This window comes from Scaptodrosophila lebanonensis, unplaced genomic scaffold (genome assembly GCF_003285725.1).
Source record: "Scaptodrosophila lebanonensis strain 11010-0011.00,11010-0021.00 unplaced genomic scaffold, SlebRS2 tig00000089-arrow-pilon, whole genome shotgun sequence".
Taxonomy (NCBI): Eukaryota; Metazoa; Arthropoda; class Insecta; order Diptera; family Drosophilidae; genus Scaptodrosophila; species Scaptodrosophila lebanonensis.
Window position 1 is genome coordinate 4,777,275 of NW_022060565.1, and position 288,358 is coordinate 5,065,632.

The following is a 288,358-nucleotide window of genomic DNA, read 5'->3' on the forward strand; positions in this document are numbered from 1 at the left end:
AATTGTTAATATTATTGTTATCTCGATGTTGTTGTTATTGTTTCTGCCGCCTGCCTGCCTGCCTGATAGCCCGTCTGTCAATCAAATGCGAAATACCCTTTACATTTTTGTTTTCTCTATTGCTGTTGTTGTTGTTGCATGTGTGTGTTGTGTTTGCTGTTGTCTCTTTTTTTATATATTAACCTACTCTAATTTGCTATATTATTAATTAATATTATTATTATTATTAGTTCTCAATATAAAGAAAAAAAATGTTGCAACTCTTAAGCGACTGCTGCTGCTGCCCTTGTTGTTGTTTGGTGTCATTTCTTGGCGAGAGCGAGCGATTCAGCGAGCGAGCGAGCAAGCAGACAGGCAGGCAGCAGCCAATATTGCCTTCTCGCTCGCCACAGACCCACCATGTTATGCCAATGGCCGACTTAACATTTGCAGACAGAGAGAGCAGCGCTTCAGACGCAGACCTACTGGCTAGCTTTTACATTTAGCATTTAAATTTAGTTTCTTATATTCTTGGTTTTCCGTTTTCTTTTTTTGTTTCTTTTTCTGTTTTTTCTTTTAGTTAACAAAAAAAAAAATTTATAGCAGCCTTTAAACAACTAGCATTTTTTTGTTTTCTGCGCTGGCTTAACTTTGTAATTTTTTTTAAAGTTTTTTTTTTGTTTTTTTTTCTGCTTGCTATCGTTCATTGTTTTTGTTTTGCTTTACGCTTATTTATCACATTTAATATAATATATATAAGATGTATATATAGTTTTTTGTTTTGTTTTTAAATTTAAGTTTCATGCAGTTATTTTTCTTGTTGTTTGCGACGCGTTTTTTTGCTGGCGCTGTTCTTGTTGTAAATTTATGGAAATTCATCTGGTTTGTTGTTGTTTCTCTATGTGTGTTTTGTTGTTGTTGTTGTTGTTAGGACATTGTTGGACGACGGCCACGCCTTAATATGTTTCGTGTTTCTCTTCTTTTTTTTTGTTTGTTTGTTTTAGTTGTAGTTAATATGTGTGTATATGTATTTATATACGGCAGTGTGTTCCTTGGCATGTTACGCCCTTTCCGCCGCCGCCGCTGCCGCTTCCGGCGCCTACTACAGCAGCTCCTGTTGCAGCAGCAGTAATTGCTGCTGCTGTTGCAACTGGGCTTGTTGCTGCAATTGCTGCTGCTGCCAGCGTTTGTATTTGCCTTGATATGCTGTGGTCGTCAACGTTGTTGTTGCTGGTGTTGTTGCTATTATTGGTGTAGGTGGTGATGCTGCTGTTGCCGCCCCTATTGCTGCTGCAGTTGCTGCTGCGGCTGTTGTTGTTGGTGCTGCTGCTATGGTTGGTGGTGGCGGCAATTTATAATGAGCATCCATCACAGTTTCGTAGCAATAGGCCGCTGTATCAATAAGCGTTGTTGCATAGAGTTGTGGTTGTTGTTGTTGTTGATGATGCGGCTGTTGCTGCTGCTGCTGTGGCAGGTGTTGTTGTACAACATACTGCTGCTGTTGTTGTTGCTGTTGTTGCTGCTGCAGCCCGCTGCCGCTATTTGTATTGTTATTATTATTATTTTGACTAATGTTGCTGTTATTGGTTGTTGCTGTTATTATTATGTGTTGTTGTTGCTGTTGTTGTTGACCAGCAGCATAGCCCACAATGGGCATTGTTGCTGCTGCTACGGCGGCGAATTATGAATTGGAATGGCGCTTAGTTTGCAGCTAGGATGAGCTGGACTGATTCATATTGCCAAACATGTGGGCTGAGAACGATGTCTGGCCGGCTGAGTTTGCCTGCGATGTTGACGATTGTTGTTGCTGTTGCTGCTGCTGTTGTTGTTGCTGCTGTTGCGCCTGCTGTTGATTCAACGAGCCACGCCCATGCTTCGGAATTGGAGGCTGTATATATTCATGACGCGCTAATGCGAACACATCCATGCGATCTTCCTTTCGATAGGCCAGACAGCCGCGTATGAAACTCTATTTAAAGAAATAGATAGAGATGGTAATAAGATATCCAGATGATATGCCTCCTTCCAGCTTTTTCATTTGTAACTCACCTTGGCCTCATTGGACACTGTGGGCTTGTTGGAGAACTGCACCTCCGTTGCCTTCAGTATGGTGTTCTCCTCCAGTATGGTCGCCTGGGATTGATTGTGGCCGAACGGCTTCTTGCCATACAAACACTGATAGAATATCACGCCCACGCTCCAGACATCAACTTTCGATGAGATTTTCGGTGGATTTTTGCCAACAACAAAACACTCGGGTGGCAGATACCTGAAGCATAGAGAGAAATATTACCATAATGTTTTTGTTTCAAGTTTTATAAAAAGGACTGAAAGGTTTTCGGCTATCGCTTCAAAATGTGATCACTTTCTCTCTCTCTCTCTCTCTCTCTTAATATATTAACAGACACGGTCTTTTGTATAGAGATAAGATAAATAGACTTAAGATAAATTGGTTGCAGACATGATTGATGGAAAACCAACCGTTATATATATCTCCTCTAGCATCTAAATCTTTCACTTATAAAAGAAGAGAATCTATCTGGAACAATTACTGCTAGGCTGTCCTCTAAAAGTTGTAAAAGTCCCAAAAATCTCAGCGTCCTTAAATAGCACTTACCAATATGTGCCCGCACCCTGGGATGTCAAGTCCATGCCATGATCCGGATTATAGTTCTCATCGTCCATCACCTTTGATAGACCAAAATCCGTAATTTTGATCTCCCCGCACACATTGCCTTCGGTCAGCAATATGTTACCCGGTTTCAGATCATAATGAATGACGGGCGGTTTAATCTCATTTAGATACTTGAGTGCAGATACAACCTGAAATATAAATCAGATTAGACGCATGTATGTGAGGGATATTTTAAATACGACTTACCTGCATGATAATCGAGCGTGCCTCACGCTCGGGTATAGTCTTATGCTGCTTCAAATAGAAGTCTAAATCGTGACCATCGCAATACTCCAGCACTGTGCAAAATGAGTTCGCATCGATCTCGAAAACATCGTATAGCTTCACGACGCGCGGATGGTCCAGCGCCTTGTGAATGTTGTACTCTCGCAAGGCGTGTCTGAATGCGGAGGAAAGAAGTCGAATTCGAATATTTGATGTTTAGTTTCTGCTTTTCAAATATCTTACAAGTGCTGGGGGCCAAAGCTGACTGTATTTGACAAATATCTAAATATCCTACAGTTATATCTATAGATGGTTCATAAACTATCAAGTCACCTTCATTGCCTTTCGAGAAGAGGGTTAGTTTCTTATTAGTAATGCTATTTTCGTTGGTTTTGCTTTCTTTTCGTTCGATATTAATATAAATATCCATGACTTATATATTGCAAATATATGCTAGTCCATATTTTGTTTTCACATACATATATGCGAAGATGACGTTTTCATCGAGGTTTTATTCGAAGTTTTGAATTGTGGAACAGTTACTTCAAAAGCTGTGGGAAACTAATTTCAATAGGCGTATCAGCTTGCCTAAAAAGTGTTATAGGAAATTGGAGATCCTTCCACAAACTGCGCTTTCTGTTTTTTATTTTTCAAAATAATTGACTGATTATTTATTGACTAGACTAGACTGACTATTGCTCGTAAAGTCTACTCTGCCCTCTTCACTCTACTTTGCCACTGCCGCTGCCACTGCCACCACCATTGTCAACTGTCACTGTTACTTGCGCTCTTCCTACTCACTTGATATAATTAGCTTTCTTATCCTCCTTCCAATCCTTGTTTAATTGGTGCACCTTACATGCGACATAGCGTTGCTCCTTCAAGTCGAACGCCTTGTGCACTTCGGAGAAACCGCCTTTGCCGAGCAGCATTAGCAGCAGATAGCGATCGTTCAGCACGGGATGATTATTGAAGCGGGACTATCAGAGAGGGAGACACAAAATATTTAGTATTAGTATATATCTCTGGCTATAATAATGTATGGTCTGCACCCACCTGATCTTCGTTGAGTATGCGCTTGAGCTCGCGTATGTGTAAGTTACGCTCACGTTCGAGCTTCTCCATCTCTAGCTGAAGATCGGCATCCTCCTTTTTGAGGGCATTCTGGCGGAGTTTCAGTATTTCATCGTATTCGTAATACTCCTGGGCCGTGTAGGCGCCCGAGACGGGATCTGGTTTGAGGAAAGTGCCCGAATCGGAGCAACTGCCACTATCATTGCCGCCACCAGCACCACCGCCACGATCTGAAAGTCGATCGCCGACACCACCACTGTTGCCGACATTGCCACCGCCATTATGGAGGAGTTGTGATTGCTGGGCCTGTGTGGAATTGGAACGTGATAGGCCGCGGCCAGTGCCGCCGCCACCACCACCGCCTGCACCGCCACCACCAACATTGGTGCCGCCGAGGCCACTGTCAACACTACCACCGCCACCACCGAGACGATCGCTGCCTGCACCGCCGACACCACCAACGCCCGTCAACTGTGATGAGTCATTCGAATTGGAATTCTGTTGTTGCTGATTATTCTGATTGCTATTATTGTTACGTTTCCGACCCGATTCGGCCGGACGTTTCTTCATGAGCTGCTTCTTTTGACGATCGATTTCTTCACGTTCGGCGGTGATTTCCTCCTGGCGTCGGCTAAGCTCCTGAAACGCATAGCCATCCGTCCAGTTCTCTTGGAATGTGGCGCCAACGCGTTGCGTCACAAATTGCCCAAGTCTTAGACGATTCTGCATGCACTTCTGACGCGCCTCTTTCTTCTCAATGCTGCTCTTCTCCTTGAGCAGCTTCTTAACCACATCAATACATTTCGCAATGTGCAATTTGTGCTGATCGATCGTCTTCTGATTGCTGTTTATCTGGCATTTCTGCTCCTCGGACAGTCTTGTCATCTCGTCCAGCTTCACCTTGCCCGACTCATGTTCGGCCTCGCGTTCCTGTAATTCGTGGACCGACATTTCCGTTTGTGTCGCCTTCGTGTATGTGACGGTTGTGGGTGCTGGCAGGGGTGGCATCACGTTTAGGGAATGATGCTGATGCGTGGTAACGACCACACCACCACCGGCACCACCTCCAGATGCTGTTGAGGTGGTTAACTGTTGTTGTTGCTGCTGTTGGGCTTGGGTCTGTTGTGCCACACTTGGCGGTGGACCGCTTAGACAACCAGCGGCATTTAGTACGCCATGGGCTACGCCCACGCCGACACCGACGCCAACGCCCATACTAACACCACCGCCCAGTGGTGCGCCCATGGCCGTTTGCTGCTGTTGAGGAACCATTGTATTGGAAGTCTGTTGTTGTTGCTGGCGTTGCTGCTGTTGTTGCTGCTGCTGTTGTTGTTGTTGCTGCTGCTGCTGTTTAACCACCGCCGCTGTTGCCGCCGTCACATAATGAAATTCTGCATTTGCCTGTACATTTGGCGTTTGCGTTTGTGGACTAGGTGGATACATATATGCACTGGTGGTTTGCACCGGTGGTGGCGGCGGTGGTGGTTGCTGTTGCGGTCCGCTTACAACCACCGCCCCCGCCGCCGATGATGGTGACTTGGAGCCACCGGCATGACGCAGTCCGCTGTTTGCCACACCGCCACCGCTACCAGCACCGCTGGCACTACCACCAGCACCACTGTGCTGTTTATTGAAGTAGTCGTTGATCTTTTTATCGCCCGCTCCACCAGGCAGCATAAGACGTGCATTTTTGGCGCTCACAACGCCAACTGGACCGCTGCCTGTCACACTATTACCAGCGCCGCCACCAGCTCCAGCACCGCCACAACGATCCAGTCCCATCACCGGCAACGGCATGTTGACCTTTTGCAAGCCCTGTGTGCTTCCATCGCCACGAAATGCCAGAGATTTGACACCCTTCATGCCAACACTGTTGCCATTGCCGCCACCAGCACCACCGCCACCGCCGCCGCCAGCAGCATCATCCGTGTGGTTAGGCATCTTACGTTTACGTTTGCGTTCGGCAGGCGTGCGTGGTAGTTTCCCACTACTACTATTGTGTTGTGAGTGGACAGTCAGCATTTCCAAAGCAGTCATCGTAATGGAACCACCGGCACCACCAGCACCACCGTTATTTGAATGCAAGCCAGCTGCGTTTAGCTGCGCATTTGTTAATCCACTGCCTACGCCCAACATATCGTTAACATCCTTTTCACTGTGTGAGGAACCAGTGCTCATATTAGAGTCTGGATTACTACTGTGGTTACCACCACCACCAGGACCACCGGCACCACCGCTACCGACAACGCCGTGCAGCGCAATGGCCGCCGCCGCACCTACGTGTGGATGTTGCTGATGCAGATTTTGGTGTTGATGTAACTGTTGTTGTTGCTGCTGCTGTTGTTGCTGGTGCTGCAACTGTTGCTGCTGTTGTAGCTGTTGCTGTGCCACTGGACCGCCGCCGAGTTGAGAGTGCAACGATTGCAGGTGCTGTTGTTGCTGCTGTTGTTGCTGTGCCGCCGACTGTTGCAGCTGTGGTGGAAATAATTGCTGTTGTGCCGCTGACTGTTGCAGCATTTGCTGTTGTTGCGCCTGCGTGCTGTGATGATTAGCAAAATGATGAGCTGCCGTCTGCTGTTGTGGCTGCTGTTGTTGTTGCTGTTGTTGCTGCTGCTGTGTGGGATGATGATGACTTAATGTCGATGTGGTCTGTGGGGCCATCTGCAATTGAGCGCCGGCGGACATCTGTAAGAGATAGAGAATAATACAGAGTTAGTTCCCTCCTTCAGGATAATATACATTTGAATGTAAACACACATATGTCTCTAATATTAGTATGAATTGTTCAAATCTATAATATTTTGTATAGTTGCCGATCAATCGAAATTACATTCGCAAGATGGAAAGAAAAATATTCGAGTAACCCGTCTTCATTGTTTATCATGTTATTTACCGCCTCTACAAAACAGATAAAAACAAAGTAAACCCGAAATCCTCTATATCAGTACAAACGATTTTCGTTCCATAGGAACTTCCAGCACAGTGAAAAAATATACCTTTATTTGCGGACCGTAATCGAAATATTTGATTTGTGTATAATTTGGTAAAGTTCAGGCAATTAATTGACTTAAGTGTCTGCAATTCATTTAGCTTTTCTGAAATCCGAATTTAATGAACACAATATTTACGCCGTTATGTTTACAGCTTATAATTATTTCGATTTATTACCTATTTCAATTTCAAATGATTCTAAGTAGAACAAAAACATTTCACGAATGTTATATTAAATTGAATATTAGCAAAAACAAATGTCAAAAAGAGTGGTGATAATGTCCATGCCCGTCACCGATACCGCTTTCCAACACTATGGCCAAAGGCAACATTTTTGTTTTGCTCTGTATCTTCGCTGCAGTGCTGCCACATGAAACTCGTATATTGCCAACTAGGTGGCAATACCGGTGGGCATGTGAGCGACCAAATGAGACGATGCAAAATAAAGAGTATATATATATATAAGAAAAAAGAACTGAGTTGTGCATGGTGACGAGTATGAGTGTGTGAGTGAGATGTCGACGCGATGTCAAAGCGCGTGCGGCATGCGTGTGAGTGAGCGCAATGCACACACAGCTGCGACTTTCCATGTGTTTGTGGATGTATGTGTGCGTAATATTTTATCAAAAAGCAAAGCGTAAAGACAATGAAAGAAAAGCAAAAAGGAAAATAAAAAATGAAAAGACACACACGAAAAAAAGTTGAAAATTAAAGTAACAATGAAAATGGCTACCCAACTACAGAGACGACGACCATGAAGAAGAACGACGACGACAAATCTGTGAAATACAAACGTTTGTCGTTGTATTCGTCGCTTTTTTCTTCTGCCTTCCGCTTTACTTTTCCTTTATATGCACACACAGCACTTTCTCACTCTTTCACACATTTTTAATTTTCATAAAAAAATTTCATTCGATTTGATTATTTCCAGCATTTTTTTTAACAAAAAAAAATGTTTGTATTGATCTCCGGAATATGCCACAAAACAGTTTCTGATGTTTTTGTGAATATGATTTTTTCGCTATTCATTTTGATTTGTATGTTTGCTTTGTTTTATGACAAAATGCCGTTCACCTTTTTTAAGCGCCGCATATTTTTCTGCACACACATACACGCTTTTTGCTTTATACACTAGGGGCGCTGCGCGTGTATATTTATTGATGTGTGTGTGTGTGCAAGTGTGTTTGTGTCGATTTTCACATTCTATTACAATTTATCACAATTATGCTGTTATTTTCAACAATATTACTCTCGCCCAGCGTTTTTAATTAAACATTTCCGATTTATTTTGAAATAATTGCTGTTAAATTCGCACTCTGCAAATTTTTCGTTGATTTTATATTTTTTCACCGTATTTCGGGCCAGAAAATTGTTATACGCGTATATATTTGTAATAGTGCTCTGTGCGCGGCCGTAACGAGTAAGAAAGAAGGTGAAAAAGAAGAACAAGAGCAATAAAACCCGCACACACATACGATGAGACAACGACACGACAACAACAACGACGACGACGAAACGATGCCTGAGACGTTTTGGGTATTTGCTGAGAGAGAGAGCAAGAGCGAGAGAGCGTTTCGCTGTGCCGAACCGGGACGACAACAGCACACTATACAACAGCGACAACGAGAAAGCTACCATTCGCTCATTTGCAAAAACGACAACGGCAACGGCTACGACGAGTAGCAAAAAAAACCAAAAAGTACAATAAAAATTAATCCGATTGACAAGCTGGCTGGCTGACTGACTGTCGAACTAACTGAATGAATGACACGCAGTCGTTTCGTTAACTACTGGCTGATTTTTTTGAAATTTCTGCGACTTCCGCGCGCGCTCGCTAACCAAAAACAACAACGATACTAAACTACAACAACTATTTGTAGTTGCTGCTGCGACGATAGCGCCGCCGACTGCGCTGCCACTGCGTCCTCTTCTTCTTCTATTACTTCTCGCCCATCAACCAGCCGGCGTCTTTGTCAATTCGCGAGCACAACAACAACGCGATGCCGCCCGCCATTGTCAAAAAATAATAAATTGTGGTTAAAGTGAAAAAGAATTTAATCTATTTGAAAATATTCAATTTCTTTTAATTGGAATTAAATTTAAGAAAATTTAAAACAATTCTTTAACCTGTACTAATTTTCAAGGTTTAATTGTCATGCTTTAATTGTTATACTTTAAATGTACATACACATATTTTGTCCATCGTTAAGTATTTGTCGGCCCTAATTATCGAGTTTTTTTGTTTATAATTTTCTCTTAAAGTTGTCATTTCGACGATAAACCTGCAAACTAGCGATGGGCATGTGCCGAAAAGGCACGAAGAAATACGACTAAAATATTTCAAATTGGAAAAACTCTTGAAAATATTTGGTAAAACACTCTCTTAGTAATTTCGATGTATGTGTGAATATGTACATAACTTTTTTCTGATTGAAAATGAGATAGATTGTTACGTGCATCCCGGTTATTATTTTATAAAATAGTATTGCCAATTATTTGTCGTAAATTAAAAAGATACAATAACATTTTACATAGTTATTGGAGATCAAGTATTATAATTAAATCATTATATTATCTATTATTTTAATGTCAAACATAGATTTTGCATCTATTTTTTATTACAATTAAAACAACCTGATTCTAAAAATCATTTGTAAATTACTAAATGAAATTTATCCGTGCGTGTATGCAAGTTAGTTTCTAAAACTCTATTTCGTGTCTTGCTAAAAAAAAACCGGCCAATGCTCATCTCTAAATTCAAACATCCACGACGAAAGCAGCGCAGCAATTCTCTTTATATTTGAGTGCGTGTAAGTGTGAGAGAGCGGCGCTTTACTCTCGTTTAGTTTATTTTGGCATAAAAAGGAAGGAAGCGATTTTTCGCTGTCGTCGTCGTCGTTGTGGTTTTTAAACAACAGCTGGTATTCTGCTGCCACCTCTCGCCATCATTGCTTCTAAAAGTGAGCGAAAGATGTGCAGTTGGACTACACAGGAACAGAAAAAAGTGTTGCCAAACATGACTGAAAAATAAATTACAAAGCGAAGCAAGAAAAAAGTATAACGGCTGCAACGACACCGAATTGGCAACACCAAGCCAACCAAGTTAAAGCAAATTGTTAAACAATGATGATGATAACAAGACCCGAGCCGAGGGCCAGGTATAAAACGACGAATGGCCGACCGACGACGACTTAATTTTTCGGGCTTGCCCCACACGTGTGAGCGCGAATGAGATAAATCTATGATGATGTTGTTGTTCGAATTCGGTTGATGGGGCCGCACAAAATCAAAAGCGTGCGAAAAGGCACACGAGACGATGCTTTTGGGAGCGGGCGGCGGGGCGTGGGCGCGAGGGTGTGGCAGTAACATGCATTTCTTATTGGCATCATGTGTGCAGATGCCTTGTGCATGTGTGTGAGTGCATCAGAGAGTGTGAACGAGAGCGCATTCCAATGCACCGTTCAAAAGGTTCGCTGGCTTGTTGGCATACACCAGCACCAGTCTGTAAATTGTTAGATGTTGATAAATAAATAAAGCTAAATAAAGACTAAATTTAAAACCGACACTATAATGGCATAATTTTCGTTTTTTTCTTCGAGCCCTACATTGTATCTTTTGTACTATTTTATGCAGACAAAAACTGCAACAAAATTACATGCATACGTGAAACCAGATATATTTTATTCTTTTTTTAAATTCCTAATTTACAAATTCTTTTTGTTATATCTAATAACGTCTGTGTTTACTTTGGGCTATGCCAAGGGTCAAAATTGGCCGGAGAGCAAACTAAATTCCCCCAAAACATCATTTGCTTTTAACCTTAGTTTCTTTTGTGGTCCCTTTTTTAATCGGCAGCCTTTACATACATATGTGTGAACATAAATTGATTTTAAAAAATTTAACAATATTTTATTTAGAAATTGGTTGTAGTATACTTGCAAGTGTAAAAATTGGTTATAAAAGACAGAAATTCGTTATGGATAAGTGTGTCTACTAGTTTCTTTTTTTTCATTTTGCAAAAGGCGAATGTACGTGCTAACACTATCAGTTACACAGCCACACACACACACATATTTCTTAACTGGTTGGCAATTCGTTGTCGGCAACAAACCGGTCGAAAGAGCGACAAAGACGTTGACTTCAACAAGATGTACGGCGGCATGGCAGCGCTGCCATCAATAGCAGCAGCAGCAGCAACAACAACTAAGCTAATAGTCTGGCAACGCCGTCGCCTGCGCCACACTAACAGTCGTCGTCGTCGCCGCCACAGCAGTTTAACAGTTCACGTCGATGAGTCAAGGTCGAGAGACGTCACGCAAATTTTCGTTTTCATTGCCTACAAAAAATACTATGGCCGTTTATTTTTAGCGCCGCAATACACAGCCATGCACACATATTAACATTGCGCCGCACGAACATACGAGCGAGCCGAGCAACGGCTATGACTGCGACTTTGGCTCTAGAGACGAATATGTGAATGGAGCGATGGCACACATACACGCAAATTAACAGCGGAGGTAGCTAATCGTTGTTTTAATTATTAAATCCTGTACCCAAGTGTTAAGGGGTGCACTAGATGGTAAAAACGCCAAATAAATATAACAGGAAGATCGACAATAACTTTTGGATCATAACTTGGGACCCAAAACTTGACGTACACTTGCTTTATATCTACGCAGGTCAAGTTAATTTAAATAAATAATTTCACAACCATTAGTAAACAAACACACAAAAAAATTGCTAGCATAACTTGTTTGCTCAAAGATATTTAATGAGAAGTTGAAAACATATTTATAAATGCTATATTAACAATGAATATATATGGTATATTGTATGTACATATGTACATACAAAGATCTAAATTCAAACTCTCAAGAGCTTAAAATACGGATTTAAAAGAGACCCTCCATTTTTGCATAGTATAAAAAAATGATAAAATGCGCACACCAACCACAGACGCTTTTTAGCCCTTAATTGAATTAAATATTTCAAACTTAACACGTCATTAACATAATTATGCCCTAATTGCGATGCTTGCCTAACAGCACGCTGTTAAAGTGGATCTGAGCCAACAAAAACATATACGTACACGCATACATGTCTAGCAGCACGTGCGAGCGTGTCGTAAACAAAGAGCAATGTAAACAGAGAGCAGCGGCGTTAGGGTGCTCTCGTTCTGCCTCTCACAAGCCGACAGAAAATGAGTAGAAAGAAACAGCTACAAAAAGAGAGAGGACAAAAAAGCAAACACACTCACACTCTTGGCTAATTTGCGACCGTTGCCGGCGCTGCGCTTCGATGCCGACGTTGCGCCGTTGCTGGAGCTGCGGGTTCGTTTGCGTGCCGCTGCTGCAGTGGCCGCTGTTGTTGTCGGCTGCGGCGTCGTTGTTGTAGACATGGCTGTGGCTAACATGGCCGTAACAGTGCAAATGTTCGTTAACGTCGTTGTTGTTCCTTTTGAACAGCTGATGCAGTTGCCGGCAAATCTTGACAAATCAGCTGCGACCGACTGTTAAGCACCATGACGTTCGCTCTCTCTCTCTCTCACTTTCAGGTGATACGGTACTCTGCGCTCTCCGATGTTGCCGGTAGCAGCAGAGTTGTTGTTTTTTTTCTTTCTTGATGCTTTTTGTGTTATTTCTTGTGTTTTAGCTCTTGTTATTATTCTTTTTGCGCACTTTACTTATTTTGCACGTTTTCCACTCACACACGTATTTATATGTATAATATACACATATACTTAGGCGGCAGCGACAGCGTTCGTTCGTCTGCTTGCGCCCGCTTTTTCGAACAAAATATATAAAAAAAAACTTGTCTTCTGTATGTTGCGTTTTTCTTTTGTATCTTATGTTCGTATATACATATGTACGTATTTATGTACATATGTAAGTATTTATATCTTTGCCGATGGCGGTTTTTTTTGTTTTTATAGTAGGAAGTTGGCAAAAATTTAACCGCGCGTCGACGACTACAACGACGACACGTCACGTTACTCGCTCTTTAAGTTCGACACTGTTGTGCTAGAGAGCAGCGGCAAGGTAAAATTGGCAAATCTACAACAAAACGACGACGACTGCGACGTCGCAGCAACTGAGGCCCGTTTGTCTGATGTTGTTGTTATATATACGTATGTATGTATATGCGAATGTGCGATGTGTCTGTTAACCGAGTGAACTTAAATTGTTTAGCGAGGCGCTGCAGCCAGTGACGACGTTGCTTCGACTCTATAGTTAGTTCTTGTTGTTGTTGCAGCTGCTGCCGCTGCTGATGTTGTTTGACTCGCAAGGCCGACTCTGTATGTGTTGTTTGCTTTGCATTAGAATTTTATGCTGTTAATTTTTCTTTCATATGTTAAAATGTACATACATACATAATTACATGCGTATGTACATATGTATGTATGTATTAAATTTACGTATGTACGCATGTATGTACATACACATGTATATGTTAGTATTGTGAAAGCTTTGCAGCAATGCATTTATTTATAATCAATATCAATTAAAATTAATGAGCTTATTTATGTTAAAAATTTAACTAATCGCACAAATAAAATTTTGATTGTTGGATGAACACGCAATTTTAATTGAGTACTTCAGATCAGTTTGGTAAAATAAAATTTTGGGCTTACATTAAAATTATACAATGTACGTGTGTGCATGTATGTACATATATATGTATGTATGTATGTTGTCCGTTTTATTTCATCTCACAAAATATACATGTATGTATGTAGGAAATATATACAAATATACATGTGTACGTAAATATGTATGTGTGCATATGTATGTACATATATACGCGTATGTTTATAATCAATGTCAATCAAATAATACACTAACTGCACAAGAAAAACATTTTGACACGCAATTGAAAAACTGAATACTTCTAATGATAGTTCGGTTTTTTTGGGTTAATGTGGTCACACTGTTTTGTATTTTTGTCAGATTAATACGTTATTTATAGAAAAAAATTAAAAACCGTTACTTTCTGCACGCAATACAACGCAAGCGAGCAAGTTTCTGGTGTTGTTGCTGTGGCAGCAGCAGTTCAATGTAACGGATTTGTAGAAACAAACAAACGTCAATGCCTTTGATGACAAACGACAAATCGACGCCAACGTCGACGTCAAAGCAATGCAGTCGCGATGTCGACACTAACAGCAACTACAACGACCGCGACCTATGTTGGCTTTGATTTTTACTGTTAGCAGGCGCACAGCAAAACCTGCAGCCCCCAAGTACGTGTGTGTGTGAACGTATGTATGTATGTTCTCTCTTTTTTTAGGCTCTACGCTCAATTGTTGAACTGTTAGTCGTTGTTTTTGGTATTGGGGTTTTTCTAACTTATGGGTGAAAGCATTTAAGTAGAGGAATAACAGAAACACAGCCGTTAACAGTTCTTTGTTGGTGATGGAGAGAGAGAGAGAGAGAGAGAGAGAGAGAGAAGAGAGAGCAATGACGATGACAGTGACAAGTGCAATTGAAAGAAACTAGTCTGCAGATTAACCCATTGCTAGCAATAGGTCATAAAACGAAAGTCTTAACAAATACAAAATAAAGTAACTGATAAATAAAAAAATTTTAAATTATATTTAAGATAAAGTAAAATATATTTTCTTCAATTAAACGATTTGCATTTTAATGAGGAAGCAAATAAGATGAGCAATATACAAATTTAAGTCATGTACATACTCACTTTTGCATGTTTTCGGCAATCAAAAGAAAAAAATACAGCCCGTATGTATTTAGCAAATTTAATTTTGAACCAGTTTGCGTAGCTCTTCTTCGCTCTTGTTGCAATTTTCTATTTTTGCTTCCAATTTATTTTTTTTACGATTTTCTTATGCAAACTTAATTAGTTGCTCTTCATGTTTTCCATCTCGAATTCAGTTTTGTATTTTCATCGCTATATAGTACATGAATGTACATATGTACATACATTAATTTTTTCATTTCACTATTAAATAGCGTTTATGCCATTTTTGCTGCTGCTCTAAGACGACTTTCACCGATTTTGTGCGAATGACGCCAATAGCAACAACAACAATAATGCCAACAACTGCAGATGGCCACATTGAAAAAAAAAACAATTAATTTTGTACACATATCACAAATACGCGTATTTTTTGCTTATACATACATATATATACATATGTACATACATACATATATGTGTAAGTATGTATGTGCATATCTTCATATTTATCTGCTCTTATATATGTATGTAGGTACATAAGCATATATGTATGTATGCATGTGTATGTGTACATATGTATGTATGTATTTCAGATATTGACTTTTGGTATGAGCACAGTTGGTCGACAAATGACGTAATCGGCCAGCATAGCAAAGACAACAAAAATAAAAACGAATAAAATATCAAAAGTTGAAACAAAAGATTGCACCGAAAAATAAAATAAAAATACTTGTATATGTTAACGTGTTTAAATTGTTTGACCTAAAAATAGAGACGATCTGTAAAATTTCTTCTCACGGTAAAGGGTATTTCCCTAGAATGCGTCAATTACATACAAATATATTTATACATATATATTTTGAGATGAGAGATGACAGAAAATGTCAAATCAATATCAGATATGTACATACATACATATGTATGTATGTATTTCTTGTTCATAATCTGAAGCCATTGTTGACAAAAATGTCAAAGAAATATCGTTTAGCGTCGATACGCAAGCATTGCGTTCAAAATATCGCTAGTATCGGTAGTTCTCTCGATGGTTTTCTAATACATACAAACATACGTACATATGTGTGTATGTGGTCAGTACGCAAATAAACGAGATTTGGTCGCGTTGAACGATTTAAATTTCTAATAGTAACAATAAGTCTCGAACACACAATTGTCACCTTTTCGATTCGCATACATTTGTACATATGTACATACATACATGCACACATACTTTGGAATGCTTTTGAAAAATGTATACATACATACATATGTATGTACATACATATAAAAAGTAAAACAAAAAAAGTTACTCCAATTAAATTGAAAAAGATACAACGCATAAATTAATTCACACATGTATACATATACATATGTAGGTATGTATATCTGCACATACATATGTATGTATGTACGTACATTTGTTGGTGTTTTTAAAAGTGATAACGCGCAGGCCAACGAGTATAAGCAACAAACACAAAACGGAAAACAGCAACAAGAATAACGAAAAAAAATTTGCATACACGAAACAGAGCGACGCGACGAGAAAACAAAATACTTATATACATACATACATATATAACATACATTTGCACACATATACACGTGTTTGCATAGAAGTGTGTGTGCATGCCTGCCTGCTTGCGTATAAAAAACACAAAGCGTAGCAAAAATATGGCAAACTACACAAAATAGAAGGCACCCGAGAAAAAAAACACACACACACACACAAAATAGTAAGAGAAAAACTACAATTATGACGGCGTCGACGACTGCGACGCTAACGTTGACGTCGACGACTTCGGCGAGTGCACTGGGCGCGCATTACGCATACGCACAGTGGAACCCATCCAATGCATATGTAAATATTTGATAAAATACTACCTACATATATTGCGACATGAACGACTGCTTAGAAATTCACGTATTAAAAAAGCGTAAGCTAAATTAGTTTGATGATAATTGACCAAAACATTTTGCCTATACACATATAAATAATATATGTATACAAACAGCAAAACCATCAGTGAGATCGAAGAGGATCGATACAGTTATCGATGTAAGTGTGTCAGATATTGAAAAATATTCTTTTTGAATTGCATTTCTTACAAAATTATTTAATAATTGTTGTTAGAAATCAGCTTCTATTAAACTTATAAAAATCAATAATAATTACAATAAAACAATTAAGCGTGATTCCGCAACTTCTGAGTCAGGTGCGGATCGAAAAATCTCGCAATAAAAAACCGAATGGCTGCTGACTCGACTAAGTCGGAAAACGAATTTTATTATAATAATGTGCTTAGCCTAGGGGTGGGCGTGTGTCTTTTTTATGCACACAATCGATACCTCAAATTCATTCGATATCTGCTACATTTCAATTACATTTGTGGGTTTCTTATCATTCAGCTATTTACATAAACCACGAAATATCGGTTGAGTAATTCAATTCTGTTTACAATACTACTAATTATAACAAGGTATTTACATAAATATTCTCCCGGCCATGAGGAATTAATGTAACTTTAACTTATATCAGCTTTCGGCGTCAACATACTCCCGGCCTTGGAAGCTCCTTCCAACAATCATCTCGTCAGTCTGATATCGGTAGTGGGCAAAGCTTGTGTATATTCCGCTTAAACAATCCCGCCTTTGTTTTCACCGTGACGACCCGAACAGCTCCGTCAGCGCCAGGATGAACTTCTTGGATTCGACCCAGTACCCATTGTCCTGGGGGAGTATTGTCTTCTCCAATAAGAACCAAGGTCCCGCGTTGTAGATTGTTGCACGTCGATGCCCATTTTCTTCTTTCTTGCAATAAAGTTAAATACTCCAGCGACCAGCGTCGCCAGAATGAGTGATGCACCGCTACGATTCTCTTCCATCGATTCGTTACTGATAATTTCAGAATATCCTCATCGCACGCTTCGGTCATAGCGTTTAACGGACGTCCGATTAAGAAATGACCTGGCGTTAAGGCTTCCAAGTCATTTGGGTCTGAAGACAATGGACAGAGTGGCCGCGAATTCATAACGGCTTCAGCTTGTGCAATGGCCGTGGCGAGTTCCTCATAGTCGAGCGCCGTTCCATTAAAGCACCGCACCAACAGCTGCTTAGCCACCTTCACAGCGCTTTCCCAAAGCCCTCCAAAATGGGGCGAGCGAGGGGGTATAAAATGAAATTGAACCCCGAGGCTGCTGCATTGGTTTTCGATTCGACGTTTGCCAGTTTCGTTCCACATACGATCAGTCAGCTCTTTTACTTCACGAGCTGCGCCAACAAAATTTGTGGCGTTGTCGCAAAATAGCTCTGCGCTGAGTCCACGGCGCGCAAAAAAACGTTTGAGGGCGGCAATAAATGCATTTGTGCTAAGGTCCGACACGAGCTCCAGATGGCAAGCCTTTGTCAGGAAGCATACAAAGACACACATATACATCTTGGTTGGACGTCGTCCTCTCTGGTGGAAATGCATCCAAAACGGGCCGGCGAAATCCAATCCTGCTCGTTGAAACGGATTCACACCCGTTTGTACTCTGCTCGCTGGCAGCGAGCCCATAATCTGGTTTGCCGCTACTGGGCGCTGGCGAAAGCATGCCAAGCAACTCCGCACTGTCTTGCGAGCTAGCTTTCGAGCATTAATGACCCAGTACCTTTGTCGCACAAAAGCGCATAATGCATGCGCTCCGGCATGCATATTAGTTCGATGTGTGTACTCAAATAAAGCGGTTATAACAATATGATTATTCGGCAATAAAATTGGGTGCTTTGTGTCAAATGGTACATTAGCTTGAGACAACCTGCCACCTACCCGAATAATTTCTATCCCGTCAATTACGTCTAGGAACGGATTGAGCGCTTGTATTTTCGCGGATCGAATAGGCTTGCCATCGTGCAATTTTACGATCTCTTCGTGAAAACTCAAACTTTGCAAATTAAATATTATGTAGTTTAATCCACCCTTTACTTCAGAGGCTGTCAGCGGCTTGGATTTAGCTAATTCAATTTTTGATATGACCCGACGCCAGCGACAAATATAGCCAAACACGCGAGTCAACTTAACAAAATCTCTTGCATATTTACATTTGCTAACGATATCCTCCACAAGCCTTTGGGGACTGGCTACTAATGTGAATTTAGAATTACGTTGCTCGGGAAGTGAATCAGAGCGATTCCAATGCACCGCGGGCCACTGATCTTCTGGCTGCTGCAAGAATTTAGGACCTTTCCACCACAGCGACGAGTTTCTCAATTCGCTTGTATGCAGACCACGAGACACTATGTCTGCTGGGTTAAGTTTCGATTCTATCTTAAACCATTCATCTATACTAGATAATTCGTGGATTAAAGCGACCCTATTTGCAACAAAGGTGGTCCATCGGCTAGAATGAGAGGCAATCCAATTAAGCACGATGGTAGAGTCTGTGAAATACCTGACGCTAGAAACATATCTAGGAACACACTTCTTAACCTTGGCCATCAGCTGGACCAAAAGTCTGGCGCCCTCAAGTTCTAAACGAGGTAGCGATGTGACACGAACTGGTGCTACCTTGGATTTTGCCGCCACCAAATTGACAGATATGGTTCCTAGCTTGTCTATAACCCGAGCGTATATGGCTGCCCCAAAGGCACGGCAGGACGCATCCGAAAATCCATAAAACTCAACCGTGTCTACTTCCCCTGAATTTGGGATGACAGCTCGAGGCAACGAACATTCGTGTATGAGTTTTAACTCGCTACGATATTTTTTCCACTGTATGGCATGACTGGGTGGCAAATCCTCGTCCCAACCCTGCTTCAATAGCCATAACTCTTGCATGAAAACTTTACCTAATATAATAATGGGGCTCAAAAACCCAAGCGGGTCAAATAATTGCGCTAGCTCCGATAATACTACGCGCTTAGTGACCGCGTCCGAGCACTGCGCACCGTAAGCGAATTGGAACTTGTCACTAGTCGACGCCCAACGTATCCCAAGCGTTTTTGCAGCGTCGGTAACTTTAAGTTCCAACGGCTCGGTGCTCTCATCATGAGAGGCAAATTTGAAATTAGAGCGCCATTTATGAAGTTCAAATCGCCCTAACTTTAACAACTCTGTCACTTGCTGTTTTAACTCTTTTAGCTCATTAATGGAGTCAGCCCCGCAGAGCATATCGTCCATGTAAAAGTTGCGCTTCACTGCTTCACTAGCTAAAGGATATTGATGACCAGCCTGCTCAGCTAAATAATATAAGCAGCGAACTGCCAGGAATGGTGCTGAATTTGTACCGTATGTTACAGTTTTCAGCCGCAGCGTCTTTGCAGCTTCAGTACGCTCTTGTCGCCACAAAATACACTGATAATTACAGTCACCAGATTCTACTAAGATTTGTCTATACATCTTTGAGATGTCAGCTGTAAGCGCATACTTGTAGAACCGGAAACGAGTGAGTATATCGAATAAGTCCGGCTGCAAGGTAGGGCCTACTAACATGATATCGTTCAATGAGAGCCCATTGCTCGTCTTGCATGAAGCATCAAATACGACTCTTAATTTAGTCGTTGAGCTTTCTGGTCGAATTACTGGGTGGTGAGGCATCACGTATCTAACATTCTGTACCTGTTCAGACCCTACCTCCTCTAAATGATCCAGCATCCGATATTCTTCTATGAATTCTGTGTAACTCCTTTTGAGTTCTGGATTACGAATGAGTTTTCTTTCAAGGTTCAAAAACCTGGTGAGAGCAATACTATAAGACTCTCCTAATTCCTCTTTGGGTACTTTAAAGGGCAGACGTACCACGAACCTATTAGCAGCTGTCCTTCTCACAGATGAGACAAACTGCGTTTCGCACGTCTGCTCAGCCTCTGTATACCTGTTTTCTGGCTGTGAAATCTCTTCACACTGCCAAAATCTTTGCACCAACTTGTGCAGTTTTCTTGTATCCTCTTGGTCGGAACTTGGTACTCGACTAACAATTAATGCATTCCTTTCACTTGTTATACATTCACCTACAACAATCCAACCTAAAAGAGATTTTTGAAGTAATGGCTTATTGATGCCCATTTTAATTTGGCCTGCTACGATAAGCTTAAAGAACAAATTAACTCCGAGCAGCATAGATATTTCATTAGCTGAATCGAAGAAGGGATCTGCCAGCTTTACTTTTGATGGCACGAAAAAGCCTTCTGCTGACGCGCTTGTTGCCGGATTGTATCGCGTTATTTCCTGCAATACACTGAACTTGTCTGTAGCTACGAAATTTGTTGCCCTGGACTTGATGGTAGTCTGAACTTCACCTAAAATTCTCGACTTGGCATTTCCTATTCCATTTAGCGAGTATTGAACATCCTTTATATTGAGTTTCAACTGTGATGCCAAACTGGTGGTTATGAAATTCAACTGACTACCTGAATCTAGTACGCATCTGCATTGCGAATATTTACCGTTCGAATTCTGCACAAGAACTACCGCCGTTGCCAAAAAGCTTGTTGTCCGACTTGGCAGTATCGCACTATGCAGTGAGCTAGGATTAGCTTGCCTACTGACAGGACAATTGCTTGAACCTTCCACTTCCATTGCTGATCTATGAAGCAACTCATGATGTGGCTTGTTACAAGCCGAACAACGCTGCGCGCTGCAATCCTTTGTTTGATGACGCTTACTAAAACAGACAAGACATATTCCAAATTTTTTAACTTCGTAATATCTTTGCAACGGTGACAATGACTTAAACTTTGGGCACATCTTCAAGTGATGTGAACTCGAACAACTATAACACAAGTTAGTTGCAGTATTTCCCAATGCAGCAGTTAGACTGGCCCTTTTGCTGTCACCCTTAGCATTTGATTTGGCAATGACTGCCTTTCTGACTTCTCGCCCGGCTAGATTAATTCCTCTATTGCATAAGAATTGTGCTAGCAGCTGCCAAGAAGGTAGCTTGGCGCAATCATATTCGCTCTCCCACTTCTCTAGTGTTTCATCGTCCAACTTGCTACGAACCAAATGGAACACGAGGGCCTCAAGAATTTCCCCTTCATTGCCTAGAGATCGAAGGGCTACAAGTTGCGAATTCACTGCATCTACCAAACTGCCAAGTGACTCTGCGTCTGCATTCTTAAGTCGACGAATATTGAATAGCTCACTCACATGCGATTGTACGATAATAGCTTTATTTTCAAAACGATCCCTAAGTAACTGTAAGGCCTTCCTATAGTTGACTGCAGATAATTCCAAGCACTCTATAGTTCTCAATGGGACAGCGCTTAGACATGACTTCAAATGAATAAACTTTGACAGCTCATCAATGTCATGGTCTGCCTCAATCAAGGTAGTGAATGCGTTGTACCAACTAGTCCACTCTGTATATTTGCCAGAGAATTCTGGCAGCTTCAACATTGGCAATTTACCTACTCGGGAAACTGCAGCACCATTTAGCAATGTTGAATTGGCCGATGGATCTGTTCCGATTACTGAATGACGCCCCCTTTGTGTCAAGTAGCTTAAAATCTTCGCCTTTATATCACAATACATATCTTCTATAACTTGACGTGTTTCGTATTGGCTGGCATCTTCAATTTTTGTCTCAACTTGGCTCTGGATGTCACATAATTGCGTGAAAATTGATTCAACTAAGCTCAAGCGCGCCTCTAGCTCTGCTGCAGTCATTGACTGGCAATTGTTTATAACATAATCTTTATTACGATTAAGAGAATTCATTAAACTTTCGCGCGAAGAATAAAACTCCATTTCTTTCATGTTTCTTTTTGGAGCCATTTTATTTTTATTCAATTACCCCTCAATAATAATATTAGTTAATATTAATATTATTATAATCTTAACCAGATTAATAGGAGCCACTAGAAATTTTGACTTTTTTATACAAACAAACAACGAATTAGTCCCACTGTACCAACTGTACGAGCCTACAGACGAATATATGACCAAATTTAATGTTCGTGTAGGTATGTATTTATGTGCGTTTAATTATACCGCAACAACTCCTATCTACGCCAACAACAACAACAATGTTTGAGAGCAGCAACAGCTTCAGCTATTCTAACTGTTTCTCAAGAAGAACAGCAAGAATTTCGTTGCCTTACTTTTGATGCTCTCAGTACATGTGCACTCAAAATCAATTCAAGGTTAAACGGTAAGTAGTTGCCGCTTGCATTTACGTATACATACATATATATGTATGTATGTACAGCATATGTATATGAATTAACCTCTTCGCGAATTTTTCACAACACGTGTCTCACCAATGTACCACTGTATGCCGCGTAAATATTTCAATTATATTTTACTTACAATATTTGAATAGTCAACACATCAAACTGAGAATATGTATATGCCGTGCAAAAATACTAGGAGCACCATGCAGAAAACTACTCACAGTCGAATGTTAGAGTTGAAGCTGCACTCCAATGTGCACCAGCATCCAATCTCCAGGCTGATATATGTCCAAATATGTTAGAGCTCCAACAATGAGCTCCAATCGGGTTAGAACTTTGTCCAAGAAGTCCCTGCTCGGGCGCCAAATGATTCCGCAACTTCTGAGTCAGGTGCGGATCGAAAAATCTCGCAATAAAAAACCGAATGGCTGCTGACTCGACTAAGTCGGAAAACGAATTTTATTATAATAATGTGCTTAGCCTAGGGGTGGGCGTGTGTCTTTTTTATGCACACAATCGATACCTCAAATTCATTCGATATCTGCTACATTTCAATTACATTTGTGGGTTTCTTATCATTCAGCTATTTACATAAACCACGAAATATCGGTTGAGTAATTCAATTCTGTTTACAATACTACTAATTATAACAAGGTATTTACATAAATATTCTCCCGGCCATGAGGAATTAATGTAACTTTAACTTATATCAGCTTTCGGCGTCAACAAAGCGTACAGCGAATAAATGAAGTTGTCGCAGTTTTGTTTAACTAAATTGAACATTGAAGCCACTGTGCGTCTGTCTAATTATGCTGCCGTACATAGATTTGCCAGCTACAACAATAATAGGCAGCAGCTACACCAACAACAATAGCCATTACACATTCTCAGCTGCTGCGGCCGTTGCTTCGACGATGACGGCGACGACGATGGCGTCGAGACAACGAAACGAGCGACCCACTCACCGAACGACCGAAGCGACGACGACCCACGATAGCAGAAACGTACACATACATATATACAAAAATGTACAACTAGCGAGTGAGTTGTAAAAACTAGCGACGAACGAGTTGTTTTTGTTATTGTAGTTGTTGCTGTTGCTGTTACTCTCGCAGTTTCTTGCTGCGCTTTTGGGTGTGGGTTGTATAAATTTTACACATACACCCAGACGCACACTGACTCGCTCATAGAGCAAGTGCATGTGTTCGTACATGTCTCGCCGTTTGCACAAAATACATTTTCAGAAAAAAAAACAATTTAATTTACTATTGACGTTTTTTCTTTTGTTGTTGTTGCTGCACTGGTTGATGTTGTTGTTGTTTGTGTAGCACAAAACAAAAACAGAAAGGAAGGCGCAAAAGGCAAGGCATAAAATGGAGAATGAAAAAACCAAATTAAAAAAAAAACGAAAACAGACGTTGACGACGACGTCGCCGTTTGTTGTTGGCGTTGTTGTGGCTGCTTGCTTGCTGCTGCTGTTGTTGTTGTTGTTGTCGTTCGGGTACCCGCGTGTATTTTTCGTTTCAGTTATTATTGAAGCACAAACAAATTGAGACTAAAAATGCGGCGTGAGATTTGATTGTGAGTAAGCGCAAGCGTTGAACGCGCGTCGCTGCGACGGAGCAGCGCGGTCGACAGCGCAAGCCACCACACACATTTAAAATAAAAGGAAGGCACACAGCAACAACAACTTGCAGCAGCAGCAGCCGCACACAAAAGTAAAAGCCAAAGAATGGAATGAGTGAAATAAAATGAAATGGTGGAAATGAATAATAAAAAAAAGCAAAAAAAAAAATAACAAAAGCTTAGCAACTGCCTGACGTTGGCGACGGAGTTTGAAGCCCCCCCCCCAACCATCCCATTGCATAGGCAACCACCATTTTGTATGTATGTATTTGCGTGTATGTCTATGCCTGTGTGTGTGTGTACGACAGTTAGTCAGTCAGTCAAGCAGTTTGTCAATATTAACGAGGCGCTGTCTAAAGTTCAAATGGGCAACGTCGACAGCGACAGTAGCAGCGGCAGCGGCAGCGACGCTGACGTCGCAATATGCAAGGGCTTTTGCCCTAGGAACTCATAAAAAACCCACAGATCCCTGCTCAATTCCTGGTCCCAGGCATTTCAAAAAGCAAACAGATGCAAAAAGTAAATACATACATATGTATGTATGTCTGTATGTATGTTGCAGAGCACTTCAAAGGGCAAAGCTATTATGTCGCCAGTGGCAAGAAATTGATCTAAAAATGAGGTTTTGACCACCAGGAGCTGCAGATAATCTGTCGAATGGGAACACTACCCATAAATGGAATAGACAAATATATTATACATATGTATGTACCTTCAAAAATCCTTCCGAAATGTTGAATACAGCGGTCCCAAAAGATTCAAATACTAATATTACAATATCGTCTTAACCGAACAGTGTCATCGAGAGTAGTAGAGTTTTGAAATATAGTATAGTATTGTCAATAAGCGCTAGTGGGTGTGCTTATTATTTATAAACTTTACAACGCGATTATTTATTTCGGATCTTCAATGTAGACTGAAAATTGTAAAAATTGCTGAGACACAGTTGCTTAAACGGATGGTTGTTGGTTCGATTATTGGCCAGACAGCAATCTAAACATTTTATTCTTGGAAACAGTTCTATTCTCAGAGCTCGCAATTGCCGTATAAATGAATAATATGCAAATATCTACAAACATACATACTATATATTTATATACAAATGTGCACATACATATGTATGTACATATGTACATATGTGTTGGTGCCTCGTGTCAACAAAACAATAACAAAAACAAAAACAACGGCAACAATAACACAACAAACACATACACAGCTCTAGCATTTTCATACTTGTATACTGTATGAGGTAATCTGCGTTTTGTTTATCACAAAAATTTTAAAAGCCACAAGAAATAAAAATAAAAAGAATGGGGGGAGGAAAAAGAATAAAGAAACACCAAAACCAAAACCCAAAAAAATTAACGCATCTGACTGAAAAGCTATTTGTTGTAGTTGTTATTATTGTTATTTATTATTTGAGCACACACTCTTAGCAACAATAATTTCGAATGTTTTTGTTGAAATTCTTGATTCTTCTGCTGCCTTCCCTGCTGTTTCTCCTGCTTCTCCGCCTGCCTCTTCTTATACTTCTACTCTAGAGACAAGAGTCAAGCAAATGGAATTTTTATGAACAAACACGCAGCTGCAAAAAAGTGCAGCCACCAGCGATTTATTTATAGCATTGCTCATAAGAAAGTCTGGGAAATAATTAGTCAGTCAGTCATTCGGAAGCGATTTGATTTGTCAACTATTGTTTTCATATACATATTCATACATATATGTATGTATGTGCATATGTATATATTAAATTTGATGTACATACATATGTATAAAGGGTTTGATCACCTTGCCCGAACGAGCATTTGAGAAGCTTCCGGTTTCTTCAAGTGTATTTCTTTATACACATTTCCATATTGCAACTAAGTTGAAACAAAGTTAAGTTTTAGATTTTAAAAAGTAAGAAGGTTAGTATAATAATATTATTATAGATATTTGGATATATACATATATAGATAACAATCTACAGAGCAGGAGTATAAAAACATCACTAATTTATCGCTGTATTCTCTGTTTATCAGCGAAATATTGTTATCGCACTGTCTAAGAAGTAGATGATGGAATGCTGCTGGGAAGCGAGTTCCTGATTTGTAGAGGGGTAAGGGAGTTAGAGGTACAGAAATATATAGAGTTAGAGGTACAGAAATAACATCACTAGTTCAGATGATGTACATAGTACTATCGAAATAGTGACTGTCTAAGAAGTTGAAGATGGGATGATGGGAATGGGCAGCGATTTAGGGGGGCTCGAGTGGTTTCTACATCATTAGTTGAGAAGAATGGTTATCGCTGAATTGTCTGTATTATCGGAATATTTCTATGATCGGATGATGTGAGTTTCTGTAATGTGGCGGTGTTAAGGGATTACTGGTGGCGGCCACATTTGTTGGCCTTGGCTCATTTTATTTGACGCCTTCAAGTTTGACGCATCTAGCTGTTGTTGTTGTTGCCATTGCTGTTGATTTATTTTCTTGCTTATTTATTGATTTGAATTTTTGTATTTGTGCGCCTATTTCTTTCCTTTTCGTTTCGTTTTTGTTATTTCTCGCCACTTGCCTATTTTTGCCCATTTATTGATTTGTATTGTGTGTTTTGTGTTTTTTTTTTTTTTCTATTTTTCTATTTTATGCGATTTGTTTGCTTTAGCATTGCAGTTTGAATTGTCTGCTGATGTAATTGTTGTTGCCATTGTTTTTTTTAGTTTTGTTTTCGCTTGAACATTGTTTTATGAATATCAAAATGAAGAGGAAGAGTGACGGAGTGAACTTTTGACGTCACAGCACAACTGGCATGATCGAAAATACGAGTATGTATAGTACGAAATGGCTCGTCTATATAGAGATGTGTGCATACCTGCCTACCAACCGACTTGCCTGCCTACATACTATATATTCGTTGTATGTGTCTTATACATAAACCTATGTGCATGCATTTATATACGTAGTTCTATATACATACTTGTACATACATATGTATGCTAAGAGTATAGTGCTATTCTGGCTCGCTATCTGACACATAAAGCGCAAACACAAACAATTTATTGTTACCCTGACAGTATCACAGACCGATTCACTATGTACATACGTAAGTATGTATGTATGTACTTGTAGTTGGATTTATATAGTATGTAGGTATATAAGTAAGTAGTACAACCGATCCAAATTACCGAACCACCCCACACATTTTTCGAATTGTTTGTTTTTTGCTTGCTAGATGGCTAGCTGGCGCTGCTTTTGTTTTTATTGCCATTGAAATAATTCTACTTAAAATTGTTTAGATAAGATTTAATTAGCGCACAACAACAACAGCAACAACACCAACAATAAATGAACGCAGTGGAAATAAGAAAGAGCCGAAAACCACAAATAAATGTAAGTATACTTATACATACATACTCGTACGTCTATATATATAAATATGTATGTATGTATGTATGTATGTATGTATGTATATGTTTATAGCTAAAGCTACTGATTTGTTATTATTGCTGTTGTTTCCCTTTTCACTTCCTCCCCTCACACAAAACTCACTTCAAAGTTCGCAAAACTTAAATATGTTGAGAGCCAAAATAATAATAAATAAAATTGTGCCGGGGTGGGGGAGGCACGCTATTTGCTCCGATTACCATCACTAATGTCCACAACAACAAGAACTTTTGTGTATTATGTGTTAGACAGATGCCTTAAGCAACAAACTCTTGATTAAATAGATCTGCGTCCCCAGACACATATACGAGTAATAAGGATTAATAAAATATAATAAATAGTATAAACTTTTTGAAAATCTTTTTGAATTCATTAAAATCTATTTATCGCTCTCCTGTAAAATTATTATAAATTCAACTTCAATGGAAATATTTAACGGAGATACAAGTTACTTATTAATCTTAATTGGCATTTCGTATTATTGTCATAATTACAATTAAAAAACAAAAAGAAGGAACGAGGAAACCCACAACGGAAATAAAATGTGCCAAACAAAAATCAAAATGCTGAGAACAACAACAATCTCTAGGGGGAAACATTGTGTTTATAATTAGCAAACAGACAATTATAAAGAATTAACAAAATGCTAAGAGAACAGCCACAACTAATTAATAAAAACGATAAATAGAATATCAAGTCCAAGCTGGAAACTTGAAAACTGAAAAAAACTTCGCCACGTGTATGCAAAGAATTCAGCGCGATAAGATAAATAAATAAACTAAGCAAATACTTATATGTATGCAAAGAACAAAAATCACAACAGTGTGACTTTAAATCGGACAGATCTGACACAAGCTTTAAGACTTCATTACAGGTCACGTAAATAAATTGCACAAAAATTTCACAAGCATCTCAGGAATACAATGTTACTCCAAAGCAAATTCTACACACAAATATTAAAAGAACCTAACTGTAAAGAAACAAAAATATGTGCACAATTCATTTGTCAGTCAACTTTGAACGAAATCATTGCATAGGACAACAAAGTTTTGACAAACTCATGTCAATTCTGTTTCTTGTTCGAAATACAAAATAGGTTTTCATAGGAATGTCATAAAAATTCTAGAGCTAAGGCAGTTATTGGTATTATTTCCTGTAGATCTAGATTTAAAATAACGCAAAATAAGTCCAAGAATTATTTTAATGAACAAATTCACTTGACATATATTTTATAGTTCTATCAATCAATTATTCAAATAATTGTAAAATGAAACGAATTAAGCGTTCAGGTCATGCGAGACCGACTGTTGAATACGCTGTGTAGTACTATTGCTAATCTAGTTTTTATTGTCTATTTTGAGTAGACATGCGATGTCAACAAAGCTGGCAGTCCTACAGATCAGAACAGTACAAAAATGGTTAAAGTGTTGAGATTTTAGAGTTAAGGCAAGCTGAATCGAGCTGAGTTCATCAAAAAACAAAGAAGCTGTCTAATACTAAATTAATATTGATTTCCAAAAACTCGAAGACACAAGTGCATAAAATAAGTCTGCATGCCAAGTTCGGTGTGCCTAGCTAGTATAGTTCCAAAGTTCTGGGTGTTCATACGGACAGACACATAGAAGCTGTTTAAAAACAGAACAAACTTCGACTTCTTTAAACCCACTCCGTTTCATCCTCATTCAGCAGCACTCTTATCCATAGTTTGGATCAATACATTACAGTATAGCATTTCTATTTAAAAATGTCGCTTTGAATTGTATTTGGAAGAGAGAGAGAGACAGAGAGAGATAAAACTGCTCTTTGCTGTTTAAAAAAAGAATAGTTTACTAACTCAGTTGACCATTAACTGTACGAAAGAAGTGAAGATTACACTTCATACTTAATTAGTTGGGAATGAGCACTAAAAAGATAAATATCACATTTTTCAATTCCACATAGAAAGACAAGCGGTTTGACGGAAAAAGATGAAGTCATCAATACAAAAAAAATGTTCGTTTTTGTGACCCCGAAAAGTTTGATTTTTTTTTGTTTTTGGCAGGAATAAACAAATTAGCAGCAAAGTTAAGCGAAGTACTCGTATATAAAAAGCCACATAACTCATTGACTTGTTGATGCGCTCTCGTTCAGGCAAACACAAAATAAATATATATACTATATACATACATATATAGTACATATGTACATGCACACGCACACGGACATACATACATATACAAGCATATACATGTGTAGAATGTGCGGCAATATCAAATAATGATTTCATTTGAATTTCAATCTTCAAAAAAATGTCAAATAAATATTTATGTACATATGTACGACTATATATGTACATATATGAGCGACTGAACGAAGAGTCGACGACGACGACGCTTAATTTGACTTATGCCATTATATACTACACTATATACTGTGTACATATGCATTTATATACACATTATATGTATATTGGGAATGTATGTATGTATTGGTGCGCGCACTTTAATAAAAATCACTCATACGTATGTAATTTCGTTGGAATTTGGTTTTCGTTGTTGTTGTTGTTGCTTTTTTTTTCTCGTTCGCTCGTTTTATTTCACATTTGTTTCATTTATTTTTTTTGTATTGATTCATTTGTTATTGCTGTTGTTGTTGGTGTTGTTATTGTGTACAATATACAAGGGCGACTTGAAAGCTTTTAGTTGAGTCGCAAAACTTTGGAAACTTTCTCAGCACACGCGCAAGGCGTCAATAATTATAATATTGATGATGATGATGAAGATAACGAACACGATGATGATTATGAAGGTGCCGCTTGGCTCATAATCGTCTTGATCATCATCATCTGCCTTGGCTCATCATCTTAATCATTTATATCATCATCTTAATCATTTATATCATCATCTTAATCATTTATATCATCATCTGCATCGCCATCTCCATCATCATCTTCATCATCATTAACAATTATACAGTTGTTGATGATAATCATCAATCGTCTCAATCATCGTTGTGTCTCAAATGTTGTGTTTTGTGCTTTTTATTAACCCCTACCTTCCCATCCCATAACAACCTACCCCACCCGCTTTCTGTGCTTACATGCAAGTTTTCATAGTTGATTTCGGCAATTTGTTTTGCGTTTTACGATTTTGAACAAATATACACTTAAGTATTTATAGCCGATCGCACAATAAACGAATTATTTATTAGGCATTGTGCTTAGATGGGAGGGAGAAGGATAGGTTGGGATGCAAACATAGAGAGCTAGCGAGCGATAGAGAGACAGAGTAAGAGAGGGATAGATGAAGAGGAGGAAAGGAAACGAGTAACCACATGGCTTTTGCCAACTGATTTATATTTAAATATAAATATGAATGTAGAGATCTGTATGTAGATTATCACAACAATTGAATAGTTAGTCGTGATTGTAGCTGCCACCATTTATTTATATGTAGTATACTACTTATATAGTATACAAGTATTTTAAATATATCCAAGTGCGATGCACACATGCATGTTCTGTGTATACTTCTAGTATTATTTATAACATAAATTTAGATATTTGGCCGCTTTCGGCTGCTGCTAGCGCTATTAGAATAATCACAAGTCTCGCACTTTATCGCCAATTTAAATAAACCGTTTTCTCATTTATTACAATTATGATTTTTTGAACAATTGGGTGGAGCTAGAGAGCTCCAAAAGACTCACCTGAAAGCTGCACATTGTTGCTAAGCACAAACAACTTAGCGATAAGCTTAGAAAGATGTACTGAGTGTGGGGAATTTTATAAAGTTTACCGATTGCCCCCTTGGCGACCGACTAATTTATTAATAATAAAATATGTAATTAAAATAATGGAAACATCTAAAGTAAAGCTTAAACGAAAACCCAATAATATTGTTACTAACGTAATATTCCGGTTGAAACAATTAAGAACTGAGGTTAAAAGTTTGTTCAATCGCCAGATTTTACTTGGCTTTTACTAAGAATTTACAGCCTTGAAGAGACCAAGTCTGTCATTCATAAGATTGAAAGAAATTATGTGTTAAATCATTTTCTTTTTTTAAACTTAGTTCCTAATCGTGCTTTTGGCTTAACCCAGACATATGTATACATTTTTTCGGAAAGTGCCTTTAAAATGATTTGTAATGTTTATATATTGTTTTGACAGAAAAATAGATATCTATATGTATATGGCTCTGAAGAAGTGTGAAGAATAGTTATTGAGTTATAGTTGTTGATTTCGTTCATCTTTCTAGTAATAGTTGTTTAGGAATTTACTTTGGATTTTTCGTTTTCGTGGAGCTTAAAACAAAGACTCTTTAGTCGAAGCAGTGTTGTTTTTAATGGAGAATTTAATAATGTATAAAGTTAGTTTCTAATGACTTTGAGTGTAAAACATTTTTAAGCCCCCCGCTGAACTTAAATGGTATGTTTGCTATGTTTCGACCCTCATTCGAGCAATTATTACCCCCAAAGTTTTAAGGCTCGAATAATAATATATTATAAAGCTAATGCAGTATAAATCATTTGCTTTCGATGTTCGCGATGACTTTTGAGAAATGTGGGAAATGTTGTCAACAATAGACGATGGACAACATCTCCAACAGGCTATAAAAGGGTATACATACATATGTAAGTATATACTCGTAGTATATGTACGAACCAGCTGGGGATAACAATTTAGATCCGATTATATTATTAGCATGAATAGCAACAATTTGAAAACATTATCTTTGGCTGGCTGGATGCAAGAAGCAAAAACAAGAGCCTAGAATGTCGAGGTATTTGCACATGGGGCGTATGCTTGATATATTGACAAACTGACGAACTGAAGCACAGCGGCGGCAAATGCAAAATTTATTTGAATTATTCGTCGGGCATTTTGCACGCATGGGTGTATGTGTGTGTGTGTGTGTGCTGCTGGTCGGCAATTGTCGGAGGACGACGACGACGACGACGACGACTAACTTTGCAGAAATGTGGGTTGTTTGCATGTGTGTGTGTGTGTAGGTGCATATATGTGGGTGTTTGTGAGCTCACATGGATGCTGCCGTTGGCTGCGAATTTGCGAGCCATGATTGAAGCGTATACGATGGCGGTTGCCAGCAACTGTTGTTCTTGTTGCTGATGCTGCTGCTGCTGCTGCTGCTGCTGTTGTTGTTGTTGTAGCCTGTGCCACTGTTGTTTTTGTTGGTTGGTTGGTTGGCTGGATGGCTGGCTGGCTGACATACACACATAGACACGCACACACTTGGCAGATTAGTAGGGGTTGATAAAGAGGCTGCCAGCCCCCATCCCCCTGCCAGCTCCCTCAGCCGACCCGTTCTGCTCCACTTTAGGCAGCCCAGAGTTCAGGCCTCGACACGAAATGGTTGACTCGCTCACACACGCGATGACTTTGGTGCGCGTTTAGAGGCAACTACAACTACAAAAACAACAACAATAACTACTACAACTATAGCGCAACTGCAAAACTAACTACCACACTACAGCAACAACAAACACCAGCAGTCAGGCGGGAGACTAGCAAGCAACAATATATTTCACATGGCAGCTGGAAATATGGAAAGTCGGTTCGTTGGCTGGCTTGTTGGGTGTATGCATGTGTGTGGGTCTGAGTGTGTGTGTGGCCGGGTCGGTCGGCAATTGCATTTGCCAGCGCCTGCACCTGGGCTGCTGTTGTATCAATTTCAAAATGGCTGCCTTCTCAGCTATCCCCATTTACCCAAATGCAGCAGCAACAACAAACATTCAAACGAACATCCCATTCGCCTTGTCACTGGAAGTTGTCTATGGCGGCTCTCTGCGATCTCTTTGTGTGTTTGGCTGTGTGTGTGTGTGGCTAGCCCCAAATATGAAACATATGTACAAATATGCTACACACACCCACACATACATACATAGCTACAGTAGTAATCATATTATACATATTATTTGTTAATTCAATATCAAGCACCAGAAACAACTTCAGTTTCTATGCTAGGCTGACGAGCCACACAGCTACACACTTAACATATTTATTTATCAGTCATAGACAAGACATTTCTAAACAGGCATTCTAAAATATAATTAAAGTAAAGCTGTAAACATTTAAGTTCCAAATTAGGGAATTCAACTAAGCTCTATGCTGACACGCTCTTGAGAAGAAACATTCAAGATTATTCTGTAAAGTAAATCCCTTAATATTTTAACAAAATGAAGCCAACTTTTTGAGATAGTTTTGTATCTGACCGATATAGATATGCAAATTTTTTTATAGCCACCCAGAACAATATTTTTACATAAAAAAACATTCAAAAAATTTACTTGTCCCTCCAAACGATTTATTCTAATATCCGCTATATGTAAGAATAGGGCCATGTACTCGCATATGATGATCTTTTCCGTTATATAAAGCCATACAAACATTTGCCAAAATATATATACATATATATTTAACGGGCTTTATATTCCTAATTATTCTGTGATTTCTAATTTAAACAATAAATGCTTCTGTTCGACTTGACTGTAAAAAATGCCAGAAATTTGTCGAACAAACAACGGAAACGACTAGACTAGGCCTAGAGACTATCTGACTCCTCACATACATATAACTACAGATAAATTTCATTTTTAAATATATATTACATATGAAAAGGCGCTTTCTCTTTCTTTTCTACATTCTGATCTCCGTAAGCTTATTGCCAAACATAGAGTATAATTACTACTGATATAAACTAGACCTTAATACTAAACAATAAATGCTAACAATACTTAATAACACAATATATTTATGGCAAATGATTTCAGCTTAAATTAAATTTCTGTTTTAGTCATTTGCATAATTAATTGATTGGGGATTTCGCTATAATTAAGCAAACTTCTTATGCTTGACTACTTGTGAGTAGAGAAGCCTGCGTACTAAATAGAATAGCTCTAGCTCTTCAGCTCTACTCTCCAGGCCTCAGGCGTTCAAACATTCAAACAAAAGCACAAGCAGGCAATACTCTGTAGGTAGTACTTGGTAAAATTTAGGCTACATTTTCTTGAGAGTTTTCCCACTGTATAGTAATAGCCGCATACGAATGCGCGAGCTGAGTGTGTGTGTGTGAGTGTGTGCGCGTGTTTGAACAGCAGCGAGACGCGTTTATTTGGCGGAAGTCACAAACCTATTGGTTAGCAACATGGCGAACATGGCCAAGTGTCGACATGACGGTTTCCAGTTTATACTAAGTACATATAACACACACACACACACACACACTCAGATAGAAACACTCGCACAAATAACTGAGTGTAGATCTGTATGTATAAAGCGAAAGCTTCGTTAGGCGATTTCTATACCAAGTATACAAGTATACGTGTATGTGCGCGGGTGTCAAGTGACGACGACGATGGGCATTACAGCTTTTGCCATTTGCCATTTCAACAAATTGGAAGGCAGCCGAAAATGCAAAGAGCAAAGCGTAAAGTAAAGGCACAATTGTTGCCCTCCCCCTCCCCCCTCCGCACACACACACACACACACACACACACACAAAATATTAGCCAGGGATACCAGCAGGGCTGTGGCTGCTACTGCTGCCTTTCGCTGGCTGGCGTGGAAAACAGACAGACAATCGATTTTGAACATCCACAGAAGTGCGAGCCATAACACCGGCTAATGAAAAGGCATTCACGGTTCGTACTACACTCGAATTTTTCGACCAGAGCCTAATATGTATGTATGACAGCTAATTTGGTAATTCGTATTAAAGATCCATTAATTTCGTTAACAATCGGTCGGGGGCACTAGTAAACCTACACTAGAGTACTTAAAAGCCAATATCCTGCGTTATATGAATTACTGCGTTCCACATGATTAGTTAGTTACGTTCACCGTTATATGCTTAACTCATATACTCACGTAAGGGAGATACATCGCTTTGTTGTATCCATAAAAAGTATTACAACAATACATAAAAAAGTTTTATCCTTACCTGCAATGAAAACAAGAAAGAAAAAGGAGAATATGTGAGTTATGATTAAATTATTTGGCTGGCATTAAAAGTTTTAAGGGCAGGAAGGCGTAGTAGCAGCCATCAGCCATCAGCCAGCAGCCACATCCTAAGGACCTACTCGTTGGTTTGTTGCTGGGCGCCAGGGAAACACACACTCACACACGTAACACACACAACAGATAAAGGCAGATAGACAGACAAGGGGGGAGGAGGAAGTCGTCGCATTTCGACATAATGCTGTCAAAAGTTATGGCAAGGCAAGGAAAGGCGAGGCAGGACAAGGAAAAGACGACAGCAACAGAAATAAATTGGACGATTTGTGAAAGCGACACCTGCCGGCGACCCAATTTGCAAACTAAATTTCGATAAGGGTCTTACATAATAGCGCAAATGCATTTCCTCTCTCGATAATAGGCAACATTTTAAATAATGGCTTAGTTAGGGCAGCACTAAATTCTTCAAATTTTTACATCAACCATCTTGATGAGTTTTTTTTTTAATTTTTTTGTATTAAATCGAGTTCTTAAACCTTGAACATTGATCTCGCTTTCACAAATATAGCATTAGGAAAAAGTATAACAAAAGTCTGACTAAGTCAACTAAAGATTTCATATTTTTTAAAGCGTATAAATCGTTCGTCAATAGCTAAATGTGTCTTAAATACTTGATAATTTTAATTATTCTTTTTGTTTTCTAACAAATGTAAAGCGACAATATTATGCTGAATATTTCAAATAAAATATGTATAGCTTAGTGAAGAAAGCTTTGGATTAGTAACAGAGTATGAACAGTATGGGAAATGTGAAAATAGCAAGAAAAGACTATTTACTTAAGACTGAGCTTTAAAAAATGTCATTAAATTTGTGTGAGTCAGCGGGGAAAAAATGTGCATGTGCAAGAGAGGGGAAGCGAGGCAGGAGGAGGAAGCAGAAAGTGAATATAGCGAGTGTGTCCAACGAAATGCAAACGAATACACATCACTCACACACACACACACACCCACACACACCTTTGTGTGTGAGAAGAGAGAAACGAGCACAGGGAAAAAGTTGTCAAGTTTGCTGGCGCAGAAAAATATGCTACAACATTTTCATGCTGCCTATAACCAAAGACATATGTATGTGTGTGTATACATGTAAGTGGGTACATACATACATATATATATTCAACATGCCGCGCACTGATTTTAACACACACACCCACACTCACAGCCAACCCATTAAATATTCACCACACACAACAAAAGAACACACACACAGACATGCACAAATACAACACCCACACATACACACACACACACATACGCAGGGCAAGCTAAATTATTTAAAGTTTACACAACAAGAAGCAGGCAAGTAAAACAAAGCATGTAATAAGTGTTTAAAAGGTAACAGCGCAAAAAGTTCATGGCACACACGCAGTGACGAAGAGTGAGTGAGTGAGCGAGCGAGAGAGAGAGAGAGAGAGACGAGCGAGAGACTGGTAGTTGGGGGAGAGAAAGAAGCATTGGCAGCGGCAGCAACAGAAGCAGAGGAAGAGGCAGAGACGTCGCCATCGGAAGGACGCGACTTAACATCATTTCTGTTGCCAGTCATTGCACAGTGGTTGAAAGCTTTAACAAATATGAAATGAATTCAAAGATGCAACTACAATGTGTGAATTGAATTATTTCTGAACCAGTGTCATTACCAGTTGGCATTTAATTTTAACTCACTAGTTATGATCAGCATATAGAAAAAATCTCTTCTAATAATTCTCATAAGCTTAAATGTAATCCATGTTATAAAACTTATAAATATGCACGTCTTTTAAGAATGAATAAGAATATAATAAAACAAAACTCAGTCACCAATAAAGCATTAAAAACGTTCTGCTTCTCTTATTTGATCTAATTGACTGAATGACGGACTGAATGATTGATGAACAATGCACAGTGCGGATGATATGAGCTAGGATTTAGACACAAGTTTCCATTCACAGTGTACATATGCTGCAGGGGAACAATAAGAAGCGGTTTGGGAAAATTCTAGCCCTAAAGGAGAAAAAAGGGCTGTAATGTTTGTATATAAAATCTGCATTTTTTACGCGATTAACAATATTGTTACTCTAAGAATGAATACAAAATTGTTCTTGGTGTCTGATTTATTGCGATTTTCCCATGAAAAATTGCCCAGCACAAATAACATACAGATAGGGAGCTAAGGTCTCGAGTTTTCTTGTTTAATATAAAGAAGATCGATAAAGCGAAAAGTTAAGTGCTGGCTGATATAGCAAATATAGATGAGATATAAACACAGCAAATAAGCAGTTTCTCAGAAGAAATTTACATTTCTGTAGAGAATTCTTCTTGGTTTTCAATTTAATTAACGTAAAGTTAATGGAATTTTTTGACATTCAACAAATTTGTAAGCTAATTATATTGCTTAAAACTGACCGATTTTGATGAAAAAAGGGTAGAGACACAAAGTTAATACCAAGTTAGGTCAAAGTGGGCTCAGCTATTTCCGAAGGGCAGGCATTTATTCAGACCGACAGACAGACGTTTAGTCAGAATATCTAGATCATTTTTTATCGTCATGCTGATTTGGAATATTTACAAGTTATAGGGTCGGACAAACTTCCTGCTGCCTGTGACATACCTAATATACATGCAACCTAATATACATTCTGGGTAAACTTTGGGTACAAGGTGTACAAATATAATAGCTTAGAATACTATACGCAAGTAAAGAAGAGGAAGATCAGCAGTAAGTTTTAAGTCAATTGTCAAGCAGTTGCCAAGCAACCCCTCTAAGCAGTCAGTTGTGAGAAGTGTGGGAGGCAAAGCCTAAGCCATCTTTATTCTCTCGCACGCATCAGATTGGCTTTCGCGAGAAAATTGCTCAGGTCAGGAGTTGGGGGAAGATCCGGAATACAGCTTACTGGGCTTACTTTAAATTCGTTGTTAATAAACAATAATTATAATAATACAATCATTAAAATGTTACAAGAAAAGAAGAATGAAAAGTTTGTGGAAAAGAAATTAATTGATAAACTTAGAATTGTAAAATAAGAACCACTGTGTGTTGCCTGTGGCGCATTGCTTTTGGTCTATAATGTCGTTGTCGTTGTTGTTGTTGTCGCTGTTGGCAATGGTTGGTGGTTAACTGTTAGACTCAACGCTTTGTCGACTGCGGCTAGCCCAACACAACACAACGCAACGCAACGGAACGCAACGGAACGCAACAGAACGGACCGCAACGTCAACTACAGTCCCATCGTCGTTATCCTTGTCGCACTTTTCGTCGTTGCCGAGTGCGTCAAATTTTATTTTTATGAACGACGCCGACGACGGGGACGACGACGCGACAAGGAAGACGGGAGGTGTGGGAGGTGGGGAGCCAAGTGTAAGCCGCCACATGAACGCACAAGCAACAGCAACAGCAACATCTCAACTTATTTACCACTGTCGGACAGGCAGTCGGCCATTTTGGCTGTGTTAGTGTGTGAGTGTGTGTGAGTGTGTGTGTGTGTGTATGTGTTTGTGTGAGTGCTGGTGTTGCGCTCGCCTTTAAAGCACATTACACATTTTCATTTTCAGCTTTTTGCTTCTTTTTTCTTCCTTTTTCGTTTCCTTTATTTTCTTTATTTTTTTTAATATGTTGGCATTTCTGTTGCTGTTGCTGTCATGCGAGCAAAAGAGAAATTGAAAAAGAAATGTGCACTGGAAGTGGGGAGGACAACAGAAAATGAAGAAGAAACATAACACAAGTTGGAAGAAGAAGAACAAGCGCCAGCAAATAAAAAAAAGCGAAAATAAAGGGAAAAACTTGAAGAAGAAAAAAAAAGCAGAAAGAGTTACAAGCCAAATAAAGCGCAGCGTTCTGTATCTATAACAATTTGTATCTGTGTGTGTGTGTGTGTGTGGGTGCGTGTCTGTGTCTGTCCATGTGTGTATTTGAGTGTGTGTGTGTGTGTGTGTACGGTGCCTGGAATTATGAAATTATTTCATGCCATGTCACGCGATTAAAGCTTTTTCTTCTTTCCTTTGTTGAACGATGCGCCTGGCAACCCATTTTCGTAGCCATTGGAAATTCAATAATGGCCAAATGTTGTTGACAAGCATAATAATGAGCAAGGATAGATGGTGATGATGATGATGATGACAAGTATGACTTGCATATAACTGGCTACCTTTTAAAATTGTAGCTTTAACCCAATTTAGATAACAAAAGATTGGCATTATAGTGCCATTTTCATGATTAATGCGATTGTTAAGTTTGGCGTGACTTATCGAGCACAAAGTATTTGCAAAATATTATACCGGTGCTGAAAATATTTTGACTTTGCGCTTGTCAATTCATGTAGTTCTTTATTTAAAGGTGGAAGCAGTTACTAAGTGAAAAGATAATGAATGCACGATAATGTCCACTGTTTGTAAAAAGTTGATTAAAGTTGACTAGACGAAATGTGGAGTATTTTTAGGCAATTATTATCTGCCAGCTCTAAGGCTTGCCTAAAGATTCGACGTTTTACTCGATAATCTGGTGTTCCTATAGAAGGTTTTAGCTCAAATTAGCTTAAATATGAAGCTTTTATAATTTTGGGTTATATATAGTACAGTCGAAGAACGGGCTAATGAAGAGATATGGTTTCCAAATACATATTGTTTGTTTGAAATTGCTTTTTTTTGTTTTGAGGCATGGATTACATAAGCTTTGATTAAAAGAAAATGTAAGAAATGTTTTATCGCTCATTATTTATTAAATTTCACGGTTCATACAGTCGAACAAGCGAGCAGGCCACAACATAAGAGAAATGACTTGTAAAAAAAAAACTTAAACGTGTTTTCAAATGAATTGATCGGCGAGCTGATTCGGGTGTTACATAAATTGCAAACACAAGTGGTTTTTTTCACTTACATTTGAGCCACATTTTGTCACATTTCACGAATTTAAGAGCCACAATTTTAAACTTTTTTCTGGTTTAAATTTCCCTCTTTCTTTAATCTTTTTCTGTAGTATCTGTTTTCTTTAATCTGTTTATGGGACACGCAAAAAAATAAACAAAATAAGAAATGGCAGCACTGTTAAGTCAATTATAGCTGCAATTTTTCTCACACACACACACACACAAACATTTAAGTTAAAGCAGCGAAATTGTGTTTACAATAATAATAACAGGAACAGCAACAACAAAGACACAAGCAAATTGTGATATAAACGTGCGTTGGCCACACCCAAAAACAAAAAAAACTCGAGCTGTGTGGCTTTTCCCAGGACGCAGAATGGGCAAGAAGGAGTAAATGGGTGGGGAATTGGAAGGGGTATTCGAAAGGGGGGTAGACGGTCTTGGTTTATTATTTCTGTGCACTTTGCAGGCAGATAACAACGCACAAGAGAACGAGGAGGAAAGAATGGGAGAGGGAGAGGGAGAGGAAGAGGTGATGGAAGTGGAAGACGAAGACGAAGAGAGGGGCAGGTAATGATGATGCGGATGATGTTATTATTATTGTTGCTACTGTTGCACAAGGCGTATGCGTAATGCATAAATATTAAGTATACGCTTGCTGGAAAATGAATTAAATTTCCAATTAATAATGCAACAACAACAGCAGCAACAACGAAAAAGTAGCACTCTGTAAAGCCGCCATAATAGGAGAGGGCTTAAAGCAGCCTCAACTTATTCGTTGCTGTCGTTGTTGTTGTTGAACACACCAACCAACACATATGTGAAAACGCTTGCTGCTGCTTTGCTTGCTTCTGTGTTTGTGTGTGTATGTGTATGTGTGTGTTTGAGAGTGTATGTACGAGTATGTTCAATGTAAGCACAAACCCAACACGCGCGATTTTCAACTCCCCAACTCAAAAGTTCCGAATAGACTGAATGTCCTTCGCACGCAGCCAACAACACAAAGCAAAAGTGCGGCAGTAAAAGCACACACACACACACAGACACACACATGCACACACACAGACACCTATACAGACACAGGCATGCCAACATATACAGACACAAGGGACTAGCAGCGACGCCAAAGATGTGGCAGCAACAGCATCAGGCAGCATTTGCAGTATGAACAAGAAAAAAAAAGAAAAAACCTATAGAAATGCTTAGTTTGCTTTAACGAGGCTTAAATACCCTAACTTCAAAGTTTTTAGCTAGACAGACGTGAAGTTATTGTGAATTTACACTGACTTGAAGGAAGAATGACTCTTAAAAAATCACAAGCAAAATTACAAATAATCTACTCGGGCTCGGAATTAAAGCACAAAGTTAAATGAAGAATTTATTTCATAGCTATAGGGACCATATTTAAAGCCAGTTTTAGTCATTAATGAAGGCTTCTGAATTTCAATAATGAACAATATTCATTAGATAATTGATTGAAGATCTTTCTAATTATGGTAAGCCAGCCTTCTTTTTTAGGGAGAAGGGAGTTTTGTCCATTTTGTAAAACTCACATACCCATTGATTTAATTTGTAATAACGAATATTCACAAACGATTTAAAAAGAAACCTTTTGTGCCTTCCTTCCCCATTTTTGGATAGTATTTCTCAATCTTTGTATAATATTTTAGCACCTGCGTTAGAGAAGATGCATTTTCTGTAGAGGAATTTGTTTAACGACCGCTTTATCAGAATAAAAAGATGCGGTTTTAATGAATCTTCAGAATATAATGAACGATTATAAATCCTTTGGTTGCGATTCTGTAAAAAATAAGGTTTTCGTACTAAGGAATTAAATTTTAGAGATTTAACAACAAAAACCTCAACTATCCCAGGGGACTTGTACTGCTATTTAAAATTTAGTTTCCATATATTTACAAATTTCTGCTATTTAAAACTTAGTTTCCATATATGTACAAAATTTCTTTCAAAAATCAAGTTTTTTTTTTGAAGTATTTCTTATAAAAAACGAATATTCTTGTGAATATTCAATGCAAATAGGATTGTTAAATGGTTTCGTTTTATCCGCGAATTATATTTATATTTTTTATTTTATTTAGTAAATCAACAACAGTTTATATGGTTTTCTTGCTTCATGATATCAGAAATATACTTTCAAGAAATACGAATGTAATGACCCACAATCCGCCATCGTTATATTAAAGGGTATATACAAATTTAAGACTAACAACTTGAAAGCTAGCAAATAACATAAAGGACTAAGCAGTTGGTCGGGTCGTTTGGCAAGTCTGTCGCCACGTCGATGGCATGTTTGGGGCTCTCGGTTTGTTGTTCGGTCTGTCACTCGGTCGGTCGGTCGGTTGGTTGGTCGGTCGGGCGGTCGGTCGGTCGTTCGTTTGTTGCTCACCGACGGTTCGCACACTTTTGCGGTGGCGCTTCTCGTTTAAGGCTGTCGCGATATGCGGCCTCGGTGTAGATGTCGGTGTCGGTGGTGGCATCCTGGCGTTGGCATTGGGGTGGAGTGGTGTGGGCTGATGTGGGCACATGTGTTGGCCGCCGCTGCCGTCTGTCTGTGTCTGTGTCTGTGTGTCTGCGTCTGTGTGTCTGCGTCTGTGTGTGTGTGTGTGTGTGTGTGCGCAGTTCTTTGGCTATTGCTAAAGCTCTGTCATAAACCAAACAACTGATTGAGTTTGTTTAGGCTGTGCAGGATATGAGGCAGGGCAGGAAGGACTGGTGCGGTAAGTGGAGCAAGATGGGAGCTGTAGTTGGTGGAATGGGCTGGGGAGGGGGAGGGAGGGGGGTTTGGTTTCGCGGTTGTTGCTGAAGTGCGTGTTTCGCTGGCGCTTTGGTGGGTGCGGCCACTTTGACTTCAGACTGCTTCGTGAATCTTCTTCTTTTTTTTTTGTCCTCCTTTGCTGTTGTTGATTACAAGTGAGAGCAACTTAAGGGAAAGCGAAGCAAGGACGTGGTGGAGGTTGTTAGCATGTTGTATGTATCATATGTCTATATTGGCCAAACTTGTAGTCAATTTTTGGTTTAAATGAATTACATAATTCATCTCTTTATCCAGGGAGCATTTGTCTGGAAAGAATTGAACGCATGGCTGTTCCCAGCAAAGTCGTTGCGAGTATGCCGAAGAACAAGGAAAGAAAGTGTGATGGCAAGCCATCTATAACAATGATTGTGAAGTTGTTGTAACGTATTACAGTCTATCACTAACTTTTAGAGTTGGCCTTAAGTCTTGTTTGCAGACGAAAATTGTAGTTACAAATTAAATTGTTCTTATATGTTATAAGCGATTATTTTTTACAATTTACGAAAAAGCTTTGCGATTTAAAAGGGTATTCAAATTATTCCAAAGCGTATAGGCCACATTCCCCAGGTCATGTTGCCATATTTGCTCATTTCGAAATATCGGATAGATTTTAGGTTTTATTTAAAAACTTTTATTTATGCTTATGTATTTGCTGAAATGCCCAATCATTTTTCTTATTAAACTAAAGAGGAAATTAAAAAGTAATAAGCATTATTAAACAAGTTAATGATGATTAGTGTATGTGTCTCTGTCTCTATATATATATATATATATATATATATATATATATACTCATGCCATGGGCAGCACGGAATGTTTATTTAGATATACAAAGCGTAAAGAGAGCTCGCGCTTTTGCATTTCAATAACAAAAATTCCTTAGACTGCGCACAAAAGTATGCAAAATTTGTGGTAAGCAGACTTGGTGGCTTGAGGGGAGCGCCTGTGGGGGGCAAGCGAATATTATAAAGCGTGCCAGGTGTAAGTGTGTGTGTGTGTGTGTGTATATATTTGTTACGCTGGTGTTTTTTAAATGTCCTGCTGATACTTCATTTCTTCTCATTTTTTTGTTTCCTTCATTCCAAATTTTCGTGTTACATTAACAAACGCCCTAACAACAAAAGCAAACAAGAGAGAACGCTACAGTCGAGCAAGCCCGACAGTGAAATACCCTGTACCCAGGTAAACTTCCGTCACTGAGTTATATGCGCCCATAGCATCTGCAAAAAGAGGAAGAAGAAGAGCGAACTTGTTGCTGCACTTTGGGGGGGGGGGGGGGGGGTTGTACTGGAGAGAATTTGTTTCGTTAATAACTTTTCTTAGAATTGACCGAATTGAATACAATTTTAAACAACAGTAGATAAATATATATTAATTATGTGTGCAAAGGTTGGTTTAGGTAGCATTCGAAATGTGGACGCTATTGACGAAATTCTGTAGCGGGGGAAGGGGGGGGGGGGAGAAATTTAAAAAATAAAACAAACTCGTGATTTCTCGGACCTAGGAGAATCTGGATGCCAACTTTGGTTATTCTAGCTTTTATAGTTTCTGAGATCCTTGCGTTCATCCAGGCGGACGGACGGACAGACGGACAGACGGACGGACATGTCTAGATCGATTTCTGTCGTCATGCTGATTCAGAATATATATACTTTATGGGGTCGGAGATGCTTCCTTCCGCATGTTACATACTTTGCACAAACCTAATATACCCTTTTTACCCTACGGGTACAGGGTATGAAAAGGTCTGACGAACGAAAGAGAAAAGGCGAAAGCAAAGCGCAGGCGAGTGTGTGTGTGTGGGTGTGTGTGTGTGTGTGTGAGTGAACGTGAAGCAGAGCGTGCTTCAATGCACACAAGTGCAATGGCAACGCTGACAGCGACGCAATCAGGTAGATGAGCAAGTGAGAGCGCGACTCTACACACATAGATATAGATGTATGAGTGAGTGTGCGTGTGTGTGTGTGCGTGGGAGGCTGCAGCTCTTTGTTTGTGTGTGTGTGTGTGTGTGTGTGTGTGCAGCACTTTTCACAATCAGGACACGTACAAAACAGAGGACAAAATAATTAATGAGCATGTGTGCGACGGCGTGGGAAAAACTGAAGAAGAAAGCGCCACAGTAAGTACGTATGTATGTATGTATTTATGTATGTGTGTGTACATGTGTATTTGTGTGTTACTGCATTGCCAAATTTCAGACAATATTGGACAACCGCTTTCCTTGCGCCATTGCCACCATTTCCTTTTTCATAAGCTTGGCCAAAGCTGTCCAAAATGCGTGACGTTAAATTATATAACAGCACACACACACACACACACACACAGATATGTATGTATGTGTAGTACAAGCCACGCGCTCTTTGAGCCAAGGCTATCTATAAGCACCTTCCGCTGGGCGCCCTCACCTGCTGCGGCTGACACTGCTGCTTCCTCTTGCCACCGCAGCCAACAGCAGCCAACAGCAGCCAACAGAATTAATCAAATTTTGGCCAAACAAATATTGAGATTGCAAAACGGCTACTGTCGCTCTGCCGCTCTCTGCGCTTCTCCTCTCCTATCCTCTCCCATCCACTACATTTGTGTGTATGTAGTTGTATGGGTGTGGTGTGTATCTACGTGTGTGGGTGTTTGTGTGCGAGTTTACGCCCCACGGTTCAGATATGAGATATTGTGGTGATGGTCCAAATACATTTTCCACGCAAAATTCTAGTGTTTTTCCTCAGAAAACAACATGTGAATAAACATGATTTTAAATGTTCAAAATCAGTTCACTAAAAAAGAAATTATATTTTAATTTCTTTTAATAATAAAATGTAAGTGGAATTAAATTTGCGTAAATAATTATTAAATAAAAAATCATTATAAAATCAGTAAATAATAAAAATAAATAAATAAAATATAAGCGAATAAATAATGAAAATATATTAGTACTAATAACTATTGAGAACTTGTAATAAAAATAAATGTTATGAAAAAACAATTTTAAAAAATAAAACAAATACTAATAGGGGGGAAAAACGTGTAAATAATAAATTTACAACTGTGCAAATAATAATAGAAATAACAAACAAGTATGAATAAAATATATATAAATAATAAAAATATTAACTACAATTTGTTGTTAAGGAAATAATTAATACATAAATAATGATAGCTAGCATTACAAAAATAAAAAGTAAAAAAAAAAACAAAACCAAAAATAAAATAAACAAATGGAAAACTTAGTAACGAATTTTAATAAAAATAAAATACATAATAAACATAAATAAAATAATTAAAGAAAATTGCAAACAATAACTATAAAACATACGAAATTTGCATTTTAAGTGGAAAATAAATAAATTATGAAATATACCAAAAAAAAAGTAAATAAATGTAAAAAATAAAAAATATTCAAATGTACAATTAGAAATGCCAACTGTTCTATTACTAGAAATATAAGAATAATAAGTATAGTTCAAAAACCAAGTAGGTTCCATTGCAAACAAATCGCCAGATTTAATGGCGAGTATGGCTAACCGATTTGTTGCGATATTGCAGAACAGGCGACAATTATTCAATCAGAGCTGTCAAAACTGGACAGCTGCGAAATGTTTGATCTCATCTAAGCAATAGTACTGGTGGGGCCTTAAATGAATACCCGAAGCGGTCGTGCAACGTTTGGCTATACACGAATGCAGATGGTGTTTGCACACACTTCTAAAGCATAATTTCCTGCATGGCTTTCTCAACAGGCTCACGACCTTTGTTGGCCATCTCTAGTGGGGCTGGGTCGTTTGCTTGGTTCATTTATTTTGGCCACCTTATCATATTTGCTGTGCTCGCCAACTGGCAGTGTTGGCGGCGTTTGTTGACTCCGTGTGTACCCGCTTAGTCAAGGACAGTGTGGTGGCACACAGTGCGTATACGTGTTGGTTGAGGCATGGAGCCTGCCTCTTTTCTATTGGAAACTCAAAATGTAAACGAGTAGACGAAATCAACGTTCAAGAGATAAATGTTAAATGGCAAATCAATAATGTCAAAATGTATAACAACACTCAAAGCTATACAGACACGAACACACACACAGACACACACACACACACACACTTACACGGCTACACATGCAAACGGATGCTTAAATATTTAAGTAGTTCGAGTATGTGGGGTGGGGTGCTGAGTGTCTCCACATACGGGCTGCTATTTTGCTGCCTAAATGCCAATACAAATGAAGGAGAACAAGAAGAATAGGAGAAGGCAGCGGAGGAAGAAAGAAAAAAGAAATGGCCGCCATTTGGGTTTAGCTTTCAGAATTGACAGCAACTTTTTGGGCGGCCCACTGCCTGGCTACATAGTATGTGTGTTTGTGCTCGTTTTATCGCAACATATGTGTTAATGCAATGCAATATGTACATACATGTTTACTTAACTAAACACATACACACATAAATACATATGTATATATAGTATACATATATATATATATATATATATATATATATATATATATATATATATATATATATATGTGTACATAAATAGCAGCGCCTATGTACGACACGTAACACCGTTCAAATTCTCGACTTCTGTACACTTTTCTACTTTCTTACGACACAACCAAAAACACACACGCAAACCTCACACACACACACACACACACACACACACATACACACATCCATACATACATATGTATAAGAGTGTTTGCTTGTATGCTAAAGCTCCTCGTTTTGTTGCTGGTTTTTATCAAAAGCGTAAAAGGGAAATGTTAAATTGTTGCCTTGGCTTGCGGCCACTTCCGCGACGACTTTGCGGGTGGTGTTTCCGCAGCAGGAAGGAAGGGTGGGGTGGGGTGGGGTGGGGAGGGGGGAGGATTGCATAGATTAGCGGTAGGGGTGGCGCATTCTGTGGTGTGACTCACAGTTTGGGGTTCAATTTACTGTTAAGTTTCAGGTTGGAGGTTGGCTGCTTTTTCACAATATTTCAAATAAAATGGCGGAAATGTTGTTGCCATTGTAGTTTTTAGTTGGTTTTTGGACACTTAGCGAACCACATCGGCCACAAAAGCTGAACACTGCAATATTTGTTGATTTCTTTGCAAAATACTAAAATTGTGTAATCAGCTTTTATTTTTAATGCGACTCATATACATACGGTTTAGGGAAATGTATGTATATCTTTTGTTAGGTAGAGGACATTGTGAGCAGACTTAATTTAATTTACATTTAGGCCAAACTGTTTGAAAACGTATGCTCAGGCAGTGTTATGCCAAAGGTTTCAAGCTCAGACTGATATGCTCAACTTCGAATTGAATCGATTTGAATCGAATTTCTGAAATTTCCGAAACAGACTAAAATGAAACCCAAAATATTTTAAATATAGGCATCCTGATCTTCATTTAAACATTCAAGAGCGGCTGCAAGTGTGAGAGAGACATGGAAGCTCAGCTACTCCCATGCTTTAAAAATTATGTAACTCTTATGAATGACTAATTGATCGAACTGTGATCTATTTAATGATCCCTACACCCACAACATAACTTGAATATTGTTCCCCAAGTATTCGTAGTATAGAGATAAACAGAAACGTATATGTTCTGTCTGTGGTTTAAGCTGAGATCCCAGCCGTTGCTTGCCATCGCAGTCTAGCAGGCTTTGGCTTTTAAATCTTGCAACACAAACAATTTCTAGCTCGCCAGCATATACTATATGCCCAAGCTATAGAATATAACAGACATACACAAATTCTGAGATCACCTTAAAATGCATAGAGGTTAGTGGAGTGCTAATGTGAATTTTGTAGTTTCTTATACTTTCTGCATTGGAAGTGATCAGGCGGTCGAACAACAACTAGACTGTTTCGATACAATGTAAATTGTTTACGTTGCGTATGAGTAATATTTATGACAATCAGTAGGCATAGATAAGTAGAGATAATGCAACTATTTCCCCACTCTTCTCATAGCTATTGTTGCTACTTATAAAATTCCAGTCAAGTGATTATGAAACGATGGCAAAAAACCGACCGACTCACGTTTATTTATGTATATCAGTTGCTATATACGTATACTACATATAGATATGCATATGACCATCGTGATATATTGTGTAAGTTGAAAGCACTGTATTTATTTACTGTCGATTGTCGCCTATTTTTCGCAAGCAAAAGCAATTTAAAAGTGTTTGCTCTTGACATTTTGTTATGAAATGGTGGGAATGATAAAACTGAACCTTCAGTGCTTAGGCAGACATGCAAATAGTTGCAAAGATAAAACCCGGCACTCTCATCAAGTTATAAACAAGAATTGTAGTTTCTTCACTCACGGATTCGATATACACTCGTATATAGTAGACATATAGTTGTTTGTAACACCTTTGCGAGAATTTTGTGTCGCCATAAACTTACCTGCAATAAAAGAAAGAAGAAGAATACATAAATATATTTGTACATATCGAGATGAAAGTTTTAAAGGCAAAAAGAGTATTAGTCCCTGGACATTGAATATCTTTATTTAAATGATAAATTAAACTATATTTAACAGATGGTTTTAATGGCGCATCAGCGACAATGGCGCAGTTATTCTTCATAAAAAGTTGTCAGCAGCGATGTGTTGGTAAACACTTTGCGCTGACAATAAAGGCACGTATGCGTATTAATATTGGTAGTGTTGGAAACTATTTAAATCATAAAAACGATTGTAGATTGCAGCTTCGCAAAATTAGTTTATGTTCAAAGTCTTGCCATTTAAGTAACTCAGCTAGATAAGCTCTATGATAATGCCATAAATATCGAATCAGTTCTGATATGCTTACTTAAATGAATGATCCCCAAAAAAATTGTAGAAGTAAGGAGTTGGCAGTGCTGGAAAATATTTCAAATCAGGCAAGCGAAGAGGCTTTGCTAAAAGTGTTAGAAAGCACTATGGAGAATTTCGAAGATGACTTTAATTTGCAATATTAGGGCCAGATAATTATTTCTCCTATTTCGCATTACTTGCCAATTGCGTTTAGTTTCTTTTCTCCGTTTCTCGTTTCAATTCGCATTTCATTTTGATGTGAAAATGTGCAAAATATTCGCTGCATTTGTTGGTTATTGATTGCATGACAAAATGAACAATTGCAACAACATGCACACATTTGTACTTACATACATATGCGTATGTAAATTGCTTTGTTTGTGTAATATATGCACATATATATACATACATACATATATACGAATATACATAGTATACTCGCCCATTATATAAATAAAAATTCAATTGAAAGTCGTTCAAGTGCAAAATGCGAGTAGTAAGAAAAGTACAAAAAGAAAATAAATGAAAAATTGCTACAGAGAAGAAAACAAAAAATGAAAAAGAAAACCATTAAAATAAAAAGCTCTCTGGTTGTAGTCGTAGTCGTCGTCATCGTCTTTGCTCTCATTGTTTGCCATTCGCTGTGATTGCAATTGGCGTTGGATTAAATAGACGTGGGGAGAGAGCACAAATCGGCCTACATATAGTACATTGTTTGCATACTATATATAGAGAGTCATAGATATGCATATATATACATATATGCATATAGATACCATACAAATATACATAGTAGTGTGTACGTAAGCGTTAAGTGCAATTGAAATGTAAACAAAATGTCATATACATTTTCTATATGTATAGAATGAAATATTTTAGAACTTTGATGTGTGGGGCTGGGCGCAGTTTAGGGCCAATGGAATTTTTTCTCCCTATTTCACAAATATATGCAATCACATATAAATCGCAGAGATATGCAGCAGATGAACCATGCATTATGAAACAAATATCTGTCTGTAGGTTATATTTTTGTGCAACAGAGCGCACCTACCATACCATCATTTCTAGAGCACTTTAGTTATCAAACCAAAAATGTCAACTTTCTCGTAAAGATGGAGTTACATTGTAACACTTATTTAGATGCAAAAAACAACTAGTGTAGAAATAGTTTCCATGATAAACAAACTTTGAAAAAATTAAAATATTATTCAGTAGTTCAATTAAAAAAAGCCTTCTGTCATGCAATAACTTTAGACTGAATGCTCTTTATTTTCGAGTGCAATCAAACGGGTCGAAATCGATTTGCCGAAAAGGTCACATTTTTACGAATAGAGTCAATTTTAGTCAGTAGAATCAATTTTCCAATCAATATTGAACTCCATTCTATTTCCTATATTTGAGGAAGAATGATATTGCATGTAAGTCGAAAAGTTGCTTATTTTGTCGAATTGATTTCAATAGGTCTATTCTATGTTTTATTTTTGAATACAGATTTTAGAAAGGCGTAGCCTTTTAGTTTGCTGGCGATACGTAAAGAGCAATCGATTCAACATAAGCCCAAACTGCAGTAAATCAATAGATGTATGATGTATGTTCCCACAAAATCTGTCGTTTTCAAAGACGAGCAAACGGACTTAATCTGCCTAGCGACCAAAAAATGAATATGCATATCTCATACCCTTACCCTCTGGAGGATACAGGGTGGCAAAAAAAAAAGCAATCATAGGGAGGGTCAGGTCAGCAAGGCCAGGCAAGGCAAGGAAGGGCGTGGCATGGCAAGAACAATAAGTGCAAATAAAAAATACATTTCTGTGTATGTATGTTTGTATGTATGTATGTATATATATGTATGTATGTGTATTTGGCATGCAAGCAGATCATCATCCTCGTCACCACTTTGGTTGAGACTTGCAGTGTTGTTGCCACCGCGCCAGATGACGAAGTAGAGCCCACAACTTCGCGTTCGGGTGTAACCAATCGCTCGTCACATGTGTGGTTGTAAGAGGCTGCACATATCTACATACATACATATACATAACAATATACATACATATGTATAGTACATATACATATACTAGTAAAGTATGCTCTTGTGCTGCAAGTGAAATTCGTTTCACTCGCTCAAGCGCCAGCTCATAAAGGTCTCTATACATATATGTAGATGCTTGGTTGGCTGGGCGGTTAGCGATAAAGTGGCATGGGCTTTTTATACACATACACACACACACACACACATACAAATAAATATGTGTGCACATGTATGTGTGTATGTTCATAAATATTTAAAATTTTTACAGCTCAAAGTGGAACGCCAGGCATTATACATAATGGCACAGCATACACTCAGAAAACCAAGTATTCTACGTTGTAGAAAGTTCCTGAGAAATTTAAAAAATGTTCTTATACTCAAAAGTTAAGAGGATCCAATACGTGATTATATATTTCTGATTCGCATGATGAGACGAATCGATATCGATGTGCCCGTCTGTGCACTCGCCTGTCCGTCCGCATGAACGTCCACAATTTTTGAACCACTATACCTATGGACATGAATCTTGGTCTGTAAACATATCCTTTCAATACATTCATAGACTCAATACTTTACATAGTTTCCAAAGAAACTATCGGTGCAAAATCACTCTTTTATACGATCACATTTTTCCTTTTTCAAGATATTGTAGCTCGAGTTTGAATTTATAGCTATTTTCTAGTGCTTAATGATGTTCTGAGGTCTCATTAAAATAGGTGCACTATATCATATAACTCTCATGGGTGCAACATTCAATCTAAGTACCAAACACATTTCTCTTCGATGCAGCGTTCCATTACGAACAAGTTGAGTTGTAATTGAAACGGACAAAGGACAGACATAACGATTCTGTATTGTATTGGTGGTTATAAAATGCATCATCTACCATCTGATTGTGCAATCGGACAGATTGTAAATATAATCCATCTGTTACAAAAAAAACTTTTCAGTGAAAGGTTTAAGGCTAAATAGTGCCATAATTTTTAAAGTTTCTTAAAAGTAAGCTGAAGAGTCTTAATAATTTTTTAAAAATATTATTGCAACAAAATATTTGTAGGAATTGGAGAAATTATGTTTTGGCGTGATTTTTTAAAGAACAATTCAGATAACAAATACTGATTTCATTTTGTATTTCTACACATTTCCTGTGTATTTGTATATTTGTATTATGTACTATATATTCCATGCTGTTGCAAAGTCTTTTATGTTGTACTTCTACATGGTATAATTTCGTACTTAATCTTTTAAAATATTTAGAACATCTCTTTATTTAAATTCGCCTGAAACTTCACTGAAGCATGATTTCATAGTCCATAGTCCTTTATGTAAACATATTTTTAAATACTAGCTTAAAAAATTGCTTTAAGAAATTAAACTATATATCAACAGCTTAAATTATTTTCTCATTCAAACTCATAAGTAGTATAGATATATAATATATATACATTTACAGTAAACTAGCTGGGAACAGCGTAAACATAAACTTTTAGCCCACATCTACATTTTAGAAAGAAATGCAAACATTTCTGAAATGATTTGTATTCCAAATATTGGCGACTGCTTTAATAGCCTCATTTTTGTTTGTGTGTCTTAAAAATGTGTGCCGTTTTCATTATTGTTATTATTATTATAATTCCTATTGGTTGCTGTGCTGCTTTTATGCACAATATATATACATATACTATATATGTGTATGTAAATATGTATATATATACAAAGCATGTGAAAAATTCCGCTCGAACTTTCTGCCGTCAAAAAAAAAAACAAAAAAAAACTCATTACGTTGACGTCATTTATCAACAATGTGCGCAGGTTGGGCTGGGTGGTTTAGAGTGGTTCTGAGACTATGGAGACTATGGAGACTATGGAGCTGTTGTCTTGGGCGGGGTGGCGCGGGAGTGGGGCCCAGCCTGCTGGTTGTGATACAGGGCGGGCGGGAGTTAATTGTACAAACGTCAGCAGCTAATTTGATTTATATGGTCTGCATGTAGATATAGTATAGACTACTCGTAAATAGGCTTTACAGATAGCAACGTAATTCGTCGCTTTACGTGCGTGCGTGTGTGTGTGTGTGTGTGTTTGTATATACTATACACGAGTATATGTATGTACATAATATAGACGTTGGTTAATTGCGGGCATTTATAACCACAACAAATTAAAAGCAAGTCAAGAGCAGATTTACTAACAGTTTTCGGGGGTCAGAGGCCCCGAGAGATGAAACCGCCCTTTCATTACAATTTAGTAATCAAGCCTGACATAAGGATGGAGATGAAAACGTCACATTAGAAAATTAATAAAATATTAACTATTTATAAAAAATCAATGCTCTTTTACAAAGGGTATTAATTGTAGATACAACTATATGATGGAGCGAAACGATTTTAAAGAAACTTCATATTTTATCAAAAGTATTTTATTCAAATTTTGAGTACGATACGGAAATAAACAGAAAAGCTTTTGGCAATGATCGTATATGAAATAATGAGGCTATACATGGTTTGTAGTAAACTCGCAAGTCTAGATACCAAGTTTGGTGTCCCTAGCTGTTATGGTTGAGAAGATCTTGGTGTTCATACAGACGGACAGGCGGACCAATGTCTATATCGACTTATCTCGTTGGGTACAGGGGGCATACAATTAGTTTAAATTCAAGATACAAGTCATGAAAAGTGATCTTGCGTGCCCTGAAACCTTTGGCTAAGGTTCAGCTCCTCAGTTTGTACAAGCGGTATTGTCAGAGTTAGGGCGAGTGATCAACCCCTTGATATGCCCTTCCTCTGCTATTTAAATACCCCCACCACTACCTAGCCCTACGGCACTCTCGGAAAGTCAGTCAGTGGCTTGAGTTTTTGTATGCATTCATAAACTTATTTATTTTGTGCTTATCAGTTGCCTTATTGTTGCTCGTTGTATTTTGTAGCGATTCTATTTTTAATATACTCGTATAAACACACACATACACACACATATAGAGCTTTGTCGTGCTTGCTGTTGCCATTGTTGTTGTTGTTGTTGTTGTTGTAATTGCTTTTGTTGTGCTGCAACTACTTATTTAGCTCTACCGTAGTCGTTGGCATTGTTGTCGTCGTCTTCATCTTCGTAACCGACAGCGCCAGCGTCGTCTTTGCAAATATGTATGTCTGTATGTATGTAATAGAAACCGCTCTCCACAATTGTAGGTACATATATAAATATGAATATGTGTAGAAACAATTTCTATTGTAATTAGCGCTAAACATTTGCCATTTACACAAATTGTCCATAGAAAACAAAAATCGCAACACAGCGCCCACAAATACACTAGTGACCCAATTTCCTGAGCAAATTATAAACAATTTGCAGCGCTAACATCGTTCGACTCGCTTAATTATTGATGCATATAGGTATACTCGGACCGAATATTATTATAGTCGAAAAAAAATTAAGTTAGGTATTAATTATCTATCTATCTATCTATCTTTTTCGTCTCTTATGCCATCTGAGTGCACATTTTTTTATTTTTGAAAAGGTATATTCTAACAAAAGTAATGTTCAGAAGGTGGCCTTTGAGGTCGTATTCGTCTGTTTGTCTGTATGAACGCAAAGATTTCAAAACCGGTAGCAGCTAGAGTCGCCGAAATTGGAGTGCAGGTTTTCTCAAACCATCTTGTCTTCGCCATAAGTTTTTATCGATTGCTTTCATTCATATATATTATTAATTCTAATGATCACAATCTTTTCAGCTATGAATGTTTCTTTTCTCGTTTAGGTTTACGCAATCAGTCATGTAAGCAGGCATATTTATAATTAAAAGTGTGCCTTTAAGCTTTGCATTCTAATAAAAAGTCAAATGACTTGGGTGGCCTGTCATGCAACTCGAAAGCGGTTCACAACTTAGAACTGGTTTCGAGTAAGCGTCACGTCATATAGTAACTTAAGTATCGCATACAGTTCTTAATGCATTGCCAGGCCTATGCAACAGATTTTAGTTCAAATACAGGTTCTGTATAGGTATGGAAAGAGATACTAATTTAAGAAAGTTGCTTTTAATAAATATCTTAATAAAACCAGAGTACATAGAATAAAATTTGCAATGCAAATCGATTTCCAGCAGAAATCAAATATTCGAAATGCATAGAAAATTTGCAAATTCAAAAAACAAACACAAACTCTAAAGTGCATAGTAAACTATATTTATAAGGGAATGAACAACGCACTGTGTAACAAATGGAATTTGGGAATAACTATACTATAAGCTACAAATGAAATGAAAGTTTATTTAGAATTTTGAAATGGAACATGAAATAAACAAAGGCCGAATGGAAATGGAATCGAACATAGACATAAACACAAGTTTAATAAAATGGAACGATTAAACTCAGATGTCAACTTGGCATGAGCTAAACAATGAATAATTTCCTCAATTGTTTCGAGATCATTTCGATTTGCCTTTCGTTTGAAGCCATTCCATGTAGTTACATCTAACATTTAGTACAGTGGGAGCTAAGAAATTTGAAGAAATGGAACATGAAGCAAACATAAGCTAAATGGAATATGAAGTCAAACATAAACGCAAAAACAAGTTAAATAAAATGGAACGATTAAACTGAGATAAACTAACTTGGCACGAGCTTAAGCGGATCATTCTTACAATAATAATGAAAAATATTCTCAATTGTTTCGTGATCATTTCAATTTGACTTTCGTTTCAAGCCATTCCTTAACTATATGGAATACGCTCTCTTTTCCAAATATGTTAAACCTATTGTTTCAATGTTGATAAACCTCTCTTATCTCATCAGTTCGACTTGTGGCCTGATGTGGCACAACAAAACTAGAAACAATTCCGCTTGTGAGTTTCATGAACTGAGTTGACTAAAAAATGTATCTACATAGTGCACACACACAGAGCACGCCTTTAATTGCGAGTGAGTTATGGACTGCAGAAGTAGTTATCAATTCTTTAGTTGCGGTTCCGCAGGAACAACTTCTAAATATGTTGTGCCACTCGGTGTGGCAGTTGCAGAACTTGCTTGCCACTTCATGAGCCACCACCCCATGTTGCACCGACAGTGGAGTCGCACAGAGACGGCAGACAAGCAAAACAAAATGGCGCAGGCGTTGGCTATTACTCGATGATCGGCCTATGGCAATTATGGTCATATATATTTTAAACAAAAGGCGACGATGGCGACGTTGGCGACGCCGCTGAAGTAAATAAAAGCAAATCGTAAGCATGGCAACGATTCGATTCGAACCGAGCCGAGTCGATTCGAGGCGAGTTGCGTTGACTGACTGACTAACTAACTAACTGGCTGACTGACTAACTGATTGACTAACTGACTGACTGTCTGACTGACTGACTAGTAGTCGGCGACGACCAGCAGACTTTTGTGCCCACTTTGGACCCACTCTGCTGTTATTGTTTCGTCGCTTGTTGCTTTGTCGCCAACGTACGCACTGTGGTTATTGGTTATTGGTTAAGACTCTAAACTATTCAAAAAAAAATTATATTATTTGATACTACGATTTTAGTGGCATTTTTGTGTTTTTGTTTTTAAATAACGAACGTTTTGGACCGAATTACTATAAGTGATAGGGAGATAAAATGTTAATGGAAAGATTGATGCCCTGTCATACATTTCGAGTTCAGACAGACGGACAGGAGACGGACTCATAGAATTCATACTATATACATACATACACATATGGTTACGATATCGAACTTAAAAGAAACATTTGTTGTACTAAGATTGACTATTCTTGCACCAAACGTTCCTACGAGATACGAGGCACTATAGAATACTCATAGCACAAAAAAGTCATCATTTTCAGAGTGTTTTTTTCATAGTTTTTCATTATTTTTTTTTATTTATTTTCCCGTTTTACTTTAAACGTGTAACATAAGGAGGCTATATAGTATATGGTCTTGCTCTGTGTATGTACATACCAAGTTTGGTGTCTCTGGCCTCTATGTTTCAAAAGAACTACGAGTTCATACAGACGGACATTTTTATACCGATTCGTCTCATCATGCTGATCATACATATATGTGACTTTAGGGCGGGGTTTTGACATTACCCGTTCGACCTGTTACATACATAGACTTGCTAGTAAATTCTTCCAATTTTTGGGTACAGTGTATAGGTTTTACGACCCTTTTTTCGTCATTGATTTCAGGTATTTCATTTAATATAACACTTCATTTGCCTTAATACATGCTGAAGGATTTAAGATTGTAATGTAATATTTATACAACATTAACTGTTAATTTTGGGAGAAGAAAATGAAGCTTTAATTGAAAGTAACTGTATCTTTGAGTACCTATAGCGACCGAAGCTGTGACAAGTATATATGTATGTCTGTCTGCATGTAAGTAGAAAATACAAGTAAGATTCATTGAATCTTTTATCTTGTTCGATTGTTTCTTGAGCCACTGTGCGCCCCTGTGGTTGCTGCCTAGCGTCAAAGTATGTTTTTTCGCCACTGCCAGTTATCAGCATTTTACTGCGTATCTCGTTTATGGGTTTGAATTAAAAATTTTCGGCTTGGAGGACACAAAACACAAAACAAAACCCAGAGAGAAGAAACAAAAAACAAGTAATGACAGAGAACAAAAAAACAAAGAAATCAACAACAAAGCAGCAATGGGCGCTCTGTATTGATTTTTTTTGCAAGTGTAGCTATAACATTTGTCGGCGTATCTGTTAGATACGACTGGGACTGCGAGTGTCAGTGCAGCGAAGCTTTTTCATCATTTTTGCGCGACACTGCAGCATGGCAACAAGATATTAAGTGTATCTTTTGAATACAACACATATACACACATACACACACAGATATAGACATATGCGAACAGTGAGAGCAGCTGACGTGACGGGTACGTGATGTGCGCCTATATAGTATTTGTATGTATGTATGTACATGGCTTACATACATATACAAAGATAGGTATGTATATAAATTATATATAAGCGGACGACCATATGAGCGACGACGACCCTACACAGAGAGGCAAGGCGAGAAAACCAAAGCAACAAAAGTTATTTACACACGCGCACACACACAGACACAAACACACACACTTTCTCATACAATTGCACAACGAATTTTCTATAATTTTTTTTACGCTTTTCGCGGCGCAAAAATTTTCATTTCATAAAAGTAAAGTAGTAAGGGAAGTGAATGAAATGCCTGCAAGAAGAAACGACCGTGGTAGGGCAGTAGCAGCGACGACGACGACGACGACGACGCCGAGGCCCTGTTTGCCAGTTTATATATATATATATATATATATGTATATATAGATATATGTATAAAATATTAAACAACAACAACAGCGTCAAGTGAAGAAGAACAACAAGAACAAGAAGCAAACAAATAGGAAGAAAGAGCAGTAAAAGCGCTGGCGCAGCAGCAAGTTGAGGAGAAAAAATCAACAAACAAACAAACGTTAAAGAAGCTGCAAAATACAAAGAAAAATCAACAATGCACTCGACTTTGCAATATTCTATACCCTATATAAGTATATACATATGCACATAGGAAAGTCGACCACCAAGTGCTAGCAATTTAAATCTTTTACTCATCATATCTATTTTAAGAGCAGATTATTCGGAAAAAAGTTATGTTTTTTTTTACATCGAATTTATGTTAGACTTCAATTAGAATATAATATGGTAGCCATATTAGAAATATATGCTTATAGAGTAGAGGAAGACCCTAAAAAATAAACATATCTTACAAACGAAATTAAATTAAATTAATTAAAGCCACAAAATAATTCTAAGCTGCACTATTTGCACACCTAATACCATTTTGAGCTACAAATTCTGTTTAATACTAAAGCATATTCCATATTTTGTAATTCTTAAACAAACAACAGAGAAGATCTTTTATTATTTCGTCAAAAAATTAGCTGCTAAGACATCGTACAACTTTGTTGCCATTTCAGTGATTTGTATAATTGTTAACTCTCGCATATTCAAAACTATAAAAGAAACTTGTTTTCCAGCAAAATCAGTTAAGTGCTCACAATTTAAATTTAGAGGCCCTGAACTTAAAGTAACCGCTTGCGAGACGTTCATACATGCAAACACTGATCATTTTTAACAAAGAGAGTTTCACACGAAAGGCATCAGCAGCGAACGCGCTCTAAAAACTTAAATGCCTGTCGCCCTTTGTGGTGCAGAGCATAAGAACGTAAGTAATAATAAAGACAGGAATCGTCGTAGTTGTTGTCGCTGCTATTTTTTTTCTTCCACTTCGCATCTGCTTGAATGTATGTATGTGTGTGTGTGTGCATTGCCGTTCATTTGTATTGTATTGTATCTACAAGATACATATGCTTATTTACATAATATACTCAACTCGACTGTACAGCAGCACGCAACTACTTGTACAAAAAAGTTCTTCAATTTTTTTTTTTAAGGAAAGCGCCCCGACGACGATGACGACAACAGCAGCCTCAGCAGCAATGTCGACAAAGAGATGACGACGAAGGCGAAGGAGAAGTAGTAGGAAGGAGAACGGACAACAGAGGGACAGTGGAACAGTCGGACAGACAGACAGGCAGACAGCCAGACAGGCAATGGCAATACGAAGCGAGCAGACAGACCAACGCGTAAGCAGTTAAATCTCAAAAGCCGACGAAGACGACGACAACACGACGACAAACACACACACACGCATACACCCAGAGTCACACACACAGACACATATAGGTACACGGACTCTTAGAGGCAGAGGCACTGATACCCACTTTGAAGTCAGTGGCAAACCTGACAAGGAACTCAACAATATACTAACACGCTACGTTAGCCAACCACATAAAGACAAATTTACTGTTACTGCCAACAATGTGCATTGCCAGAATCTCCAAGTGTTGGGTTTATAGGTTAGAAGCGATAACAGAGCTGATATCTTTAATAAAAAGTCGGATAAAGGTGAAAGATTCCAAAAAGAATGCTGAGCTTTGGCGTTCTTCAGAAAATGTCTTCAGTTATGGCGATTTCTTAGATACATTTATTAAATATTTTAGTGAAATTAAAGTATATATTAAAATAGATTTATTAAAATATATACATAAAGTATAATATAATCTTCAACACTTTTCGCTCTAAGCTCGAATATGAAGTTCAGAATGTTACATATTTCTCAACAACAACAAAAATAAAAGGAACCTATGTTACAAGAGTTATAAATTAAAGAAGCTCTTCATTTACACTTAACTTCCAGCTTTAAAATCAATTGCATTCAAAATTTTAAAAATACTCATTAGAGCTTAGGACCAACGAAATACATTTAAATTGCAGGTGAAACATTGTTTAAGTGTTCTGCTGGTCCCCTCAATTGATCGCCACCGTCAATGCCTAACGTTACACCCAAATGTTGATCACACTATCAAAAACTCAGACTGACTTGGAATTAGTGAATAAAACTGACAGACGAATATCCGCTCATTGGAGAGACAGACGTACATCTGGATTCGTCTCGTCCTACAGATTATATACTTGTAGATTATATATAGTATGTTTCTATAACATGTGCTCTATCATTGTTCCTTTAGGGCGTCACAAACCTGCATACAAAATCAATATACCTTGCACTTTTCAATGGAGGGTACACAAATAATTACAAATAAATTGAAACTACTTTCCCAAATTACAGATTAAGCGAAGAAGAAAAAAACAACAAAGTATTAACGATAATGTTTTTTTTCCGCTATCGATCTGGGATTGTTTGTCGGGTGGCTGGCTAGGAGCAGAACATGAAAGCTTTTTATGCTGCAATGGCCAGGCCAAGAAGGGAGCTGCCAAGGAGGCAGCTGCTGCTCATTGTCGTTGCCATTCTCAGCTCTATATATATATATAAATACATATATATTAAATACATATATATTCATTTATATATATATATATATAGATGTGTGCTTGTATGTGTGCAGGCATGACTGCCTCTGGACGATTCTAGCAAGAGCCAAAGCGGCCGTGAAAGGTGCAGGCAACGATGCTCAAATGCAGCAATGACGACGTCGACGTTGACGTTGGCGTCGATGCCGACGTTGACGCCAACGGCGACACTGGCGCTGACGCTGACGCAAACATTGAGCTGACGTCGACCACGAGACCAAAGCACGCATGTGTGTCAGCCCGAAAACCACTTGAAGTTTGCTTGTATGTACTTGTATTAGGGTGCTGGCTGTGGGAGGGAGGCGTAAGGAGGCTTGGACGGTTGGTTGGCTGGTTTGTTCGTTGGTTCGCTTGTTCTGTTCTACAAGGCAAGCATTGCAGCAATTTGGTAATTAAATAAACCAAGTGGGTAGGTACGGCAGCAGTCTCCATGCCCTCGCTCCAGCCCCCTGGCCCCTGGCCACTGCCCACTGTCACCAGCCACCACCCACCATCCACCTGCACCACAAACAAATTTGTCCCTCGTCGGTGGCGCTCCCACTCAAAACGCAGCTATGACAACCAAAGCCAAAGGAAAAGCAACAACAACAACAACAACTACAACGATGACTACTGTGGCAGCCAAATGAAGAATGGAAATATGGTAACTGGTAACTTGCCAGGCAACGGTCACAATGCCAATAACAAGAACCTAAAGCATTGCCCAACTGACTAACTGACTGACTGTCTGCTTGACTGCCCGACTGCCTGACTGCCTGACTGCCTGATGGAATGACTAAATGGCGAACCAGCTGGGATTGGAAGTTGGCTTTGTAGGCGCTAGCTGACATCGAACGGCATATTTCTATGCCTCTCTGCATATATCTCTGTGCATGTGTGTGTTTGTTTATGTGTGCAGAAGGGGTATTTTTTTTTCCTTTTTTATTTTTTGCTTTGACAAGGGCTAACAACAAACATTCGCCAAAGCATGCAAACAAAGAACAGAAATATTGCATAAGGACAACGAGTCGACTACAAAATACTCTAGTACCGATCATATTTTATAAGATTCATTGTCGATCGAGTCTCTCAACAAGTAGCAAGCAAATACCATTTATTGTAAAATAAAAACTGTTTGGACCAGTCTCTTTTTTTGGAAAACCATATGCTGAGTAGTTTCGAATCACGCCGCAACTATCATGACAGAAGCATTTATTCAAATTTCAAATTATCATAAAATTAAAATAATTAAATTAAAATAAATTTTTTTTTAAATGTTAGTAAACCTTATATGTATAAATGGCACAGCAATCTGCATGCCAAGTGCGGTCTCTCTAACTCAAATGACGCCCAAGTTGTGGACGTTCATACAGTCAGACAAATGAATGGTCGAATGGATAACGAATGAATTTACGACGCACACATGTATGCCTATGCAGTCTATAATATTTCCATCTATGCGTAACACATACCTTTAAAAAATGGTAACAACCCTTTGGCGCACCTTGGGGTACAGGGTATCTAAAAAAAAAAAGAAGAGCGTTGTCTTCTCTTTGTATGTATGTGTGTAACAGTTATGTATCTGCATTGTGTTATTACTATGTTTGTATGTATGTATGTATGTATCTGTATATCTTTGTCGCTGCTCAAACAGCGTCGCGACGTCGGTATAGCATGTAAAAGAGCTCACGAGATTATTCTGTGCACAGCGAAAAAAATCTATATGTATAAATAAATATATGTATACATATATATATGCCCATACTTAAGTATACGCTTATGTACTCGGGCATGTACTCTGCGCGAGGTCAGATTCACACGAAATGTTTGTCGAAGGCAAACGGACGAGCAAACGCCAGAAAACCCGATTAAACCCCCATCGTCAAGTTAAAAAAAAAAAAAAACCCAGAAAAAAGAAAGCAATAATAACGAGAGATGTAAAACGCCCACCGCCAAAGAAATGTTATTTTTAATATAATAAGTACGTGTGGGCGCTACAATTTCGGACCAATTAGCGTGCTCAGAAAAGGATAGCAAGCGATTACTACTAAATGACTTCCGACTTAGTGCTGGGTTGAGCATCATCTCTACAGTAAATATTTTAAAGCAAATCGGATTGCATCTTATCTGTATGCAAGTACGAGTACAGGAGTATTGAAGAAGAAGTGACAGGACAACTGGACCTGGACAGAGTGCAATGTATTTAAGCCCAAAAAGTGAGAGAATGTGTGTGTGATTCCCAAAAATTCTATGAATTCATAGCTCTGGCTGCAGAATATTCGGATAATGTTAAAACGACGAGTTGAGGCAGCTAATAAATATAAATAAATAAATACAATATAAAATGTCCGTAGTAATAAATAATACATTAAATAATCCTTTTATAAATCAGTTTAAGTAGGTTAATCAAATGGTCTTAAATGCTTTTCTGTAGAAATTGTTTGCTTTTGTGACTAGTGCAGTAATTTATAAGAATGTTTCTTGTCGCACTACGAAATAATAATAATAAATAAATAAATAAAGTCTAAGACAATCACTTCCTGACGTAAAAGAGAATAAGATGATCTCTAGAAAATAATGTTGCGAAACAAAGACTCGATTACGAGAACGACCAAGAACGAATTGTTGTTGTTGAGGATGACCTAAAAGAGATTATCTGAGATGAAGAGAGATCCGATAAACTACTATATACGCAAGCAGAGAAGGATCGAAAAACTTCTATTTTATTAAATGTACTTGCAATTTTATGAAGCAGGCTCAAATAGTATTATATTTAATCTATCTATGTCTATGCTGATCCTGAAAGACTTTTGCTTAAACAGCTTGCTCTTTTGTTTGTCCATAGCTATCAGGTACTAGTTAGTTAAGTGTAATAAAGTTTCTTGAAGCTAATAATACAAATCAGGTTTTGCGAATCAAACTAGAAATTCACACATGCAGAGCCGGAACTTCCTCACCCCCATATCACTGCAATTCTAGAATGACCTTCGTATACATACTTGTATACATATGTAGTATATAATGCTCGTATACTATATACAAAATACATTTTGAAAGTTTGCCGTTACACCCCATGGAATTCTAGAGAACGCCTGAACAGCCTGACTGGTCTGTGCGGCTAAACAGTAAAGTGTAACTAAATTGATTGATTGATGGCTAATCGATAGAAAACAAACAAACTAATTGCTCGCAGCCGTCCATAATGAAAGAGAAAAAGCACCAACTGGTATCCTGCAATATATTAATCAATTTCGCCATACCATATTCTGCTTGTGAAAGTATTTAAAATGTTGCAACGCTAATTGCGTGGGCATGAAAGGAATCTATTTTAGAAATTATCATCTATTATGCAAATCATCTGGTGTAGGGTTAAGGGGGAGGGACATTTTTCTGAGGCGAGCACTGCAGTTCATTGAATGAATACTATTTTTAGCTGCCTGTCATCATTATTATTATTATTGTTAATATTATGTGGCAAAAACTGTGCGCATTCCTTTTTCCAGGAACATTCTCGAGTGGCACAAAGAAAGCTAAATCCAACGAGGCGTTCACGAGCAACAACTACCCTCAAAAGGCAGGACGAACAGACGAACAGGAATAAGCGCGCAAAAACCCAAAGCAGAACACAAAAACAAAAAACAAAATGCAGAAAAAATAAAATTGAACCAAAAATAAATTCCAAAAAGGGCAAATAAATAAAATTAGATTGAAAATAAACGAGCAGTACAAGGACGAAAGGCAAAGAACAAATATAAGTATGCAGAAGGGAGGTCGTGGATAATGGTTAGGGGGGGGAATTGAGAGTCGAGGGCATTATATGGGTATATTCACAGTTCGATTCAGTGGTGAATTGGAACTTTGACTCTCTGCTCTGACTGGAGTTTTGTCAGCGACAGAGAGCGTCCAACGAATGACAACGACATGTTAATTACGCATTTAATATGCGAGTTTTCTGCACGTTACTCGAAGATACTTTTTGTATTCGACAGCTACATACATACATATACTTGTATACATATCGTATGTTTGTATGTATATATATATGTGTGTGTGTGTAACCTGCTCCGCTTATGCTAGCGTAGCGGGGAGGTGGAAAGCAAGAACTGCGTCAAAAGATTTAACTCCAAAGGGGGGGTTAGTTCGGCGAGTAACTGCGCACTAAAAATCGAAGCATTACGTCAACTGCGTCAATATCCGAACAAATAATATATATACATTCTATTGTATGTATATGCATGTATATGTATAGTATATGTATGTAAGTAATAGCAGCAAGGGATATGTATAATAGAAGTGCGTATCGATAGATGGGCAGTCGACATTTCTGGCTGCTTTCCCCGCACACGTGTCCATTTGAAATGTTTGGACATCGCTGATTCAATTGGCATTGATCTAATCAAAGAGTCAGCACTCATACTACATATGTATGTATGTTCGTATATATGTGTATATAGCATATATATTGTACATATGTATGGTGGTGTGATCATACAAATGTTGTGGAATAATCGGCAAGTGCTATTAAAAAAGTTTTCTTTCAATTAAGTTTCCAATACGTTGACGGACAAGTACAAACACGTCATTGTCCTTGCAGGACTATTTAATAAGCTTTGTAGAAACTACACGATTAAGACTACTCAAGATTTTAGGGCTCAAAGTTTCAAGATCTCTGCTGATATGCAATAAAGGAGTATTATCCTTTCAGTTTTTTTTAGCCGAACCCAACCTATATTGACATACTTACATATATACTATAGTTATTTCGGTATCAGATTTGCGAAAACTATTCTGTTTTTGAGAGCAGTTCTATTTGATTGCTTTTAATTTTTATCTAGAGAGACAGAGCTGAAACTGAATTCAGGAAATAAGTAATACAAATAATCTTTGCTTGAAGGCCTACGTATCTTAAATAAATTCCAAACTAGCCATATCGATATCTAGGAATCTGGGAATTATCCCTATTGTCCAGCTCTGACATAGCTTTAAAGACTAAGTTCCTTTAGAATCCTTTAACTGATAATATCTTTGAAAGCGAATCGGCTTTGTTGCCGATCTTCAATCTACACCTTTATCTCCTTAAGTTTTTCCTTGCATATTATTTACTTAATAGGAAGTTATCATTTATTACTAATTGTTAAAGCTATTCAGATCCTTCGGAGCCACAAATATACTATAGTTTGGATATAAATATGCAGTCTGGCTATTGATTTTTGAAGAAAAGCCAAGGTAACAGAAAGTTAGTTAAACAACAACTTCTGCAGTTGTATTTATAGCTGGAGACCTTTAAGTCGAAAAGCGCTTAAAGCCAACTGTTACTTATAATAACAGTAACCTTTCAAACTGATGCTTTCAAACCACATGCTGTGCTACCCACATTTTCCACACACAATGTATGTATGTATGTAATTCCCGAATTATTCGTTATCCCCTCCCTTTTCATTTGCGTTAATCGCAGTTGGGGGCTTATCTACATTTAATCGAGCAGACAAGTTGTCTTATTATTCGTCTGCCTACAACACAGCCAGTGGTTTTATCTGTACATATGTACATACATAGCTGTATAGTATATAAGTAGGTATAGGTGTGTATATCCATACATAAGTAGCTGCGGTAAAACTGCAATATGACGCATAATTTGGCAACAATAATGCGCATTATATACAGCAAAATTATTTTCAGATATGAATATATATACAATGTATATACATATACACTTATACATATATCTATGTATTTATGTATGTCTGCCTCTACCTCTATATGTAGGTATGATTATAGGTATAGCTGCTATACATTTGTGGAGCTAAATAAGGCGCGACGTATTGACATTGACATTGAAATAAATTTTCTGTTTGTCACTCGAAAGCGCAGCCAATGTACAACTCATACATACAAACGAGCACATGTGAAGACATACATACATACATACATTATATATAAATGGCTAAATATATATGGTACATATATAGGCAGCTATGTATAGAGTTGGCATTATCATGTTCATTATAACAGCTGCTGCCAGTAAAAAGTAAAGTACCATACACCAGTTGACAAATTTGTGCGACCCTAACGGCTCAGCAGAAATACACTTGAAAAAACAAATAGGAAATTTGCAGATTTCTTATAAATGAGATCAGTAAGACTCTATATTCTCATGCTAACTCCTTAACTGACAACGAACCCCTTTTAGACACTTAAATTACAACAAATCGTTAGATTTTCTATGCATCAGATGTTGATACGTCAGATGAACATTTTAATGCTCTTTTTGAATAAGATTCAGGATTTGAAGATTTATAGTTAGCTTAACAAAATGAATCTTCTTTCAATTCAGTATTAATTAATAACTCCCTAACTTGCAACGAACCCCTTTTAGACACTTAAATTACAACAAATCCTTAGATTTTCTACGCATCAGATGTTGATACGTCAGGTGAACATTTTAATGCTATTTTTGAATAAGATTCAGGATTTGAAGATTTATAGTTAGCTTAACAAAATGAATCTTCTTTCAATTCAGTATTAATTAATAACTCCCTAACTTACAACGAACCCCTTTTAGACACTTAAATTACAGCAAATCCTTAGATTTTCTACGCATCAGATGTTGATACGTCAGATGAAAATTTTAATGCTATTTTTGAATAAGATTCAGGATTTGAAGATTTATAGCTAGCTTAACAAAATGAATCTTCTTTCAATTCAGTATTAATTAATAACTCCCTAACTTACAACGAACCCCTTTTAGACACTTAAATTACGGCAAATCCTTAGATTTTCTACGCATCAGATGTTGATACGTCAGGTGAACATTTTAATGCTATTTTGGAATAAGATTCAGGATTTGAAGATGAGACAAAATGAGAAAAACTTGTTCGAGGGGTGTTCGTAATTTTCTTGAACTACATCTGTGTAATTTGAATCTTCTTTTAATTCAGTATTATTGCATCGCTTTCTCTCAGTGTACATTTGATATGCAGTCCTTAGTTTTGAGGGGATATATATGTATGTACATACATTAATGAACACATACAGGGACACACGCACGTGACTAACTAAAGGTGGATTTCGGGGCTGCATGTGCCGCCGCAGCGGGTTCGCTCGCTTGATCGGCCATAAGGTAGAAAATTATAGAAGCAGGCTGGCTGGCTGGCTGGCTGGCAGGCAGGCAAGCAGAGTGTAGGGCGGTCAAAGAGGCAGGGAGAGGCGAAGGATCTGTTGAGCCGCAGCAGGAAGCAGCCGCTATAGTTGGTGACGCACACGCCAGTCAGTATATATATGTATTGTACATACTCGTACATATGTACATGCCTGCATGCTATGTATATGTGCGTGTTATATACATACATGTATGTACATATGTATGTATGCGTTATAGGCTCAGCAGCTCGAAAGGTTATAAATGTATGTATGTATGTGCAAGACAGAAAAATGCTCGAGTAAAGTGCATAAACGCTATGACACACAAATTGTCGAGTGCCATTTACTATATAAGGACGAAGGTGCGGCTGGCAAATTGTTCACAATGGATCTAGCATATGAGAGAGAAGAACGAATTAGGTTCGAATTTGTCATTACTAAACACAAATTATTTTTAAACTCTTTATTTAAGATCTGTCCTAGGTTGGACAATTATTATATTTTATGATAACTCTGACATTTTTGTAATCTCTTCTTGTTCTCTTCTAGTCATGGTTGCGACGTGATTCGAACCGAGTACCTACTCAAGGAACGAAATCACAATTGTGACATTCCTGCCAGCTCATTATGATATGGCGTCAGAAAAAAAAGCAATTTGTTTTTCCTTATTTGCCTTATTTTCGTTTCCCAAATCGATCACAATCGATCGAAATCTATATTTTGATTGAATTTATCGAATTTCTTGCTAAATGCGACGGAAATTCCTTAATAAAATGTTAGTGTAAAGGATTAATAGAAATCGGCAAACCCAAACAAATCGTTTTAAGCAAATATGATCGATTCGGGGGAAACTGGAAGAAGGCCTTTTTGTCTTCATATTATATAGAATGTATTTATTTTTTGCTCGACTACTTCATAGAGTTCCAGCTGTTTTCGCACAAGTTTTAATTGTACATTTAAGCAATTAAAAGTAATCGAATTTGGAAACAGGAAGAGGTCTGATTGTCTTGATTACATTTATTTTATAGCCGACTAAAGGATAGAACCGCATTCGGTCCAAATCTGATTATAAAAATAAGGTTAAATATAGCAAATAGCTGTATAAGTGTTTGAAAAATGTTTCAGTTAAGGTCTTCTACCCCAATCGCAATGCTCACTGGCTTCATTAGCGTGCACTCACTGTATAATTGTATGCTTCTACATATATACATACAAGTATATAGTATGTGCTATATGTGCGTGTGGGTATGGAATTTTACCACAGAGCAACCCAATCGGCAGCTGCTTTGAACTGTTCTTTGTTTTTAATTTTCAGTGGTTTATGCATGCACACACACACACACACACAGATATACACACATAGATATACATATACATTTAGTTAAAAATGTGAGCAGATAAACGTTTAATTTACAACTTAACCCACTGCAGAACGTCGTTTATCAATCATATTTAATATCAATGAGCCACAATGACTGACTCTAGGGTCGTCCATAAAATTGAATTGTGAAAACATATTTGTTGTGCATTCAAAATTTGAAAATATATGTACGTGTATTTCAATAAAATGTTTGCTTTGTAATGCATATTGTTATTAAGTTTTTAAAATTAACTTTTTTGACTGAGAACGCTTATTTTTGATTTGTTTATTCACGAATTGAATACTGAGTAATTAAAAGCTATAATTTTGCAATATTTATTAGAATGTTCTACAGTAAATACTGGGGACCATTTTATTGATTGGTAGCGTATGTTTTTAGGCTTCTGTTTAGTCGTGTTATGTGCATGCTTCGTCGTGTTCCGTCGTGTTTCGTCGTGCGAGTTCTTTTCTAAATCTGAATATAAAGCACGAAAACGCGTGAGTGTGCAAAAACTTGACCCAAGCCCACCTCTAAGTACAGTAGAGAGTATTTAAGAGTCGAGGCCACTCTAGCATGGTATTGATATTTATAATTATTTGTTAAACTGTTAGTATTTTGTTATAGATATTGGAAATATCTGGAATTAAAATTCGCAGGTCACTTAAATTAAAATTTAGGAACTTACATAAAAATCTTTATAAAATAAATAATAAATGTCATCATCGATGTTGTTGTTGTTGTTGTTGTAATTACTGCTGCTGTTGTTGTTGTTGTTAATATTATTGTTATTATTGTTGTTGTAGTTGCTGCTGCTGCTGTTTATGTGTAAATTATAGTTATTGCAACTATTGCTGTTGCTAAACAAAATGAAATTGCTATTGTTTTTATTGTTTATGTTGTTGTTGTTGTTGCTGCCGCTACTCTGATTAGTGTTGTTATTATTATTTATGTGATTGTTGTTAAAATGCGGCGCATATTGTTGCTGTTGTTGATGCTGTTGCGGCAAATGCGCGACGCTTACAAATGTTGCTTGTTGTTGTTGTTGTTGTAGCTGCTGATGCTGTTGTTGTTGTAGTGGCTGTTGTTGTTGTTGTTGTTGTAATAGTGGTTGCTGGTGCTGATAGTGTTGCTGTTGTTGATGATAGCTTGGCACTTGCAATTGCCAATTTTGCATTGCACATCTAGTATGTACTTGTTGTTGCAGCTGTTGTTGTTGTTGTTGTTGTTGGCGCTTTTGCACATACATACAAACACTTTTTTATGTCTAGGACATGAATATTAACACACACAATTTGATTTCAATATAGATACATATATATTCTGTATATATTATGCACCAATAAAAAAATTTACACACGCACAGCTTCAATGACAAAAAAAACAAAACAAACTCTTCTTTTTCGCACTAAAACTTAAACTGTATTGGTTGTTGTTGTTTTTGTTGATGTTGGCCAGCATTTATACACCATAGATATACATACATATGTAGATAGTATGTAGGTCTGTATTTATATATATATATATATATATTTTTTTTTTTAAATTATTATTATTATTATTTTGTTGTTTTATCTTTGCACGCTTTTGTGTTTTCTTTTTTGCAGTTTTATTTTTAATTTTAGTTATTTCTTATTTTTGCTTAACTACGCTTTGTGGTTATTTATGTTGTTGTGGTTGTTGTTGTTGTTGTCAGCTTTTGCTTTTCTGGCGGCTGGTTGTTTAAACTTGAAATGAGCTCAAGGCAAAAATTGTATCAACGACCGACTGCGACGCTGGCGCTGGCAGCGACGCTGACTGAGAAGTGCCGACGACGACGACGACGGCGGCGGCGGCAACGATAACGATGAGCAGCTGCAGTTTGTTGTTGTTATTGTTATTGGCTACTATAGCTTATTGAAGTTTGTATGTATGTATGTGTGTACATTTATTTATTTATTGCAATATTTGTAGATATACGCACTTCTTTTCTTTCTTTTTTCATATCCATACATAACACAACTGTATGTACATATATGTATGTATGCATGTACATATACATATAATTAGTAATTAATGCTTGTTTACTGCGTTGTGTTGTTGTTGTTGTTGTTGCTGTTGCACTTCAATGACACTTTAAAAAAATCACAAAAAAAATTAACTATGCACAATAAAACACAAATTCTTTTAAACATTTGTGGCATACATACATACATATGTATGTATGTACATATATAAAATATGAATTTATTTATTTAAATGCTCTCGTGTGTGGCACACAAAAAATAAATGAGAAATATTGAAATGCCTGTTGTGTGTGGTGTTGTTATTGTGTTTGTTGTTGTGTTTTGACTGAAACTGAAAAATCGACCACGATGTGCAAAGCAATGATGATGACGTCTACGCCGACGTCGACGACGACGACAACGAAGAGCAGTTGGCAGCGACGTAAGCAGTATAGCAGCAGCAAACAAGCAAGCACACGCACACACACACACACACACACACACAAGACACCCATACACAATTACGCGCGCGTATACATACACAAACGCAGCAAACGGCATGCGAAGGCATTGATACGACATAGGGCCATGGATGATGTTACCCCGGTAAGCATTTTTTTTTCTTTTTCGTACAATACTACTAGGCCCCGCTCCCATCGTCGCCTGCATGCACACACACACATATGTATGTACATATAGTATGTATGTACCTCTACTTTGTCGGTATGTGTAGGAGAAGCGCAAGCATATATATGTACATACATATGAATGTTGTATGTGCATACATGTAGGTACATATGTATGAATGAATGTGTGTATAATAAATAAATAAGCGCCTGGTAGTTGAGAGCACAATATAGAAGCAACGACAATACATACAAATAACAACAACAACAAATAGCAAAAATGTGGCAATGCCCGTGTTGTTGTTGTTGTTGTTTTTGTTGTACATACACGTATAAAGCGGAAGTATATAAGCAGATTGTTTGCTTGCACTGACAGCCAGCCAGCCCGCCAGCCAGCCAGTCCGCCAGCAACTGTGTGGAGGAGTTCAGGGGAAGGACTCAAAGAGAAAGCAGTCGGCGATAAACGAACAATACCACTGAAAAGAGCAGCTAAACAGAAATAGATCAAGGAAACTTCATTCTTTAGATTAACCTACAAACCTGAACTCCTGTTTCAGAAATGAGATTTCCTAGAGAGCCACTTTGAAGAAACAGTAGAGTTTGAGAGCTACAGCTGTTTGTAAAAAATTTGTTTTTACTAGCAACAACTATTTATAGATATTTATTTTATTCCCCTAAAAGTTATCTCTCAGAAACGAAATGCTCGTCTCATGAGTTGGGATCAATGACCTACCAGCCTCGATCTACCAGTACTCGATCTAACGACCGTGTAAAAATCATATTTTATTATATTACATATATATTATTGTATATGTATCGAAGGCACTATTTGTTGATTTACTAAATAAAATATAAAAAAATAAATAAAAAAATAATAATATTGTCTCACAAAGAGAAGAAAAAAATAAAAAAGTATCTCATTAAATAGTGTCATTGAAAACTTCCGTAGGCCGATAGTGGAATCTCTCTCAACTGCTTCTGCTAGTTCTTAAAATAGATATAGATATGTAGATATAAACAGGAAAAAGTCACGTAAGGCCATGCCAAAAAAATTCCAAGTTTGCAGAATGTGTTGACTATTCAATTGCATTCAAGATAAGATCGTGATAAAGAAACTCCGAGTTATTTCCCCAAAATTCCGGCCTCTTCACACCATGGCAATAAAAGAACGTTGATTTGGAAATGGCGTAGTATTTGAAATACAGTTCGTTTTAATTAAATAATCTGGATACTTTTAAACAAAAATTAAGTCAAATTTTGCGCTTTTAAAGATTCGTTATCCCCAAAACCTGTATAAAATTTGTTGAAATCCCCTCTTATCGAGTGCTTATAATCATCCAAGAAACATTAAGAGTGTTTCAAGCTTAAATTGGAACTCTGGAAGTCAACATTTTATTCACGGTATAATAATAATGTTGTATATGTGTGTTTTAAATTTTTTCTAGATGTTTTCCAAGCAATACATAAATGTAGATGTGTGTGTTAAAAATTGCGTAAGAACTCGCAAGTAGAGCAGAAACCATATTCTCAAGAGCGTACATTAAGTTATAGAGTGTAGTATGTATGTATTTATGTATTTCATCAAAAGACTATTCCGAGCAAGTTCCAAATTTCAACGAACACCAGAAATAGTCTACTTCATCTTCTTCTTCTTCTTGTAAGCGAACCCATGTCAAAATCGAAAATAAAAATAAAAAGCCGCAATTATGTCTAGTTTGGGGTCAAACCCTTGAACGACCCTAATTGATAGAGCGCACACTCATATCAGCTGGCAATGTGTGAGGAGAACTTAATTACTAGAAGACGCATGTAATTCAATACAGAATGGAAACTGAGGGAAAGCGCTAGAAGTGTTTGGCAATCGCTAGCCAGCACAATGAACTCAAACAACAATTTTGAGAGTGTTCAGGTACTTGAGCAGAGAAAATCGACACAGAACAGCTACTCTGGGAAAACGAAAAATGCACTCGGAATACATACTTGTACAATGAAAGAAATTGGTTACAACTAAAATATTAAATATGTTAGTTGTCTATACCGAAGACTAGGCATAACAGCTTTAACTATCCAAAAACTAGTCTGCTATATTATTCGAATAAAAAAAGTTTTGATTGGGAATATAACATACCTCAAGTAATTAGAAGTTACAAGAACAGAGCAACTTTGTGATTTGAAATCACTTGATGGAACCTTGCAATTCGTTGATGATATCTTAGAAAATATATACTATACAATGTTATATTTAATATTTGTATTTAAATGGTATAAGTCGTCACTATAGGGCTTATAAGAATTCTATTTCTATTGTCTTTAATGGAACAGTAATATATTTATTTTAAACCGCACCTATGTATGTATACTGAAAATATGCGACATTTCTTTGTGTAGATATTTAAAAAAAAAATGTTGTCGAGTAGAAATCAAACAATTATTGGAAGTTATGAGATCATCATGATAACTATCTATCTATATATACATATATGTATGTGTATATATGTACTTGTACAACCTATGAACAAATTACTTTACGTATAGCAAGTTCTTTCCGGAGAATATAAACAAAAGCTGCACATGGGCAGGGGCATGGGCATGAATATGACAAATAAAGTTCACGTTTGGGAATGCGGGTGAGCAGCTCACATACATACTTGTATGTACATATTTATCTTTTAAAAACTTCGTACATATGCACATGTGTATGTGTGTGTATGTAAATAACTATGCATGTACATTGTACATACAAAGTAGATCGTAAACAGCTAATTAAGAATGTATTAGCAGTGAACTTTGGGCAACAAATTAAATCAACTGACCGACAACGAACCGATGCACACACAAATGGTTGCCAGTGCCCGTGGCAGAGGCAGAGGCAGAGAGTGGGGGAGAGAGTGCGCGTGTGAGAGTGTGGGGAAAAAGGTGCGCTCTCTCCTTGCCTACTTATCCCCACTTGCTCTCTAGTGCTCTCTCTCTCGCTGTAATTTGCTGGCCTCGCAAATTAACGGAACAAAAAACATATAAAAAATTGAAATCCAAATAGTGAGTGGAATGAATGTCGATTGTTGTCGCCGAGCATGTGAAAATGTGTAAATGAGTGCATGAATAAATGATGTATTGAATGAATGAGCGAATGAATAAGTTGCTTGCTTGCTTGCTTGCCTGCTAGCTGGCTTGCAAAAGAAAAGTTGTCGCAATGTTCAACGAAAAACTAAATAAATAAAAAATATGAGCCAGCGAGATAAATAGTAAGTTTATTTGTTGTAGGAGGACCCAAAAAAGTTGTACGAGTGTATGTAAGTATATATGTACAGAATATGTATGTATAGTATGTTTGTAAAATGAAATCGTAGAGTGTGGACCAGGCAAGAAGAAAGGTGTGCAGCAACAACAATAACAGTTTCTAGCATAAATATTTTATTTGTATGTAAATACAAACATACATAATACATACATACATAGTTAGGCGTGTGTATATTAATCCACATAGTACATATATACACAGACAGATATAATATATATGTTTGTAAGTGTATTTCTTTTTGCTGAACCGGTTCATGTTACTTACATAAATAAGTAAATATCTAAGTATGTACATATATTCGTCACTGAATGCGCCTAGCAGTATGAACGAAGAAAAGCTAACTATATAACTAACTATACACATTAAAAAATAGATATATAAAAGATCTTAGCATAAATGAAAATGTAGTATTTGAAAAGCTCTGCACCGAATCGCATTCTGAAATTCGGTGCCAGGACTGGTCAGAAAACAGTTTTCAGTGCATTAGCAAAAGCGCCATCTGCCGGTGTGTAGATTGATGAGAAAACTCTTCTCTGCGCTTGTTATACGATCTAAGGATCTTATCGAATGAATCTTGATGCTCCTTAATTCAATTAACTAACTGTACATTTGTTAATTTATTTTCAAACAAAGAAAAAAGAAAGAAAAACAATCACATATCCAAATCTATGTGAGCTTTTAAGATTCAAATGCCTTCGCGTTATCACGATCACTTTTTTTTCATCCCGGCACAATCACAAACACCCATACTTCTACCTCAGTAAAGCCCATTTTATCAGACTGCAAATTTTTAAACAGTCGTAAGCAAAAAAGATCCATCCATCCCTGTCTTTTTAGTCCCTTGCAAGAAAACTGAATTCCAATGAAATTAGATGACCTATAGTTTCCCTATATATTTATTAATCATATAGTGTAATATCTTTGCAAATATCTATATTTCATTAGCTTAGCGCCCCCTTCTAAGTTAAATATGTATGTGGTAGTAATTTTGTTTTAAACTAACGAATAAACATAGTTGTTTGCTCTAATTTAGCAACATTTTGCATTTCTATATAAAAAATACAGAATTTTATTAATTTTTTTTATTGTATTTTTGTGTTGATACTTTAATGCACACAGAACAGCATATTAGTTCGGTGTATGTGTTTATATGTGTGCCTGTGTGTTTGTTTTTATATTTCGGGAGAGTCGAAACAACAAAGCGTCAACATTCTCGCTCAGTTGGTGGCTCGATTAAACCGACAAACCGCGTATTCCAACAACAAATACAACAGCTAAGCAGCCTGTCTGCCCGTCTGTGCCTCTCTAGCCATCCCCCCACACCCCACCCACTCCGCGACTCCACACTATTGATAATTTCTGGCTCATTTTGGTGAGTTCAGTTCAGTTGAGTCAAATCGAGTGCAAATGTTTGTCAAGGCAGCGCAGCGACGTCGACGCCAACACCAACGCCAACGTTGTCGCCTCTGTCACGAAGACCAACAGAAACAGCAACAGCAACAACAATACTTGGAACGAACAACCCAAGCAACCAAAGGCCCATAACCAGCATTGAATTCAGTTCGGTGTTCAGTTCAAATGCCTTGCCTGAATTTTCTGGCTGCGAGTATAACTCTCTATGCGAGTGTGTGTGTGTGTTTGTGTGTGTGTGTGTGTGTCGAGGCTCATGTATTAATTCTAATAAGAAAGAAAAGTATCTGCAAACAAAACTCGCAACGGGCAACAGCGACAAACATAAATACATACATACTATACATACCCATGTACATACAAATATTATGTAGGTAGATAGATATAAATATTACGCCTAGCCCCAAGTCTGTTTTTCTGTCCGCCTGTCTGTCTGCCTGTCTGTGTGTGTACGCCACTTGGCATATGTATCTGAACAAGCTGAGCTTTTGAGCACCAAACAAAATGAATAAAAAAAAGCTCAACTGCAGATGTTGCAGGTATGAGCAAATTTATATTTTTCTTGATTTGGCTGCCGCATAACCCTTTTTATTTGCCTCCAAGTGTGCGGCTTGAAAATGGAACAGAAAGTAAACTTGATTTTAGTTCTCACATGCCACAGATACAGGCTGAACTGAATGGCGCCAGCTGAAGTGCGGATGGGATATTAAAGAAGTTTTCCAGTCTGATGACAAAACACAAAAGACGGCTTGAGTGTTCAAAAGATATTGCAATATTGTATAACAGTCTTTATAAATGAGAAAGTGTAGAGCTAGAATTATAGTTCCAAGGAACGTTTCGACAATGCAACAAAGTTTGGCTTCCGAAAGAAAGGCATTTAAAGAATGGATGCCCTTCAGATTTCAAATTGAATTTATGAATTTGTCCGCAAAATTTCAGTCAATTAGAACCATTATTATTTATGAAAAGCATTTGACAATTGATTTAAATATTGGCTTGTTTAACTAACTGTTTACATTCGATTCATTGGCACGAATTAAATGCATTAATCGAACTGAATTGCAGTTCCATTGTTCGAATGAATTTAAATGGAAATTGGAAAAAAATGGCATATCATTCCCTTTTTTGTTCTTAAATCAAACTACTTTTTTATAGAAGACAGATGAGACTTTCATTTCAAATAATGCTGTTGTGTACAAAAAAGCTCAAAAATATCAAGACTATACTTCACAGGAACTTAAGAATATGTATTTATGTGGTGAAAGAATTTATAACTAAATCGATTTCGACTGTAATGTTTTTACAAAAGACGAATCTCTTACAAGAGATATACAAATGTGTGTAATGCTCAGAGGGAGCCAAGTTGTTTGAAACTCACTACAATAGTGATTCTGCAATAACATCTTTATTTTTCAAGCTATGTGATAGGTGGGGGTTGGAAGGGTTGTGTCGGACCCTAATGTTCCACACGTTGGTTTTCAATGATTTCTTAAAAGAAACCGTCTGCATTTAAATTCTGCAAAACTGTACAAGAGATGTTGTCCTTATAAATTTGCTAAGTGGTGTATAATCTGTTTGTTTGTCAGGCTTTTTGTCTGTTTGAATGTCTGTCTGTCTATCTGTCCGTCCGTCCGTCCGTCTTGTCTCGCTGACTGTCTCTACCTGTTTGTATCTGCGCGTAACTTCCAGCGATTTCGAACTTAGCGAGTGCCTCTACCTCTGTCTCTGGCTGTGACAGCGACTTCGACAGCGACAGCGACTGCGACTGCGACTAGCAGCGAGTGCACACAACTCGCCGTGCAAGTCGAAGCAATGGCAGCAGCAACTACAACAACTACAACAACAACAATAGCAACACCTATCCATAAGCAAAGCCCATGCCCATGTTGACAATGCCAATGCACGCCACTAAACTTTGTACCAGCGGCGGCAGCAACAACAACAACAACAGCAACTGAAGCTACAACAACAATTGCCTGCCATGTTAATTGCTGCAGTTCGCCGCTTGCATTGCACTCTCGTATCAATTTTATGTGTATGTATCTATAAGATACATACCCACAAATCAACAACTAGCGCTGCATTTATTGTGTATCTAGCGGCTAGATCGTGTTGTTATCTGCAACAACAACAACAACAACCGTTATCTGCCGCTGCTTTTTGCCGACGTTACAATGAAAAAAAGGCCGCATTTTATTCAAGACGAAGAAGAAGCAGAAAAACACAAATCAAATCAAATGAGAAAAAAAGCACGAGGCGAGAGAAAAACAAACAAATACGTGATTTGTATGGTACTCGTAGATGCAGATACAGATACAAATACAAAAAAGCAGATACAGATAAAGAAACACACATAAAGTCTATATGTATGTATGTATATGTTTATAGATAGAGATAGAGGCAGAGATACATACATATATGTATGTATGTATATTTTTCATCTGTTTCTTCTTCTTCTTCTACATCTGCTGTGCTTGCGAATGCGAAAAAAAATGGCACAAGAAATACAAAAATCAAAGCAAAATGCGAAAAAACACACTGACGCACAACAAATGGCGACAGTAAGTACATAATAGCGCAGAAAATAATATATCAAGGATGCATATACACATACATACTATACTCGTACACACATATGTACATACGTACATACATACAGACTCCTGAAACATTAAAAGCAAAGCTTTTTTAAACATTAGAAAAGGGAGAAGAAGAAACGAAAGCGAACTATGAGCGCATTTTTGGGGTCGTCTTGTGGGTGGTTTGTGGTTGGAAAGGGTTTCATATATTCGATGGGTTGTTGTTTCTATATATTATATGCATTGTATATCCGTTAGAGTCTATTATATTGCTTCACATGTGAATATGGTTCTCTGAATGACTTGATTAGAGTAGATTTCGGTGAAAATACTGCTAGTTATCTGCAGGTTACGGTGAAGGAACAAAATAGTTTGTAAGTCCTTTACTTCTTCTTAGCTAAGCTTCAAACATTTTATCATTAGGTCATTAGGTTTGTGATTTTCTTGAAACTAATACTATTATATGAACCAAAACATTATTATATGAATAAAATAATAACTGTTTACGAAAATTAAGTAAAAAATCTCTAGACTATTAAATAACTAGGATACATATCTAAGCTTTAATGCGACTTGGACTTGCCAAGTTAATAGAAAGAATGCAACATTAAATTATTGTAAGATCATTGTGACTGCTACAACGAAAACTGATTTTTAAGTTTTATTTTATTACATTACTTTATAGGGTGTTCCTACAATCTGTTACTAATTAAGATATGCCTTCATATCCTAATATTTTTATTACTATCTCCAAAAAGTTTTATCTGAAGCCCCTAAATGGAGTATTCGGTAAAATAAATAACAAATAATAGGGATTATAATAATTTGATATAAGTACTTTGTCTTTTTATACAATTGTTTCTGCTTAAGTTCATTAATTACTGGTATTATTTGTTTTTACACTTCTGTATTCTAATTATAAATATTGAAAAATTACTCATTTTTTTTTAGAAAACGCGAAATTGAAGGTTTTTTCATATCCATGTCCGCACACCCTGTTCTGTCGATTTAAAGAAACATATACCTACATATGTACACACATATATACATGTATGTACATATGTACCTACGGGTATATCCTCATGAATATATTTACACATTTGGCAGTCGTGAGAAGGCGGATTAATAAAATTTTTGAACTGCCTTATTTTTGCCTGCACAATTTGCCCCACATTTGTATACATAAGTACAAACATATATAGTATATATATGCAATGTATGTATGTATGTGAGTGCTATTTATTATTGTTATATTTTTTTTAGCAAGCGCAGCTGTGTGCTTGAAATTTCTATTTGCCACTCGCTTTGTTTTCATTATTTTGCGCCCATTTGCAAATATGGTGGGGGGAGCAGAAATAATAAACGGCGCTTCGATTCGCGTCGCTTTGCTCGACTGGCATTCTGTTTCTGTTTCTTCTTCTGCGCTTGCCGCCTCCGCCATTGTACCTACGGATAGGTACACTTCATAAATTGTTTAAACAAAAATGCAAAACACACAGCACATAATAAACAATCGCACGCACCCACACAAACAAAGGAAAACACACACACACACACATGCAGACACGAGACTTGCGGTACACTTGGCTCTCTTGCTCACTCGCTCTCTCTCCTCGCTCTTGCACTGGCAGCGCCATTGCTCTCTGGCTACGTCTCGACATTAACAGCAATAACAACAACAAAACGCTTCTTTTTTTGGCAAGTGTAATGCAAAAACAAAACTTTGTTTTGCTTTGCTTTATATTAAAAAAATCCACCACAACAGGAAAAAAAATATAAAATCACAGAAGCAAAAAAAAGTTAACGCGAAATAATTTGTACGAAAATATTTTTTTTCGTTACCGTTTTGATTTTGATGGCGTTTGAATTGCGACTGAATGATGCTGATGCTGGTGCTGCTGCTGCCTCTGCCTCTGCTGCTGCTGCCACGGTTGCGGCGGGCGCTGCTGCTGTTGCTGCGTCAGCGGCAATACGTTTTACAATAACAGCAACAGCTACTAACAGTGGCAGTGGAAGCAGCAGCGCGACGTTGTTGAAATGCAAAGCGCACACACATAACAAGCAGCAGCAAAAACAACAACAAGCAACAACAGCGCCTTTTACAGACACAGCAGCTAAAGCAACAACAGCAACAACAGCAACAAGAACAACAGCAGCAGCAACAGCAACAACAGCAAAGAAAAGGCAACTCAACTCAACCAACTAACCAAACCAAACCAAACCAAATGGGCGGCTGGCTGTGGGGCTTTGGCTCTTTCGACTAGGCACAGGCACAGAGCAGCACATTTTCAATTTAAACGCACATACATACATACAAAGCACACACACACACACACATCTACACATATAGATATATATGTGTGCATGTACATACACATACAAACGATGGCTGCACGCATAAATGCCAAACTCATGTACACGCTGCTTGCCGTTGCGTCTATTTCGCAGTCGAGAGCAGCAGCATCAACTTGGCTAAAAGTTCCAAATGCGTCGACGACGACGTCGCTGCCAAAGCGCAGATTTTTATTTTACGTAGGTCCATCCATCCATCCATCCATCCATCCATATCCATGGAGAGACTCTTAACGATGGCTCTGCTGCGAGAGTGCGAGTGCTGAAGAGCAGGAGTGGAGGAATGGTGGAGAGGAGGAGAGGAGGAGAGGGGCATTGCTAGTGGCAGTGGCTGCATATGCACTCACTTGCTCACCGCATTGCGCGTTGTTGCTGTTGTTTTGACACAACACACGACAGTTGGCGGTGGCGCTGACGGCGGCGTCGACGTTGTCGCGGCTCTTAGCGTCATCGTGGTTACAACTTATGCCTCCTCCTTGCTGCCTCCCAAAAAACAGCCACCCTCCCTGCCACCAGCCTGCCACTCCACTCCACAGAGCCAGCCACATCTAACACCCACAAAATTCAAGCTACAAGAAGACGCAGTGGACAGAATAACGGGGATGGATATGGGAAGGGAAAGGTGGAGGGGGAAGGCAAATGAAGGTGGCAACAATTGCGTTGCAGCAGCAACAAACTACGGCGTAAGAAGCACATTGCGTGTGTGCGCAAAAAAAAGGGTACACAGTAAAAATTGCTGAAAGTGCAACTTTTATGAAATACACCTAATTCTCTTTTTACGCGGTCTTTTTTACACGATTTTGATATAACACCGTTTGAAAATTAAAATTTGCATATATATATATATTTTTTTTTTAGAGATAAGGAACCAATCACCTATTTTTGCATATGATCAATGTATTTTTTTACACGGTTGTTTCTGGAACCAATCTACCGTGTATAAACAAAATTAGGGGTACACCTAAAAAAGTCGTGTAAAAAACTGTGTAAAAAATATGCAAAATAAATCGTGCTAAATGGAATAAGGTCGTGTAACCATATAAAAAAATCCTTAATTTTCAAACCGTATTAAATCAAAACCGTGTAAAAACAGAATTAGGTGACCTGTATTTTACTAACCTCAAGGTTTTTGAATTTTAGTTTGAAATCAAACTTCACCATTCTCAAAGTTTAGAAAACTTTTAAATAAGGTTCCTTATTTCAAATAAATTCATTGTTTCAGCAATTCGCAGACTCCATAAAGAGAGCAACTTTTGCGTTTTATTGTTTGCCCAGTTTGTGATTGATTTATGAAAGAAACATATACCCCTAATTCTGTTCTTAAACGTTCTTTTTTACACGGTTTTGATTTAACACGGTTTGAAAATTAAAAATTTTATATATAAAGTCGTGTAACCACTTTATTCCATTTAGCGCGATTCATTTTGTATATGATCAGTGCCTTTTTTTACACGTTTTTTTTAACGCGAGTTTTTAGAAATCAATCTACCGTGTAAAAACAGAATTAGGTGTATATTCTTTAATGTAACATGTTAGTCTTTTTGAAAAGAAATGTCCTTAAATTATAAAAATGTATGTGATGGGAGCTTAAAACTATTAAACTATTCAATAGGATGTTAATAGCGACAGGCTGATTTTTAAAACAAAATATAGCGCACGTAGGCCGAATCGGTAACACTTTTTGTCCCCTAGGTTGGAAACATCATCTTTCACATTTTCGTGAGTTTTGAGCGGAATACGTTAATTGTGACTTGTATATGTTTACAACGAAAAGTTTGAGACAAACATTTTAACGAGTTTGTTGAAATTTTGTGTTCCCATTAGAATTATGCCTGCGAAATTATTGAAAATGTTGCAGGGTTGTTTTGGGGAGTCTACTCTATCAAGATTGAAGGAATTTGAGGATCCATCAACATTTGTTAATGACGACAACATCGGAAAAGTCAAGGAAATTAGGGAGATAAGTAGCAGATGATCTCCACATCTACTACTTGGCCGGTTTGAGGCGTCTACGTGAAGCAATTCATCGTAAATAAGCGGACTTAATGGCCTGCCTGTGACTAAATTTTCGGCGAAACATAAAATAAAAATCCTTGCTGAAGCAGCGTACTCGCCAGATATGGCTCCCTGTGACTTCTTCCTGTTTTAGAAACATAAATATCCGATCCAAAAATGCCACGAAAGATCAATCGCCAAAGCAATTAAAGGGCATCCCGGTTGATTGCTACAAGTCTTTGGAAAATTGGAGTAACCTTTGGTCTACTTTGAAGGTGATAATAAAGATGTTTTTTAAAATATTTGTTCAAATGGTAGAGCAAATTTTTTGAATGTCTGACCGTATCTTAGTTTTTTTTTTTTTTTTAACTGCCAGTAAAGCTCAGCTTTAATTTAATTTAATTTTTTTTAAATGTTTATTTCTTGCGAAATTTGTAATTCAGTTAGGAAAATCAAATAAATTTGTAAATATGTAGATGTTCCACCAGGCACAGTTGCCACTGTGAGAGATGAGAAAGATGGCGGATTGGCGGGAAGGTTATGCTTGACTGGCTAGAGGGGGTTAAGAGTAGAGGAACTGAGGTAGACAGGCGCAAGTTGTTGTCGTCAACGGTCGTCCTTTTTGGTGGCTGTCGTAGCCGTTGTTGCTGCTGCTTTGTTTTAGCCAACTGCCTACAACAGCAACAGCAACAACAACATTAACGGCAGCGCAATGGCAACGACGCTGACGACGACTGCGGCTGCTTGTCGATGATGAAGTGGTCGTTCGTTTGTTCGGGCGGTCGGTTTCTCGATTTGGACGCTGGAACGTCGTGTGTGCGCGGCGCATAATAGCCACGCACACACAAACACACAGAAATATATACACACACATATATATAGCGAAGATGTTGCTGGTGGTGGTGCTGCCGCTGCTTTTGGCCAACAACTGTGGCAGCAACAAGCGCACTTAAAGTGTAGCAAAATGGACTGCAAAACTGTACAACGTACCTCAAAGCACACACACACACACATACTTATGTATACAAATATATATAAAAATATACATACACAACAGGCTGGCCCAAAATTGTTGTTGTTGTTGTTGCTGCTGCTGCTGCACGACTACCTAATTATAATGTGTTGGCGCATTCCACTTCCATCGATAATACATAGACAACAAAAAGCCCAAAAGGGATGATGACGATGTAGACGACGACTGCTCTCGCCTGCCTACATTAGTAAGCACATGTGTGTGTGTGTGTGTGTGTGTGTCTGTTTATGTTTGTGTGTGTAGCAAGATTGCAACAACAACAACAACAGTAACAACAATAACAACAACAACCGACAGCCACATAATTGGCTTAAAGTGCAAAAACCAAATACACAAAATGAGACGATGAGACGATGATGATGCGTCAACGAAAACCGCCAGCAGGGAGAGCTAGAGAGCGAGTCACCCAGAGAGGATGATAGAGAAATTGAGAAAAAGAGTGAGAGAGACGGGGTACAAGACGGAGGGAAATTGAAGGAACATTTTGGACAAACAGAACTTGACAAATCATTCACATTATCCGCACAATTCACTGAGAATGGTGATGGGTGCGTGAGTACGCACACAACTCACGCACCATCGATATCAAGTATCGAATAAAAGCTGACTTTAAAATTGCTGTTTTTATCTGTTAAGGGTGCTCCAGAATAAAGAGATTCTACTCAATAATATGAATGTGTTCGACTTTTTAAAGACTATATCCAGAATGTACAAATTAAATATTAAAATGTCAATTTAACAAGTGCTTTATTAAGAGAACTTTAAATTTAAATTAGCCAGAATGTACAAATTCAATATTAAAATGCCAATCCTACAAGTGCTTTAAAAGTTCTCCTTTAAATTAAAATTAACCAAAATGTACAAATGAAATATTAAAATGCCAATTCTTCAAGTGCTTTAATACAAGTAAGAGAACATTCAATTAGAGTTAAGAGTGCTCCAGAATAAAGAGATTCTACTCAATAACATGGATGTGTTCGACTTTTTAAAGACTATGTCCAGAATGTACAAATGAAATATTAAAATGTCAATTCTTCAAGTGCTTTTCAATTCTACAAGAACTTTAAATTAGAGTTAAGTGTGCTCCAGCTCCAGAATAAAGAGATTCTACTCAATAATAGGAATGTGTTAGACTTTTTAAATAAATTAAATATTAGAATGTCAATTCTACAAGTGCTTTATTAAGAGAACTATAAATTATATATTAGCTTAACCAGAATGTAAAAAGGATAAACACAAAGCTGCTGCCTTAATTCAGACAGATAGGTCTCTACCCAAGCTATGAACTTGCAGAATAGATTTACTAGATCAAGAAGAGTTCTAAAAATTGAGATCAATCATAACTTCTTAGTTGACAACTTATGATACGATAATAAACAAAAGTAGTCATGCTTGGTCTTAGATCGGAATTGAATAAGTCTATACCACAGCAACAAATGAGCTCCAGGAGAGCTCTACAGATGGACATCCTTTTGCTGTAACCCACAACAGGGCTTTACATTGGCTCTCAAACACAAACGTGATAAAACTTTGGAGTGCAAGAGATATCATCTTTGCAGAAGCTTTAGACTCCGATCTCTAAAAGAATTTCATGAGATTGTCGTGACAGAGATTTGTTTGCTTGCAAAATATGACGAGTTTGTGCGCAGATTATTTGCCTGTCTGATGTCGATGTGAATCATTTCATGTGCAGACGCAGCTTCAGTGTTGAATTCCCCGTAAGCCTGCAAGTGTAAATGAGGACCAAACCAGAGAGTGCAACAAAAAAGAAAGAAAAATGTCCGCTAAAATGTGAGAGAAAAAAAAATTGAAGACCAAATATTGGGGAACCTAAGCAAGTACAAACAGCGCATGTGATAATCGTTGAAACAAACAGCAAAGGGGTTACACACACACATACTAATACGAAATTGGTGTGTGTGTATGGGTATGGGTGGCTGCAACCAGTTTTGCAGCAACAACTAAAACAACTACAACAACCATGACGACGACATCCGCAAACGTTGGTTAAGTCGAACAATCGTCAAATACACAAAACTCATTTTGCAAATCATCGGCGGGGCCCCGGGCCCCCGGTTCCACTAGAGAGGCCCCGGCCTTAGCCATGGCCAACAACAGGCAGTGGCAGCAGCTGCCGCATGCAACATGCAACTTGCAACTTTGGCAGCTCTGCCCCAGTCTAGAAAAGCTTCCAACAGCATTCCAGTGAACACACCACACACGAAAGTGCAGCGGCAGCTGTAAGAAGAAGAGCCAGCAGCGGCAGCGGCAGCAGCAGAAGGGGCGTAAGAAGAAGCAGCAAGTGTGGGCCTGGGTCTATATCTGGATTTGGTTGCAAGCTGCCGCCGTTGCCATTAAACAGTTTCCATTTCCAAAACAAAAAGCGAACGAGCTCCGAAAGAAAAATAGAAAGAAAAAAGGCAAAGAAGAAGAGAACAGTGCACATTCCCGAAAAGTACAATCGATAGAGATTTCTCACTCGGATTACAGAAAAGCTAAAGCTGCCTTTGAAATTTGATTTCCTAATTGGCCAATTTCTAGCCTTTAGCCATTTTCAGCCCTTTGGCTTGGTTGTAACAAGGAAATTGAAATTGTTTTCAAAATCCCATTCTGTCCTCTTCTTAATAATGAACCCACCTTCTTGGTTTTTTTGAAGTTTGTCGAATTTTCTGGCTTTTTATTTCAGAAAACACAGTTCTATATAATACATAGTAAGTCGTTTACCGACTGAAAAAACTGCGTCTAATATTGGTAACGTAATATAGATACTTGTATATAAAAAATGTATCTACTATTTATAATATAATAAAGTGACTTTTTTTAAATTTGTGTATTTTCTTTTGGAATCTGATAATACTAAATGATTTGGATGAGACGCTACTGAGATTTATTGGTGTTTTGTTGCCACTGATCCAGTCTAACATAACTCCTATTATCGGAATAACTGAGCAATAAATTTAGTCCGAAATGTATTTTTTAAAACCCTGTACGACGAGTAACAACAATTAATTGCTTTTCCTAGAAATATAAATATAATATAGAAGGTATATAATACTTATAATAATATATATATATATATATGTATATACTTTTTGGGGTCTGTGACGCCTCCTTCTTTTACCGTTTTACCCTCTGGGTGCCGTTGCCCAAAATATATAATCTTATATACCTCTCTTGTTCGCTCTACTTTCAAATAATGATCAAATAAAAGAACTTTGCAGTTTTTCGATGAAATTATTACAAAGAAAAAACCAATACTCTGCATAAACTAAAACATGCGTCTAACTTCTTATGGTCATTTAATCGATTTACCCTCCTTTTCTTGCTCGTTTGTTTTGGGAAGACAGAACAAAGACGTTTTTCTTCCGCATGACTTCCTCCAATATTTTACAAAGCTGGTCGAATACTCTGGTAAGAAAATATTCACCTGGACTGCATTAGGTTTATGTTTTCTTTAGGGAGCCCGAACTGCTTCTAATGCTTATACCGATAGCTGTACTTAATCCTTTGTAGGGATCCTTTCTGCTTAAATGTAGTCGCTAAGAACTTTCGTCTTCTTCGATACAATTTAGGGCTTGCTGTTAGATTAGTCCTGAAAACTTCGACTAGGGTTTTGCCTCAGAAATCAGACATTCTTTTGAAAATAAAGCGCGAGTAATACCAAAAATCTAACGTTTTTTCTGCATTACGAGAGCAGTGAAGAAGCATCTAAGAAAGAAATAGCATGAAGAGAACTCATCATTTCATAAAACAGTAAGAGAAAAGTAATTAGCGAGGAAACTTTCTTTTATGGCTATATAGTATTAGGCATTGATCGACAAAGGAGTTGCTTAGCAACTTAATATTCCACCACATCGACGCTCTATTTGTTGATTAGACGGCACGTCTATTATCATGCCAAGGCTACGGTCAGACATGCAAATAATTTGCACAACAATTTGTGTTAGTTTGCGAATTTGTTTGTGGCTTGTAAACTATATTTTAATATACAATGCTTACTGAATTTTATTTGACCAAGCTTGAGTGCAAATTATTTGCCTGTCTGACCATTCCCTTCAAATTGTATTTGTATGGACGTGCTAATTACTTCACTCGTAGTGTTTGTCCACTGTCTAGTATATTTTTGGGCTTGTGAGCTCTAGAGCGCATTGTGCCAACCCGGACCCCTGGGAAAGTTGTAGCTCGAGCCGGAGCCGGAGCCGAGCCCCCGAACTGAGCAACCCCCAGAGCGTCAGGCAAGGCGACAAAACGCAGCGATAATATGCATTGGAAATCTGTTAGTAAGGCATTTATGTGTGTGGGTGGGTGGTTGGTTTGGGGGGAGGACTGTCACTACAACAGCGACAGGCTGCCTTCCTGCCTACTTGACAGCCAGCCTTACTGGCTCACTGGCTGGCGCGACTGGCCCGGCTGGAAGTTTTTAGCAAGGTGAAATCAAAGAGCACAAAGCTCACGGCATGCAAATTGTTAACAACAACTAAAAGTGGAAAGTGGCGCATTGGCAGCGATGCCAGCGATGGCAGCTACAGCGGCAGCAGCCGAAGCGCAGCGCCCGACACTCTGATACGACACGACGACCCGACAAATTCAACAGTGACACCTCGACCCCCACAACACCACCCCAACCCACCAATTTGAACCATTCCCGCCCTGGAACCCAACCAAACAACCAACCACCCCCGAAAAAAAGATGCGCGAATGCGAAAGCTTTGTAGAAAATGCGTGAGTACCAAAAAAATAAATAAATAACATATTTTCACAAATTCTTGTGCCACAAACTGAAAATGCTGCCCTAAAGCCAAACACGTACTAGCTTTAATATTTTAATCTTCCGATAATGAAATGTTGTGGAAACTGAATTAAAAACGCTTACATAACGAACGGCTTTCACGCAAATCTCTTGGAAACTTTAAGTCAATATTTATTTATTTGTGATCATTTTACGAAAGTCTTTGGAATTTCGATTCATGTTCTTAAAATTAGGTCCAGAAATGAGTTTCGAAAACGTATTCTCGAATTTAGACTTTAATATTCAAGCTGCCGACCTACTTTTGTGTTCAGATATTCTACAATTGAATATAATTCATTTGACTATCAGTTACCAATATCCATTATAAATAGTAATGCTAACTTTAATTAAACAACACTATGTACATATGTTAATGCAGTAAATTATTCATAGAGACTTTATCATGCTTTTGGCCATAAATTTAAAATTAGGCAGCACTGGCGCAAAAATTAAGTTTTCATCCAATCATAAGAAACAAATTTAATAGCCACTGTCTAAATGGCAAAAAAGCACACGCCTCTAACTCAAGCGCTTTAATCAAATTGTATCTACGTGCATACATACATATATACTATACATATGTATGAACACATACACATGCAAGTGTTTGTGTTCGGATTGAGGGGAATTTAGTGAGTGGTGGGCTTTGTTTGGTTTGTTTCCTGTGTGGGCTGCTTAAATCATTTAAGCTAATACATGGCAATCAAACACGTTAGCCAACCAAAAACAACTTGCAACAAGTTTGAAGCGAACCAGCGAGCAAACTGCGACGGCTTACTACTTATAAAACGACGTTGTCTGCAGCTAAAAATAAAACTTAACATCGAAAAACAACGAGTACTTGCACTCACTCACTCACGCACACACACACACACACACACACAGTCGCAGTCGCAGTCACAGTCTCCCATACACACAGACAGTGAAGCAGAAAAAAAAGTGATACGACAGTGATTACGCGATTTTCCATAATAAATGTTGTGGTAAAGGCGACCTTCCGGTTATGGCTGGTTGCTCTGTTGGCTTGACACACACACACGCACGGCCTCACAGACGTAGCCGAAGTTGCCCGAATGCACGAACATACACACACACACACCCAAACACAAGTGTTCGGCAAGCAACCACGACGACCTTCCTATGCTTGCTGCCTGCTTCTTGCTCTCCTGCCATTGTCTTTTTCTTATTTTTTTCTCTTTTTTTTGCTATGTTGTCGTCGCCTCAGTTATAAAAACCGATACGACACCAACACTTCCCGGCCCTCGCACTTGGGCTGTAAGCCATCGCACAGTGGTGGCTAACTTTAATATATGTATTTGGACAGTCTTCAAAGTATTGATGATATTTTGAAAAAGTGTTTGATTGTAATAAGATAAAATTGTCAAATTGTCAATACTACTTATAGTGATAAACGGTTTGGCAAAATCTCATAAAAACAAACGTAAGCTAGTCTTAAGCTAGAATAAAACAAAAAATATCGTGTTCATGATAACTACAAGTATATTAAATAAATAGTAAGGTTGAAGGTTGAAAATGCTTTAGTTAGACCTTTTTATTAAAACACATGCTACAGATATGCATGGAAGGAAATTTAAATGCTCTTTAAGGAAAAACTTATGTAAGTGGGTGCTTAAATTCAAAAACCATTTTGATTGCTGATTCATTCAAATATGTAAATATGTTAACATATTTTTTATTTATTTTTATTCATTTTGTTATTAAGACGAACAAATTGAAAGCACTGTGCATCGTCACAACAGCCCTAGCGGAAAATGTCGGTAAACAGTGCAACCGGTTTTCAATTACTCACACAACAAGCCTAGGAGTGTTAAAAGAGAGCCACCGACTAAGAGAGTAGGTTGATGAATGGAGAATTGGGGGGCCAGCGAGAGAGCGAGCCAGCCAGCCAACGAGTGAGAGCCAAAAGCTTCGCTCAGCATGCGGTTACTTGCCCGCACTCTCACACCACAGACGTTTGCTTGCTCAGCGTATCTATCGGTTTACTAGGCTAATCATGTGTTCTGGTTTCGGATTTGTGTTCGTTTCAGTTCGTGTGTGTCCATTCGTTCGTTCGGTTGTTCATTCAACATGCTTCATCGCTGTTGTTGTTGGCGCTCACGCTTCACCCTCTTCTTCTGCTGCTGCTTCTGTTGTTGTTGCTTGGGGGCGCGCGCACTTTGAGAGCTTTGCAATTTTTTTGCTCGTTTTTTCACAAGAGGCATTAAAGCACGAACGTGTGCGACTTGATGCGTGCGTGTATGTGTGTATCACAATTTTTCACACGCTGCTTTGGCTGCTGCTGGGCAAGCACTTGACTGTTGAGTGTCTAGTGCTGTTGCTGTTGTTGTTGGTGAAATGTTGACTGTTGGGGTTCGTTGACGTAGTTGGTTTGTCAGCAGTGCTGCCAATTTAGCTATTTTCCCGTCAGTTCTGGAGTTTTTGAGAAGCCAATGCCATTTACACTCCCATGATTTTATGTACATTTGCAAGAGAATTTGTAACTCAGAGGAGGAAGCATAGTAGAATGAAACTGAAACGCAAGACCGACCAAATCAGATCAATACATATACATATATCACGCAGTAATCGTCGAAATAATGGCGGAATTAAAAGAGTCTACTATATATTTCTAGTTTATGAAGATATTGCTTTCATACATACATACATATGTATATGCATATTGTAATATGTACATAAATATATGTGTGTTGTAATAGTATGGGTCGAATAATAAATTTTTATAAATAAATGTGAGGCTCATTGGAACATAGTTTTCTTCCATCAATAACATGAAAGCTAGACTGCTTACTTTCCTTATGGAATTGAAAAATCCGCTTTATATTAACATTCTAATATGTTTAGGTATTTCTAGCTTGTTTTGACGCTAAATGGACAACCCTGGCGCCTGGTGTTGTTGTTGTTGGTGAAATGTTGACTGTTGGGATTCGTTGACGTAGTCGGTTGTCGGTCGTCGTCTACTGCCTGTTATCATTTAAACATTGGAAACGCTGTTTTCAGTTGCTGCCCGACTGCTGCAGCTGACTGACTGACTGACTCCCGACTGGCTGCTGGTTGAGCGACGGGTATGGAGGTCTAGCCTGCTCTGGCATGTTCTGGGTGGGGGGGTGTTGGCTCGCAGCAATTGTAATCGGTTTCAGTTCATTTTCATTTAAATAGAATTAAATATGGTAAATAATGAAATCTAGCGGCGGGCAACATACATACATACATATGTTGCTATACATATGTATATTGGTACGTACATACACATGTATGTATGTGTGGTGAATTGTTGTGGTGAAGGTGAGCGAGTGAGTAAGTTAGTGAGCTGCGCGTGCAACGACCGACATTTTTTTTCTTTCTTGTGTATATGTAAGTACATACATATGTATATACATTTTTTTTGTTCATTTATAATGAATTCAACAGAGTCAGGCGAGTCGAGAGTTGTCAGGTCGGCAGATATAGCGAGACCCGAGACCAGACGACGAGACGAGACGACATTTAAACTACTACTTAGCGACTGCCACCAGCCGACAACAATGGCAGCGAATCGTTGTTGTCGTCGGCGTCCAGTCAGCATTTTTATTATTTAAGCCGTGCGCGTAAAGAAAGCAAAAATCGTAATCTTTATAATAAATAAATAATTTGAAATACACACACTCTCATTAAATAAGAGATGAACAAAAAACTAAAGCTTAAGCTAAAATGTTGAGCAGTAGTAGTAACAAAATCTCATCGAAATCGAGATTCGATATTCGAGGGAAAGAACAGGCGCACAGCTAAATAAGGCAGACAGCATACAAGTTTTGTAAATCGTGACTAGTCACACGACAAAGAGAGTAAGCGAGCGAAAGAGAATGAGAGCTTGAATTTGAGACTGTGGCAAGAGTATGAGTGTATAGTACTGTTGATGTTGTAGAAAAATCGATAAACTTGCTCGCACTCATGATAACAGCAGCAACAACACCAATGCCAACACCACAAACGAAATGAAAATAATCACACCGACTGCTCGACCGTTGCACATGCCGCCGCCAGCAACAACAATAACAAGAACGAAAGCAATCGCAACGCCACCTACCTAAGCCACTGTGTGACCGTCAAGCGCAAAGTTTGTCGGGCCGGTCTAACAAACCAACGAATAAACGCACAACCGTCCAACGGAGCGTATACGGCCGGCGTTTGGCGTACCTGACGCGCGCGTGTAACCGCCAATTTAACAGGCAACCAGGCGCCGAAGCAGGCAGGCGACGTCATCAGGCAGCAAGCAGACAGCGAGAGCTTGTCACTCGCTCGACAATGCACCACTTCTATGTGTGTGTGTGTGTGTGTGTTGCAAGAGAGAGAAAAGAGAGAGAGCTTGGTGGACCCAAGAGAACAAGTTATGTGGGGGCCAATTAGGGTTACCAGCCAGCAAAAAGTAAAGCAATTTAAAATCTTGAAATATGACATTCAGTTTATTCTACTCTTGTCATTTGTACAATATTTTTATAGATGATTTTTGAATTTAACCATAATTTAGATTTTAATAATATTGGAACTTGGCCTCTCACTGTCGTTAGTAATTTTACCTTATTCATTTAATTCGATTTTAAAAAAAAAGTGTGTTTAAATTTGTTATTATTGCACTGGGCTGGCAACCCTGCCCTCAATGGAGCATGATATCGCTCTCACTTTTTCCGTATTCTAGTTCTCTTAATGTGCCATAATTTGTTGTTTTTTTTTTACCACAGCAAGTGGTTGATCTTTGTTGTTGTTGTTCTTGCTGTTGCGATGGCGGCTGTTGTAGGCCGCACTCTTATATTTATTTGACAAATATGTATATCCGCCGACAACAGCAATTACAACAATTCATAACACTTCGATATGTGTTGTCCATATCTTCTGCTTAGTTAGGACGATAATTTACCTACACACGGTTTATGAAGAAATTTTGTTTTTGTGTTTTTACGTATGCCAAGTGCTGGGTGTTGAGAAAATACGAGCAGGCAGCTGCTGCCCCCAATTGTTTTTTCTGTTGTTGCAAAAAAAAAACAAGAAAAAAAAACACAACATATGTACGTACATACATACATATGTATGTTAGCAAGTGTGTGTGTGTGTTGGAAGCATGTATGGAACGATTGTGGCCGTTCAGCAATAGCAAAAAGGGAAAAGCAAATAGCAACAACGATTAGCGAAATTAGCGAGTAAATTTTTACGACACTAACAAATTGACAACGCACTTAAAAATAGCACACATAAAATTGAATTCACTCACCAGCATTAGCTAGCAATGTAAGCAACCGCACTGAATAATTGAAATATGTACTATGTATGTATGTATGTATGTATGCGTGTGACTTTTTATCATTCAACGATTTCTTTTCACATATGTATGAAGTATGTGTGTAGTTGCAGTTGTGTTGCTTCTGTTATTGCGCATGTAATTACTTGCATACACATGTACATACATATGTACATATATAAGTAACATTTCAGTATGTAAATCATTTAAATCAACCACATTACTAATTAGCGCCCCCAAGCGGCAAATTAAAAACAATGCGACCAGCAATAACAACAACACAGAGGCATAAAGAGTAACGAGTAATGGGGGCTACCGAAAGAGCTGGCGCTCTTGCCCACTTCTCACCACAATACTAATTCTGTCTCTCTGTTATTCACAATCATTGAACGCTGTTAATGGATTACAGTAAAGTAACGATATTGCCGAACTTTGTAAAATTAATAATTCCTATTTTTATTATTACTATTATTTTTAATTTGCGGCACATTTTGTTTATTATAGAATTTCCCTCTCCCCAAATGAAGAAAGGACACACTAACGTTACTCATGTAAGAAGAGTAATGGATGCCTCTTTAAATTTGAATCTGGCATCTTCAAAGCAGACAGTCTGAGCCTCAACTACTTGCATAAATGCAGTATTCTTTAGTGGGGTTTCACTGTACAAATGAAAAATCTTTAAATATGTGTTGAAGTTTGTTGCTTTTGTGGGGGATTCGGTTGTGTTGCTCGTGCCGCACGTTTTGCTGGCCTTTTCAACTTTTTTGTATGCGAGTATGTGTGTCGTTTCGCATTTGTGCAAAGAAATTTTTATGATACATTTTAATGCCATCGCTGTTGCCGTTTCTGTTGTTGATGATGATGAGATGATGTTGTTAGGAATCTTAGTTTTTTTTTCCGTTGGCGCAATGATATGGCAAATAGACTTCGACTAGTTGACGGACTGACTGCCTGACTCGAGTGTTGTATCGGCTGCTGTAACTGCTGGTGATGGTGCTGTTGCTGCTTTTCGACACCAGCTGGCGTTGGCGTTAATATTGGCGCTGCTGCAATGACGCTGCAGTCTACAGAAAGTAGCAGGCGAACAGAATACAGAGGGCAGTAACAGCAACATCAACAGCAATCGAAAAAAGCTCTCAATATATTGTATTTGGGCGAGCGACGAGTGGCGCTAAAAGTGGGCGAGAGTAGAAGAGCGAGTATTGAGAGCACGGAGCACATTAAGAGAGCGCGCGCATGTGTCGCTGTTGTTGCTGCTGTGTTGCGGGTCACCACAATGAAAATTTTATTGCAGCAGCAAAGTTACCAGTGCTGGTCAGTTGGCCGCTCTCCGCATTCCCCAACCCTCCCCTCCCAACCCATCTACAACACTACACACTTATTGCTGACTTTAATTTCCCTGTTCACTTTGTTGCTTCGTCTAATAGAGTTAGTCGCAAGAAACATTTGCAACTTTTTTATAAGCGCTTTGTTTTGTTTTGTCTGCTCTGCTCTTTCTTCCTCTGCTTTTTGTGTAATATTTTGCTTCTGTTTTCTTCTGTTTCTTCGAGCACTTTTTCATCATTTACATTGTTTTCTGTTTTTTTTTTATATGTTTCACACTCACCGATTTTCCACCACGCAAGCAGCCATAATCGCTAAATTGGCTGGCGTATCTTTTGCTGCGCATTGAGCTGTTTTGTCTTTCTTTCAACTGCGACAAGAGTAAATAAATGAAATGAAATTTTTTAGGTCGCCCGATGGACTGACTGCCTGGCTGACTGTTGGGCTGTTTGACTATTGGACTGTTGGACTGCTGGAGTGACTAACTGCGGCCTGCCTGCGTTTATGAAAGTATCTAGACACGCACACTGGCGCAGGCACACAAACACGACACGCAGCAGAGGCGCGCGTCAAAGTTTTGTTGCAAAAGCGAGAGAATCGCACACGAAAACCATCACTTCCGGAGGCGCTTCAAGTACTGAGGAATGTATATGTGTGTGCAGCATGAAATGTGAAGCAGCAGCAGTGGCAGCAGCAGCAGCGGCAGTGGCATCGGTAGCAGCAGCAGCGACGGCGCGGCGGCGGCGGCGACGACGACAGCGGCAGCGATAGAAAAAAAATATATACATACAAACATATATATTCAACACAGCTCGCGCAAAGGAAAATAAAAGGAAAATCAGTCAGCACAGCGACCGAAAAACAGCAGCAACAGCAACACGACAGGAAGCAGCAGGAGCTCTATTGGGGAGGAGTGGACAAGGAGGGGCAAGGAGTAAGGGGCGTGAAGAGGTAGGGCAGCAGGCAGAATGTGTGTTGCACGACGAAATGGTTTAAACCATCGATACCAAACGGAACCTCTTTGGAATAGAGCTGTATTCGTATTTCCTTATCAGTTTCAAAAACCAAAAAAGTGCACAGTCATCACAGTGAGTATACGTGGTTGGGAAAAATGAATGGAAATGTGTGTTCCCGCCACGATTTTGGAAGCAACATGAAGAATCAATTGCACTCTGTAAAGAAGACTCATTTGTAGATAAGAAAAGGGTAGTCTTGTTTAATTTCTGTTTATTTACTATAAGAGTCAGTCTCTGATTCACAATCGGTGCAACTTCTGGAGATGTAGAATATCGACTGTAGGGTTCCCAGCTTGCCCAAATCGAAGCAGTGTTCCAGATGACAATAAGAATTCAAAGGAACCACACCTGGTCAATGAAATCCTACCATTTGTCTGTTAAGAATTTATGGAAATGCAGACAAATTCCACAAATAAAAAAATCCCACCTAATCTCAATGATAATGAAATTAGATATGAAAACCTTACCAAAAAAATTGTAATTAAAAACATACTCAAGAATCCATCACAATAATTCCACCAATAAAAAAATCTCACCTAATATTAACCGGAATAATCATGATAATGAAATGAGATATGAAAACCTAACCTAACAAAATTGTATTTAAAAGCATGCTCAAGAATCCATCACATGTGTAATAATAATTTTATATTTTAGATTTAAATTTAGTCCGAAATTGTTTTTACAAATCATGGCTACAATATAAGTAGGTATGAAATCCTTGCTTAAAGTAACTATCTTATAATGTAAATGTTTTGGCTTAAGGGCTTTTCAATAGAAGGGAGTATAAATAATGTGTAGCTAACATATAAAAGGCTTGCTTTCTAAAAACGAAAAGCGTTTTCTGGCCATGTATCTGCCTATGTAGGGCCGAGAAGAGCTGTTAAGGACCCATGTGAATGCAGTTTGTCACTTGACTCGTATATCTGTTGGTTGTCGCACTATACGCTGTCGGCGTTTATGTTAATGCTCTGGCTAGGTCTAAATCAGGTTCCAGATAGCCCAGCAGCACTCTTCTAGTACAATTTCTGAACCAGACAGACAGACAGTCAGGCAGATAGACCCACACACAGACACAGATACACTCACACATAGTATTGGGAAAGTGCGAAACGCTGTTGACTGGTTCTGAAAGTTGCTTGACAACCCTCCTCTTTCAGTCTGTCCAGCTGATGGCCAGTAGCTTTCAGGCTACATCGGCCTAACACTGACACACTTTGATGGGCTGAACAGAAAATGCATTGGATTATGGATTATGAGTTGTCTAAATGCCCAGTCAAGTGAGATCTTGACTTTCAGTTGCTTTTCATTTCCAACACTGTGTTCAACAACACACATTCAAAGAGATCGATGTGATACCAAATAAATACTGGAGATAAGCACTTGAATGTTTGGAAAACGCATCAATCGGTTTAAAAGAAACATCATGGTGTATATATCAAGGAGTATATAGTTTTCAAAAAATGTTTCTTACAGAATTCCTATGAAATTAACAAATAATATTGATTATTGTTTTGCCTGCCTATCGAATTTCTATCGATATTTTTGCAGATCGTGGCAGTTTTAAAGCAGGCAGCTTTTGTACATTCGTCCTCATCAGTGGGTCTGAATAATATGTTAGCAACTCAACTTTTCAGAGGCAGCTAAGGCAGTTTCAAGTGCACAAAAAATAGTTCAGTAAGACAACCTGCTTCTAAGTTATACTGTTGTGTTTACAAAAATTAGCAACTGTATAAAATAATTGATTCTAGTAGACTCCATAGGCGATTTAAATTTTAATATGGATGACTTACAATAAATCCGATTGAATATTTAATAATACTATATGTGTGTATTGCTTTCTCAATTTGTAATAATTTGCTTTGCATTATTTCGTTTACAATCTTAGAACAGAAAAGATAGCGTAGATATTCCAAACATGTTATGCAACACTGGTTTTTTTAAATTCTTCAAAATACTTAAAGGGTTGCGGGTTAGTATCTTATGCAATAGAAACTGAAATATTAAACTTAGTACACTGCACACTTTTTTAGTTATTTCCAAAGAATTTTTGAAATTCTGTCAATCGGGCTAAAACGATTCTTGAATACCCTGTATCCACTCTTTTCTGCGCTAATAAACTTTATTGCACCAATCATACCTCTAGCTCGATCACCCAAATCTAAACCTTGATTAATATATTGATGTCTTAAAAGTGAAAGTTGCTGTTTATTTCACACAACACAACACAACACTCATTTAATTTGTATACCAACACCAGCACATGTTTCGGTAAATTCTTAAATGTTGCCCTTTTTAGTTAACTTGACCGAAAGCTGGCATCGCTGGCACTTCAGTTAAAAAACTCAGCCATGTCTTTGGCCATTTGGGGCACTTGTGGGCAATTATTGGTAAACAACATAAGCACCACTTGTTGATGAAGTTTCTCTCCACTTGTTGCCAAATACTACACAATTTTCGTCGCACAATATTAAAAGCACTGGACTACTACTAAATATTGGTAGAGGCAGATGGCAGATGGCAAAAGAAAAATTAAATGGACAGATGATGTGGTGGCGAGTGGTGATAATAATATTTACCAGTAAATTTCTTAGTATCATGCTCCGTTGAGGCTCACGCAGAGGCAAGCGAGCGGCAGTTGAGCGGCGTTCGTTGCCACAGCTAGCAGGATGTCAGGAGGACGAATTTAAATCCGATGTGTGGCAGAGTGAGGAGCTGCGCTGATGTTAACAGTTAACAGCCTCGTCCTCTAGTCGTTGGCAATAAAAAATGGCACGTCCAAGGCTAACGCTCTGCTGGGACTTGTCGGCTGACCCGACTCTTCTCTAGTCTATGGCGAGTCTAGCTGCTTCGTTGATGCAACACAGACCAGCGCTGCTGCGGTCTGCTGCCGCTGCCGCTGCCACTGTCGCTGCTACTTCTGATGAGCAGTAGCGAGGAAAAATGTACGTTTATAAATAGCTGGAGCTGCACTTCGGCTCAGGATGGAGTGCAAGCCAAACACTCTCACACAACAACAACTCACGCACACACGGCACGACGCACAAAGTTTAAGTGGCAATGCCAAAAGCGCGCCGTCGATACAAAAGCAAAGCACACGCACACACAGATACACAGACACACACACGCACACACACACACGCACACGCACACAATTTGAGGTATGCAAACACCCACTGAGTTGCCGAGCCGACGAACCTGGATGACGATGGCGATGAAGATGACGACGACATGCACGCACGAATGCACGAGTGCGGCGGCATCCTGGGCAAAGGAAGTGGCTCTGCCGGGGGCGTTGGCGTTATGGCAAAATAGAATCAGAACCAGAATTTGGTCGTGAATATGTGCGGCACACGTCGAGGACGATGCCGAGGACGTTTCCACACAGCACACATTAAACGAGCCAAGGTATGGCGATGCGATGCGAGGCGAGGCGAGACGAGACGAGCAGATAGACGAGTGGAGGACAAACGAACTGCTGCGATGTCGCTGTCGATGCCATTGCCGACGAGGTTTCTGTCGCCGCCGATGCTGCTGCTCTTGCTGCTGCAGCAAACGAATAACGAATGTTGCTGTGGCTCCTGATAGTGGCTAGAGATGTGTTCGACATTCACGAGTCCTTATCAATTACTATGTGATAACTATATTTTGAAGACTTGAAGGCCCAAAGATATTAAATATTAATTTAATTGTGTAAATTATAGAAGTTAATTATTCAATACCGAAACGTACGTTGAATACAGTTTCAAAAAAATTTGTTTGTCTGTATGAACTCTTAGATCTTGGAGACTACAAAATCTAAGAACATCTAACTTGACAAATGGCTTCTTTATATATCCATACGTATACTTAATTGCATGCACTTGTAATTGTATGGCAATTCTATTTTATTTTTTATTTATTTGTTTTATTTAATTTTTTTGTTTTGTATTGAGTTTTTTTTTTAATTAATATTTATTTTTTGAAAATCCGCAAGATCTTGGAGACAACTAAAAAGTATAAAAATTTGTCAGTGTTATTGAATAGATTATATATTCGCTGAAAAGGGAAGGGCTCAGTAGGAGTAAAGTAAAAGACAATAGTCGCGGACCGCCGTGCGTCTGTTCGCTTTAGAGTTTTATTGGAGACTGACACTTTTGCTATACATATTCTTTATGCTTACATTCGTATGCAACAGTGACAGATAACTTGTAGATAACATAAGATTATTATCTGCTTATATTAACATGCGTGCATTGGTACTTATGTTTGTATTGATTTTCAACACCCTTCCTCAATGCAAACATGTTTTACAAAAATTTTCAAATCAAATTTAACAGCTTTGTAAAATGAACATGCTTCGCTTTAGGGAGATTTTTCGTTAAAATATCAGCTATCATTTCATTGGTTGATGTATACTGTAAAACAATTTGTTCTTCGTTTACAACCTGTCTTGCAAAATGATATCTAATATCAATATGCTTTGTTCTTTCATGGTGTACAGGATTCTTAGCTAATTGTTGAGCACTTAAATTATCGCCATGAAGAATAGTTGGAGTACTCGAGTCACCGCAGCCAATCTCCACTATAAGACGCCGTAGGTATATGGCCTCCTTACACGCAGTTGAAAGAGCCATATACTCCGCCTCCGTGCTGCTAAGTGCCACGCTGCGTTGCTTTTCAGATCGCCAGGATATGGGTCCTCCAGCCAAGTAGTATACATAGCCAGTATACGACTTGCGATCGATGCGGTCGCCACCCCAGTCTGCATCCACATAGCCGGTAAGGGGTTGTCCACACTCTTTGTAGTGCAACTTCAGGTCCACAGTTGACGCCAGGTATCGAAGCACATGTTTTACACCCACTAGGTGCTCTGCATGCGGATCTTGATTCCGTTGAGCTAACTTGGCAACGGAATGCAATATGTCTGGCCTTGTTGTAAGCGCCAGCCACATTAACTCGCCAATTGAAGACTGGTAGGATGCAATGTCAACCTTTTGACAATGCTCGCTGGTACATATCACTTGGAAACCAGCATCCAGTGGGGTCGCTGTAGGTCTACAGGTCTCGCATCCATGTTCACGCAATATGTCTTTGATGTATTGCGAATTGCTTAGCGAAATTTCGCCAAGCTCACCGTCGCGCTGCACTTCCATGCCAAGGAACAAATGCAGCTCTCCCTTGTCAACACATTCAAACGATGTTGTAATGGCTGACTTGATGTTGGCCAAGTCCTCTTTTGATCGGCATGCTGTCCACGCTTCCATTGGAGTCAGGTTGTTCAGTGCACTGGTAGGTGATCTGTTTCTTATGTATACTGCTGTGTTGACTGCTTCGGCCCACAAAGACTCGCCTAGGCCCGACTGCACCAATAAGCATCTGGACATCTCCGTTAATGTCCGGTTTGCTCTTTCCGCCACGCCGTTCTGCTGCGGAGTATAAGCCACGGTCAATTGCCTTGCAATACCATGGTGTTTCAGGAAACCGTTGAATGTTGTGTTGACAAACTCGCCTCCATTGTCGGTTCGAATACATTTGAGCTTTTTATCTGTTTGCCGTTCAACCAAGTTTTTAAATTCGACGAACTTACTGAACACTTCATCTTTCTTCCGCAAAAAATAAACAAATATACGCCTGGACTTGTCATCGATGAAGGTCAGAAAGTATTTGGATCCAGCAAGTGACTTCGTGTCGAATGGGCCGCATACATCAGCATGAACCAGTTCCAACAGCTCTTCGGCACGGTTAGTGCTTACCTTTGGGAATGGCTGTACATGTATTTTGCTTAGCATACACGTTTTGCAATTCAAGTTGTCTGGGAAAACAACCTTTCCAATACCACGCACTAGCTCTTTGCTGATCACTTCCTTCAGACTGGTAAAATTTAAATGGCCATAACGCTTATGCCACAATGTACCATCTGATTCAGTTGCGGAATAACACCTATTTTGTTTACCTTGAAACATATAAAGGTTCCCAACTTTATTCGCTTTCAGTATACACTCGCCGTTTTGTATAACTTTAGCAAAATGTGGCCCAAAATGTATAACATTGTTCTTTTGCACTGACCGGCTGACGGACATAAAGTTGCCATTCATTTTCGGTACATACAGTACATCTGACAACACCAAGGTACAAAGTTCTGTCTGTAACTTCACCTCTCCTCTGCCTTCGGCCTTCAGGAAACCAGCGTCAGCTAAACCGATCATTTCAGTGTGCGCAATAAATTTTGAAAATAACGTCTTATCGCAACACATATGGCTTGTTGCTCCGCTGTCCAGACACCACATGTTGTTCTCTATCTTTCCAACGTCCAACGCATTTAACAAGCTGCTCTGCTTTTCCATCTCTTTCTTTGTCGATTGCTTTTTCCCTTCACCGCGAATTTTCTCACGCTTGCACTGTGCCTTGTAGTGCCCTTTTTCGCCGCAGTTGTAGCAAACGACGATTTTTGAATTCCTTTTTGAATTCGCTTTGGAATGCGCGACGATCTGCTGCGTAGCTATAAATGCTCTTGCATTCTCGCTCTCTCCATCTGCATTGCCTCTGCGCTCTCCCTCTTCCATCAGCTTGATACATAACACATCAAATGACGGTAAATTGTCACGCGTCTCAATGGCGACGACAAAATTTTCGTATGGTTCGGGCAAGCTTGACAACAACACGATTGTTTTTAACTCATCATTTAATTCGATGCCAACTGTACACAAACCATCCAGAATTTCGTTAAATTCGTGTATGTAACTTGAAATGCTTTGGCCTTGAAACATGCGTTTGCCTAGCAATTTCTTGTACAGCGACACTTTCCGTACAGGTCCACTCGGCTGATGAACGTCCTTTAACTTTTTCCATGCCTCGTACGAAGTGTTGCAATTTTTAATGAAGCCCAATTGTGAAGCTTTTACACTTAGCGTTATAATTGCTAATGCCTTTTCATCTTTTGGCCTTGAACTCTCAGTATTACTAGGTTCAGCACCTGATGCCACACTCCACAATTCCGCGTGCACTAAGACAGATCGCATCTGTATGCTCCATGAGTCATAGTTATGCTCTTCCAATTTGTCTATTTGATATAGCGCACTCATTTTTTAAATGTTATATTTCTTGAGTCACCAAACGATTACTATTTCACAATACTTTGAACTTCTCCTATGAGCCTATATGCCCTGGGCCCATAACCTATTGAATAGATTATATATTCGCTGAAAAGGGAAGGGCTCAGTAGGAGTAAAGTAAAAGACAATAGTCGCGGACCGCCGTGCGTCTGTTCGCTTTAGAGTTTTATTGGAGACTGACACTTTTGCTATACATATTCTTTATGCTTACATTCGTATGCAACAGTGACAGATAACTTGTAGATAACATAAGATTATTATCTGCTTATATTAACATGCGTGCATTGGTACTTATGTTTGTATTGATTTTCAACAAGTGTAATATCTGTTTGTCTGTATGAACTCTTACAACTTGGAAACTACAAAAATTTAAGAACTTTTAACTTGATATGTGGCTTGTTCATATATCCATACGTATACTTAATTGAATGTTGTTTTAATTTTGTTGTTTTTTACATATTTAGGTAAAAAATATAGATGTTATTAGTTACATTGAAAAGTTTCGCTGTAGGAAATCTAAAATCTAGACGCACTAGAATTGAAAAATTGGATGTGGATTATTTCAGTGCAAAATTAAGGAGTTCGAACAGATCAAACAACTCATTTGTGGGGCTAACTAAACACGAATTATAGTCATCTAATATTTTGCCATGCAAGTAATTCTCACATCAATCGAATTCGACTAAATAAAGAGCCATGACATATCCTTGGACTTCAGTTGAGTGTCGGTCATGGCTGCTCACGACCTCGTTACTTGTTCATCTCAAATGGTGGGCAGCTAGAGAACGACCGACCGACCGACCGACCGACCGACCGAAGACGACAGCTAGCAACAATAATAGCAAAAGCAACAACAACAATAAAAACAACGACAACGCGAATGTGCATTACGATGAGAGTGGGGCGAGCACATCGACTGCGAGGGCCAGTGAAGAGCAAGTGGGATAGGGAGGCGATAGCGCTAGGTTGGCCAAAATTTTGCACGAGGCCTCGTTGAATTTTTCGGAGATGTACATTTAATAAACGCAGCCACGACAAAATGCAATGCCGACAACAACAACAACAACAACAACAACAACAACAACAACAACAAAAGCAGCAGCAGCAACAGCTACGACAAGAGCACGACAGGACTTTATTGGAAGTTTCGGAGCTTCGGCTGCAACGATGAGGTCGAGGACGAGGGCGAGGGCGAGGATGAGATTGGGGAGGGCAATGAGTAGACGATGTTGCGTGTTGTGTGGTTGCAACGAATAGTGGGAGCCCGGTACCGGGTACCCTCGACCAGGCAGCCAGCAGTCAGCAAGGCAGGCAGCCGAGCAAGCAGATGGGTACCGGGCATACCAGGAAACTGCAGTTTAAAATGGCGCGCGCAAAGCTTTCGTAGCCAGCAATGGGCCCGGGATTTTCCCAACATACAAGTAGACAAGATGTGAGGGTACGATGATGCCGATGATGATGACGATGATGATGACGATGCTGATGATGATGATGGCAGGCAAGCTGCGGTCGTTTGTTCGTTAGTTCGTGTGTTCCTGCGTGCAAATGCAAGCGTTAGTGTGAGAGCGAGATCACGCGAGTGTGACAACAGCACCATCACCCCCAACAACAACAACAAGTGCAGCTGCAACAAACAACAGCAAGAGCCATAAAGCTAATGAAGTGTAGAAAGGGTTGTTGAGCTGCAAATGTATGCAGCAAAACACATACCTAGATACTCGTCCATATCCATATATTGAAGGCAAAAACGAAAGGGCAAACAGCACGGGATGTGTGGGTGTTTGACGCACTTTTATTATTGTTGCCTGACCTTTTTTTATTATGATTTTAATTTCATTTTACCTCGCTCCCCAACCCTCAACTCCCCTCGGCACCACCAACTAATAATTTGTATTCCCGTGCAGCAGAAAAATCGTGCGTGATTTATGAACTTCGGGCTCAGATGTACGGGTGTGTGCGAATGGGATAGGGATAGATGATGAACTTGGAACAGAATGGCGTGGGAGTGGGAGATGAGTGAGAAATGGAGCATGTTTAATGGATAGCTAACGGGATAGAGGCTGGACAGAACGAAGCCAGACCAGACCAGACCAGAACAGACCAGACCAGGCCAGGAAGCATGCGTTTGCATCGGCAAAGCTTAAAGCTTAGTTCTCAACGCTGCTAAGTAGGCTATGATTATGAGTTAAATAAATCAGAGAGATGGCGAGAGTGCGATAACGGCCGAGGGAGAGACAGACAGAGCGAGAGACCAATTGTGTAAGAAAGGAAACAATTACAACTAATGTGGGAGGCCAAACGAAAGCTGTCAGTAGGGGGAAAAAATAGAAAGCCAATTTGTAATTGCAATTGCCTGCCACTTGCTTTAAAATGTTCAGAGAATAGTCCGCACTTCTGCCCCCATTTGGGGAAAAATCAAAACATTTACCAGCAAATAAACGACTAGATGAGCGGCAAGCTGTTCCTATTAGATTATGTTTTATATTAACAAATTCATTCTATTTTGGTAAAAAGGTGAATTTAACTTTGAAACGCAATAAATGGAATTCAATAGATGATGGGAAACCGTTCATTCCTTTACTAGTTTTGACCAATCTGACATAAGCTTCGTCGAAGTTTGTACTACAATCGAATCTTTTTGTGAACAAACATTGACTGTCGACATACAAGGAAAATATATAAAAATTATAAAAATCGTATTATAAGCTAGTGGAGGAATATTATTTGCCGGCATCTTTATCGAATTTTCATAAATTTTCATAAATGTGGGTCACTACTCAAAACATTTACAACGCTAACGCTAAATATTATATTTATATATAATATTTATTATTTAGTATTATTTAATATACTATATTAACAGTTAAAGCGCAAACTAGAAAAGTATTTTAGCAACTCAAGCAACTGAGGCTTTCTAGAGCGTCTCAATATGCTCTGATATTGTATTTTTTGCATGTCCGTCTGTATGAACGCAAAGATCTTGGGATGTATGCGAGCTAGAATAACCGAACTAGATATTAATATTTCCCTAATTTCTTAGTATGTATCATTAGTTTTTCAAAGCGCTTTTAGTTCTTGGAATTTCAAACTGTTTTGTATCATTAAAGATCGTGATTCAAACCAATTCATTTTGATTTAATCTATTTTTTTTATTTTCTGTCTCTTAATAATAATTAAATGAAATAAATGTATTATTTATTATTTAAATGTATTATTAATGAATATCTATGCGTACCTTTTGAATATATTAGAATATACAATTTTATATGAACTGAAGTGGCAACTACATAGAAACATAATCTTAAGCTGTCTGTTCCGTAGACTGCGGAATAGCAATTGATTCAAAATCGCCATAGAAGTAATTGTGATTGTTCAGGGACCAGTAACGAAATGTTGAAGTGACAGCAAAGGCTCATCGGACGGGCTAAGTGAAGGCTTTTGTTGGAAGTTTCAATGGAACAGGGTTTGGCAGCGACATAGATAGATACATAAGTATATTCATATCTATAGTATATAACCATATACGGACACATGTATGTACAATATTTCTATAGCAATATAGTATATATACCTATAGTTATATATATATGTACATGCTTCGATAATTGCTCTGGTCCCTGACAGCACATCTGGGTATGTACGTGTATGTGCGAGCATTATTTGTAGAGGTGTCTGCCTGGTGGTGCACGGGTAGCAGCAGCGCCACCTGGTGGAGGCAACCTGCGAAGCTGTTTGGTTGATCAAATAATGCATTGTATTGTTGTCTTATATGCCAAGATTTAATGCTGCGGGCCATGCCACAAACACACACACACAAATACATACATACACGCATATACATACATATAGTTATGTATATATAGACATAAAATGCCAGATACACACAGCAGCCCAGCTGTCTGTTGGTGTGTGTGTGTGTGTGTGTGTGCAGAAATACGAGACCTTGCATGATGCATGATGCGCGAGCTTTAAACGATATGGAAAAACATGCCAAAATAGGAACATGCAGCACACGACGAGGACGAGAAGGAGATGCTCACGATGAGGCTCAGGCTCAGGCAGAGGCTGAGGCTGCTGACGACGACGATGACGACGACTTTGCTGACGAGCTAGCGGCATATGAGTGGCATGGGAATGGGGTTGGGGATGGGGGAGAGGGTCATAAAGTGCTGCACTATTATAGTCGGGCCTGAGCCCATAACCGACCGACAGGAGTAAACAGGCAGTTGGCGAGGCAAAAGCAGAGGCATATATTCAATCAGTTTTCGGGGCGTAGAATTTCGCTGTCGACTCGTGGAAAATTTTCGGCACCGTCCGCCAACATTAACACGATGGCGAATCCAAAATGTCGTCGCCAACATTCCCATCCTCATCCCCAACCCCATAGCCATCCCGATTCGCATCTTCTTCACTTTATTCTCCTGCTCATCGTCGTCGTCCTTTGCTGTTTGTGCTTTTGTTGTGCTCGGGTTTGTTAATACAAAATGCCTTTCTGCATCGCAGACACACGCACAATCGCGCAAATACATTCGCAGTCGCCAGATGGCGCCACTAGCGCGTCATTTCGATTTTAGGGCCACAACTTGCCCGAAAGCCCGTAAATTGGGAAGAGCAACAGAGATGGCACAAAATGCAACTTCAAACACACACACACATGTACATACATACATAGACACTTCCAGATACACACACACACAAGCTGCATATGCACCTAGAGAAAAGCCCAAAATCAATCTGTCATCTACCCAGAAAATTGGCAGTAGAACTTGAATCTAATATCCCGACACTCGACACACTCGACATTTTCACGTCATTTTCTCAGACAAAACAATCGGGAACAGCGCAGAATAAATTAAGAGGTGATTACTTTACCGTCTAGAATGTTTGGGCCTCCTTTAGCTTAACAATTTCCGCGAACAGTAGCTGATACAAATAAATAAAATTAACTCAATTCTTCTGCGTCTTACTGCGATCGGCACAGCTGTATGCCAGAACAAATAGATAGAAGAAGTGCTCATCTAAAACGTACCACCTCTAGCTCTATTTCGGACCCGTTTTCCGTTTTTTTTTTTTTTTTTTTTTCGAAAATAAGCAACCAATAATTCGCAGGACTCGTCGTATTCATAGAACTTCAAGAGGTTTAATGTTTCCGAATTTGTTTTCTTATAGACAAACTAAAAAAGTTTAGATGAATTTATTTATATTCATGTGATTTCCATTTTTGATTCAAAAAACTAACAAATTTTAAGTGTTCATGTCAAATGAAAATATTCTATCGAGAAATGCACATTTTTATCGATATATTTTGAAGCAAGTTGGCATTCCTGTTATTTGTTTCGTTTCGCCCGCTGGAAATTTTAGTTATACCCTATTTCATCATTTAAGCAGTTAATATTTCGATTCCTTGTTGGAAACTATTCCACAAGTGCGCGATTTTTGTTACAACTTTCCACTTTTTTTGTTCACAAAGTAAAAGTTTAGCTTTTCCAAATAACTGTTGTGGTGAGAAAGAAAGTTCTATTTAATCGTTTATAAAGATAGCTTTGACTATATCAATGGCAATCTCCCTCCGTTATTGATAAAGTACCGTTATTTTATTTTGTCGCCAAAAAAGTTTGAAAGCTGCTTTCAATTTCACGACATTTTTGTTTTGAGTGTATTTTTTGTTTTGCAACGAGCGAACGAAAGAAAAAGAATTGACAATTTCACCATTGAGTTTTCAAAGGCAAAAAAAAAAAAACAATGACAACAACAGTAGCAGGAACAACAACTGTCCGGCAATTTAGAAGCATGCCAAATCAAGACACAGGCATGAGGCTAAAACTTTGTACGAGTGCTTCCTTCCTATGACAGCAGCAGCAAGAGCAATAGCAGCAACAACAACAACAGCAATAACCAGACCCCGTGCCTACGAATAGAGCCTGCATTGCTTATGTCGCCCACATTTTGTAATAGTGACTGGGTCGGGTCTGTTCGCCTTGTTGCACTTAAAGCAAAGTTAACGACAACTGTGGAAGGCCGAATGGACAACGGGCCGTATGAGTAATGAAGATGCAGTCCCCCAAAAACGGTTTGTCATCCAATTGAGTACAAGTGGCAAGTTGGCAACGTTTCCAGGAGCTAATATGTGTATATCCATTCGAGCAGTGTGTGTGTGTGTGTGCGGAAGTAACTCGAACTGAAGACAAATAAAATTGATGTCAATTCCAGATAACACAAGCCAAGCAGCGCCCAAACTGGGGCCGTTTAATTTAGATCCAGTTGAACTAACGATGCGTTTAATTCCCAAGCTGAGTTCGATTTTTGTGTATTTTCCAGAAAGATGTTAAGCAAGCAGCCTTCCATTGTAACTTTAACCCTCAGTTACAATAGTTTGCCCCAATTTGGGCGCCACAATGCCAAGCCAGTGAGAAAAGTATTACGGAGGCGAAGAGTGCAAATGGAATGTGCACATGTCTTCGACATGCTTAAGTCTTCGGTTGTAGTGCAGCAAGAAAACAACAGCCAGATAGCAATCTTTTACTTTTAGTTCCAACGACTTAACGCCAAAGCTTCTTTGCTCATTCATTTCTCATGATACATGAGCACTTTCATCCCAAGAGCGTTTACTTTGACATACAGCCCGAGCCGACTAGGTTGCGTTTCATCAATACTTTTCTGAAAAGCACTTCTGAATTGCAATTTGTAGTTCAAGAAATTCTTTAGAACACACGAGTGTGTGACGCCTTTGACGCCGATAGTCCTCGACTCGATTTGTAGAAGTTCAGCTGACGTATGTCAAGGAAGACGAATCACATGGGTTAGGCTCTTATTCAACTACTTCCTATTTATATTCGGAAGCTGAAATTATCAATTATAGCCTCCGCAAGTGCACACCCACATTGAGGACTGAATTAAGCAATATTTCAAGGCAAACTATGAGCACTCTATCAGTCAAGAGTGTTAGATTTCATTTTATAATAAGGAAAGGCATTTAAGGAAGAATAATAAAACTATTGCAAGCTTGTACATCCACATATTTTTAATTAAATTCTACTCGAAATCTGACAACACGCAGTACTGAACAACACTAGTACAGCTAATTAAACGAATTTCAATTAAAGTATCAAAAGCATATAGTGATTTCTCGACCGATCGCTCCTATGACAGCTATATGAAATATATATAATTTTTAAGAAACTGCGCTGCATATGGATATCTAGCATGCTGTCCCTAGCTGGTATTGCTCAAAAGTTCTGGGAGTTCATACAGACAGACATGTCTTTATCGGCTCGTCTCGGCAAGCGGATCATAATATGGGATTTGCCACGCCCCTCGGGATAATAGGGTATACAAATAACTGAACACATTGTTATACATAGAAATCCTTTTTCAAACCTAATCTATATAGGGGTACGATCTAGTTTGTTTTGACTGCTTGCAGGAATATGGAGCCTGTGTGGCAACAGCTCTAAAAATGAGGAACTAGTTCACAGAGAAACAAACAGATAGATGGATGGAGGTTCCAGCTGCCGAAATATGGCTCTCGGCTTTAGAACAGGTGTGAATATGAATTCCACATATTATTTTGTAGTTTTGTTCTCAAACTCGGCAATGGACATTCTGTAGTAGACTACCATTCCACATGGATCTTCAGTGGACTTATAGCTTCGAGCAAGCTGGTGGTTCCTTAATGGTTCCACAATTCTTATGCCTTCTAATGCCCTTTGGGTGCAAAATATAACAACCATATATACAAATTTGATTTTTGGAATAAATAAATAGGCGCAATGAGAGGCTTGCCATCTACAATGAAATGTTATCTTATATCTATACTAATATTATAAACAGGAAAGATTTGATTATTTGTTTATTTGAATTGAAAAGGCTCCGAAACTACTGCACCGATTTAAAGCATTTTTTCACTCTTGGGAAGCTACACTACCCCTGGTTACAAATTTTATTTGCAAAAAAGATACGGATGCTTACTAAAACGCCAATAATGTAGCCTAAAGTGTTAAAAAATTACATAGAAAATTCCTGAAAAGGATGCTGTTAAATCAGAATCATCCTCGAAACATTATGCCATTCAAAAGTCCCCTAAAGTGAAGCTGCAAATCGATCAGAATCCAACCATGCTTTTGAGAAATTTAGGCGCTCCGAGCATACAAAATAAACGAATTAAGGAATGGCAGCACAATTTAAGCAACCATTATCAACGGCCCAGCAGCTGGTCAACTAGCTCATATCCCGAAAATACTGATGATCCCATTTGATCATTAAACTATTTAATTTCCAGTAAAAACAGTTTTCGCGTTAACTAAGTATTAACAAGTCCCAAGGGCAAACCTTCGAATTAGTGGGGATCGACCTACGAAAGGAATGTTTTACTCATGGTTAACTGTTGAGGGTCGAAGCTCCTGCCACAAAATAAAAAACATCAAATATCCTTCACAGAGAAGCTCTGACTCAATAAAGAATAAATAATTTATATAAAAAATAACAAAAAATCATTAAAATAATAATATACTCCGAACTATGTTTCTAATTTTACTCTTATTTTGTAAGTCATAGCGAAAAGGAGGGTGAATGTGTGTGTTAGGCAGGACGCTAGTATACTTGTTAGTATGAACATGGGGGAAATCGCTGGTCCAGCCGAATTCTAATCGAAGGGCATGTGATTTATGTGTGTATACCAGAAACTAAGCTTTACTATTTGAACACATTGATTGAGGGGGGGGGGGGGGGGGGGGGGCATAGGGAGGGGCCTTCCGGCAGTGTTCAAAAGTCAGACAAAAAGACGGGACAGAGGGAAATAGCGTTCATCATCGTTCGCTCCACAGTACCACACACAAAATTCTCGCTCAACGTCAACCTCAACCTCAACGTCGTTGTATACGTATGCCATTGGGAGGCTGAGGTAATAGACACAATCTGAGGCAGCAATAGTTGTTGTCGCTGGAAGTGGAATCTAAACTACAACAGCAAAAGCAGCAGCTAAATACACACTGGAAATGGCGATGTGGTGCATGTGCATTGGAAAACTAAAAACTGATGCCGTCGCAACCATCGCCATAGCTGTCACCTCCGTAACCACCTCGACCCGCCACCGTCACCGTCACCGCCACCGCAATAGCCATTGCCATCGCCACCGTTGGCTGCCACATTTTACTTTTGCCTCTTTTTTTACGACTCTGCTCTGTGCGCTGTTTTTCCTGTTTTTGCGCCAGCATCCCCCCCTGCCTCTCACAGTATTTTCCCTCAAAGCGCCATGCCAAAAATCGCAAATAGAAAAATTCAAAAGAGAAAAGAAACAAACGAAACGAACTTCGCGTTTGATGGTTCGGTTCGGGCATTTGCTTGGCGCTGCTGGAGCTGGAGCTGGATAGATAGTTAGATCGGTAGATGGATGATGGTACGGGTCGGTACGGTCGTAGCATTGCCTACGCGAGCAAATCGAAAGGGGCCGCCTTGTTAGTAGATGGCTAGTACTAGTTTTGAAATAAACATTCTCTTAATGGCCTAAACACATACAAGAATGTATCCTTTGTGTTCGGTAGACGCTAGTTTTCGGGGGACTCTGCTTTAGATTGTGCTCCTGTATTGTGAATATTATTACACTAGTTATGCATTCGCAATTCCACTCAGATGACGATACTTTTAAAATTGATATTCTTCTGATGACCTAAACACATTCTGCAAATTTCTCTTTGTTTCCGGTCGCGTCTAACTTTAGATTGTGCTCCTGCAAGTCCAGTTATTTGCTTTCTTTCAGTGAATATTATTGCACTAGTTATGCATTCTCTATACTCTTAAAATTGATATTCTTTTGAAGGCCTAAACAGAATCCGGAATGAATGTCTTTGTGTCCGGTAGATGCTAGTTTTTGGGGAACCCTTTAAAGTGAAGTCTAGCTTTACTCATTTCTGTCGACTTCTTTTGATTCAATTCTTATCTGTATTACAAGTATCTTAATTCAGAAAAAGAGATTTGAACGCAATTCAAGCTAAAATATTGGAAAAGTGTTTTCAGGACAGCTTACAAGTAACTAAAACTTCAAACATTATATTTATCAGTATTATGTTGATGAGATGGTGGAAGGTTGGCATTGTTTTAAGAAATTATTGTAGTTTTCAGTCTATTATTTAAAAATTTGCTTTTTTATCGCTAGTTTTTGAATGACATTTGAACTTGGAACTTCCAGATATTTCTGGCTACAATGGAGATATTCCACAAAGCAAGAAACTTCAACTCTGCTAAAAATGTCTGGTTAAACACAATTCTACAATAATAATAACTACACTGAGAATATTCACTGCACGGTTTTTCTTCTTCACATATCTCCCAAATTGCAGGGAATACGTCGCTGAAAAGAATCTAAATAGATGAAATTGTGTTGCACATCTTCATTCTTTAGTCTATACCATAAGCTCTGATGTTTTAATCGATGAGATTTTGCACGCTTCGTAGACAGACTTAAGATGTCATTTAGAGAAATGTTATGTTTCTACCATTTCAATTATCCTCTCAATCATCGTCAGCCGAAACTTGGCTTTTTTGACAATTATATGACGAGCATTGCAACATCGTTCCGCTCACAAGTCGAAGTCGCACGCACCCTGACTTACCTGTAAAGAAAGTGGAGAAGAATGGAAAAGAAAAGCTATTTAGTAAGCGCATGAATTTATGGACACAGATTCGGAATTAGACAAACAATAAATGGCTTAACATTAAATAGACGGCTATGCAAAGGACAGCAAAGCACTTTTCGAGCCAAAACATGTCAATGTACATATTTAAATACATATACATACAAGTATAGTATGTAGCTGGATATATGCATATATATATATATAAGTACAGTACGATCTCGGTGAAGGAAACCAATTTTTATAACAATTAGAATAATGATAAATGAAAGCCGCGATAAACTTAATTTCTATTGCAATGTCTTTCTGTTATTTTCCCCTGCACTTTTTATACCCTGTACCCAAAGGGTACAAGGGTATATTAGTTTTGTGCGAGTGCACATGGAACACACAGAAGGAGGCTTGGTAGACCCCACAAAGTATATATATTCTTGATCAGCATGACAAGCCGAGTCGATATAGCCATGTCCGTCTGTCCGTCTGTCTGTCCGTCTGTCAGTCTGTCAGTCTGTCCGTCTGTCTGTCTGTCTGTATGAACGCAAGGATCTCCGAAAGTATAAGAGCTAGAATAACCAAACTTGGTATACAGATTCTCCTGAGACCGAGAAAGGACGAGTTTGTTAATTTTTTCTGATCCGCCCCCCCACTCCCCCCCTATTACTGATTTTCTATAACTCCCGTAATTCTTGGAATTTTGAGCTAAAATTTGGTAGTCACATTAGGTTAGTAATTATATATCCATATACCAAGTTTCATTATGATAAAATGATCGGAAAGAAAGTTATAGCCATATAACCAGGCCCAATGCACACATACATACATATGTACGAGTACACAAACACGCATAAGGCACGATTCTGATGTAAATGTAAATGTATGTATGCATGCATGGAATATTTTATATTTAATTAGTTAATATTTAGTTAATTAATTAAATTAATTTAGTTAATTAATTTAATTTAATTAATTAATTAATTAAATTACTTTTTTGTGGGGTGGTACAGGGTATTTAAGAGTTGAGCCTGCTCGACTTTAGCATTCCTTTCTTGTTTCTGATAAAGGCTTTCAAAAAACATTTCTTGAGAAATGAATGCATGTTGCAAATGATTTTATGGCAACTGATCCTTTTATTTAACGAGGTGTGGGAATTTGTTTATTTCGATTGAAATTGGCAGTCTTTGTTTCAAGAACCATTGGCAGAGAGCCAACTCCTATTTTGGGTACTCAGAGGTCCCGCTTCCATATTTCTGGCAACTTATGAATTGCAACTTTCTCTTCTTTTTGATTTCCGTAATTGTTGACGTTTCACATAAAAATTCCTTTAATTGTTTTTTTTTTGTACATAAGAATAGAAAAAAAAATGAAGAAAAGAATAGAAACCCTAAAACAAAAGAAATTAAATGTATGTACGTATGTTGCAATTATTAAGATAATTGTTTTTTGAGTTGTTGCACTTAAAAATATTAAAATTCTGTGTTTTATGGAGTCTACAAAATCGAGAAATTGCACGTATCGAGGGTTACTTTTAACGAGTTTGTACTGTATAGATAATTGTTGGGTGTATGTATGTATGTGTGAAGGTAAGTTTGTGAGGAGAGGCACAAATCAAATCAAAACCTGGCTGAAAATGCAAGAGCAGGCTTCTGTTGCTGTTGTCACAATTTGGAGTTGCCACTGTTGTAGTTGTTGTTGTTTTTGTTGTTGCTGTGCATATCAAGGCATAGAGGCTAGTCAAGCGGCCGACCGTCCACGCGCTCTAAACACACACACACACACACACAAACAGACAGACAGCCAGACAGACAGACAGACAGCTAGAGACATACATACAGACATGGCCGCCACATACATAACTAATAGATACATAAAGCCGTATCTTTTGGGTGAATGAACTGTAATGAGAATGTGAACCTAGGCAGCGGCAGCAAATAGCGCAACTGCTAATACAACAACAACAACAATAACAACAACAACAGCAGCAGCAGCAGCAGCAGCCACTGTTGCTCCGATGGTTGAAAATCGCAACGCAAAGTGCGCAATTTGAGTTTTTGTTATTCATGTTGTTGTTGTTGTTTTGTCTTCTTAACTTAACTCGAATGGCAACAACAACGATGATGATGATGATGATCATGATGTTGTTGATGATGATGATGATGACTGTGAGGCAACAAAACTACAAAACTGACCGACGCACAAAAAACAAGCTAGAACTTAATAGTCGTTGGCCCCTCGACTGTGAAATACGCTTTGAATCACAATTATATATAATTCCTAGTATGTGCACAAATTTGTATTATAATTGTTCAAATGTGTATACATTTATTATTATAATGTGGCTTTAGAGTTAATCGCTACTCTTAGATACTGTTCATTCAACTTAAATTAACCATCGGCTGGCAACTGAGTGGCGACTTGACAGCTTTTCCAGCTGCAACAACAACAACCTGCTGCTGCTGGTCATGAAGCAACTCACACCAGGGTTGCCACCTAGTCAGATCAACATCAGCTTATATACCATGCTTATATACTTTTATCGTCCCAAGCCATTAATTCAACTCTTTCATAATCATTCATTCAATTCTTTTAATAATTTAGACTGATGCTGAATAGAATATCGCTTTCAACTAAGGTTTAAAAAACGGCATATTTGTCACACATTATCTTTACGGCTTTGCTCTTTTTTTTTTTTTTTTTTTGGATGTTACTTTTTTTAATTATAATTAATTGTCAGAATTAACCTGCTTTTGACACAAAACTTCAATCTATAGTAGACCTTATTTTTTATTCTTTTTTAATGCTTCATAGCTTCAAGAGAAGCAGTTGAATGTGAAAGATAAAGAAAACTTAGGTTGCTTAAACCATTTAGACCTTATATCTGTTAAATCTGACTTTAAGTTATTGATCGGTTTCGCCTTTTCAATTTCCATTATTTTTATTAAACTATGCACAAGCCAAGCCCACAACACCATTAAAATACTAACTTTATTTTTACAATTCCATAACTATTTCAATCCGCATCTAGTAAGATGCTGTCTTCAAAAGTAGGCGTCTAGTAGAAGTGGCACAAAAGAGCCCGAGGAATTCAAAAGATAAATTTGGCAATCTCTCACTTCTCTGGTCTCCGAAATCGAGGCGTTCATACAGACAAACAAACCTGGCACTCTTGAAGCCAATCAATATGATGTATGATGTACAGGTAATGAACCTTTTTACCATTTTCGAGCAGAGTATGAAAAGAAACGACTGCATGGTGAGACTGTTGTCGGACGACGACAATAGCTAGGCAGCCGGTGCCTCAGTCATTTAGCTACGTCGATACGTAGATTCGTCGGATCTTAAAGTCTGGCAGTCGCTCTGGCGTATCAGTGTGTTCACAATGGCGTTGCGACTCTAAAAGACCAAAGTATTACGTTTGTTGCATGGCAAAACAAAAAAAAAAATTACAAAAAAAAAATGGAAAAGCAACAGCAAAAGATTTGGATTCTGTAGTCAATGGCCTTTTAATGGCTTAGTGGCTAACTATGGCTATTGACTTCGATTAATAAAAAACTATAAAAAAAACACCAACTAAAGTTCAGGCAATCGCTGCGAATGCAACGACAATACGCGCTAAAGTTGCTAAAATAGCGGATTCTATAAATGAACGCTTAAACTCGACTGAACTTGAACAAATTTATTAAAATATTTTAATGGTGCAGGACTGCCATTGTTGATAGAACATAAGAACTAGTCGTATTTCGATAGAATTGTCAAAATATCGATATTCCCATCACTCGATTAAGCTTTAGAAAATGAAGTTGTAATAGTTGTAGAAAGAAATGCCAAGTTATTCTTAAAAAAGATAAATAATTGAACAAATTTAAATTTAAACACATACGAATTTATATTAAAAGTCTGTTTTTACCTGTTTTTTCATGTAATCGACCGAGCTTTGTTTAAAAAACTTCGGATATTCCACCAAAACAAGCCTCAATGAAATTCATTCAGTATGAATCGGAAAGATATACTCATTTAAGTTCATGTAAAACGCATTCGACTAACACTTTAAACAAAATGTGCATCCATGCACTTCACTTCTTCACTTTAAATTGTGGGAGACGACGGAAGAAAAGAAGGAAAAAACACACCTGCCTTTGACTGGTCGACCAAACAGTAAAGGGGCGGCGTGGTCACGCATGCATACAAATAACAACAAGAGCGACGGGGCACCAGCGACATACACGTATAGTAAATACATACATATATAAAAGGACGACAAGTCAGAAGAATCAGATGGTGAAAGGTCCATTGTCCAGCAAGACTAATAACATATTGCTTCAGAGCACGCAATGTGGCAGGGAAAATCCTGACGATGATGTGGATGTGGTGGAGTTTGTGCTAAAGTGGACGGGCTGTGAAGGGTTAACGCACACACTTACACGCCCCTACATTCATAACAAACATAGTTTGTGGAGCAGTCACAAAGTGCAAAAGTTGCACAACAAAATTGAATTTTTAATTTGGTTGCTGCACAAAAATTGCATCACACGTCCATATGTACACACACACATATACTTGTATACGCAAACAATCGACATAGAGATGAGTGCGTGATTAAAATTAATCGTTACAACATTTAGTCATCATCTTGTTGGCTTTCAATTTCGTGACTCCCTCTAAAGGGCTTGATAAGAGAAAATAGTTAATGGTTTAGCGTGTTTTGTGATTTAACTATGACTTGTGACTAGTGGATTAATTAATACGCATCATAATATCTGTCTGTCCGTCCGTCTGTCTGTCCGTATGAACACCTGGATCTCAAAGACTATAAGAGATAGAGACACCAAACTTTGCACAAAGATGCCTTATGTGTGTACGCTGTGCAAGTTTGTTTTATTTTTTGGAATCCCCCCCCCCCCCCCACTTCCCTCTTCTATGGGGGTTTTATCGATTTTCCATTCGTATAATTGCCTATATCTCGGACACTATATGAGCTAGGGGCACCAAATTTTGGTCCAAGATGCCTTTTGTGAATACGCAGAAAATGCAGGAATTTCCCTCCCTCCCTCCTTTCCAACGCAATTAGTAATTTTCCATAACTCCCATATTTCTTAGACTTTTTCATTAAAATTCGAAAAATACCCCCAGTTAGTGATTATGAGTCTGTATGCTAAGTTTCATGTATGTCGATTTAACAGGAAGTTATAGCCATATATGTATATATGACTGTTGTTACTGCTTTGCACAGGCACAGGAATCATACAACAACATACACGAATAATTAGTCTATACATATGTACTACTATTTTACTACTACTATTCTCTACTATTTTAATTTTATTTTTTGTACATCTTTAATGGTTTTTTAAAATATATGTCCTAGGTTGGACAACTATTAAATTGTATGATAATTTTGACAATTTTTAATACATTTTAATAAGGTAATAATTTTGAATAGTGGCGGACACTTTTAAACATCAGTGTCTTTTGCCCGTTCATTAGGAGACATTACAACTAATAATATTGGCGTTTCATTGAGTTTATTGTCACTGCGATAAATATTGATCACTTCTAATTGAAACAGCTGCTTTGTTGAAGTTTTAAAGATGTATTTTCTAAAAGTATCCCAAGCAGGTATTATTTGTTTATGTCAAACATTTAAATTTTTATTTCTATATTATCGAAAAATGAGAATTATAATCTCTACTGTATTCATTTTTTGTTTCCTTTTTTCTTTTCATCGATTGCTTTGTTTTCGATGAAATAAATAAATAATTAAATAAAATAAATAAATTAAGAATCGTGCCCAAAAATCGTATTATTATTATTTAAATTCCACCACTGTTTTTGGATAAGTATGCCACATCCTGTAGCCGTTCAATGATATACTTGTATGCAGAAATACTGGCAGTATTCATATCTTTTGCGTTTCGAAAAAACAGAAGCACACTCTTTCAGAAAAACATGCTGTTGGAAATAGTTTTTATCTGAATGCATGTCCGCCTGTCCGTCTGTATGAACGCCTAGAACTTTTGAGCCATAAAAACTGGAACCGCAAAACTTGATATGTGGACTTGTCTAAGCCATAAGCAGAGCAAGTTTATCCAAACCTTACATAACTTCATTCGTTTTATTTAGCTTGAAGCGACGGGTGGTGAATGGCTCTTAGTAAGAATACTTTTTTTTTTGGTTTTAAAGATATTCCAAGACAATTTGGAACTTATGATCGGATCGGATTAGTTGGCACAACAAAGTTTATTCCATCTGAAGGGGGTTAAGAGTTGTATTGGCTCGTTGTAGACTTCAGCTTTTGATAATCTCGACTGAACGAAAACACTAAATAATATGAATGCCAATATAAAGTTAAAATGTGCCTTCAAAACCTTCAATATTCAATATTTGATGCTATAGAACATTTTTTGAATATTGCAAGTAATTCTTAATATGAGAGAAGTGGAGAAATGCTCATCGCTAGTTTTTTTTCTACTCGTATATCCGTGCACACATAGAGACCTACAAGCAATGTGACGGCGCAAAGTTGACGTTATGCAGTGCCAAAGCAAAGGGGTGGATTGGGGATGGGCATGGGGTTGGGGCTGGGGCTTGGGCTGGCCATTGGATGAGTGCTGTAAAAGTTTTACGCTGCACACGTATACACACTTAAGTACATATGGACGTAATTGTATTTTGCCATACTTTTTCTCCCGATATTGATATACTCACACACGGAGCTGCTGCTGTTGTTGTTGTTGTTGTTTTGTTGTTTTGCTGCTGGTTGTTAGTTGTGCGCCTGGCACAGAGTTTTTGTTTTTGTTTTTGTGTATAAGCGGACCACAAGTTAAATACAAAAATTAAAAAAAAAAAAACCCACACAACACACTAGAGAATGTTTATATAGAAGGAGAAATGTACACACAAAAGCGCTCGATATTGAGCGCCCTGTTGCTGTTGCTTGCCAAAAGGATTGTTGTGGGGGGAAGGGCTGGGGGGTAGACACCAGAAATTTTGGCGTGCAAATAAAAGAAGAGAATTTTCTCTATATGCATATATACTTGTATGTGTTTGTTTGTTTGTTTGTTTGTGTTTGTCTGAGAAGGCAAGCAGGCAGGCAGAATGCAACTCAAAATCAAAAACTAAATAAAATAAAAGGAAGCATTTGATGCGTCTAGGGTGCATAACACGGAAACGGACATGCACTTATAGTATGTGTGTGTGTGTGTGTGCAACTGCACTTCTGGTAATTAAAACGAATGCAAGCCAGACATGTTAACTTAAAAGTGCTGCTCACACACTGCTACCCAAATGTTTGACTACAATTTGGCTTGATTTACGAATAGGGACGCCCATGCAAGGACATGTAATCTAATGTATGTATATATAAGTGCAAAATCATTCAATTCTGCTTAGCAAATTATGATTAAATAAGCCCTAAGACTATTGTAGCTTATACGGAATTTAGTTTTCACATCTTAACGACAGCTATATAATAGTTATCGGACAAGTACTGTATCGAGGCCACGATAGCTCTAAGACTGTGGCAGCAGTAGGGATTGAAACATTGCTGAATGCTCCAAGTGAGAACATGGCACAAATTGGTGAACATACAGTCCAACCAACACTTCAAAGCCGAGTGGACTCCCTAGGGTGCCAGAGTTGTTTAAACTGTCAAGACGATCATCGCAGTGGTCGACCAAATGTGCGGACAATGCCAGAAATTGTCAAGAAAATCCGCAAAATTAAATAGCCGTATTGGTCGGCATTCCAAATTGACAGACAAGTAGGAGATGAAGAAGCTGTGCGCCAGATGGGGGCAACGTTTGCTCAAGCTGGAACAGAGGAAGTGTCGCCAGGCTATTTCAATCATAATCATAATCATAAAGCCGGGATTTCGCGTCGATTAAGAACTAATGATGAAGGACTGGGCGTGAAGAAACTGCCAACAACAAACTAAATATTTCAATGCATGTATTTCAATTTTAGTTGTAAACTAGACTTCCTGAAGAAGCTGAAATAATCATCGAAAGGCGTAGGATCCTTCCTAAAACGTCTGCCAATCAAATGCCTTTTTATTTGGAGCAAAGTAAAACAACGCTGGAAATATACGAGTATGTATGCTGGTCCACAAAATAGCACGACATGAATTATAAGCTCGTATTTTATGATTTCAGAATTACGTATACGCAATGGTTGAGCAAATAAAGAAAGATGTTACGCATACGCAGTGTGTTCAATGTAAGCAACACAAAACAAAAAAAAAAAAAAAACAGTTTGCGGTAAATACATGTGTGTATATGAAGGTACACATATGCCCTGCCACGCATACATACGCACACACACACACACACATAAATATGTGAAAAGCTGCAGGAAAAGAATGCGTATTAAAAATGCAGCTGAAGCTTTTCGCCTGATGCATGTACGAGTATTTGGAGAAACGATATAGAGAAGGAGAGAGAGCAACACTAGCCTAATACATAGGGGCCATATAAATACATACTATACATGCACACATGCCTATATACAAAGTGAAAGAACGTTACAAACACCAACACCAACACACGACACATACAAACATACATACATATGGCATAGCATAGAAACAAAATGCACTAGAACCAACGAAAATGCGTTGAATAAACGTCATGCCAGCGTTTATATGCGCGTACATATGTATATACAGTATGTTTGTCTATGTGTGTGTGTGTGTGTGTGTGTGTTTGTATGTTGGCATGTATGAGCTTGCCACGCACAGCATCAGCGGCAACTTTAGGGAGTCTGCTGCCAGTGCCGTTGTCGTTGTCGTTGCCATTGCAACGTCGACAAAGCCAAGTCAACTTTGGCTAAAGCGCACAAAACGGGCCAACTGCAAGTTGAGTGGCCAAAAAGGTTGACAAAACGATTGCCCGCCTGCCTGCATGCATGCCTGTCTGCCTGTCTGTCAGACGAAGCGACCGACGCACAATCGGCTGCTGGGTTGCTGGTTGCGAGTCGCGGCTCGCGCCTCTGTAGGTGCCCGCACACAATGGTACCAATTGGCTATATTAGCGGTTAAAAAGTTAGTTTTAGAAGGCAGCCTGAAAGGCATCTTAAATTTCAGTTCTTTCAGAAACGGTTAAAGCCTAGAAGATAGCACTAGAAAAAAAACCCTTAAGAATTACAGTACTTTTTGAAGGTATGACGAGCTGTCAAAGCTAGTTTTTATTTGAAAACTAACATAATTATCGATTGTTATGAGCACTATCGAAACATATATGAACATATAAATGAACTTTCCGCATTATTTCTGTTTTAAGATATTTGAAATATAGTATATTTAAAAATCGAAAACTTCATTGCTTTGAAAAGCATGAATAGAATGTTCTCATTAGACTTACTTTCTAAAGCCTTCTTGTAAGAAAGAGCAACATTTTCTGAGTGCAAAGCGACTATGCCATTATTTTGGTGAAATAGTTATATTGTGGGCCTGTTGCAATTACATATTTAATACATAGTTGCAAACTTGAAAGTGAAATGTGAATACCAAGTTTGGTTATTCTAGCCCTTATATTTTCCAAATTACTTCCGTTCATACAGTCAAACAAACTGGACATGGCCATAACGACTCATCTTTTTGAACTACACCTTAGGCACTATCGCAGCACACTTTGCGATTTGTTATATTCCCTGCTTTGGAAACTATGATGGCTGGCAGAGCTTTAAACTTTCTTCTAGAAATAGTATAGTATACCATAATCTAACTAGATTTAATAAGCAGTTGCTGGCTTGTCGATTTTTGATTATGTTTATGTAACAGGGTTGAATTAACATAATTATCGATAAGTTCCGTAAAGTATTTTTCAGTTTTATTTGTTTTATCGGTAGGAAAAATGCAGAAGTTAGGAATTAGGCAGGTTTGGCGGCAACAGCCAATTTGAAACTCGTTGAAAAGTATGTAAGAAACTTTATTATAATCAGAACACAAAACAATTGCAATGCTAAATAGTTTACTTTAATTTTGTTCAGAATCTAACTTCCGTTTTTTAGCTTCAATTAACTGCTACTATATGGCTAGTTTGTACCACTGTGCCTGAACAGAGCTGCAATATGGTCCATGCTTCATTCAACGCATTGATGAAACACACACAGACACACACACACACAGACACATGAGAATTGTGCAAAATCCAACGCTAAAGGCAAAGCAATGTGCAAGCAGCAATTCAAGCTCTCAAAGGGGAGTAGGAGGGAGGGCAGGAAGGGGGAAAGGGGGGAAAAGGGGTAAAGGGAGGGAGGTAGCAGGGCGTTGCTGGTCCAGGCGGCAGTTGGCCATGTTTGCCGCTGCCCGCTGCCGGCTGAACATTGCGTTCAGTTGCGTTGAGTTGGGCAAACATACCGGTGGTTGTTGGTTTTTGTGGCAGTTGCCAGCAATGAGCAGCGGGCAACGACACACACACACACACACACACACACAGACACACACACACACACACTTAGCGAGCTCGACGAATGCTCTACGACTGTGGCTGCTGCAAGTGTTTATATGCAAACTAAGCTCTGCTGTTTTAGGCTTCGACTACACCTGCTATAGTTGCTGTTTCTATATATATATATATGTATATGTATATATATGTGTAGAGATACATATGTGTTTGTTAGTAGAGTGTGTGTCTGTGACGCTTATGTAGTACACTTAAAGACTTGACGACCATCCATGGCAAGAAAAACATCAGTTAGTCAGTAAGCCAACCATTTACAGGCTAAGCATTTCCTTGAAAAGTGCGAACGAACCTATTTTTAAAACTAAATTCAAATTGTAACGGATATTTTGGAGAGGGAATGGAGGATTCATAGTACAACATTAACAACTGTATGCTGGTAGAATACTTTCAAGTGCTAAGAAGGGCTTTACATCCAACACCAAATACTTCACCCACACCCTTTACTTTAGTTCACCCTCTCTTTTTCTCTCTCTTATGATATAGTTTACCGATTTTGATAAAACTTCATAATATTATTAAGCAGTACTTGTACTAAACACTCAGGTATTCATGATCTATTCATTTAAAATATCTTTATAAGCAGAAGAGTTGTCATATCCTGTACTTGAAGGGTAAAAAGGCAGAAAGAACAGAAAGGCTAGTTTCTTCTGATGCATTATTCTGATCTAGAGATAAGCACCCTGTGGCTAGTTTCTTCTGATGAATTATTCTGATCTAGAGATGAGCACCCTGTGGCTAGTTTCTTCTGATGAATTATTCTGATCTAGAGATGAACACCCTGTGGCTAGTTTCTTCTGATGAATTATTCTGATCTGGAGATAAGCACCCTGCGGCTAGTTTTATCTGATGAATTATTCTAATCTAGAGATGAACACCCTGTGGCTAGTTTCTTCTGATGAATTATTCTGATCTAGAGATGAGCACCCTGTGGCTAGTTTCTTCTGATGAATTATTCTGATCTGGAGATAAGCACCCTGCGGCTAGTTTTATCTGATGAATTATTCTGATCTAGAGATAAGCACCCTAGAGATAAGCACCCTGATGAATTATTCTGATCTAGAGATGAGCACCCTGTGGCTAGTTTTATCTGATGAATTATTCTGATCTAGAGATAAGCACCCTGTGGCTAGTTTCTTCTGATGAATTATTCTGATCTGGAGATAAGCACCCTGCGGCTAGTTTTATCTGATGAATTATTCTAATCTAGAGATGAACACCCTGTGCCTAGTTTCTTCTGATGAATTATTCTGATCCATCAGTCACAATTTGCTGAGCACTCTACATACCTTCATCCATAGACCAGAAGGTAAAAAAAAGTTTTTATAAATCAATCTAGAAGTCTATCTAGTCTATTTTTACAAAACGACCAATCGTAGTATTCTTACGGACAATATTCTTTTGCACGTCTTCTACATTAATCGTATAAAAATAGTTCAGAATCGGCTGTCAGCTTCAGGTGGCTTTGCTGCTCAACCTCAACATAATTGAGTTTCTGATTTACTTCATCGGTTCAGTTCGTGGTCAGCTTGGCCTTACAATGGGGTTCTAAAATCCATAGAAAAGTCAAAAACTAACATTAATTCGTAGGAAATACATTTATGCTTCTGCTAACGCTGATTATATTTTGCTGGCAAATTTATTATTCAAAATATATCCGTAATTTGGCAGATTTGAAGATATATTTTGTGCGAATCTATTTAAATATAGGTGCGTGGGAGAACCCAGAGATCAAGCGGCTACGCACTAAAGCCACTCCGTTGAAACTCTCCTGAATTACAGATTACAGATCAGAAATAAATCAATTGCCGTTTGCCTGGTAATGAAGATATCTGTCTGTACTTTTCGGTGTTAAGTGGGTGTTTGAACTTGTTGATGGCCCAGGTATGCGGTTTGCCAATTTGGCTCTCTCGTCTAAGCTGAGGAGGCGGCAAGCAGCTAATGAGCTAATTTACGTTTTGGCCATCAGCTCGCTACCCATCTCACTCTGCACTCGCTGGCCGTCTCGCTTGCAACCATTGCCAATCATTTATATTAATTTCACACACACACGCACACTCCCATATAATATAAATATATATATACACATGCAGATGTGAGTATGCTCTCGGATATAGTTGTATGTACATATGTGGAGAAACAAACGTAAATTAGATATCGTTGGCAAATGTTTGACAAATACGCAAGCATTCATATGCATACATACATATAATTATATTATGCACACACACACACCTACATACATACACAGACGCACAGCTCAAAGCTATGAGCATAAGCATAATGCAATTGCACACACACACACATACATACACTATACATATGTGTTCACACATTTAAAATGGAGGTACATGGCTATAATTATATAAATACAAACGCGCTTCATATAAACAACATAGGTGTGTTTGTGTGTGTGTATGCTCATTATAACAATGCGATTTGTCCGTCCATAGCTAATCGTGTTTAATGTTCATGCAAATTTCATTAGCAAATATCAAAATCCGTATAAGGGGCGTATACGCAATGTCTTTGACATGCCCATAGGGGAATGTTTAACATTGAGTTTTCACATAAGCAGAATTCTAGAAAATGCTTACTCGCTTGCTTCTTTCTGTTCCAAGTTCCATTCCCAAACATTCATCATCTCTCACATTAGCGAACATCCCCGACTATCACAAGTATCTTTCTGTATCTGTACATTTTACAGATGATGGTCACACGTGCAAATAAACTACACACCAACTGCTTTAATGTAACAAATAGGCTTACACCGAACTGGTTGTTTGTAATCGAAAAAAAAAAAACCAACTCTGAAGGTATGCTAATAATTTAACACAAATTTGTGTGCAAACTATTTGCATGTCTGACCGCAATTAGCACAATTAGCCCGTACCCTTGCAGAGCCAGAACAATGCGCACCGTACACATAATACAAGTATAATATCTCAACTAAGACACAGTCTCCGCACACACAACTTCTGCAAAAGCCGCAGAAGAGGGAAGTGTGCAGAACCCTCTCTGCTCATCGGAGGTTGCCCAGAAGAAGTCGGTATAAAATAAATAAATAATTTCTTAAAGTCTAAAGGTATACATAAGAAGAGCTGAGGTCGTGGCCAGCGAGTTGCAAAAATGTTGCGTGTTTAATGGAAGATCCCATTCCTATGTACATACTAAGTATATATACCCATCTGTGGATATATATAGCAAAACATAAAAAGGAAGCGTAAAAATGAAAAAGTTGCGAAAGCTTTTGAAATATAAATATATAAGCAGTTATGATATTTCGCAGCGAAACCTTTGAAAAATTGCGGGTAGGTATCCATAATACTTATGTATTAATAAGTACATACTATACAATATACTTAAGTCAGAACTGTGTCGTGCCAGTCCTGCACTGTGACAACTCTAAGGATGCACGCTTTTTATAGCCTGTGTCTAGTAAGTGGTCGGATATATGAGTGTGGATGTTCCTAACTGGGAGACAAAGGCCTCCCGAGCTTAAAAATATTTGGGTAATATCTTCTTCTAATCTTCTCAATGCTCGATTGCTTTATTAATTGTAAAATCTAATCCTAGCTCTAATGCTATCCTCTTCTATATGCTACCGTAGGTATCTTCGGCAGTGACATTATTATTTCATATATTGTTTTCCATCTTAACTGGAAAGTCTAGATCAAGCTGTAGGACCAAATACATGTATATCTTCTGGGAACACATGATTGCAACTGTTTTTTGGAGACGATAAACTTTCAAGCCACACAATTATCTTTTTTATGTTATTTTAAAATCAAATACTTGTAGTTAACAAAAAAAATTGTATTTTAAAGATTTTGCCTTTGATTGACTTCATTAAATTTTCCCAAACGGGAAATATCAATAGAGACATTTAGTCAACGCCTTAGAATTTAAAAAAGAAAACAATTCTTTTTCAATGAAAACAACTTTTCAACGAATTTACTTTTTAAATGAAAACTAATCTTTTTACATACGTTTTTATTTTTAATTTCGTTAGACCTTTGGCTTAAGCAGCGGCTATGTAACGAGAACAAACAGGGCGAAAAAAAGAAGCAAAGTCAACTTCAATTCAATATAAATAATAATAATAAATTTAAATGAACACCCATTTTTCTAAGCCAATAAATGGATTATACAAATAATAAAATACACAAAAAATGAAAGCCAAATTTCTAAAAATTAACAAATTGTGAGTTTAAAAATATTATAAAATGTCTCATCTACATATTTTAATATTTTCATTTCAGTGTTACTCCAATTGGCAGCTATAAGTTTTCAATATTACCTCGCCACAATCTAAACTGTCATCGAAATCGGTGCACTATATACGTGTAGATGTCATAGTAAAGATCGGTACAAAAGCCACACGCCGTGCCAACAACATTGTTTTTTAGTTAAATATCGTAACCGAATTTTGTCTTTATATGTTGTTTATAGTACTTTCCCATAAACTGTTTATATATATATAGCTTCCTTTGTTAAGATTTGTTTTTATTTCGGTATTGCAACCAACATCTTTTATAGTAGCTGCAGTAGCTCCTCCACTACCAGTTTCAACAAATATTTATTATTTATTATGGCTGTAGCGGGGAAAATTGTGGATACAGGGTATTTATTGATTAGCCGCCCACGTAGACCATACGCTTTGTCAATTGTTTTAATGCTTTGATCCTTTTAAGCCAACGTTTTGTTAAAACTAAAGCCTTAATAATCGATAGCCGAGGGCTTAATCTATAATCGATTGTGAGGATTAGCCGTATTAGTTGTAAACTAATCTTCGAAATGAGTAGACATTTTGACTTCGAAGGCCTTTCAAAACATATTTGCTTATCAAGCCAAAACATATCATGGATTTCGAGGATTAAAACGTACGCAGACGGGCGCAGGATAGCTTTTTAAATACATATCAGGTGACAAGGAAATGCTTACAATTTGTTTGGCGCCATCTAGCGTTAATTTGAAATGCAAAATAAGCGCGTGTGAAAACTGCTAAATGAATTACACACACACACACACACACATATATATATATATATATATATATATATATATATGCATGCATGCATATCCACACACACATACATAGGCATGCTTCTGTGCACACATACTTACTATATATAATCATATGAATGTACACATGTAGGTACATATATAAAAACGAAACAAGCTGGAAATGCTTACATAAGCAGGCCAGCCAAGGCAAGGCAGGCTGCCAGGAAGGACGGGAGGGTTTGCTGGTGAAATCGTGGAGGGGAAGGGGAGGGGGGGGGGAAAGGTGTAGATAGAAAGGCGGGCCAACTCGCAGCTGGTAACTAGCGCAGCAGCCGCCGCGTTGGGCATTATTGAGCTGCTTTTGCGCAGGCGGCAACGATAGCCACCTACAATTCAAGCCAACACCCAAGCTTCTTTTCACCCCCTCATCCCTCATCCCCCATCCCCCAACCACCACCCCCAACCCCAACCCACTGGCAACTCATCAGATTGCTTAACCCAGCCAGCGCCCACTCGCAACGCATGTGCGATGCATGCATTAAGCCACAGCGTCGACTACAAAAACAACAACAACAGTAACAACAACAACAACAACATCGGGGAGCAGAAGGTAAATATTGAAAATTCCATATCCGTTTTGATGTCAACTCAAGCGATGGGCAACAGAAGAACTCTACACTCAGAGAACACCTTCCACCCGCCAGGTTCAGCGATGTACCAGATTTTGGCCATTTCATAACTGGCTAATACAGCGCCTCCCCATCGGGTCGGTCAGAGTCTATCGCAATAATGATTTCTTTTTCAGAATATAGCCTTATTATCGAATTTAGGATTTTTACTTCATAAGAAAATGAATGAAAACCAATCAATTTAATAACTAAAAGCACACATTTTTTGTGAAATTTCTGTACGATTTTTAGAGAACCCTCTCCTACAAATGCAAATTTCGATGTTATTGGAAATCATAACAAATAGTTTGTATTAGTTTAATTATGAAATTTGTTTTAGAATCGATAGATATATAGTATATCTAAAAAGGGGTCTAAACAGTTTTGTAATGATAAGCAAATGCTGATAATCACTTGGGGCCTAAGCTCCCTAAGTTTCTGGCGAATCAGCAGTACGGAGACAGGAAAATTATAAAAAAAAATATACGACAGACCTAGAACTGCCTTCACACACTAACTGAACTGCGATTTTGACGATCGTAACAGTTTGAAAACTAAATAAAACCTAAGAAGCGACTGCTTACGATGTAGATCAAAACTTTGTTGGAGCTGAATGAATCAACATTTTTGTCACAAGAGTAATAGTTTTATTTCGATGAAACATTTATTAAATTATATTAACAAATTATGTTAGTTATTTGGGGAAATCTGAGCTTGCATTACCACTTAGAAAAGGTTGTGCAATTGAAAAAGCTACGATGCAGGCCTGTGGAGGGTGTAGCTGACGAAAGGAAAGCAGTGTCAGCCATCATCAACATCAGGTTACCATTTCGTCCAACTAATACATACTTTCTAATACTTTAAACCTATAAACCAAAAGCATCATTACCAATTTACTTACAAGAAGTAGCCATTCAGTCATTCAGAATACTCAAAGAATAGATAAAGATTAGTATAGAATGGTTTAAAATCGCCAATATATTTTACGCAAGCTGTTCCACCTATGAATAAAGTTTAGTTATAAGAAGCAGTAAAGTCTAACTCTAGCTCTATCATGCCTACATTTCTTACAGTGTAGCAGAGCCTTTCACAACATTTTGCCGAGGCAAAAGGCAGCATATAAAAAGAAAGAGCATGAAATGCGCCCTCAAGGGGCACTGTCCGCCACTGCGCTTCACTTGCCATACACCGCTTTATAGCCACACGCCGTGTCGGGCGGTGCCCCGCCCCCTATCCCCTCCCCCCCCCATTCCCCTGTATGTGTGACAACCCCTTGGCTGTGCACAACCAACTACACAACTCATAAAAAATTGCGAAGCAAACGAAAAAAACAAAAATAATATAATAAAAGTAAAATAAAATAAAATGGTGGAAGCAAGCAAAAATGAGAAAAAATAAGAATAAACACACTGAATTTTTATAAGATATTTTCTCATTCAGATTTGCACGCATTTTGCAAAACTCTGCCGCTGCTGCTGCTGCTGCCCTGCTCTGTCTGCGTCTGTGGTGTGTGTAGGGGAGGGGAGCGGAGGGGAGGGGGGTGTGTGTGTGGGTGTTTTGGGGTTGCTGTTATGTAATGTCTTTGCATATGCAGCAAATTTGTAATGTATACCATGAAAAAGTAATGGCCAACTGGGCGCATGAGTAATCTATACACATGTTTGTATATCGCATTACACATACGCCGCATGTGACAAAGTGGCATAAATTGTGGATAACAACGTGTTACGAAATACCGAAATTCGGTTTCATTCATTTCTCAAAAGAATATCTACTGATAATGCAATGAACTTTTCATTTCATTTTATTTAGATATTACGTAATAATATAGCAACAACAAAACAATGTTAAATGATTATAACATAATCGAATTGGTACAAAATGCTAATTGCTTTGCTCATTTTTTCCCTTTTAAGTTAACCAATTTGAACGAACGACTGTCTCAAACGTCTTAGAAGACATATAGCTAGTTATTTGGGAATCATTTTGGAGCGATTAAAGCAAGAAAGGGTTCGACCCCCATACAATGCTATCAATGTTATCAATTTACTGATGACTTTGAGATGGAAGGGAGAGCCGGGTGAAGAAGCAGATCCCCAGATCTAGCAGCAATTAAATCATCATTAAATCACATCGTATGGCTACCGGGGGAGGGCGGAATTTGGCGCACATATCTGTCCTCCGTCTAAGCTCATAAATCCGAAATGGATTGAAGTTTCCACTATCTAGTAGGCAGAATCGCCATCAGACCTGGAAATTATTACGACTATTCAATTATTTGCAAATCGCATCGAGAATGATATAAATTTTTTGTACAATATAGTTAGACCATTACATTTATCTGAATCTCTTTATATACTTTGGAATTGTGGCATTCATATAGACAGTAGAATTAAGCACTAACAGCATTAAATGATGCTGCCAAAGAGCGTCTGAATTTGGAAATGAAAAGAAATTTCTTTACATCCATGCTCAAAAATGCAGTAAAGTGTATTTACTTATTAGACAATAGTTAAACAACAAATATTTCGGTGACCTACATTAGAGTGTTTGTATGTGTGAGTGTGAGTGCGAATGTAGAAATCGAAAATGAAATCTAGTCGTCACTAAATGTGCACAAATGCTGCTGCAAAGCTGGCGACAAATGTCGACAAACTGGCTAACAACTGTTTTCCATGGCAAAGTCAACAGGCAATTGGCAATTGGCACATTGGCAGCTAACAAATTTTACTTGGCTTTGCTTTTTGCCATTAATGGCAAATGTTTTTTGAATGAAAATATGTTTTTGGACACTCGAGTCGGCGTTAAAAGTCTCAAATGACGTTCCAGCTGAAATGACAGCATAAAGAGTAGAAGAGAAAATTATGGAGATGGGGAGGAGTCGAAACAACATACCCATTACTGCGCTTAACACATCTTCTTAAATGTAAAACTTGAACTATACTGTTATTATAACCAAGATTTCAGAAAGCGAGCCTACAGCTATGCAAAGGACTCAAAGGACTGTTCGATTTCAATAGCTTTAAAACTTATCCAAATACTATATGTGTAATGGAAATAACACTCAAGTCTGTTAAACAGCTGAGCTAAGCAGCTAAGCTTCATTTCCCAGGCGCTCTCTCTCTCTCTGCCTCTGCCTCTCCCTCCCCATTCTCTTTCTATTTAATTCGGTTACTGTTAATGTTAAATTTCGTTCACATAACAGCGACGCAAGCGGCGGCAGCGACGCCAACGCTATTGCCAGACTACAACATTTTTGCATTTTAGGTCAGGTCAACTCTATGTAAGCAGCGCCGTTGGCAGCGCGCCCGCAGTCGCAGCGAAGCAGCCGTCAAGCGACTGATGAACTGACGAGCTGACTAGTTTTTAACAAAGTTTTTAGTTTTCAATGCCCTATAACCACGGTACACCAATTTGTATGACAATGTAGAAACAAATAGAAGGTAGTAGTTCCAACTGTATAGCGACAACATTGATCAGGAGATGTAGGCATATTAAAAATCGGATCTGATTTGAACGAAATTGCAAAAAAAGCGACAAACAAATATGATCCGCATTTCTTACACCAACACATTTTAATTTTAATTTCGATCGAGGAATTTAGTATCAGTTCTAGCGAAAATGAAATTTACTATATTTTATAGATTTGCAATATTATAAAGATTATATGGGAGCGATCAGTCAAAGCCTATGTCCTGCTATAAACAAATCCGTTATTTCTCGCAATCTTGTAACTAAACAGTATAATTGCCTTTTCTTTCTGTTTGTCTGTATTAACGCCTTTATTTCAGATACTGCAGGACCTAAACACACCAAACTTTGCATAGGTATAGCTCTGATACCAAAGCTAGCAAGTTTATTAACGATTTCTAATGTGCCTATGTGGAAGGAAGCGGCCAATCAACTTATTTTGCAGAAATTGTAAAACTCATTTTTTCTCACCTATGTCATAAATCGGTTTTAGTTACCCAACTGAAGGGCATCTCATAGTCGAATATGTTCAACCGTAGCATTCTATCTATATTTTTTGTCGCGTCGTGAGCTTGCGGCGTATAATTTTCATGGCAAGTTCATTGAACTTGCGAATTTTTTTTTTACAATTTGTGTTGTTTCTCGTATTTTATTTGAATTTCGTATTACATGAGCGAGCGAACAAGAAAAAGAGAAATTGTTTTTTTTTCCTGCCTTTTTTATTATGTGGTGTGTATTGTGCGCCGCTAGGTTCCCTTCTTCGTCTTCGCCTTCCTCTCCATATTCAGCTTCTTTTCCACCATCCTCATCATCTTCATACATTACCAGTTTTGGCTTTGGCTCGTTTTTGTTTGTTTTTTTTTCTGCCACCACTGCCGCCATCGGCTTCTAAGTTCAAAATCATGTTGGGCCAAGAGACATAAAAAAAGTTTGCTCTAAAAGTTGCAAGCAAGCAATGAACAAACAAACACACACACACACAGAGACACACACAAGCGTATAACAAAGTTTACGAACTTTGCAGGGGCAGGCTGAAGAACAAGGCGATTGGAAAATGGAAAATGGAAAGAACAGGGGTATAGAAATAAAATGGTTTACGGTGGCGACAGCCTTTGAAACGGGCCTACATTGCTTGAGGGGAATAAGAAACTCGAACTCTCATCGGAGGCGATTTTGGGGAATGCCAGACCGACTGACTTCGCCAAATGATGTTGCAGGATGTCGTGAAAAGCTTCAATTTTCAGCTTTCATTTGAACAAAACGTCAAATCGATTGTTACTTCAAAGAAAGGCGCATGAACGGGACACTATTCGATGAGCTTTCCGACTAATTAGGAGTAACTCCATAAACAATTTTCTTTCTATATAGCGTCGTTTCTTCTAGTATCGTAGGTGCTTTTCAGTCTTGTTCCAGGATCCAGCGAAGCTTATGAGTTCTCGTTCCAAAGAAAACAGACACCAACACGCAACAAGATCTCTCAACGTGCAGGAAAAACGTTTCCTGTTTTAATCGATTGTTATTTTAAATCAATGCTTAACAATGAATATCAGAATATAATTCTTGTGATATATGTATGCAATAAAATGCTGATGAATTTATTATTATTTTAGTATTTCAATTGTTATATTTACATTGCAAAAATTGTTCACACCCTCTCTTACTCTCTTACGCTCTTTCTCTCACTCTATCGTACTCTCTCTTCTCCACCTCTCTAACACTTTCTCTCTTCTCCACACTTTCTGCTCCATTTTACAGTTATACTACAATGTACACTAACCTTAAAGCGACTCATTTTTCGCTGCTTAATCACTGGCATGCTGTTCGTTGTCGGGCTCTCGAGGCTCGTAAGTGTCGCGGGTTCGCGTCTTGGCTAAACGTTAGCTGCGTTTAAAGGTTTCTTTGTTTCTTTCTTCCCTTTATTTAACAATGCATGTGAACTTCGTTTACAAATGCTTAACATTTGTTCAGTTTAACACAATAACAAAAATGAGAAAAAAAATGTACGATTTACAATTTTTGTGGAAATCACTTTTAATACTCAAACACACTCATTCATATTCATACGCATATATTCATATGCAAGTGAGTATTGCTATATGTAGCATGCAACTACAACAAGAACAACAACAACGAGTACGCCAACGAACTGAAACTCCATTGAAGCGTGGCAATAAACTGAAAAAAATCGCATGCAGCTGGGCAGGAAAAATCTGAAAAGCGACGCCGAAGCGATGCAATGCCGTTGCAGCTGGCGTCGCTGCCAACGCTAACGGCGACGCAAAAGCAACATGCCTTTGTTATTGCTGTTGTTGTTTTTTTTCTTGCAGTTTATGTTGATGTTGGCAACATTGACGTTGACGAGCCGGCAACATAACTTCAGATGCACAGTCACACGCACACACATACAAATTTGAAGTAGGCAGCAGCGCTAAATTAGCCACAGGACGACGAGGCCGAGACCCCAAACAAATTTTTTCAAGCTATTTATTTTATTTTTTTTTAGCCAGAGAGACAACCAACCAACCAACCAACCGAACGAACGAACAAACGACCGACAATACGCCCCACCATTTGCAACTGCCGATGTCGTTGTTGCCTCTTACTCTAACAGCGCTGCCTCTGCCAGCGCATTAGTTTTTCAACTAAGCTTCGTTCCGATTCGTGCCGATCTTCTCCACGCGACTTAAAAAACATTTTTGCAGGTTTTGTTGTTGTTGGTGGTGCTGCTATTGCTGTTGCTGCACTCAACATGATGTGTCGAAATCTGGCCATTGTGTTTGAAATCAAGAGGAAGATGTTGATGAAGAAGGAGAAACGCAAAGTAGGCAGCACTGCCACCGGATTGTTGAAAACGAAAATGTAACGAGCACAGCCTCACCATAACATTTAGCTTCATTCCTAACAGAGCCCTGCTAAGTATTTATATTTATGCAAAATGCGCTCGAACACTGAGCCACAAATAATGGAGACAAAACGAAAGTACATCTATTTTTAACTATTGATCATAATTATATGAACAGTATTTCTTTAAGAATAAAATAAATCATGAAATAAATAGAGACATAATAAAGACAAATTGAACAATTACTGTTTTCGAAATTTTTCGCAATAGCAGAAATAATTTATTTTCGTCCTTTGGATCTGGAATCCCTATTTATTTCCATCCCTTTTGCCAAGGTCAGTTTTCGAATTAACGACCTTGAATGGATTTAAATTAAATTCACTTTATGTGGGCTGTAAAAAAATTGGCCGTTGGCCACTGTAACAAGCTGATTAACCACAGAAACCGACTAACACAGAGCCAAAAGCCGTTAACAAGCCGGCCGCAACCACTACAACACCAACAGTCAGAAAAGTGCCAAAAAGAGAGAGAGAGAGCGATAACACAGAGAGCGTAGCGCGCATGCAATGTGCACTGTTAACAGTGGCCGATAGAAGCTTACAGTGGTACATATGTATATGCAAACATCTTGTTAAATTCGCAACAACACTCAGTAATCTGTTAGCAAACATCAACGGCGACCTACCACACAGAGGCTAAAGAGAGAAGCCAAGAGCGACGCTTAAGCAAAAAGAGCGCGAGAGCGTCAATGTTTATTCGTTCAGCACGTTGCTTTTTTTCTTTTAGCCGGCAAATGTGACGTTACGTTGACGCCGTCGTCGCCGTCAACGTCGGCGTATTTCGACATTGCCGTTGAGCCGTTGACGTCACTGTTAATAACATGCGGAAACCGCACGCTTGCTGCTGTTGCTACTACTGTTGACAGCTTAGCCGGCCAATTAAATGTTATGTTATTTATGTAGTACATAACAACAACAAAAACTATACATTTTTTTCTGATTGCGAGAATGTTGCTCTTTGATTTGTTGTTGCCGTCGTCGTCTCACTTTGGGGCGGCGGCATCGCTTTAGTTATAAACATTTTTACTTCAATTCCTGTTAATTTGCAAATCGAGTGAAAAAATTGTTGAACGCCTGTATCCGGCGCACAGAAACGACTGTTGGGGCGCATACTCTGCGTCCGAACAGCTGTCGCTAACAGCACACTGTTAACTAGCAACATTGCACAGTGTTCTTTGTACACCATTTTAATGCACTGAATTTTATTCGAGGTGTGTTATGCAGTAGTAGCTCTAGCTACGTACATAAATAATGAGCTTAAAGGAAATAACTGACGGTTTTATTTAAATTCTAAAAAAAGAAATTTTCAAAATATTTATTTCTACGACTTAACAATAAGTAAATTTTGAATAAATACTTATGTAGTTTTATTTCCCATGTACCGGTCGATTAAAAAATCACCTCAAGAGTTGAACTTGGTTCTTCTGTTCTATAACATACATATGTATGTGTATGTGTGTATGTATTCACCACTCTCGCAATCACAGTTGCCTATGGAGTATTTCAAAGTGGCGACCGTCGCAGTCGCTGTTAACAGAGCAGCAGTGTCGCGCGACGCCAACAGAGGCAGCAAAATTGTTATCAGCTGCTCATTTGCTTTTATTTCTTCACACACACAATCAGACATCACCGCGTACAAGTGTGGCATGCTTGTGAACCCAGACCTCCCCCACGCCCTCCCGCCACCCACACTGCTTTGGATACTGTGCGGGTCTTTGGTGAAACTCTTAATGAATAAACGCGCTTTGAATGTATGGTTCCATGGCCAATGTGTAAAATCTCTATGTGTAGGCTTCTCCTTTTTTTTTTTTGTTTTTTTTTTTGTATTTAAGTATATAGTATGTGTGTATATAATTGTGCATTATGTATGTACATATGTACACACACTCGTGCTCATATAAATGGAAACAAGCTGGCAGATTTTTTATACATTTGTATACTTTGTGTTTTGAGTTCGGTCAAGAAAGTAGAGATGTTTGCAGAATTTTAGATAACGCTGGATAAAAGTAAAAGCAAAGTCAAGTAAATTTTTATGATTAAAGAACAAATAATATAGAACTAAAAACGAAAACTCATAAAAGCCATGTTAAAACACTTTATAAAGTCCATAAAGCAATATTAGTGCATAGCTTGGTTTTTCTAGCTCTTCGAGGCGTTCAAAAACAGAGCTATAAATGGAATTGTTGCTTTATCATAAGTATATTAGAGATAATGAACAAATAAAAATCATCTAATCTGCACAATGTTCCATAGAGGATGGGTACCTAAAAAATTTGTTAAAGATTTATATCAGGCTGTGCTTCCTGCGCCTTCCTAGAGAATGAAAATATTTGGGCATTCATAAAACAGCAAAGGATTATTAATGGGGATAAAAAAGGCAATGATACCATAACTTAAATAGGAAATATTTGGTCCAAATAAACTATTAAATTGATGCCCAGGGTGGTGTTACAAAATACAAGTAATATTAGTTAAGTATTAAGATAAAGTTGTTTTAGGGAAGGCATCGCATAATCTATAGGAATCTCGATCCGCAATCGTTTTGAATACGCGTTTTTTCAACTTGAAGCTCTGGCCATGGGTTGGTGCTGGTGTGTATATGGATTTGGACTGGGGTGTACTGAACGTATCTTTGACTGAATATTGCCTATATTTGGAGTGTCTGTCGCCTTCGCCGCAAAACGACGAGATGTGTTGACAATAACATCGACAATTTGGGTTGTGTGCTTGTCTCTATATAGATATATAGATATATATATATATATATATGTATGTATATATGCGTGTGTGTGTGGCGATTTAATACTTATGTACAGCTGCAGGCTACCTGCTCACAAGCTTATATACAATCAGATGCATATGTATATACTCGTATGTAAATGCATTGCTTGTTGTCTTTCTCCACGTTATTGTTCATCTTTTGTGCGCTAATTTAGTTGAATTTTTAACATTTTTTTTGCTTCTACGCTTCCACATTTTTTGTGCATGTTTGTATGTATGTGTATGTACTTTTGGATGTGTGTATGTATGTGTAAGTATGTATGTATTCTATGAGCAGTTTAGCGATTTTATCGCATCTTATCGCCGAAACAGTTGAGCTAGCTTTGTAGAAAAGGGTGCGAGCTAAGGGCACTACGAGTATATCAAAATAAGAGAGAATGTTATAGTCGAGAATTCTTTATGCAAACTTCCCCGACTCTGTTATATCTGAGCATAGAAAAAATTGTTTCGCTTATATTTTTTCTTAATGCTAAACGATTTGAAACAGAGCTAGAGAATAAAATAAAAACAAGAGAGAACGCTACAGTCGAGCAAGCCCGACAGTGTAATACCCTGTACCCAGGTAAACTTCCGTCACTGAGTTATATGCGCCCAAAGCAGCAGCAAAAAGAGGAAGAAGAAGAGCGAACTTGTTGCTGCAGTTTGGGAGGTTGTACTGGCGAGAATTTGTTTCGCTAATAACTTTTCTTAGAATTGACCGAATTAAATAAAATTTTGAACAACAGTAGACAATTATATATAAATTATGTGTGCAAAGTTTGGTTTAGGTAGCATTTGAAATGTGGACGCTATTGACGAAATTCTGTAGCGGGGGAAGGGGGGGAAAATTCCAAAAAATAAAATAAACTCGTCCTTTCTCGGACCTAGGAGAATCTGGATGCCAACTTTGGTTATTCTAGCTTTTATAGTTTCTGAGATCCTCGCGTTCATCCAGACGGACAGACGGACGGACATGTCTAGATCGATTTCTCTCGTCATGCTGATTCAGAATATATATACTTTATGGGGTCGGAGATGCTTCCTTCTGCATGTTACATACTTTGCACAAACCTAATATACCCTTTTTACCCTACGGGTACAGGGTATAAAAATAAATAGCTGTTGCCTAGGAACTAGGAAAGTCCACACACCAGATTAGGTAAATGGGAGCTCAAACGTTAACGAAATCCACATTTTAAGGTACAGGTATACCCTTTTAAGGTACAGGTATACCTCGATTTATTAAGACTACAACATGAAAATAACATTCGTATTCGGAGAAGTTTTCATTCCAGCTTGCAAAGACGACTAAAAAATATCAGAAATTCTGCAAACACTTTATTACTCTTTCTTAACTTAAGATATTATCTCCATAGTCTTGAAACGCTGCAATTTCTAGAAATATCCTGGTGGAGCGACACTTACCCTAACTCCAATGAAGCGCGCCTCGAGCAGCTCCTGTTTCCGCGGATTCAGCGATGTTTGAAAATGATCCATTTCCGCTTATTTGTTTATTGATTCTTCAGGTCTTCTTCAAATCAATGTATTGTCTCTCTGGCTTCCGTTAAGTATATGCTACATATATATACTATTTTGGTTTCAATGTTCGAAGCTGTCGAAAGCGAAACCAGTCATCAATAATCATGTACTTCAACAGACTATAGTGAGTCTGAAATTTTTGGAGCCATTGAAATCAATTGGCGGTACTTTTGCTGAAACATATAAGACGAGAGGGCAATTAACAATAATGATGGAAGATATTTTTGCAGTTTTGATAGCCTTCCCAATAAAAATGGTCAGTAGTGTAGACTAACAAAAAACCAAAACAAAATAGCGTTTTCAGAAGTCATGAATCGAGAAGAAGGTGAAAGTTTTTAAAGGAAATACTATTTACAGCCATAACATCGTTTGAGGTCAAGAAGGAAAACATCTGTTTTTAGGTCAACCAGATTTTGATGGAAAACAGATTATGTTTGATTTTTCAAATTCGCTCGATGTTGGGAATAGATGCCCAACATCGCAAAAAATTGATTAATCGTTCAAAATTTACGACGCATTAAGGGAGTTCTGACAAAGAAGCAGTACAAGTACGTTGACAAATTTTGTGACATCTTGCAAATGGTTTTTTTGACAAATAAAGAAAGAGTCGAAAGGTGTCACCAGCTAATAATGCCGACGAATCGTCGATGCAGCGGTGTTCCACAACTGAAAGGCTTTCCCACCTTATACTACATTCAAGTATATGTATACCTATAGTATAATAATATCGATCATTCCAATTAGTTGGCTCAGTCACAGCTAAGGCTTTAAAAGAAATTTCAGCTATGGACTTGCACTCAATCATGTTCTTTCTCAAGCATATAAATCTCCAGCCATCTCAAGCTAACTGAAGTACAATATTCTCGGGAGAGACACAGTATTATATTTAAGTCTAGTTCTAATTCAAGGACATATATCAACATCTTGACGTATAAATCAAGGTGTAATTGAAAATTGTAAAGTACTCTACAGACGTCTTCTCTAGGCGTACGTCTCCCATGGGTGCATACAACACCAACAACGATTTTAAAATAAGGCGGTCAACTTTTTCAAAAGCCAATGCGGGACAATTTAAGGTGGTGTTATTTCCGATGTGTCATATGTACAGTTACATATGTATGTAAATGTATGTATGTATGTATTAAACACTTAAAATAATTATTCAATTTGTTTATGTGTCTTTATTTTTAAAATCATATTTTTCACACGAGTGAAACTTTTTGACCAGTACTGGATTTTTTTTACCCTGTACCCGTAAGGTAAAAAGTATATATTAGGTTTGCGCAAAGGAAGCATCTCCGACCCCATATGGTGTATATATTCTTAATCAGCACGACGAGAGAAATCGATCAAAGTATGTCCGTCCGTCTGAAAACGGTTGAGCGCACATTAACCAAATAAGCAACATAAATCATATTTGCGAAGATAATTTATATATACATAATTTTTTTTTTTTTTTTCAAATTTTATGAAAATCGGTCAATTCTAAGTTACCGAAACAATTTTACTCCAGTACTACAAGTTTTCATCTGCTAGGGACGCATAAGCTCATTGCCGGAAGTTAGTCGGGGGGGAAAATTAAAAAAAAAAACATAAACTCGTCCTTACTCGGACCTAGGAGAATCTGGATGCCAACTTTGGTTATTCTAGCTTTTATAGTTTCTGAGATCCTCGCGTTCATCCAAACGGACGGACATGTCTAGATCGATTTCTCTCGTCATGCTCATCAAGAATATATATACTTTATGGGGTCGGAGATGCTTCCTTCTGTATGTTTCATACTTTGCACAAACCTAATATACCCTTTTTACCCTACGGGTACAGGGTATAAAAACAGAGAAGGCACTGGATGATAGATAGGCAATTTTGCATTGGTATTCCTTTTTCTCTTAGATTATTAAGCACCTCAATTCACCGCTGTTTTGTCAAACAGGAGAGCAGGAGCAGGAGATGCAGTAGACAAGAACAATGGTTTTCTATCTCTTACTCTATTATATTATGTATTTTAAATGTCATGTTGGTAATGCGGGACATGTGGGACGCGTTTCAGGTTTTTCGGGACTATTTTATTCGATTTTTCAATGCGGGACAACACATGTCAATGCGGGACGGTTGGCCGCCTTATTTTAAAACAGTATAACTGTTAGTTTAGTTTGTTTCTTTCTGAAATAGCGAACATATTAGAATTTAGACGATGCTTCACTAACAAATCAATTGAAAGGCGATAAAAAAAAGTATATTAAAATGTATTGGAACTTGTTATTGCATTTCAAGGAAACTCAAAGTGTTGCTAGTTGTTATCGGACTCGCAACCAATTAAGGCATTCCCAATCAGATTTTATTTTCTGTAAACCGATTGCCAGCTAAAAAAATCCCAGCCGAACAACAATTAAGAAGTCTTATTGGAGCCATTTGCCACATTATTATGAACTCTTGCCACGGACTTTGGCGCACGTCATGTGTAGATGGTGGTAAAGGGAATAGTGGGTGGGGAGGGGAGGGGTGGGGGTACATATGCATTTTGCATGTTGGGGTACATACATACGACGACGATGCAGACTTGGTTGTTGGGATCGATGCGAGCCACGCCTACCGCGTGACCGCTGTTGCCCATTGAATTGCCCAACACTTTGTTTTTCAATGCTACTTTCTCATAACTTGGTTGCATTGGAATGTGGCAAATGTCGATGGGATGGAGGTACTTTTTTATTCCAAAAACGAAAGAGCGAGCGAAATGAAAAGAAGCAAAACATCTTTGCACCTTTGTATGTATGTACATATCTATCAATGTATAAGTGTGCATGTAATTACCGTGCATTTTGTTCCCCGATGTGCTTGCATTACTATTGTGTTTGTTGTTGTTGCTACTTTGTATGGACTATTGATGCAGTTGTTTGTTGTTATTGCTGTTTGTTGTTGTTGGCTGCTGCAGCTAAACAGAAACATACAAACACACACGCATTCGCTTGCTCACGAACTGGGCGCTCACGCACTTTATAGACAGTAAAAACGCATGCCGGTTTAAATGTATGATAGCCCACGCTCTCTTTCTCTCTCTCTCAGAGACGCACACACGCACGCACTCATACCAGCAGTTAAGCCGTGGGTGGGTGGGGGGTAGGCAGGCGCATATGGATGTGTGTATGTGAATTTCGCGAGGCACGCGTTAAATAAAAAGAAAAAAAAGAGCACAAACACACTTTTCCACTCAATACTCTCTCAAGCTATTGCGGTCTCTCTCTCTCTCTCTCGCTCATTTGCTTTGCCGTTTTTTTCGCGTTTGTCTTTTGCTTTTTTCGTTTTTCCTTTTCTTTTTTTTTTGCAAGCGCTGCGAGGTTAAGTTTGGTCTTTCGCTGCAATTTGTTCACTTATTGTTGTTGTTATTATTATTGATAGGCTAGTAACAAATTGTTGTTGTAGTTTTGCGCACACAACTGCACAATAATCGAGGAATACCAATTGCCATTGTCGGCAACAACAAAAATGAGTTGAAAAAAAAACACTGCCAACCGCACACGCACGCAATGCTCCTTGCACTTTTTGTTGCTTTTGTTGTAGTTTTGTTGTACTGTGTTGGCGATCGTAGAGCTGAACGCACTTTTTTAAATAAACATTTTCGCGTTACCCTATTGATAATAAATCGTGTTCAACACACATACACACACATTGTAGCACACACACTGAAACAAAAACCGCCGATGGATTTGCAATACTTCTTGGCTTTTGTTTTTTTTTGCTATTGCTATTGCTAATGATGAGCGATTACCAAACGCATAGTGGTGTATGTGTGCGGGCGCCATCTGGCGTTTGTTTTTCGTCAACCGGCACACATCGATGGCCAATTACAGCTGTATTCGCAACATCGATACAAAGTTCATTCGCAACAAGTACTCGTTATAACAGCAAGTAGTAGGTACTAGTTAATGGTTGATTCACAATAGCGACATTTTAAACGACTGTAATATTCGAACAGTTTAATTGCATTGCTACATTGTTATTATGACAATTTGATAATTTTGCACAAAATGTATAGCACCAATGCATTTTGTATTTAAAATTTTTTTTACGTCGAATAATAGCGAACTTTGTAAAAGAGAAGCTTAATGAAAAAGTTAATAAAGACATCAGTTTATCAATGGTTTGACTATATTTTATGAATATTTCATCCCGCTACATGCACAGTTTTGCTTTCGTTTTTACATTTGTACATTTTTGTAAAACATTGATTGAATGTGTATATGTTAACTTTGGAATGCTGCCCAAAACACTGCAAAAATATGGGCTTTTTTAGTGTCTCATATGGAATCTATGAGTATAGCGCGCAAAAATATTTAAACTAATTCAGACAACTTTGTAGCACTACAACGACTTTGCGATTGGCCACACTGCATATATCGTGATATCGATGAACATGGAAATGTAGAAACATCGATTACCTCTCCATCAGAGCTAACAGTGCTATAAAATACCAAAAAATGAAACAAATCCACAAACTCACGACCTGAGCGCTGCATAACTCGTTACAAGTCATCGGCTTATGAAATATTTGCTCACCTCCAATACTTACCGTCGATTTGAAAATTTAAATGACTACTTACATATGTATGTACATCCAAACTATCGTTTAAAAAACAATGCATAGATTTCTGTAGAAATAAATATGACAAAAAAGTGTATACATATATTTAAAAGAATTAGATTAACAGCCATCAATTAATTTAGTGGCTATTTGCGTATATCAGGTCTTGCGCTTCCACAGCCTGCGGAGATTGGCAATGTACATAGATGTATATACATATATTAAATTAAAATAAATATAAAATTAGCTTTATACAAGTGCCCGGGATACGACGCTTGTCGGTTCCATAGTTAAGTAATAATTCCTAAGGTGCTCTCGCCTTTTTGTGCTTTGTTCCATTTATAATTTCTAGTAACGACGATATTCATTAGCATAGGTGCCAGCTGATATTTGAAGCCAACACTTATTATGGCAATAAATAATAAAAAGGTATTGCTAAATGTAATTTTGCAGTTGCCTTCCTCTTGTTTATAAATGGATATCGACAACATGTGACTTGATCACAGCAACAAAATTGTCGTGATTTTCCACGGTTGTAGTGACTTTCCGATGTCATCGATGGTTTTGTTATCGACTATGCGTGCGCAGGCGGCGCTATCGATAGCGTCGCCGATTGTTTTGCAGCCCCACCGTGCATTTCTTTCGAGTTGATTTAGCGTACGGTTGTTTGTGCATTTCGAAAAACGCTGAAACTAGTAAATATTCAAGACGCTGGTAGCCGATTTGTCTACACTGCTCAACATACAAAACGGCACGCGACAGTATATTTTGCATTGTATGTTGCACTCAAGTAAATTAATGTTTCAATTATTACACTGCCTTAGCCACTAAATTCGTTGTTTTTTTTTTTTCTTTTTGCGTATCTGTGAGAATGTGTGTGTCTGTGCAAAACCGAAACTGATGATGCTCAGTGGTTACAGTTATGTTTTTTTTTTTACTATTATTACTACTACATGTACTTGTGTGTTTATGTGCGCCTTTTTAGTTGCCAAGAGCAGCGCAATAAAATGTGTTAAATTTTCTCGAAGCTATTGCTGGGAGGCAATTAAAGCAAAGTTTGTTGAGAACGCGTCATCCGTCCAGGCGAAACCCCAAAAACAAAAAGGCCATAACGTTGCTCTAAATATGTGTGTGTTGTGTGTGTGTATGTGCGTGCGTGCTATTTAATCAATTGATTTCATTGCAAGCGCGCTCCGTTTCTTGCCATTTATATTTATATTTTATTATTTTTCTCTTGCACATATAAACAAGTTGCAAAAGCCGCCAAAAGGCGACTGCCGAAGAAAGTGCGGCCCCTGTGCCTGTGTGTGTGTATAGTATGTGTGCGTGTGTGTGTATGTGTGTCTATATTGTATGTGTAAAATAAAACTAAGTTACTGCTGAATAACGGGGCGCGCATAGCAAAAGTGAAATTTTTTCTCTTTTGTGTATTATTTAAATATAAAAGCAATTTTATTTGTTGCCTGTGTGTGTGATGGTGATGGCTCGTTTTATTTTATACTTCTTGCCATTCTTTGTGTGTTGTTGCGCTTTCAATGAACGAATTTGCATTGTTGTTGTTGTTGTTGCTGCGGGCAGCTCGGCGGCTACTGTTCTTGTGAGTGAAAACGAAATGCGCTGGCAACGCCTCTTGCGGCATTTCTTTTCAGTTGCCTTTTTCGCTTTATGCTGCTGCTGTTGTTGTTGTAGTTGTAGTTGCCATTCAAAAACCGCGTTTATCAACATTATCAGCGGAAATATTTGCTGCACTCCCCTCGACCCTATTACACCCGCACATGAGTGCGTGCAATTGCAGGTCGCCTGTCTGCCCACCAGGGAGAGCGGCACCCGCATATTGTTTGCTCTTTGAGTGCTGCCTGCGCATTGACTCATCCCCCCCTCTTCATTCTGTTTTCCTTTTTGTTTTTGCCTTGCCTAGCTGGCTGATAACTTCATTTAGTATCAATTTGTTTTTGTTTAATAGGCAATATGCCACGCCCACACACACACACACACACACACAGATAATTGCAATTCTCCCGCACCTACTAATATAAATAACAGCTCTTGTTGTGGGGAGAGCAAAAGAACGAGAGCTCTTAAACAGAGAGCAGAGCAGCAACTCAACTCTATCAGCTTTACGTGATCCATGCAGCACGTCTCTTCTGTGTTTTGGGGCCGCAGCTCCCGAACTGATAATAATGCATGCTAAAACGTGATTTAACGCCAAAACACTTGAAGATAGAATGCAATTTTGAAACCATTTGTTTGGCTTTAGATTGGCGATCTACACTGCAAGAAGAACTTTCAAAACAGTAAACGTTTACTAAGTTTATTTCGAACTAGTTTCATTTGCCAGCTCAGACTCCCTCGCAAATTTTTTAGTATTCCAATGACATCAATAAAATTTACAAATGTTCAATATGAATATAAGTTTCCCATTCTAGGAATTAATACTGCATATTTATAAAACCAATACTACAATATATCACAAAACACTACAGTGGACATCATGTTGCAAACGTTGCAACTAATTGCTTTTTTTCTCTGTGATTTTGTTTTCATACTTAAATCGCATTGAACGAAATCCGCTTCACAACCTTATTTCTCTGCCAATGCTTGACTAATCATCCTTATGTGTGTCCCAGAATGGCGCACATTTGAATTCGTCTCTTGGCTCGGCTGCCTTCCGTTCCAATCAACTTCGGAAACGGTGCCAGACCATTAGACGCCATTTAATGATTAGTCGCAGCTAAACTTCACCCAATTTCTCATTTTTTCTGCGCTAATTTCTTTTTGGAATATATGCCAATGGAGTTATGATGCTTTTTCCATTACCGTTCGACTCTTGGTAGCAAGCAGTATGGACGGACGACCTCCATTTCTTAATTTCTTTGCTTGCAGGCAGTGACAGTGGCGGATGGAGAGAGAGAGAGAGAGGGGCAGGAGAGTCGGGGAGTAAGCCAGACGCCGCCAAAACGTATTGAGTTCATCGATTTTTAATTTTCCGCTATGTTTACTTCATTTTGCATTGTCACCGGCTGCCACTTACAATTATTATTATTAGCTTATGAATCGAAATGGCTTTCTGCGATATTAACACGATTTACGATTCACGACTCAAGAAGCTCTTCTTTATAGCAGTAGAGGTAGATATTTAATTTTGATTCTATGCCAGGGTCCCATTTATTATTTTGTTGCTAACAAGTTTCCAACAGCAATTACCAATTTTGTATGTTTGTTTTGCATCTATTGTCTCTCGTTTTGCTTCGCTTCTCGACGTGAGAATGAATTCTAATGCTAATACATAATAATGATGGTGATGACACAATTTGGAAATTTTAGGAATTTCAGTCTCTCTCTCTCTCTGTGTCTCTGTGTGTGTGTGTGTGCTGCGCCTTCAGGCCAAGTTTAAAATGTTCAAATAGAACCCCAGATAAGCTGTTTAGCTTGCGATTCATCAGTTTTGAAACCTTCATTACTGTTTTGACATTGGATCTACAAATTGGTTTTGCTAGAAAAGTACAACATATTGTTCGCTGCTTAGTCATCCACAGAAAGCCAGATAAATTAATTGACTCATAACTAACACACATATTTTTATTTATATATGTGTGTATGTACTATATGTGTAATGAGTAAGAAAACCCCGAATTGCATTTTGGTAACTAATTCCGCCTTACTTGTTTATTTGTGTGTTTTTATTTTCAAGCCCAGAACAGATCTAGGCACGTATTAACACTTTTCGAATACTTTGATAATGACAAAAGTTATGTGCCCGTAGGTTAGGAGCGGGTGGAAATTTCCAAACCAATTGTTTGCATTTGATATGGAAACATGATTTGATAACAAAATGCTGTCAGAATTAGGATTCAATGGATATTAAGCCATTCCATTTAGAGATAGAGTAGCTAACATTTTAATTATTTACGTATAGATAGATCTTTATTTTACTTTGTTTTTTAAAACAACGCAATTATTCGTAATTAGGTTTTTAGGAAAAAATCATTCTCCAGCTACGGCTTTAGCATACAGCTGCTATAGAAATAATTAATAATAGAACGGCTTATATTTGGGAACCTAGACAGATGCCCTCTAGGGTGTACACATGTAAGACAAGAAGTTTAAAGTTATTTCTCATAATACTCACCAGTGTTGTCATAATCGGTGGTTTTAAAGTGACAGTTGGTACTAAAAGAAAAGTGGTTTTGAACATGAATTTATTCAGATTTTTCAAGACCTTACTTATTAAATAAAAGCAAAAGTAATTATTTTTCAGACATCATGATGAAATTTTACATGAGAAGTTAACAAAAATTGATCAAATTGAATATAGTTTTAATAAGGTAGAGATTATGTTTCAAATGTTGCTAAATGGCGTTATAATTAGAGAGATATTATCAGCCCAGTGTGCCTGGTGTTTCGGGCACTCAACTGAACATTTAAACGACTATCAAAAAAGCCCGAACCCTTCTGCCTTCAGAAGAAACCAGTTTTCAACCCTCGCCTCTCCAATGCAACTTGTTATGCATTTAATGTTGGTGACCCCGAACTCGCCACGGTCAGTGCATGGGCCCCTGGGTCGTCGGGTCTACGATTCAATGGTCGTCTAGGGTGGCGTTGCTTAGCGTCTTCAGAGGCAAACAACCACACCCCGGTACACATACTCGTACATACATCTATATTCATGCTGCTGCCACTTTTTCGCTTCGCGACGTTTCAATCTCTCTGAGGCACGACAATTTTCCGTTTGCGCTTCAAGCCAAATGAAGTTCAGGTTGTTAACTGTTTTTTGCGGCGCTTTTATTTTACTTATTTTTGTAAACTCTGGGGCCGCTGTTTTATTTTATTTTGTGTTTGCGCAGTCAATTGTGCAAAGGTAAAGCTAAAGAAAATTGTTAAATTGTTGTAAGTAACAAAAAGCGTGACTCAATGACTCATGCTCTCGAAATACTCGTAAGCGAGCGCGTTCCACAATTGTGGGTCGAACTGGGACGCATGCGCTGCCGCCACCACAGCACCGCACCGCTCCGCCCCGCACCACAGCACCACCAAATCAAACCATGCCAAGCTATCGTATTCTTTGTCGCTGCGCAGTCGCGTGTCAAGTGGCAGCGTTTCGTTGTGGGCCTTTCAATGTCAAGTGTATCCAAAAAAAAAAAACGAAGAAGAAAAAGAGTGACTGTATAAATATAGAGCTATGGCATTTATGGAATTTGTGAAGCCATTACAATGTGAACTATTATTGTTGGTTTGCATTATTCAAAGCACCTAGTAGTATCTCTACAATATAGATGGGGCAGTCTTGTTTCCAAAACAAGTTATAATATAATCTCCAATACTTCTTCCACAATTTAGCAAACAAATATTGTTTGAAGAAGCAATGGTTCTCAGTTCTCTTCTGCGCAAATCTGAGCTAAAATAGGTTCAGTATTTCTGCAATAAATCGATTGTTGCGGAGCTATTATGTTTAAAATAAAATGCAAATGAGTTCGCTATTCCAATGTATAATATAAATGATATACATGAGCATATTTATGGTCGTTCCTTTAATTGCCAACCCCTTAGAAATAATATATGTATGTCTGAGAACATGAAATCCATTAACGTTGGACAGAAGATGCTATAATTCCCCATTCTGCTTGATTTTAAAAGCTTTGCAAACCAGTTGGCATTTCTATGATTTACAGCTCATAGATATTGCAACCGATTGCCTATTAAGCTCAATGCACAATGAATTGCTTGGCTTTTGTTTACACACACACACCCATACACATATACATACAGTATTTACATCATGGTATTTGTGTACTCGTATGTACAACACATATGGAAGAACTTTTATAGCTTTGAACTTTTCACTCTTTCAATGGCATCATTGTTTTATTTATAGAAGAAGCGCAACAAGCGGTACAATCAAATATCAAATGGGTCGATGCCATCGAAGCTCGCAGCCGAGAAAGTCGAGCAGCGACGCCTTTGGCCAGATTGCAGTCCAACAGGGCGTTTAAAGACGCACTTGGCTGGTTGGTTGGTTGGGAGTCCAACTCGTTTGCTGCAATATACGCACAACTTTCTAAGTTGGCCGATGGTCATTGGCAAAGTTCAAGGCGTGAAGTCAACAAGATGCCAAAACGCCAGTTTAGCCAGTTTTTTTCTGCCTTTTTTTCCAACCAAGCAACTTGATGTGTCCAAATAGATCGGGGCTAGGTATAGCTCTAACGCGGCTATTCACACCCCAACTGTAGCGAATAAACACAAATTTAAACAATGCGTGGGAAGTGTGTTAAGCTCTCTGATGTGCAAATGTGATGGAAGATGTGCGATAGATATGCGGAACACACACACACACACACACACACACACACACACACACACACACACACACACACACACACATAATTAAAACTTGGCTCAGCAGCACGCACAACACACAACATTAATACATGCCTATAGCTCTACAAATATACATACATATACATACTATAGGTATACTATATGTATGTATAACTACACTAGCGTTCACTTTTTTAGACACGCCACACAATGATTGTTTCAGTACCCGAAGGGCTTAGGTTAGGCTCATACGAGTATATGATCAGAGACGATTCGATAAAGTCATATCCGTCTGTATGAACGCCGATAACTTTTGAACCAAAGCAGCTAGGAGGCCCAAACTCTGATCTATACGGAGAGCAAGTTAAACCATACGCAGCCTCAAACTGCCAAAAATGTTTCTCTTTATTGAAATATCGTAACCATTTGGTATCTATTTGTCTTTTTATAATGCCTTACCAAATTTAAAGACTGGATCCCTCTAGCATATGCACAACAAACTTTATTTTAGTTTAGTTTCGAAAATCTTGGATTTAGTCGGGTTGGTACGCCCTTAACGTCCTACTCGTTTGATATTTCTTTTTTCTGGAAATAATCCACATATTTACCATACATATTGTAGGAATGTATAGATCAAGCAAATATGCAGGATTACTTATGATGTAGAGATATGAGACATGTATTGTAGGCTTAGCTTTTTGATCATTTTATCATTGTAATACCTTTTTGCGTTTTCCGAATATAGGATTGTCCATTCCCATTATTTATGGATTCATTCATTAACCACGACCGCCGGTTTTGACTTATCAATCTTGACATAAAAGTCGTAGCATAAGCTATATTTGAATAATAACAATAAACATTTTAAATGCAGTTATTCGTTAATATTAAATATTATTTATAAATAAATTATAATCTATGTATCATCGTGCAAATGATGGATAATGGATTATAATTGAACCTTCTTTGGATCACAATTTCAGCTGCAAAATCAAAGCTCTACCTATTCGAGTGCTTTCTACTGTACTTACATATATACATAAGATACTGTGTAGAAATGTGTCTGAGAAACAACCGCGCACAACAGCCAATTTTTGTCGTACATGAAAACCACTGAGATTGTTTACAGTTTGTAGTTTTTGGCGATCTTACAACGCGACAACTCAATTGTCGCCTTGATAGTCAAAATAGAAGAATGGGAAAAATGTGTGGGGTCTGTTCTGTTCTGCCAGTGGATTGTTGCGTCAACTGGAACTGTTTTGCGAAATCTGGAAATGTTTAAACGATTGCTTCTTAGGAAGGGAGGGAGAAGTGGAGCGTTCTAGTTATATAAATGTAATTTCCAGAGTTGAACATTTTTAAGCACACATACGAGTATTCTATTATTTCTAAACGCAAGGGCTAAGCTTCTTATTCCCAACGAGTACTTTATATGCGTATTTGTGATATAGTGAGTAATCCATCTGCACAGTTTACAAACAGAGCTATTTTTATACGTACATAGTATATGCTATCTTGATTGGTTTTGTTCTTGCTGACGAAGTCGATTTAAATTTAGAAACGCATAGTCCTTGGCTGGAGTTTGTTGAGTGTTTTACGAAATGTTTTAATATTTGTTTCTTAAAATGAATCACATCGTAATAAACTAGGAAATCATATAAATAATGATAATAGTAGTTGCTTAATTATATTATATTTTATAAAGATAACACTTTGAATGCCCATAGGTTGCAATTTAACTTTTCATACGGGTGTATCTGCTTTTATATTTGTTTCACTGTTTCATAATAGCTCGGCTTCTATTGAAGATAACATCTTAAAACATTCGCCTGACAGTGGTCAGTCATATATATTGAATATATCTTGAAATAAAACGATTTGTAAAGAGAAAAATTTCGTCTAATGTTCCTGAAAAACGTTCCCGTACTTTTATAAATGAATTGGTTAAGTCTTAAATGCTTCAATGCTTTCAATATGCATCCTTAAATAATTTTTGAATCACTGTTCCATGATAACTCGACTTCCGCTGAAGATAACATTTGGAAACTTTTGGTCGACTTTGCTCATTCAGAAATAGTCGAGATAAATTGATATTAAATGATTCATACGTAAAAAACAATACTCGTATAATTATGACTGAAGAGTGTACTTCCTTACTTTCAACTACATACTATTCCCGCTCATAGTGTAAGTCAATCTCTTGGATTAATCTTAAGTGTTGAACATTTATTTCGCTGCGCCATTTAAAATGTTTGCTATATGTATACATATATATGTATTTACATATGTATATTAAGCACAACTACAACAACTAAAAGAGCATGTCGTTGCACACAGAAGGCAGTGCGAATGCGAATGGATGTGATTTTGTTTAGCTTCCGCAATGATTAAGTTCAATAAACCGTCATAATGATGGCCCAGAGTCCAGAACAGCGCCGCATTTCTAAGGCAAATCTGATGTCGTGTGCAATGTTTACATGTGTCTGTTTAATGTGGGACCGTGCCGGGGAAAACAAAAAAAAAAAAAAAAAAAACACACTATACAACTAAATAATGAGTTGGGCATTGCGTTGGAGTGCGCGCATTTGCAGTTAACAAACAAACAAACAGACAAACAGACCTACATGCTCGTACATACATACATATGTGGGCTCTTGGGGTTTTTGCAGTTTTCGCACGCCAAATAGTTGCTGTTGTTGGTGTTGCTTTTGTTGTTATCGCCTGCTTGGCAACTTCAGCTTTGTCTTGCATTTGGGTGTGAATTTTTATTCAAGTTTTTTCTTTTTCATTTTCAATTTCTCTGCTTAAAATGCAGCTCGAAATGTGAAGCTCCATTTTAATGTGTACATATGTATGTACAAGTATGTGTGTGTGTGTGTGTGTGTGTGTGTTAGTCTGTAGCTTAAGTTGTTGTACTCATTTGGCCATTAGTTTCATTGCGTTAAGCTTTTAATGAAAACCACAAAGCTTGAAGGCATTGTTTCAAAGTTTTCCTTAATTCATTTTCTAAAGAACTTTCTTATCTGCTTAGATACGTCTGCATAAAACAAATGTGAGAAAAAGTATTTCAAGTTGTTGTTGATTAAACGACATTTGCTCAGCGGTTTTGAAACTACACTGCAGTTGTTTCCCAGCAAACGAACCACTCTTTACTTCTGAAATTTGTTGTGAAAGGAGCAACTATCGAATTGTACAGATCTGTTACGGTTTTCATCTTATTTTGCGTGATTTTCTTGCCAATTTCGTTTTGTATTTTTCTAGATAACTCAAATTTTAATGTTAGCTAAAACTTGTTTAGATCCTATAATGACAGACTTTTTTATTTCTAAAACTATTGTATTTTTTTTTTATCCTACGAACACATATAGAGTATATATTATAATAAATTATGCCGACTGTTTTATATATCTACTTTTATTTTGTTAGGGAATATTGTGTTTTGTTCTTGACATTCCTCTGATGTTTTCGAATAAATGCTCTTATGTTTGAGGCATCCAACTGTAATACCTTTGATCTTTATAATAGTTTGAGCTGAAAAATAAAACCCTAATACTCCTTTAGTATCAAAGTATACAGACTATTTCCACAGCGACTTTTTGAGTGAAATCGTGTTTTAATGAAACTACAAAAAAGCACACGACAATTCAAGTGCTGATGTTTATTTAAAATATTTATAGAAATTAAGAAAAAGCATATTAGTATTCTTCGTGATTATGTAGAATCCATCGAATTTTGGCAACCGAAAAGTGTTGCTTGATTTATAAAGTAAAAAAAAAAACAATGATTTTTCATTCATTATACATATAATGAATACGCAATTGAAAGTTTTCATTGAATCGGCTAATTCGGCCGAAACCAACAGCAACAACAATAGTAAGAATAAACAATAAAAAGGCCAACAGCTGTCATTTTAATTTGCATATAAAATAATGTACTACAGTGCGTTTAAAATTTATTTGACACTTTAAATTCGAGGAATATTTGAACCAAAGCTATACAGATCTTTCAAATTTATACTAAATAGGTTCCAAAATATGGCATATTACAAAAACTGTCTCCCTTGCTTAAACAAGGAGGAACTTTTATAAAATTTAAATGTAAAAAAAACAGTATTTCATATTTTGTTTAAACAAACAATCAGTTAAGATATAATTGTGGCTTCGAAAATATAGGCATCCAGATTAGTAAATATAGTATTTCATCAAAAAACATAGTAAGTTGTTCAAAATATTCACCTTATACTTTTAATGTTTCAACAACTTCTTTAATCAATTGAATTGTGTATGAAAATCTGTTACAAAGGATTAAAGCAATTGCCGTTAAAAAAATAATAATAAGAATAAGCTGTCTTATAAATATGAAACCCACTGTATAATAAAAAATCATGCCTATTGCCGATGTACATTATATATGTGTGTGTTTATTATAAACAAAAAACTCGAGTAATTAAAAATGTTAAAGAATAGTACAAACAAGTTTAAGGCTAGAGCAAATGACGCAGTGCTATTTATTTGTGAAAACATTTTTGAAACCAGAAAAGAATGCATGAATCTGGAAACTCACTCTAAACAATGCCGATTTTCCGTTGCTGGGAGGAGCTTTGCAATTTTCGAAATCCCGCAAATCTAACGGTTTGAGTTTCAGGAGCCAAATCTGGCTAAATGCAGTCCACAAACAAAAGTTCAAAACTTGATCTAGGTCCAAATACGCTGTTTGAAGTCTGCTTAAGGCATGATGTGTATTTTATTTTATCATTATATCCTACGCTTAACTTTGAAAATATATTTTGTTTTGAAAGCATCAGCATATCGTATTAATTTCAATTTAAGTTAACTTTTGACATAGAAACTATACGTTCACAAATTCAAAAAATAATCATTGAAAAAATAGTGGCATATAGGAATAAGGACAATTTCTCTTCATCATAGAACATCGTCCCCTGTTTAGGTTTTATTCGAGAGCATATCAAATTCGACTTGGCCCATTTGTTTAAAACCAACTAAGCAATACAATTTGCCATTTGTTTGTTTGCGGAAATCCATTTTTCAACGGTGTGTGGCAGCAGAATAATAATAAAAAAAAAAAAAAAAGAAACGAAAAAGAAGTGTTTTTCACGTTGTGACGTCAGGGAAATGGATGAAAGAAATACAAGATTCCCCGGCAATTAAAAGATGAACGCATATTGTACTTGTAGTTCTAGCTCTTGTTATTTTTGTTGCCTGTCGATTTGTTTTTGCCATAATTTTGAACGCTGCTTGCCAAATATCTCGGACCCGATCAATATTTATTTGCTTTCAATTGATTTTAAACAGACGTACGCGCCGCATTTCTATCTTTTTCTGGCAATTTATGTAAATATAAACGATTTCGTTTGCCAATAGCAGCTAAAATATTTGATTCGCCGATTCATTTAAAAGTTCTTCGTGTGTGCATGTGTGCTATTATGGATTATACCTTTTTTCTTTTGGTATTTAGAGATAATCGCCCCTTTGAAATTCACTTGCACTGAAATATTTAAATGACGCATCAGGCTTGCTGCTGCCAGGGATGGAAGTTAATTTATTGAAATGGCAAATGGTGAAATAAATACTATATATCGGTTATAAGTCTAAAAGGCTGCCATTCAATTCTGCTCTCAAGGCCAATCAGCCTCTATACTTACGTAGAAACAAACAATCTTTTACTTGGAAGAGTTGAACTGGCCGACATTGTCACGACCTATCATAGATTTGTTTTCTTTTTGTAGAATATTCAGAATGCAAGCATCCCAGCTAAGATTCACACAGTTCAGTTCACAAATTCTTGCCCACTTTGGAGGCAAATTTCACATACAAGTTGAAGGTTTAATTTCAAAACGGACTCGACTATAACATACAAGTATACTTGTGGTTAAAGCGATGTAAACTTGATTAAAACTTAGACAACAGCTCTCTTTAAATTCTGATTCCAGAAATAATGACTACTAGAAAATCCATTCTTCATGAACGTAAAATGTTCCATCCCTCGTTTCCTTACAATGTTGCAAGTGTTTAATGCTAATGCTTAGATTTTTTGAACAACTGCCGACTTCATCGTTCCATTGGCATTATTCGCTTGGTGGTTGCTAGTTTCTGTACAATATGACGTCACCTCTGTGTACGCACCCGAGCGTGGCACAACCCCAAAAACAAGCAACATCCCACAACAACAACAAAAAGAAAGAAAAGCGCAGCCTTTTAGTGGGAACATGCGACCTAGAATAGGGAACAAGTTACGACTTTCAGCAATTACGTCAAAAAAGTTGTGTTGCACGCTTTTTATTTTTATGTTTTTATGTTTCATGTTTTACTCTTCTTTTTTTTGTCGTATTACTTTTGTAATCTTTTTTCTTTCTAAAGCGAAAATTTTGCTCTCAACAGCAACTAATACAAAGCTTCTTACAGTAAAAAGAGCTATGGCTTAGAAGTAGACTAGAATGCTTAAGTCCGGCCAACCCGACCCATGAACGCTCTTCCCACTAAAGTAAACGACGTTTAAATGATATATACTAATCGTTTCTTTGATATCTATATCAAGATAATGAGAATATATGTAATTTGAAATAAACTTTCATTGCAAATGGACAAAAGAATTCTACATACCAAGTTTGTTATTCCTAGCTGTTATGTTTGAAAGGTTCTTGATGTTCAAACAATGTACATATGTGCCTATCAGGCTATCTGACACTCCTTCTTTTGACGCAGAATTTCTAGTATACCCTTTAACCGCTCGGGTATATCAAATTATTAGCTTTTAGAACAATAAGTCAACTAGTGCAAGGAATTGGAAGAACAAAGATGTTGACTTGACTTATTTTTTTTTTCAACACCAACTTCATTTCACGCTCCTGGGTCTTACCTCGTCAAGAGGTTAGGAAATTGAACAAACTGTCTCAGAACACAACAACATGGCTAACGAATTTTAAACTTTTTCTTTTTTTTTATAAAACTTTTGCCACACTAAGCTCGAGAAACACACACATACATATGTATGTATGTGCGTATCTATAGATAGTTGCAGTGCCTAACTTTATTCTCAGTACTTTAGTGCAATGCCATTAGCGGTTGTTTTTTCGTTACTCTCCTTGGCATTGTTGTTGTTTTAATTTAGTTCTGTGGCGGCCCCGCAGACTACATAACAGTTTCGTCGGGCTCCGTCGTCATCATTAATTGCACATTGCGTGCGGGGCTCCGCACTCAGACATTCTCGTCGTAGTATATAGTATAGTATATATATATATATAGATAATATATGTATTTATAGAAGTAAAGAAGAAGAAGTAAAGAAGTATAAAGAAGTTTAAGAAGAAGTTTAAGAAGAAGTCGGAGAAGAGCCAGAGCCATAAACAAACAACTTACAGCTACTCTAGCTTGGCTAGCGTTTCGTTGCTTTTTGTTAGTTTCGCTTAAACTAACTGTTTAATTAATGATTTCATTTTTAGCTTCCAGCGTTGCTGTTGTTTTTGTTGTCAACATCATCATTATTATTATTATTATTATTATTGTGTTAATCGCCCATAGCTTACGATCTGTGTTCATTTATAAAAAGAGAGACCGAGACCTACATAAATAGCTATTCATTAACTCCAAGCAAACTAAATAAGCAAACCAACAATTCCAATACCTTAATACACTGCAATATCTCAATTTTGATTATCTACGAGTATCTTTCTGCATATAACACTAATTAATTCAAAACTGTACCCAAATTATGAAAAAGCCTAGCATTTAAGTAAAATGTTAATGAATGAAAAGAATTTTCAAAATTTCAAAAAAACCTTCTGTTTATTTTTTCGAAATATTTAAATTTTAGTAAATAGCTGCAAAATAAATTAGATGATGGAAAATAATTATTTAAAATGAATAAATGAACTGATCGCCTTAGGCATGGTTGACTGTGTTCCCTAAACGCTCAAATTTCTGACATATTAGCGCATATGTATGCGAATTCTTGACTCGCCTAATTAGCAATGCGGTTCTAAAACCCGCTTCGAAAATAACTCTAACCACGATAATGCGTCACATGACAAAATGTCGAATCGAATCGAATTTTGCACTGGAATTCCGCAACAACAACAATAACACCAACAACATTCGAAAGAAAAACTGAAGAACAAATTCGGTACAAATTGGTTAAAGCAACAAATTTTTGGCACGCAAAGATCCCTCCTATATGAGATAATATCGAGGGCTGAGAGACATTGAGCGTAAAACTGTAAAACAAGCAAGAACAAGAGTCGCGCGACATCAACAAAAATTTAATAAGCTGCAAAAAAAATTGTTTTAATTAAAATTGATTTCTGTTGCTTTTAGCGTGTAATTCAATTTGTACGCCTCATGTGCGTGTGCATATGTAAGTGTGTGTGTGTGTGTTTGTGTGTGTGTATTTTCTGTGCGCAACGGTGCGTATGAGTTACTTGGACAGACGGCCAAATTCATAAGCTGCTTTGTAGCTCTAGGCCCCGTCGTGTGACTGACTGATAATTCAATCGAGCACATGAGACAGTTCTCGATGTACCAGTATGTGGGTGTGTGTGGAAATAAAGAGAATAAAAAAATTGTTTAACATTATCGCTGTGGGAAAAACTCAATCAAAACGAGACAGTTCGATTTAAATATGCGTGTTGGGAAGTTATTGTTTTGTATTATTTCTGATGAGTAATAAAAATATGTTTATTAATTGTTTGATATTCTTATACTCTGTATCCAAAGGGTAAATGGATATATTACTTTAGTGTAGTGGGGGGTGGCAGACCCTCCAAGTATATATATTTTTGATACATTGTACATAGTAGTAGATGTTTTAAAAATACTTCTAGACTGACAAAAGATCACATGAAATTACTTTTTATAGGCTGCATACGCAGTTTAAAGGGGTAACTCGGGACTTTGAATGCCAAATACATCTAACAAGGTAGAAAGAGGTGAATCCGCTTTATAGAGACGAAACATGTTCGTCCGTCTGAACGCCGAGATCTTTTCCACCAATACAGCTAGGAACACCAAACTTTTCATGTAGACTTGTCTTATCTACTCGTACATATATGCAGAACAAGCTTATTACAAATCGTATATAGCCTCAATATTTTATAAATAGTAGTTGCAATACAAGCGATCAGTGCGATAATCATTATTCGTAGGACAACTTTTTTGATTTGATGCAGTTATTGTAAACTACTATGGTATTTAAGAGATTTGCTTAAAGCTAGACATTAATCTGAAGTTTCATCAAAATATATATCTTATATGCGTATATTATTTATATATCTTATTTATATATATATATATTTTTTCCGAAGTGTATTCTATAAAGTTTAGAATACCAAGCAGTTAATAATCCATTTGAAATGTTTGGTGTATCTATATTAGTAAAAAACCGGGTAATTGCTAATAATGCTCTTGCAAATATTTTAAAGCTAAATACCGTGCGGTTATATGGGGTTCTTCCCCAAGATTTAATAAAATCTTGTTCTACGAAGCATTTAGTATGATTTAGGTGTATAGTACTTGTTTTTCCATTATCGGCTGAGCTTTTTATGTTCAGGTAGCCGTAAAACGATTTCCTTTGTCTAACCATACAACTTTCGCCGGCAATCAGAAACATGCAATCTAATCAAAAAATTCGGAGAAATACAGAATTTGATATTGTACTATTAAGCAATGCATTCTATTTATACCCTGTAATTAGCAATTGAAGTAAAGCGTTTCAAAGCAAGAATTGTAGGTAAATTGTTGTCGTTGTTATTGTTGTTGACCGCAAAGATCTTGGATCTTGAGCTTTTCTAAGAGTGCAAAAAAATGCAAGACAATATAGTATATATGTATTTCTTTGAAAGACCCGACCTTCCTAAATTTAATGCATATTGCAGGTGCAGATAATCGCAATCAATCATATCTTGCTGCATATTTGTAGCTTTTAGACATTTTTCACTGTAAATTCATTTTGTTTTTTTTTTCCCTAGCCCGATTTGATTGACGCGTCTTCTGTGCGATTACTCATACGACTCGTGGCTCGGCGTTTCGTTGTTGTTATTTTTACATTTTTGGTCGATTTGTTGCCCCCTATTCAAATGGTTCTTCTTTTTTTTTTGACAGCTGAGAGCGGGCGTTGTTGTCGCATCTCGTTGCTTACATATGCCTTCATATTTCATTTTGGCAACGAAGTCGTACATCGCCAATTTGTACTTATCTCCATAGACTTATATTTACACAAGCATGTATTGACACAATTGAAGTTCAGATGGAAGGGCGTGGTGGGCGGTGGTTGGGGACTAAGTTGTGGCTGTGGTTACTCAGCAGCGTCGTATCACAAATATTATGCCAAATTCATCACCTTGTGACGCATATCGAATATCAAAGAGCATGTGGCTAGGAGCTGATGATGAGTTTAGCCTACAAAGATGTAATGCTTCTCAATTTTATACCTTGTGCCTAAAGGGGAAAAGGGCATAGTACTAGTAATTGTGGGGCGAAATAGTAATATATGTGCTTTTATAGATGGGACTTCTGATACTCCAAACTTTAGTTAGTCACAAATGATCGTACAAGATTTAGAAATGCTTATACTGCTCTTAGTATTTATACTTAGGTATACTAAACACATTGCTGCTTTTAAATCTTAGTTTTCGATTAAATTCTGGCAGATAAAAACTTGTGACCACAAATGCTGTTGAATTACACATTTCGTTTATCACTTTATTTTACGCGATTTAAATTCATTTATCCAATTCACTTTTATTTGATGACATGTGATCTTTTTTCATTCCATTCCACACATCGTCATTTCATGCCACTTCGTTTTATTGCTCAAACTTCAAATAGTTCATTCCTATCAATTCTAGGTCACTTTATTTCATGGCATTTCATTCTATTTTATTTTATCTCATGAAATTTCATTCCATACTCCTTTAATTTACGCCATTTTTATTCAAAACCTCTTCATTCCATACCAGTTTGTTTCATCCCATAAATTCCAAACATGATCGTTTTGTGGAATTTGAAATAATCCATTCCAATTCCTTTTGTTAAAATTATGACCTTTCTTTCATTATAATCGCTTTGTGGAATTTGAAATAATCCATTCCACTTCTTTTTATATATTATATGACCCTTTTTTTTTATTCAATCTCACTTCATCTCGTGCCATTTCATTTTAGCGAACTTTCTTTCATTATGATCGCTTTGTGGAATTTGAAAAAATCCATTCCACTTCCTTTTATTAAAATTATGACCTTTTTTTATTCAATCTACCTTTATCTCGTGCCATTTCATTTTAGCGAACTTTCTTTAATTATGTTTTGCTTTATTTTATTCCATTCCATGCCACTCTATTCCATTCCATTGCCCCATATTTCAGTCCATGCCATTTTCTACCATTTTATGACATTTCCTCCTATTCCATGTCACTCCATCTCATTTTTGAAATCAACAATGCAATATCGGACTAAATGAAAGTACATTTCACTTGGTCTGCTGTATATATCTATTGATGTGTCAAGATTTTCGTTTGCAGATATTTTTGATTTTCGCTGCAGCAATATGTTTATATTGTTGTTCCCATTCAATTGGCCAATATAGTGCGACATGAATGCATATCCGGCACACAAGCTTCTTGCCTCTTGATTTATTCCAATCGATACATATGGCAGAGTCTGGTGATAATGATGATGACGTCAATGCCTGCTAGACGCAGTGCAGTGCAGTGCTGTGCGGTCACAAAAGGCTAATTGCAAACGAGCCAAAGTCATTTTCTTCAGTTTGGGCCAACTATGCAATATGCTATTGCCATTTCCCTTCTATTGCTATAGCCGTTGCTGTTGTTGTTGCTGTTGTTATTGTTGTTGCTTTGCACGTGTGTAAAAAGTTCATTCAACTGTTGTTTGTTGCCGGGCTGTTTCTCTCTTTACTTCAATTGCTAATTTGTTCGCGACTAGGCAACATTTTATGCAGCAGCAGTGGCAGCTTGTGTTACATAAGCAATATGTATCTACAACTATATATATGTATATATGTAAACAATATACGAGTATATACATACAATATATACGCGGGCATGGCTTAGCTTTTTTGGCCAGCGACACTTTAACTGGCAAGTCAACAACCGGCCTTATATGGTTCAATGGCTTAAAGTAGAAAAGTTCAATTCAGGCGATTGTTGCCACTCTTGTCGGTTGGCGCACGTTTTTGGCAGCCCATGCTGTCAATAGCTATGCGAAAAAGTGGCAATTGGCCAATGAGCGAGACAACAAGAAATGCAGACAAGCCGACAATTGGACAGATGGACGGCAAGACAGAATGACAGGAAGCGCTAATAGAGACAGCATGACAACAAAAAGCAAAGCTAAACAAAAAGTCATTGCATTTTTCATCTAACAATAAAATTGATTCCATTAGTTAGCTGGGACTGTGTGCCACACGTGTGGAAGCGCAAACGCAAACGCAGACGCAAGTAGATGATGCCAGTCTGAGGACACACTTTGATCTCCCTGTAGCCAAAGGCGCATACTAGAATGTAGAATAAATAAAAAAGAAAACCGGATGTTTCAACGTCAAATGTAAGGAACCCCATGTTATAGAATAGGCATAGGATGATCGATATGAACAGCTATAGCTTTTCCACCATAACAATTAGGAAAACCGTTTGTGATACGTAGACTTGTCTTATCCATAGGCTGAGCAAGTTTATTACAAACTCTATATATTCTCACTATTTCGATCTTTTTGTTTAAGATGTCTTAACCAGATCTAGAAGAGAGGGTCAAATTTACGTTATTCCACTGTCGATATGTACAATATTTCATAAATATGTAGCTGTATTGAAACGATTTTAAATGTTTCTTAAACAAATTGGAAATTTTGGTATTTAGTTGCTTGATCTAGAAATTCAAGCAATTCTATTTATAGCTATTTTGCTATTTTTTGTGATATATTCAAGCCAAAGTAAATGGTGGAAACCCATATAGAAATGGTGTAGAAGGATATCTCGAAGGCGACTTTAATGCTTGATTCACTTTCGAATTGATTTACACTTTACTTAATCTCCCAACTAACTTTCGTAATCTCTTTTATCTTTTACAGTTAAAGTCGGCCAGTCACACAAATAGAGACCGAGAGAAGCAGACAGTCAGACAGTCTGAGAGACGACGACGACGACTGAGATTAAAATACTCATAGACACTCCAATTTTTTTTTTTTGCGAAGCAGGATAAGCTTAACCCGCCGTCAAAATGAGCAAAAAGCCCACAGCCGGTCCGGCGCTGCACAAGGTTATTATGGTGGGCAGCGGCGGTGTTGGGAAATCGGCGCTCACACTACAATTCATGTACGACGAGTTCGTTGAGGATTACGAGCCGACCAAGGCCGATAGCTATAGGAAAAAGGTAATCGAAATTGATAAACAATTTTATTTGGCAGCATACTTACAAATGTGTATTTTTTTGTCATTGATATTCCAGGTTGTATTGGATGGCGAAGAAGTACAAATAGATATACTAGACACAGCCGGCCAAGAGGATTATGCAGCTATCAGAGATAATTATTTTCGCAGTGGCGAGGGTTTTCTCTGTGTCTTCTCAATCACAGATGATGAAAGCTTCCAGGCAACGCAAGAATTCAGGTGAGTGTTTCTATGAATACCTACATAATATATCTACATGATATATACATGGGTGTGTGTGTGTGTGTGTGTGCGTCTGTCTGTGGAAAATTGTCAAGTGGAAGAAGCCGCCGTCACCTCTACTTGGCTGTCCTCTCAAAATATGGGACCCATTCAGTAAACTGCAGTTGCATTCATGTGTCGCTTTTCATATGCATGTGTCGCACTAATTACGAGTATAAGTTCACCGACCGCCCCCCAAAGGCTAGCCTGCCACCCATAAAGCCGCCCTCACACCCTGTGGGCATGAAACTTCAGTTGCCAAGTAAGGCAACTGCCTACTTTAAAGGGTAGTTCAGTTGTTGACATCTGTATTAGGGGAAAGGAAGAGAAAAAAAGTCGGTAATTAAGTACTGTCCCCTAGGCCTAACGACTAGCGAAAAAACACACTCCAAGCATTACTCTTCAAATCAATTTTCGAAATGTAACAATGATGGCTTTAGGTAGTTATTTTTGGGTTCGACATTTTCAACCTCTTAAACAGAAAATCTTACATCTGCCTACACTCCAAAGCCATGGTTATTTACTCAGGAATACTATTTGAAAAAGATTTGTTGTTGGCACACATCGAAAATGTTGCTAATTTATGACATTATGTTCAGTGTTAGACTCGCTTTAGAGCCAGGGCACCTGTTAACTGCAGTTAAAGCCATTCCAATTTCACACGCTATGGGTGCTAATTTAGCGGCCTATCAGCTAAAAATTAATGCTCGCCAGACGTCTAGTCAGTCCATCGATTGCCTCTGCTCCGCCATATGGACTGACACCATAGGGAAGCAGTGGCAGTCCGAAAGGAAACATAAAGGAAATGGGAAACCGTTCAGCTGGGACTGAACTGCAGCTCTTATGGCTTACAAATATGGGCTTGCCAATGTTGAAACTGATCGATATACATAAGTATGTACAGCGGTATATAAAAAGGTGCTCTCTGAGCACAGTCCGACTTCGCAATGACGAATGGTGAAGTATGTTTTTTCCATAGTATCAAAAGTAGTCCCATTCCGAATTCTAAGGAACAACAAAGAAATAAAACGAAGCTAAATACAGGTTTTATAACCACCAGATAAAAAAAGCAATCTTTTAATATATATATAGAATTTATCTTTTTATTGAAATGGATAATATTTGAGAGCGATATTCAAAAATTGTATACGCCAAATTTTCAGAATATTTATTGGTTTTTCATTTCATACAAGTATACACCTAATTCTGTTTTTACACGCTAGATTGGTTCCAGAAACAACCGTGTAAAAAAAGACATTGATCATATGCAAAAATAGGTGATTGGTTCCTAATTTCTAAAGAAATATATATGCAATTTTTAATTTTTAAATCGTGTTATATCAAAATTGTGTAAAAAAGGAATTATGTAGCAATATTTTTATATATTGTAATTATCGTTTCAATGATTTTTTAAATTTCCGTAACTATTCTAATCCTTTTAAATTGATTCTATTAAATCTTTTCCGATGATTCTATATATCGTTTGGCCAATCTATCGTTGGTGGTCACAATTGGTAATTGAGGAAGAAACCATCGATATGTATTATCGATGTAAAACGCATTCTTATTTTATTTGTATTTATTTGTTCTTCAACTCAGCTAATTACCAATCAATTAAGAAGAAATTTAGGTGTACTGTGAACATATTTTTACTTAATAATCGAGTTTCGTGAAATAATCGCGTGGCTATGGAATTTCCCAAAATACGTAACTATCATCCCTCTTGTAATTCCCGACTAAGCTAAGCCTAGCCTAGTAATAGAGCTGTTTGGTTATGCCTTCCAAAACTTATCGGCCTTTATCAGAGTCGATTCAGCTAATGATATCGCTACCTAGAACATATCGTGATTTGAACAATCGATCGTTTATACAAACCATCGATAGTATTGGGTATTGGAGCCGCTATAGCGAGGTATGACTGTGTTTGTGGGCTTTCTACAGTATGAACGATATACCTACACACATATGGGTATAAGTAGTATGTCACATATCATTTGGGGCAGCAACATGACAGCAGTAACAACAACAACAACAACAAAAACAACAACGGCTCGCACAACTGTAACTGTAACGGGGGAAATAAACATAAAGCCAAAGTGGCAGCATATGTTTATGTACTTATGTGTGAGTGCTGGTGGCATGTTTAGGCCGCATTTAAAATAGTTACGAGGGGTGTGTGTTTGTTTTGCCATTTTCGGTCAACAGGTTTTTTTTTGTTTTTTTATTTTGTAAGAGCCGCACCCTTCTCTGCCATACTGGGCGCGTTCTTCTTCTTCTTGGACGGCTTACAACCCTGCCGTTGGGCAAACATTTTGGCATTTTCATTTGACTCATGTGCGTTAGCATTTGTCATATGAGTGTGTATGGCTGTGTGAGTGTGTGAGTCAGATTCCGAGCCAGTCGAGAGGCTAAGTAAGTGGTTGGAGTGCTTTTACTATAAGTCTCAACGCTGCCAATTGATAAGCAACGGCAGTTGGCGGCTTATCAACAACACCCAAGCGTATTTAATTATATAACATGTATGTATGTATGTATAAATGTCCCCCTTCTCTCTCTCTCTCTCTCTATCTTCCTCTTTCCCCAGAGAACAAATATTACGCGTAAAGAATGATGAGAGCATACCGTTCCTGCTGGTGGGCAACAAATGCGATTTGAATGACAAACGCAAAGTGCCGTTGAACGAGTGCCAGTTAAGGGCACAGCAATGGTCAGTGCCCTATGTGGAGACATCGGCCAAGACGCGCGAGAATGTTGACAAGGTAAGTCGTGTGGGTTGAGTGGGTTGGTGAGATAGACGGGGAGGGTCAACTGGGGTGGGGCAACCTCACGGGTGAATGATTATGATCAATATTATGCTCGATATATGCCCATTTGTGGAATGTACACACATACATATGTATATACCTAAATATATATGATTTGTGTTTGTTCAGTTTTTGAATTCGTTTACAGATTCAGAATGGCTTAGCTGTATAGAGCTTGTGGCTAGACATGAGGGCAACTCAGCTGATGCTGGGAACCATTCAATTAAAAATCAACTGAATTGATTATTTTTGTTCGGTTCTTTGTAGATCAAATAAAGTGGTTGGAATTTAAAATTCTATACAAAAATATTGCATTCAAAAGAGTGCACTAAAATGGGAAATATGTCTTAGAGAGCAACGACTGAAATGCATTTAAGCGTTCTCTTAAGAAAACTAGATGACTTTGCTTGTAACACCTATAGTTTATCGAGTTGGGCATATTTCCCTAACTTCTAACAATAATATATATTTTTGTTTGCATATATAACTAACTATTCATATACTTTTATGCATTGTCACTATTATTGGCCATCAGCGTTTATTGGCAACACAACATTTGTCATCATAAACAATTAGAGAAAGATTCACAGCTCGTTCGTTTAAGCAAGCATTTTTCATTTAAGCATTGAAAAACAATTAAAGTCTACGGTTTTTCACCCATTTAGGGGTTGAATTTTGCACTTAATTTGAGTTAAGGAGCAACACTACTGAATCAGCAACTGATTAGATTGGTGTAAACAGTGCTTAATATTTTTGAGCAGGCAAATACATAAATAGACTTAAATAGTTGTATGTCGAACTAAATTGTATTATTAAATGATATATTAATTAAATGAAATAATGAAATTTAGAATTTGTAATTACATTAGAAAACACACATGAATGGGCATATAGGCGAGCACATATAGTATACTATATATACAAATATGTACAATATAAAGTATGTTGCGTTCTAACTTTTGAGTTGAAGAAGCAAATTGGCAAGCAAGCAAAAAAATAAGCAGAAAAAAATTATGAATAATAAAGGAATAGGAACAAAATTGTCTTTCATTATTGTTTTTATTGCACAATTTTTTGTTGAAAATTCTGTTATCAAGTTTAGTTTTGCTAAACATTGAGTGGACATTCATTAATATACTATATTATTTATCATATAATGGGTAGCGCCGACAACAACAACAATTACACACACACCAAGACACAAAAATATACACACACACATACACACACAAAGTTGTTATCAATTTGTATTTTGTGCATTTCTTATTTCTTCTTTTTTTCGTATTCACATAAGCGCTCTATAATCTTATTGTTATTGTTGTTTAATTGTGTATGTATTTATCGTATTCCGTTTTTCTAAAGCATATTTATATACATAAATAAATATATATTTCTTGCTGTTGTTCTTGTTGCTATATACTTATACTCGTATATGTTTATACTATATACGTATACATATAAATCGTTATTCGTTTATCGTTAATTGCTTAGAAAGCGTTGCGAGAAACAAAAACTACAGCAAAAGCAAAGAAAACACAATGTAGATTTAACTGTAAGTTTTAAACAATTTATATAGGCACACACTCACAAACGCACACACACATGCGTATGTTTGTATATTAAAAAAAAAAAACATCTTCCCATATTTGACGTTTTTTTTTTTATAAACTTCTTACGGATTCAGCAAGTGCTTCGAACTTAGTAGAGACATATGTGACTCGTATTTTCACCAAACTACTTACTCATTGTTTTCGTTAACAATCAGATGCTCACTTTCATTCAATTTATGACTAAACATTTGTAAAAGAAAATGCTGTTTTAAACTGCCTTTTCATAAAAATGTAATAATTGGAACGTAAAATAACTTTTTCTTCACTCGTTTCATTTTTATTGATGTCGGAACACTTCTATAGTAAATACTTATTAAGTGAAGTCGCAATGCAATTTAAATTAAATAATATTGCATACTTTCAGGCTTCAACTTTCGGTTTTGCTGTTAATGCTGTTTTAAAGCACAATTCAAGCTTATAAGAACATTACAAATTAATGAAATGAATAAATTATATAATTATATTTATATATTATTAAATTTCCTTTTGAATTTTCCGAGTGAAAGAAACTTCCGCTTAATTCCAAATTTAAATTCCGACATTTTTAAACGAATATCGAAACATAAAGAGAACTTACAATAAAAGTTAACTTAAAAAAAGAAAACAATTTCAAATTGCATTGAAATATTTGCTGAGACGTCATAATTCCAAAGCTAAATATTTACAAACACAGTATATATAATATATATACCGATACAAATATTTACAGCTGCGTTCAAAATATTAGTAGTGCTAGTTTAAATATCGACTCGAATTCAAGCTAAAAATATAGGCATCCTTTATAAAATAAAATCGTTCGCAGAGTTTAATTAATTTGGTCGCTCAAAATTATAGTAGTGTAGTGTACGTCTCCAAACCGATCCAACCTATAAAAATGAATAAACTTAAAACTATTAGACTAGTATTAGTAATACCTAGGGAAACAGAACACTCTTAGAGTACACAACTGGAAATGTTGCCTAACCCAAGCAAGAATTAAGATTAAAGATAAGTATATGCTAGTAGAAAATAAACAATTATGAGTAATTATAGGAGCGTGAGAGGAGAAAATGTTATTAGGATACAAAGTACATGTATTAGTAAAAAGGACACCGTAATTCTATGAATTGGGAGGCAAGTCAGCAACAGGAGCAGTAATAAGGATAGTAATAATTAATGATAGTAATTAATGAAACTGACAAGTTATAGTTTTTATAGCATTGAGGGTTAGGGAGACGATTTAATTTGGCTATATAATATTTAGGAAAATCAAAATATATGTCAGACTGCTGTTGCTAGATGAACTCATCAGATATGATTGATAAGCTCAAAGGAAGTGAGCATTTCTGGATCAAAGGGAGGATTTCAAGATTCGAAACTATTATTATATTGAGCGCAACTGTATATAAAGTGTATTTACATACGAAAGGAGTATATTTAAATCTTAACAACCACCACTACAACTACGCTCGCACATATATACGCACTGTGTGTGTGTGTGTTTGTGTGTGTGAGGGGAAAAACCTTAGCATAGTTTGCAGAGTTATTAAAATCATATCTTGCTGCTGCCGCTTCTGCTGCCGATGCTTTATTAAAAATATTTCTGCTCTTCATACTAAGTAGTGCAACAATATACATATACCTAGCAAATTATGATTAGCACTCGCTGTGTTAACTTGGTCTCAATCTATCTCTCTATCTATATCTATATTTCCATCACAGATATACACACACTGTCTATTTCAATCAAACGAAATCAATCAAAATTTTGTTTTGTTGCTTTTTCTATTTAAAAAAAAAAAAAACAAAAAAAAACAGTTTTATAAAATATATATACATACTACTATATTTTATTCCCGTCACAGGTATTTTTTGATTTGATGCGCGAAATAAGATCACGAAAAACCGAAGATTCGAAAGCGACTAGCGGGCGTGCTAAAGATAGATGCAAGAAGCGGAGACTTAAGTGTACCCTACTTTAGGCATTAGGTGCATACCAAAAACAATTAATAAACCACCTTAGCTTAAATGCAATGCCAACACTAATACCAGTACTATGTATGCTTAAAGCTCTAACCCCCCCCCCCCCCCCCCCCCAGCCACCCAGCTACCAAGTATCCACTTAGTTCCACTTGTTTGTTTCCTGCATGCGTTTCTTATCCGATTTCTGGCTTTATTTGATTTGCCAACACTCTTTAATACCTTTTCTGCTGCTCTCTTAGACCACTAACTCGTTTATTTAATTGGCTTTTCAGTTATCACTGCTTTATCCAGACGCTTGGTTTACATATTTTTATGCTTTTCTTCTCTATTATATATAAGTTTGCCATCGCAATAACAAATGTAGATAGCTACTTGGTTCAGTTTCAGAAACTATGGTTTTTTTTGTTTTTATGAAATGATTCTCATTATACAAGTATAGTAACTATCAAGACGAACTTGAGATAATGGATATTAAACACTATTTAAGGTTATATGTACAACGTCTAATTTCAAACGACAGGCATCTATCATCATTTAATATTATGTAATCTAATATGGTCATCATGTTCAGTCGAAAAAAAGAGATATTCAACAATAGAAATAATAGTTTTGAACTCAAATAACTGCTCACCGAAACAATATCGATCAAAGTAGTTATCGAAATCAAGATCAGAAATTGTAACTAAATTAACTGCTAATCAAAACGATTCGGGCTTTAATCGATATTGAAATCATATCTTAACGAAATAGTTATCGAAATGAATTCGATAATTATTAATCCAAATGGAAAATGGTAATTCAATCAACTGCTAACAGAAACAATATAGGATTTTAATAGTTCTTGGGAAATGGGATTCATTCCGATTATTTTATATAAATAAACAATGTATTCAGGCCGGTTACAGTTTCGAGCAATTATTAAAAACCGATATTGGAAAATGTTTTCAATTGTGAGAAATGATAGTCATTCGCTTCAGTAGTGGAAGTTTGTTTGCCCGGAGTTGAGGACAATTTCGATTCTGCCATCTAAAGAATGACAAATAAGATACATGATCCTATATATGCCATAATATTATATGATTTATGCAACGACACAAATATATCGTTGATTTCTTTGGCAAAGCTTTGAGAGCTCAGCTTAGATAGGGTTTTGGTTTAACACAATTAACTGACAACTATTTCGAAAAATGTTTAAAGATACTAGTTGAACCACCTACTGTTGAATAACTCACAACTACACTAAAACACACACACACACCACTCTCACACACACATATACAAATACATAAACAAGAAACAGTACGCAGTCCAGCAGTCGAACCTCCCTATATCCCAAATGATAATTGATTTGCGTAGTAGTTGTTGGTTATAGTTGGGTTCGACTGATTGTTTAAGTACATTAACACATTGGTGCGTATTTTGTACACATTTTTGTTGGTTTTGTTCTTTGTTTCTTGTTCTACGATTTGATTATATTTTTACTTACGTCTATACTTATTTTTTAAGGTATTTTGCACTATTTGAACACTTATTGATTTATTACTCAATTGTTTGCCTAAACATTTAAAATACCCACCTAAATATACATTGATCTGAAATGAAATCGGTTTGGTTCTATCATTTTCTCTCTCTCTATCTCTCTCTATATTTAAACATATATGTATATGTTTTGGGTTTGCTTTGGTTTGTTTTTTAGCCAATCTTGAAAAATCAAAAACACAAACAATGGCCACTGTAATTAGCCATGTCTATAATTAACAATTAAACAGTGAACACATGCCTACTCTACTACTATATTTTAATGTTGTTTGTTCTCTATCTCGCCTGTCCCTCTCTCTCTCTCTCTCTATCCTTCTGTGTCTCTTAGGTATTTTACGATCTAATCAGGGATATTTCATCACGCAAAAAACAACGTCAGACGGACGTGAAACAGCCGCCGAAGCCCAATTCTCATTGCTGCCAATTGCTGTAAACAACCAATTTTTGACAACAACAACAACAACAAGAACAAGAACAACAACAAGAAGGAAGAGAAACAACAACAACAGCAACGTTACAACATAGGCCACACGAATACTGAAAGCGAAATACGGAAACGGAAGGAAGCAGAAGCAGTCTATGGCAACCACAAAAAAAGAGACAGACAGTTAGACAGATATACAGACAAACAAACAAACATACATAGATTTATATACATACATATAACACAGTGTTATTTAAAGGAACAACCTTATCAAAATTATTTGCAACATTTCAACGATGATTAAATTACCTTTAAAACGAAACAAAACAAATCCAAAAACAAAATTGAAAAAGTATATAAATAAATATTATAAACAAACAAACGCTACACACCATAGTTATTTATTATTGTTTATCAAATTTAGCCGCACACACACATACAGCTTAAAGCATATGCATACGTATATGTAAATCTAAAAAAAAAAATATATATATATATATATACATACATATGTACAGTGAATATAAATATTTATTTATTAGGCAGCGAAACTTTCTTTTTTTTCCCAATACCAAGAAACAACAGATACATACATATGTAAATATGCATATGTATTGGCAGCAAACTTTGGTTTTTTGGTTTAAGTTCATTTTTTCCAACATCTTCAGCGCGTAAAAGTAATTTAAAGTAATAGCAAAATGTAAAACAGAAACAGAAAAGCTTTTTAAAATAGTTTAAAATTATATATAAATATATATAAACGTTTATACATACAATTTGTAAAACTAAATTTAATTTTAACTAACCAGAGGGATGAAACCAAACAGCAAACACGTGTAAAGCTAAAATGAAAAACTAAACCTAAACCCAATTGCTTCTACACATACTATAAAAGAAATGAAATAAATACAAGCTGCAGCATACTGAGGATTAAGTGAGAAGATCTAAGCTTTGACACAATATCTTTTAACTGCCAACAACAACAAAACATATAAAGCTAAACTCGTGACTGGCAACTATTTTTGGCTTTTGTGCTACACTTCCAAAACAATATAAATTCTTTCTTTCAGTCTGATGAACTGAGTTCAGAGTGGAAATTCGGACAGAAATAGTTAGATTCCAAAAAAAGAGTTCCAATTTCATTTAGAAAAAAATATCTTTGGAGCACCTTTCCCCCTTTTGGAGTGAGAATTTTCTAAAACAAACTGTTTTTTAACTTATGCATAGAAGATAACAGTAATTCCTTCAAAAAGAATCTGTTTAAAAATGAAGAGCGGGCAAGAAAAGTCCAAGTTTGAAGACGATTAGCGCTAGCTACGATTTTTCGTATTTTTTCAATTTCTGATTGCACACTTATTTTGTTTTAAAAATATGCTTTTTTTTAAGGGACTATTAACAATTCTTAAAAAAAACTCCACTCTCTCGAGCTTCTTAATAACTTGATAAGAAATACTGAGCTTCTCCGGAATCTGTGCTCAACCAATTTTATAAATGATATTAGCGATGAAATATTAAAACTTTAAATCGTTAGTTCAAAATTCTGAAATATATTTAAAAATATGGCTCCAAAATGTAAAAATTTGAATAGGTCCCTCTTTATTTGATATTCCAAACAAACAGAATGTAAAACAAAAAGGCTTGAGTCTCGTTTGGAGAAAAGAAAGATTACTTTTATGCAATACTAGGGTTAAAGAAGAATACACTCCACTTAATTCCCCCGAACTTTCGTAACATTTATCACTCAAATTAGGGATCTACTAAAAAGATGGTATGCCAAAGCAAAGTATATTACGATCAAGTATTTTTAGCCTTAAATCGAGTATTGGATATAGTTAAAATTACAAAATTACAGCTCTTGGCTCCTCACTTCCAGCGCTTCATTTCGAAAAGGATTTCGGTTTCAATACAAAACATCTCTCCCCAGAAATACTCCGAAAAGCTGCAGCTGAAGCGACGATTTATATGAGTATATAGGTATACTATATATATTTATTGCATAGAAAGAAACACGACATATTTCATAAAATGTCAAACTTCACCAATTTGTACGCGATTTTGTAATTTTCTAACTGAGCGAAAGGCAAAAATTGAAAACATTTATTAAAAGAACTAAGAACAGAAATCGAAAGCGAAGAAAACAACCAAAACACTACTTAGTCTGTACGAGTATGTATTGCGGCCAAGCGGCCGGTTTATTACTTGATTTGATAAATATATATACACATATGTATATATAATAGATGTAAGGGTCTAAGGAAAACAGAATAACCTATCAAGCACGACTATGCCACTCTAAATATTCATGGCAGGTTTGAAATATGTAATTTGCATTTTATTTCTTCTTTTTTTTTATCGAAACACTTTTAAAACTCTAGGCCAGGCTTTAAGATGTGAGGAGGACGATGGGAAGGAAACTATAATTTGTATTTCAACTCTTTTTTTTATTGTGTTTTTGTGCAACTTGTATTCTATATTCTCTAATAATTAAGCTATTATTATGCTAGTATTCTAATTACATAATATTTTTTGTTAAATATTTAAGTTATATATATGTATATGCATATATACATACATATGTGTATGTATAGTACTATCTGATGGATAATGTCCTTGTATTTTGTTTGATAGACCATTGTGCATTTTTGCTAAATATTTGTTCGTAAACCAATTTGTTGTAAGTCGGCTTTTTTGTATGTGCAACATGTTTAGCTTCCTATATACACATACACATGCATGCATACATATATATCTATATGTATGTACTTATATAAGACGATGTATATACATATATCAACCATTGTATTAGTGTCCGAGTTGATGGAACAAAACACAAAAAGGTCATTAGTGAATACCGTAAGAGACAATGCAATCAATGCAATTTGTAGGCCAGCTAGACCAGCCCCCAAACACTCCCCCCCTCTCTATATATATATACATATATATATACTATATAGACCAGCAAACCGTTGTACACAGCAAGCTAATTTTTCTACACACACACAGAGACACACACGCTCATACACAGAAATCCAAAAACATATGCCGAAAATGTAAGTAAGCAGCGTAGCAAAGCATTTTTTGATAAATTACGATTATTGTTATGATAACGAATATGGAATGATGATATGATTAGCTTGACTCTGAATAAATAAACATGAAAAAGAAACAGTGCATTTTATTATTTATATATTTTAAGAGATAGTCTTCATAATGTTTCTTGTACAGCAGCCGATGATGAACAATTTGCGTTTAATCCATGGCTGGTTTCTTGCTTCTGGCAAGAATTGATTTTTACAGACGTTTCAGGTGTAAAAAAAAAGTAAAAAGGACCTTCTAGAAATATTTATTTCTGCATGGCTGCGTTAGTTCGGCGTTAGGCGGCTTTACCTCTTAGCCCTTATTTTGTGTGGAAATTTCTTGACAACACTTTTTTTTAATTTTATTTTGTTAACTAGGATGCGTTACAATTACAAGTTTATTTATTTATTTATTGTTAAATACTTCCTAGTGCAACAAGTGAAGTTACTTATATGTTAAAGCACTAGTAACTTAAAGAACTCTGTCGCTCAACAGAGTTTTACATATGTACTACGTGTATATTGGTTAGTTTTAATGCCATTAAAGAAAAATAGATTATTCTAATAATAAAAGTCTAAATTCAATAAAATTTCTGATTTCCTTAAAACTAAATTACATTATACAAATTATATATGTCATGCTTGTCATCGTGCCAGTTTAGTAATACTAATTTTGTAGATTACATCGAAATTGTGTAGCGTTTCTGGTATTTTTATACCCTGTATCCGTAGGGTAGAAAGGGTATATTAGGTTTGTGAAAAGTATGTAACATGCAGAAGGAAGCATCTCCGACCCCATAAAGTATATATATTCTGAATCAGCATGACGAGAGAAATCGATCTAGACATGTCCGTCCGTCCGTCTGTCCGTCTGGATGAACGCAAGAATCTCAGAAACTATAAAAGCTAGAATAACCAAAGTTGGCATCCAGATTCTCCTAGGTCCGAGAAAGGACGAGTGTATTTTATTTTTTGGAATTTTCCCCCCCTTCCCCCGCTACAGAATTCAATAGTGTCAACATTTCAAATGCTACCTAAACCAAACTTTGCACACATAATTAATACATAATTATCTACTGTTGTTTTTTATTCAATTCGGTCAATTTTAAGTAAAGTTATTAGCGAAACAAATTCTCTCTGTCGGATAATAAAAGCCTGTGCCGCTGACATACTAAATTATGAGTTCTTAGAGAAGTGGCAACTTTAATTCTTTGATACCGGTATTACTTTTAAGTTATTACGCTACGCATTACATATTTATTTCTGACTTAATGCAGCTTAATTTAATTTAGTTACATAATTTAATTTTGTTTTTACGTTGAACATTTCAATTATTAATTCTATTTATTTTGAAATGGAATTGAATTTCTCCAAGTCAACGATTAATCCCATTTTAACAAAACATTAAGGTCTGCGAAGTGTGTCCTTGATTTCTTTTTGGCAAGTTGACTGATAACCCAAAAGTGCTGCTCACTAAGGAGGCCATAAAAGACCAAATGGAAGCATCCAGACGGGTCAAAACCGAAAGAAAGTTGCTAGTAGAAGTCAAAACTGAAGACGAGTCTGCGAAGGGAACTATTCATTGGGAACTCCTGAATAAGGAGGTTGCTGTACGAGTGAAGCTCTTTTTTTTTTTTTTTTTGGTAAATAAACAGATTCAACAGTTCAAAGCTCCCAATTAGAGGTCGGAGGTCACAATTATAAAGCCACAATGTGCAAAATTTAAATGTTGAAAATATGCCATGCCACAATTTTATCTACGAGCGCGTGCGTGTGTGTAAGTACCTGTGGTTGTGTGCGTTTGTCAAGCCGCAACAGCTGCCAATTAAGCTCAAAATTTAATGCACGGCAGCAGCGCGAGTTTCCCGCCTCCTGTTGCTGGAGTGGCATGCCACAAAATTTAGCACCTGATGGCATTTGAACTCTTTTCATACCCTGTGCCCAAAGGGTTAAAGGTAGCCATGTCCGTCTGTATGAGCACAAGGATCTCAGAAGGTACAAGAGCTAAGCTAACCAAACTTGGTATCCAGGTTCCTCCGAGCCCTAGGCACGTCAAGTTTGTTTTTTCATTCTGATACACTCCGCACTCCCTTGCTATTAGTGATTTTCCATAACTCCCGTAATTTTTGGAATTATTGACCCAAATTTGGTAAATACCTCCCGTTTGTGATCATGAGTCAGCCAAGTTTCATTAAGTTAGGTTAGAAAGTTATAGAAATAAATATACATACTCTCTGCCGAAGGTCTGCCCGCAGTTGTTGTTGTTGTTGCTGCTTTGACTTAATCCTGCATTCATAGTACAGGCATATAAACACGCATAGACACGATGATGTATGCTGTTGAAACTGTACATAAACATTTTAATTTCTTCATTTTTAATTAATTTCTAATAATTTCTTTTATTTTTTATTTCCCTTTTTTGTGGAGAGTACAGGGTATTTTACTGTCGGGCTTGCTCGACTGCAGCGTTCTCTCTTGTTTTTGTTTTTTTTTTTTTATTATCTACTCTTGCCACAATAGAGAATTAATTTGCATTTTCATATTGCGCAAAATTTGAATTATTTTTCTCGTATTATCTGGAATTTGTCAGTCCGATTATCCGAAATATTTACGGGTATTTTTGTGATGACAAAACTGAATAAAGAGTATGCAATGTATACGCGTATACTCGATGGCTGAAAGGGTACAAGGCAGAGGGCCAGTCCGTCCGAACACTGAGAACTTTTGAACCACAATAGCTAGAGACCCCAGACTTAAGTTATCCAAAAACAGAGCCTTTTAATTACAAACAAACATAGTCTCATTACCTTATATAGCTGCTATTAAGGGGATCCTTCTAAAATCCACTCGTCGAACTTTTTTGTATTTTTTTTTATTCAATTAATATATTCGCCCTAAAAGCCAACTGAATAATTGTTTATCTTTCAAATATTAATAACAGTAGCATGTATATAATCCCAAAATCTAGTTCATTGATTTGATTTTCATAAAAACTGACTTTACATATAAATAAATACTTATATCACAAATCGGTAATTAATTAATAAAAAAACCTTTATTAAAGGTATTTTATTTTAAATATAGTTCTTCCTAAATAACATGAAAATATATTATCCAATTAAAAACTTAAAACAAAAATCCAAGATCAACTTTGAGTAAAAATATCAAATTTTTTTATGTGAAAAAGAAATTGTTATATAAACTTGGGCCATCAGCTGTCCTGCAAGCTACTGCTATTGTTATTGTTATTTTGAATCAAAATTTGTCAGGCTTTCAATCATCACATTCATCAAAAAAAGATGCTTGTGTTAAAATGTTATTTAAAGACATGTCACATTATAGAGTTCGAATGATCCAAGAGCCTAATGGATATACCCGACCCATTTTCCAGTACTTTGCTGATCTGCTATGTCCACATATCTGTTCGCCGGTCTGCATTAACACTCGAAAAAATATAAGAGCTTGAAACAAAGGGAAGGCTTTTATTTGCTTAGTTACAGTCTAAAGTTAGGTAATTGTAATTTTGTATAATATAAAAATCCTACTTGTATACTGAAAAGTAGTTTTCTGTTACAATAATATTCTCTGTGAATTACTTTTCCAAACTTATCAGCAAAATAACACAAATTTGTATGCAAATAGTTTGCAGGTGTGGCCTTAGCTTGAAAGGAATTTTTTTTTTCTCGTCACAGAGAATGTAATCCTTTTCCATGTCCTGCAAATACAATGAAGCAGTACGTTAAGCAGTGTCAAGCAGTTTTCGTGCAGTGTTGCTTTTGGTTGCCGTCTTCAGTCCTTAGCAATGCCTCAAATGGACAAAAGGTGAATCTTCTTCCCTCAAACCCATTCCGTTATTCCACCCTATCTTACCTTTTTGTTCTTCAAACTTCTCAACTTGTAACTTTCTCTCTGTAACCGAATGTGTTCTGATTGTGCGAACATGGTTTGTGAACAGGCTAAGCTTTTCTGAAGCTGATGATGGGAAAAAGTCGAAAGCTCTCAAGCGAATATCGTAGGAAATTTGTCTGCAATAAATATAGCACGCATTGTAAGCTAAGGATTTTTTCAATTTCCAGTCGTTATTAGTCATAACGCTTGTGTTTATAGCGGAAGATTCAAATCCATAAAAACCATTTTATAGCAAGCTCTAGCGCCGCCATTAAGGCTTCGATACCAAAAAGCAACTTTCTCTCCTTAAAGGAAAATTGCTGACCAACTTTTGAGCTGCTTTTAGGTAACATAATACAATGGCTGTTAAAAAGATGAGAATTAATCATTGAAGGCTGATTTTTGAAAACACAACCCAATTCATTATTCATTCACAGTTGTAGTTTGTTGTAAAGCTTTGGATGTACGAGTATTTTGTGGGACTGGCAACGCTTGCTCGAAATGAAATTCCACCACGATTCACCACATGTCCCAAATCGCAGGGGATGGGCTGTGGGGAAAGAGCATTAAACTGCTTGTGGGCTTACCGGATGCCAACCAAAATCCGTGGCCAGCCATCGAAGTGGGCATAGTGAGGGTCCCCTCCCACTCTCACTGGTCCCACAAGGCATTCAAATTGTTGGACACCGCCCGAGGACAAGTTCATGGGTCAGCTGACAGAAGTGATCAAAGCGAACGGACTGTCAAATTAACACGCACGCACACAAGATTTCGTTGACAATCAGAGTTCGAAAACAAATTGTCAAATCGAAATTCCACTAAATGCCAGGACCCGTAGACATGACACGCTTGGGTGGCCACGTGCAAGATGCGAGCAAATTAGATGTCAATTGGAGCCGTCGGGCAGCAGTCTCGGAAAAGGCAATTAGTTTGACAGCGGTCATAATGGAGGTGGTGCTGGTGGTGGTGCTGGTGGGGATGCTGGTGGAGCGAGGAGGAGCATGCAACTCTGGGAGCAGCCATGCGGAACGCCAGACCAAGGAAGGAGCACCGAACTATCGACCCCTGGATGCGACACACGTGCGCCATTGGGCACTCCAAACTGTGCGAATCAGCGTGCGTTCGACACTTTTCAGGCACCGACAGCTTCAGCTCCGGCTCCGGTTTCGGCTTCAGCTTCAGCTCCCAGTGGATGGGCGGGCACACGAACCACCCGCCTGCGGGGCGATTGTGAAAATTCTCCGAAAGGCCAAAGGAAGTGCATTTAACTTTTTGTTGCCCAATTTGTTCGCTGACTAAATTAAAGTTGCTGCTCGACATTTGCTGTTCTCTAACAGAGTTGCGGCACAGCCCCTTCAACTTGACCCGATACCCGCTCCGGGCAACATTTTTTGTTGTTGTACAAATATCTGTGGGAGCATGAGGGAAGGGGGGGAGGGGGGGGGTAGAACACACACCCGCGCTAGCCTTGGAGGGAGTTGCTCGTAATTTCAAAATGCGTTGTCAACTTTGTGTGGCTGCATTAGTCAGGAGAGCATCAAATCTTTTAAGCAATTTGTAGCACACGAACAACCACTCATCTGCAGCCCCAAGGCTTCCTTCCCCCAACACCACTCCACCCCACCCCCCTCGGCCTTGTCAACCTAAGTCAACTCGTTTTATTACTGCCACGCAGTGCGAGTCTTAGTCGAACTTTACTGACACCATAAATCAACGAGTTGCCTCATTTCGACTTATCATCGCATCCTCACCAACACCAGCGCCAGGACCAAGCGATGCACTAAAATGCAGGCGGCAGCTAAGCGGATGTGGGTGCGGTTGTGGGTGTGGCTGGAACTGGAACTGAGACTGAGACTGAGCAGGGAACAGGCGCAGGGTGACCATTCTAACCTACTTACAAGTAGAAACTTCTTTTCAAGTATCTGCTGCTGCCAACAACAAAGATATAAAATAAAATAATAAAAATACTGTGTGAATGCCAATGAGAATCGATGAGCTGTAAGAGCAAAACTACGAGTGCTCGTATATTGAAAATAGCAATCAAAAAGTGGATATCATGGCCACGGAACAGGAATGGAAACAGTTTTTGTTTTCTACATGTTTGCCATTTATTTGTTAGCCAATATTTGCACAGCAATTAATTCCCAATCATAATCAAATAAATTACAACGCTCGTGTGTTCGCTTTCCAAAACAATTAAGAATAATTAAATAAAACAATTGCATTAATTGTACACCCACAAAGCATGCAGACAATTCAAAATTATATTATTTTTCAACTTCACGACGCTAATTACCTTAATTTCTTTTTTTTTTTGTCGACCATGACACCTATATGGGGTTTTTGGGGCCATAGATGCCTCTGCAACTAGTAGAGTATTGCAGTTTCAAAGTAAAAGTACTTCAGAGTTGCTTTAAATATTAGACAATCAAATGAAAATGTTGAAGAATTGTCGAGCAAATAGTTGAAAATAATGCCAGCAGTTTCTTTGAAATCCGCCTCAGATTTGTTTGCTCTAAGCCTTTCATCCTAAGTTCAACTTAAAGGTAAGTACTGCACCCAAAAAAAAACTGATCACATTTAAATTTATATTTATTTATTTATATTTATTAACAAGAACAAATCAAATCATCGCGATTTGTGATCGATCATTACTGATTTCATCTGCTGACCGCTGTGATTTGGGATTCGGATAAGTACAAATGTGAATCGAAATCACAAAACAAATTTAGATTTCTCGATTTTGACACTACATAGTCAGAATTTTGTCGAGATCTTTGCGGAAATATATAAAATGGAAAAAATGCACCAAAAATACTAAAATCAGAATATTTTATTAAAACAGTCAAATCAACAATCGATAATCAAAAATTACAAATCGCTACAATCTGCTGAACGCGCCCACTGTCTGGTTGGCGAGATATTTGAGAAGCAGCCCCTCTATGATTGAAAGAATAGAGCGAAGATATGATTAGAAAACATCGAATACTTCAATATAAATATATCATATCAGTATTTTTGGTTAAGTTCATTTCGTTTTTTTCAGACAATAATTAAACACATTATTATTCAACTTAAAAGCAAATTTAACATGTTTGAATTGATTCTCTTTTGACAAATATTAGAATATGTTGGGAATCGTTTATATGCTTTAAGGAAAGCCCAGTTCTCAGAGTCAACAACTGAAATGGAAAATTTGTCAAGAAGGTTCTTATCTGGTTGTTATCTTCTTTTCAATATAGTTTTCAAGCACAATTCATCGTTGTTAAATGAAGCATTAAAAATGAATGGCATTCCTGAAAGGAAAGAACGCCCTTCTGGCCGTACTAGAAAAGGCGGTATTTCTTAGAACATAATTTTTACTCAATGTAGTTTGTTTATTTTGCATTTTTTCTTACTTTTAAGGAAAATTCGTTTAATTCTGTTATGGAAATTTCGCTGTAAATGTACAAATCGAAATTTTCTCCTCATGGATATGTAATAATCGTTGCTCAATTGATTTCACAAAGTTATGGGCATTTCTTTATAATTCAGTTGATATTGAATTAGCGTCTACTTTTTTTTATGATACTATTAGCTCCCTCTTCGATTTCTGCATTCTCAAAGGCGTTGCTATATCTTGTTTATTTGGTTTACCCATAGACTTTATTATTTACAAATATTCTGGTTCTTAGTTTAATTTTTCTTTACGCTTTCACCAAATCGAACTATCTTCTATTCAATTCTAAGTTTACTCTAAGTATCATAATACTCTCTATAAATATTGATGCTTGAATATCAACATTTTAGGCACTTCAATCAAGGCCAAAAAAAAGTGAAAAAAAGAGAAATGTAAGAAACCATGGCTTTTTATAGTGCCATTAGTTGCAGAGCACACTAAAATTATTTTGTTGTTCTAGTCTGAAAACCACCATCTTGTACAATTGACAAAGCGATAATAACTTTTGGGAAGAATAAAAGAATAAAATTATGGTTGCTATGGAATTAGGAGTTTCCTATATTCATGGGGGTCCTGCTTGCATGTCAGCACATGTTTTGTAGTTCGTGGAATCGCCTCGCATCGATCTCAAATCGAATCGTGCGCAGCCCTAATGACCTCAAAAAATTGCTTATCGACGAAAATATTCTATTCTTTTTCACAACGTGTCGGGAATTTAATTAACAATGCGAGATCGAGCAATGAAAAGATAAAAAATTAAATGTCACACATGACCATACTAGTATGTAATTGCTTGTCCGCTTGTGTACATACATATGTACATACACACATACATATGTACTACATACTCTTATATGCCACGAACGTCAGCATCAGCAGCAGCAGAAAAAGAGCACAACAGAACAGAAAAAACCTGCATTGCCGCAGGCTATTCCTAGACAGATGTAACAAAATACACACATACATACTAAATACATACATACCACGATGGTTCTTTTTAGGTGTGACTAACTTTGGAGACAGGCGCATAAAGCCCCTTGGTCAAGTGCTGTAAAAAGGTATTGTTTAGTAACTTTTAATTTTGTCTGTGGCCTATTCTGTTCCTATATTCTATATTCTTAAATGTGATGGAAACTTGTGCTTTTACCCTAATTGAATTTTTATAAAAGGCTGCGTTTATTGATGGTTCACTTAGTATAGTATAAGAAATTAAAAGAGATGCTTACCAACTACATTTGTTGTTTTTTTAGTTCCCAAAAGTATACAAGCTAGCGAAAGCTTTATGAAATATATTTAAGAGTGTTGCTGAGAGTACTTTGAAAATTATAAATGGAAGATTTAAATAAAAACATTATGCACTCTACTTTATTGTGGATTTTTTTTTAAGTTCTGAAGATGCTCCTATTAAGAAGTAATTGCAAAATTAAAACACGAATTATTCAAACGTTTTAATAATACTACTAATATATGAGTTGGACTTGGACACTTTGGAAAGCACAGGATTTAGATTAGAATAGAATAGAAGGAGGGGAAACAGCTTTTATGCAAATGATCTGCACTTTGTTATCTACAAAGTATCTGGACAAACCACAGGATGGTTTCAATCTAACGCCGAGCGGCCTGTCCAACCAACCAACCAACAATAATTTAAGCAGTGTTAAAAAGTGGGAAATAAGGACATTAAGACGTTTTATTTACATTTGTAGTATTATTTATATAATGTGTAACAATATATTATGTGAAGTGAAATATTTTATTTATTTATTTGTATGCTGTACGTTGTATTATTAAGTGAAGTTAGTTTTTTATAAATTATTTACTTTTTACTTACTTAAATTACTTATAAATTAATTAATCGTTTTACGGCAGCACATCTTTGTCCTTTTTTGATTTCAGGAATAGGAAACCCAAAGACTATCAACAGAGAATTGAAAACTCAAAAGAGCATAAAAGTATTTCCAATTAATATTTGTAATTTCTAATTTTTGGCTAAGACTCTTTAATATTGCTGATACGGTCGTATAGGATCGGATTTCATATTTTCTTTAAAAAAAATATCAAAATTTTGGTCACCCTGCAGCCAAGTAACTTTTGTGACTTTTTTCATTTGTTATTCTGCAATAATTTTTTATTTTTGTTTACGGGGCAGACAGACAAGGTTGGTGGAGGGGGGAGCGTATTGGATACCACGAGCATCAAAGTTGTTGTTGTTGTTGTTGTTAGCATGGCGCTTATTGTTACTGATAAATCATGCAGAAGATAGCATAAAAACAGTTTCTATTGTGAAATCGGATAAGTCACATTTATGGCTTGGTTTTTGTTACATTCTTGTTTTCGTTTTTGTGCGCTTGTGAGCGCAGCATCCTTCATTATATTGCGTTTCCAGCTGCAGGTGGTGGTGCCCCAAAGGGAGGGGGGGGGGGTGTAAGAAGGCGCCTCTGTGCCACAAAGTAGACGAAGCGTTGTCAGATCTTGTTGCTCGGCTTGTAGATGCGTTTGTTATATAAACGTCCTGGCCAAGTGCATAATTATTTAACAAAAAGGAATGCCTTGCAGGCGCAGGCCGCAGATGATGGCCAGCATTGCGAGCAACAACAACAATAATAATAAAGGCAACAACAATGACAATGGCAACGGCAACGGCAACGGCAGCAATGACCGCATGCAAATGCTGTGCCAGCAAAAACATTATTAACAAAGTAACCGAAATGAGTTGCTTTTTGTTGCTATTTTGAATCCTTTATTTTATATAATATACATTTTCATAATTTTCTGCGGTTTTATGCAACAAATGCCGCAAACTAACATTCAAGTATTTCTGTTGCACGGAAGCGTTCCGCACGGCAGATGAGCAGTGGCAGTGACAAGGGGTGGGGGTGGGTGAGGGTGAGGGAAAGGTTGTTTTGCTGCATCTGTGTATATAGTACGAGTATAACAAAATGCGCGCTGCCCCCAAAATCTACAAACCTCACCCCCAAATCCCCAAATCCCCAAGCCCGCCGTTCCGGCCAATCGCGATGCGATGCGTTGCTCGCATTATGCGAGCGTGGAAAAAAGATGCAATTAAAATGAATTCGTATATATGTATGCATGCATGCATGCATGCATGTGTGTGTGTGTGTGTGTGTGTGTGTGTGTGTGTGTGTGTGTGTGTAACAAACAGCCATTTCAATTATTTATTGGAATTTTTACCTACTGACAGCAAACAGTAAAATGGAGCAGCGTAAAAGGCGTAACTCGGAAAATGGCAAGCCAGCAACCGAAAACAAAACGAAAATGCGCACAAATACTGTTAAATATAAGTAAACAACAATAAAGGTATCAACAGCAACAACAACAACAGCAGCGCAAAAGAAAAATAACAACAATAACAATGCCAATGATGAGCAGAGACAGGTAAAGCCAATGCACAAAAATACATATATAACTATATAAATATATATGCACATACATACATATATACATATATATTTATATATATCTGCTGGCAGTTGCAGTTGGTGGCTATTTTTTTGGGCAGCACAATGGGCCTCATTAACAATTGTGGGGCATCGATATGCAACAAGTATAACAAGCGCATCCACAATATCGCGCATCGTGGGACAGCAATAATAATTTAATTACAAACTGAAAAATTGAAAAATTGCAAAATGAAACCAAAACACGAAACTGAAAACAAAATTGCAAGCACTATTTGAAAAACTAGCAGGCGACGAACTCAAACAAATATACAATTGGATACATTAGGAAAATAGTTGTGAAAATTATTCCCCATGAGAACCAGAATATACTAAAGGTAGTACGGTGTACCAAGTACCAAGTATTAAAAAAACAAATAACTCAAAAAAGGAGTCCCATCTCAGAGACACTTCTGATAGGCATTTTCATCAAAAATCCTTGCAGGTCTTCTATTTTTTATTTTTTTATTTTAATTAATGCTCCTATGCGATGTGAAATCGACATACGAACAGTACGAAGAAGCTATAGCTCCCTGGCCTTAAGCTAAGCAATGTTAGGTAAGTAATTTTGTTCATAATATTTTTGGAAAGTGTGAAAAGTGCACGGTTTGGAGTCAAGAGTGAAGAGTACGGTTTAGTCTTTGCTTCTCTCTAAGAAAAAAATAATAGTGAGAAAAGCCTTCACCTTTGACTGAACCTGGCGTGCTCTGTATTTTTGTTCTTGGTTCTTTCTATTGGAATGATCGGGCATTACCTTCGATGTCCTCATCCATGTTTCGTCACCAGTTATGAAACTGGATCGCCATTGACAACAACTGCTGATGTTCAACTTCTCAGCCCCTGCTTCAATAATGAATCAAAGATAATTCAATACAATTTTCTTCACTGCTTCAATATACTCGTAAGTCGCAAAATTTGAAAAGTTGCCATTTTCTTAAGCAACCTTAGTATTAATAATCGTTATTGTGTGGCATTTTTAAACACTTTCATTTAGAAATTGCATTTATTCGACTAACCAACAAGACATTGAGCTCTTTTTTTCCTATTTTATAATATATAGTATACTATTTAGTAAGTAAACGTATGTGTTGATTTCAATATCCGCGCTGTAATTGCTATTTATTGTTAATTCATTAATTCAATTCATTTTTTAGGCCCTTGAATTTGTTTTTACGAGCATCTATGTTCCATTTCGTTATTTAAAGTGTAAGTTTAAGGACTACTTTATAAGTGGTTTAGTTATTCTATAACTTTTATTTGGCCTCATCTATTCTCGCATAGCCTTGGCATCTAAATGTAACTTTTCAGAGTATCAGACGTGCAGAAATTTGTAATGAAAGCATTTTATTTGTATGGCTTATCGTAGATTATAATCCTTCAAACATCTCTTCCTCACATCTTTTGCTTCCCAAAGGTATCCAATTAAAGTGACTGGCGTCTCAAGTAATCGATTGGGGGCATGAATTTGTTTAAAATTAATTCTTTGAAGTACAATTTCGTATATACAAGTACATATACACTCGACGAAAAAGGGTCAGCGCGCTACCACACTGAGAGTTATTCATGCTGGGACTTTTGCGAAAATCTCTAATGCCTTTAGACCGATTCAGAGGTTGGAAAATCCACTAACGGTTTACAACAGCTTAAATATTTACTGTTCAATTGAATGCAGCTAGTGCTGAGAAACTTCAGTTCGAAAGGAAATGTGAACAACACTCAAAATTCATTGAAAATAAATCATGAAATCGGCTTAAAAACGCAGCTCAGGAAATGACAGAAGCCAAGCAACTACATGGAAGGGTCGATGCTGGGCGGGAAGCCTCAGTTTACGGAAAAAAGTTATAAATATTTACAACGAAACCGCAGTGCTCTGATCGCTTTGGTTATTATCAAATTTTGTTTTTTCTCTTTCTCTTGATGCTTAATTAGCTGCTAAATAGAATTTTCCTCCTCTACTGACTAGTTCTTTTAAGTTTCCGACCACATCTGGCTGTGAATCGGAGCATAGCTGGCCAAATGGGAATAGACGTTATTGTTCAGTTTTTTCTTCTTTTAAATTGAAATTGTTACGTAATATTATGACATATCTTTCTTGAAATATAACATAAATCATAGTTATTGTAATATGTATAATTTGTTGCTTTATTAAATAAATAAATAAATGGAATCTCAAGCTATTCGCTTTGGAACTGAGGGAGGAGAAATAAGTCATCGAACTTGTTTCAAAGGGGGGCGCATTAATTACTCGTCCTGAGCCCGCAAAATAAATAATATATTTTATTGCCACCTAGCCAGAGAGAAGAAACAATAAAAGTTTCAGAATATATATGTGAAATATTCATAATCATAATAATACTAATGCGTATAATTTGAATAAACGCATTTGCATGCGAAAAGTTTGCCATTTAGGCTCTAGGCACTGAGGCGACTTAATCGCCGAGAAAATTGAAAATGCATGACCCCTTGGTATACTTATACTACGTATTCTTCTACTCTGGTCAGCCTACGGCATTATTCACAAACAGCATTGCAGCAAGGATAGGCCAGAGAAGTGCCAATATTTGAAAACATATCCTTTACTCCAACTCTTTAGTTAGTTAGCCTTCAAATCGGCAAGATATAAAAGACTTAAACCACTAATTGTAAATATTCCTACAGAGCCTTTAAATCGGGATAGAACCAATTAGGCATTTGGGAAGTACTTATATCAGCGCTTTTACTTCGCAATTTTCACATAATTGACAGCATAAGGAACGCGAAACAGCTGATGAACTGTGTGTGGAGCTCGAACGCTATATTATGTTTCTATGATGTGCAGAGATGAAATTTTCTTTTCATTTTCTTTTCTCTCTTTTATTGAAAAACGAACGAAGATATTTACAATATACATATATATATCGGATACTGTTGCTCGCAACGTTTGAAGTTTTCAGATGCTATCAATATCATATTTTTGGCCGCAAACACTTAATTTGCTTCACCGTATGCCGTGTGCCGAGCACCAGCACCCAGCATCGACATCAACATCAACATCGACAATGGCTGCAGCCACAAAATTGGGTTCTGGTTACGTGCGGCCGAACGGCTGTTGGTTGGCAGCCATTAAGTATTTTTTCTGCTGATATTTTGTTGTTGCGTTTTTGCTGTTTTTACTGCTGCGGGTTTTATACATTTCGACATATTTCATGTGCCAGGGGAGCGGGCTTACGCACTGCTCCTCGACTTATGCCCGGTGCCCGGTGCCCTGTGCCCTGGGCTCTGGGCTCTGTATCTTGTGCCTTATGTTGGCTGGTCCGGGACCTGACCGTTTAGCGCTAGTCCCTGGTGCCTGCTGTCCTCTGGTCCATTGCTCCTTAGACAATGGGTTCATATGCATATACATACATACATACATACATATATATACTAGATATATGTATGTTTAATTGTCTTTCAATGTCAAAGTGTAATAAATCTGATCTGGCAAATATTTCAGCGTCAAGTGCATTTGTGTGGCCTTGTTTTTTTTTACATTTTTATCGAACTTACAAATTCTGTTGCCTACTTCATGGGGCTAGGTGATGGGGTTGGTTTGGTGTTGGCGGTGCGGCGACTTTTCTCATAATTTATGTAGACGGGTGGCGCGCACAATTGTTGGAGGCAAAAGTGCAAAAATATGCAAATTCCGGCTTGATTATAAAACAAATTTTTGCTGGCTAAGGGCTTGCGAATGCCGCAGGCTGCGAGCACGCGACATCGCAAGAAACTTGAAGGCAACGGCACCCCACTATTCAGAAAAAGGGGTCTGAGATGAGGTGAGTCGCCGGCATCGTTAGCCCAGCGCTGCTGAAAGTGCGTGCAGGGAGCAGGCAGCAGGGCCCAAAGGATGCACTCGATATCCCACTTGACATTATTTGGGCAGCGCGAAACGAGCCAACAATGTGCGGCTTATCTGGACGCAACCGCCTCCTACCCAAGCACCGAACCACTCGCCCATTGGAATGGCACAGAAAATGCTGTGCCCCTATTTATGGTTTAGGCATCAGAGGTTATTGTGGTGCCTTAGATGATAATCATGCTAATGGCTAAGGGGGTATGGCAGGGAAGCAGCTATGGCGCTCGGCCGCAAATTCAAATGTAAGCTGGAGGCGGCGGAAGAGTCAACATACCAACAACAACTACAACAACAACAACAACCAAAACTACAAGTACAAGTACACTTGCAGCGCAGCGGTTCGATATCGAGTGTATAGACATAACATTATGGTATAACAAGAGTCTGCCCGTAAGGCCGCTCAGCAGCTCGAAGATGGCAGCACTATTCCGCATGTTCAGCAACAAAATGCATGTTTAATTATGAGATTCATGGCTTTAACAAAAAATCACACATTTTGCAATAAATTGAACGCATTTATAATTCATTTTAGTGTCAGTAGAATTAGCAGTAAATAGTATATACAAGTACATACTATATTTGCTCTAACGCTCTATTTCAAATTACACTTAATTATGTGCTGCTTTACATTGTGTGTCTATTATTGTTTGTAGAATTTTGGCAACGGCCCCCGTCGTTGTTGTAGGTATGTTGGCTAATTAAAGTTATATATTTGTTGGCAGTTAATCAACATTTCCGAGCACATAATTGCTGTACCCTATATTACTAAAAGAGTTATTTTTTAACGAGCGCATCCGAATAACTTCTTTCTCAGCTATTTTTCAATTTCGAACCAATTAGTGTAATAATTATTTGATGCCTCCTCCTCTATCATGAAAACAATTGGCTGCAACCGCAATTTGTGAATTCAACTCAATATCCAACGCTTCAGGAATTGATATATTGAAAGCCAACCGTATTGCTTTGTTCAAATTAAATTTGGATTTATTCGATGTGTTGCTGAAATATATGTATTTCTGAATTTCAAAAGGAAATCTAAATAATGCACTTATTTAATTGCATTTTAGTTGAACATTGTTTGGAAATAATTTGATATCGCTTCGGTTATTTCTGCAAGTGTAGAAACTGTTTGCACAAAATGTTTGTGGCAGCCATAACTTCAATTGCGATTTGCTGCATTTTCAAGCTTAGCCTCATGGCACATGTTAGCCAAACATCCAAATTCTCACATCTACATATGTATTCTCACGTCCGCAGCCAAAAACACACACACACACACACCCACATGCACACACACATACATTGAGGTACATACTATATTGTACATACATACCTACAGATAGATATAAGTATAATCAAAATTTATTGTGCAAATATTTCACTGCCGACTGCTGCCTGGCTAACCAACTAAACCGAGACCGAACCAGCAACAGCAACAGAGCCCCAACCCCCAGCCCCAACTCCAACTCCAAGTCAAGCCAATTCAACCAACACCACCACCACCACCCGCCTCAGCTTCTAAATGCAGCGTTGAAATTAGAAATTTCTGACATTAATAAGCTCCAATTTCTGCACATGACATGGAAGGGGGAGGGGGGCGCATTCATTGTGGAAGTGGTGAACTCTAACAAAATGCTTAAAACAAGTTGCACGCCCGAACGCTGCAATTAGTAGGAGTTACGAGTTACGAGTTAGTGGGGCTGCAGCCAAATCCGGATGACACGCCATCCACAACTGGACGCCAGGCCCAACTTTCTGCGAAGCGTAGGCGATAACAAGATAAACTTTATTGCCAGTACGGACATGTGTCAGCAGAGCAGAGCAGAGCCTGATTGCCACTCAAATATAATGAGGAAGGATACGCACAGACCCGTATATGCAAATTATAAATATTACAATTATGCCTCGAGAGCTGACAAACTTCCAGCCAAAGGCTTCGACAGCTGGGGGGGGGAAGGAAACTTAAGCACCAGTTGAGACCACAACCAAAATCCTGGAATTAAAGTGTCATACCATACTATGTTTGTACATAGCTATACTTACGAAGTTTGAAATTGCATTTTCGTTATTACAAACAAAAAGCAAGAAAAGTACGATTGAGACAAGCTTTCTACACCACACCACGTTCAGTCTCCCTGGCTGTTTTAGTTAAAAAGTTAACGGCGCTATACGTCCAGGCAGAAACAAAAACAATAAACATTTGTTCTGCGTACGACTTGAGGGCATATGATTACCACGTTCGTAATATTCTCATGTTCATACAGACGGACGTCTTATCGTACTGATAATTTAATAATTTTTATTTAATTCATTAATGAAAATTCAAAATTTTTTTTAATTTTTGGAAGTGTGTACAGGGTATTTAAGAGTCGAGCCCGCTCGACTCCAGCATTCATTTCTTTTAACTTTTGCAACATTTGTTTATTAATAATTATATAATTATAATATTAATAATTATTAATATTTAAGAGTTGAGCCCGCTCGACTCTAGCATTCCATTCTTGTTAGAAACAAGAGCTTTCAATTTAACTTTTGCAACATTTGTTTATTAGTTGACTCCTGTTTTTTTCCCCCACTTGCGGGTCAAATTTGTCTAAAACCATCCTTATTTAAAATTTAATTCAACTTTCGTAGAATAACTTGCCAGAGTTTCATCGTATCAATTGATGGTATAGTTTTCATCCAATTTTATCTAAGTATTTCTGGAGATAAATAAAATATATTATTAACGATAATATAAAGACTATTTCTTAGAAAACGATAAGAAAAATTTGGGCACGGCGAGAGCTGGAACTTGTCCAAATAGTATTTTAGCTCGGCCTTCCCAAAAGATTCTGTAGTGGACTATTTTCGGAATGCTGCCTTACAAGTTCATACTACAACTACATATGTTCGGAGGCCATATTCTAATTGTTCTTAAACTAGCATTCCGTTTGTGTAGAGACTTGAAACTTGTGCTCAGTTAATTAAAGCATTAATAGTTAAACTAATAGTCTACTATTTTTGTTTTTCGTATTAAGTGTAAATGTAATTTACATTTGTAAACTAAAAGTTTACAAGATATTGTGTGTTAAGTAAGAAATCAGCATGGGGCTTTAAATCGTTATAGGTTTGAGAAAATGTATTTCAACTTTTCATACTCAACTCAACTTTTCATTTCTCATTCTCTAGAGCTGAGAGCCACTGGCTTGAGATAAGGAAGTTTCTTTGAGGCTGGAAGTCTTTTGTAGGCTTAAGCTGGAGTTTTAGAGCCTTTTGGGCATTACTTGCCTTTCTTAACAGCTTAGCAGTTCGATCCTTATTCAAATCTGGTCTGGTTAGGGATTAACTTTCTTAACAGTTTAGCAGTTCGATTCTTATTCAAATCTGGACTGCCTTGATTTAGTATAGTATTACGAGTAATAAGCGGTTGAGCGCTCGACTGCTTTTTCATGTTCATTGCGGTCTTTGGAATGTTATTTCAGAAGAAAAAAATCCAGTTGTTTATCATTTGTGGCTTGGGTTGAGCTTAGTAATGTGATCGACGACTAGGGGTTATGGATTGATGAATTGAATATTCCTCTTTCTGCAGCCGGATTGCCGAATATTCAGATTGTGAGAAGGGATAAGCAGCACAACACGTGTCCTATAAGCTGCTAAAGAGTTATTTTTGGCTCGCTTCAAGCGCGTAAATTTAATTTGGCTGAGACAGGCCAAACATATATATTAAAAGGACTATCTGTTGTGGTGTGTGGGTGTGTGTGTGTGTGTGTGTGTGTGACTGACTGACTGACTGACTGACTGACTGACTGGTATGATAAACAAAAGTCGGTATGACAACAAAGCCGTTAAAGGCGTTTGACAATGAGTCTGCATCGTCCTCGTGCTCGACATTGTAGCAAAGGCGCGGATTAAGTTACTAGAGAAAACTTTAACCAAAAGTTTCATTGACAGTGCCGTGCCGTGCCGTGCTCTGCCGTGCTGTGTTGTGCTCTGCCTTTTCGAGCCGTGCCGTGCCGCGCCGTTCCATGCCTGCCTGCCTGCCTGCCTGCCCGCCTGCGGGAAGTGGCGAAGCTTTAACGCTTTGTTGTGGCTGGGGGAAGACAGGCCTATGTATGTGCGTATGGATGATAAAATATTGTAAGCACTTAGTTACATGTGTGCGTACACAAACATACACACATGCTATATGTATACATACATACATACATATACATATAATGTGAAGCAAATAAATTGTCTCAGCCATGAAACGCAGCGTGCGATGTCTTTGAAATTATGCCATTGTCATTCAATATGGAGAGACCTATGACAGGGCAAATCAAAGGCATGTGAAATTTGTCAGAAACTCAAATTACGTAACACAATAGGAGATCTTAGTTCACTGCTTGACGGGGCCAGCATACTCGTATGATAATTGCGTAATGGCGCCAATTCAATGGTGGCCTCGGGCAGAGGCAGGACAGACGTTGTATTCGCCTACTGTGATGAGTTGTTAAACTATTTTCATACATATTTATCAAATGGTCTTATTAATTATAGTTCCACAAATAAGTAAGTAGCTGAAATTTAAAAACTTTTCAACACACATCAAAATTTGTAAACTTTTTTCTTTCTGTTATTTCTTGAAAGCAACTTATGCTCCCAACGTCGAGGAAAATGGAAATGGAAACCAACATGAAATGTTCTCTCCCTTCACAAATGAAATTTGTTTACAAATTTAAACTTTCTGCGGTAAATGAAATCCACGAATTTCGTAGAGTTCTTAAACCTAGCATCAAGCGGATAAAAAACAAAAAAATAACAAACATTTATTTGTTTATGCCTCGTTAGTAAAAAATATGAAAAAATATTGTGACAATGTTTACTTCGGGAGGACCGGTTCGCTAGCTTTTGAGCAAGCCAAAGATAAGCTCTTCAAGCACCTCAGATAACAAAGAATATTACACTGATTAGCAATAAATTACAAATATCCAAATTTAAATCAAACTCTATTCTTATTGACAATAGTTTTAAAGAAATTTGGTCTTTGGTTTCGAAAAATGCAGTGAGCATTGAACTTTCAGACGAGGAATTATCCAGGGAATTATAATTTTTGTTGGAATTGAGGATAATACTGATAAAGGCATTCAATAATATTATTAGTTATATATTTAACTTAGTATGTAAGATGAGGACCTTTTTTAAAACCAAATATCTGCTTATATGTACTTTGGGGATTTTTATGGGAAGTATGCAATGCCATTTACACTTCATTCCGCTCGGCATGTCTGCCTGTCTATAAAGAATTCTATTCTTCGTATTTTTTCTATCCTACAACACCTAGCTAGTATATTAGTCTACTTGTATTAGTTCATTTACAAAATACATGTGTTTTGATGTAAAAACTGTCCGTTGACTCATAAATTGTAAAAACGCACTTTATATATAATTAAGTAGATGAGGTTTTATAGCCTGTACTCTTTATTATTAACTAATTATAGATACACACAAATTTATGAGCCAATTTTTGGGAATAAATGAAATGAAAAAGAATAAAGTTTACAAAATGTTCGTATGTTTCTTCCGCAAACATATATCTTCTAACATAAGTGGGCTTCTAACGATATTATAATCCAGTAATCCGTTTATTTAAAACGTTTACTTTGTAATTTTCGAGAGCGAATATTATATGGTCGTGACTAAGCAATATATATCGGCCACTCTCTCTTTATTTATGTTGTCTCATAAAACCCTAACTACGCCCATGGCTGTTTATTAATTACATTTAATGGCCCCTTAATAAAGCTGCTCCATCAGTTAACGATTTGGTCACACAACATAATAAGCAAGATTGGCTTGGCTTTGTTCGATGTACAGTACAAAGTATCCTGTCCGCCATATTATTTACTTTATTCAGATTGTAGTGCGCTTGCCTCGCGCAGCATAACCGCTTTTCAATTCTTTTTTTTTTGAGCCCAGAAGTAGGCAAAGGAGTTATTTTGGTTCTCTTCTGTTTGGTTGTTCCTATTTCGTAGGATTTATCGCCCTCTGGTGGATAGTGAAAGTGGTAACGTCATCAAGAATTTCTTTTGGTATGACACTCGTTGTCAAAGGACGGAAGAAAGGAGGAATTCCCGCAAACAAAGGTTTCTTTTCTTCGATGTTGGTCAAGCTCTTCCTTTTTGGTTTCGACCCCTGAAGTGAACAGTTGTGCGCGCTTAGCTCGATTATAAGTGGAAAAGTTTAACTTATATCAGATTATTTAAAAGTAATATTGTGGTGAACGTGGCCCAGAGATATAATTATTTATTCGGTCACTGTCCAAGCGCCGTATTTACCAGTAAGTGGTCTGTGTCTTGCCTGCAAATTTTACAAGGTTAGTGTTGACTTTTTGCTTTTTTTTTGCACCATTTCCATATGTGTTGATTAGTAGGAATGTAATTCTAATTTAGAGCGAGCGAATGAAGCAATAGAAGCCCACCCGGAACCGAGGGAATTAGTTCACATAATTTGTGGTGCTGTTCCAGTTAGGGTAGGTTATTGGCATCATATATATATTTGTTTTTTTTTGTTTGTAACAAGGCTCTCTTATATTTAGAATTGGCACCACAAGTGCAAAATCAAGCACAAGTGCAGTTTCAAGCACAATTGCTATTTTGTTCGAGGTATTAGAACAAGTGCAGCCTACCCCCCGAAAAGCTCTGCACCGACTCCGTCACCCTGATGAAATAGGCGACAGTTCACCGTCGGCCTTTATATACGACAGTCGCCGCGTGCCGTTCAATTTTTAGTTTCGGTCGTAGTGTGCCGAGTCAGCTGCTTATGAGATTTCACCCAGTGGAGTCATTGACCTCGGGCCACCGAAAAGGGAATTAATAACTTGCGTCAAACGGGCCAGCCACGGGTCTACGTGGAAGATTCGGCTTGAAGCTGAAGCTGCGACAAAATTTGGCTAAGGGTCCGTCCCCTAACCTTAAAAAGGGCGCAGACGACACCCATTTCATATATAGTTATATATTCTTTTATTTTATGGTTTGGATTTTTTTTTTTTTTTTTCTGTGAAGTCATTTTTCTTTTTTTTGTTATAGTGCATATATTGCGATACAAATTAGTGAAATATTACATATGTATATGCAGAAGCCAAAATATGAGCTAGCGCAAGGCAAAAGTGAAAAGAAGTTTTAACACCACCAATATAGTGGAAAAAAAAAAAATGTACAGCAATTTGCTTTGACGCCGCCGCCTCTCTCGCGTAATATTGTTCTGCTTTTCAGCTGGCCGCCGCTCACAAAAGATCTTTTGGACGTGGATCCACCAGCTGTGAATGTGAGTACTCGCTTTACTTATTTACTCCGCCTCTCTGAGAGAGCTTTTTTTTTCCTTTTTGTTGTTTGTGTTTGAGGGCGAATGCGCGGGTGCTGCAAACCGGCAAACAATATATATATATGAATTATTATTACGATAAATATATTGTTTGTCATATGTTCGCTGCATACGGCAGGCCACTTGCTGTCTATAGTAATTACAAAAAATTTTTAATTAAAAGAATTTAATTTTGAATATGGAAAAGTTCCTTTAAATTATTTAAAGTTGCCAGTCATATTATTTTGCCCTGATGCTGCACCTATACCTTTGAATTTTTAAATTGTTAACCATAATTTTTATTATTTTATAAATTTTATTATTTGCCTTTACATTATATACATCTTTATATGAATTTGTACAATTGATAAGCAAGGTTGAAATTGTTTTTATTGTATGGTTAACCACCACGAATAGTTATCTAAATGAATTTTATTCAAAATTTAAATTAAATGAATAGTTACACCATGATGTTTTAACGTGTCGTAATTTGTTAGAAGCCATGACGAGAGGTGGGTTTTTGACGTAGGTTCTGGTAATATTAGGGATCACCGGTTTCGACCTGCGGCCAAAGGTGATCATGGTAGGGTGGGCACCGAACCTGCTGACGCAACACCAGCAGCGCAGCAGAGACCAGAGGTAGAACCCTTTACAACGACAATTTAGTTTTTCCGTACTCGCTTTCTTTTCCGTTCTAATACTTTCCTCCAGACATACCAAAAAAACAAAATATCAGTAAAAAAAAAAAAAAAGGTAAATAAAAGCACGCGAATTTTAATGGCATTAAATATTAGCGATCGAGCAGGTAGCACTGCGGCCATAAAGAAGAACCACCCCCATATTGCCGACGACCGCCGTAGCCGGAACAAGCGCGTGCTCCGCTTAGCCGCTACACCCACCATCAGCTCGGCCCAGAGTAGTAGCGATATACGTTGCATGCTACAAGATAAGTCAACAGTAATGATTGAAGACAGATGTCAGAAATATTAAAACATTAGCTCGAGAGCTCAATTGTCTTGAAGTTCATTCATGAAGCCAGTCGATAAGTGGTAGAAGTTTAAACATGAAATGGAGCCGATTATGCGAGTATATTAGTTACATTGCATTATTTATTGAGGTGTACTTTGGCTCTGCTTGTTGGCCATTAGTTGTGATTACTTCGGCGAGCTCGAGCATTTCTAATTTGCGTCATTTTTCAGTCGGCCTTCTCCCTGTCAGTCTTGCATAGACAATTCAATTTATTTATTATGCCTGTGCGTACAATATTGTTGTTTAAATTGAATTCGAATTGAAACGAGCAGTGAGCAGCAAGCAGCGAGAGCTTCTTGGCTCTAATCACGTGCCAACAGACCCTCAACAATTTAATGGTTGGCCTTTTGGCCAACGAATGGTAAGTGGTGCGAAGTGCTGCGAAGAGGGTCGAAGAGGGGCGGCAAATGGTAAATGCCGGCGTCTGCCATAAATAAAACACAGGAGCGCCAACTCTGGCAATGGCAGCCAGTCAATTGCTTCTACGTATAGCTCCTAGCTCCTTGCCAGAGCTCGTTTCTTTATTTTTTTGTTTTTTATTTTTTATAGTGCACAACAGCTGGTGTGGTGCTCCGACCCCAAAATCCACACCCTACACCCCAGCTACACACACACTTGCTGCAGAATCAACACCAGAGTTAACAAGTTGTTGCGATTTATTGTGTGTGTGTGTGTGTGTATGTGTATGGGTGTGTGTACTTACGGTAAATGGCTAACAAGCAAATTTTCAAATGCTCATCTTTATGGAGTGCTAGGGATAGGGATAGGGCTGGGTATGGGTATGGGGATGGCAATAGGGGTGAGATGATGCTGGCTTGCTCTTTAAGATAAATTTGTTAACCTTTTGGCAACGTGCGCGAGCGCTTCTTAACCTAAATCAACAAAGCTTCGTTGCCATGACCATGCCCCCTCCTCTCCTCCCCAGCACCAATCCCCGTCCCCATCCACACACACACACACACACACACACACACACACACACACACACACACACACACACACACACACACACACACACACACACACACACACACACACACCAATCACCTTTTCCATTCGCATTCTCATTGCCCGATTGCTGGATTGCTGTGCCCGGTTGCCTGGCCGACGTGTACGTTCATTCATTCAATTGTACCGATTGCCAGTCCTCCCTCCGTCCTCCGCCCCCCGTCCCTCTATCCCTTTCCTCTATTCGCTGTCTGTTCGTTCGTTGAGTTAATCAAAGTAAAAGGCACACGCTTAAAAATAACAAAAGCTGAGTAAACGCCGCAAGAAAATATAATCAAAAAAAAAAATTGAAGAAAAAAATGAAAAAGGATGGAAATAAAGGAAACAAAAAACGGTGGCAAGCAAACGAACGCATGAAGCACAAACTGCGTTGCATATTTGCTAGCTGGCCGGGCGCCAACAACAATGGTCGCACAACAACAACGAAAACAAAGCAGAGCACAGCACAAAAAAAAAGAGATGAAGAAACTTGGCATAGAAAGTGCGCCGCGTGCCGTTTGCGTTTATGTTTACGTTTACGTTTGCATTTGCCGTATGTATAGACGTCGTCCCCACGCCCCACGCCCCCGCCCCCTCTAAGCACCATTTTCATCATCATCGCCATCAGAAGTGGTAGTTGTTGTTGTTATTGTAGTTGCCGGCAAACGGCAAACGGTAGTCGCTCGACCATATTTTAGCGCATCGACAACGAAATATTTTTCAATTTTTCAACACATTTGGCTGGCAACAGCAAAAATGCTGCTCATATTTTCACAAGCTGTCAACATATATCTTCCGATGGCAGCAGCAGGAGCAGGAGCAGCAGCAGTAGCAGCAACAACAATAGCAACAGCAACAATAGCAACAGCAACAACAACAAGAAAAAGAGAGCGGCTGTTGCTGTCGCATATCAAAGAGCACCAAAGCTCAGCATGGAACATTGTTGCAGTGAAAATAACAACAACAACAACTGCAGCACTAACACAAACAACTACAACTATAGCATTAACAACAAAAGCAACAACACAAATAGCAACAAAGTGCGCTTGTGTGTGCTTTACAAACAACACTTGTAAAAGTGGTAAAAGTGTTCAAATGCCGCACGCCCATACGTTGCCATACAGCCATGCCCGCCCCACCACACACCACACACCACACAGCTCGCACCTCGAACCCACCACACCTCGCACCCACCACACCATCGGCCCAACGCTGATTGACAAAACAGCCAGCCCCCCCGACCCCGACCCAGTCCCACTGGCTGAGGCTGAGGCTTACATCCAACATGAAGGGACGGACGGCCGAGCCGGGTCAGACCCCAGTCAAGCGACGTGGCAAAGGAAAAAGGCAAAAGGCTCAGCAATTGTCGGCATCAAAAAACATTAAAAAAGGGTGAAAAAGGAAGGAGAAAAAAAAACACAGAATCAGAATCAGCGCTAGTGACGTCGTCACTTCGTTGACTGAGCTTGCTGGATCGTAAATGGGCAAAACACTTTTACAAAGTGCAGTTCACACACACATACACACGCGCGCGCGCACACGCGAACGCATTCGATTTTCAAGCACGACGTCACACACTTAACACGCTACAGGACGAGTCCGAAAACAAGCATAGTGTACACAGGCTCCCCCCTATCCCCTTACCAGCGCCTAACACATAAAGTAAATGATTTTTTTCTTTAGCGAATCTAAATCTGGGCGAACAAAATAATATTTTTTTTATACACACTACCAATCAATTATTTAGATTGCTTGTACAAAAATCCAAGTCCATTATTTTAAAAAGCGCATAAATGAAATTTAATATGAAAGCAAGAAAAGAGTTTATCCTTAAATACAAACAGACAATCCTTGCTAAATACTTATAATTAATAAAAATTATTTAATGTAAAATATCCTGAACACTGTTACTTGTTACACTTGTATTGCACCCACAGGACATTATTTATTTTTTCTTAGAAAATGTTACCATTTGGCAACTTATATAAAAAATATAAAATGAACCCATTGTATTGCACCCACAGGACATTATTTATTTTTTCTTAGAAAATGTTACCATTTGGCAACTTATATAAAAAATATAAAATGAACCCATTGAAAAATGTGGTCTCGAATACTCAAAATAACAAGAAATGAGACAAAGAAGCCATCAAATACACCTAATTCGGTTTTTACACGGTCTTTTTTAAACGGTTTTGATTTAACACGGTTTGAAAAATAACAAGAAAAGAATGCTAAAGTCGAGCAAGCTCAACTCTTAAATACCCTGCACCCTCCACCAAAAAGAAAATAATGAAAAAACATTTTTTTGTAAATAATTAAAAAAAAGTATATTAATGAAATTAAAGACATGTTCATGTACAGTTTCAACAGCATACATTTACATCAGAATCGTGTCTCTGCGTGTTTATATGCGTGTATGTATGCAGCACGAAGTTTAACCCAAGCAGCAACAACAACAGCTGCAGGCAGCCCTGCCGGCAGCGCTGCAAGCAGAGCATGGGCAGCGATTTTATTTATGGCTATAACTTTCTTCAGAATTGACCTATCATGATGGCATACAGACACATAATCACTAAAGGGATGTAGCTACCTAATTTTAGTTCGAAATTCCAAGAACTACGGGAGTTATGGAAAATAACACGAATTGCGGGGGAGTGGGGGGGGGGGGGGATAACAGAATAAAAAAATAAAGTTGACCTGCCTAGGGCTTATGGGAATCTGTGCACCGAAATTGGTTATTCTAGCTCTTGTACCTTCTGAGATCCTTGCGCTCATACAGACGGACGGACAGACGGGCGGACGGACGGACGGACATGGCTATATCGACTCGGCTTGTCACCCTGATCAAGAATATTTATATTTTGTGGGGTCTGCCACGCCTCCTTCTGTGTGTTACATACAAGTACATTCGCACAAAACTAGTATAGCCTTTCACCCTTTGGGTACAGGCTATAAAATGCGTGAAAATATATTAAGACGGATTCTTCCTTTTGATAGTTTACATAAGAACGAACAATATGAGTACCAAAGTGATTAAACTTGGAGTTTTAAATGTGGATTCGAATGCGACCAATATACTTCTTCTATTGCTCGCTCATTATTCAGATGTATTTAAAATAAATAATCTCATCATTTGTTTTTGTTTAAAATTGAAGAACCATACAGTAAATAAATTTAAAGAATGACAGAATAACTCGAATTGTAAATACCAGTGTATACATATATAAAACAATGAGTCTAGATATGGTTTGAAATAAACTTGCTCTCCATTCCATTAGAGTTAGATGTTCCTAGCTATTATGGTTCAGAAGATCTCGGTGCTCATACAGACGGACATGTCTATATCGATTCGTTCGTTTTATCATGCCGTTCATATATAGTATGTACCTTTATTTGGGGATCTGCTACGCTACCATCTGCCTGTTGTTCTATTAGTACAGCCTTAACTCTGCGGGTACTGGGTATTTGAAATACATTTCTGCCATTCATCTTAATGAGAATATTCATTGTAGGCGAAAGAAACACTTTAGCAATTCACTTTTGTCTTGCCCCACTGTGCTTAGTGACAGCGTGGCCGCGTGTTTAAGGTGACGCTGATTTTTGTGATCCTTTTGGGGGGAGAGGGGCTGTCCGGGGCGGTGAGATTTGGCGCTGCCTGTGACTTCTGATTGCCGCTGTCCAAATAAAAATGCAATTAAATTGCACTTGATGCGCGCACATGTTTATGGGCTGGTCGTAAAGATGGGCGTGACTAACACGTGACACGCACACACACACACACATAGTAAGTGAGGCTGTGATTTCAAACGTGTATGCGTGCGTGAGTGTGTGTTTCTGGTGAATGTATTTGGGAATTGTTTGATTTCAATTTGGTTTTACAGGACGTAAAGGATTTTGAGTGCACAAAACTGCTTTGCTGGCCACAAAAAGCACGGACTGGGCTCGTGGGTGGTCGTGGGTGTGGCTGGGAGAAGAGAAAAAAAATAACAAGACTGAAATCAAAAAGCCGAGGAAGCACAGAGCAAGAGAAAATAATGACGACGTCGTCAGGCATCAAGCAGGCGAAAATTGTGCCGAAATATGTGGCCAGCACTTTGGGTTCGTCATCGATGGGATGCCCTTTCAATTGCCAAGAGTGTGTGTTTGTGTGTGCGTGTGGGGATGGGGGGTGGTGGTATACTATATCGCCATCGTCGTTGCATGGCAAATGAGCTGGCAAATGTTGCTGTTGTTATAGCCGGAGGCTAGACTATGACTCTGGCTCTGGCTCTGACTATGGCTCTGAATGAGAACGCCTGGTCCTGTGCATTGGCATGTAAAAGTGCGTTCAATTGAAACTGGGTTACGGATTATGGGCCGTGGAACATGGAAAATGGAGCATGAGCCATGGTTTAGTATATGCGGTATGGAATGCGTTATCGTCTTATTATGGCACTAATGGCACTGATTGGGTTTTTCTCTTCTTTTTTTTTGACTTTGCCGATCTGATCAAATGGCGCTCCAGTCAACCAGCCATCCAGCTATCCAGCCAGCACAGACCAGTATGTCTGAATATTGTGAGAAAGTGTAAGCGGCTTAGAAGGAAAGTCGCTTGGCTCCATAATAAATTATTGCATTGGCACATTGTCTAATTGATTGCTTGAAGAAGGAGCCAGGAAATTGCATTGCTGTCTGTATGTGTGTCTGTGTGTGTCTGTGTGTGCTTAATAGTGTTCGCAAACAAAGCAATAAAGTAATTCAATCTCTAATTAATTGATTAATTGATTGCCCGTTTGATTGATTTATTGATTACGATGATTGATACCTAATTGAATGCATAATTGCACAATTTTTGCTCGAGCGCAAGCAATTGTTTCAAATTGTTGAACTAATTTGTGTTAATGGATGGAAGGATTGCTTAATGAGTTGATTGCCACACTGATTGGGTGTTGAAATTTCTTGCCAAATGTTGCTCTCGCTTTATAATTGACGCAAATTTATCACAAGTGGATAAATACACAGCAATTTTCATATTTCTTCTGATGCTGTTGATTTGATTTACTAATCAGTTTATTCGAAGGCATACGTCGACAAATTCTTGACTTGCAAATACATAAAGAGCTTGTAATTCATAGCAACAGCTGCATCCGTTATTTGAAGTAAGGAAATTAAGAAGATTTTTAAGCAAGGAAGAACGTTACAGCCGAGGAAGTCCAATTTTGAAATACCCTGCACCCAAACAAACTTCCGAAGCTATGTTATGTGCTTTGTTATGCACTCGCAAAGGAAAATCCAGAAAGACTATCTCAATTTTTCAGATAATTTAAAGATTAACGATATTTAACGACATTTAACGAAATTAAAATATGAAGATTCTTTGTTTGTGAAAGATGAAGACTGTCTTGTCTATACGTGTCAGAAAACTAAAAGATGAAAGATAAAGACTGTCTCTTCTTTCAGAAAACTAAAAGACGAAAGATAAAGACTGTCTCTACTTGTCAGGAAACTAAAAGCGAAAGATGAAGACTGTCTCTACTTGGTAGAAAACTAAAACAAACAAGAAAGGAATGCTAAAGTCGAGCAGGCTCAACTCTTAAATACCCTGTACCACCCCACAAAAAAGTAATTTAATTAATTAATTAATTTAATTTAATTAATTAACTAAATTAATTTAATTAATTAACTAAATATTAATTAATTAAATATAAAATATTCCATGCATGCATACATACATTTACATTTACATCAGAATCGTGCTTTATGCGTGTTTGTGTACTTGTACATATGTATGTATGTGTGCATTGGGCCTGGTTATATGGCTATAACTTTCTTTTTGATCATTCTATCATAATGAAACTTGGTATACGGATATATAATTACTAACCTAATGTGACTACCAAATTTAAGTTTAAAATTCCAAGAATTATGGGAGTTATAGAAAATTGGTAAAAGGGGGGGGAGTGGGGGGTTGGATCAGAAAAAATGAACAAACTTGTCCTTTCTCGGTCTCAGGAGAATCTGTATACCAAGTTTGGTTATTCTAGCTCTTATACTTTCGGAGATCCTTGCGTTCATACAGACAGACAGACGGACAGACAGACGGGCAGACGGTCAGACGGACAGACGGACATGGCTATATCGACTCGGCTTGTCATGCTGATCAAGAATATATATACTTTGTGGGGTCTACCAAGCCTCCTTCTGTGTGTTCCATGTGCACTCGCACAAAACTAATATACCCTTGTACCCTTTGGGTACAGGGTATAAAAAGATGAGGACTGTGTGTACTTGTCAGAAAATAAAAGTTGAGAGATGACTGTCTTCTCTATACGTGTCAGAAATCTTAGAGATGAAATATGAAGATGTCTATACTTGTCAGAAAATAAAAAGATACACGTTGAAGACTGTCTCTACTTTCCAGAAATTAAAAAGTTGAAAGATGAAGACTGTCTCTAATCATGAGAAAAACAAAGGATGAAAACCTAACCGAAAAACTAAAATATGAAGAGGAAGTAGAGGCATACTTGTCAGAAAACTAAAAGCGAAAGATGAAGACTGTCTCTGCTCGTCGGAAAGTAAATAGTTCAAAGATGAAGACTCTCTCTACTCGTCAGAATATTAAATTTCTAGTGTCGACCTTGTATATTTCTTTTTAATAAACGAGTTAATAGCAAGCGATTCAAATAAATAAGAAACGTGTGCCGCTCATTAAAATGTGTTCTCCATTATTCAATATTGCAAATTGTTTGATTGATTAAAAGATACTTGTAGACACGATGAATCTAAAACAATCTCGTATGCATGCTGTCAATTGATTGACACACTCAGCCAGCAATTCCGCTACCCATTCAGCCTTCCAGCCATCTAGCAATCCATCTATCCACTCAATGACGACAGAAACAACAACAAACACAACAGTGACATTAAATGATGGCACATAGACATGCATGCTAGTATCTCAATTTAGACATTACTCCTCCCACCCCCCCGCCATGGACGACGGTACATGAATAACCCTGGCATACGCATGAAACCTAATTAGGCTATGGCTTAGCGTGGATGCGACTAAGCGACAACAACAACAACAACAGCAACAACAACAAGGATCATAAGGCAGATAAACAACAACAGCTACAGCTATAACAACATCAACATCCGTTCAGCAGAGCGCCTTGAACCGTAACTGAACCCGTGCAACTAAAAGCGCCCAATTGATTCATTTTTGTCGACCGTCGACGGAAAAACAAAATTATCTGCATGCTGTCCAGAGTCAATTCCGAGTAAGAGTGTACAACCAAATTAATGATGTATGTATATACATATATATACTTGTACTCATGTGTGCAGATATATACGTGTGTGTATGTCTGTGTGTGTATCGGTGTCTGTGGCTACACTGCGAGCAAAGCTCCAGCATATCAATACAAGTATAACGATAATAGTGGTTTCATGCTAAACGAAAAGTCGAGCAAATTTTAATTAGCTTTAATTAAAGTGCATTCATGGCGTGCAAGCTATTTGACTGTCTGGCCCCAATTGAATGGCACAAGTTTAAAGTCTGGGGAGTTCCTCCAGCTTCGAACGCTCAAATAATATCAAAAGACATGCTGTCCGAAAGCATTTGAACTCAACTCTGATGGAAATTAAAAAAATATTCTGATTGAAAAATGAATACATACCTAAATGGAAATGAATCAAAACTACCCATTACTCAGTTTTGGGGAAATAAACATAAGAAATATGGCATAATTTATATCATTAAGCTCGGTTAGTTCCTTTTTAAAAATGAAAATCTTGGAAGCCTATAGTTGAGCTCGCTTCTACAAATCCCCTCCACATAATATGCATAGAACGATAAAAAGGAAGACCAAGTTTGGAAACTGTGATTACCAATAGGTTGGGAATATTTTGTGAACCCAGAGGACAGACTACTCCCACTGCACGACCAGCTAATAACAATTCTCGCATCCCTTCAAAGGCCATAATCCAAATGACTAGAATTACAACGTTTATCAATTTTCACTTTTCAAACACAATAATTGGACGATTAATTATACGATTAATTAATCAGATATTATCACTAGAACTAGACTATCTTTAAAGCCACACTTCATACACTTATAGATGAGTAGCGATATGTCCTTTTAGTGCTGAAAAGATGGTTTGGGATGTTGAATTATTTGGTTTTGCATACATATCTACTTGACAGCTCTATCTTGATAGACATTTGTAGAATAAACGGCAAGCTTTGTGTTTCAGATACCAATTCAACAAAGTGTTGTGCCCATCACACTAACTATGATGAATAATTGAAGGATATTCATCTTAAGTGTGAAAGAGCAAAAGTTGAAAGTTGCAATTTTTCTCTCTCTGTGCATTTGTGTGCGATATGCCAAAAGTTAAATAGATAGCTTAAGAGAGTGTAAGTGGGGCAGGGCTGTATGCTATAAAGCAACGCTCACTTTAATCACAAACAAATACAAATACAAATTCAAATTCAAATGCGCCCGACATTTTCCCCCCACTCCCCCACTCTCTGCCTCTCGTTCCTCACTTCCGACCATATTCATGGTCACAATTGTGCAGCAAACAGCAGCAAACAGCAGCAGCAGCAGCAGCAGCAGCAACAACAATGAGCCCGTTGGCAAATCTGTGTAAAGTGCCAGTGGGTACCGGCAATGCCAACATTACCCGCCACCCCAACCACCATCCCCTTCAGCACTGCGACAATGACTAAACGTTACACATTTTACCCGCTATTAATTTTCTAAAATATCCCAAGCCATTCACAATATTCGCAACAACAGCAGCAGCAGCAGCAGAGGCGGCGACGGCGACGACGGCGGCAGCAGCAGCAAAAGCGTCAACACACAAAGTTTTTCCGTCCGCTTTCAAAACGCCAACAATAGCTACAAAAACAACAACAACAACAACATCGTTATGTTGGTCATACAAATATTGTCGTAGTCACTGTTGTCAGCACTCGTTCCACTTTTTTGGTTTTTTTTGTTCAGTACCCTGCGCCCAAACAGCGAAAGGGTATACTGAGAGGCTGGCTGTGTATGCAACAGGTAGAAAAAGGCGTGGCAGACCCTTTGTTACACAAATATATACATACATATACTTATGATCAGCATGCTAAGATGAATCGATATGAACATGTACGGTTCTCGTTTTGTTTGTCCGTATGAACGTCGATAACTTTTGCGTGGTAAAAGCCAAGGGAACCAGATTTAATATTTAAGCCATGTCTATAATGCCTTATTTTATTCGGAAGTTTCAGCAAAATTGGAGCAATGTATCAGTCATAGTAATAATTGATATAAAAATCACTCTTAATACACAACAATTTTTGTGCTTAATATTTCTACTTATAATGTGTCAGGATATTCGGAAACTTTAGCAACATCTGTGCACTATCTCATATACATATGTACATATGTATGCTGTCATAGAAAACGATCGGAGCAAAACTGACAATTAGTAGCCACAACTTTCTTGTTTATGGCGATGTTGCTTCCCAATTTTGCATTTAATAGTTTTTAAAAGTTGATGTGCACTATATATAAAGTTTATTTCAGTTTGTGGGGCAGGTAGGAGGGATAGAGTGTATGAGCATAGAAGAGTTGGGCGCACACGACTCTGGTGTTCTACTCGTTAACTTCTTTATTTTGTATTTAGCCCGCCAGTTGTGCCCGAGTTGGCGAAGCTCTTGTGAAGGAAGGTGAGGCGGTGAGACGGTGCGATGGTGCGATGGTGCGAGGGAGCGAGGGAATAGTGGACTGGAGCTGTGTGTGAGGGGACGCTGCTGCAAGCAATGAGCGCACAAAAATAATTATCACTGCTGTGATTTGCGTGTTCAACAAAAACAGCAACAACAACAACAACAACAACAGCAAGAAGAGCAGCAGCAGCCAAAACAACAACAATAGTTACAAACAGAAAGTGAGCGCGTAATGACAGGCAACACCAACAACAACATCAGCAGCAGCAACAACAACAACAAATCACTTACTTACGGTACGTTTGCTGCCGTTGAATGCTGACGGCCGAGGCTGATGTTGTTGCAGTTGTTGTTGTTGTTGCTGAATTTTTCGCTTGCGCCTGCTTGCAGGCAACAAAAAATTTCGTTTCGTTTTCCTTTCATATTATTTTGTTGCTTTACGTTTCTTTTGTTTTGTTTTGTTTTGCTGTGCTTGTTCTTGTTGTTGTTTTTGTTGTTGTTGTTATTGTTATTATTATTTTTCGTTGTTGTTTTGTATGTTTATTTGTGGCCAAAGCGCATAAAAAGCATAAGCGCGTAAAGTCAACCTCATTTATTTTGAATATAAACTACATTTTTTTACGACTACCAGCAACAACAACAACAGCCAGCCAAAGCACTTGGCACCAGGACGAAGACGCTGACGCTGCGCTGCGCTGATGTCGCCGTTGACAGCCGTGACTGTTGCTAGCGGTCACCCACCATGCAGGTTGTCACAACGTCGTCATCATCATCATCATCATCATCATCATCTTTGCAAAGTGAAGCAAAAACCATTCTAACTGAATCAAAAGCATATTGATTTACACTCTGCAAGCGGAACTGAATCAAAAGCATGATAAGAAGGACATTTTAAGACATTTTTCAGAGAAGATTACATTTCCTAAGAGATTAGATGTCGTAAAAATCAAAACATTTATACTCAACTGCCAGTTTCTTATCTTTATTTCAAATGAAGCTCCGAATAAATTTATCTCCAAATATCAACCATTTTAGTGAATTGATTCTAGCCTAGATTTTTGCACCCATTTTAATGAAACTTCAGAATGTCATGGACAGATTTGCTTATGGTAGCTTCATAATCTAACCTAAGCGTCAGCTAATAGTAAGTAAGTATATGATTCATAAAAAATAAGTAACAATTTGGTATTTTTGATTGATTCTTGCATTGAATATTTCTATGGCAACTATATGATACAGTTAAGCAATTCTGATAACACTTTGAAATATCACACACACACACACACACACATAAAGTACTCTCCGATTTGTTCAAGTTATCTTTATAAACAAAAAAGTTATGCTACAAGGAGTGATTTTTGGCCCGATCGTTCTTATGGCAGCTATATAACATAATGAAGCTACATTTGTTTTATAATAAACTTGCTCTGCATATAAATCGACAAGGTTCATCCAGTTCCAGCTCCATTTTCAACTATACTACTTACTAATAAAAGAGTTTACAGCTGGGGGTAATATTCAATTACTTATATTATTTATTGGAGGGAAAACTATATCTGGGGCTCCTAATATTAAAGAAACTAATCCAAAATCCACCAATTATAATAGGTATAACTATAAATAAAATTATAATAAATGCATGGGCTGTAACAATTACGCTATAAATCTGATCATCACCAATTAGTGCTCCTGGATGTCCTAATTCTGCTCGAATTCAAATTCTTCAAGAAGTACCAGCTATTCCTGCTCAAGCTCCGAAAGTAAAATATAAAGCACCAATATCTTTATGATTTGCTGAAAATAATCAATGTCGCGTTTAAATGTTTAAAGTTTAAGCGATTGTAAATCTATTTTTAAGAATATTTTCTTTTTAATCAAAGTTATTGGGTCTTGTAAAATATGACGTTAAATTGCAAATTTGAAAGTGTAAAATTCGCTAAAGCTTAAAGGATATCCCTATATTTATAGCTTTGAAGGCTATTAGTTTATTGAACTTAAAGCCTTAAAGCCCTAGCAAGTTCGATATCATCGGCTACTTATTATGGTTCAAAAGTTCTCGGTGTTCATAGAGAAGAACAGACCGACGGACATATTTTTAACCAATCATCTCTCTTGCTGATCACATATGTAACTAAAGCACTTGGTCTGCCCTTTCATCCTGAAGGAATTGTTAATCTTTTAGTGTGCGTTCAAATAATTCAATAATCAATAAATAAAACATAATGACATGCGCTGCCTCGCTGTCACAAATTAATGCTTTAATGGTAATGGCACTTAATATACATAATTAATACTAGAAATGAACTTTAGTTGAGTTTAGCGTTAAACCGCCCGCATATAAGAGCGTGCTCTCTGCAAGTCGCAACGAAAGCATCAGATTATGCAGAACATTAAATGCTGGAAATGTTTCTTTCCAGTGCACATCAGTCAGTATATACAACTACATATGTATGTATATGTGTATACTATATAAATAGTTAGTATTTTGAATTTTGAATTTCTTTTGACACCATTATCCAATATATACTTATAGTTTATTTTAAAAATAAAATATTATTATACAACATGTCAATTAGCCGACATAATTGGATGTCGACAATTAGGCAATCCGATAGCTCTTAATGAGCAACAATAGTGAAGAGAGTCACTTAATGCTAATTGCAATTGTAGCAACAACAAAACAATTACAGCTAATTAACTACAGTTAAACATTCAATGGTTGCATTACATTTAGTTTTGACAAGAACTCGTGAACTTATTTCCGTTTAAGGTAGTCTGTCTTTTCTCTTAAGCATTCAATTGCTCGTCGAGTAAATGGGTTGTAGTTTTCTTCTTCCAGTATTAGATATGTTCATCATCTCGAGATTGTGGTAAATTATTCCAAAAGTTTCTTAAAACAAATAATTTAGTACATTAAGAAGCTTTTGAACAATCAATCAACAGCTTGATCGATAATATTCGTATTATACAGCATTTTCTTTTATTTTTTTAAGCTTAGCATATCATTTACATTTCGTAATATGTTAGCATTATACTATTATGTCACGGATAATGGAGGTAGTTCAGAGTTAATAGAGAAATCTCAGGTTAAGATTTAACTGTATAAATAATTGTATTTTTTGAGTATTTAAGAAACATAATAGGGCCTGCTTTATGGATGTTTAATTCTTTATTTCAGACCGATGTCGTAGTTTGTAGAACCAGTGTTTGTTTTTGAATTTTTTTTGTAACTTTGCCTGCCAAACTGGTTGGTTGTTATTTTTATTACATGGTTTTGTCGTTTGTTTTTTTTTTTCCTTGTTATCGGCTTGCTTCTTTTCAGGTAAGCAATTTTTATTGAGCGACGCACACAATCCCACACATATTTGGAGAGAAGTGACATATAACAGGGGCAGAGGCGGTATTCTGTTGTTGTTTCCCGCAGAAAAACAAACAGACTGTCAGACAGACGGGCAGACGGGCAGACAGGCTGACACGCAGACAGAGACAAAACAAGCGCTATAAAAGGCGGTTTTAAAAAAATGGCGAAGCAAAGAAAAGGGAGAGGAGCAAAAAATTGCATTTGTCATGACCTCGAAACGGAAACAATTGAAAAAAAGCTCTTCCTATCGCGAGTCCCTGCTGCACGACAATGAATTTAGTTTGGCATGTTGCAACCACACACACACATGTGCACACATACAGAGACACACACAGAGACATGTGTATATATATAGAGTGCGGCACTAACAAGGGAGAAGGGTGGGGCTTCGGACAAACGTTCGGACTCAAATGTTTGGCGCACACACAAAAATTGTAACTGAGGCGTGTAACAAAAATGCAACTGACATAGAAAAACTGCTTTTATGTACATTCCTACATACAAGTATATAGTTATATACTTGTACATATACTATGTGTATGCTTAGACAAGTGCATGTGCTGGCACTCCATGCGACTGTATGAAGTCCGTAGTTTGCAGCATGTGGTCTGCAGTCCGTAGCATGTGGCACACTTTGTTGCACACGCAAAGCATTTTTTTGCACACAATGCAACAACAACAACAACTGGCAAGCAAAATTATTTTTGCCATTGAGCAAAGTGAATCGTCCTCTGACTTTGTCGTCATCTAACTGCAGGAGCTGCTTGCTTCACACTCTTCTATTTACTCGACTTCTAACTACTTCATTTTGGAGGGTCTGCCTCCTCTTTTTGTTTTTCAATTCTAATTTTTTTCTGCTATTATGCCACGAGTAGCAGAGGAGAAGAGCCTTTGCTTTGGCTTTGCCTTTCATTGCCATTTCCCATTTGCCAGCATCAACTTCAAATTAATTGCGTTTTAACTTCTCATGCAAGTCTCGGCAGTGAACGGCACGTTAACCTCAGGCTCAGGCTCCAGCTCCAGCTCGAGCTCGTGCTCAGGCTCAGGTTCTGTTTTCGTTTTGGTTTCAGTTTCAGTTTCAGCCTCAACCTCAACGCCATCGACAACGACGACATCGGCCTCGTCATTGCCTGCTTTCTGGCTGACACATTTTTTCGCATGGTCAATATTTCAAGCAAATTATAGAGCTACAAAATATGCCTTAATTGAATGCCTGGCTGCTTGGCTGCCTGCCTGGCTGCCTGCCTGCCTGGCTGGCTGCCTGACTGACTGCGTAGCTGCCTAGTTGCCTTAGAGCCTAACTGCCTGGCTGGCGCAAACGAGCGTTTTGCAAAATTGCCAAGCGTGAAAGGCAAAGTGCGGCCCGTGGGAGCAGGAGAGCCGCTTTGGGGTACAAGAGGTGCGGCAGGCAGCAGCTGTTTAGTACAAGACATACATATTTAATGAGCCTCGACGATACCGATGGCTATGGCGATGGCGATGGCGTTGGCGACAGCGGCACGTCGCGCTCGCTCCAAAACTGCCTTGGGCAGCCAGCCCTGAGTAGCACCATGGATCGTGGGTCTGAATCTGAATCTCTATATACCTTGTGGGGTTGGGGTAGGGGTTGGGTCTAATGGTGGCTTGCGTCGATCGTTAGCCACAGCAACGCACACGCCAGCTTCCTAGAAAATCTATGGCACGCACCGTCACATACACACACACACACACACACGCACACGCACACATGTTTATATACTTATAAACACACACATTTACACGCATAAGCTGATACATAAATTTTGTTAATCATTGAACTGGAAATTTAATAGCTAAGCCAGACAAACGGCATTCAGCGACTATGCTGCAGTTGAAGTCTCGCAGAAATTCCATTGCACGAAAAAAAATTACCACCATAACTTTTCGAAAAAAATGCTCATAATTTTCACAATTTCTTCTGATCATTATTGAGTTAGCCCTTAGTGAAGAGAAACTGTGCTTTCTACGAGCTCAGGTTTGCTTGTTTTTCTTTTTTTTTCACGACTATCTAGAATTGGCCTCTACCTCCAACTCCAACTCCAATACTTCGACACCTATTCAAGATTCAAGTTTCTCACATAGAGAGTTAAATTTTTGTTTAACACTAGTGACCAAACATATGTACATATATCCGTAAGTGTCACTTTTTGTAAGCAGCACATGCCTTTCGTTTCGTCCCTCAATTGATAACTCAATAATTCCGAAGTACATTCATTTAACCTAACCCATAAGGTTTAGCCAACTTTTACAATGTAAGGCAGTAAGGAGTGATTAATAAGATAAATATGTATACTAGTTGTTGCAGCTAATCGCTGCGCTTTCTCCTTTCTCATCTAGCCGTTACACAGCCTGCCTCTCTTTGCTCTTCGGCTTGAGAAAAACGAAGTAGGGCGACGCTCTTCTCCTGCAATTTACCGTTCTTCATCAGCTAATTGGTGCGCAATGCCCCATAGCCTGGGGGCATTACGGCTCCATTGGGAAGATTCACACATCAAAACAACACTTTCGCGACGTAAATATGTAGAAATATACATTTTTTAGTATTTAAATATAGTATACTAACTCTGACTGCATAACAGAATAATGTGGAACGATTCAGTGAGTTTTTTATACCCTGTACCCGTAGGGTAAAAAGGGTATATTAGGTTTGTGCAAAGTATGTAACATGCAGAAGGAAGCATCTCCGACCCCATAAAGTATATATATTCTGAATCAATATGACGAGAGAAATCGATCTAGACATGTCCGTCCGTCCGTCTGTCCGTCTGGATGAACGCCAGGATCTCAGAAACTATAAAAGCTAGAATAACCAAAGTTGGCATCCAGATTCTTCTAGGTCCGAGAAAGGACGAGTTTATTTTATTTTTTGGAATTTTCCCCCCCTTCCCCCGCTACAGAATTCAATAGTGTCAACATTTCAAATGCTACCTAAACCAAACTTTGCACACATAATTAATACATAATAGTCGACTTTTATTTCAAATTTAAATCGGTTAATGCTAAGAAAAGTTTTTAGCGAAACAAATTCTGTACAGTACAACCCCGCCAAACTGCAGCAACAAGTTCGCTCTTCTTCTTCCTCTTTTTACCTGGGTACCTGGGACTGTAGCGTTCTCTCTTGTTTTTATGATAAGCAATTTCGGTTTAAAAATTAAAATTTTTCATACAAAGTTTGGAGCCTGATTTATCCCCCATTGAAGCTCGAATTCCAATATTTTTAATAGTTATTCTGCTATTCGACACGGACACAAATACAACAAATCAACAAGAAAGTAATGCTGAAGTGGAGCAAGCTCTTAAATACCCAGTACTATCCCAAAAAAAAAAAATAATAATAAAAAAAATTAAAAAAACGGAAAAATGGTCCGACTTATGAGTGCTCCAACAAACCCGACGTTTTTCTATTTTTATATGTAGACTACCAATTAACGTACGCTTGATAGTTTCGTTAGCCTGGCTGTCTGAGTAAAAGTTTCCTGTCCACGTCTCATAAACACCTACAAATTCAAGCTGCCATCAATATGGCGAGCCACTTCTTTAGACTCCAATACATTTTTAATTCAATAGCTTTCTTCCTAGCTTCCTTCTTTTGCGGTGGATCGGTATCTGGGGTTCAGTGTAGTTGCTGCTCTGGCTCAGTGACCTGGGGATAGGGTGTGCGTTAGTTTTGCGTAAGTTTTACTAAAAGGATAATAAATTTTTGTGCTAAAACTCTTTAACACACACACACACACATACACTTCTATCCGCTCGCTAAGCTTACAGCAGCGGAATGCATTCGAGGGCGAACTTTAAATACATAATTACGCGGATATTGTTATGCGAGTTGCTAAAAAGTTAGAAAAGAAAAGAATTCAACAGCCATGGGGAGGGAATGGTGGCAACAACAACAACAACAACAGCAACAGCAACACAAATGCCAAACCTTTGGCCCATGGCATAAGTCAGATAGCATCTAAATGACCATTTTTAAATAGATTTTTGCGCTTTGCTGCGCATTAAAATGGCCCAAAAACTTGTGCCATTCTGTTGGTCATGCCGCGGGCTGGCCAACACTGCAGACTCTGGCCGAGAAGTGTGGATGAGGAGCGTTGGGGGCGGGGGGCCTTGAAAAGCTGTTGCCTTAAAACGGCAAATACTATAACATAACAAGGTCAATAGGTTAAATTCAACGCGTCTATTAGCTGATGTTTCCAACCGTTGGCACCAAAGACAATTCAATTCAATGGTTTCTGGGAATTTTAAGCTCGTTTGATCTGATGGAAGGCGAAGGGGGGAGTTGGGCTACAGCCTAGTTGCCATAACATTTAAAAATTTGGGAAAACACTCGTATTGCAAAATTAGGACGGAAGGCTGAAGTCAAAACTAAAAAAAATGTTTTGAACATTTTTATCCAAATACTTCAAATTTTCTTAAATTTTTATAGATTTCTGTTTTTTTAACTTTCTAAGCTGTGGCTACTTCTTGGAAAGGAGAAGAAACGATTGCCCTAGAAATTTATTAAGTCTTTATGAACTGAAAATATACGAGCTACTGGTATAATAACAAAACTTGGTATTCAAATGCCTCTCAATTCGAGAAAGGACAAGTTTGTATTTTTTTCGTGTTGACAATATTCAGGGAAGGAAGAGCAAGGGAGGAAAAGGGCGGGATAGCTCGAAAAATAGTGAACACATGCCTTAATAATATTGAGTATTAAAATAGGGGAACAGGCGAGCTTGGGGAGACAGCGCTGTTAAAGAATCAGATCGAATGCCATATCGAAGTACATATCTATTTGCTTAAAGGAAGGAGAAAGCTAAAGCAGACTGTGTAGAAGTGCTTTGTGTTGGGAAACATATGAGTGCCTGCCTCTAGCTTAATACCCCATTGAATCCATTAGAGTTGCAAGTTTGTTCCGCGCTGATTTCTTAAGTGCTCTCCCTCCCCCAACATCGCCCATCTCTATCGGCATTGTGCCCACAATGCTGGCACAACCTGTGTCGCCAAGTGGCGGCAATCGCGAAAACTGTGGCCACATTTTGTCGCCGGCCCACAAATGCCAAACAATTCGCCATGGCCATCGAAAACGAGCGCCACTCCCCAACCAAAGTTGCCCAAAAAGTTGTACCGGCAGGCGCCATTCAGGTTAAGCACCCATTCAGCTTCTTGGACCCAGGGACGAAGGGATGGCGGAAAGCGGAAAAGCATAGCCGTGGCCTGACAAGCGGCGCATTTGCATGGATGGCTTTGGCAGTTGATGTTGACGCAGTCAGGTCGACACTTAGCAGTGACTACTTTTAGTAGCCGTTATGTCTTATTAATCTAACTTACCTCAAGTGTTGCCGGCTGTCCATCCCGGGCGAGTGTCTGCCGTTCCTTGTGCCGTTCGAATTGGGACGGGCATGGGCATGGGCGTGGGCATGGGGATGGGGACGACTATTCGGCAGCATAGAGAGAGAGAGAGAGAGAGAGAGTGAAGGAAAAACAACAAGCACACACACAAGACCGTGGGTAAATAGTTTGGGTAAACAGCAGCAGCAGCGGCAGCAACAACAACAAAAATTACATAGAATCCTCTTATTTGCAGAGCACTCTATATATATATGTACATACATACATAGATACATATGTATGTAGATAATGACATAGAAAGAAAGAGACTACCAGGGAAGTCATTAACGACTGCTTGTTTCTTTTGCTCTCACTGCGCAGTGACGTCACAATAATGTTTGCACTATGTTTTTTAGTGTTTTTAGTAACACCAGTGTTGCCTACTTTTTAGAAGGAAAAAATGCAGTTGATGTCGGGAAGAAGGGTAAAATAAAACTAGTAAAATTGACATAACAGCATAAAAAAACTATATTTCTTTTTACAAAAATGCTTAGAAAAATGTATTTTTCCATGTTTTTTAATCATCTTGGTGAACATTTTATATGATATTTGAGAATTTAGTTCTGTAACGTCATATGCGCCTTCAAAAAAATAAATTAAAATAAATAAATGCTAAAATTGCTCAATTGGTTAAAAAATCCACAATACCCACAATTTTATTTCAAAAACAACCAGATTTGACGGGAAGAAAGTCAAATTGGTTAAACGGGTTGCGACCTATGTATATTTGGACAGATAGAATGTATAATAAACAGTGTCTTTTCAATAGCGATATACTTTATTTCAACGGACTTTTCATTACACTTTTTAAATAACTTTATTGATCGCAGGTCTGGCTTCGAACGATAATAAACTCAAGACTGAATACAAACTCTTTCTGCCGCTATTCTTTTAAAGATGTATCTTAATATTTTTAGGATCTCATATAGGTGTACTTTATAACTAAATTTTAATACTAACGTTCCCTCTTACAACTGAAAGAGTGTTCACAGTATTCGTGGCGCGCTCACTCTCTCGTACATGGTGTATGGAAAGCTTATTGTGACGTCATGGCCAAGAGAACACCGAATAACGGAACTGTGCAATGGCATACCTGGTATACCATGGACGTGGATAGATATGTATGTATGTGTGTATGCGTGTGTGTGTGTGTGTGTGTGTGTATTTTCGTGCAAGTACAGTTAGTTAGTTATATACAAACATGTCTGTTTATACGTGGCAGCGATGTGGCAAAATGCAAGCGGGGTCAGTCGGGCAGTAAGGCAGTGAGGCAGCGAGTCGCCGCCGTTAGATGGCGACACAATGGGTGCCAAGTGGGAGAGTCGTAAACTTGCTATGGCAAACTTGACGCAATAAAGTGATAAAAACAACATGAATATATGGCCGGGAAATGTGGATACTTATCTATGTATGTACGCGTCTACATACATATGTACAAGTATGTACAAGTATATGTAAATTATGCGACTTATGCCAAGCATAAAACGTAATGGTACGTCATGTTGTCGCTTTTAAAGTCGCCAATTTTCCAGCACCGATATGTTGATTAATCGATCAAATGCAGCGTTGTAAGCTGCATGGCACGAGATATCGAAAAAATAAGGATACTTAAGGTTTATACATATGTTCTTAAAATACAAAGTCCAATTCCTTGATAAAAAGCAGCAAACATTAAAGTTCATAAGAGCCTCTATTATGCCATTTATAATGTATCGAATCGAAATGAAAAGCTTCTTAACAAGTTCCGATATTGATATCAATAGTGTATCAAGAATTGGCCAATAAAGAATGGCATTAAACTTGAATATTCTGCTTGATAAAGTCGCCGATCCCCAAGCATGGTTTCATGAAATATTCAAAGGTTATTAAGCTGGTTGGTCGACAGTTATGGGGCTGTATTGAAAATTACAAAATACAGTAAACGGCTCAAGAAAATAAAATGCTCTGTTTGGAGTATTGGAACAAAAAGCGTAGTTAGCTCACAGTCTGCCCAAGCGACATTAATAATTAAATACTATATATGAACACCAACTTGATGGGGCAATTTAATTATTTTCCCCAAACCACAGCCAAATGTAGTCGGAGATGGAAAATACGAACCAGAAAACAAATCAATAAAATAATTCATCAAGATTCAGCAAGAAGGGAAAAACAACCAAACAAATAAACTAGATGAAATCGAAATGAATTGAATTGATTACTTCATTAAATATTGAATACAGAACTTGTTGCTTGCAAATGCAAGTATTTTTTCGGTGTTTTTGAAAAAATGGCTGCGAATTTCTCATGCCAATAGCATTTCAACAGTAAAAGAGCAATAGTACTGTAGTACTATGAACCGAAATTTGAAGGCATTATCATAATGCCGCCTTTGAAAGAGCTAATGGGAAACAGCGGGTTTTGTTCAGCGAAAGCCTTACAAAGGTTGAGGATAAATTATTTAAATCTACATAACTACACATTTCAGCAACGCGAAGCGATTTATTTGCTTACTCCAACGCTTTGTCATTAATAACAACATCAAATGCTTTATTTATCATTTCATGACGCAATTTAAGCAAACAAAATAATTACATGCAGGATAAAAACATTTCAACGATTCACCATTGCAATTAAATTCTTATTCCGCTGAAGCTAATTAAAGCATTACAAATTTGGCGTATTTTAAAAAATACTATATATGTATATGTTTGAGGATAATACTGTTTAATATTAACAGAAAATGTCACTCAAATAAAACAATCACACAGTAAAATAATGAACAAATATCGTCTTTTACGATATTCTCAAATTATTTCCTGTACAACTGTGTGGGGACAAATCCTTATATTTTGAAGTTGGCAGCTGTATGTCAAATGTTCAACCTTCAACATATTCTTTATTGCTTACAGGCATGTGGGATTATGTTTTATGAGTATCTAACAATTATTTTTCAATTTATACAATCAATCAGTCCGATCTGAATCACCAAAGAATAGCATAAATTGTTCACAGGGGATCGAGAAAGCGTCGAAGACTTGCCACAACCAAGACGACCAAGAACATCAACCGATAAACAAGAAATCAGGGTACGATTGAGTTCTAGAGGAAGTGCTGTTGCTGTTGGTTTAATCAACAACATTTTAAGCTAACTTTTGTACCTCAAATCTCTAGTATACTTATTTTATAGCTGCCCAGTTCCGCTTTTCCGCCACAAAAAGCTTGACAACGACAAACCACAGACTTCATTGTAAAATCTGAAACAGATCTGCTTTTGACATTCGTACAAAAATGTTTGTTTTTAATTAGCTGGGGTACAGGTTAATTTTTTTGGTCTAGAGTTGTATTCAAATTATGAAGAAAAACTGCACTTCAGAACATTTTTTAGGTTCTAACTTGTGCTGTCCTGTGCGGACATATGACATAAACATTTCAAAATGTGTCAGCAGTTTCAGAAAAGGGACTACAGGTTAGGGATGTAAGTCAATGGGAAAACATCGATGTTGATGCCCATCGATGTCCCTTTATAAAAAATCGAGGCATGGTCAATGCATCGATGTTTTGAAAAAATAAACCTTTCCATAGAAATAATTATAGTTTAAAAAACTAACAAAACACGCTTTAATGGCAAACCGAACTAAAAAGTAGAAAATAATTTTTAAGTATCAAGAGCTTGTGTTACAGCGAAAGAAAATTCCAACAATCAATTACGATTAATTAATTTGGAATAAGATACAAATAAAAATTAAATTATTAATAAAAAAAATCCAATTATAGTAAAAAAACGTACATGAAGCTAATAAAAGCGTGTTAAAAGAAGCTCATATTAGGAAGAAAATCAACCGAAATGTTTTAAATGTAAAATGTTTATATATCAAAACGGGCTCTCACAGTACTATTTTACTTAATGTTGTTAATTAATAAAGTAATCGTAATCCTGACGTTTGACGAACTTGTATGGTTTATTTAAAAATAAATTATAACATACAGCTTTAAAAGCAAATGAATGCTACGTTTTGCAATTACGCATTTTAAGAATATCACACAAAGCTAAAGGAATCAAAATTAAGATCATATGCTAAACAATCTAAAATATATGTAAGAAAGTATCCATTTTAATGAAAACATCAAAAAAATTCAAATACAAATATACCTTCTCCGATAAAGCTCACCAAAACAATGAAAATGTTCAATGTTTGGACAAACATCGATGGATAGACGATGTATCGCAAGCAAAAAAACACCCGAAAACATCGATGCATCGTGTTAAAAACATCGGAATACATCGATGTTTTTTTACATCCCTACTACAGGTTAATAATGGAATAAGCATACTGTGGCGATAAAAATTTGGCACGCTCTAAAGATAACATCGAGCTATCGATTGGTGATCCAAACACATTAGATTAAAATATTATAATGGTATGGCTCAATAGCAGTTCGCAAAAACTTACCACTAGCCATGGACCGATGCACAATCGAACGATATATGTATTTCTGCGGCTTTTGTGTTGTGAGTGGGGCCCACTGTGCGCTGTGGTTTTTGTGCGTGGCTTTTTGGCTTTATTAAAACTAATTTTATTTCTAGCATTTTATTTTGTAATACTTGCAACAATTTTTTGTGCGCCATTTTGTTTCTGCCAAGTTCTTTTCCTGTTATCGTTGCTGCAGCTATTGCTATTGCCATTTTTGTAGCACTACTATATAGTATACTGTTTTCTATTCTTGTTGTTGCTGCGATTGCTGCTGCTGCTGCTGTTGTTGTTGTTGTTTTCATGCTATGCGATTTTCATTTTCAAGCGCTGTGTGTTGTTTTTTACGACTCTAGCTCCCTCATCGCTTGTGGCTCCACTTTTATAGGCCAAATGCACGAAATAATTTTAATAAAATTTAACAAAAAACAAAATAACTGCCATAGTCGCGTAAAACAAAACACCAAAAAAAAAAAAAAAAAAAAAAAAACAAGTGCGTCGTCGTTTGCAATGCCAGTAACAAGATACTCGCATACACATACAGACACACTTACATACATCCATAAATATATATATATATGTATATATAGGATTTATATATTCATGCATCGCACTAGGAATTTATGGTTGCGCGACTCTAAAGTGTATTGTGACGCTTATATTTGCATACTTTTGTGGGCGCCCACAGAATGATTCCGAAAGATAATTTTTGGCGTATCTGCTCGTAGAAGCTGCAAAAAAAAGCCAAAGACAAAAAATAAAGATACCGCAGAAAAAATGAAATGAAATGTAATGAAGCGAAATGAAATAAAATGAAATAAAGAAGAGCTGGACATGGCATTGCACGGAATAGAGCGCGCGCGGAATAGTACTGGGGAGGGGGGAGGACGGAGGACGGAGGACGGATAGAGGCGTCAGCTATGCCGAGCGCTATTTCCGTTTTGTAATTTCAATTAAAATTATTCCACGCAGCGCGTCTGGATGAGCGCACGAATGTGAGGCGCACAGCTCTCCATATAAATGTATAAATGTTTTTTATATACATTTATGTGTGTGTGTGTGTGTGTGTGTGTGTGTGTGTGTGGGTGCGTGTACATCTGTGCCTGTTTGTTTGTATGCTTGTTTGTTTGTTTGTTTGTTTGTTCATTTGTATTAAAGCAAACAAACGGCAGCACAAGTTTACAGCTAAGTAATGTCTCGTCGCCTAATGGGCCGGCAATGTACGAATGTACGGATGTACGAGTGCCGGGGACACAAGCGGACAAGCCAACTGAAGTCAACCCCGGCCATAGCCAAAATCGAGACCAGCCAACCCTAGCTCCGGCATACCGTTAGCCTCAGTCTCAGTCTCAGTCTCGGCCTCAGTTACAGTCGCAGCCGCAGCCGCAGCCTCAGTCGGCTGCTGTCCCTGCTGCCCGCGTTACTCCCAGAGCGCCATTACCGCAAAACTTTGACGCTGAGTTGTTAGCAGCGGCAAGCGCAAACACGCGTCAGTTCACCCACACACTTACACATACACCCACACACACACACACCCACACAGTCGCACGAGGAGCGCTCTATAAATATCTCGCCTTTTGTTTGCAAAAAATGAGTGTTTAACAACATTTTTGCTGGCTTTGTAAAGCAACATAATTAATTGCATTTTAATCCGGAATTGCTGCACTTTCCCCAACTCGCATTTTATCTGAGATACTTGTACTCTGGTTTCAACATTTTTGTGTAAATAATTCAAACTATGGACAGACGTTCACTGCCCCTCATTTGCATGTCCTTTTTTAGTCTGAAATTTGTTCCCAGCAATGAATGAGTATGCCAACGCTTCGCGATTACGGCATTACATAAATATATGTAAGTGTTATCTTATATTATCCGACGATGTCTGCTCATTATATTGCCCTTTTCATAGCCATACTTGGTTACTTGACAAGCTTATTTAATTTTATTCCAGATCCGCCTGCACTAAAACTACGAGTAGAACAAAATATGCAGCAGGCTTGGCTACACTATATACATCCTTAGAAGTTGTTGTGGGTACAATTGCTATCAATCTGTATACTCTTTACGAACGAACTCAGAATTCTTTTACGAAGTTCGACTCCTTATGTATGAAATCAAAGGATTCCACTCAACAATGTCCGTTCTACTTGTATTTAAAAGTAACAGTTAGTCATGCTTAGATACTGCGCAGACGTTTCATGAATGGCTGATTAATTGCTTAAGCATTATACTTTAAGACCCATCTTTCGTGAGTTCAAAAAAAAAGAAGATTGATTGATTAGGAAATCTGTTCTTTTGCATCAACGTGTTCGTATTTTGTTCGGTGTTTTGTCGCCTTTGATGACAGCTTTGACTTGAATAGTTCATCTTTAATGTGTAAACTTATTATTAAGGGTAAAGGGTCTTTTTTTTACTATTGACAAAACAAAACATTGACTGAGTGGTTAACCTAAAAAAACATGAATAAGTTGTATCAAAAAATGCATCATTAGTCCACAGATATTTAGTTTTCTCTTTATCTTTCAGTTTCAAAACTGTCGAAGTGGATGGAACTGCAATACTTTTATGGAATATTACAATTGCCGTCAATAAAGTGATAAATAATATATTTGTTCCACTTCTTAGTATAAAATTCGGCTTTTTTACACGCAATTGTGTACAAATGCCTTAAATCGGAAGATTAAGGCGCCTACTTACACTTATATACAAGTATTGTGATGCTTTGAGGCTGAAAAATAATATAACAGCAGAGACGTCGATACTGATATAACCTACTAATTTACACGAGACAGTTACATTATTTCTGTGGCGGCTAGACGGAATTATTGCTGATCTAGAAATACAAAATCACCGCAGGGCCTTACATATTCTTAGAGAGCTTAAGCGCCATACTTAACGAACTGACCTCTTTGTGATTACGAACAGACGCACCGACATCTCAGTGAGCCCGTTCTGGTGCGTTGCCCGCCCCTACCCTACCCCAACAGAAGAGGCGGAACAAAAACAAGAGGCGCCAAATCATACAGGCTAACCATATCACAACACACGCTTGCACAGAGTCGGTCGAATTCGACATTAACTTGGCGGCGTGAAAAGCTTAAGGACCGCAATCAAGACGCCGCAAAGTAGGCGAAGTTATGAGCGGCTGTCCACGCTGAGGCTGAGCCTGCAAACAGCCGACTGCCAACTGGCGACTGGCACGCTGAAGGCAAGGTGGGGAAACAGCCCCTAAGAGCTTTCACCACACCCCTGCCGCCTGGCTGCACACTCACCACTCACCACAAAGGGGACTTTTACTCAACAGAGCTGCAAGTCTTGCAGCGCTGCTCAAAACTTGAGTGCGTTTGGGCTTTCGTCTAGAGGTGGACACTAAGAAGAAGTCGAGTCGAGTGAGTCCCAATACGTTTTCTGATTTCAAATCAACGAGAAGTCAGACTTGACGGCATGAACAAAAGAATTTGAAATTGAATTTCTCTTATATTTCTTTAAATAAGCAGATCTGAAAAGAAACCATTTTACATATAATATTGGGTAAGATTTTCCTCTTCATACAAAACTATACGTTTCCAACTCAGCATTTGAAGCCTAAATCGTTCCCCAGAATTCCCCAGAATATAAAAAAGACCCCCTTTAATGTAAAACGGCTCTCTGCAGCATGAACGAATCAAAATATTATTGCAATTACACGGATAAGGCAGTTTCTGATACATTTTTATACTATATAGTTTATTTTCCATTTTATAAAAAATATTCAAATTTAATTTAAAGGTTATTAAAGTTTGACCTCTCTGACAATAGAAGTCAATACAATTTTTAGTTGAGTTTTTAATCGAATGAATTGTTTATTTCTGGTAGGGAAGGGCAGAAGGGCTTCGTTTTCAAAAGCGTTTCTACGCGACCTTACAGCCGGGGCTGTTAAAATTGTGCAAATTAGAGTGTTATTATTACTATGACAGGCATAAAAAGGCATCAAAGATGTTGACTGTCCTTCTGCTGCTGAAAACAAATATCCTCTGCACATCCTGAAGCACTTCAAATTCCGAAAAAATATCCAAAATTTCATTCCTTTTGCTTTTTTGTAATCAAGTATAAACTATGCATTGAAAAACGGTTGACAGTTATTAAATGGATGGGAAATTTTTTGAAACACATGATTTTTAGCTATAATTAAATATTTGGCTCTTCAACATTTAAGATAGAGCTAGGGAGTTAGCATCAGTATCGCGCTTAACAAAAAAATGTTCTCTCCATGGCCATAGGTCGTTATAGAGGATATGTATAGTTTAAAATAATTGGACAGACTAGCATCGTCATATCGCTATGCTCAACTATTTTGCCCTGAAGGTACTTTAGTAAAGGGTATACAAAGAAATATTGAAACATCCATATAAATAAGTTTTATTGATGTAAGGCTGCTGGCCTTCCTTTTGTAAATCTTTAAATTTAAAATAAAGAAATAGCATATTTTCGAATGGATTCTGTTGCTTTACATTTTATATGAAAAATGTACGGAAATTGATCGCCTTTTTGACTTTTAATTAAAGCCAATTTCCGTTGCTTAAGGTGACCATAACAACGAATTTCATTTGACAGTATCCGAGAGGAATCTCGTGTCGACAGTTTCTTTCCTCACTTCATGTGCCCATCCCAAGCTCACTCGGAGGGGACTCGGTGTGGAGTGAACTCAATTGTTGTTGAGTGGCGTGTGGAGATGGCAAAGGACTCCAAAGGACTCGGAGTCAGTTGCATTGGGAGCAGAGCTCGGTATGAATGCGCTGCTAGTCATTTGTCGCCCGACCAGGCTCAGCTGCTCTTTAGCCAACCAACTCTTTCGTGTGATTTCTTTGCCGCTTTAATATGTATGTATAAATTTTTTTTAGCACTGCCTGGCTGCCTGCCTGCTTGCCTGCCTGCCTAGATGATGCCAGCCTGATGCCCCATGATGCCCCATGAAGCTGGCGTCGCCAACGTCGTCTTGTTTTATTCGCCATGCCCAAAAGTGGGTCATTTTACGTGCTGTTGTTGGTTTATGGCCCCGTGCGAGTGTGTGTGTGTGTGTGTGACTGTCTGTTGTTCTTGTTAAATAAACCATGCTGGTACAAAAATATATACCGCATACATATATATACTTTCATACATATATATATATATCTATATAGTATATATATATATATATATATATATATATATATATATATATATATATATATATATATATATATATATATATATATATATATATATATATAGTAGTGTGTGTACAGTACAGACACTAGAGCTCAAACTCTCGAACTTGCAGACAATGCGAGGAGACGCATAGAGAGGTTGGAGCCCCTTGCTCTTGGGAGGTTTAATTTGCAACTTAAGGAAATACAATAATGGCAAACTTTAAATTTTTGATAATGCCACAACAAGGCGTTGTCGGTCGCGGCGTTGGCTGCCAGCAACAATAGCAATAACAACAACCGTTGTACGTTGAACAAAAAACAACAACAGCCCAACAGCCCAGCAGCGCTGACAGCCAACCAACCAACGAACCAACGAACCAGTCAGTTAGCCATCTATAGCCTCTAAAGGTTCCATCTGCATACATACATACATATAGTATGTGTGTATGTATGTATATAGTACGCGTATATTCCCAATGCTTTAACCACGACTGCCTACAAGTACTACGAGTATATGTATGTGTGTGTGTGTGTGTGCGAATGTTTGTATGCAGCGGCAATTGTGTGCAATGAATTGCATTCGGCGGAGCGCTCACAGAGAAGAGCAGCAAGGTGGCATGCCGCAGGGATGATGGCTGAGCGGGTGGTGTGGCACGGTGGAGTGGCAAGGGGGAGTAGGGCGGGGTGGTCCTAGTGAACGAATGATGGCTGCTGAGAGGATGTTGTGGTTTGGGAGTAGAGGCTGTCGCTTGGAATTCGAAGCAGCATCTTCTTATTCGTCATCTTCAACTGCTTCAGCCATATCATCATCATCTTCATCTCCATATTCTTCTTCTTCATCTCCATATTCTTCTTCTTCATCTCCATCTTCTTCTTCATCTCTATCGTCAATATTGCGTAGTTATTTTCGTAAGTGCAAACGAGCAATTTAAAGTACTTAAATATTTAATATTAGGTTTTGCGTCTAAGAGCCAGACACACACACACAGAGAGAGAGAGAGAGAGAGATAGAGAGAGAGAGAGAGAGACCGGAATCCAGATCTAGGCAGTTAGTGCTAAATGTAAATGAAATTACCAGCGTGTGTGCAAGTGCCATAACAATAATAAAGGCAATAACATTTTCGAATAAATTAACATTCGTGTGTGTGTGTGTGTGTGTGTGGAAGCTTGTAATTAGGGGCTGGCAGGAAGTCGCCTAATTGTTAACGCAAATCGAATTTAAATCGAATTTGCCAAAGCTCACGCATTAACAGCAAATCAATTAAGTAATTGCCAATGTTCGGTTCAAATGCTCGAACGGTGTTTAGGCGTGGTGTCGGGGCCGGGCCAATTGATACGGCTAAGTTGTTTAGTGTTGGCGTAAACGTGTCAATTTTTCGGAGACCGAAGACGCGCCATCCGCAATTCGCCATTCAGCATTTGCCTTTGCGAGTTCGCAGCTCAGCTGCAGCAAGGATTAAAAGGGGCCAGTAAATAGGCATTAAGTGGGTAGACGTTAAGCAGACAGACAGACAGGACAGACAGGACAGACAGACACCCAGACACGCAGACAAACTGACTGACTGACTGACGCTTGAATGGGCGGGATAGGCGATAGCATGGCTGTCAGGGATTGAAGAACACAAAGAAATGTAAGTAAGACGTCCAGCATTGGAAATGTTTTTCAATTTGTTGCTGTTGCTGCCAGGAACTGTTTTTATTGAACCTGTTGTTGTTGTTGTTGTTGCTGTTGCGGTGCCCGTGACTGGCTGTGAGAAGATTGCGGCATGTTTGAAGTAAATTGCTTCTAGACAATTGAAAGAGAGGCGAGGAAATGAAGTGCGTGGCTTTGCATCTTGGGAATGGCAATGATGAGAGCTTGAAAGTTGAATAAACAGATGCGCATCGAACGTTGGCAGAAAAACAAACAGTCTCCTCGAAAGGGGATGGGGGTGGACGGCAGAGGGGGGAGTGGGAAAGTTCAGTGAAGTTCGTAAGTCAAATTATATGAAAAGGCAATATTGTAGACATTTGAAAAGCGAATAAAGCAAGTTGAAGTAGACATCTAAATACATATAAACGTAGTAGTGTATATACAATTTTATATACTCGTACAAATGTATAAGATACTTGAAACAAGCTCCTTGAATCCCCATCTCTCTACTCCGCCGACTTCTCCCTCTTCCCTCTCTCTCTCTCTATCTCTATCTCTCTGTCTCTCGTCTTAACTGAGCTAAGAGCCTGTTGGCCCGGGTCATGAACCGGTCGGGCGCGGTCAAGGAAAGGCGAAGGCGAAGAGCTTGTAAAGCGAGATATCAAAGCTGGAGATTAGGAAAATCTGATTGAAGCACAGTTGGAATTCTAAGCGAATAATTAAACAGTTAACAGTTGGTAACAAAACCAAATATAAAAAAAATTTAAAAAAAAACACAAATTGAGGGCAATCAACAGAAAATACATACATAACTTTGTGGAATATCTGCAACACACGCACACACCCAGACACACACATATATATGTATAGTATATACACAAATGCCAGTTAAATAAGTTGAAGTTACAGATAAAGTGAATTATATGAGCATGGAGGAAAATTGCTCAAAGCAAATTATTTTTGAATGACTTAACTTGAAATTGCAACGTGGATGCAAAGTAATAAGAATTTGGTTTTATATTACACTGCGTAACGAAATAAGTCTCTCTAATACGACCGCCATGCCAAATGCCAAGTCTATAAAATGCAGGCAATTGCGTCGAAGGCTAGCGCAAATAAATATTTATTGAGCCCACCTATGTATGTCATATCCCCAGGACATTCAATCGAAGCTTAATACATCAACAATGTAACAAAAAATTTAATACCCACACATATCTCGTGCTTTAAAATCCAAGGCCTAGACACCAAAGCAGGCTTTCATATACCCTACGTCCACTGAGCAAAAGGCTATATTAGTATTGTGGTGTTGTATGTAACTGAGCTCAGATCGATCACGGATATAACTCTTTGGAGAAATGGAGAAATTAAGGGGTAAATTAGAAAGTTCATGTCATTAGCAAGGCAGAACAATTATTCTGTCTGTACGAATTGTTGGAGCCAAAACTTGGAAGCTAAGATTGTCTTATCCATATGCCGAGCAAGTTCTCTACAAGCAATATAGAGCCATATTTTTTTTTATTTAACTGCCATAGGACTGATCGGTGCAAAAATCACTTTTAATAGTTATTTTGTTTAGAAATAGATCTTGAGGAAATTGGTTATTTATGAGCTCTATATGGTGCCTCATTGTATTCTGAAGTTTTATCAAAACCGTCTCACTATATAGCCATAGGACTGATCGGTGCAAAAATCACTTTTAATAGTTATTTTGTTTAAAAATAGATCTGGAGGAAATTTGTTATTTATGAGCTCTATATGGTGCCTCATTGTATTCTGAAGTTTTATCAAAACCGTCTCACTATATAGTATGATATATTATCATAGGAGAAATCGGCTTAAAATTCATTCTCAGTAATAGTTGTACAAACCTTTGTTTACAACGATATGGTAATAAAATTTGTATTTACATGTTCTTTGTACTTGTAGTGTCTGTCTATAATCTGAAGTTGTATTAACATCAGTGTACTATTCAGATATGTAGCTGCCACAAGTTTTTAATTAACGCAATGATGTGGGAGAAAGAGTTGAGGCTACAGGCTATACTAGAGTCGTGTTGGCGGCATTTTAAAGCTTCCTCGTTTAATTCTACATATAGTATGATCAGTAAGTATGCTAACTGAATCGAGTATATTCCTCTTTGTGTGCTACAATTGCGTGTATTTCTCATGTTTTTGTTTAAATATCGAAATAATTTTTGGGAGAATCAAAAGCATATATAAAAATTGTTTTAATAATAATCTAGTATGGTTGGTTTTTACATTGTAATTAGTTAATATGGCAGGGAAAGTACAAACCAAAAGTTGCTAAACTTATATTGCGAAATTTTGTAAAACTTTCGACAAACTGTGGCCATTGCACCAATAAATCATTTTTTCCTGAAAAGTTAATCCTCTTGCTTCACTAAATCTTTCAGTGGTGTTTAAAATTTGGTGTTTCATTCAAACAAACTCTTAGCCCTGCTGTTCTTTGTTTACTCATGATTTTGGAACTTTAATGAAATTTAAATTCCTATCACAAGTCTTGACAACAATTCATATCTTCTGTTCTTTTCTACTATGTCCAAGTTGGCAGAATCGCGCGCTGCTCTAACAGAAGGATCAACAATGGCTTTAAATTTGTCAAAAAAAAAAAATGAAGGTGCACGAAGACAACAGTCCATAACGACTTAGAAAATTGATTCGCCTTCAAGTCCATTACGAAACTAAAAAGGAAAACACAACTATCAGGCAGGCATGGAAACAGTTCGAGCTCATTTAAGAAAACACAAACTCAAGTCCCGTAACTAACCGCAATCGGCCAACCGAGAAGTGGCGTAGGAAAGGCTGTCCTTCACTTGTAAGGCGACCACAAAATGTAGAATACTGCCTATATTTGAAGCCTCAAAATATAGAATCTCTTTTTGCATAACATTTTCTGTAGGGCAACACGTATATACTTGACTTTTATGTATTTGGAAATTGGTTGCTTCCTTAATTGGCCGAAATATTAGACTATTCTAATAGTGCAATTTATTTGGCTGCAAAATGAATGCAATTTAAGGACGAATGCAACTTGGGTGACATACCCATACCTACATACTTGTAGATGCATCCTTTCGTTTATATTAGTTCTGATTTTTTGGACTTAAATGCCATTACGATAAGATAGAATGGTAAGATTATGGGCTTATGCGCTCGAAACTTTCATAAATTGTACAAATCTGTTGAAGTCTAATAGTCTCCAGTTGTGTTTAGTGGAAGACGTTGGCAAACTTATTGAGGATATCATATATGTTTGTACATGCACTTGTATCCTACAAAGTATCCCAGCTTACTGGGAATTAGAATAAAATCACAATCATTGCTGTCAGACGCAAAAGCAAAGCAAAGCACAAACGTTAAATATCTGCAAAGCCTGCGTAAATAAAAATAAATATATATTTCATTTCATATATATTTTTGGAGTGCTTAATGTTTGTTTTTGGCAGCTGCCATAATCGAAATTGTACATGTAAAGTGGGCCTGAATAAATGATGATGAAATAAATAATGTAGCAAATAAAGTGGCCAAAATCGATTTGTTCAATTAAACAAGAGTTCAAGGCTGGCCTCCCTCCGGCCTCGCCCTAGTCCTGGTCCTGGCCGGCCTAATGACTTAGATTAGCGCATGATAAGCAAAATCGTTTCAATTGGATGATAATAAAAGGCTCTGATGTATTTTGTGTTGTTGTTTCTTTTTTTTATTTTATTTTGTGCAAACACAGTCAGCATCGGTGACAGCGTCATTAGCGTAAATACCGGCCTAAATAGCATTTGTATTCTGACCAAAATAAAGCGGACAAAGCGATTTTTCAGATCCTTGACTCAACACACACACACACACACAGCTTTATGAATTATTGTTATTGAATTTCGTTATGATTTTTGAACGTTTTACAGAATTAAAACGCCAGTCAGTCAGTCAGCCAATCAGCTAGCATTTCATTTTGTTGTTTCCATTTGTAGCTTTGACAGTTCTCTTTGCTTCGAAATCGTGTCGATTGTTCCGTTTTCATACGCTTTTATTTATCAGTGAATAAAACGTACAAATGTTTGTTAAAAGCTTAGCCTCTGCATCAATTTAAAGGACGAATTGTATTTGCGTCGCCAGGGAAAATTGTGGAGCTCGCAATATATACACGTATATATATCAGCGGCTTTTTTGTAATACCAGCTTTTTTAATAACTAGCTTTTTCTGTTTGGGGCACTAGGTAGCTATAGTTTAAATTTTTATTGGAAAAACTAAATGCCTAGCAGTCCCAGAGAGACTCCATAGGTTACTGCATCGAATTTATTTATATAATTCAAACTTGGCAATAATATTTAATTACAGTGGGATTTTATAGCCCGAGCAGGGTGTTAAGTTAGAGGTAAGTTTTGCAAAATGGTTTATATTTTTGGTCTCGATAAGCAGTTTTTAAGGAGGTGCTTTGTTTGATTATCAACTAGATTTGTGGATTAATTGATTGGTGGAATGTTCTATACCAAGAGTAAGTTTTGTATGTTCCGGCCGTATTCTGCTCATTTTTATACCCTGTACCCGTAGGGTAAAAAGGGTATATTAGGTTTGTGCAAAGTATGTAACATGCAGAAGGAAGCATCTCCGACCCCATAAAGTATATATATTCTTGATCAGCATGACGAGAGAAATCGATCTAGACATGTCCGTCCGTCCGTCCGTCCGTCTGTCCGTCTGTCCGTCCGTCCGTCTGTCCGTCCGTCTGGATGAACGCGAGGATCTCAGAAACTATAAAAGCTAGAATAACCAAAGTTGGCATCCAGATTCTCCTAGGTCCGAGAAAGGACGAGTTTATTTTATTTTTTTTTAATTTTCCCCCCCTTTCCCCGCTGCAGAATTTCGTCAATAGCGTCCACATTTCAAATGTTACCTAAACCAAACTTTGCACACATAATTTATATATAATTGTCTACTGTTGTTTATAATTTTATTCAATTCGGTCAATTCTAAGAAAAGTAATTAGCAAAACGAATTCTCGCCAGTACAACCCCCCCAAACTGCAGAAACAAGTTCGCTCTTCTTCTTCCTCTTTTTACTGCTGCTATGGGCGCATATAACTCAGTGACGGAAGTTTACCTGGGTACAGGGTATTACACTGTCGGGCTTGCTCGACTGTAGCGTTCTCTCTTGTTATGCTTCCACCTAGTGCGAGCAACTCTTGAGCAAATATTTTAATGGGTTGCACATGCTTCTTAGCAAGAAGAGAGAACCTATCCTGTAACCCTGTAATCTAGTGTTAATAATAGCATAATTATTGTTTATCTGCTGGCTTTTGGGAAACATTTATTGCCATGCAGTGGTACGTGTGTTTATTCCAGATATTTTTTTTAAAACTAGTTTGCTTTTTGCTGCTTGGACGTGTCTTTCTTGTTAAAGGTACGAGTATTATGCAGAATTAGTTCGGCTAATGTGAATGTGATAATGCTGCATGTCTCGATGACTTATGCCCCTGGCTTATAAGACCAGATATGTTTCGATTCAAAATCAAAGAGTAACAAGTAGAAACTTATAAATCAGTTCAATCAATTAATTCTCAAAGTATTTACATATATAGTTGTAGATTTAATATAATTTGCTACCCCGACAAAAATATGGAAGATTTTAAATTGAAACAAAATTAAACAACCAATGCCCAACAATTCGAATATTTATGATTTTCAGTCGGTTCGAACGTACGACGAGAATTCCCGCAGATATACAAGTAGCTGTGGAAAACTTAAGATGGCTTTTGCTTTAAATTTAAACAAAAAGAAAGAAGGACAGACAGCATAATCTAACTTCGACAAAACAAATTATTAAAAACTTTTTGCTCAGAGTAGTGCAAGACTCGCTTCGGGGCAGTTGGACCGTAATGGTAGTTAAATAGCTTTGGATATTACTTACAATTGTGGGGGGCGATTGGTTGGGGGGCTTGCTGCTCTACTTAGTTTAGCTTTAGATTTCTGTGACCAACTGTTATTAACTTTGTCGACTTGGCCGCCCGATTCTTGGCTCCCTTAAATGCCTTTTATATGAACAGCACATTTGTATGTGGAATCATGGAATGATATAGATATGTATGTATATATATATATATATATATATATATATATATATATATATATATATATATATATATATATAGCTGATCCAAGTTTGTCGATGATTACCGCAAGTTATTCCGGACGAGTTTTTGGTTAGTTATGCTCATTTGTTCATTGCGGCTTGGCATGCGCTCGCACTTAAATGTGCGCATAGTTGCGTGCTGTACAAATGATAGTGGCCGCCATACACACACACACACACACACACACAAGCATACACACACACACACTAGCAAGACAGTGAGTTGCATGCGTTGAGGAGCAGCCAACTAGTTGCTAAAGTATGCAACCGAGTATGTGTGGAATAAAACGCAAAAGTTTTCACAACTTGTGTGCTGAGCGATCTCTTGAAGGCAAATGGAGCGTGTGGCAGCACCAGCAGCAGCAACAACAACAACATCACAAGCAGCCACAGCCATAGCAGCAACAGCAACAACAACAACAACAAGAAGAGCAACGGTAATGCACACAATAGCACACACACACTCTTTACGCCTGGCTGCAGGAAAAAACAATACATTTAATTAAAGTTTAAGATGAGTTGGCACAACACACACACACACAGCACACACACACACAGCACACACACACACAGACACACACTCACGCATAGACAGAGTCACACAATGCATATCGTACTAAGCGAAAATGGTGCTAAAAAATGTTGTTGCTAGAAAAACTCGCAGATTTAATTAAAAATATAGCCCAACAATATCAGTGCAAAACTTTAAAGCGCAAATGCTCTCCACAGCCCCGCTCACCCCCTCACCACCTCACCCCTCCAGCCCACCGCCCCACACTGTCACACACTACTTCTATACTTATGTCTTTGTGCTTAAATATGTGTGTGGGTGGGGGTGGGGGTGTTGGTTGCCGGTTTGGGGGCAATTTATATCAGCACAAGGCTGGCCTGCGTAGAAGAAGTTTGCAAGGAATTGTCGCTGCTGCTGTTGTTGTTGCTGTTGCTGCTGCTGCTGTCATTGTCGTGCTGCTGTTAAACAACGGTAAAGCTATCTAGTTGATGGCCAAAAGTTTTGCTCGTAGTCATGTCACGCCCATATTTACGCCCACTGCACCCGCCCGCCCGCTACTCCCCGACGTGCGCTTCGCAACTCTTGTTTTAAATGTTCCACAACCAAATTGGACAAACATCTCGAAACGTAGTCAAAATTAGCAAATTGCATGTGGGCGTTTGCGTTTGCGTTTGTGTTTGCCTGCTCGTGGGCGTGGCTGGCATATTGAAATTGTTTGCATTGTTGCTGCTGCTATTTCTCCTTTTGCAGCAACTGCAATTGGCAATTGGCAATTGGCATTGCTCTCACCCGTGTTGCTTCCCTTGTAGTGCTAACTCGACTTAGTCTACACTTTCAGGGCGACTTTAGTAACTCGCAACTAGCAACTTGCATTTGTAATTCAAAGTGGCGCATAAACTGCGACGCGTGTCGTTGATTTTGTTAGCTGTTTCCCTTACCTCCCTTCCCCAAGCCGTCAGAGGCCATGTCACATTTGTCATCGCATTTGTGACACACACTCTAAACACTCTAAACACATTCTATAGCGTAGGAGTAGGGCTGCCAGTGATTCGACTAAGTCGTTCGGTGAGTATCAATTATTAAAATCTGGCATCTCACTCATCACTTTCTATTTCTCGGATAGATCGAATAGAAAAGAACGGTAGATGGGTTCAACAATTGATATGAAAGCGATCGGTTAAAAATGTGGAAGAACGAAAGCATAATATGAAAAATGCCTCTAATGATAAGCACAGCACTGTAGCGATTGGATCTTCAATGTTAAGCTTTAAAATATATTCATTAATTGGATCGCTTTACGCCTAGTTTGTTTAAAAAACGGTTTCTCCACGATTTATTTGGCTTACATTATCAGCCACATTTTTATCAACAACAATTAATCGAATCCAGATCAAGAGTAGAGCTGCAAAGCTAACAATATCGATATCGAAATGTACATAGCTCTTTGTACAAAGACTGCCAATATGGTATTTATTGATGTCTTACAAATTTAGTTTAATCTTTGAAAGTACTATATTTTAGATGGTCGATAGAAACCCAATTATTACATTAAATATTTTCTGCAATTTTCGCAACTCAACGCCATATTGACAAAATTTGGCTCGCATCGTGGGAAATGTAACACAATCTATGAGCAAAGAGTAGCTTCAAGGCAAAATCAGGCTCAAAAGCTATATATATACGAAATCCGAATGTCTAATTATATTAAGTATAGCAGGTATTCTCAGTTGGGGTACGATTTATTAGCCACTTTGGCTGCCACGTGTAAGTATTCTGAGGCTCCCTCGAGTACGATAAACACAAAATTTAAAAAGTGAAATTAAAATTCCATGTACTGTAGAATATGTGAAGGAATATTTATTAGTGTTTTAAGGCAAGAAGGATGCTTGGATTATGTGTGTGTGTGTGTTGGTGTTGGTTTTTTGTTTATTTATTTTGGCCGTTTGGGTTACTGGCCATGCATATTAAAGCGAATAGTTCCAATTAACCTAAAATGTTTACTTACAATTGGGGCTGGCAGCGATTTGATTAAAAATCAACTACAATTTTATTACAATCAATTTTTGTAATTCTTAATTAACTCTCATTGAGTGTTTAAATATTTAGTAAACGGCAGGTCTCTGATAGATGCCAAAAACTTATGACACTGGCAAACTAAATAATGGCCGCCTATTCATGATGATGGGGAATACTTAATTTTTAGAAATGGGCCCGGCTCTTTGTTTTAGTTTTATGAAAGAGTATGTATTAAAAACCTAAAACCTATGTTTGGTCCAGAACCTTAGACTAAGGTTAGCTACTTTATAGATTTCTAGTCTGGTCAATGGAATTTAGTTGTATTGTACACTCGATTATGACCGAAAATGTATCGTCTTATAATTCCCGAACTGTTTTCTCTATTTTGTTTGTTTCGACGCTCTGGTTTACAGCGTGATGTGATAAATTCCAGGACCAATAATATATAGTATATACAGTACATAGAACTTAATTAGTTATTAATAGATTTGGTCTTTTAAAGAACGAGTATGAAAAATACAAATCAAATCCATATAAGATACATAGAACTTAATTAGCTATTAATAGATTTAATCTTATAAAAAACAAGTATGTAAACGATTTCAATCCGAACCAAGACAAAGAAAAGAAAACTTTTATTAAAACTTAAGTTCATATCATTATGGACAAATATACAAATCAAACCCATATAAGATACATAGAACTTAATTAGCTATTAATAGAAGTTCATATCATTATGGACAAATGTAAAAATACACACTCATATCTTAGGCCCTCTTTCTTTCAGTCATAAAGAGTCTAACACCCTACTCTTGAAATCTTAATATTCTTGACACATTTGTAGGCATTGCTATAATTTTAACATTCTTTGGGAGTATTTGGACTTGGAGAGCATTTGAAGCTCTGATTTGCAGTGCATGCTGTCTTCGGTGAGATGAAGCCGTTGGTTATGCTTGCATTTATTTCAGCTGCTGTTGGTGCCATTTCATTTAATATGCACTTCAACTTCACTTTTGCCATTTGCCATTGCCATGGCAGCAACAGCGGCAAAGTCCACAGAGTGCGACTGCAACGGCGACTGCGACTGCGACTGCGACGGTGACGGCGACTGCAGTGATTGCAGCGACGCGACGCGACGCGACGCTGCCTGCCAGTCTCAATCGCAAAACGCCATTTCCGGTTGCCGGCTGTCGACTGTCGACTGTCGGCTGCTGGCTGCCGGCTGTCGGTTGTCGACGGCGGCTGTCGGCAGTGTGCCATTTTAAGAAAGCAATGCAACGGACAGGCTGCCAGGGTGCCAGACGCTGCCATCTTGCGATGCTGTGATGCTGTGAAAATAATCGAGTCGAGTTTTTGTGTGAGCAGCTCTTTCTCTCTCTGTATATGTGTGTGTGTGTGTGTGTGTGTGTGAGCTCACAACAATAAATGCTAATTTCCTGCGCTGCACATAAAACATCCTTAATTGAAAATACTGACATAAATAGCTTGAGCGGGCGCGCGAGTTCTCGCACGCACGCACGCCACATGATGGACGCAGGGCGCGCGCGAGAGAGAGGGAGAGAGGGCGAGTGATGGCTAGAGAGGGAGGCAGAGAGTGGAGTCGCACACGCATAAGCATGCTAAGTGCACTTGAGGCGACTACTAGCTCACCAAGGATAGATAGCACGGACTCAGGCACCCAAGGACAACAAGCCAGGCGAGTGCCTTATAGAAGCCGACCACTTCTTCGTGGAGAAGGCAGAAGGCAGTAGGAAGAAGGACGCAGGACGCAGGACGCAGGCAGAAGATTGACGACGACGACAACAAGGCGCACATAAAAATTGACAGCTCCTACTACTTACGACTTATGCGCATCACTTTTTGTTCCCATGTCGTGCGGCCACAAAAACGCGCACAAAGGCGCAAAAGCGCAAAACAAACAACAACAAATAGCGGCGAATGGCAAATGGCAAATAGCAAATAGCAAATGGAAATGGGCAAAGTTGGCGAGGAACATGACACAATATGAATATAATGAATAAATTGGCATATGCAATGTGTTTGTGTTGCCTGCCGTTGTCCTGGCCCGTATCCCAGATACATATCTCGGCTATCTGTATCTGTGGGCGTCGCGTCATTGGAAGCTGTAGGTGCAAAACATCTTAACATTGCCCTGAATACCAAACACAAATCCTTATACCATATGTTGGTGTAAGTGTCATTCATTCATGGCGCATTATCATTTAAAGTGGCATACCACCGGGTCATAAAGGTTGGGTTTTGGATTGCGAGTTCGACCATTAAATGGGAATGGGAACGAACATGGGAATCGATGCGAATCAAGTACAATGAACTGCACACAACAGACGGACTAACAAGCTGCGCCTAATCATAAATTGTTCATTAGTGGAGTGCTCAATAGCCAGTAATCAAATGCTCTTCATCAAATTAAGCGTCTGACACTATTCCACCAAGTGGGGGCGAGCGAGAATATATATTCTCTTCTAGCAGTATTTGCAACAAATTAGCAATAAAGGGTGGCGTAGAAGGACGAGGGAAGAAACTAAAACTAAGACACCCATTAAACACAATTTAGTAAATTTATGAATACAAGTATATAATAAATTTCTATTACTTTGAAAATTGTTTCCAATTGGCTCCAATCGAGCCACTTTATTCGGAGGAGCTTGAAACGAAATTTAAGCAAATGGAAAGCCCAAGATCTGCACTTAGTATATTATAAATATGTAAATTGAAAACAAATAAAAGTATATACAAATATACTTGTATATATATATATAAAAAAAAAAAAAAAAAAATAAGGAAAAATAAACTAAAATTGTAACAAAAATCAAACAATCGATTGCGACTCTTTCAGGATTCGAACTGCCATAAAGGGAAGTAAGACAGCACATTCTAACCGGAACTGTGTCTATGGGTGTCTGTGTGCCAGCACGTTTGCAATACAGAGTTGAGCCAAAGCCGCGGCAACAACAACAGCTGCTGACAGAGCTTGGGCTGAGATTATATTAATGGATAAACATTCGTTTACAGTTGACCTATCTTAGTGAAAGTCGAATAGTGGGGGAAAGGAGGAAAGTTTTGAAATCCACTTGTACTGCGTAGATATATAAGAAAACTGTGTGCGAGATTTAATGTCTCTAGCTCCTGTAGTCTCTGAGATCTAGATGTTCATACATACAAACAGATCGACTGGATTGAACATTCCATTAGCTCCTAGAAAAACAACAGTGTTTTGAATTTCAATATTTTGTAGCTCAAAGTAATAGTGAATTGCTCGATCATAGAACAACAAAGACTTGTTTCTTTCAACCAAGAAGTGATATGAGAGGGTTAGTGAGTTGTAATCTCACACTCGACACTTAGAGGTGGGCTTTTTCATTGCCTATAATAGCCAAAGTTATCCAATTTTGTGTATGGCTTACACATCCACTCCACTCCAATCCACTCGAAGCATAAGCAATCTGTATATCTTATAAACTTCTAAGCAAAACTGACACTCCACAGATGACGCACAGATGAACGTGTAAGTGCCCATTCGTACAAGTCGTTTGTTATAGACGTACAACCAACCGCACAAAGCTCCTGGGAATCATGACACAATGTAAAGAAGAAAAAAGTGGCAAGTAAATCGTGGCGGTGTGCAAAGTGGAAAGGCAAATAATAGAGTTAAGGTCGATGATGGGCGTCGAGAAACACTAGGAACAGAGGGGCAGAGGAAGAAAGTGAGAAAAAATGGCAATTGCAACAATTGGCCCATTCCCATACTTTATTCAAGACTCTCCATTCTAATCGGCTTCCATCTTATTAAAATATTAATTTTGCTCGATGCAAACAAGCTTTACGGTTGCAGTGAAATTTGTTTTACGCTAAATTAAAACAAATCAAAAATACTAAATATTTTTAAGTACAAGTAATAGCAGTTAGTTATTCATGAAACAAAAATGTTAGTCAACATTGCTGATGGAGCAGAACTCATCAATATTCGGTTCATTGTGCGGCCTAAACGAAATGCTATCGCAGTCAAATGTTTATTTTCTGCAGCATCCTTTCAATTAACTGTAAACGGGACTAAGCAGATATAGTAAACAAATATTTTTGAGTGCTTTTTGGGGCTATGGAGCTTTGTTATTTAAGTCCCCCTAAAATATGTATGGAAGCTTAAAAAAGTGCCTGTCTAGTGGTTATTGAAATGAAAAGAAATTGTCGACTAAGCTGAAAAGCATATTCGTACTTAACCGATTTATGCATTTTATTTTGCAATTATATAGTATGTATGAACTGATTGCGTCAAACAAATTAAGTTCACGCCGTCGCTCCCCCTTCCATTCAGAAAAATATATTCATTCATCCATTTATTTATTTGGCCTTAAAATATTTCGTAATGAGTTAAAATAATTAAATACTTATTACATCACAATAATACAACCACAAAAGAACAATTGCAACAGCGGGCTGCGAAGCGATTGCGTTTATCGGCGCAGCCTAATTATTCTCCACAAGCTAATTGGGCAATAAACACAACAATATACATAGTACACATAACTAACCAGTACCAAGAGGATTTAAATGCAAAACCGTTGGGATTGCAACCGATTTATAATGTCCTGTACCTGCAAAAAGGTCGTATTGGGTTTGTGCGGAGATGTAACAAATACACTGATAAAAAAGTTGCATAGTACAGATGAATATTTTCATATTAAATTTAATGTTTGCCCATTCCATATTCAAATCAAATATAAACATCGCAAATTTTACTAAAAGCATATTCAATTAGTGATTTTAATATGAATAATATTCAAAACAAAGTGTAAAACTTTGTTATTAAAGTGTGTCATATTCAATTTAATGATGAACCATATTAAATACTAATGTGCACACACTTCAAAAAACAAATAGTTCAATTATAATATTTTTCTCAACTTTAATTTGAAGTTTTTTGTAGTCGATTTAAATATGCTTGAAATACAAGTATATTAAATTTCAATTGACTTGAATTCTCAAGTCGGTTTTCAGCGGTTGTGTGTTAAAGTGTAACCGCTTCGCATACAGATGTGACCGTTAGCTATGTGTGAAGTAAGTGTTACTCAATCAGCTGTCCCTCACTTTTAATATTAATATTGATCCAAACTATATCCGTACTTAAAAGGCATCAAAAAACATCAAAAACAAGATAGAACGCCACAGTCGAGCAAGCCCGACAGTAAAATATAGCCTGTACTCTCCACAAAAAAGAAAAATTTCAAATAAATTTAACAGAACAAAAAAAAAAAAAATAAACTTGTCCTGCCTAGGGCTTAGGGGAACCTGGATACTAAGTTTGGTAATTCTAGCTCTTGTACCTTCTGAGATCCTTGCACTCATACAGACGGATTGCAAGACAACTTAAGTGTAGCAGCTATTATCAATGGCCCAGCAACTGGTCAACTAGCTCGTATAACGAGGATACCGATGATCCCATTTGATCATTTGTATGGCTTCAATTTCCGGTAGTCCCAAGGCAAAGCCTTCGAATAAAGAACCTCTGACCTAATAAAGAATAACAAAAAAACCTAAAAATTAACAAAAAATCATTAATCTTAGTAACTCCTAGCAAAAAGAAGGGTGTATGTGTGTTGTAAAATGTATAATTTTTAAAAAATTTTTAAAAATAGGACGCTAGTAAGTTGCTTCTAATTTATTTATTTCGTTTAAATGTGTACAGAGCTTTGGCTGGTGAAAAAAAAAAACGTTTCTAAGCCACGGAGTTTAGTTCTACCATTAATTTGGCAACTTGTATTAAAATTTAAAGAAGCAGGAGCTCTTGCATGGCGTTCGCGGCTCCACGGGCTCCACAGGCCCCACCTATTCTTCTGCCTTGTCGGGGACTTAAAATGTCTTTTAGCCAGAGGCACTTTCTCAACCTTTCTTCCATGCATCAGCGAGCACAGCAGGCGCTCTAGCATGCAATCTAGCGTGCTTCTGCTGAGTCTCAGTATCTGACATTTACTGGCATCGCACACACACACACACACACATATGTCACAGTTGTCACTTACAGTTCGCATAACTTTAAGCTTAAGCTGAAGCTGAAGCTGAAGCATGTGATTGCTTTATGCGCATGATGGCTGCTACATAATTGCGAGCTGCATATTCCTTTATACTTAGCTGCACTTGGCGCATCGCACCTACAAATATGTAAGTGTGTAAGTGTGTGTAGGTGTGTTGGTGTGTGTACACCGAATCTTGAAGGATATACTCAAGCTCCTGGCCTGCACCGCCCCAACCATGCGCACAGTAAATTACACGACATTAGCATAATGCGATTTTGCAAGCATTTGATTTGCTCCGCAACCCCTCACCTCGACAGTGAGGTGGCAGACATAGGTGGCATAAACGCAACCACAGCCGTGCAGCCTTGTAGCCAAGAAGGCAGGCAAACTGGCAGACAGACAGACAGACAGAGAGACAGGCAAGCCATCTGCTTAGAATGTTGACTTTATTTCCGTTAGCCACGAAGCCATTCGAACCACTGTGCGACCGTCAGCTTCCTGCCACTTGCGCCCCAAACACTAAACACTAAACGCTGCAAATGAGCAAGTGTCGCTGCATATCGAACTGTGGAAGCTCTCACCTGTATCCTTAATTTCCTTCGGCCACAGCTGACGGGTGCTTGCCAGTGCTGGCCCACTACTGCCAGTTGTCCCTCAACATTTTGTGGCGCGCATTGATTTCACGTTGCATTTTCAGCTTCAGTTTCAGTTTCATTGGCAGTGGCAGTGGCAGTAGCAGTAGCAGTTGCAGCAGCATTTCCGTTGCTTCATTATCAAAAGCTGCAATTGTATAGTACGAGTATGTACTGGTACGTGTGGGAATGTTTCCCATCAAACGAATGCCGCACTACACGCACCCATGCCACATTCAAGCCATCGATGCAGTCATTCAATTTTATCAGCCAGCAAACGCAAATGCAATAAAAAGCGAAATCAACTTGCGTTGCAATTTTTCAGACGCTTCAAGTGAAATACAGAGTCGTATAGTCAGTGTCTGGTATGGTATGGAAGTCTGTAGTCTGTAGTCTGTAGCTTCCCAGTCTTCCAGCTATCCAGTCAGCCAGTCTGCACTTTTCTCACGGTCTACTTTCCCAAAATAGCTCACGGCACTCTCTGAGTGTGTCTATAGGTGTGTGTCTGTCTGTCTGTCTGTCTGTGTGTGCGTTGCAAGTGTGACGGCGGCATTTATTGTTGTGGCAGCCACAATGTGGTTCTTGCTGTTGTCTTTTGATGCTTGTCTACACCTTCAAGCATTTGTACACTCAAAAAATGCACTCGAAAAAAACCCAAGCAACAAAATCTAACAAACGTCATGAAGAACTATATAAAAATGTCTGAATCGTCGTGCTTAAAAAAAGAACTACACATGTATCCTGTTTCTTTTTTAATTACTTGTACATACTCTTTCATTAATTGTAATAGCTTAAGATCCTTTAACCCTTTTAGCTGTAAGTTTCTAACTTTAAGCTAGCATTAAAAAAATAAATAAATAAAATAAAAATTTTCGAAATACATGTATCCTGTTTCTTTTTTAATTACTTGTACATACTCTTTCATTGATTGTAATAGCTTAAGATCCTTTAACCCTTTTAGCTGTAAGTTTCTAACTTTAAGCTAGCATTAAAAAAATAAATAAATAAAATAAAAATGTTCGAAACCGTATTATCACCTCAATAAGAGATTATAAATCACAGTATTAATTGTTTTTTTTCTTCCACACGAACATGCATATATTTATTATCCTTCTTTGTCGATAGCAAATAGCCGCGAAATTGATTTTTATTTTTATTTTTTTTGATAAATTCTTCCACACGAACATGCAAATATTTATGTTCCTCCTTTGTAACGAACAGCAGAGAAATTCATTTCACGATTTCTTTTACGCATGTCGATATCTTCCCATATTATGATCGAAGTATAAATAAAAATCCACATACTATTCGTCGGTAATTGAAATATTTACCACCTCAGACATTAGTTCTACAAGTATATAGCAGGAATGTTCACTTTGAATCGACGCTAAAATTCGGCATAAGTGTTGTGAAATATCTCATCTCCAAATTGTTTGTCAATATACGAAGCACATGTCTTTTTGAAATGCCACATCGCCTTCCACTTTCTAACCTCCATTTTATGGACACTCATCCTGCATTGCCATCCTTTTGGCAGCTCCTTCACCTGATGGCAGAGCTAATATTTTATTGTTGTAGAATCTGGAACTCAGCTTGGCTTTGGATTGAATGTATTGTATCACAAAACGATCGCCAATTTCTTTCATGTTTACCGAGAGCTATTCCTAGTGACAAATTAAGCAACTTTTATATAGTATAGAAGTGCTAGTTGTACACAAAAGTTGTTCGATCTGCCAATGGTGCGATGATAAGCATAACAATATCGACTCATTATATAAAGTTCAGTTTCAGCTGAAAAGCTGTATTGAATATTCTCAAATAGCTGGCAAAACAAATTAGATTTCCCACCAAACTGGGAAATAATAAAGCGACATTATCATGGATAACAACAGAGATCATTTATACACATGTTACATACAAGTATGCTTCTAAAATCCAGTTATATATTCTACGATTTCATATTACTAAAACGGAACGAAAGAAGAGCGCCAACTTCCACAATTGAAGCCTCCCTCTTATCGCTACACAACTACTATTACATTGGATTTTTTGGCAGCTTTTGAGCTATTCTGTTATTTGAGCCATCTGTTTTCGCAGTGTAGCTGTGTGTAGAGCCGAGATTCATTTGGAATTTCAACGCTGCCGTTAGTCGTTTCTCAATGGCTGGCAAAATGCTAGCCAGCTTGAACAAAACTCATTTCAAATGCAAGCGCATTGCACTCTACTTGTATGCGATGTGATGCGACCCGACTCGACTCGATTCGATTCGATTCAAATCGAAGCGAAGCGAAGCAAAACGAAACGTAACGAAACGAACTGTAATATATACGTATGTACTATATGTACTATACGAGTATGTTTGTATGTATGTACAAGTATACATGCCCTAGGTTCCTTTTGCATCAAGTGGCAAGGACTTAACCGTTGCTGTGGCAGCTGGTAATGGTGGGCGTATTTGCCACTTTTTCTTTCGATTGCACTCTCTGCTGTTGGCAGAAGCAATCTATCTCCATCTATGCGATTGTCTCTCTCACTGTCTATGTGTGAGTGAGCAGCGTGCTGCATAATTTACGGTTAGAGTCAATACTGTTTTCCCAACTTTAATTAAATTTGCGCTTCTGAGCTTTTGCCGTGCGTTCTGGCATGGCAGGTGGCAGTTCTCGATTGGGATCGGGCCCGGGCACGCGCCCGGACAGCAAAGATTTGTACAGTGGGATAAAATGGAATTTGCATTTTGGAGAGTAGCTTAAGTATTTGAAAGCCTACATACAAGTATATTCAAAGGTTTCTACACCGAATGGGTAGATAAAAGGGCAGCATGTCAGTCCGTCAGCTAAACATCTAATTTAAGAGCCATAAAGATAAAGATAATGATTGTATCTTTAGTTGAATGGAATTCTTGAAATTACTGGACAACCTATTTCATATCCTAATTTTAAACAGTAGACTTGTTTTCAGTTGGCAGATTATATAATATTGTGATTATTTTTCGAGTTAAAGATTCATTAGTAACTGATATGGTCAAGCATACTAATTCCTGAAATTAGAAAATTTGACACACTTACATAGATAGAAAAGATGAATATCAGTTGATTTCGATTTGCGACATTTTTATAAAGAGTAGTTTCAAAGTTATTGGTACAGTTCTAAAAATGTAATAAAAGGCAACCCATAGCAATAAAAAACACAGTCTACAAAATATTATTGTCAGACAAATTATTCGAGACAGAAAATAAGTACAAACAAAAGCTTATCAAAACTATGCCAATGACTTTATAATAACCTGCCTAGATATATTCCAAATTAGTTATTTTCAACCATCTATTAAGTTCGATAAGTATGCATTTTGCTGGAGCATCAACTTAATATTTTTATACCCTGTACCCGTAGGATAAAAAGGGTATATTAGATTAGTGCAAAGTATGTAACATGAAAAGGAAGCATCTCCGACCCAATATTCTTGATCAGCATGACGAGAGAAATCGATCTAGACATGTCCGTCCGTCTGTCCGTCCGTCTGTCTGTCCGTCTGTCTGTCCGTCTGGATGAACGCCTGGATTTCGGAAACGGCTGAGCGCACATTAACCAAACTTGGTATGTAGACGATCCTAGTCTCTAGACTACACGAGTTTATTTTATATTTTTGATTTTCCCTCCCCTCTCCCCCCTACAGAATTTCGCCAATACTGTCCACATTTTTAAACCTACAGAAACCAAACGTAATCTATTGTAAATATCTACTTTTTTTCGAATTTCATCCAAATCCGTCAAGTTATTAGCGAAACAATTTCACTCCAGTACTACGCCCACAATCTGTAGCATTAAATTAGCTCTTATCCTTCTTCTATTTTTTAAAGTTTTATTTATTTATCGAATCTTCTCTCTCGGAGACTTACGATAAGTAGTCAAATCTTAATCTAATAGGCTTGACCGATCTAATAGGCTCTTGGCCAACCTGCCAAGTTAAATTCTGCTCAAGTCTATTTGGATGGTTCCGAAGTTTAGGCTGGTACTTTGCTCTCACCTTGGCGATTTCATCTTTAACAGATCCCACATTTAAATCTTTCCAGATACTTGTATTTTCACTCCGTATGTACCTCGGTGCCCCAGTGAGTATAGTATCAGTATCTTCGATTGAGCTCTCTCGATTGACTCTAAATTACTAATGGAAGCGTTTCCCCATAGTTCAGAGCCATAGTTCAGAGCTTCTTTTTGCTTCTGCTAAGGGCGCATATAACTCAACAATGGAAGTTTGTCTGGGTACAGGGTATTCCACTGTCGGGCTTGCTCGACTGTAGCGCTTTCTCTTGTTTTTGTTTTTGAGTCATGCTGAAAAATGAATGGTGATACAATTTCAATAAATCGCGACATGAACTTGAATTATATTTTAATGCGCGCCTTTAATCACCTTTCACGTGCAATTTGATCGCGTGACGTGTTCTTTTCGTCCATGGTGTGATGTTTACTTGGATTCTCTCACAGGCAGCTCATGTCGATATAGGTATCTGTTTGAATGTTGTGTGTGCGCCTACCTGTGTGTGCGTGTGTGTGCGTGAGTCTGTGAGTCTGCATTCATATCTATTGCATTGAATTCGTAGCTTTTGCTGCGCCCACAATACATCAAGACCGCATCGTATGCCCATACAAACTTTGCCGTTACCATTATCGTGACCGTTACCGCCACCACTATTCTGTACTTTTCCACAGCCCACGTTCGGTCACAATCAGATGCGGGCGCCACTCTGCCCCGTCGACTATGCCACAGTTTGTTACGCTTCGCTACATCGCGGCTGCCTTCGTCGTCGCCAATGCCACCGACATGCGTGCTTCCCTTGATTTGCTTACAGATTTAAATGACATTTAATCAATGCTGCCAGCCAGCCAGCCAGTCAGCCAGGCAGCTAGCCAACCACCATAAAACCACACGCACAAAACCTCAAACACACACGCACACACGCACACACACACAAGTGTGCCAACTGTTGCATTTTGTACGCCCTTTTATGTCCTTTTGCATTTTATTTCATTTCATTTTCTTTAGTTTTGCGTGATTTAATTAAATGTCGCTTTGATCGAAATAACCTTGTATGTGCGCAAGTATGTGTGTGTGTGTGCCAAAGTGTGTGTAATGCAGTGATCACAGCATGGTCCAAAACTCTGCCATGCTATGCCTTGCCACGCCCCCCCCCCCCCTCGCCCAACGCCCACCGCCATGCCATGCCACGAGTCGCAGTGGCAGCTCGCACGCATGGAAGCGTGAGCAATGCAATTAATTATATAAAAGAAATGAAAACAAAAGCAACGCGTAAAATTGAATCATACACAAACGCACACACACACACACACACACACACATATAGATATATGTGTACAGAGCAAACACACACGCACAAATACAAGAGCAGTGAACGACAGCAAATGTAAAGAAGTGTTGCATGCTTTTAGGCAGCGCGCCATTCATAAATTGGCGCAAGTTGGCTGACTGACTGACTCACTCACCCACTCACCCACTCACTCACTCATTTAGTCATTCACTCACTGACTGGCTGACTGACTAAATATGTACATATATGGGTAGCGGGAGGGGGCGGGCTTACGGTCTGTAGCGTTTTGTTATCGCATAAGCGCTCCATACTGAGTAGCAGTGAGGAAGGTCTGTGCCTTGCCGCCATCATTAAGGCAGGTTATGTTTTTTTAATGAACTTGGCGCGCACACTGAGTCCGCCTGTGTCTGTGTCTGTGTCGGTGCCTGAGCTGGTGTATGTGTGTGTGGGCGTGGCTTGAAGAGGGACTAGCTTTACCTGCTTTGCTGCCTGATGTCAATTTGCTTGGCTTCATCTACACGTGGCTTATGTTGCCTTTAGCTGCTTCTAAACGTTAGTTTAATGCGTTCTGCGCGGAGCTGCGATGCGGCAGCACACTCTTTATGCAACACTAACGCACTGCATTATGGAGACGTGACCAAAAAATTGCAAACTCAAAAATATTGATTTCTTTTCTAGCTAAACACACCCAGTCCCAATTAAAGCAGCAAAACTCTCGCTCTCTCTTTCTGCATGTGCACGAATTTAATACAATTTGCTCCCCCATGGGAATCCTTTGAGTTGTTTTGTGTGTTCATTTTAATTTTTAATGACATCTACATAAATTAACTTTAAAGAGACGCGCAATAACAACGTTTGTAACGCATGTCGGTACGACTTAGGATTTTATACCTTTGCGAATCCGAAAGCTCCCCTTTTGTATTGTGCTTAACAAATGTAAATGAAAATAAATACTTGTATTAATAATGGGAAAAATACAAATTGATGGCAATTTAAATAGCTAACAATTGTTCAAATATTGTGCATACAAGTATTCTTCTACTTTGTAGACAAAGTGGGATTTTAAAACGAAATTTTAATTAGCAATCTATTACATAGAAACATAAAATAATAATATAATAATATATAAAATAATATATATTTAGAGAAAATATTCTTAACTTGGCCAAATTTCGATTTTTTTTGCAATTCAACTCACAGCTTACTTAGCTAAATAAATTATTTATTTATATATTTATTTTAAAAATGTATGTAGACTTGAGAGATTCTTCGATTGCTTATATATTCTTTGTTTCCCTGTTTTTGTTTTATCTCCAACGAATACGTCGAATAAATAATTATTCCATTTGAAAATAATATTAGAACTCAATTTTTACCCCTGAATCGCCGAATCACTGAAGGCTTGGGCTGTGATTGAATGGAAAAAACTTTATTCTTTAAAAAAATATATAAATAAATAAAAAAATGAAGCAAACATTTGTTAAACTAAATCTAATAGCCCTTTATATTTGCCAATAAAAATATTAAAAATAATATCAAACAGAAATTGAAAAACCTCTAAGGATTGGTGTTGAAGTTGGGACATGGGAAAGAAATTCATTCTCCTGAACTGCGACCAAGACATGGAGCTATCAATACATTTTCTTTATTCTCATGTGTGACAAGTTCTGTGACGACGCTTTGGGTGGCCAAGCAAGTATTCTCAAGCCAAGTCAGCGCTTATTAGAATTATGAATTAGCTAGAGATACCGGGGCATGATTGATTCTAATCGCGAATTTGAATTCAAAAACGAAGAGTTGGTTTTGTTTTATTGTAATAACATACGTACTTTTTATTATGAGTTTTTATTAATTATTTATTAACTTTTATGACACTCAATCTTAAAACTTGAACTTATACTGATTTCTTACATTTTACTTAAAATGAACTTAGCTAAGGCCTCGTAGCTGCGCTGCCAGAGACGCCGGCAGCGGAGCGGCCGCATTATGTATTTTACTTATGTATTTGTACTCAGCGCTGTTGGCAGCGAGAGCGCGAGGGAGAATGTTATGTGCACTTGAGGTGGCTGACACTAGTTGCACTGACGCTGCACTTATGTCGCCCAATGCATGTGCGATCATATTACATCGCGTCCGAATTATGCTTGGCTTTTTGAATTAATTTATTCACTGCAATAAAGTGTTACAGTGTATGTTCTTAAGAGTGCACTGCGTACAGTGTGTACTCCTTATGTATGCACACTACATCTCCCTCCTTTTGAAAAATAACGTAATATTATGAAGTTATTTTCTAAATTATTTATCTATTAATTTCATGTATATCTAGTTATGAAATATGTTTATATCTTTATGATTCGTTTCTTATTAATCTATTTGTTTTGTTTGTTTAATAATGTTTTTAAAGGGAAAATTGATATATGTATGTATATACTTATTTGTATGTATAAATTTTGTTTTTTTTTTTTATCTTATTTTTATTTTATTTTATTATTTTTTTTTTTATATGTATATGTATATATATATATTTTTTTCTTTCTATTATTATTTTTTTTCGATGGAATCATAGAAAATTGATGTATATTTTTTTTTGTATTTATTGATATTTATATATATGTATTTATGCTTGTGTATGGCCATACTTCAAGTTACGAATTAAAAATCTTTAACCTATCCTTATGTACTGTTTGTTTTTTGTCTTTATTATTTGATATTATTATGTTATTATTTTCTTCTACTTTTTCTACCTTATATGGTCCTGTATATTTAAAATCTAGCTTGTGACCTGTTTCATTTTTCAATAGAACCTGGTCTCCTATTTTTAACTTCAGATCTAAACTATTCTTGTCATAACTAATTTTCTGTTTATGTTTATTTGACTCTAGCATTAATCTTGCTCTTTTCAAAGCTTGTTCTATCCTAAACTTAGATTCCTTAGCATAATCTTCTATATTGTAAAGTGGTTCTATTCTATCTATGCTATTGAAATACTCTGGTAAATTTGAGGTTCTACCAAAAACTAGCTCATATGGACAGTAATCATGTGCCATTGAGGGTGTAGTATTAAAAGAATATACGAAGTACTGTAACCACACATCCCAATCTGATTTGTCGACTGAGATGTATGACCTGATGAACTCATTAAATGTTCTGTGGCTTCGCTCCACGGTTCCTACAGTCTGGTGATGATGTGCAGTAGATGTTATGTTTTTAATATTTAGATTTTTACATAAATCTTCAATTATTGAATTCTTATACTCTGTTCCCATGTCCGTAATGAACGTCTTCATTGGACCGTACTTCAGAATAAAATGTTCAAATATAGCCTTGGCTACTGTCTTTGCACTTTTGTTCTCTATTGGTATGGCTACAAGATATTTTGTTAAATCGCAGATTAAAGTTACTGCGTATTCATTTCCTTTTTCTGACCTAGGTAGTGGACCGATCGTATCCACAATTACCCTATCGAAAGCCTTTATTGGCGTATCTGTTATTATCAATGGGGCTCTGGTATGTTTAGTCGATTTCGACTTTTGGCATTTTCGACATTTTTTTATATAATTTGTAATGTCTCTTGTTATATTTTTCCAGTAATAATGCCTTTTTATTTTTGCCATTGTTCTTGCTATACCCGTATGGCCTCCTTGTATTGGATCGTCATGGAATGTAAACAGTATTGCTTCTTTTTCTTTTTCTTTATTTATTTGGGTCACCGGCTTGAGTAGCGCTACTCTTAATGATTTCAATATTTTATTGCCCATTTCTTTAAAAGATTCTATTGAAGTTGTTTCAAAAATCTTTTCGCTCGGTGCCACTTTGAGTCGGCTGATATTAAGCACACCGGCTTGCCTTTCAAGCCTTTGGAAGAACTGACCTAAGTCGAGAATTCCATTGGAGTACATATCGCTAACATCAATTCTTGCTATGACTTTTTTTCCATGCTTTAGTAAACATGTTGAATCTGTCGTACGCAAGGTCACTACTTTTCGTACCTCGTCATTTATAATGACTTCGTATACGTTGGGCTTTGAAGCTTTATTTTTAGTTTGCTTATGCAAATCTACTTTGTCTTTCTCTGCGCAGAGATTTTTCTGTTTACTTTGATTTCTTGTAGTGACTTTTAGTATTTTGTTTCCTTTATGTATATCTTTTAAGTCTGTTATAGTTATTCTCGACAACGCATCTGCTATATGGTTGTCTTTTCCCTTGATGTATTCAACTGTGAAATCATACTCCTCTAAGTCAAGTCTCATGCGCGTCAGTTTTGAGCTCGGGTTCGTCATTGAAAACAAGTAAGTTAAGGGCCTATGATCGGTTTTGACTGTGAAGTGTCTGCCATAAATATATGGTCGAAAATGGTTTATTGCCCAATGGATGGCTGCCAGTTCTTGCTCCGTTGTATTTTTGTTACTTTCCCCTTTTGTAAACGATCTTGATGCATACGCTACTGGCAGTTGTGTCCCATTATGATTTTGGGTCAGTACAGCTCCACAAGCTTGTTTACTCGCATCCGTCGTTATGCAAAATTCTTTGCTAAAATCTGGGTACTGCAACAACGTAGGCTTCATCAACTGGACTTTTAAATATTCGAATGCTTTTTGACATTCACCGGTCCACTCAAACTTAACATTCTTTCTACATAATCTTGTTATGTGCCGCGAATAATCGGCGAAATTTTTTATAAAACGTCTATAATAATTGCAGAATGCAACGAATCTTCTAGCGCTATCAGCGTCCGTTGGGACTGGGTACCTTTCTATGACATCATATTTCTTGCTGTCTGGCAAAATACCCTTATCAGTACACTTATGGCCCAAAAAGGTTACCTCGTGCCTGAAGAATGAGCACTTTTCGGGGTGCAATTTAAGGTTGTGTTTTCTACACAAATCAAAAACGCTTGTAAGATTCTTAATCATATGTTTTTCTGAACACCCGATGACAATCAGGTCATCCATATATAAGAATGCCTGAGTAGGTTCTATACCCGAAAATGCGATTGTCATCATTCTTTGAAATGAATTTGGTGCTATTTTTAAACCATATGGTAATCGCGTGAAGCGATAAGAGCCATTGCTCGTGGAAAAAGACGTTATGTTTCTGGAGCTTTCCTCAAGCTCTATCTGATGAAATCCTGACATCAGATCCAAACATGAGAAGTACTTAGCTCTACCCAATTGATCGAGAATATCATCAATTCTGGGCAACGGAAACTTGTCGGATAAGATTTTTTTATTGATCTGGCGATAGTCAATCACCAAACGCCATCTTTTACTATCAGAACCCGGCAATGACTTTTTTGGAACTATCAATAATGGGCTATTATATTCTGAGACTGACGGTTCTACTATTTTGTCTTTTATTAGCTTCTCGACTTGCTTGTCTACCTCTTCTTTTTGGCTATGTGGAATTCTATAGTTCTTAATATAAACTGGTTCATCATCTTTCATTCTTATCTTTTGTTTGTAGAAATTATTGGTTGATATCGATTCGGTTTCTATTCCGAATACGTCAATGTACTTGGTGCATATCTCCGTAAGAGCGTGTTCGAACTGTGGTGGGAAATTTTTACTTAGTTTGTCCAAGACCTCAATGTGACTGCTGTTCATATTTGTTTCTATTATTTCATAATCACTCAATGGTTCAAAATTTACTTCGTTTAACTGAATGATTGCATTTTTATCTGTGGTGTTCAAAATTCGGACAAAAATATTTTTAGAGTCTGCAATGGAGTTCCCAATGTATACTCCGTTTTGAATTTCTTGATTTGGTATGAATATATACTTGCTTGTAGTATTTATGGAAATTTTTCGGACGACTTCGGATCTTGCTGGCAAAATTGTGTAACTATTTTGAAGTGTATGATGTATTGGGATTTTTATTGAGTGATCAATATTATTAGGTCTCAGTATGAGCCAATCACTCTCCTGATTTAAGTCTATTTGACAATTATATTTCTTCATAAAATCTATACCTATTATTCCATTACATGGAAGCGGAAAGTCTGAATCTACTATATGAAAGTCATGAGGGATGGCATAGCATGTTGATAGGAGTTCTATCATTGCCGATCCTTTGGAATTGGTTGTTCCCTCACCTATACCGGACAATTGAGTAATATTATTATAATTGACGTTATCAAACGAGTCCGTATCTTCCTTTATTAAAGACACATCTGCACCTGTATCAACCAGCAATGTGTACAACTTATGTGTTGCTTCATTTTTTAGTGTAACATAAAGATTGAAATTAAGGTTTATTGCGTGAACCGTTTGTTCCACAGTTTTCTTTATCCCAAGGGTTTTTACTGGTTTTCCGACGTGGTTTGCACCAGTCGGACTTGGTTATAATTGCTGTTATTTCGTTGGTAGCCATTCTGGTAGTTTCTACCACCACGATGGTTATCTCCACCGCGATAGTTATTTCCACCGCGATAGTTATTTCCACCGCGATAGTTATTTCCACCCCGATAGCTATTTCCAACGCGATGGTTATTATTACCTCTGGCTCTATGATTATTACTGAAGCGTCTGTCTATTTGCTGGTTTTTATAATACAAAATTGTATCTGTTCGTCCAGTTGCATCGGTACAACTATTGACAAACTTGGAGACAGCCTCATTCATATTGTTGAATTGGCCGGCCTCCATTACCAGCTTTACCCTGTCAATGTTACAATTCTTCATCATTGATTTTACAGCATGTTGCGTACTGTATTTAGCGGCTATCTCCAATGAAAGTCCATCGTTTATGTATGCACTCTCTAGAGACTTTGTCAGTTTTTCTACCTCTTGGGTATACTGATTAGCCGTCTTGCTCTTCTGTTGAAGGTTCATCAGTTTGGCTGTAATAACCTCAACTGAGTCACCTTTTACAGTGGCAGAAAGTTTGCAAACAATTTCAGCAATTGAGTTCTCAGTGCTAATTAAATTGCGTGCGTTGCCTTTGAGCTTTGTTTTTATTAATTGGACTGCCGTTGACTCGTGTGTCTCTTTAATTGAGTCCACCAACTGCAACGCGTCCAAGAAGCTTCTCAAATTTTCGGCTTTGCCATCAAACTCCGGTATCAGAGATGACGCCGTTTTTAAGAATTGTATCTGTGTCTGCGACATTTTTCGCAACTGCGGGCTGTTTACTATTGCGTTGAGGCTGTCAGCCGGTTCGCTTCTTGCGGGGCTGTTATTGGGAGTAAGTCCGCTTTTGGAATCTTGTTCCGAAATTATGCTGACATATGCCGTATTTGGCGATTTTGACCTGGGACTTATAGACATTACTTCATCTTCGTCCACAGCTATATATGTCGCCGCGCTACTTATGACATTTGGCAAGTGTATATCCAAGCCATGTCTTTCCCTAACAGCGAGCAGCTGTTCTCTTAGACGTTTGACAACGTCTGAAGCCTGAGTCCAATGGAGATCCGTGAGCCTAGGTTTGTTTTCTAGGAATATCTCTCGGATCTCGTTATAATAATGCACCAATTTGATGGTGTGCTTATTCAATGTACCAATCTGTATTGGCCTATTTTGAGTGAGGCTTTTGTATGATTTATCAAATTCAGCTCTCAGCTCTTGCACTCTCCCGCATATAGCATTCCAGTCCATGTATTATGGATAATTTTGATGCTCAGCAAGATTTTTTTTTCATTGGACTCCTAGGTAATTAAGTTGAACACCCTTTCTTTTTTTTTACTTTTAATTTTTATGTTTTATTTATTATTTATTAATTTTTATTTATTTATGTTTCTTCTATTCTATTCCTATATTTCATAATTATTATTTACTGTTTAAATCTATTGTCCTGGTCATCTACCCATTGTGCATAGTGGTTGGTTCTACCTAGGTGTGGATTTCTTTCCACTCTTGGGCATACCTGATATTATAATTTTACATTGGTGAAAAATGTCCTTTTTTTATTTATATTTATTTATTAATAATTTTTTTTTTGCTGCTGGCAGTAATCGCTGTATATTTTTTTATATTTTATCTAAGTCATTTGCCTTACTCAGAATTCTTTTTTTTAGGCATTTATTGTGTAGCTTATACAGCTTAAAAAACAAATTCGCACTCATTAACACAACGATTACTACCAACAGGATATTTATCATTTCTACATCTACTTTCTGTGATTCCACCTTATTGACAATTCCTGCAGTGGAATCTACTACCTTAGTGTCTATCAAACCCATTTTGGGTATATTACTTATTTTATCGGTAACTATGCCACTTTTATATGGCTTATATATTTCTATCTGATCTATCTTACTTATACTATTGCTCCTCATTCATACTATTAAAAGATTGACAATTTTCCTGCCTATTTGTTCGTACAGCTTTACGGGCTGTACTTCTAATCGGGCAGAAAAGGTTCCGCTCAATTTTACAATTTTCCTTATTAATTATTTTACAATTTTCTTATTGGCTATTTTTTTTACAATTTTTCTTACATATATATATTTTAACTTAAATATGCATTACAAATTTTGCATTATAAGTTTTTATCTTTGCTTAATCATTAAATTTTCCTCTGGTGTCCCTTTTTGGGATTGTCGTCTTGTGGCGTCCGCATCAGCTGGACGTCGCCGGTGTGGCACGCTGATGCTCCCTCGTTGTCGCTGGTGGTGGTTTGCCTCCCGCACTTGTCGCTATTTGATGTGGTGTATTCCCGCATCAGCTGGGCGTCGCCGGTGTGGCACGCTGATGCTCCCTCGTTGGTGCAAGGGGCGGCCTGCCTCCCGCACTTACAGTTGTCGTCGGCGTTTTTCCAGCGGTGGTGCAAAAGGCGGTCCTATGCCTTTCACACTTACTGCTCCTAATTGCGTATCGTGCAGTGGCGGCACGTGTACTCGCAGTGTGGGGTGTGCAATGGTCCCTCGCAGTCCGTTGGGCAGCTTTTTGCGTTCCTTGGCAGTTGCTTGGGTGAAGGCGGTAAAATTATTTCACGTTTATTTATATTTTCAATACGAGTGGAGCGAGTTGCGGAGTCGGGTTTCGCATTTTTGCTTATTGACTTTAAATAGTCAAGTTCTGCCTGCAATTTTTGGGCCGTTGTCCACGCGGGTGGTGTTGCAGTTGAGAATAAAAGCCACTTTAAATGTGCTATTCTCTTATTAATTTTATTGTGCACACCTCCGCGTTTACCCATCACTCGCGCACTCTACTCACTCAGTATTTTTATTGTGTTGATGTCCATGCCAAGCTCCGTCTTCCGAATTTTAAAGTTGTCCTCCTGCCGTTATTATGGTCGTTTTTATGGTATATCAGCTCCTCTGTCCTTGGTCCTCCAGGACCACTATCACGGTCCTATGTAGGACACTGTCACGGTCGCCATGTAATAACATACGTACTTTTTATTATGAGTTTTTATTAATTATTTATTAACTTTTATGACACTCAATCTTAAAACTTGAACTTATACTGATTTCTTACATTTTACTTAAAATGAACTTAGCTAAGGCCTCGTAGCTGCGCTGCCAGAGACGCCGGCAGCGGAGCGGCCGCATTATGTATTTTACTTATGTATTTGTACTCAGCGCTGTTGGCAGCGAGAGCGCGAGGGAGAATGTTATGTGCACTTGAGGTGGCTGACACTAGTCGCACTGACGCTGCACTTATGTCGCCCAATGCATGTGCGATCATATTACATCGCGTCCGAATTATGCTTGGCTTTTTGAATTAATTTATTCACTGCAATAAAGTGTTACAGTGTATGTTCTTAAGAGTGCACTGCGTACAGTGTGTACTCCTTATGTATGCACACTACATTATGCATCCTTTACTAATAACAATTTCGTAACTATCACTTAAAAGGTTCTTGCGAATTGCTTTTTTCCCGACACCAATAGCTCATTTGAGGTTCATTTCGGGACATTGTGTGCGGAAAGTACGGTGTCCGTTCGCGCATTCCATCCTGCACCGGCCTTGAAAACGCCACTGTCCAGAATGGAGTCCTCTAGCTCCTGTCCGCTCTTGTAGACCGAGTTGAAACGAACGGACCGAGTATTTGTCGAGGCAGCTCTCGGCAACAGGCAACGATAAAATTCCATAATTTTGGACAAAATACGTTTGGCAATGGGCGCCATTGCTATCTGTTTGTGTCCTTTCTTTTCGGGGGATTTGACAATCTTGGACGATTGTTTTTAACCTAAATTTGAAATAAATAAAAGCAAATTTGTAAGTTTCAAATAAGCTTCTCCGTTTACGACAATCAAACATTGGGGCCATCAGTTCACACGTGAGAGAAAGGAACAGTCAAGGCAATGGACACAAAAAGGAGAATCGACTCGACAAAGGAGGTGAAGGCAGTTCAACAAGCAGGCAAGATTATAGCACTAATTTTATTGATTATCCTTTAAAAGGAAAAAAAAATCAAATGAAATCTTGGAAAAAATAAACTGTTGCATTTAGCGAAAAGGAAATGGTTGTTTCGAATATTTGTAATATTGCCAAAAACAGAAGTTATAAGTTATAAAAAAAACTGTATAAGCTGGAAAAGCATAGTTAGGAAAAACCAAATCAAATTACAATAATATCTTATAGGGGAATTTAGGAAAGTCAGAGCTCAAAGCTAAGCAAGTCCCTTATATTGTTGCTTATTGCATAAAGCGAACTTTGTCGCTAATGTGGACTTTTTCATTTAAGCATCTGTATGTGTTTATTTACCAAGCATAAATGCAATTACAAATTACATCCAACTACATATGTATGTATGTCTTAGCAGCTGTAGCATCAATGCCTCAAGCTAATATTTGTATATAAATAATAGAATAGAAGCCTGTTCGTACAATATTGAATGTATGAATAGAACTTGAATGTCGGTTTCGACAATTTGTTGACACCCATCGATATAATGTAATACTGCATATGTTTAGAGGAATCTGCTGTCGTGTTTCTATTTAAATAGGGTTGTATGATTTGGTGTTTGATATGGCAAGTTATATGTTTGTTGCTTGTGAGGGAGAAAGCATTTTCACGTTCGAATATGTGACGAACTTCAAGTAACTTTTTCGTTAAAGTCAAGGATTCAATTGGGTTGGGTGTTTATAAGAAAGCCTGAGTTCCTTGTATTTTTTTGTTGTTGTATGACTCTGAGATTAAACTTATATTCCTCAGAAACTGGGGCTCTAAGTTAGTATATGTATCTCTGTTAGAAGAGTTATACAAATTAGGGGCTGAGATATTAGTTAGGGATTTACTAAGGAAGAGAGAGAAAGTCAGAGCAAATGTTTTTTCTTTTTCCTTGATCTTGCAAGCAGCTAAGTAGTTTGCAGTCAACAGAAGTGAGATATTTATATGAAGCTGTGTAGTTATTCATAAAATTTAGGCAATTCAACCGTCAAAATTTGGGCATTTTGGAGTACCGCGAAATACTTGTATGAAATAAAACAATACGCTCTAAACGCAATCCAAACTAAAAATTTAATTGATGAAATGTGTTACTAACGCTCAAAATGTCAAACTCTTCCACATGTTGCTGGATTGGCGCCAAAGCCTCGTGTGTTGCGTCTTGCGTCTCAGTCACAAGCAACGACCCCGCACCGCTTAGCCTCACATTGTGGCTCACGCTTGCCCATTCCCTGCCGCAAAATTGTGTCCAGTTGGCGGCAAAAGGTCGTTTTTAGTACGCCACTCTCTAGACGCAGGCCGTTCAGATCGAAAGCGCACTCCGAGCTCGAGTCCGAGTTCTCTGAGTTGCTTAGACAGTCCTCCGGCGGAGCCCCTGAGTGCAGCAACTCCAGCGGAATATCCCCGAGCTCGGCTTGGCCGTTGCCCTCTTCGGTCTTTCCGGAGAAGTTGCGCGTTACCAGGCGATGGTACAGTTTGCTAATTTTGGAGAAAAGACGTTTACCGATTAACACCATTGCTGTGTGTGTCTTTAGTTGAAATGGATAGGTTTTAAAAATGTTTGGTCTTGGTTCTTTTCTTTTTTTCCCGTTTGTTTTTTGGTATTGCGATTTGTTTGCTCGCTTTTGTTTTGTGTGAAATTTGTGGACTAAATTTCGAAAATTTTACATGAATAGTTCGAGAAAATTTTTAGTGTACAGATTGCTGACAATTGAAACATGTTGAGGTGTATGTCAGCGAATGCCGTGCTCCCCAAAATACAAGTATTTCCGAAGCATACACAGATAGTATACTGCGACTATACTAAATGTTATTCGAGTTGGGGGCAATTGTAAGTACAGCTCACTTAACCTCAAATTGCGCGCGACTGGCCAGGCACAATGTCAAGCCAATTTCAACCACTAATCCATTAAACTGAACTGCTTTTAACCCGTCGTTGCCGCCTTTGGTGACTTTGCCGTTGCCGTTGTCGTTGTCGTTGCCATTACCATTGCCGTTGCTGGCAAGTTTGGGTCATAAAAATTTTATTGCCTGCTTTTGGGCGCGCCGTCTCGTTGGCCCATTTGTAGCTTACTGGGGAGCATCTAAGGCACTTTATTTGCGCACATCAATTATTAATTGTCATGAAATTATGAGTGTGTTGTACGCGCCCCCTAAACGTTGCGTAGGCACACATAATTTGGTTTGCTTTCACAAGTGTCTTAACATCAGTTTAATTAAAATTGTGTTTAAAGCCGATTCTGTTTGTGTCTTCAGTTCTTTTTATTTTATTCATCACACTCTCGCACATTCGGCCTCCTTGGCACTTTACAGTTCATATAATACAACTTAAATGCAGTGCATAACGTGCCACTTGAATTAATAACACGCAAACACAAAAGAGGAAGCGCAGAAAACAAAAAAGCCAACATAAAAAATACAAAAAAAAAAAAAAACACAAAAAAACAGAACAGGCAGCTGAATTATAATGCCCTATAATCGAAATCTTTCATTAAATTAAGGACACTGTGTGCGTGGCCGCGGGCAACGTTGGTGGCGGCGACGGCGACGGCGGCAGCGGCAGCAGCAGCGACACACACTTTAACATAATTACAATTTAATTAGCGGACATGAATTGCAGCAAACAGACAGACAAACGGACGAATGAACGGATAGGCGGCCACCCAATGCCACCCAAAACCGAATGCCTGACCAAACCGAAGCATCTTCGTCGCTCTTCCTTCATTCGTCCCTCTGTCCGTTCGTCCATCTGTCTGTCGCTCGCTTCCTGCCGTCCATAAACTTTTGCCGGACCCGCGCCGCTCATTACGCTTACACAAACATTCACAAACAAGCACGACCTAGCACGACACACTTACACACACACACACACACACACACACACACACACTGTGTGTGCACACAGATAAAGCGGCAACAACAAAAAATGTGGTGTTTATATATTATGTTGTTTAAGTGAAATATGACACACTCATATATTCGCAATTATTTTCGATGCTCATTGCGAATGCATGCAAGTAATAAATGGGGGCAGTGGGCGAGTCCTCGGCCCGATAGCGCCACATCGAACATGATATACCCTGCAGGACATTCAGCAAGCTCAGCTCATTAGGAGCTCCCTGAAGCCTGTCGGCTGCATATACGCGCATAGTATGGCATGGTCGTTGGACGTCAAATTGTCAAATCAGTGCCCCAACAAGCGATGACACCAGGCTCGTGAGTGCGTTCGAACAAAAATACATGTGATATGAAAATTACAATACAGCTTATAAGACATAGAATATCGAAAGCACTGAAAATTAATTTGAAATACTTTGTTTGTTTCAAAACGGCCATCTTAATAAAAATGTTGAAATGGGGCTTTATTCGTTTCTACGAACTGTCTGACCATATTTTATTTCTTTAGTTTTATTATAAAGTATAAATAATTAAATAAGACTAAGCTCCTAGTTCAAGCTGTGGTTGCATTTTTCTATAAGTTTCATTTAAGTTGTTGTAAATAATAACAGTATAATTAATGTTTTACATTTATAAAAATACATTAAAAAAATAGTTTTATTTAGTTTAAGTTCTATATTGGATTGATTTCTGATTTGTTCTCTTTTTTATTTTACAACGACTGCATTGTTTGTCGTTGAAAAAAGTAAATAAAAATATTTTTCAGCAAATAATAGGCTGTACATCCCCATCCCCCAGTCCCATTTTATGGATAACACAAAATAAAAATGAGGCATACATTCTTCTTCTTAGAAGTTCAATTCCTAAATGAATTGCTTATTTTTCCATTGACACCATATACAAGATGTAGATGTCCATGTGAGAAACGATTCGTATGGAAATCTATGTATACTACATAATTCCTATGTTGGCCGTGATTCTCATTGATTGTGATTACGAACGTCAATTGAATTGTTTATGACCATATAGTATATATCGGTCAGTATTAAGGAAACTCATCTTTGATAGGTCCCGTCGAGATTATCAAATTTTCGAGTGTCTTAGTTAATTGCCTAACATATCAAGTAAATATGTTTAATATAAGCGATATCTGACTGCTGACTTATATGTTACATTCTTGTTTGATTAACATTGTTAAAGCAATCGTGATGCGTATAATTCAATTGAATATTAGGAACTACTTTTCTGATCAATTGTTCCTTCAAAAGCACTGAATAACCAAAGTTACCAGGCAACGAAATTCGGCTTGATGTCTTATCCACTGGCAGCTCTCCATTTCCAATGTCCAGCAATTGGCTTGAGAATAACTCTTCATCTCGACACATCTGCCAACAGTTGTTTCGAAATTAATATCAATATCAAAACTACAAGTATATAAAAAAAAATCACGATGCATAAAATAAATGCACTCTAAAACAAGCTCAAAGAAATATGCATCTGAGGGCAACCTAGTTATTTACAAGCTCGGAGAGACAATCAAAATAAACTCAATTACTGCAAGTATTTCTTGGTTGTTGAGTCAAGAAGGTAAATTTTTGGATTACATCTGAAACCTTTGCATAAACACGCATCAATCAGAGATGTCGTTTCATTTAATTAGGTTCAACAAACAAACTAACACAGTTTTAGTATAAAGGAAACCTAATTGTACAATATTCGTTCTCTAAATCCGAATTTATGGTTTCTATAATAACAATATTCTACTTTTTTTAAACTCGAAAGATGCTCATAAGCTTTAAGGTAAAGAATTGTCGTTTACCTCGGATATTCTCTGCCTATTCCAATTCAAATTTCTCATCTCTCGTACCACTTTGTGGATTTTATACATGAATGATAAAAAATATAAAAGAAACATGTTATAGTATGTCCATTAAAAATGCAATTAATCATGTCCTATTTTGAATTCTAACTTGAAATTAAGGTACAAGCCTTATTTGCAGAAAAAAACCAACTTCAAATGGGAGAGAGATCCTCCAGTACGAGTACCAGTAAAGGACGCACAAATTGAACAATTCCCAGAATAGCTTAAGAAGGAAAGCAAAACGCTGCCTGTTTATTTGCCTTGGCTTTGCGTTAGATGCTGAAATATTTTCCCATACGTTTATTGCTTACGCACTATTTTGTAAATCCCGGCTGCTTTTTATGCGTTTGCGTGTCCATAAGTGTGCCGTTCGAACACTTAAAGCCCTTTGAGTGCCATATACTGTTGTATATTTTATGTGCTTGTACTCTCAGTCCCAACACAATATAACGCGTAATCATTTCTGCCGCTATCGCAACACTAGTGGATATACTATAATACATTGAATAAATAATTTTAATTCAATGCAAAATTGTAGACAAATTAGACTTGAATTTGTCACATTTTTTGGCTAACAGATGACTTTAATAAAATTTATAGATGCGGTTAGTACTTAATGGAATTTCCTTTGAAGATATACGACTAGAACTAAAACCATCCGGACTGATTGCACAAAATAATACAAATATTGGTAATGAAGCAGATCTTCTTAATTCAATCGCTATACTAATAGAACAAAATACTTCTTTTCCATTACATTTCCCCACTTCGGATTGAATTTACCAAATGCTAAAGGAAAGCTGCCGTTCTTCGATGGCTTGGGCTGTTCGCCCGCCCATAAAGAATCAGAAGGAACATATTTTTTCTGAAATGAAATTTCACATATTTACTTATATAAGTGGCTTCTTTTGATATTTTAATTGCTAATATGTTTAGCACTTAAACTATAAAACTTAAATATGGCAATAACTACCTGTTATCCAACTTCCTTGTAGATATTTATCGACTCCATGAAAACCCACATCTAAGCAGATAATTGAACTACTGTTGTGGTGAGATGTGTGCTAAAACAAAAGCAACAAGTCCTTTGACAGACATAGTATTTATTAGAGCTTCATAAATGTGGCATTTTTGTTCAATAAACATTGATTTTAAACATCAAAAACAACATATACAAGTATATTTTCTTCGCACACCTTTAAAATGAAATTCATGTTATCTGTTGCGAAAAAGAAAACCAGTTGCTACTGGATTACAACTGAATCGGAACAAATTGGTCGACAATGGCAATGAAAATGAAAATAAATGTTCGTTCCGTAAAAGTTGATTGAAGTTTATTTAAAGCATTTTGGGTTTTGCTGCTCTACCGCTTTTACCACAATTATTAATTTGAAAAAAGTAAAATGGACACTATAAATTAAAATGAAATATCACAATTCTGTCAAAATTTAGAATTTCAATTTTTAAATATTAATAAAATTAATAAAATTTTAAAATAATTCAACAACATTTGACAGCCCTAATAACTTTTTGAACTCGGTCTGTTTCTTAGAAAATTAACTGATTAATTGATTGAGCTCTATAGGGCCTTAAGTGGCGTCAATCATGTTGCTTGTCATTCTGAAAAAATATTTAAAATTAAAATACTCTGCACTGGAAGAAGATACATCGCAAGAAACTTTATTTAAATCAGTACAAGGATTCTGCCTTTAGCGCGTGACACGCGTCCACCAATATCTGTCACGCCCACAACTGTCAATTGCGTGTTACAAAGTTTACCCGAGAATTTTAGCTCCCAACTTTTTGCCAGCGCATAAAAAAATTAATTTTCTCATTTTCTGCCCATTTGTTCTTCTTCTCTTCTGTTTGTCCCCCTGCTCCTCTTCACATTTTTGCTTGCTCTTTCCATTCGTTGCGTGTCGTGTTGCCAGCCAACCATCACAGCTTAATGCTATTTTATTAAAATACACACACACACACACACACTCACACACGCGTTTCGAGCAATCCGCTTAAACAGTATTGTCAGCTGTTGTTCTTGTACTTGTTGTTGCTATGTTGTTGTTGTTGTTGTTGTTGTGCGTGTGCATTTGACATCCACATTGGCAAAAGTGCCGTAATATTTGTCATAAAAGTTTATGAGGCAAAAAATTAGTTTTACGGCATTGAAAAATGCTCAAACATCTTTCTTATCGGCTGCTACCGCCCCAACCCACATTAGCTTCAAAATCAAAATCAACATCCACACACACACACCCACACACACACCCGAACACACACACATGCACATGCACACTCACGCCTTAAACCACATCCTCATCTCATGCCAATCGACTGAATTCTCAAACCGCTGCTCATCCAACATCCAACAGCTCACGCCTTCTTTGCAGCCCGTTTGTTGCCAATCGCTTTGGCGTTTTGAGTGTTATATTTAAGCCCTTTGGGGCGTGTGCCACATTTTGTAGCAATGGCAACAGAACAGAGCAGAGCAGAGCAGAACAAAACAGAACAGAACACAACTTAACAGACAGCACACGGCCCCATTGTCTCTTCAGTCGGGCTTTGGTTGCGCCATTTGTTGGCATTCGGCATTTGTAAATACACTCTAACACACATATGTATGTACATATGTATGTATGTATAGTCAGTCTTAAGTGTGCTTGTATAGGTATTTATGATTGAACAATATGTATATACATCCATATGTATATACTTATTTGTGCGTGCATATGAATACAAGTATGTAAAAGTATTTACAGTAAAAGAACGCGGCTTAATCAAAGGCAATCAAAGGGAAGCTTTTGAGAAAATCAGCATCGATTCTAGCAAGACTTTTCTGATATTTTGTGTGTTTTTTTTTTTTGCCTTCACTTTATATTTTTTTAAATCTACAACCTCCTCCTTCCCCTCAATGAAGTGTGCAAAGAAACATATACATACATATATGGTGAAAACAACAATTTGTTAACTAAAGCGACTGACTAACTGACTCATTAAAGCATATAGCGCCTCACATGCCTTTAACTTTGTTCTCCCCATGAACGTGGACACTAATATTAAAGCCATTTATAAGCATTTGATTGACTGCACTGACTGTTAGACATATCAGATTGTCGACATGTCAATCGAAAGGTATTGCAAAACACTTTCAGAATTTGTGCTCAGGTTTCAAATAAGTTGAACAAAATGGGACTTTTATAGTCGCGGCATTTTCGTTGCATTTCGTTTTTCCATCGAAAATGAACATACAATGAAGACATTTTTCTTTTAGAACTGGGTTTGTTACATTTGTAAAACGTACAGAGTCGAGATATACTATATATTGTTAAAAGGGTCTCTAAATATGTATGTCAGTTTTATATATGTACCTGCTGTTATTAGCTGCCAGAAAAGAGAAAGATTGCAACTTAAAGTGCACTTTGCCCGTTTTGGTGCACTGAAAAATTAGTTTAGTTGATTTATTATATAATTTTTAATAATTATTACATTATTACCCATTGTTGTTAATCAACATTTTCAATTAAATATGGCCAACAGCCCTACTTTTCAAAAAAGTCGTAAATTAGTGCTATCTGTTGAAAAGATATGAGTAATTGAAGCTCAAATTGGTCCAGCCGTTCTTGATTTATAATATACTAGCAGACATTGCCCGTCTAACCCGGCGCAAAATAATGTTTCTAATTGTTTTTCTGTTTTTAGTTTTGTGTTTTTGTTTGCATGACCTACCCATATGTTTTCACCTTATTAGTTAATAGTAGAAAGTTACTTTTATACTTTATTTCTCCGAAAAAAAAAATTAAAATTAAATATAAATGAAAATAATAATAATAAAAATAAATGAACCTTTTCTGTTCTACGAAAAATTGCTCAGTAGTCTGTTACATTTTTGTTCTTGCCAAAATATATCGTAAAACGTACACAGACTAATATTTTTTTAATAATTTGGCATGAGTTTTTTTTTTCTTGTTTAAACCTATTTCACGGTTTATTTTAATATAGAGAGTACTGTATATGTAAATATTCTTGTATTAACTGCTTTGTCAAACACAACCCATTAAAAGAACTTTAAACTTGCAATTATTTATTTTTGTTGTAAGACTTCTTTATAAACAACATTTGCAGATTTTCCCCCACGTGCGGGAATCATTAAGCTGCTAGCGGAACTAACTCTTGAACAGGCCAAATAAAACTGGCCATGAGAGAAGTTTCCCCCATTTCCAAAACCTCTACTTAGTGCGCACCTACACTATGATGGGATATTTAAACCCAAATTTCAAGTTCCTAGCTCTTGCCGTTTGGACTGTGGGCTGTTAACGCGGTTTCTTCTGTGCCCCATGAAAGCTCCAACAATTCAATCTGCAAGACCGGGTATACAATTTTTTTTGTATTCTTTCTGAGAGTATACAAACTATATTTGAAGTTAATCGGATGAGAATTGTAGATTTTTCATACAAACGTTTGAGTCTGTTTTCCCCCTTTGGAGTTCGAATTTTCCAAAACCGCTCCTTAGTGCTCAGTTTCACCGTGTCTAAATTTCAGCTTCCTAGCGCTTACCATTTGGGCTGAGCGTAGATTCCCAATCAGTCCGTCAGTCAGGCAGGACAAACTGTTTTATATATAGTATATAGAGATATGCTTAGCTTATATTGATTCTACTACTAAATTATAGTGTTGTCACTGAGTGAACAGTTTTTCAAATAAAAGCAGTTTAGAAGCTAAATACGAATTAAATGCATACTGTTGCCATATATTTTGAGGGAAAGGAAAATTGATTTCTGATTTAGAAGATTTAACACACGAAGGTTGTTCATTAACTATAGGTTATTGCAAATTTATTGTATTACTAAAGGAAACCAACCAAATGCAATATAAGTAGCAATCAAATAAAATTCTTAAGTACCTTAGCTGTCACCATTTGAATTTGTAAAAGAGGCAATAAATTGGAAATCGCAGACAATTCAATAAATAAATGTTGAAAAAATGCACTTTAATAAATAAAAACTTTTCCTAAACTTGCCAAGGTATGCATAACAAACTATAAGTTGCGCGAATCGATTTTAAGAAACTTTTCGAGCTAAGTTGTTATTCGCCTTGAGCTTAAGAATAGCTTAGTGAGCGATTTTTTTTTTCTAAATCCTTCCTTTAACTTGCGGTATTTGTGCGATTGTACAATTATCTTTTTCTTTTTATCAATTCTTCTTCCTTTTTCTTATTTTGGACTAACTTACGCTAAAATGGGGCGTCGCGGCACCTTTCTGAATACAATGCACATACAAATACTTATAGATCTTGTTGAAATATAATTGCTATTGTGCAGGCATTAAGCCACCAGCTGTTGGTGACGCCTCCAAAATTGAAACAATTGCATGTAATTACTCGCAACGTCACAAAGTCCTCGTTATACCGTAAATGTAGGCAATTATTCAAATGTACGAGTATAGTATTTTTTGTAATATTCTGAAACTAAATTGAAATTGATAACACTATACAAGTACAAGTAAAACAAGCAGAGATTCTTTCTAACCACATCTGCCTCGATGTCGTTTTTTTCCTCTTAAATCAATTTTGATATGCTTGCGTGCTTATTAAACGCAATATTTTTCTGCATTCATAATTCATTAAATCGATTTGTAATTAGCCTTTCAGCATAAACTACGAGTATGTGCGAGTGTGTGTTTGTATGACGATGAGTATGTGTAATAGATAAATGCAAAACGTGATTGAAATAAATATTCTCGGCATTGTGCCATTTGTTGTTTGTTGAAAGAGGAAAATAAATTAATTGTAAAATTAATTGTAAATTCTAATGAATTTATTGACTTAAATCTAACTGCACTTGAGAACTGTATGTCCTTTCTTTGACAACTATAAGCTCTTCCGATTTTGATGGAGCTTTTCATATTACAAGACACTATGCAACACGGAGAGTTTTAATTTTGCTTTAGATCTCTTTATGATCAAAATAGTCCTATGAAAATTTGAATAAATACCAGACTTGGTTAAGATGTTTTTTAAAATAGTTTGAAGAGTGCTTTTTTCACCGATCGGTCCAATGTGCAGCGATATAAAGTGAAGGAGCTATATGCTTACGATTTTGTAATAAACTGTCCGTGCCAACATATTTGTATGAATAAGACAAGTTTGAACTCTCTTGCTGTTATTGTTGACGGATAGGCGGACTGATAGATTTATAATAATTATAAATTTAGCTTTTAGATTATATGATACATGCTTTAAGCCGTCAAGCAGTGGATAAAAGAGGAAATTTGAAATTGTAGAAATCTGACTGATCACTAAATGTTTTAAGGAACATTTTCTCGTTCGATCTTCTGAGCCACTAGAATCTTCTGGCGATTACAATTAAATATATTAGCTAATGTTAACTTCTCTTCGCTGCGTATTTCTTCTGATGAAGAGCTATTAAAGAGGTTATCAGTTTGTCTTTTTTCTACATTTCGTCGTCTAAGTTCTTAATAATTTAAATTAAAATTGCTTTTCATATCTTTAGCTAAATACCTTCATAGGGTGGACAAAAGAGAAATAAAAAGTCTGTACAACTTAATTGTTACTTTAATTCACGTAATTTATCTACGAAAGTAAGTAGCTAAGTAGATAGCCCCATAGTTGTGTGTATTCCACTAGGATATACGGAATGCTATTTCCAAATTTTGACAGGAAACCACTGCAGAAGAAGCAATTCGAATAACTATTTTTGTCTTACACATCAGTAGCATTTAACGTATATGTATGATTTTGATTACTTGTTGCATAGTGTTCTCTGGAATTGTCGTGTGTTTATGAAAGCTGAAATAACGCTTAATGTGGGGTTCTGGTTTGCAAACCAGATATCGATGTGCGCCGCTATACAGGTATTTGATTTTTATTTGTTGCAGTGCAAAAAAGTATAGTAATAACAATAATCAAAATTGGCATGGAATCGCTGGTATAGCCTATTCAGATTGAATTAGTCAAGCATAGCGAATGTTCATCGTACTACTCGTACATGCTACATGTTGCAAATGTTCACGTCCCAGTATTTATTTAGAAAATTGCATGCCATTTAAGCGCATAATTGTTTTTACATTGCATAAATTTCATTTATATTTGGGAAAGCGAAAGAGGCAGATCAAAAAAAGAAGAAGAAAGAAACCAGTGCCCTATATATTGTGTATGAGCAATAAATTGTTAAACAAACATATAAATTGTTATTATTGATATACGTGTATTTAAAAAAATGTTTTCTGCTCTTGCCTGCACTGTTATTGTTATTATATTTTTTATTTTTATTTTTATTTGATTTGTATTCGAGACGTGGCTGCATCAGCTGAAGGCTTCATTTGTTTGCATTTTATGGCCTGCCAACAATTTAAAAACACATTTCGCTGTATAGATTTCATTACGCCGTGTTGCATGCTACTCGTATGTGTGTATATTTGGGCGTATTGAATGCAAAATTAACGGAAATCATATATATTTTCATATGTACATATGTATATATTGATTGTATGCATAAAAATGTATGGCCGATTGAATAAATGTGTGTGAAAATGCGTCAAAACGAATTTGCGTGAATAAGAAATTGTGGCTGGTAAAGTGGCTTTAATTACGCGACACTCGTAGACGTCGTTGACTTTGACTCTGTTGCTGGTTTTGCCTTGCTTTTACTGTCGACAATTCCACATTTCCATATAAGGGTTTTCCCCATTTCCTTTATCTGCTTGTTCCGCATCTTTTCACTTTCGCTTTTCCCCATTTCCATGTCTTTTTTCATTTTCGTTATTTTCGTTTTTTAATGCGCACACGTGTGTCTCGAAACATTGCTCATACGTATACGCCATGTGGGTATGGCAACAAAATGCTAAATGAAATCACAATATTTGTCAAGCAACTTAGCGGTCTGATGTGCTCGGATGATGATGATGATGATGATAATGAGGCTTCCACTGTTTTCGCAGTGCTCGCAGTGTTCCGTGTTTCCACAGTGGCTCGCAATGCGTACATTATCATATATTTAAGCATGGCGCAACGTGGCGTATGCGTTATACTCGTATTAGAATGACACAGCCAAGCTAAACTGAGCCGAACCGAACTGAAACGAACTGAACTAAACTGAACTAAACTGAGCTGAGCTCAGCTGCGTTACACAATTGTTTGCACAACTGTGAGCGGTGCGCCAAGTTTTCGGCACTTTCATTTTACAAAATTCGCTCAACTAAGTGTGTGGCCTTCATTCTGGGCTAATCTCCTGCTATTTTACGCTTTTGTTGCTCACATGCTCCCTGCATTTCATAGAAGTGAACTTCATTAGGTATTTGATGGGATGGGATGGGTTGGGATGGATCGCCACAATAATCACTTCAGCTGATTTGGAGTTGAATAGCATTAGCCAGATCTATCTTTGTTGTACTATACTCGCATACTCGTATACTCGTACACACTTGGGGTTTCTCTGTACTCGTAAATTTATGCAAAACGTTGTAAATGCCGCCCCACCTTAGCATTGTCCCTGGCTTTGGTCATTACTCCAGGGGAGTCCAGGGCCAGTAGCTCAGCAACACATCAAACTGTGCTTTTGTTATTGTGTTTATTGTGATATTTCTCAAACATATGAGGACTTACGCACACATACTCGTAGTATACAAGTAGCACGTATATGTATGTATTTTTTTCTCCACTTTCGTTTTGTTTAAGCAACAATGGTGCGTATATATATACATATACAAGTATATGGATATTTATATGTATATATAATATAATGCGCATGCATTACATATACGCCGCATGAGGCCGCTCGTCCATTTCAAACTATTGTATAATATCTGGCCATTGTGTAGTTGTGTTCAAGTGTACTAACATAATTTCACTGCTGTTGCTGTTGCTGTTGCTGTTGCTGATGTTGCTGGTGCTGTTGCTGACACACAAATTACACTCATAACATTCATGTGCTGGCTCCTAAAAATATGCAATAAAAAGGAAACTAAAGCGCAAGCTGGCCAAAAAAATATACCAACAGCAGTAGCAGCAGTAGTAGCAACAACAACAACAACAACAAAACGGATCTCACCCACACTTACATAGACACACACAGATAATCAACGTGCCATAGAAAATAACAGACAAAAATGAAAAAATGCAAACCAATCAACAAGCAAATCCAATGCCAGCCCAAGGGACAGGCTCAGGCTCTGGCTACGGCTCCGGCTCAGGCAAAGGCGCGTAGCCAGCTAACTAATATAAGTCCTATATGTACATACATATAAACACACAACCAGCTAGGGATAGGGGGATGGGGAGGGGGAGTTGGAGAGAGACAAACTGATACATATGCACATAAAAAATTCAAATTGTATTGCCACTTAAACTCAAAATGACTTGCTACATATGTAGCATATAACACACAGCTGTGTGCGTGGGTGTGCCTGGATATGGGTGTGGGTGTGGGTGTGCATATGGGTGTGGGTGTGCACACCCAAAACTTATCCCGCTGTGCCGTTGCCAGCGACGACTGCGGCGGCTTTCAATTATGGCCAACATCAAACCCAAACTGAAATGTTTGAATACATTGCCATTTAGTCGATGCCATTGCCAACAGCGCATATATCAAGTGCGACACAAAACGTAAATCAAATGATATGCGAGTGCAAGTATGACAAGTATGTATTATGTAAGTAAGTATGTATTATCAGGCATGGCCATTCTCTGGCCAAAAGCACACACACACACACATACAAGCACGCACGCACGCACGCTCTCACATTCCAGTGGCTGCCTGATTTAAGCCATGGAGTGGGAACTGGGACTGGGGGTACGAGTAACAACAAGTCAAAAGTAACACACGAGTGACATGTTTATCGCCATATTTTCCGAGCCATGACTAAAGATGCAAAGCATAAATATGTACGTATACTCGCATGCTACGCACTGTGAAAAGCAGGCGACAATAGGCCCAATACCGATACGAAGACAAGAGCCAGGAACCAGGACTCTCGGCCAAACAGATTGAAAGCCACGCATGCCCACAAAATGCAATCAGTTGTCACAATGGCCCCAATAATGTTCTCAAGTGCTCTAACCCAACCCACTATTGTATAGTGTTACAGCTTAACAAAAGAACACTCCCCTCCACTCCCCCTTTCGCCCTATTTCGCCCCATTTCCACAGCGCTTTCTAAAGTAAAACGGATGCCATTCCAACAAATGGTGTGCCCGTTTCGAAACAAAATGGAAATTCTGCTCTCGACAAAAAGATGAAATGCAACGCTTCTGCGAAAGTGTAAAAAGCCAATAGAAATCCAATAAAATGAAGCAACTTTCGATCAGTTACAAACGCCATGCATTGAAATACAACTACGCGTGTTCAATCGAAATACTTGTATGCATATAAATAAAGACGATGCTAATTAGCGTTACAGATACAGCATGATTCCACCATTATTTTTTCAACAATTGCTCATTTAAATGCCTTTCTTTAGCTACAATAATTATCAAGCACGTCTTGGAAAATTATTTTATTAGAGGTAAACAAAATTTGACATATTTCTTGACACTCGACACTCTTGGCTGGGATTATATCGAAGACATTCCCGATAGTATTGACGCTTTTGACGCTTACAGTGTCTTTCGAGGGATTTCAAAAAGTTTACAATTTATTTATTTTTTAACAAATTTCAACCCAATTTTAGAAAGAACATACAACATACTTGTATATCAAAAACTGTTTACTAACTGCAATCAGATTATGGTTGAAAAAACAACTAGTATTCTTAATTTTTTTTTTTTTTTTTTGCTAATAGCAGAGTGTTTTTTTATTTCAAACAGTCCATCGTAGACAATCATTAAGTTGGTTAAATAAACTTGACAATTTATTTATTTCATTTATGAAATAGAGAAAGACGGGTTGGTTTTCAATAGTATATAAATACTAGCACTTAGCCAATAAGTCTTCTTTAAATTTTTTGCATTATAATTTAGGTTTTTCGTGTCATTTCTTCCTTTAATATTTACAAATATACTTAAGCTAATCATATCTCAGATGAAAAGATATTGTTCTAAGCCCTTATATTTTATATTGGGCTACCTTTCTGTTACTTTTCTATGCAAGTAAAGCAAAGTACATAAATAAATAAAAATACTTTTGCAAAAACATAATCGAATGTTGCTCAATTAACGATACTGGCAGCAGCGATGGCTCAAATATCTATCGAAAACATGAAAAGGATATCGATCATCATATCATATCGATAGCCATACACCTCCATTGCATATACTTGTAAGTTCTAATGTGATGCTTCATATATTAAATATATATTAGAAACTGACTTTATGAGCTAATTTTTGCGAATAAATGAAATGTATTAAGTAGAACTCAAGTTCCTTATTTGAATAAGCAGTTGAACATCTTTGCAAGACGAAAAGCTAAAAGTGAGAGCACTTGTTCAGTTTTATGGCAATGGTACGAGTATACATACATATATACTATAAACTCACTTTCTCATACTCATGCATAGACATTGTTCATAAATAAATCACATACTAATTTGAATTATGCCATCATTAGCATAGAAGCGCTTGAAAACACGAATTATTTCGATTTATTTTAAGGGACGGGTTCAATTCCTTCCACCGTGTAACGGCCGGGGGCATCGGCGACTACCGTTTGTGCTACCGTTCTCCCGGCCCTTAACCTTACCCCAGTCCCTGCCCGCTATGCCATGCCCTCCTCAGCCGCAGCCGCAGCCGCTGCCGCTGCCGCTGCCGCAGCCCCGGCTCTTGTCATGCGTAGGAAACCTTCAGTGAGATGTCAGCTGTGAAAAGTGCGCTACTTAGTATTTGGCACAAGCAGACGACGACGCGACCATGTGGTGAGCCAATAAATATCGTGTTTAAGCCAACAGTAAGAGCAACAACAACAACAACAACAGCAGCAGTAGCTGACATGGTGACATGCGAATACGTATGTATAGTATTTATGTATGAGTATGTGGAGGGTGGAGCATGGAGGATGGAGGGAGAGGTGGCGAAGTCTCAGGCAAAGGCAACAACGAACGATATGATGACATGGACATGGACAAGGACGAGGTTGAGGTTGAAGTTGAAGCTGAGACTAAGACTGAGGATGATAATGGAGAGGAGGGTGGCGTTCGGGGTGCCATGGACACAGGGGGAGAGGAATGAAAGATGAGGTTGCGTGTGACGCTGATTGTGTGCGCATTTACGCGCACATGGCAAAAGCTGTGCAAAGGCGTTGGAGCATGAACCATTTTTGACATCGGCTGGCCCAAGACACATGCTTATGCATATTTCTCTTTATATACGCTCCGGTCGTTCCTTCCTTCGCTCCTTCGCTCCTTCGCTCCTTCGTTCGTTCATTCGTTCGTTCGTACGGTTTTCTGGTGTGTGGATGGTTGGTTCGATGGGTTCCTGGGTTTCTGGGTCGGTCATGTGGCCAGTCGTTTCGGGCTGTGCCTGTCCAGCCAACCATAAACGTTATCTGCTCATTGCGACAAATGCATGAATTGTTACGGCTGTTGTTGTTGTTGTTGGAGGTGTTGCCTCTTCTGCATTTAACATGTGGCCACCCGCACATGCAGCCTCCATATGTTACATCCACCCACAAACACAAACACAAACAAAAACACAATCGCAAGCCCCGTAGAATTGAGCGAGTGTGTATCGGGTTGTTGTGTTGCACAGTGTTTGACTTTATTTAGCCATAAATACGTAAACGTGACAATTTAAGCGCTTGCGGTGCTCGCAAGTAACCAACACTTTTCCACGCACATACTCGTAAAGCGCTTAGTGCTTGGGTCCACAAGTTGTCAACTGATTTGTCATTATTATATTGAAAGAGTAGCTCGGCCGATAGTGCTATCGTAAAAACTGCGAACGCACCAAACTAAAGCACCCATAAAGCGCCACAAAAGCTGACAAGGCGGTTACAAACACACGCCTCTGTGTATACACTTGTATGTACAAGTATGCTTGTGCCTGCCACATATGGCAAGTATATACAAGTACATACATACTATACATACATATATGCATATACGAGCAGACAAATGTAATGCTAAACGCTTTCAAAGCTGTTTCCCAAATATGCAAAAAAAAGGGAGAATATAAATGAAATTTATGTAGCCATAGAGTAGGCGACAAATTCTACTTTTATTTCACCATTCTGCTCGCCTCATTGTCTGCTTATTTATGCAAAAATACCTACGAGTACAAGCATGTCGGCATTGTTGAAAATCGCAAATAATGGCATGTCAAAAATATTGAAAAACGCAAGAATTTAATTTGACAACGTCCATAAACAAATAAAGTCGGCCAACGAGCATTCAATACATTTTCATTTTTGTCAAACAATGCAAAATTTTCCACTACCAATAGTATACAATGTATACATACTTATATTTTCACATCTGTCACACGCTAAACCACAACAACAGCAACAACAACAACAGCAGAAATCAAAACAAGGACATTTGACGTATCAACAATTTTCATTTCTGTTATTTTTGTTCTCACTTTATCAAATACAGCATTATTATTACATCAAATGTACTTTACAAAGGCAATTTGCAGCATTCTTGGCATGGCAACCACACGACCATTAAGTCTCCTCCAATGGCAGTAGCACGACACAAACAACAAACAACAATAAAAACAATAAAAATAAAAAAAACTGTTTTTCTCTGCAAGCTTACCTCACATGACATTTGACACGCATGCACTCTACACTCGCACAAATACATATTGTACAAGTATATACTTGTAAGTAAGTATATAGCACTTATTTACTTCTCCTACATTCCTACACTCGGCGAATGCCACGTTCTTGGCAAGTTGTAGAGCAACTAAGCTTGTACTTAATACTTGTATATTCAAATGCTTGGCAGAACAAAGTTTTCTAAAATCTAGTACGAATCATTCCCAAAAGTAGACATGAGACCAAATGTGACTACAGCTATTCCAAAATGCATTGGAGCTTTATTTAATTACCTTCTTACCTACTTGTATTTATTTAGTTAAAAAATGGAAAATGTTACTAAAACCTACGCTCGTTAATTCAAACCTGCGATAATTCGAACCTCTCTACAATTCAAAGTTATCACGAGTTACCTCCAAAATCTCTTTATATTTCGAACTAAATCAATACATTTTTATGCACTTGGTAATTCAAACGAAAGAATCATTGCTTTATAACATAACGACGCGTTAATTCGAACTCATCGGCGTCCAGCACTCGACAATTCAAAGCTGCATAGAGAAAGAGGCAGAAGATTGTAGGTAAGTACATTTTGCGACAAGTTCAAACTTGTATCAACGTACAGGTGCTATTCCTGCCCGTCGCGCCGCACTTCACCTAGCAGATCCAATAATGAAGATCCTTCCCGGTAACTGTACACGAGCCTTTGTTTTTGTTATGATTACTTTGGCTATTTGACACACACTTCACACAAATTGGTTTGTTTAGTTATCTGTTACTCTTGTGACATTGTTGTAGAATAGCAGTTAATAAATAATAATTGAAAAACACTTAATATTTCGAAGTTTTATTTATTTTCTCTCACAAATTTCGAACCATTTGATATTTCAAACTCTCCATAACTCGTTATACTTATTTTAAGAGTCCCTCGAATTTCGAATTAACGAGAGTCGACTGCATCTAATAAAATGAGGGCCTCCGACTCAGGGAGGAGTTGTGCAGCTATGGATAAGGAGATGAACTGTGAAATTAAGACAACCTCAAAAAAAAAAAAAAAAGAGCAAACCAATCTACAACACCGACAATCACTTTGTAGAGGAACACAACAGCAAGGACTATTCTACGATAAGCCAACGATTTAAAACAGCAGTAGGGATTCCGGCATGCACTTTTTATTTTATTTATTTATTTATTTAATAACCTTATCCTCGCGTTACAAGTATCAGGTTACTTTTAAATTATTACAACTTCCACTTCAAACCACAAAGTAAAAAGAAGGAGAGAACTGTACATTAGCTTTACGGCATAGGGATTATTCGATTTTTTGGACCAACATTTAATGCAACCAAGAATGCCTTTACTTGTAGACTTGTTATTAATGGTGGCAGTAGACTTGACATTGATAGCCGTGTGTCACTTAGTAATTGCATGAAAAACAAGTAAAAAAAGCTATTATTATTTATTTTATTTATTTATTTATTTATTAACCTTATTCTCGCGTTACAAGTATCAGGTTACTTTTAAATTATTACTCTAGTCATTACAACTTCCACTTCAACCCAAAAATAGTAAAAAGAAGCAGAGAACTGTACATTAGCTTTATGGCATGGGGATTATTTGATTAAATAAATTATTTATTCATCAATCATAATACATAGCAATGGCTAATTAAAAATCAATTGGCAATTATTACTTACGTAGTTACGGTCTTAAGTTTTTAAGATTCAATGTTAAAGTAGTTTTTAAAAATTATTATGTTTAATAAATTCATTATTGAGGGCATTCGTAGGGTTCGTATGGTCTTGGAATAAAAATAATTGTTACAAGTATTTTTCCAAGTGTTCTTACATGCGTGCAAGTACATACACATGTATTTACAAAGCATATGATACATCCACAGATGCTGTCAAAGGTTCGACACACATTCGAATCGATTTTCATAAACGTCGGAAAATTATTTCATTTTAAAGAATCCCATTCAAATATTTCCCATATCAGAATGGTCTTTTAACTCTCAGAAGAAATCTCTCCGAAATCGCTTTATTCAAATGCTTCTTTTCTGATGTCAAAGGAAAAGCTTTCAGCCATACTATTCACTATAATAACAATAAGGATTTCCTTATTTCATCTTGAATCTTAACTATAATTTATTCTGAGATGTGTTCCCATTGCTATAAGTCGCATTAAAACCACTCTCTATGATGAACGGCAACTATTTAGCGCCTATCGATCAGTCGTTTTGGCTAATAAAAACCGTTCTTCTTATGATCATCGAACACAGCTTACGCCATTTTATTTAGAAGCAACAGCTTATTTGGTTTGTTGTTGTATTTCTATCTATCTAGAGAAATGGCGTCAAATTGTCCGAAGGTCGTTTTTTCACGGGCACCAAACTATTTCTTATCCAAGTTTTTGGTTATTTTATTTAGCCAGCGATTTTGTCAATCAAATGAATTTTTTTCGAAAAAAAATACTGCATATTAAGAGCGTAAAAAATTATATAAATCCTGCATTCAAGAATATTGTATTATTTTCCTCTTTTATTTATCAATTAATTGAAATCAATTTAATATAATAAGGTTAGCTGTTGATTCACGAGCTGGACTAAATTAGATTTGTTACTAACAACTTACGCGGTAAATGTTGGATCGCAAAGGAGCATCCCATATAGTGATAACATCCTGTCAAAATTGCATGGCAATCGGATAGATACAAGCCGAGTTTTTGCAAAATTACGAACAATTCAGAATTCAGATACGTAGTTTTTTTAATACAAGTAGATACGGAAATCAAGTGTCAAAATGCGAAAGCTAGTTCCCAGATGAGCCAAAACCGAAACAAAACGACTTTGAGAAGTCAAAAGTGAAGAAGTTGTTCATTTGTTTCTACGATTCGAAGAGCATTATCCAGCCCAAACGGTTTATGTTTTGTTCTGTGTTGTTATTTTGAATCCTTCGGTATATTGGAAATGAAGTCAGAGACTCATCGGTCGACTCATGTGACAGCTCTGTTGGAAAAAGTCGCATCAAACGCATGGTATGTTTCTAATTATAAAAAGTCCTGTTTACTTTCAGATGAAACCCTCAATCCCATTACCAGAAGATAAAAGCAAATTATCTGTGTTGTTTCTGCGAGCTCAATGGCTAATTGAAATTAATTCGTTAATGTATTTGCTGCAATGCTAATTACATATGTGTATGTCGCTTATGTTAGCCTGAAACATATCAGTCCGAGAAATGACATAGATGGTGTTCCGTAACGCCCACAATTTGTTTGGCTAAACCGAAAACGACATTTATGATGACAATATACTTAGCTGGCAGCGAAGACACTTGTTTCTTCCCAGTTCTCATGATGATTTTCCTCGTTGTGTCCTTCTTTTTTGCAGCATAAGGAGCTTAAAAAGAATTCAATTGGTACGAAAATTTGTTGCAGCAAGTATTTATACGTATTTCTAGAAATGTGACCACATTGTGTGTACATTCTCGTGCATACGAGTGGGTATGAGCGTTTTGCTTAGAAAAGCTTTATTATTGCCCCTCTTGTCTGCGAATATTTTTTGGTTTGTTTGTGTTGCTCGTATTTTTCATTTGCGCTTCCATTTATTCATTTTTATTTTTGTTTTATTTTTCTGTTGACAGTTTTGATATATGTGCACTGTTATTTATTTTCTGACTTCTTAAGCTTGCACAAGTAGCGAGCACAGTGCAGTGGAGCGGAAAATTAGTATGCTTTTAGCTTTAGTTTAATGTGCTGTCATCGATTATCTGAAAACTGACGTTTGTTTAGCACTTTAATTAAAGCAACAACAACAACAAATACACGTATAGGAAACCAGAGGGAGGAGTAAATACCTTGCCAGGCGATTGAATTCTTATGGTCAGGCAGTGCTATTTAAAAAATGTCTACCTAAAAGCTATCAATGTTTGTGTAAAATGAATCTCTAATGCAGATTAAAGCTATTTATTTGCAGATACCACAAATTCCCGAAAGTGCTGCGGAAGCACACAGGATTCTTCCAACATATTTATGTCTATTCAGATCCCATATACAACTGCATGTTGTTAAATGGCTTAAACAAAAAGGACATAAATAAGCTAAGAATCCTTCAAGAGTTGCAATGTTATTTTCAATTGCAGCAAATAGGCCAGCAGTGCCGGAGCATTCTCTGGTTATTCGCTGCTCCATTGCATTAGCTTAATTAGTCATAAGTTAGTTTCTATTCAATTTGCGCACAAAAATAGGCTACAGTTTTATGGCAGGCACACTCATAAATTATGCGTCCTACAAACTTGGCAATTAAAAGCCCAGAAAACTACTGATGTGATGTGCTCGCCGAGTATAGTACAACATCAGACCAAGCCATCAAATTTACACCTAACAAACTTCATAACAAAGTCATAAAACCCTCCACGGTAGGCCATAAAAATGTATGCACACACAAAAAAAAAAACAACAACAAAAAACAACAAAGTAAATAAAAGCGAAGCGGCAGAAAAAGAACAAAATGTGAAAACACGTAACGTAACGTTACGAAATGTAGAGCCCTTACACTTACACCATTCGACAAAGTGTTTGCTGCTCAACATTTTTCGGGAGGGCGTTACTTACTCACCACACAGAAAGACATATAGACACACTATATACACACACACACAAACACACACACACACATACACACATGTACGCCCAATCTGAGCGGCACACATAAAAAGTTGTAGCAGCTTAAAGCGCAAAAATCTCTTTAAACAAGTTTCACTTTTTTATTATTTGTTGGCTGCTGGCGCAACCATATTTTCACGCCCCCAACTAACGATTGTTCACTTTTGCGGCAGGTTACACATATCCTTCCTTGCTAACCAGCCGGCCAGCCAGCCAGCCAGCCAACCAGCCAGCCAACCAGCCAGGCAAGCAGACTGCTAGCCTACCAGCCAGGCCATTTGCCCAACTGACTCTTGTGACCGTATGATCGTTCAGCCATGCCAAAATATGCATATGAATATGAAACTATTTTGACATGTTGCTTGGGCAAAAGTTTGCACTTTTCCACATTGTCTATATGGCCCCATATGGCAGCCATGCCCCGTATTTGAACACTTAAGGGCACTTGCATAGCTTCAATATCTCTCCTCTCCTATATTCTCTAGCTAATTATTTGTAATAGTTGTGTAAGTGTAAGTTTCAAGATGATCTTCCTTGTGCTTGGGGTAGGGCAGGTGGAAATGGCTCAGTTAGAGCCATTACTGCATTTATGGCAAGAGGCAATCCTCCAGGAAATCCAGTCAGCCAACATATGACCAGGAACTGGCAGCATACACGCAAAACCTTCTACACACGAAAGCTAACTATGATTAAAGGATAAAAGGCGGCCATGCTATTATTTATTATTTCAAATTAAAAAAAAGACATTGAAAACCGGATAATGAATAACGATGCTATGAAATATGAGTTTTTTTTTATTAATTGCTAGAACACTATTCGATTTTTGAAATAATATTATTGAATATTTGAGCAAGTAGCTATGTACAGATGCAAAGAATTTAAATACACGCATAATGAATAACGATGCTATGAAATATGAGAGTGGTTTTTTTTTATTAATTGCTAGAACACTATTAGATTTTTGAAATAAAATTATTGAAAAATTTAGCAAGAAGCTAGGTCCAGATGCAAAGAATTTAAATACACATATACCAATATTATTTAATTAAAGTGTCTTTTTAGATGCAGAATCACAGTCAACACCCAGCCTTGTACTACAGATGGGGCGCTCAACAGATTCATCCTCTTATTATATAGTTTTTCACTTGCAATAATTCAATTTTCAATTTCAATCAACATATGGATTTCCTTAATTTTTTCTTTTTTTTAAATTAAAACTTTAATTACACTGCTATTATGTACAATAACTTAAATTAAACTTATAGAAAAATACAAAAACAGCTTAAACTTTGAGTTTAGTCTTATTTAATTATATATTTCATTTAATTATTAATTATTTATAATTTGTATAAATCTATTTCCAGTCTCAAGTGTAAACGAGACTCGATGAACAAGTGTCTGTATTAGTTATGAAGATGCAAGTTTTCTTTCAAAGATGATGAAAGTGATTATACAAGTTTTGCTTCTATAAAGCTGCATGCTTTTTTTTCAACCAAAAGCAGACAGAGAAAAAGTCTGAAATTTAAAAAGGAATACTTATTGGTCAGCCCTCGAAAAAGAAGGCCTAAATATGTGTGGCTAGTTCTGTCTAAATCCTCGCACCTCCGACCTTTTGGCATTGTTCTGCAACTAACAATCAGATGCGAACAAAATGTTC

The 288,358-nt window shown here is 37.7% G+C and overlaps 3 protein-coding genes and 1 long non-coding RNA gene across 8 annotated transcripts; 2 read left to right on the forward strand and 2 right to left on the reverse strand.

The window, feature by feature from the left end:
- Window positions 1-1,657: 1,657 nt before the first annotated feature.
- On the reverse strand, window positions 1,658-142,895 carry LOC115626878 (serine/threonine-protein kinase tousled-like 1). Of its 3 annotated transcripts, none has more exons than XM_030522388.1 (7): window positions 142,779-142,895; window positions 3,935-6,637; window positions 3,680-3,858; window positions 2,861-3,053; window positions 2,597-2,802; window positions 2,029-2,248; window positions 1,658-1,948 (listed from the first exon to the last, which is right to left on the reverse strand). In XM_030522388.1, the coding sequence occupies exons 1-7, from the start codon at window positions 142,848-142,850 to the stop codon at window positions 1,691-1,693; spliced, it is 3,831 nt and encodes a 1,276-aa protein (XP_030378248.1). In that variant the 5' UTR covers window positions 142,851-142,895; the 3' UTR covers window positions 1,658-1,690. The 3 variants fall into 3 exon arrangements, with proteins under 3 accessions (XP_030378248.1, XP_030378249.1, XP_030378250.1); XM_030522389.1 differs by lacking the exon at window positions 142,779-142,895 and adding an exon at window positions 8,018-8,629; XM_030522390.1 differs by lacking the exon at window positions 142,779-142,895 and adding an exon at window positions 7,677-7,715.
- On the reverse strand, window positions 16,891-24,094 carry LOC115626877. The gene is made up of 2 exons (XM_030522387.1): window positions 19,066-24,094; window positions 16,891-19,014 (listed from the first exon to the last, which is right to left on the reverse strand). Exons 1-2 carry the CDS (start codon window positions 22,386-22,388, stop codon window positions 17,229-17,231), a joined length of 5,109 nt encoding a protein of 1,702 aa, XP_030378247.1. The 5' UTR covers window positions 22,389-24,094; the 3' UTR covers window positions 16,891-17,228.
- On the forward strand, window positions 93,794-94,399 carry LOC115626880. Its single transcript, XR_003995618.1, has 2 exons — window positions 93,794-94,113; window positions 94,171-94,399. It is a non-coding gene; the product is annotated as an uncharacterized LOC115626880 (long non-coding RNA).
- A 5,222-nt stretch (window positions 142,896-148,117) lies between the features above and the next one.
- LOC115626798 (ras-related protein Ral-a) lies at window positions 148,118-176,186 on the forward strand. Of its 3 annotated transcripts, none has more exons than XM_030522265.1 (6): window positions 148,118-148,246; window positions 166,881-167,182; window positions 167,258-167,418; window positions 170,045-170,219; window positions 173,719-173,842; window positions 175,704-176,186. In XM_030522265.1, exons 2-5 carry the CDS (start codon window positions 167,030-167,032, stop codon window positions 173,833-173,835), a joined length of 606 nt encoding a protein of 201 aa, XP_030378125.1. In that variant the 5' UTR covers window positions 148,118-148,246; window positions 166,881-167,029; the 3' UTR covers window positions 173,836-173,842; window positions 175,704-176,186. The 3 variants fall into 3 exon arrangements, with proteins under 3 accessions (XP_030378125.1, XP_030378127.1, XP_030378126.1); XM_030522266.1 differs by having other exon boundaries at window positions 148,177-148,261; XM_030522267.1 differs by lacking the exon at window positions 173,719-173,842.
- Window positions 176,187-288,358: the final 112,172 nt, after the last annotated feature.

Bases quoted from the DNA above. Each gene is read 5' to 3' on its own strand.
- LOC115626877 (XM_030522387.1), bottom strand. From the start codon at position 22,388: ATGGCTCCAAAAAGAAACATGAAAGAAATGGAGTTTTATTCTTCGCGC. The intron at 19,015-19,065 runs GTATTTCACAGA...CTCTCATTCTAG, and splicing joins AGATATGTTTCTAGCGTCAG to CCGATGGACCACCTTTGTTG.
- LOC115626878 (XM_030522388.1), bottom strand. From the start codon at position 142,850: ATGGATCATTTTCAAACATCGCTGAATCCGCGGAAACAGGAGCTGCTC. The intron at 3,859-3,934 runs GTGGGTGCAGAC...CCTCTCTGATAG, and splicing joins GCATACTCAACGAAGATCAG to TCCCGCTTCAATAATCATCC. The intron at 3,054-3,679 runs GTGAGTAGGAAG...CTCCGCATTCAG, and splicing joins AAGAAAGCTAATTATATCAA to ACACGCCTTGCGAGAGTACA.
- LOC115626798 (XM_030522265.1), top strand. From the start codon at position 167,030: ATGAGCAAAAAGCCCACAGCCGGTCCGGCGCTGCACAAGGTTATTATG. The intron at 167,183-167,257 runs GTAATCGAAATT...TTGATATTCCAG, and splicing joins CCGATAGCTATAGGAAAAAG to GTTGTATTGGATGGCGAAGA. The intron at 167,419-170,044 runs GTGAGTGTTTCT...CTCTTTCCCCAG, and splicing joins CAGGCAACGCAAGAATTCAG to AGAACAAATATTACGCGTAA.